This window comes from Aulostomus chinensis, chromosome 19 (assembly GCF_037954235.1).
Source record: "Aulostomus chinensis isolate RoL2024-O1b breed Wild chromosome 19, RoL_Achi_v1.0, whole genome shotgun sequence".
NCBI classification, from domain to species: domain Eukaryota; kingdom Metazoa; phylum Chordata; class Actinopteri; order Syngnathiformes; family Aulostomidae; genus Aulostomus; species Aulostomus chinensis.
This window is the reverse complement of record NC_141338.1, coordinates 2134271-2416080: the sequence shown is the minus strand read 5'-3', so window position 1 is coordinate 2416080 and position 281810 is coordinate 2134271. Positions and strand designations below refer to the sequence as shown.

General features: G+C 47.4%; 14 protein-coding genes and 4 long non-coding RNA genes across 34 annotated transcripts; 10 read left to right on the top strand and 8 right to left on the bottom strand.

Annotated features, from left to right (window-relative positions):
* Positions 1-33928: 33928 nt before the first annotated feature.
* Positions 33929-40881, bottom strand: mzt2b (mitotic spindle organizing protein 2B). 6 transcript variants are annotated; one of them, XM_086187805.1, is made up of 5 exons: positions 40737-40881; positions 37619-37807; positions 37380-37540; positions 35971-36108; positions 33929-34851 (listed from the first exon to the last, which is right to left on the bottom strand). In XM_086187805.1, the coding sequence occupies exons 2-5, from the start codon at positions 37792-37794 to the stop codon at positions 34703-34705; spliced, it is 624 nt and encodes a 207-aa protein (XP_086043931.1). In that variant the 5' UTR covers positions 37795-37807; positions 40737-40881; the 3' UTR covers positions 33929-34702. The 6 variants fall into 6 exon arrangements, with proteins under 6 accessions (XP_086043931.1, XP_086043929.1, XP_086043932.1 ...); XM_086187803.1 differs by lacking the exon at positions 40737-40881 and adding an exon at positions 39407-39690 and having other exon boundaries at positions 34162-34851; XM_086187806.1 differs by lacking the exon at positions 40737-40881 and adding an exon at positions 39407-39689 and having other exon boundaries at positions 34162-34848.
* trim23 (tripartite motif containing 23) lies at positions 40280-46576 on the top strand. The gene is made up of 11 exons (XM_086187800.1): positions 40280-40576; positions 41432-41594; positions 41923-42044; positions 42439-42717; positions 42796-42978; positions 43060-43275; positions 43636-43770; positions 43850-43979; positions 44256-44366; positions 44593-44717; positions 44793-46576. The coding sequence occupies exons 1-11, from the start codon at positions 40478-40480 to the stop codon at positions 44970-44972; spliced, it is 1743 nt and encodes a 580-aa protein (XP_086043926.1). The 5' UTR covers positions 40280-40477; the 3' UTR covers positions 44973-46576.
* On the bottom strand, positions 46543-51740 carry ppwd1 (peptidylprolyl isomerase domain and WD repeat containing 1). 2 transcript variants are annotated; one of them, XM_086187799.1, is made up of 12 exons: positions 51382-51740; positions 50985-51087; positions 50311-50414; positions 50052-50172; positions 49507-49954; positions 49248-49438; positions 48618-48807; positions 48295-48476; positions 48131-48212; positions 47158-47340; positions 46903-47048; positions 46543-46730 (listed from the first exon to the last, which is right to left on the bottom strand). In XM_086187799.1, the coding sequence occupies exons 1-11, from the start codon at positions 51506-51508 to the stop codon at positions 46905-46907; spliced, it is 1875 nt and encodes a 624-aa protein (XP_086043925.1). In that variant the 5' UTR covers positions 51509-51740; the 3' UTR covers positions 46543-46730; positions 46903-46904. The 2 variants fall into 2 exon arrangements, with proteins under 2 accessions (XP_086043925.1, XP_086043924.1); XM_086187798.1 differs by lacking the exon at positions 46543-46730 and having other exon boundaries at positions 46844-47048.
* A 37-nt stretch (positions 51741-51777) lies between these two features.
* cwc27 (CWC27 spliceosome associated cyclophilin) lies at positions 51778-76815 on the top strand. Of its 2 annotated transcripts, XM_086187802.1 has the most exons (15): positions 51778-51866; positions 52139-52181; positions 52515-52611; positions 52729-52841; positions 53397-53540; positions 53625-53723; positions 53818-53921; positions 54534-54603; positions 54822-54901; positions 54993-55026; positions 55101-55276; positions 67224-67321; positions 74183-74292; positions 74405-74514; positions 76327-76815. In XM_086187802.1, exons 2-15 carry the CDS (start codon positions 52140-52142, stop codon positions 76487-76489), a joined length of 1440 nt encoding a protein of 479 aa, XP_086043928.1. In that variant the 5' UTR covers positions 51778-51866; position 52139; the 3' UTR covers positions 76490-76815. The 2 variants fall into 2 exon arrangements, with proteins under 2 accessions (XP_086043928.1, XP_086043927.1); XM_086187801.1 differs by lacking the exon at positions 51778-51866 and having other exon boundaries at positions 74186-74292.
* Positions 76816-87166: 10351 nt separating this feature from the next.
* adamts6 (ADAM metallopeptidase with thrombospondin type 1 motif, 6) lies at positions 87167-154331 on the bottom strand. Of its 3 annotated transcripts, XR_015110494.1 has the most exons (26): positions 154199-154331; positions 152012-152434; positions 151546-151928; positions 147062-147236; positions 146214-146437; positions 145653-145736; positions 142719-142864; positions 139744-139787; positions 136215-136320; positions 134369-134515; positions 127512-127653; positions 122683-122790; positions 118504-118649; positions 116148-116211; positions 111861-111963; positions 110489-110622; positions 105721-105844; positions 105045-105125; positions 102318-102481; positions 99333-99471; positions 97188-97317; positions 94219-94423; positions 93962-94138; positions 91712-91868; positions 87934-90318; positions 87167-87779 (listed from the first exon to the last, which is right to left on the bottom strand). XR_015110494.1 is itself a non-coding variant. In XM_086188444.1 (25 exons), exons 2-25 carry the CDS (start codon positions 152109-152111, stop codon positions 90209-90211), a joined length of 3393 nt encoding a protein of 1130 aa, XP_086044570.1. In that variant the 5' UTR covers positions 152112-152434; positions 154199-154331; the 3' UTR covers positions 87167-90208. The 3 variants fall into 3 exon arrangements, 2 of the variants coding, with proteins under 2 accessions (XP_086044570.1, XP_086044571.1); XM_086188444.1 differs by having other exon boundaries at positions 87167-90318; XM_086188445.1 differs by lacking the exon at positions 154199-154331 and having other exon boundaries at positions 87167-90318; positions 152012-152497.
* plac8.2 (placenta associated 8, tandem duplicate 2) lies at positions 151756-159110 on the top strand. 2 transcript variants are annotated; one of them, XM_086188449.1, is made up of 5 exons: positions 151756-151911; positions 157173-157279; positions 157357-157481; positions 158434-158542; positions 158980-159110. In XM_086188449.1, exons 2-4 carry the CDS (start codon positions 157195-157197, stop codon positions 158536-158538), a joined length of 315 nt encoding a protein of 104 aa, XP_086044575.1. In that variant the 5' UTR covers positions 151756-151911; positions 157173-157194; the 3' UTR covers positions 158539-158542; positions 158980-159110. The 2 variants fall into 2 exon arrangements, with proteins under 2 accessions (XP_086044575.1, XP_086044574.1); XM_086188448.1 differs by lacking the exon at positions 151756-151911 and adding an exon at positions 157025-157092.
* Positions 159111-159920: 810 nt separating this feature from the next.
* On the bottom strand, positions 159921-164960 carry cops4 (COP9 constitutive photomorphogenic homolog subunit 4 (Arabidopsis)). The gene is made up of 10 exons (XM_086188447.1): positions 164524-164960; positions 163802-163881; positions 163450-163601; positions 163260-163363; positions 163020-163173; positions 162618-162768; positions 162358-162528; positions 161637-161752; positions 161413-161497; positions 159921-160425 (listed from the first exon to the last, which is right to left on the bottom strand). Exons 1-10 carry the CDS (start codon positions 164595-164597, stop codon positions 160292-160294), a joined length of 1221 nt encoding a protein of 406 aa, XP_086044573.1. The 5' UTR covers positions 164598-164960; the 3' UTR covers positions 159921-160291.
* Positions 164961-165867: 907 nt separating this feature from the next.
* Positions 165868-176112, top strand: lin54 (lin-54 DREAM MuvB core complex component). Of its 2 annotated transcripts, XR_015110495.1 has the most exons (15): positions 165868-166002; positions 168754-169492; positions 170031-170142; positions 170274-170404; positions 170902-171057; positions 171170-171371; positions 171897-171970; positions 172054-172251; positions 172338-172429; positions 172546-172617; positions 172951-173053; positions 173130-173267; positions 173361-173563; positions 174435-175517; positions 175620-176112. XR_015110495.1 is itself a non-coding variant. In XM_086188446.1 (14 exons), the coding sequence occupies exons 2-14, from the start codon at positions 168782-168784 to the stop codon at positions 174634-174636; spliced, it is 2394 nt and encodes a 797-aa protein (XP_086044572.1). In that variant the 5' UTR covers positions 165868-166002; positions 168754-168781; the 3' UTR covers positions 174637-176112. The 2 variants fall into 2 exon arrangements, 1 of the variants encoding a protein (XP_086044572.1); XM_086188446.1 differs by having other exon boundaries at positions 174435-176112.
* A 764-nt stretch (positions 176113-176876) lies between these two features.
* LOC147243639 (uncharacterized) lies at positions 176877-177829 on the top strand. Its single transcript, XR_015110418.1, has 3 exons — positions 176877-177013; positions 177409-177453; positions 177641-177829. It is a non-coding gene; the product is annotated as an uncharacterized LOC147243639 (long non-coding RNA).
* An 814-nt stretch (positions 177830-178643) lies between these two features.
* sec31a (SEC31 homolog A, COPII coat complex component) lies at positions 178644-195955 on the top strand. Of its 4 annotated transcripts, XM_086187333.1 has the most exons (27): positions 178645-178900; positions 179933-180012; positions 180698-180821; positions 180900-181098; positions 181182-181277; positions 181759-181899; positions 181984-182126; positions 182756-182855; positions 182946-183107; positions 183273-183425; positions 183522-183752; positions 184225-184299; positions 184410-184451; positions 184942-185718; positions 185852-185966; positions 186071-186249; positions 186364-186490; positions 186589-186734; positions 187207-187380; positions 187499-187744; positions 188159-188266; positions 189880-189982; positions 191776-192138; positions 193087-193364; positions 193449-193568; positions 193654-193725; positions 193889-195954. In XM_086187333.1, exons 2-27 carry the CDS (start codon positions 179934-179936, stop codon positions 194066-194068), a joined length of 4533 nt encoding a protein of 1510 aa, XP_086043459.1. In that variant the 5' UTR covers positions 178645-178900; position 179933; the 3' UTR covers positions 194069-195954. The 4 variants fall into 4 exon arrangements, with proteins under 4 accessions (XP_086043460.1, XP_086043462.1, XP_086043459.1 ...); XM_086187334.1 differs by lacking the exon at positions 188159-188266 and having other exon boundaries at positions 178644-178900; XM_086187335.1 differs by lacking the exon at positions 191776-192138.
* A 616-nt stretch (positions 195956-196571) lies between these two features.
* enoph1 (enolase-phosphatase 1) lies at positions 196572-201553 on the bottom strand. Its single transcript, XM_086187268.1, has 6 exons — positions 200619-201553; positions 199890-199991; positions 199197-199399; positions 198578-198710; positions 198353-198476; positions 196572-197923 (listed from the first exon to the last, which is right to left on the bottom strand). Exons 1-6 carry the CDS (start codon positions 200700-200702, stop codon positions 197784-197786), a joined length of 786 nt encoding a protein of 261 aa, XP_086043394.1. The 5' UTR covers positions 200703-201553; the 3' UTR covers positions 196572-197783.
* On the top strand, positions 201046-205586 carry LOC147243636 (heterogeneous nuclear ribonucleoprotein D0-like). The gene is made up of 8 exons (XM_086187267.1): positions 201046-201630; positions 202129-202297; positions 202445-202606; positions 202711-202842; positions 202915-203014; positions 203470-203616; positions 203763-203856; positions 205111-205586. The coding sequence occupies exons 1-7, from the start codon at positions 201467-201469 to the stop codon at positions 203828-203830; spliced, it is 942 nt and encodes a 313-aa protein (XP_086043393.1). The 5' UTR covers positions 201046-201466; the 3' UTR covers positions 203831-203856; positions 205111-205586.
* LOC147243635 (vesicle-associated membrane protein 3) lies at positions 205354-208358 on the bottom strand. The gene is made up of 3 exons (XM_086187270.1): positions 208102-208358; positions 206419-206589; positions 205354-205824 (listed from the first exon to the last, which is right to left on the bottom strand). The coding sequence occupies exons 1-3, from the start codon at positions 208102-208104 to the stop codon at positions 205687-205689; spliced, it is 312 nt and encodes a 103-aa protein (XP_086043396.1). The 5' UTR covers positions 208105-208358; the 3' UTR covers positions 205354-205686.
* An 814-nt stretch (positions 208359-209172) lies between these two features.
* LOC147243634 (uncharacterized) lies at positions 209173-214331 on the bottom strand. The gene is made up of 3 exons (XR_015110374.1): positions 214122-214331; positions 212796-213283; positions 209173-209281 (listed from the first exon to the last, which is right to left on the bottom strand). It is a non-coding gene; the product is annotated as an uncharacterized LOC147243634 (long non-coding RNA).
* LOC147243632 (aryl hydrocarbon receptor-like) lies at positions 210687-225251 on the top strand. Of its 3 annotated transcripts, none has more exons than XM_086187265.1 (11): positions 210687-211132; positions 212841-213022; positions 219024-219133; positions 219241-219330; positions 219433-219547; positions 220228-220367; positions 221512-221705; positions 221783-221892; positions 221975-222116; positions 222661-223909; positions 224479-225251. In XM_086187265.1, exons 1-11 carry the CDS (start codon positions 211074-211076, stop codon positions 224566-224568), a joined length of 2481 nt encoding a protein of 826 aa, XP_086043391.1. In that variant the 5' UTR covers positions 210687-211073; the 3' UTR covers positions 224569-225251. The 3 variants fall into 3 exon arrangements, with proteins under 3 accessions (XP_086043391.1, XP_086043390.1, XP_086043392.1); XM_086187264.1 differs by having other exon boundaries at positions 210689-211132; positions 219021-219133; XM_086187266.1 differs by lacking the exons at positions 210687-211132; positions 212841-213022 and adding an exon at positions 215516-215526.
* LOC147243633 (uncharacterized) lies at positions 221163-224223 on the bottom strand. Its single transcript, XR_015110373.1, has 3 exons — positions 221825-224223; positions 221482-221716; positions 221163-221304 (listed from the first exon to the last, which is right to left on the bottom strand). It is a non-coding gene; the product is annotated as an uncharacterized LOC147243633 (long non-coding RNA).
* Positions 225252-239024: 13773 nt separating the features above from the next.
* LOC147243630 (zinc finger SWIM domain-containing protein 6-like) lies at positions 239025-273685 on the top strand. The gene is made up of 14 exons (XM_086187367.1): positions 239025-239715; positions 259165-259521; positions 260457-260605; positions 260684-260834; positions 263290-263469; positions 263878-264054; positions 264166-264312; positions 264508-264654; positions 265557-265802; positions 266711-266846; positions 268084-268241; positions 269663-269826; positions 270092-270173; positions 271177-273685. The coding sequence occupies exons 1-14, from the start codon at positions 239289-239291 to the stop codon at positions 272037-272039; spliced, it is 3384 nt and encodes a 1127-aa protein (XP_086043493.1). The 5' UTR covers positions 239025-239288; the 3' UTR covers positions 272040-273685.
* LOC147243631 (uncharacterized) lies at positions 247214-251501 on the top strand. Its single transcript, XR_015110393.1, has 3 exons — positions 247214-247396; positions 248278-248464; positions 248566-251501. It is a non-coding gene; the product is annotated as an uncharacterized LOC147243631 (long non-coding RNA).
* Positions 273686-281810: the final 8125 nt, after the last annotated feature.

Sequence of the window (281810 nt, the reverse complement as noted above, 5' to 3'; positions counted from 1 at the left end):
ATACATCAAATGTTTACCGCCGAGTTTCCTCAATATGGGCACGCTGAACTGATTCTGAAAAACAAGGTAGCATTGTTCATCCGCGCTAGAATAACATAAAACATGAATTCGTCTCACGAAGGAGCGCCGTCCTTTAGCGCTGCTGTTGCTGTGTGTACAACCTGCCAGGACGGCATCAATCATGTGGTATTTTTTTCATTAACAGCACAAAAGTGTGAGTCTTAGTGACAGCAAAGGTTAATGACACTAATTTAATCGCAACTTTACTGCTTTCAGTGGAAAATTCAGGTGAAGCGGATGTTTGCTCCACCCTAACGGAGAGGGGAATGTGGAGGTGGTGGTGGTCTCAGGTACCAACAGCCTTCTGTCATCCTTTGTGTGTGTGTGTGTGTGTGTGTGTGTGTGTGTGTGTGTGTGTGTGTGTGTGTGTGTGTGTGTGTGTGTGTGTGTGTGTGAGTGAGTGTGTGTGAATGACTGTGCGAGCGGTATCTCTGGCCCCATACTCCACTGACAGCAGGAGATAAACACAGGCCTGTACTGACCATATGATTTATCAACAGGAATTTCACCTCCATCCCCTCTCCCTCCTTCACCATCTCCCTCCTTCTCTTGTGTCAAACACGCACGCACGCACACACACCCACACACACACACACACACACAGCCATTCACTGTCAAAATGCACCACTGAAGAAGGCCGAGACAGCTGGATGGAGGTGAGAGATGGAGGTGTACCACCAGACAGGCACGCAAGACGGGAACGAAACAAAGATGAAGACTGGAAGGGAACGACATCGTCAACTCTCATAAATGAATAATGATGTTTTACACACTCCGGCGCAATAGGTGGCGCCACAGTGGGACATCTTGCTCAGGAAGGAGCAGAGGAGAGCAGTGGGTGGCATGTGACGTTGGCGCAGAAACCACGCATCAGTTTGGATGTTAGTGAATGGGTTTGCAGAGCGTCCTGACTGGGGGGGGGGGGGGGTGTTGTCAGAGCTCCACGCCATGTAAGAGCGAGAGCTGATGGAGATTGCTGGAGTTTATCAGCTAACGTTAGCGCTGCATGCACGCTTGCCAGCTAATACGCTAACTGACGCACACGAAAGGCGGCACGGCAAACAGAACAGCACAAAATACTCCAGATAAAAGTTCGACGACACAACAAACAGTTTCCAGCTGAAACTCAGCCACCTCTGGGTGACAAAGACACGGCTCCATGGCGTCTGCTGTATAATTTAATGGGTTCCATCCTGGTCTGTGCGACAACCCTCAAACAGGTTTGGTGAAAATTGGCCTCACATTTTTTGTGTGATCTTGCGAGCAGACTAATGAAGCTCTGGAGGTTTTTTTTATTTTTTAATTTGTTGCTCTTTTGGTCTAAACATTCCCAGTACCGCAGCCTTTGCCAGACAAGCGCAGTTTGCCAGGCTTCACCTCAACTGTTGTCTTTTTTTCGGTTATTGCTTTCGTATGTTCCGATTACTGCTATTAGAAGGCTTTTCGAATCAGATTTTAAGTGTTGTGAGTGGATTTGTGTATCCTTGAAACTGCAGCCTAGCAAGAGGAGCCCAGGAGGACGGACGCAGAGCATAAACAGACAGTAAACAATGAACCAACAGCAGGGACAACATGACCTCCTGAATGCAGGTAAATATTAGCTGTATTAATGGTTCTGCAGTGAAAAGAGTGATTTATCAGGGTGGTTTTTGGGTGTTTGCGTGTCACTGCCTATTAGAGGCTGAGTCTCCAGGTCTGATCCTAGAATAACCCCAGCTGGCGGCAGACAAAGAGGAAAACTTGTTTTAGTGAGAAAGCAGAGAAAATAATCCAGAACAAAACACAAATGGTGGAAGTTTACAGGAGAGAAATGCAGCGAAGGATGTAAAATTTAAGGAGTCGAAACAACCAGCTAGAAGCAATATCGTAAACGCCAGCTAAGAAAGCCTCGCATTAAAATTGCTTCGCTCTGCAGTGAAAGAATAATTCACAGCCAGAGAGAGAGAGGCGTCTGTGTATACACTCACACACTTGCGCGCGCACGCACGCACGCACACACACACACACACACACACACACACACACGCACACCCACACACACACACCCCTCACAAGAAGGTTCCCTCTGCTTGGTTTGTACATGGGGGTTCTGGTGTTGAAAAGGGTGTTCACACCTTGTCTCCCTGCCTCCTTGCTCCTTCCTTCCTTTCTTTCTTTCATTGGCATCGCCCCCTACCTCCCACCCCCATATCACCCCCCCCCCCAAGTTGGAGGCAGATCTGGGCGAAGGGTGCCAGACGCTCAAAACTAGACCGTTGACTCACTCTGCTGGAGATGAAGGTGGAGAGGAAGAAAGAAATAATGATGTAAGGAGGGCTGGAAGTGTGTGTGTGTGTGTGTGTGTGTGTGTGTGTGTGTGTGTGTGTGTGCGTGCGTGTGCGGTGTTCTTGCATGTGTCTGGCTCATACCAGCGTTAGCTTGTTTACTTACTGTTTGGACCATGTTGGTTGTCCCCCTCTAACCTTGTGCCGCTTGATGAGTTTGACTTTGCAGAGGTGCTCACTAGAACCCAGATGCTGCGGTAGCTATAGATAGCATTTCCCTCCTCTCCCGCCGCCGCCACCACCGCCGTCATGATGCACCAATCACAGGAAGCCTGAACAATAGTGTCAAAACATGAGAATGATGATGAGAATAAATCTGTCCTTCCACGGTTCTCCTTCGTATTATCACTCCAAATATCTAGAATTTGTTGTCCTATCTTTATGAACTTTAGCCTTTCCTGCTACACTTCACAAATAAAGCAACACAACAATGTAGCATTACACTTTCACAAGGAAAAATCCTGCATTAAAAGCAAAATGCGTGAAAGTATTTGTATAAAAGCACTGTTTCTTCATCAAATGGATGCACATCAGCGGCCCCCCGGTGCCACGGTCGACACCAACGGTTAAGAAATTCACATAGGAAGCAGACGTGAACATTTGACGTGGGAGTTCAGATGCCTTGATACATCATTATATTGAAAAGTGACATGGCGTGTCCAAGGGTTTCTAGCAGTTTTGCTGACAGACAGCGAGCAGCGCGCCTGTCACCTGAGGGCTGAAGCGCTCCAAGACGATACTGAGTGACAGAAAACTGTTTGTTCTTGGGGTCGGAGCTACGAGACGACCCGAGACACGAATGCCTCCAGGCGTGTGCCTGTCGCTGTGACCTTTGACCACCAAAACATTTTCAGTTTTCAATCCAGGAGGAGTTTTGGAAGCAATTCCAAGGAAATTCCCTCACAGAGTTCCGGAGTTCGGAACATTGTTGACTTCGGGATGTTACAGTGTCTCAAGCTAGCGGCTTTAAAATTCAATATTTGTCATTCAAAAGCTTGTCATATCATAGATGACAGACATCCGCCATCCATCGTCCATCGTCGTCTTCCGCTTATTCCTTACTAGTAAGGGTCACGGGGGGTGGAGCCTATCCCAGCATCTACGGGTGAAAGGCGGGGTTCACCCTGGACAGGTCGCCAGTCCATCACAGGGCCAACATACAGAGACGAACAACCATTCACACTCACATTCACACCTACGGTCAATTTAGAGTCTGGATTAACCTGGTCCCCTCTTGATGTCTTTGGACTGTGGGAGGCTGCCAGAGTACTGGAGAGAACCCACGCAGGAACAGGGAGAACATGGAGACTCACCCAGAAAGATTCTGCGCCCGAGCCAGGACTCGAACCTGGAACCTTCTTGCTGTGAGGCCACAGTGCTGACCACTGCTCCACCGTGCAGCCGACATCCGCCGTATTTAAAGTCATTTAAGTTAAGTAATTGTACTCCAGCAGAAGTCCAATATTTCCCTCTGATGAAACCAAGATAATCAAGTCAAGTTCGGTTCCTGCGTCGTCACACACATCCACGAAAACAACGTGAACCAAACGTGAAATTTGCTCCGACAAGAAGATCATCGCTGTCCTGATGTTTCAGGCCCTCAACTTTTGCATGTGTGCTTGTTTATAGGTGGCCGTCTCTCAAACGGGCCGTCTTATCCGTGTCTGCACACTCCGAGTATTGATCAGGAGTGTTTTTAACAGACTGCTGCGAGGTCCATTAACCTGCGCTGATGACAAAGCATTAAGAGACAAATGTGTCCCCGGGGGCCCGCGGGGCCGAAGAGGGATGAGTCGGACACTTCAGCTCGCCTTCTTTTATTCAGAGAGTAATGAGTTTAAAATGGTGGCGTCTGAAAATGATCTAGGAGTGAGAATCTGCTTAACAATATATGACTAAATAATTACCCAGGTACTAAAATTACAGCTCAGACAATACTGCTAATACCATTTACTTAGGTGAGACATCAATGTAGACTCAGATTAGTCAGATTAGCCCTTAATCGCGAGGTCAGAAGAAAATTTTGACGTTATTTGTCCTGTTGATGGATGCAAAAACAATCCATTTCAAGACAAGAGAAGTAGAAGAAGGTTCCTGGAGGGCCTCGTGCAGTGACGAGAGTTTTCTCCATGTACAATTAAAGCAGTACGACACAGAACAACACAGCTGTTGTATCTGGATGGGGGAGTTTGGCTTCGACTGATATTTCACTGTCAATAGAACAAACGTCAGCAACCTGTGAAAGATTTTCCTTCAGTTGCGGCGCACGTGTTGCTGGTAGGACATAGTTTACAGGAGGACAACCCCTACGCGTCCAAGGGCAGCCCTGAAGACTCTGGATCAGTTCTGTAGGCGGGCTGTTTTTCCAAACCTCCAGGGGTTCACCAGAAAAATGTAGTATCCACTCAAAATCCTCCATCAATAATAAACCCTAACTGCGTTCTGCAAAAAAAAAGAAAAGAAAAACAAACCCTGCTGCAACTCCTCATCTGACTGGCTCTGACCCAGAGAGGCAGAGCCGGGCTGCAGGCGGGTCCTTCTGGGGACAGGTAACCAGTGGTGGAACTGGCCCAGTTCCTCTCAGGTCAGAAACAACAAGACCTTTAACTACCTGAGATGTTGCGTTACTCATTTAAATGAGGATAAATGGCGTTAGCGCCTCAAGCCTATGAAGAGCGAATCCCGGTGGTTAAAACCGCCTCCTCCGAGGTCCCAAGTCTGACAGCGCTAGCATTAATGTTAGCGGTGCTAGCCTACCCACTGGTGGTGCCTCCGTTCAATTCGGTACCATCTCAAGTCTCTTCAACACTGCCCCCATGCTGATTACAGCTGGACAAAGCTGTGGAAGTCAGTTGTAGTGAAGTGTAATTTCCAGGAGGGCGGCGGCTCGTCGTCGGCCGGTGCAGAGACGCAGGTTTGTGAGGGGAGCAGAAGTCTCCATTGAGCTGACGGCGCAAGATAACAGGGTGGCAATCATTTATTGTTGATTTCTTTGTTGTTCTGGCAGAAATTCAATTTGTGCCTGTGGAGGCCATCAGACGAACACAACAATGCACCTGTACCCCCCCCCCCCCCACCACACACACACACACACGCCTCCCTTCATCCATTCACCTTTTCTTATTCCACTCTGAGCTGGGAAGCTGTGTTTTCTGATATATCTTTCAATCAAAACTATTGAAACTCGCCTTCTACGCCTCTTCCCTGTTGTTTGGTGCGTTTAAAACAGCTGAACGGCGGCGCGTCGACTCCTCCGAGAGGCTTCGCTGGCCTCCTTTTTCAGCCTCCCCTATTTGCCCATCAGATTTCCTCCCTCCATAATTACTACTTATTAATTTTAAATGAGAGCCCTAACACGTTGCATGGCTTTAATACAGCCTGTTAATATGAGAGGTAATTTATGGGGTGTGGGTGGGATGGCGGGATGATGGAATGAGTGTCGTCCATCATGGAGATCATTAGAGGGACTGGAAGCTCTCGTTTACGCTGTCGGGAAAAAAAAGGCTCGGGAGCACAGGTAACGAAAATGAAGCCGTGACCGTCGGAGAATACAAACGTAAGAACAGGAAGCAAACATATTCCTGCATCCTTGTTCCCTCCTTCTCTTCCTCTGCATCCTTTCTTCTCCTCGCCACTCCTGTCTTTGTGTTGTGTGCCCCATTTCAGAGGCCTTTCAGGGGCTGAAGTGGCGCTTGGCTATGCTGAAGTATCTTCACCACTGCGCCTGAGCCTTCAATTCAACCACCGTGTGTGTGTGTGTGTGTGTGTGTGAGGGGGGTATGTGTGGGTGTGTGTATGTGCCAGAGCCTGCAATTCACCAATTTCACCGCTAATTAGCCCACAAAGGCTACCGGCAGGGAGGAGCAGAGGAGGAGGGAGACGAGGGTGGAAAGGGGTGGCATATGCGGGAGGTCCAGGCCTGAGGGGTGGAGTTGAGGGTGGGGGGGGGGGGGGGGGGGCACAGCTGAGACACATGGCACGGGACTGGATAGATGTGTGTGTGTGTGTGTGTGTGTGTGTGTGTGTGTGTGTGTGTGTGTGCGTGCGTGTAGTCGTGCGGTGTCAGAGGGTCCCTCTATGTATCCGTAGCGGTGTGGCGGAGCTCGTGTCCCAGCCTTCTCTGGCGACGGCTGGATTGGTTGCAGCTGTAGTTCAGCGAGTCTTAACTCCTGAGGCTGGTCCCAGCATGCCCAGTAGTCCCACTACGCCTGCTGGCACAGACTGCTGGTCCTCTGCCATCATTGCCTCACCATGTGTGTGTGTGTGTGTGTGTGTGTGTGAGAGAGACAGAGACAGAGAGATTCCCATCCCTCTTGCCAATACTTTTACTATTAGACGAGGCCTTCCAGGGAGGCTGGCGGTCTGGCGTCTGGCCCACTGAGGATGTGGAGTCGGTCCAATGTTGTGGTTTGTTTGTGTTTTATTCATATGGTCTGCTTTATTGTTTGTTTGCTTCTGTACACACATACATGTGTGATGGTGTACTCAGTAAATGTGTGCGTATTAAAACATGCATGATAAACGGGCATATCAGCATATTCTCATGGAACATCTCTGCGTGGTTTCTCATGAAGACGTGAGAACCGTTTTTGTTTTGTTGTCCTACACAAACTCCTGCAGTGAAAGTTTGGGGTTTTGTTTTACTTCCTCAGTGGAATATGACAAGATAGTCGTGACCGGATTCGGAATTCCATAGCCGCATTTGAGTGTTGCAGGGAGGAAGTGTTTTTGTAGTCCAACAGGAAGTGGTCACCTCCTGTCCTCCACCAGCAGCCAATGGGATCGCCCCATGTGACTGTGGGTGGTTGAATCAGTGCCGGTGAACAAAAGCTGACGATCTTCCAGGTTCATCAGAATCATCTTCACTCCTCAGCAGTCCGAACAGACTTTATTTCACAATAATAAGAGAATTAATCGTGGTTAGTTAATTCTTAACTGATGTGCCTAGCAATCATTTACTAATGTGATCAAGTCACCTTTACAGGTTACAGGACATTTGGATGGAAAATCTGGGGGAGGTCAGGGAGATGCATGACTTCCTGGTTACACGTTCCCCACTTTGCAGTAGAGGGTCACAAAGAACAGTAATAAATGTTTAATTATGCCTCAGAAATGCCTTTTTTTTTCCGACTAAGCATCAACTGAGTGCTATTTTGTGGCTACGTGTTAGCCGTTTAAGCGCAAACAAATCCAGAAGCCCACAGACTTCGTGAGTCTCACGCGCGCCGCATCAGGTTAAATGGAACTGGTCACACACAAATGACCCCGAACAGAATCGAGTAAGAAAGTGAGAATTGAGTGGTTGGCGCTGTTGGAGGGTCTGTGTGTGTGTGTGTGTGTGTGTGTGTGTGTGTGTGTGTGTGTGTGTGTGTGTGTGTGTGTGTGTGTGTGAGCCACGCTGCCGCTTCTCCCGGCTCGCCACTGATGGATTAAAGTCCTGGACAGGTTTCAGCCTTATCGATCTCACCTGCCATTGCTGCTCACATCAGCTGGTGGGGGGTGGAGGGTGGTGGGTTAGCGGGGAGATGGGGCGCAGTGGGGGAGGGGTTGGGGGTCACACTTGGATTGTTTCAACTTCATAAATGATCTCATGGTGATTAAACATGTTTTGCTGTTATTAATTGTCCTACTCAGAACCCTCAAAATGATGAAAATCCTAAATTAAAATGAAGAAAGGAACGTGATGCTAATTAGTAATAATAGAAGTGGGTGGAAGCTAATTGAAGTCAACCTCTTTCTAAATGAAAAACATTTTGTTTGCCAGTATTTTCAATGAGCTTGGGAGTATTCAATTTAAATATAAAGAGACTGTTTATTAGCACCATTATCCACTGTGTTCTCACTCTGAATGGAACCAGTTTTCTACATTAAAAAAGTTGCTTATCGTTCATAAAGACCAGCCAGGATAGAGACTCCAGAAGCAAAACTGTTACAGGTGAAGTTGCAGCTCGACCGGAGGTGCCAGGGACGGATTGTTTTAGAACATGAGACGCGTAACAGCCAATCAGCTTGCAGTAACATCAGCGGGTCCAAATCATGCCAATGTTAGCATTAGCTGCTACTGGGGCGCACCGGTTACATGCACATCTCATACGGGAGAGTTCTGAGCCGGCCTCGCGCTGTTTTGTACGGCAGCGAGCATGGCGGCTAATCAACTAGCTGGCTGGGCCTTGCCGCTCGCTTGAAAGCGGCTGCCCTCAAACAGAACAGGTGAGCTCATGACACCTGTCAGACAAGTCAGGTCCAAACCGGGAACTCGGAGCTTTCAGAAACTATCCACTTTGCGAGGTCTTGGATATCACAACAAGGCGGCGCTCAAACACGTCTCCAATGTGAAGGATGGCTCACTAGTCCATCGCAGGTGTGATGTTCAGACATCCAGGGGAAAGTTTAGAGTCTGCGATGAACCGAGCACGTATATTCTTGCTCTGTGGAGGACGCCGGAGCACCGGGGGAGAACCCACACACGTGCAGGCCAGAGAGCAGAACATACAATAGACACAAGTGGCTGGTGAACCCTGAACCCTCCTGCTCTGGGGTAGGAGTGACATCACCATGCCGCCACTTTGAGAGATATTTCAGTAGAAAAACAAAAATCAAACGTATGAGAGGTGGCACGGAGTCGCAGTAGTCAGCATGGTGAAGGTTGTGGGTGGAGCCCCCGCTGCAGCACGGGGTCTTTCTGTGTGAGTCTCCATGTTCTCCCTGTTCCTGCTGGGTTCTCTCTGGTACTCCAGCTTCCTCCACAGTCCAAAGACATCAAGAGGGACCAGGTTAATCCAGACTCTAAATTGACCGTAGGCGTGGCTGGGAGAGCCAATGGTTGTCTGTCTCTATGTGTTGGCCCTGCCATGGACTGGTGACCTGTCCAGGGGGAAGGCTGCTGGGATAGGCTCCACCCCCACCACCCTCAACAGGAGAAGATGGAGGGATGGATGAGAGAAGCCATCATGATAACAAACATCTTATCGCTGAAACAGCCGAGGCAACGCCCCGTTCACTGCTGACGCGCCGTACAGTGTCACGTGACGCTGTCGCCCAATCACAGCTGTTAACAGGAAGTACCCTTGTATAAGGGTTAGTGGAGTATTGGTTACTAATCTGTATGTTCTAACAAGCAGAAATACTTAACTTATCCATGAAATATTACTAAAACATTTATATATACATACAAATACAACCTATGTCAGTGTGTACGCTCACACACACACACACACACACACACACAGAGGAAAAGAGGAAGTAGAATCAAATATCACACTGATTGCCTGTTTAAGATGAGGCAGGTGGTGTGTATCAGGTAATAATTGAGTACTAAGACAACAATGGAACTAACTGTGGCTGATATTGTGATTTTTGTCATGCGGAAAATTGCAGACGAGCCTTTTATCATCCAGGAATTCGTGTTATAGACTCGCCGACCAACACGGCGCAGGCGCATTCTAGATGCAGATCTATTTTCCTCTTCTTCATATTGCCCAGCAAATCCGGCCCCTGAGTTCTTTATATTTTCCTGCAACTCTAAATTGGATTAACGTCCCGATCTTTAACTTTCATGATTCCCTCTATTAGATTAAAGATGTGGAGCTAACATCAGCTGCTGCTGCAGGACCGACAGCCGTTGCTATGGAAATGATACATTATCTCATCGAGTGTAAACTGGCAGGTTTTGGAGAGTTGTGCATTGCAAGCAGCTTCGTCTCATCTCACTGCGAATCTTTGGTCAAAACTGACCTGAGAGCAGCTTTACCTTGAAAGAACATGAAGGAATAATAGGGTCGTCATGTTTCATATTCTCAGCGTCGCTCCAAGGCAACTCATTTTCTCTTGCTTCACTTTTTTTTTTTTTTTTTTTGGCACACTTAAAGATAACTGCACATGTGCAAACAGCCCCGAGGGAAGTGTGTGTGTGTGTGTGTGTGTGTGGGGGGGGGGGGGGGGGGGGGGCTTTGTTTGTCACTGGAGATCTCGTATCTGGACTCATTTTAAATGTGACTATCACCATCCTCCACACCAGTTAGATAACTAACTGATAAATAACGCCGTCTGTCACAATGATAACAAGGTCAATTCGGCGCGCTGACCAGCAGCCATGTTTTCCCTAAAGCGTCGAGCAGTCACATCTGATGCTTTCACTGACCTCCACGCTAATGAACAAAACACAGAGAGAGAGAAAGCAAATGAATATGAATGAAAGGCAAATCTATCAGGAACACGCCTCCTTTAAATAACCCCCTCCTCCACTCCCTCTCCTCACGCACCCCCCCCCCCATCCGTTATATTTTATTCTCCAACGCGTGGTGAATTTAATAAATATATGCAAATGTGTGCTGTGGAACATGACGAGTGTAAATCAGGCGAGGATGTTCTTTGAGCGCTGCTGAGATTGAGGCTGAGAGCTGACCCCGGGTTAATCATTTTTCACTTCCCTATCGCATTCAATTCTGCTGCTGCTGCCTGCGTGTGTGTGTGTGTGTGTGTGTGTGTGTGTGTGTGTGTACATATGTGTACCACAAGCATGTGTGTGCATCTCTGCTGTGCAGGCTGAGGCAACACACAATTCATTATAAACTTTGTACACGTGATTATTATTTATTTTCAAATTTATGCAAAGTGTGATGTCAGTATTTTTTTTTTTAAAGTGGATTTTGGCGTTTCACAAGTTTACTTTTTTTTTTTTTTCCTTCTGTAGCGGTTTATTTGCACATTTTAATTAAAATGACAGCAGGTCTCCTTTAACTTCACTTGGCTTGTGATTTTAAAGAGTTGCAGCGCTGCCGTCAAAGGTTGGGACATCTGACGGCGTTGTTTGCTGTTGGTCCTCCCCTCCGAAGAGGAGGAGCGCCCTCCTGGTCCAGGTAGACCCTCCTTGTCACGCAGCTGAGGAAGCTTATTCACACACTCTGTTCGTCCCTTCAATCTCGCGCTGCCCTGCGGTTAGATTGCTGATTGTGAAGTAAACAACGGAATGCTAAAATGCTAGCAGTGCCGTCGATAGAGCAGGTGTGTAATGATGTCGGCCTCCCGCCACGCCTCATAATTACTTGTCTTACAGTGCAAAATGTTCACACGTTTCTTGCCAGTTTGACGATGCTTGCCTCATGTTGAGATGCATTTCTCCCGACTCCAAGTTCTGATTTAGATTTTTTTTTTGTTTTTTTGGTTGTTTTTGTACTCCGAGGCCCCAGGAAATGACAAATACATTTCCAGTTTATCCTGCAGGCCTGATTAGTTTCCTGAACTACTCTCTCTCTTGATAGACGCCAAATACATGTTGAGAAAACCTGTATTTTTACTGTTTTCTCATCCTGTAAAACTATGAGAATGATCGACCCTTCTCTGACTGATCCCGCTCTCGCTCTGCATACAGTGAAAATACGATCTTGGACACTAAAACACATTTTCTCATTGCCTGGCTGTAAAAAAGCAGCTCCAAAGTGCTTCCGCAGTGGTGGCACATTCACTGCTATTGGCGAATGTAAACGCTCGTCAACGTCTGAGACAAGTCCCTCCCTCACTTCCTGTTTCTACAACAGGTAAACAGACACACACGAGTGCTTCACAAGGCCTTCAGGTTGTTCACAAGTTTGGGCAGATTTGACCTGGAAAGGGTGCAGTTATTTTGTTATCATCTCGTATCAAAGTGTTTGTGGATTAGTGATCATACGACTGGATCAAGACGACGTGGATTATACCGGTCGATGACCTGGAGAGTTTGTCAACGGGCATTTCTGGACAGTTTGCGTTAGCTTCAAGCTAAATAAATAAAAGTGTCTGGCTCTTTCTGCATCCTGGAGTCACCAAAATATGAAGCAGGGGGGAAAAAAATAATTCTTTTTGAGCTCATGGGAACTTTGTTGGAGTACGTGAAAGGAAAAGTACCCTCTTTGGGTGAAGCGTCACTTTGGGAGCAGAAAGTTTAGAGGTTGCTGCTCTTTTCAAGTCGCATGAACGCGTCATCCAGCATTGATTCTGACCCTGGACTCTTAAACATGCTTGTAATTCAACAACATTCTTGAAAGGCTTTTGATTCGCCAGCGTCTCCTGTGTCTCAGTTCAGACTCCACTCGTCCCTTCAAACGTGGAAACAGAAGGTCCAAAGCAAGACTCGCGTGCTCGAGCTGTGAAAGCGAACTGGATTAAATAAAGAAAGCAGATTTGCTGCAGCTCCTCCCCTGAACCACACGAGTCCACCCAACCTTGCTGTCATAAACTCCGGCGAGGCCAGAAGTAGCCCTGCATACATGAAACATCCAGCACAGACGCCATGATTCTCATTTTGTGACACGTAAAGCTGAAAAACTACGAGAGGGGCATCATCAGCAAGTAGCACATGTAGAATCTAGATTAAAACTGTCAAACACTCGGATGGAGAGAAGCGTTTTTAGGGTTGTGTAACCGCCGCTGACGTGCAGGAGCGAGCGTGTGGCTGCAGCGGGAGGATTCCTCTGTGCTCCCTCGGTATCAACGTTTCATCACACGACCACCGCTGGTTAGAGAAGTCGAGGCCGCGGAAGTGAGCTGCCGCCCCTTCTTTCCCTTAACAGGAGTGCATGTACATCTAATAAAGAGCATTAGCGCGCCATCACTGTTAGCAGATGTAAGCGTTTATTAATTGTATGACAACACAATAAGTCCTCCTGTAATTGGAAGCAGCTGGTACATAAACAGATCATGAATCACAACATCGCTGCTAAAGTCTCCACTTAGGACGGATAAATAATGAATTCAAGTGGTAAATAACATTAAAATGAATCAATTGAATCACTCCTTATTACATTTAGATTTTAGATATAAATATATATAATTTTTTTTCCCTCCAAAATTGCATTCGGTTCTTTTGTTCAGTGTATATGCCTCTGAAGAGTGACGCGCAAATAAACTCCTGAGTTTCTGGAGGAAGTGAATGCGGTCAGCTGAATGGAGCTGGATGTCTGGGAGAGGTCACACCCCTCGTCCAGGCGGCTCCATCGATTCACGCAGTTGCCGTCGACCGGCCGCCTCGCGCGCCCCCCAGCACGCCCACCGTTTGTACTTCTACAAACACTTTAGTATTCACAGCGATGAATGTGGATTCTACAGTAACAAGCTGCACAATAACACACCACTGTGTGTTGTCTGGACTCTTCAGGTAAACATCAGCAGGGAAAACACTTGAGAAAACCCTTGAGAGCATCTGTCCATTTGGAGCTGCTGCACACAGAGCATTCCTGCCGCCGCTGCCGCCACATTCCTGTCCTTCCCCTGATTGCTGCATGCGTCACCGCAGGCGAAGGCTTTTCTCCGCTCTTTTCAAATGATTGCGCTTCTAATCAAACATAATTTACTCACTATCTCAGCCCTCTCTGCAGCCTCTCTCGCCCGCCCTCGCTCACCCTCACCCCCTTCCCGCTAGCCCCTAGCCCAGGGCCTGTTGCCAAGGCAACCGGCATCTCATTTCTAAAGTGTCAGTTTGCATTATTGTCTTCACGCTTTCCAGCAATAACCTCTCTCTCCCTCTATCTTTCCTGCTCTCTCCCCGTGTCTGTCTCGCCTCTGTTTGTCTCTTCCTTCCTCAGAAATCCACAAATACGTCTCTCCCTCTCTCTCTTCCCTCCCGCTCCGCTTTCATTGTCTCCCGCCTGCTGCACTTTGTCCTGCACAATTTCCCCTCTCTCACACAACGCAAACAAAAGCAAAACATCAAGCAAAGATTTACATACTCTGCAAAATACTGCATAAAATACATTAGGGCTCCTGCTGGAGGAAAACAAACTGAACATCTACTCTCCAGCGTTATTAAAAAAGTCTTTTTGTGCCATAATTTATATTTAACCTGGTGCAGAAAAGCACTGGCGGATAACTGAAGCGTTTAGTTAGAAAAAAACTAACTCGAGAAAAAAATGAAGGTCTTCTGTAGCTACATTTTCGGCGTATTAGCGGTGACACTTCAAAGTACACGCTCCCCCTCAGTCAAACAGGGAAGACCCCATCATAAACGGTCGGCGTACCCTGGGTCAACCTTCACACGACATGAACTCGGCCAGATTCTGGCTCCTTGTACACCTGCCATGTGGTTTTTGTGATCAGATTGTGATCGGACAGCACTTGATCTCGTGAAAGTGTAACGTGCCCCAGCGTCGCACCTGTAAATGCCCTCCCCTCCCCCACGCACCGAGGATGGACCGTGACCTGATGTGCCAAATGACCTTTAGAGGAGGTCAGAGACGCACACTGAACAAAAGTAGAAACGCAAATGCATCTCCAGTCCACATGCAACAACTCAAGGAGCCTCGATGTGGCTGAAACTAGCCAAGGTGGCGTCGGCAGTGAAACGGTAACGGCGCATCTGAAGGTCTGACACACAGTCGTCGTCCACCTGGGTCCCCACGACGATCCTCTCCCCAGTTTTGACTTCATCCCTGCATCCAGATTTTCCCTCGGCCCAGCTTTCACTGACTCTTCTTCTACTTCCAAAAGCAAGCAGAGGAAGAACGGCTTCTTTTTCTTTTCCCGTTGTTGTTTTGCCAGCGCATGAGTGAGGTGACGGTCCAGCCTGCCGCCAGAACTGCTTTAGTAGACGTTCACCGGTAGAAGAGGAAAAGAGCGTGATCGGATTGCATTAAAAAATGTCAACATGGACCGGGAAGACCTAAATGAGTCCCACCTACATGTCCCAGATCTAAAGAGGCTCTTTGACATGATTTGGTTGAAGACCATCCTGCTCCAGCGAGGAACCTCAGGATGACCATGACGTGCTCCAAAAGGATAAATGTTGGTGAGACATTTCAGCAACCTGGCGAGTAGCTGGTTAGCTGACGTGTAACGCTAGCACTGAGCTGCAGCAGCATTGCGTCATACGGCTCCTTTCTCTCTCTCTTTACAGAACACAAGAGCGCCAGCATCCCACGGTGCACCTCTGTGGCCGTGATTGACAACATCTTGACCCTCCTCCCCCGGTGACTGCAGCTGTCACAAGGGTCGTACAAGATAGAATATGAAGATGGCTCTTGTAGTTTAGCCGGTCTCCAGAGCCAGACGGCGAGAATTTATGACGCCCTGACTGGCTGATCTGACAAGGTGAAAGACAAAAATATCATCTGATCCCAGCAGGAGTTATTAGCTCATTGCTTAGAACAACGGAAGACACATTTGTATTTCAGGAAAGAGGAGGAACCTGGACCAACCAGCTTCTACCTTCTCCATAAATCATCGCTGACTGATGCATGTGAGGAATACGGAGTTTGGCTTTTTCAGATTTAAAACGGCATCACAGACTAAACAGATTTGATGAGATGCCTTTGTAGAACTGTGTTTTTAAACCCTATCATGGGTTTCTGACAAAGATCAGTCGGTTCTCCCAAATTAAATCTGGTAAATTGTGATTTTATCTCCGGCGTGATGGAGGTCGTCACTGTAATGCAGCGTAATTCATGTGGGACACTATTTGCTGCGGGCTTAGTCAGATTGTTTTTGAATTTTTCTCATAAATCCTCACCACTCAGACGATGACGACACACACACACACACACACACACACACACACACACACACACACACAGAATATCACAATGACACACAAGTGGAAATCCAGTTAATTCAGTTCATTTGAAGAAAACTGATATTTGTGGTCAGCCTGATTTCTTCTTGTGTGTCCGATCCATGCGGAGGCTGCGCTGGAGGCGAAGCTGGGCTAGCTAAGGGGTGAGCTGGTGGCTTGTTGACGACTAGAAGTGCAACTGCTGCGACTAAACATGGCCGACTTTGTAAGAGAGGATGAGGAGGAAGATTACTGCTGGGCCAACATTCTGATCTAATTGATGCTAACACTTCCCAACCACTTCCAGTAATTGGTGCTAAGCTAAGTAGCGGTTAGAGGGAGGTCTGTGGGTCCCAGCTCTCTATTCCAGTGTGGAGGAGAGAAGGCTGTCTGTCTTCCTGTCAAGCTCATCGGAAGATGAGTCATGAGCATATCTCCCAAAAAGTGTCGCTTCAAAGCCACTTTTTATTTTCCTAGAACTGTGGGTTACTCACCTGCAACTCTGAGGGAAATGTATGTCTCTTTATCTGTTAAATGTTTAGTGGTTTCATCCCGCAGAAGTCGTGCTCGCTGGGTTTTTAGACGATTTTTACGTTAAATTGTTGTCAGGTGGCAAAAAAAAAAAACAACAACAACAGTTGTGCCTCCTTCCTTCATTTGTCGCAAGTGTTAATCATCTGACGGGAAATTGATGAAACTGAGTTCAAGGCAGAAAAGTGCCAAACATGAAGGAATGAGCCAAAGCAATGCAGGCACTGTGTGTAATTATCACCAAGCCAAATACACAAGTGCTCTACGGGTGCTCGATTACTGCGAGGTGCCTCCACGAAATGAGCACCGGTTCATGTAACAGCTATAAAAAGCGGAGCGTTTCTGAAGGTCTTAAGTGAAGACAACCTGCGATCTCATTCTCATTAGGAATCGAGAACACCGGGAAGTGTTGATAGTCCCCACAGTCTGAAGACGTGTGCGAGTATGTGTGAATGATGCCGGAGAGGAGAAATCCATTCCTCCGCATCGATGTCAGCGCAAAAGCTCGGCTGACGCCGGGCAGAGGAGGAGATGAAGGATGATGCAGGAGCAGAGGAGCGCTGATTTACATCGGATGTGTGAAGCGTGCAGCCACAAGTGAGAAAACACGGGAGATGTTTGTTGAATAGCAGCGTGACATGTCTGGTGTTCCCAGAAGCTCGAGGGAATTAAGTATATTTACAAGGGCCTGACTGATCTTTACGTTGGTAGAGGCAGAGTGGCAGGTAAGTGTCTACACAGTCAACGGAGATGTGCGGCGTGTCACAATGCTGCGCGGTTGAAGGTGTGGAATGAAAATAAAACGTGACATTAATGACATAACTTTGCACTTGATATTGTTATGTCAAGAGACGACAGGAAGGAGACTCACTTCTCCATGCAACCGCACAAACTTGTAGGTGGATTTCAACCCATCTGGGAGGAGAAATGTGTCGAACGCATCATGTCTGTGTAACCTGATCGTTTTAATCGGTTCAACGGTAACCCTCAGAACGGGCCGCCAAGCTACACAAAGCCGGGGCAGCACAGACACCGCGGTTGTTGTTGTTTTTTTTTTTTTGAGAACAGAGGAAGTGAATCCGCTCCACGTGACCGACTGTTCAAACGTGCCTGTATGTTGCACCGCATTTAAAATTAACACAGATTTGCACTTGATATGTGACGTCAGAGACTCGAGGAAGTCAATCCATACGACTGAGATCCATAACGGTCCACACTTTTATCTTACACACACACACACATATATATATATATATATATACATATATATATATATATACATATATATATACATATATATATATATATATATATACATATATATATACATATATATATATATATATATATATATATATATATATATATATATATACATATATATATATATATATATATATATATATATATATATATATACATATATATATACATATATATATATATATATATATATATATATATATATATACATATATATATATATATATATATATATATATATATACATACATATATATATACATATATATATATACATACACATATATATACATATATATATACATACACATATATATACATATATATATACATACACATATATACATACATATATATACATACACATATATATACATATATATATACATACATACATATATATACATACATATATATACATACATATATATACATATACATATATATACATACATATATATACATATACATATATACATATACATATATACATATACATATACACATATACATATACACATATACATATATACATATACATATATATATATATATATACATATATATATATATATATATATTCCACCATGTTTACAGGAGGAAACGTGTCATACGTGTATTTCTAGTTGAAAATATAAGGTAAATCGGTCAATCGACTTGATACACTTGATAGCTTTTTTTTCCAGAGACGAGGGGGTGGATGACATGAGAGCGAATCACCAACTGCACAAGCCCTTATTTTAAATTTATGAGAGAAAACAACGGCGCCCACTCAATTTATCGTTCAAAATTAATTAAATGAATGGGAAAATGACCCAAAATGTAACGTAAAGAAATTAAAGACCTGACTTTATGCTTGATTTTTAATTAATTAGTAAAATAATTCTGTTATTTTTATGAGAGGAATAAAGGAAGTAAATTCAAGACACACAAATGGGTCTAAATACTCACTTTACCCATAATGCACACGTAAGAGGGTAGGAGACTCTGCTGCATGGAACTTGAAGCTAAAATTATCGTGTCATGTATTATTCTAATTATTATAACAACACAATTACCAGAAATTGTGTTGCCCAGTGACACAAACACACACACACACACACACATACAAAAGGCACAGCAGTGCAGTATTTTTTTTATACCAGAGCAGTGGTGGAGAGTCAGTCAGGTCCTTGAAAGTAACGATCCATAAATTTGACATCTTCTCCTCCACATTTAGAAGTGAAAATGTGACACCTACTAAGGATTTGTATTAAAAATGGAGCAGCTTTTAATGGGTGACATGTCAAGGTTTTTACCCTTTGTTTTATCATAATTTTAGATATCATAAACTTTAGAAAACGCCGCAGTCAAAGCCAGAACCACAAATTCCAGCCTCCCAAGTGAGTTATCATAATGGTTTGTTATTAGTTTTCAACACATCTCTGAAACGTCCCATGAAAACTCCTCACGAAGGGGGGTTCAGCACAGAGCTGCTGTCTGAGGCTCACACCTGTCAGTGGCTTTAATGGCGGGGCTGATTGGTGCGTGCAACGCGGTGGATGAAAACATTAAAACCTCCATCAATAACACAGCCACCTCGCCGGGGTCGCTGTGTTTGGGGAGAACTTTTGATCCTTCAATTAAGAGCAGCTGGTGAACTGTTGAGGTATCCTGAGGTGAACCAGGCATTGTTAAATGACTGAAACTGGATCGTTTTATTCAGCTTTCTTGCAGAGCGGCAACAGTTAATTGCTAATTGTTTTAATAATCAATTAACCAATCCTTTTTTTTTTCTTTTTTTTTTTGTCCAGACTAAAATGTTGAATATTGACTGGTCCCAGACTAAAATAAAAGCTTTACAGCTACTTATTTGAATATGGGGTGAAACACTCACGACACTCTTCCATGTAACGCAGTAATTTTACATTGAGTCCACGCTCCCCTCGGCTGGTGGAGCGTCTCAGTCCTGCCTCACTCATCTAACCGTCTCTGGATACACAGTATTTTTCTGGCAGGTTTGGAGGCTCTCCTCATCCGATACGTGTCCTGATGTGAGCGCGGACTCTATTTCCTCTCCCAGCCCGGCAGGCCGGCCTCGGTGAAGTCGTCCGCAGCCTCCCAGGACCTGGAAGGTTAATATTTGAAGGAAGGATGGCCCATAAATATGAGCAAAGGGACTTTTAATTAAATAAGCACTTCTTAAATATTCTCCTGGGCCTGCTGCTTTTGTTTAAAGATGATTGATTGACTACCATTTCTCCAGGCAGGACCATTAGTTGCGCCACTCCCCCTCATACTCCATCCCTCCCCACCTCCTCTATTTTTCCAGCGCTGCCAACATCTCTCCTCCCGTTTCTCTCTCAATTACCCTCCTTCTCTTACCTTCCTCCCTCCCAGTTTGTCCATGCATCTGTTGTCAGCTCCCCGTCCTTTCTCTTTTCATCAGTCCACGTCCCTGAGACCCTCTCAGGAGGCCCATATTTCTCCAAACTCATGACAAGGTAATGAGGCCATGCTAAATCCTACCACACCCTGGAGCTACATCAGGAGGTGGAGGGGCAGGTCAGCCTGCTGCCTGGCCCGGCCCGGCCGCCTCCACGTCTGCTCTGACACTTTGCGAGGCATCTGTCATGCTCTTACCCTAAATACTTTTTTCATCTGCAAAACAAAACAACCAAATTTTTAAAAAAAAAATTTTTTACAATCCTGCTCCTCTTTCTTCTCCTCATCGCTCTCGCTCTCTCTCTCTCTCTCGCTCCCTTCCCTCCCTCCGTCCTTCCTCTAGCGGCAGTCGGCCATGCTCGGCTGATTCCTAGCTGGAAGATGGGGATCGGCAGGGGAGCTCAGTCTGGCTGTGGGCAGCTGAGCCGCGGACACACAAGCACAAAGAACCCGCTGGAGGAGCCATGAAGGAGGAACCGTGGGTGTTAATGTGTCTGTGGACATTTGCACCTTGTCATGCTGCAGTTTGTGTGTGTGTGTGTGTGTGTGTGTGTGTGTGTGTGTGTGTGTGTGTGTGTGAGAGAGAGACACAATATGCACGTGGGTGGAAATATAGTATATCACAGCACAGTATAATTATTTACTGTGTCGTGCGTAATTTTTCATCCGTCACCTTGAGGTAAAAGAACAACTTTCTTCAGTTTTCTCTGCTTTTTCATTTTTGTTGTTACATTTGATGACATCAAATGAAAGCATTTTAATTGCAGATGTCAAACCAGATCAGTAGCTGTGTGTAGAGGATGAGGTGTGTTTGTAGTCCAACAGGAAGTGGTCATCTCCTGGTTCCTCCCTCAGCAGCCAATAGGATCGCTCCATGTGATTGAGGGTGATTGGACCAGTAAATCAGCTCTGGTGAACAGAAGTTGATGATCTTCCAGGTTTAGTTCATCAGGATCATCTTCACTAATGAACCCTCTGATGATGCTGGAAGCCTGGATGCTACGGTAGCAGTGCTAAGCTAACATTAGCCTATGAAGGAGCTACACCAGGGTCACATGACTTCACGGTTACCACCACTAAGCTTCAGGCCTCTTTTGTTCCCCCTGATGACCTTTAATGACCTCCACGACCTCTGTAGGCTCCTCTAGACTCTTGTTAGCAACCCAGGTTATTAAGATGCATAAAAAGACAGATTTTGCGCCGACCAACAAAACGCTGAAATATTTTAATTTTGTGTGAACCACAGATGTTCGTACAGATATTTTCTGACTTTAAGACGAGTGAGCCAGATGTTCAACAATGCTAACTCAATGCCAGGTTTTCAGACTCATTCCTGTGCTGCTCTATTTAGACTAACAATAGTGTTTTTCTATCTATCGACCCCATTAAAGCCCTGAACACCAAAATCCACACAGAAAAACTTCAGTTCCTCCACATATCACCTCAAACCTCAGGGTTTTCTGTAGAACCTTGATAGAATTATCCATTAAAACTTATTTCTCTACCTCTGTAGCAGATAAGAACATGAAATAAAAACAAAAAACTTACACCTCTGGCCTTTGTATAGAATGACTTGCTCTCTTTCCGCTGTTCAATAAATATATATTTAAAAATCAATAAAAGATGTGGGCCCTACAGCCTCAGGTCTCCAGGAGAGAACAGCCCACACCAGGTTGAACCGAATAAAGAAAGCGCAGAAGAGGAAATGATTTGCATTACAAATAACGAATCCTGTTTTCAATATAATGAATACAAGTGACTCACTGCGATGAAAAATATGATAATATAATAATTTCAATTTGAAAACATGTCAGACAGGAAAAGAGAACCTGTAGCAGCTCAGGAAGCTGCGGCATTCATTAGCGCTTATTGATCATGTGAACCAAACGATATGTTTACCAAACATTTTAATGATTCAAGTGAAGCGCAAACAGAGACGCTGACATGGATCGGGCCGTGTGTGGGATGGAGTGACACTCCAGCGAGAGGAGGAGAGCGGCGAGAGGAGGCAGGAGAGGTGATGGTGCGATAATGGAGGCGGTGGTGAGAAAACACTCGGAGGGTGCACGGGAGGATATAGAGACGATGGGAGCACTCCAAGTGTTGGACAGAGATGCAGGTAAAGTAGGCTGCAGGTGAATGGAAGAGGGGGGATTGTGTGTGCATTGGTGTGTGTGTGAGGGAGGGAGAGGGGAGGGGGGAGGCAGGCATATTAAAAATGCAGCAGTGGGGAGCAGGCCGGGGATTCACAGTAATTAGATGACAAAACGGCGGCGGGCTGGAGATGAGAGAGAGGGGTCACACACAATGCCACTGCCGCCGGGTAATTTGTAAGTGTCAATCACTAGCCTGCCAGGGGAAAAGCAAGAGGGAGAGAGGGAGTGGGAGGGTGAGGAAGGAGGGGTGTAGAGGGAGGGGTGTAGAGGGAGGGGTGGTGGCGGCAGAGATAGAGGAAGTGTGGCAGAATATGAGGGTGCAAGAGACGAGGGGGAGAAGATTTTAACAAAATGGAAAGTCTGAGGGAGGAGAAAGTGAAAATTTAGAGACAGAAACCAGCGTGAGAGTCGAGGAGAGTCAGTTCACCCATGTTCAATTATCAGTGTCAGTATGAAATTAACAATTTTGCAACTTGAGCTTGACAGACACAAACACACACACACACACGTAAGCGAGTCAAACCTTCACGGTGATGTGCAGAATGATGCACTTCTGTAGTTGGTTTGCTTTGGTCTGGATCCGCTGATGAGTTTCAACCTGTTGTTTCCACGTGTGGACATTTGATTGTGCGGCGTTTTCTGCTGAACAGCTTCCCAGCACAGTGACAGAAGCGTCTGCTGATTAGCTCCGATAATTTTGTAAGATTTTGGCTCTTCCTCCTTTGGAATATCTGATCAGGATTCCTCAGAGATAGCAATTTAGCCTGCTTGTAGCATGTTAGCATGTTTTTGCGACCGCGCCGTCCACAGTTCATCCGTGGCAGGAATACACATCCGAGCAGATTTGGTAACCAAACCAATAAATCATAAATCGGCCCTGGCGAGCCTTGTGAGGGCGAGCAGCTCTAGAGGACAAGAGGTTAGACGATGACTCGCATCGAAGGGCCAAGGCTCAGTTCAAACCATAACGCTGCCGCTATATTTCATCCCACTGAGACCCCCAAACGCCCAACCTTAATTAATAAACTGTCAAGACTCAGATTAATGGAAAACTTTTAAATTGAGGCACAATAACAACTCTGAAGCAGAAGGAGCTGAATGAAAACGGCACAAACCTTAACAGGATCAGCCGTGTATGTAAATATTCATGGTGTTATTGGGTAATTGTGCAGCTTTGACTGTGCGGTTTGACAGACAGGTGAATGTGGCTGAGAGCGAGCCCTTTCAGTCTTTTCAGACTGGCTACAATGGGGGTAGTTGTTGGCATATTTCCAGCGTGAGGAGCCAACACAATGGTGAGCAGGACAGCCGTCTGATAGGGTGCATGCACCACACACTCCACCACAGAACGCTAAGACACACGCATGAAGGAGCCGGGGTAAAAGTGTGCGGCAAAAAATGTAGATAATCTGTCTTTACACACGCAAAATACCAACGCCAGTATTGTGTCAGTAAGTCAGGGCGCTGACACGACATAACAGCAGTGACATATGACAGATTCCTCCAGGGACAACTGGCCTTCAGCGCCGCCACTTCCTTCCTCTGCACCGGCACATACGCACACCTACACCGGCACATACGCACACCTGAACCGGCACACGCGCACACCTGCACCGGAACACACGCACAACTGCACTGGAACACACGAACACCTGCCCCGAACATGCACACACCTGCACCGGCAAATACACACACCTGCACCCGCACATACATACACCTACACCCGAACATACACACACCTGCACTAGCACATACGCACACCTGCACCGGCACATACGCACACCTGCACCGGCACATACGCACACCTGCACCGGCACATACGCACACCTGCACTGGAACACACGCACACCTGCACTGGTAAATACACACACTTGCACTGGTAAATACACACACTTGCACTGGTAAATACGCACACCTGCACCGGCACATACGCACACCTGCACTGGTAAATACGCACACCTGCACTGGTAAATACACACACTTGCACTGGCACATACACACACCTGCACCGGCACATACACACCTGCACCGGCATATACACACCTGCACCCGAACATGCACACACCTGCACCCGAACATGCACACACCTGCACCGGCAAATACACACACCTGCACCCGCACATACATACACCTCCACCCGAACATACACACACCTGCACTAGCACATACACACACCTGCACCGACACATACGCATGCCAGAACCTGAGCATGCACACACCAGTACCGGCACATACACACACCTGCACTAGCACATACACACACCTGCACCTGAACATACACACCTGCACCGACACATACGCATGCCAGAACCTGAGCATGCACACACCAGTACCGGCACATACACACACCTGCACTAGCACATACACACACCTGCACCTGAACATACACACACCTGCACCGACACATACGCATGCCAGAACCTGAGCATGCACACACCAGTACCGGCACATACACACACCTCCACCAGCACATACACACACCTGCACCCGAACATACACACACCTGCACCCGAACATACACACACCTGCACTAGCACATACACACACCTGCACTAGCACATACACACACCTGCACCTGAACATACACACACCTGCACCTGAACATACACACACCTGCACCGGCACATGCACACACCTGCACTAGCACATACACACACCTGCACCTGAACATGCACACACCTGCACCGACACATACGCATGCCAGAACCTGAGCATGCACACACCAGCACCGGCACATACACACACCTGCACCCGAACATACACACACCTGCACCGCCACATACGCACACCAGAACCTGAGCATGCACACACACACACACACACACACACACACACACACACACACACACACACCTGCTCCTGCACATGAATGCATCTGCAGCAGCATGGACTGTACACACAGCTGCATGAAAACATACTCACACCTGGATTAGAGCCTGCACAAGCACACCCCTGCCTCAGCGCGCGCGCACACATACACACGCGCGCACACACACACACACACACACACACACACACCCTATAGAGCACCACTGCTTCAAATGGGCATCTGTGACTTGTTGAGAGTCAACTTGAAGCAGCGGAACTTGAAGTTTGAAAACTTGTTGTTCAGAGGACCTCATGAGGCGGAGGATGAGATTCCCTGAGTATGCGAGTTAAAACACCACTACAAGCGCATGTACATGACAGGATAAAGTTTTTCAAAAAAAACAAAGCAAAACAGAGCGAACGTACCACACATCCACAACTCTAAATCAACAATTAAAACGCAGCAAACGAGAAATATCTACCGATGAAGACTTTCTGAAACCGCTGTAATTGCTCTGCTATTGATTAGAATCCCACAAGCAAAAAAATGTGTTACGCGCAAATGAACATGAAAACCCTGAAAATGATTCAAATGCAGCAGGTTTAAAAGTATCTGAACTGTAAACTGAAGGTGTGTAAATTAAATACACGCAATTACAGGCAATTAAAATATTCGCCGCTAAAATACAGAGCTCAGAAAACTCAGGAAATGCAGCTCAGGCAAAGAGACTAGTAACCTCAGCGTCTGGCTTAATTAAAAGGAATTTAGAGCAGAGTAACACATACATGCACACAGAACACCTCTGGAAGCGTCTTAATTAGGAAATGATTAAAATCTTCTTTTCTGCCTTGTTTATTCTTCAGATGACAATTAGCAGCTCATAAACTACGGTGCCGATTGTTCTCCTGCTTCCTCTTACGGCTCTCGCACTTTTCAACAAATGAACTTCCTCGCACACGTTAAACACCTCTAAACATCTCCGGGTAGTTTTCTCACTGATGATGAGCCAACACACAACACAAATCCACAAAAAACAATTTTCTTTCCCCAACAGAGGTTTTTTTTTTTTTTTTTAATTTAAGTGTCTATAAGTAAAGACTTGAAGCTGTGCCAGTCTCTTAGTGTACCAGGGAAACAGACCACACACCAGCATGAAGGGAAGTACTCACAGATATCCCAAGTACATGCAGGTGTCTGCATACGCAGGCGTCTGCACTCCAGCAGCCCAGCCTGGGAGGCTCAACGTTTGCTGGTCAAACATTCACTCAGGCTGGGAGCGCATGGGGAGGTTTTTCAATGTCTTTTAATGGATTTTGTCTGAGAGTGGACAGAAAGGCACATTTGTGAGTCCCCAGAAGTAAAAGAAAAAAAAAAGAAAAACCTTGCACGTTTCAAAATCTCATTTTTTTTCATTTGAGGATCACAAAATGCATATTTAATGCCACCATGTGTATTTCCTCCACATACACGACTACTCATATTAATAATGAAGTGCTGACATATTTGATGTGATCAATTAATATTATTGATGACCATGACAAGTATTTTTTGATTGGTAATTCAGTCCAGATCCCAAAGTTCTGGCCTTTAGCCTTAACAATTATTAATAACACTAAAAAAAAAGTTTTAAGTGGCAAGTTTTGTTAAATTTGATTCATATTTTAATTTACAATTAAATCCAGACAGCCTTAACAATTCATTACACGCACTGAATATCTGGCGTTTGTTGCTTTGGAAACGCTTACGTGGACGGAGTCTGACCTTTATTCAACAAAAACACTACAAAAACTTCATTGGGCACAACTTTGCTGCTGCATACGCCTGCAGGAAGAGAGAGAGAGAGAGAGAGCGAGAGAACGCTTTCACTTTGTCAAGCTTTTCTGTTTGTTTCTGGTTTAACAGCATGAGTGTACTGGGAAGTGCTGTGTGTGTGTGTGTGTGTGTGTGTGTGTGTTCACAGTAACGCTGATCAGTGACAGAGCCATTAATTACCCGTCTGCTTTAATTGGGACGCCAATTAAACCTGTGGAAGAGTGGCTTTAGTTGGTCTCCGCTTTGAATGGGCTGAGGAAAATTTTTTAAATATCAAAGTGGCCCATGGAATCATCAGAGGGGCGTCCCACGCGTTTCAGGGTTGGATTTATGATCAAAATGAACCCAGTTTCAGCTCTCCGGACCGTGACTCCACCCTATTTTATCTCTCAGCCCATCGAGTAGTCCTCTCTGTTGTGATTGGCCAGCTGTGTGGAAGGCTCCACCCCTCACCATATTTTCTCTCAGGGTAACATTTCCAAGCATGTGATGCGTGAAGGGGCATCAGATCTTAACGTCTTCTTGAATAACAAAGACGGGGAGTTTTGTAAAACATGGCGCCTCTGGAGGTTTGGGAGCAGCTCCTGTTAGCGCCCGAGACAGGAGCCCCTCAAGCTCGGCCTTAAGCCCCGCCCACTGACACACCTGCTGCACCCCCCTCTCACCCGTCATCCATTAATCTTCACATTTACCTCCTTCATGTGATGTCGAGCCCTTCGCTTGAATACCCGATAGAGTGTAAAGTTCAAGCTGCCATGTCTCACCACGGGCTGGGACGATGACGGCGTGGAGGTGGAGACGCACCTTCCAGCCGCACAATCAAACGCAAGCATTACAACCGACAGGAGAGCGGAGTCGCAGACAGCTGTGTGGAGTCTCTCAGCTTTTGTGTATGTTTGAATGCGTGTAACCTGACAGCCTGGCACACAATAGGGGTCCAAGTGAGTGTGAACTCTCCTTGTTCCCACAGCTGCCATTAACAGACGGAATGAACAGCCTCTCGCTAATAAAGTGAATAAATAAATAACGCTCAAGAGGCCATGTTTACCTCCTCAGTCTCTGTCGATTAGTGCTACTTAAAAACCAGAGAGCTTTTGGTTTCTGCTTCTCTATGTGTGTATTAAGTCCCAGCAGTGCGCTGTTAATATATTTACTTCTGTAATTATTGTCACTCTGACAGTCGGTGGGTTGCTTGTCAGATTGCGGATGAAGCGAAAACCAATAATGACACTTGATTAGCAAACTGCAGGATCACGGATCAAAAGAGCAGAGGAGAAGCTATGAGATGTCCTGATTAACGTGTCAGTCCACTCAAATCATTCCGAAGAATCAACTCTCCTGCCACTCACCGAATTTCACCCGTTCAGTTTCAAAATGATGCGGATTGAATCGTCAGCGTTCTGTCGGTCAAGCGGTTTTTGCGGCGGTCGGAAGTCCGTTTGTTCGCGCGGCTCTGGCGTCTGCAGCATCCATCAGAGTTGCTTTGAAGCTTCAACCACTGACTTGACTTTGAACTCTGGAGGGTAACGTTCACGTCAGCGTCAGCCTCTGACCTGCACATCTGACGCTTTTACTTGTGAGCACCAACCAAAACAAAGAGTGAACTTGACTCATGCAGCGCTTTTCAAAATGCATCGCAAAAGAGAATAAAGATTTTCAGGGTAAAAACGACGTAGAATTAATTAAAACGCTGTTGCGATGGAGGAGAGTAGTAAGAAGAACCTGCTGAAGTGGGTTTGTGCTGAACAGGAAATCAAAGGAAGGCTGGGGTCTGACCCGTCTGATCCCCTCAGGGAAACCCTTCCAGGGGACGGGGGTGAGGACAGAGACGGCCCGGTGCCACCCCTCGGTCCTCAACCTGGGCCGTGGGATGGCAAGTAGAACCTTCGCTGAGAACCTCAGGATGGGACCAGGAACGTAAGGGGTTAAAATGTGACTCCAGAGAGGGACTTAAAGGTGATGAATTAGATCATAAAACCAATTCCAAGCCTCACCAGTAGGTGGTGAAACGGGCAGCCGAGGCGCGCTCTTCTTCTTGAGGCGTTCGGCCGCGTTATTCTCACCGAGTGGCCGTGATGTCAACTCTGACCATTCAGATTAGGAGTTGCAGTTTTCCAATTAAGTACCGCGAGTAACAATGTTGTGTTTAGAGGTTGTTTTTTTTTAAAGCTGTGGTTGTGTTGCGTGCTCTGTGTGTGTGAGAGAGTGTGTGTGTGTGTGTGTGTGTGTGTGTGTGTGTGTGTGTGTGTGTGTGTGCGCGCGCTCGCGCATTTTAATACTGGCTTTCAAACAATCTTTAACAGTTTAAAAAAAGAGTTCAATACCAACATTTTCCAGAATCTGTTATTTTCTTCATGCTGCTTTTCTCCTGACCGTCGGTCTCTTGTCACATCATCGACTGACTGGTGGTCGTCCTTCATCATTAATACTTTTGATTTATTGTTTCTTTTTATTCTTTGGGGCTTTTGACTGTTGTGAAAACTTTTTTGTTTTGTTTTCTGACATCCTATAGAATTACCCCCCCCCCCCAACCAAAAAAAAAAAGCTTTCCTGGGACCAAGAATGCAATCCGGCACAAACTTACAGAAGAAGGAGAGAGCGGGGACCGGTTCCGGGTTGCTGAGGTTGGTCCAGCTGTTGGTGCGTGGAGGGATTTCCTCTCCGCTCTTCTTTTTAAATCAGAGCCACGCTTAAAGCTCAAAAACACTGAAGCTTCAGCATCAAAAATCGTCAACCTCAAACTGAAAACACCTCATCCCGTCTGTGCGCCTGCTTGATGCGGGCCTCCCTGCGGCTGTGACCACCAGCGTCTCCACAGTTCATCCCAGTGGAGGTCTGTGACCCCGAACCCCACTTATAAGAAGCTTGGCGAACGGAGGGAAGCCTGAGTGAGTGATGACGTAGCTTTGGGAACCTGAACGCACCATCAGCTTTTTTCTTTCTTTCTTTTTTTTGGTTATTTTTTCCAGATGAAACCAGGAAACTCGCGAATATCTCAATACGATCCGAGGGAAAAGTTGTGGGTTGAGTTTTTTCGAAGTCTCACGTCAAGGTTTTGACCAACAGAAAATCCATTAACCTCCGATACGTCGAGGACAGGTTTCAAAACAGCCGTAAATGAAAACATTTGCATGGCTTGGTGAGAGCGTGTCTGAAGATCTGACTTTTTGAATGAAGGTGCACTGACCCTTCCAGGATGTTAGCTCCATTACTGCTTTGGGGGGGGAGAAAAAATAACAAACAAGAAATAAAGTGACATTTATGGCGTTGAAGATGCTGACGCAGCTACGCGAGGAAGAATGATGGAGGAGGAGGATCAGCGGGAAAATGTTTAGCTGGCGGTTGAGAGACGACGGTGTGAAGCGGAGGGTATAGAGAGTGAACGGCGATAGAGACAGAGGATGGAGGGCGGCGGCGGCGGTGGGCGGGGCGGAGGGGGCAACAAGATGGAGAGCGACTGCCTGCACATACTGTCAAGGCAGTTAATATAAGGTGTGGAGATAAGGCCCACAGACAAACATTGACCAAATCAGGCATTTCAGCAGCACAGCCGCAACTGTCAGTCAGCCTGAGAGACAGACCAACAATCAGCACTCTACCTCTGATAAGGGCTCTGCTGGGCTCGTGCAGGAAATAGCCAATCTACAGCCAGCCTGGCGAGGAGCGTGATGTGTGGAGGAGGGCGGTGTGATGATGGAGAGTGGAGGGGTTAGAGTGAATGTAGAGACAAGTGAGCGAAAGTGGTCCATAAAATTAGGGAGAAATGTGGACGAGGGAAGACGGAGAGGGAAGAGAAAGAAAACGGCGTGATATTCTTGTGTGCCACACCCAAGAGCTGGCGCTGAGAGTCTGGAGGGAATAAAAGTGAAGGGGTTCAAAAAGAGAGAGAGAGAGAGAGAAAGAAAGGTGTGATATCACCTCTTAAAATAGTGTCCTTCCCCCATTTTTTTGTCACCTGGGAACGGCACGGAGCGAGTGTGAGAACTTGGTTCAGACCTTACATTAATGATTTGCCAACAGCTTTGACTAGCTCATTCTTCAACGTGCCGTTTCCCCTGCCTCGCACACAATAGCATCATTTCATCGTCTCTATTGATTAATGGTGCATATAGTGTGTGAGTGCACGCGCAGGAATTCACACGCTGCACGCCTGAGTGAAGGATAACACTCTCTATTTAATGGAAGAGTCTGCACTGGCAATGAAATTCCCTCATAACAAAATAAACACATCCAAAAAATTCTGGAGTGGATGCCTATGGAAATCCAAGGTTGGATCCACACTGGCCCCTAGGGGTCACATCCGGATCTACAGTCTGGCAGCAAGTTTGCAGGAATAAATTCCCAGCAGTTTGTCAAACATTTAGAGCAAAACAATGGAGAACACCAACAGCTGGCATGTATTTATTTTTGGAAGTGGAGTCAGAGGGAGCTTCCTTGATCATGAACCACACCGCCATTACCATGACCACTGATAACAGTAGGAATCGTAAACAAGCTAATCACCACGGGCCTGTTTGTGTTTTGCATGTGCAAAAAGGGGGGGGGGGGGGAGGGCGCCGAGATGTGTGTGCGAAAGGGTTAACTTCCCTCCCTGGTTGCATGCTGCTTTCTCTTGCTCTGTCAAGCCCCATTAAACCTGCTACACCACAGCAATATGGTGCCATCAATTACAGGCACGCCGCTATCAATGCAGAGCGCCGAGGAGAGGCAGGAACACATAAACAGGACAAACGGCCACATAAAGGGCCTGCAGCTATAAAGCCCCGCGGCCTCGTAGGTGCACGCGCTCCCTTTGCATCCCATCTTTCAGGAAACAACAACAACAACAAAAAAACACAGGCGTTTCACTTTCATTCATGGTACCAATCATCAATGATTTCTAAATAAGGCTGATGAAAATTTGGCCACATGAGGTGGGGACCCTACCTGAGCCAGTGTGATTCTACTGCCCCCATGTGGTGAAACAACATAGGACAATCAAGGCATGAGCATTCACTAACTTTCCCTTATACTTGACCACATTCCTCGGCACAATCATAGGACAAGAAGAAAAGTACAAATCAAAATCAATAGAACCAAGGCAGCCAGAGGAAGATGAAGAGCACTTCCCTTTTTTTTTTTTAAAGTGACACTTACGAATCATTTCATCAGAGTACCCTGCAATCCTCAAGGCTCCGACTGTATAATCAGCCATTCAAGGTGGATTCATTCAGCGCCAGACAATGAGGGAAGCCAGGCCGCGCCTGTAGCCTGGTCTGAGCACGCAGTTTTTGTTGAATACTGAGGAAAAGCCAATATCGACCTCTCGATGTTCTTTATCTTAAAAGATGATTGTGTCTACTACTGAATGATTGTGTACATTCCTGCAAAAGTCATAAAATAACAGAAAATCCTGGTCGATATCGGGCCTGATCAGGGCTTTACAGAGTAGGTAAAAATATCTGCCAATGTTGCTTCTTATCAGTATAAATTCACGCAGCTGACATAAAAGGATGCTATACATACACAGTGGCAGTTCTATTGATTTGGGGGCCCAGTCAAACACAAATGGGGGGCCCCTTCTTGTTTGTCTCAAGCAACAGCGAGTGAACACACCTCAGCTGAAGCAGCTCCTTTGCTGCTGCTAATGGTAGCGAGCTCAGCCTCTCCAGCTGACGTTACACGAGGCGAAGCTACGACTTCTGGATTTCACGACAAGTTCTCAGGTTCAGTAAAAGTAGTAAAAATTCAATTTGTTGTTGACCCTCTGGATCGGTTGCGTAAAAGAGCGATTCTGTTGCCAGCTTGTTGTAGGTAGCTAAGCTAACAAGGCTGGTTTGTGCCCTGCTCACCTCTGAGCACATCAACGTATTATTGGACCGGTTAGTGATTCGCTGTTACTGATATTCAGAGTTTACATAAAACAAATATACTGGCTGTACAACTTGTCAGTAAATGCTTCAGACATGTCTACTGGCAAAATCCTGTGTCGCTACCTGCTGGCTGCAGAGAGGATCTCTGGCTGCTCGGAGAAAGAATTTCTTCAGTTCAGTCAAAAAAGTTTTCCTAAACTGGGAATGTTCCTTCTGCTTTTTCCTCTCAAGTCCACATGGAAAACACCTGATAGTAACAACAGCCATTTTTACAGAAAAACTCAGCAGTACTGCAGTGAAAATGACCTCGCGGTTATGAGCTTACGGTCTGGATGAAGCCTGAAATATGTTGTGTTTGATGGCCAGAATACATGAGTGAAACTTAAACTGTTTTTTTTAATATGGGAAATTTTACATATATATATATATATATATACATATATATATATATATATACACATATATATATATACACACATATATATATATATATATATATATACACACACACAATATTATATATATAAAATTATATATTTATCTCATATTTCCTTCGATGTTTTTGCAGCTTGGCTTGTTTACACAGAACAGTACGGTGGAATGACCCTGCAGTGCCTGAACTCACATTCTGAACCGTACATGCCAGCATCGTTCCAGCTGTTCCTTTAACAGACGCCGCGCCAGCACTGTGATCGCCTCCGCTGGCTGATCGGAGTCGGAATGTTCCGTCCCCCAGACCTGTCTCCACGCACTTTCATACAGACGGAGCAAAGGAGAGCCCCAGTATTTACGACACGAACAGGCGGTTTGTAAGAGGAGCTGCATTTGTCTCTGACGGTCACTCCAATTGCTACGTTTGATTTCCCAACGATGCAGCGAGCAGGGGGCTGTTTAATGTGAAATGGGGGTTGTAATAAAGAATAAAGACGAACTGGTGAGGGCCCCATTTGTAGAGAACTGTGTGTCAGAAATGAGCACTCATTTGGACTGACAAAAACTAAACAACTGTTATGAATAAGAGGACATATATCAAGTTTTTAACCATAAGAGCTCAGAGGAATCGGCTTTGTTTTTTGTTTTTTCTTTAATTTGCAGAAGGAATCTCAGGTAAGTTAATAAAGCAAAGCCTGAGAACAGCAAAAATAATTGGCTTGAAATGAGAGCTGCAGGTTTGGAGTGTGGTTGTACCGACTCCTCCAGGACTTTAGCTCCATTACTGCCTTTGGGAAAGGAAAAAAATAAACATGAATGAGGTGACATTAATGATTGAAGATGCAGATGCAACGACAGGATTTGGAAAGATTCAGCAGACCCATAATTCCTAGCCTGCTGATGCCACGCTTCTACGCAGTGAGGTTTTCAGTCACTCCATTGCTTACAAAACTTGCCAAATTTACACCAAAACAAAAACAACAAAAAAAGGGAGACAACATTTCCAACCGTAACAGTTTATTAAAGAGCAATAACTATATACAAAGTTGCATAATGAATACAGATATTCTAATTTCTCTGTTAAACTTGTTCTTTGTTATTGCATCAATGTTACATGGCAACAAGACAGAGGGTCACTCACAGTGAGAGCTGCCAGGGCGAGAACGCAGAGACACTTTCATGCTGCAACTCTGAAATGAGCGATGCAACCATAATATAAAACCAACGTATTTGCCCCTGACCAGGTTAATAATGCTTAGTTAATGGTTAGTTAACAGTTACTCAGTCTAACTTGACAGGTTGCAGCCAAGTAGGAGAGGTTGGGGCGGGTTTAGGGTGGTTCTTTCCACTCAAGGTCTCGTGTAATTAAGCATTAATAAACAGTTTTAAGTGTTACTGAGCAATCTTTTCCCGCTTTAGGTGAACCACTCATTTCAACAAGTTACACAGTAAAATACAAAGATAAATTAAATGTAACAAAAACCAACATATGTACAGGTAGTCTGTCTCTGAGCTGAGGCTCATGCAGAGTTAATCTGGGAGGAGGAACTGCTGCTGCCAGAGCTCTTGGTCTTCTGCCCTCTGGTGGCGCTGGGCTGCCGCTGCACCCGCTGGCTGGAAGCCTCTCGACTCTTCTCGCTGTGGCTCACGCCGGCTTTGCTGCGCACTGCTGACAAAAGGCAGCAAAGCACACCGATTTACAGACAGAGGCAAACGTAAAAGGGCTGCAGCTGCCGGGGAACAACAAGGCACTCTTCCAAAACAGATGGGACAAAGTGGAAGTACATGAATGAGAAAGAAAGCTGAGATACTTTACCTTCATTTAAAACTGCAAATAGCACAGCACACTTGACCTGCATTGCTTTCAGGAGCTTCAATCTCTCAAGAGACTTAACGCCGGACTAAGTCACTCCGGAAAGAAGAAATTAATCCTTCTCCACAAGAAATGGCTGCAGTTTCCGTCCGTCCAGAGCCCATCGAAAAAAGGGTATTAAATACTGCAAACGGCGCTTCTGCTCCTGACATACGGCACCGAGCAGCAGCCCCAGCAGTGTTTTTGCAGAATATTACGACGTACGAGTGAAGTTAACTCTCCGAGGGTTTGGACATCAGATGTCATCACAACAGTCTGCTCCTAATCTGCAGACTGATCCGGCATGCCGGTGTTTTGTGACACCAGTATTGCTTTTCCATTCGTGGATGTTTCTTTCACCAGAGTACAACGTAGAATTGAAAACAACACTGAAGTAGGGACATTCCTGACTGCATTCATGGCAACACGACAGCAGGACGCCTCTATGAACTCAATACTGCAGTGTGCTCACATGCCCCCATAACAACAGGCAAGTATTACAGTACTGGCAGTAGTAGTTAAATATCAAGCCAAAGATCAGAGTGAGAGACTGAAGTCAGAAACCAGAGATCAAAGTCTGAGATTAGAGGTTTTGTGATGCTTCTCAACCCATGGCCCCTTTCTGATTCCTTCCTTGTTGTAACTGAGTTCTCTGAAAACACTACTGACCAAAACTACTGCTCCCTGTCCAGGCATCACCCGACACAAATGTGCAAGGAGTAACTACAGACAGCACAGCATCTCTCTGCAGGTGACGCATGCATACACAAACATGCCTTCACACAAAGCAGGATACACGGACACACACAAACACAGCGCAGTTATGAGATGAGGGACGCAGCAGCGGCACGATCTGACGGAAAGGAAATAATTTGTGTTAGAAAGAAAAGCAAGCGAGCGAGCAGGCAGACGGAGAGAACGTGCACAAGAAGGGACCTTGAGAGTGAGGAGCGCTAGTGTCTTGGGGGCCATAGACCACGATCTTAGTGTTGACCCTTGTGGCTCTGGCGCCCGACGCTGAGGGGGGAACGCTGACGAGCTTAGGGCTCTTTCCAGGGACCAAAGAATCCTCTTCTTTGGAGAACGAGATTCCAAAGTGGGGGAAGAAAAGAAGTGAGAAAACATCAAGAAGACATGCAGAGAGCCAGCTGGAGAATCCATCTTCAGTTCACCTTCGTTTGAGTGGAAAACCACAACCGGGTGGAGTGAAGATGGACTGTAGTTAGTGATGAAGGTAAAGAAGAACCTCTATCACGCGTGAGGCTTTAGTGGCGGAATGTGAATGTTCAACACGGCTGAGGAGGAAGTGGGAAGAGCGCAGAAAGAGCAGCAGCAGCAAACTGAAAGTCTGCTACAAAAAACACAAAAATTTGGACATTTTTGTTCTCTTCTCTGCTTCGTTATGCAGGCTTCACAAACACTTTTACCAGTAAATTTTCATTTTTTCCATAATATCTTTTTCAGGGGTTAAACTCCTTTAAATGTCTGTTTACACGGGAAAAAGAGACGGAGAAATCGATGTCCTTCTTCCCAACAGCAGATTTAGCACAGCTGCTGTAAACTGAAGCACGTGTGCTCCAGTGTGAAGGCACCTTGAAGCTCATTTCCATGACTTTTCCAAATTTTGTTTTTATTTTTCCTACACTTTTCCACACCTGGGAATTGCTGTTTTTAACTTTCGTGGCTTTTTCCAGGTTTCTAATGGCTGTACGCACTCCGACTTACGCTTCCGTACAAACGCAGACACAACAACACAAACTCCAGCAGAGTGCTGGTGGTTGGTAACCAATCACTTTGATGACTCATCACATCTCAGTACGCTTGGTTTCCATTTATCGTAATGGTTTTGATTTCTACTGAGGCAACCAGTAACACACAGCCAGTAGGCCAGAGAAGGCGTTACGAGCCATCAGGTCCCCCTGACAGGGACTGGGCCCTCTTGGGAGAAATCAAAACAATCCCAGTCGTGGTCATCCATCACGCCGTGACATTGCTTCAGTCAGTTTACGCTTCAGAAATGGAGTTCAAATGACGCTGTTACCATCTTCACTGTGCGCAACTCCACTTTAAAGCCTCACCAGCCTAAAGGCAGCTTCTACGCGTGCATCTATGGCACAGAGGCGCTGTAGTCATGTGACACAGGCAGATGTTTGGAGGTGATGCAGCATCCCGCCGCCTATGTCTGTTAAATGTCAGCTTTTTGTTGTTGATTTTTTTTAAACAGAAGCGAGAACTCATTTGGCAAAGGCTTGAATTTGATACACAGGCCATGATCACCTCACCCAGCTACGGTAAGTGGAGGGCAGTTTGGCTCTAACACCGTCGTTAAGTCTTCAGACACTGACCTCTGGGCTCGGCTGGAGCGGTGGCGGCGCTGGTGCTGTAAGAGGCCGTTGACGTCTCCCCGGCGCCGGTTTCAGCAACCCTCTGACCAGCACACATGGCCTTCAGAGTCTGGAAGACGGCTTGAGGGGCCACGTTCATCTTAAGTAAGTCCACAATGATCCTGAGAGGGGACAAGAGGAGGGTTCTGGAACTCCGTGAGCTGGAGCCGCGTGTGTCTGCAGGGGAGTATGACACTTACTTGAAGACCTCCTGGTCCACTGTGACACCGGCGGCCTGAGTCAGCTCGTACAGCTCGCTCTCTTCAGCAGTGAGGATCTTCTTCTTCTTCATGGCGTATTTCTGCACGTTGGAGGTGACCACCAGCGCGGGGGAGTCCGGGGCAGAGGGCGCCGTTTGCTGCGCTTGTTGGGACATTGTTGATGGACACCTAAATGGGGGGACCATCACAAATATGAGCAAAAAACAGGTCCTCACTGGCTCACGGGTGTAGGCTCACCGTGGTTTACGAAATCAGGCAGAAGTGTCCATATAAGTGTCGAAGTGTGTATGAAATAAAAAAAAACAACTTCAAATAACAGATCATCTATAGCGATAAATAATGGTTGGCACACATCAAATGAAAAGCACGCAATTTAGAAAGAAGTGATACTAAAAACAGCAGAATGAGCAGCAACAACGACGTCGTCACATTGCACATGAGACACTGCGTTGTTGCACATGGAGACATTGCGTTGTTGCACATGGAGACATTGCGTTGTTGCACATGGAGACATTGCGTTGTTGCACATGGAGACATTGCGTTGTTGCACATGGAGACATTGCGTTGTTGCACATGGAGACACTGCGTTGTTGCACATGGAGACATTGCGTTGTTGCACATGAGACACTGCGTTGTTGCACATGGAGACACTGCGTTGTTGCACATGGAGACATTGCGTTGTTGCACATGGAGACATTGCGTTGTTGCACATGGAGACACTGCGTTGTTGCACATGGAGACATTGCGTTGTTGCACATGAGACACTGCGTTGTTGCACATGAGACACTGCGTTGTTGCACATGGAGACATTGCGTTGTTGCACATGGAGACATTGCGTTGTTGCACATGAGACACTGCGTTGTTGCACATGAGACACTGCGTTGTTGCACATGGAGACATTGCGTTGTTGCACATGGAGACATTGCGTTGTTGCACATGGAGACATTGCGCTGTTGCACATGAGACATTGCGTTGTTGCACATGGAGACACTGCGTTGTTGCACATGGAGACACTGCGTTGTTGCACATGAGACACTGCGTTGTTGCACATGGAGACATTGCGTTGTTGCACATGAGACATTGCGTTGTTGCACATGGAGACACTGCGTTGTTGCACATGGAGACACTGCGTTGTTGCACATGGAGACATTGCGTTGTTGCACATGAGACACTGCGTTGTTGCACATGGAGACATTGCGTTGTTGCACATGAGACATTGCGTTGTTGCACATGGAGACATTGCGTTGTTGCACATGAGACATTGCGTTGTTGCACATGAGACATTGCGTTGTTGCACGTGGAGACATTGCGTTGTTGCACATGAGACATTGCGTTGTTGCACAAAGCTGAAATCTTAAAATTCGTTTAACCCCTTGGCGTGCAGCAGGAGAACAGCATCGGGAACAAAGGTCGCTCTCCTACTCTGGGTCTTACAGGCCGGACAGCGGAACCTGCGACCAGGTGGCAGCTCCACGATGAGCTGGGCTGCTTGCTGCCAGGCAGCCTCTGTCAGTGGCACTGACATCGGAATATCGACTTTGTTCTCAGGCAGAATTCACACGGTCTGGCATTAAAATCCAATTAATTCGACGTACAGATGTTCAACCAGCACCGAAGCTGAACTGCAGAAAACAAACACCAGAACAGAACCGGAAAACTCCGCCTCCAGTGTTCGCTCGAGCAACCATTAACAACCATGAACAACCGACGTCAGACTGGCAGAAACTCCAGCACGACGTTTATAGTGAAAGAGAGAGACACACATACCCTTAAATTGGCCGCGAGACGCCTCTGGGTTACCGCTTCCCTCCAGCGTTCAGTTGTTGGGACCAAACGCAGCGCGAACAACTACGTCATCTTAAGGAGACAAACCGCGCTGCACCATGGGGCTCGTAGTCAACGCGGTTTTGCTCGCTTTCTACTGTTTACCGTTAAAATCTGATGTCTGTGTATTTGAATAGATGCGCTAAAAGGGAAAAGATGGTACTAATGTAGTACAATACAACAGTACTGCAGTAAATCCTCCCTCCTATGGGTTCCATTGTTCCGTGAGAGGCGTTCCAGGTATTTTGGTCATAACGTTTGGATCTGGCCGGATTCACTACCTTCCTCACGGTCAAGGCTGCTCTACTGCTGTCTGTTTCTGTTTACTATGAATCTGAATGATTATCAATATCTGTCTTCATCCGGAATTACCTTTTTTTTGCCTACACATTCCAAACGATACATGAAACTATAAGATAGTTTCAAAATTTCCACCTGATAAATATTATTTATTGTCACAAATGTAAACCTCCTTTCAAAAATACTTTAAAAATGTACTTGCTGTCATTATAAAATGATGTAAAAAATAATAATAATCAAGTACATTCCTCTTCGTGACTTGCTGTTGAAATATTATTAGAGCACTATTAACACGTTAACAAAATGTGTATTCATTTCATTGTTAAATTGTATTTCTATGTCTTGCAATATATGTTGCTTAACCATGATGATGATGTCCAATAATAATAATAATAATAATAATAATAATAATAATAATACACAGGTGCGTCACCAAGTCTGTCAAAGCGCGCATGCGCTACAAAGGAGGACGTTTGTAGTTCTGATTGCTAGATTTTGTACCTGCGGCGAAAGGCGACGCTTTAAAACCTGCGGGCAATTTGTGATGGAAACAAAACACGAACGTGTAGCGGTTGGCAGGAGAGTGGCGTCCGGTCTGAAACCGCGTGAAAACGGTTTGGAAAAAAAACGGCTAAGCGAGCCGAAACCGGAAGTACGCGCGGGGACACGCTCTCGCACCTGCTCAGTGTTCTCCGCCCTGCTTGTCGTCCGAGAATGGCCGCTGCTGCAGCAGGAATAAACAAGCAGGGCGCCGTAGCGACGATGGAGCCTTGTGTGCGACACGGGAGGGGGGCGAATGGAAGCACCGTTAAGGTCAGAAAACAGACGCTCGGGATCCGCGGGTGGATCGCGACCCCTGCGGTCACTGGGTTTTTAGATCGTTCGCGCGATGGATCGACAGCAGGTTTGCCGTCGTGGCTGCTGATCTTAGGGCGCTGCGTCGGCGTCAGTGGCCGTGGATGCCAGCAGTCACCTCGATTCCGTAGCGGCACTGTAGTTGCCAAATGCGGTGGCGGTTGAATGATGTCGGTAGGGTTAGCTTCGTGAGGCTGGGAGGTGCTACATGCTAGCAGAGCCGGATGGTCCATGGCTCGATGCCCCTGCTGCTCCTGTGTGTGTTAGCATAGCTTAGTACACTGATCCGTGTCAGGAGTTCGGGACAGCGTGAACCCGTTCCCCCTGTAGCGGGGCTGTGCATTGGAACCGACCCAGCAATATTGCACGGTATTTTTCCCCTCCCCACGGTGCTGTGCAGATATTCCATGCTGTAGTATCGATATCGTATGGTGACAGAATCCTAATCTGTGCCCATCCGTGTCATGGCAGATTCATTTGATGATGTCATCTCAGATTGTGTTAAACGACGTTACTGATGATTTTACGGCAGTTATCTGCCAGATGAGGCTACAACAGAGTGTTTCACATGCTACAGTTGTTACTTTTGAGGTTATGTCACTACAGCTGTGTTTCTGATTGTGTTGACAGCTACAGTCAGACTGCTGTGTGGATGTGTGATATATTGAAATATATCCAACACACACACACACACACAGTTGCTGTGAAATTGCCCCCTCCCTCTGACTCCAGCAGCCTCTGCAGCAGTGACCTCCACACACACACACACACACACACACACACACACACACGCTGTTGTCTGTTCATTTACAGGTGCTGGAGTGTGGGGTGTGTGAGGACGTCTTCTCCCTCCAGGGGGACAAGGTTCCCCGGCTCCTGCTCTGCGGTCACACAGTGTGCCATGATTGTCTCACCCGACTGCCCCTCCACGGCCGAGCGGTCCGCTGCCCCTTCGACAGGCAGGTCACGGAGCTGGGTGAGAGTCTCCGTCCTGCTCTGCCCCGACATGTCACCACTGTCCCGACTGACGCATGTGCATGATGTAGAGGGAGGTGGACTGTGACTGGGGAATGTTTAGACCGCTTGGCATGGATCCTCCTTTGACCTCTCTGGTCCGACTATGGAGGAATTAGAAAAGTCCCACAAGGAAACTTGAATTTGATGAAGGAGGTCAAATGTTCCCACAGAAGAAACTGAAACCACTTCATTGTAGAAATGGCAACATTGAGCTTTCGGTGTCTCGTTGGCATTGGTGGGCCTTTTTGTCTGAAATGTTTTTCTGTCTTTCTGTCGAACCTGTCCAGGAGACTCTGGAGTTTGGGGTTTAAAGAAGAACTTTGCTCTGCTTGAACTTTTGGAGCGACTCCAGAACGGAGCCACCAACCAGTCGGGAATGGCAGAGGATGCTTTGAAAGGCATGGGAGAAGTAAGAGCACCGTGATGACGTGTGGACTGATTTCACAGGCTTGTTTGGAGGAACAAACGTAGCCTGATCAAACCTGAACTCCATTCAAAAACAAGCAATTTAAAAGTGGTTTGCTTGTCACGTCGTGGAAATATGTGACAAAGCTTGAATTCATAATTTATACAAATCAGCATTGTGATGTTGTTAATTTGGCCTGGTTTTGATCAAAGTCATCACAGTAAAATCTGAATTGGAAGCAGCAGTGACTCATATTTTCATGGTTCTAATGGCCTCCTGCCCAACGGGACTCCCCGCGCTACAGGACTGGCCCTGATGGCTACGCAGGTTGATGACATGAAGAAACGATGCATCAGACCTGATGCTCTTTGTCTCACTGACTCTCCTGGTTTTCTAGTGTATCATCCGCTGCGATGAAGACGAGAGCCACACGGCCTCCATGTACTGCACCGTGTGCGCCACCCACCTGTGCGCCGAGTGCTCCCAGCTCACCCACTCCACTCGCACGCTGGCCAAACACCGCAGGGTGCCGCTGGCAGACAAACCTCACGAGAAGACCCTGTGCCCGCAGCACCAGGTCCACGCCATCGAGTTTGTCTGCCTGGAGGAGGCCTGCCAGTCCGGACCCCTCATGTGTTGTGTGTGTAAGGAGTACGGCAAGCACCAGGGACATAAGGTAGTCGGCAAGGACAATCTGATGCGTTACACCCTCGTTAAAGAAAGATGTTTATGCGTCCTTACGTTTCTGTTGTAGCACGCTGTTCTTGAGACCGAAGCCAACCAGATCCGCGCGTCCATCTTGGACATGGCCCACTGCATCCGTACCTTCACAGATGAAGTGTCCGAGTACTCGAGGAAGCTGGTGGGCATCGTGCAGCAGATAGAAGGTGGAGAGCAGATAGTGGAGGACGGAGTTGGGATGGCACACACCGAACATGTAAGACTCGGATGCCGTAAGACATGAATGCTCACGCGATGATTCCGTCTGGCGTTAACATGTTCATCGCGTCCTCATCAGGTCCCCGGCACAGCCGAGAGCGCACGCTCCTGCGTGCGAGCGTATTTCGCAGACCTCCACGAGACTCTGTGCCGGCAGGAGGAGATGGCGCTGAGCGTGGTGGACGCTCACGTGCGGGAGAGGCTGATCTGGCTGAGGCAGCAGCAGGAGGACATGACCATCCTGCTGTCCCAGGTCTCCACCGCCTGCCTGCACTGCGAGAAAACCCTCCAACAGGTAGGACACGTGTCCCGCAGTGCAGTAAACACTCACACCCAGCAGGATAGAAAACAAAAATACCTGTCCCCATAAGTATCGAGTATTGAAGTATTTGTGGATCGTTGACAGCTAGAGTACTTGACAGAGCTAAGTACATGTTTTGTTTGCAGTAACTCTTCAAGGGCCTCTGACTTGGAGCAAGATTCGCTCTTTCAAAGTGTAACTGACAGCCTTGATATCGAGAAACACGCTTGAAATGTGAAATGTTGATGTCTCAGGATTTTACTCATCATTTTCGCGAGCGTTTTCTGTGATTTCATTCGTGCGTATCTCGTATATAAAAAGTCATTTGAGTCTTTAACTCCTCGCTGGCTGCAGGACGACTGCAGAGTCGTTCTGGCCAAGCAGGAGATCAACTGTCTGCTGGAGACGCTTCAGAAGCAGCAGCATCAGTTCACCGAGCTGGCCGACCACATCCAGCTGGACGCCGGCATCCCCGTCACCTTCACCAAGGTACGAGCTCAAGTCTGAGTCAGCTATGCCGCATAAAGGCCGGTCCAGCGAGGCAGTGAGAGTTATGTTCTGTTTTCAGGACAACCGGGTCCACATCGGTCCCAAGATGGAGATCCGTGTAGTCACACTGGGCCTTGATGGCGCTGGAAAAACCACCATCCTCTTCAAGCTGAAGCAGGATGAGTTCATGCAACCCATCCCGACCATCGGTACGTGGAAGTGGGAGTGGCGACGCTCCACCCGCGGGGCCTCACGTGCGCCAGCTTGCTCTCCTCTGAAGACACCTAGCAGGGAGCGACCACGGAGAGAATAGTTTTGGCCATGAGATATCACGTGATCAAGTAGATCATTAAACTGAGGGAACAAGTTAGATCTTGTGGCCTCAAAATAAGCACAGAGCTGAAAATGACAAAACCAAACGAACTTTGGCTTCAGGAAAAGATTCTGGTCCGAAATAAAACTTGTTTTCAATTTTTGTTTTCAAGGTTTCAACGTGGAGACTGTCGAATATAAGAACTTGAAATTTACCATCTGGGACGTTGGTGGAAAACATAAGCTGAGACCTCTCTGGAAGCACTACTACCTGAACACTCAAGGTACGGTGAGCCTGAATCTAACCAAACACATCTGCAGGGCAGTCTGAGGTTTCATGTTCCGGATTCCAAGCACAGCAACAATTCTGCCGCCAATAATTGCTTCACTCAGTGCCAGATATTAAACTTTAAAGGTGTGCTGACATTCCAAGCTAACTTTTAACGGTAGTTTAACACAAATCTGCAAGACTCCTTTTGAAGTTAAACATCTGGGTTCCTCCTCCTGCAGCGGTGGTGTTTGTGATTGACAGCTGCCACAGGGACCGACTGATGGAGGCCCACAGTGAGCTCGCCAAACTACTGACAGAGAAGGAGCTGAGAGACGCCTTGCTGCTCATCTTCGCGAACAAACAGGTACTGGAGCAGTGTCCCAGCCTGCCTCCACAGTTCCCCCGGGGTAGCGTGTAACTCTGGGTGCTCGTTTTTCAGGACGTTCCTGGTGCCGTGTCGGTGGAGGAGATGACGGAGCTGCTGAGCCTACACAAGCTGTGTTGTGGGAGGAGCTGGCACATTCAGGGCTGTGACGCCCGCAGTGGGATGGGCCTTCACGAGGGTCTGGATTGGCTCTCCAGACAGCTGGTGGCTGCTGGAGTCCTGGACGTGGCCTAAGGGTCACGCGCTACATCGCTGTTCTGGTCCACATTGACCCTCCCCTGGAGCCCTGACCCCAAACCCCAGTCCCTGAGCCCCATTTACCAGTCCTGAATGAGGCTGTGGCTGTAAGCCCCTCCCCCCTTCGTCCTCGTCCCTCCATCTTTGTGCATTGTTGGGCAAAGCAAAGATGTAAATGCTGTCTCAAGCGTCATCGAATGGAAGCATGGAAACTAAAAAAACCACAAGCAGAGTCCTACCAGTCACACCCGCTCTCCCAGTACACTCACGGACCGACACCCCAGTTACAGGACGAGTCTGGTATTTTTCAACCTGGGCCCTGCTTCTTCTGTCAGTGGGACTTTTGAATGGGATTTTGGTTCATTTCCTGAAATCAGGTGTGTAGTTAACAAGCTTGAGTTATGACAACGTCACATACATCAGTGAATTCAGCACTCTAGAACTTCAAAGCAAAACAGGCGTGCAAAGAAAGAAGTTGGACGTTCAAAAAAAAAAAAAAATTTGCTAATTTATTTCCGTGTTTCAGATTCTTGATAACCCAGGTTGAAAAATCCAGGGTTTTCTCTTGAGGACTGTCCTACTGCTTGGTTCCTAAGGCAGCTCACAGCCTGACACCTCGCTGACTCGGTTTTTCCGGCGTCTGAACCCTCCAGGAAACTGTCTGGTTCTGAGGAATCCAGAACTGGTGGATTCAGATTCAGTGGGGATGTTGAAAATGGCCGACAAGAGTGGACGTATCCCTTATTTATCTCACATTACTCGGTAATCTCTCAGTAGACAACACTTAGCCATGATGACACCACCTCTTTGTACATACATTTGCAGGTAAATGTTCACCGTGGATACAATGAACCCAGAGGGCTTCCAGGGACTCACTTCAGCGGTTTCAGACTGGCTATTCTCACTCTGCCTTGTAATGTTAGCAATAGCCGCTGATGATTCATCGGGTCTTAAAATTTATGTTTGCAAGAGTTTGTGTGTGCGCGCGCGTGTGTGTATTTAAAGACGGTCTTGAAGTGGAGCGCTAAGAGTTTTGGTTTGAATGTCTGTTGCAAAATGTTTACGGAACTTTATTTATGAGGGAAGGAGGACGTAGCCCTGAGTTGAGGCTGTTTAGTGGAGTGTCTTGTACGCGGGATTCGTCAAACGCACTTGTCTGCTGCCTCACCGCCAGTTTTCATTTGGATGCAAATGAAGTATCTGCTGTTTATTTGTAGAGTCCAAGTATTAATCTCACTGCTACAAATGTCTCGTTGATATATTGAAGCATCTCACTTGTCCTGTTACCTGTCAGGAGAGCCTTCAGTAATGTGAAACGTTGAACCTACCACTGACACCTATCTTGTTAACAAGGAACCAACATTTTGAGTTTGATTTATTCATTGCTATGTAATGTTTACTACTCGTTATCTATGTATAAAAATAAAAAAAACCTGTGACAAGCCTTTCCACATAGTTTGTGTAAACATCCATATGTTTCTGAAATGTAGAAGCACAATGCTCCGACACCTTTGTTACCAGTGAACTTGATAATGGCTTTTGTATATTATTCATAATGTGATGCTGTAAAATAAACTAGTTGACCTCAGTTGACCGACTCCTCGGCTTTTCCTTGTGGCGAAAGAAGAGAGGCTTCGTCCAGATGAGTAGTTTGCCTCCCCGGTGCTGGTAAAGATGTTTTTCCCCTCCTTTGTGACCCCAGAGTGCAGAGAGAGTCAAGAGTGGAACTCCGCGCCTCGTTGGTCACTGATTCAGCTGAAAAAAAAAAACGGTTGAACTGCATCGCACAACCGCCGTGACACAACTCACCGAGTCAGTGACTCGTGATCCGTTTGGCATGGAACAAGAAAAATGCCACACAATACTCAAAGCGTTCTTTAATAATTTGTTAAAAACAGGACTGTACAGGACACGATAAGAGACATACAATCACTTGATGGTGATGTTGATGATGCTGATGTCTTCGTACGGTTTGTCCGTCTTCGGGTTGACCTTGACGTTGGAGATCCTCTGGACCGTCTCCATCCCTTTAATACACCTCCCGAACACTGTGTGCTTGTTGTCCAGCCACGGCTGCGCAGGACAAATGAACATTCTACTTAATGAGGTTTCAAGCAGGATGAGACAGGACCACAGGCTGTGGTCTCGACAGATTTAAATAAGAGGAACGTGGTCAACTTACGGTCGGCACAACAGTGATGAAAAACTGTGAGCCGTTGGTGCCGGCGCCTGCATTCGCCATACTGAGCGTGTACGGACGATCGTGTCTCAGCGTGGCGTGGAACTCGTCCTCAAACTCTCCTCCCCAGATGCTCTCTCCCCCCATGCCAGTGCCTGTGGGGTCTCCCGTCTGAATCATGAAACCCTGCACACAACAGAGACGGTCTTTAAACGCGACCTGTGGAAGCTGAGGACGAGCTGCTGCGTCTGTCCACGACGGGGACAATCAGGAGAGGAAAAGCCCAGACGGCGCGTGGTTCTTGTCGTAAGGCAGGAAGAGGACGCTCAGTCTCAGCGTGATATCACTCATAGCAACACGACAACGTTTAGGGGAAAACTAATTGTCAGTCATGCCCAGAGCCAGACTAGGACACAGAGACCCTCCTCTCCGCTGCACTCAGGAACTGAGATCAACGCTGACTAGCTTAGTGAGTGTTAGCATCGACTTGTCCAGCAGGAATCCTCCTCCTCCTCATCATCATCAGTAGCAGCAGTCCCTCTTCTAGTCCTCAACAAACGTTTGGTTCTGTTCACCCAAGTTCCAGTGGAGCTTTGGATGTGCTGCGTCAAATCACTGCGCCCAGTCAGGAAAGTAGTTCCGGCTACGTGTCTGATTCTAAAATCCTAATATTTCTTAGCTATTTCAGGGGAAGCGTGGCTCAAAGGTAGAGTGGTCGTCGAGCAACCAAAGGGTCGCTGGTTCGATCCTCACTTCCCCCGGTGACCACGTCCAAGTATCCTTGAGCAAGATACTGAACCCCTAATTGCTCCTGATGGCCCTGCGATGGACTGGGCAGAGTGAACGCCGCCTCTTGCCCGACATCAGCTGGGATGGGATGGGATGAGATAAGCCCCCCCCCACAACCTAGCTAGGGGAGGGCGGCTACTAATCTCAGCTGTGTAAGGAGCCCCGATTCCTCTCTAGGAAAGCTCACCTTGATGACTCGGTGGAATATGTGGTTGTTGTAGTAGCCGTTCCTGCTGTGAACACAAAAGTTCTCCACCGTTTTTGGGCATCTGAAAACAAAACAGCAAAGAACTGTTAGTGAAGCGTTACAGCTGACAGACCGGAGTCCTGACGCTCACGCTGGAAACCTACTCCACAGGGAAGAGCTTAATGTGGATGTCTCCCATGGTGGTGTGGATGGTGGCGCTGTCCGACACTCTCTTGGGGCCCTCCGCCTGCGTGGCGGCCATCACCTCCTCCTTGGAAGGCTTCTCGTTGAAGATATCTCTGTCTGAGTCGGCACTCTTTGTATCCTCTGGTTCCCTCTTTGAGAACTTAAAAAAATAAAATAAAATCGAGACATCTAAAGATCAAAATGTCACTTTAAACATTCATTCATTCCTAAATCGGCAACTTCTATTGATGGACGCCGCGGTCAACACCAGCACTGTGACATCAGCGCCTGCTTCTCTCACCATGTAGAAGCGATTCTTCTTGAATGCGGTGCAGAAGATGGTGGGGTCCGGCTCCAGGTTCTGTAAGGCAGGGTTATCAGACGCCTTCATCTCGACGGTAGGCGCCACCTGCATGGCCTTGGCGATCCCCTGGAAGAGGCTCAGCTGCACCACACGGATGTTCTCCAGCTTCCCCAGAATACGTACACATCTGGCAAGAGAAGACAGACACGGTCCACCAGCAGTTCCTGGGACTTCCATCTCAGGAACAGTTTGTCTCTGAACTAAAGAGGTTCCTTCTGCCTGTTGCCTGGATTTCAGCTGCGCTCTACAACCAGCCCAGGTGAAGCCACCTCGACCGATGACGCTCTCCTCTCTCGTCGCTGTTTCTAATTCCAACTGAAATTCGATTTCAGCATAAACAACTAGGGAGGTCAGTACCTTCTTGTTTTCTGCTCTATGACGTGTCTGCAGTACATTAAAAATCAAACTCCGTCTGTTTTGGCTTTGTGTTTGCCAGGTCTCCCACTAACAGCTTACATTTGGCTCGAATCTTTTTTCGTAAAGCTCATCTGGTTTGTCGTCTCATAGGAAGGAACCCCACCAACTCGTCTCCATTTCTTTCATTCCATGCACTTTGTGCGGACGCACCTGTTGGTTTCCACGTTGATGACCTTGATTCCCAACATGGTCCCGTACAAGACAAAATGTCCCGTCTCGTCAAAGATGATGTTGGTCAGTCGGATCCCGTCCACCTTCTCCAGTTCTCTCTCCACAGCCATCCGCCTGCCAAACTCCATGTCGGGCAGCTGCTGCCTCATCTGCTGCAGCTCTGTGAACATCTGACGGAAACAGCCGGTGTGAGAAGCTCCTGAAGGACCCGCAGCAGAGAAGATGGAGGAGAACTTACTGTCAACGACTCGTCGAACACTCTCATCAGTTTTCCTGTCAGAAAGCGGAAGATCCGGACTTTCCTGTCAGAGGCGATGGTGGCCATTTTCTTCCCGTCGGAGGAAAAGGCGAGGCTGGTGGGGTACGTTTTGTGTTTAGCAAATTCGTACAAGTCTGTGTCTGTTTTGTACTCCCACTGCACTTGTTTGGGGAACTTGAATTCGTTCGGGAGGCCAGTCCAGTATTCCAACATTCCAGCTTTGTCAGCAGACACAATGACTCTAAATTTGGCATTCAGGCGGATTTGGGACAGCGGCGATGAGTGCATCTTGTCAAAGACGTGGAGGGGCTCATTGCTTCCCCGTCCATCGTAGACAAAGATCTTCCCTGTGGATTTTTCGGAGCAGGCCACAGTACAAATGGCATCTCCAGGATTATAGATCCACTCACTCTGACCAGGATGAAAGCTGCAGACAAAAGGGAGAAACATCCAAGGCTGGGAACGTTTGCGAATGGATAAAAAACTCAGCTTCCTTCTCACGTTTATACACAACTACAACTCACCCCAACTTCAGCATATTGATCATATCAAAGTTGACAACATCAAACACTTTCATGGCCTGATCATCTCCGACGGAGCACAGAAGAGCCCCCTCAGCGCTGATGGCGATGCTCTCGATGACGCCTGCAGAACACACAAGGCCGTCAGCGCGCCACACAGCCACAAGTAAACCAGGAAAACCTGCCATTCACTCCTTCTGGATCTTTCCTCTGTCAGAAGATAAAGAATCCACGAGCAACAAGTGATAAATTCTTTCCATACCGAGATGACTTCGGAAGTGTTTGACAAACTCGATTCCCTCGTCTTCTTTCTTCTTCCAAAACTTGACATGGCCGTCCTGGCTGGCCGTGAGAATGAAATCTGTCCTGGAAAGAAAAGAAAAGAGAGAAAAAGAGAGGGAGAGAAAATAATTAATGAGAAACACACAAAAGGAAAAACAAGGTCATCCACCAGTGTAGCTGCGTTACTGTGAACACATTCGAAAACCGCTGAAAGGCAAATAAACCCAATCATGAGCAGGAACAAGGCTCCTGCGTCTTCACGGGTCACATTCTGGCACAGGGCGGCGCAGTGGAGCAGTGGTCAGCGCTGTGACCTCACAGCAAGAAGGTTGTGGGTGGAGCCCCGGCTGCAGCACGGGGTCTTTCTGGGTGAGTCTGCATGTTCTCCCTGTTCCTGCTGGGTTCTCTCTGGTACTCCAGCTTCCTCCACAGTCCAAAGACATCAAGAGGGACCAGGTTAATCCAGACTCTAAATTGACCGTAGGCGTGGCTGGGAGAGCCAATGGTTGTCTGTCTCTATGTGTTGGCCCTGCCATGGACTGGTGACCTGTCCAGGGGGAAGGAAGCTGGGATAGGCTCCACCCCCTGCGACCCTTAACAGGATAAGATGTAGAAAATGGATGGATGGATGGACACTGTGGCACAGTCACTTACTTGGAGCAAGCTATGTGTGTGATGACGTCTCTGTGCATGTAGCTCCGCTCATACATGGCGGCTGAAGGAAGGTTGTCCAGATAGACACGCTCGTACTCCAACACTGAGTAGAAGAGAGGACAAGAACCGGTTCAACAGAGAGACACTGGCTGGCTGTGAATGCCTCTCCCGTCCAGACGGCAGGGCGGCTTCATATTAATTTGAACTTCTTTTTTTTTTCAAGGTTTAGAGCGTTTAAATACATTTCCCCAGAATGCAATATAATGTTATAGTGTATGGAGATAAGAACAACAAGAAGACATCATCCAGTTAGCAGGAGCTTTGGTTTGCGTCATAGTCTTGAATGAGTCGCAGACTCCAGAAAACGGGGAGAAGTAGGAAACTTCCAGAATCAGACCTTTCCTCTTCTTAGCCGCCGTAGCCTCGCTGGGCAAGGGTCCGACCCAGTCATCATCTTCGCCGTCACCGTCTGCACTTTCGTCTGCTTTTCGCTTTAGCTCCACATTGTTATCAACCTCCGCCATTTCTCCGCCGATTTTCCGTTTTATAGCTTCTCCGTTGCTGTGCTTCCGGTTGGCGCCCAGACTGTTCGCTAGTTATGAATCCAGCCGCAAAAATCGTCCCTACAATATCATTCTTTCTCCCAATAAATGTCAGTACTTCGTGTTCGAAAGACGACCGTGTGTACGGTGGAATGATTTTAAACGACCCTGAATCTATCTCAATTGAATCCCTTGTAGTGGAACCAATGTAAGTCGCCGTTTCTGAGGGTTAATTATCACAGAACACTTGGGTTGAACCAAAGGACAACTATAGGGGAGTTTGCCAAATGAAGTGATACTGATATGTTATTTTCTCTTAACCGACTTGACACTCATACAGGTAATTATTCACTTGGTGTGTTTAAAAAAAAAACCAAATACGGATTGTGCTGTACTTGATCGGATTTTATAAAATAAGCTTTTATTTCGTTTATCCTCCCTCACGTACTCAGAAGTAAACAATACATGGTCAGGGGAGTATGAAGTATGCCACTTGTGTGCTGCATGCTAACGAAAACATAATATTCTGCTCTATATGTTTAATCTGTGCGTTTCGGGGAGATTCGTGTCAGAGGCAGTAACAGACTCTTGCTTTCCCGAGAAACGCTGAAGAATGAGCAACATTTACATCCAAGAGCCGCCAACGAATGGGAAGGTGAGACTCAACATTGCATTCTGCTTTTTTAATTCACTTATTACGCGTTTTTACAACAAAAAGCTCTGATTTGCCTAAAGTGTTTGCTTTTGACAACGTTCGATATCTATGAGCTCACTCGCTTTGTGGCGCTGAAGTCGAATCAGATTGTAGCATCCTGATATGTCGCAGATTCACACAATTTTCACTTCGCGAAGCTTCAGGCGAACCGCAGTTGCTGATGTTCTCAGCCTTGTGTTGTATCTCCTGTTAGATAGATGGGTTGAATTATTAATAGTACTTTTAAATGTGTAATTGCCTGTTTCAAAGTTCCACCTCATGATTCTGTCTTAGGTCCTGTTGAAGACGTCAGCAGGAGAGATCGACATTGAGTTGTGGTCCAAGGAGACTCCTAAAGCATGCAGGAACTTTGTGCAACTGTGCATGGAAGGTATAAAGTCATTGTTCCATAGTTCCTACATGGAAAACAGTTGAAAATTAGAGAGAAATCATGAAATAATGCAAAATAAAACAATATCTCCCCATCTTTCATTTTTCTGTCTTCAAGGTTACTACGATGGCACAATATTCCACCGGGTGGTGCGTGACTTCATCATTCAGGGTGGAGATCCTACTGGTACAGGAACAGGAGGAGAGTCCATCTATGGACGGCCCTTCAAGGTTCCGCTTCCTCTGGAATACTTTATAAATTATGCAAGATAGAGGTCAACAATCAATTTGGGCTCCTAATATTTGGCTTTTTTCATAACCAAGAGCTCATGAGGCGGATTAACAAGCAGGCGCCCCAGCAGGCAGCTCAGCTTCACACCAGTCTACACACAGACTCTCTGGGGTCAGAGGTCACTCACTCGAATAATTTGAGCGGTCATTACATGCTCATGGGGACTAAAATAGAGGGATGCTGCTGGTTGCTACTGTGTGCAGAGGTGACATTGCTCATTTATTCATGTGTGTGAGTTCACACACTTCTGTTACCTCAGGAACAAGGAGATGTGCTGACCTGATTAAATGAAAGTGTTCTGCTTTACTGTTTATGCACAGCACAGAGAAAGTTGTCTGTAAGTCATGGACGCCCCTGAATCAGTCCCCTTCTATCTGAGTCGGAGCAGGAGGAGAAAGTCTCCGATGTCACCTGAAGCCGAGAGCAGCTGACAGTGGAATTCTCCTTCTTAAAACATCCACAGGAACAAAACTGTCTTTCACTCCCACTTCTAGGATGAATTTCACTCCAGACTGCGCTTCAACCGGAGAGGTTTGGTTGCCATGGCGAACGCTGGGCCACATGATAACGGAAGTCAGTTTTTCTTCACCTTGGGTCGTGCGGACGAACTCAACAATAAACACACCATATTTGGCAAGGTGAGGCAGATTAAGATGTGTTCCAGGCTCCTGAAGCTCCTCCTACCTCATCAGTGTACTTGACCTCTTGTGATTTCAACGCAGGTGACGGGGGACACGGTTTATAACATGCTGCGACTCGCAGAGGTTGAGTGTGACCATGACGAGAGACCTCTGAATCCCCACAAGATCAGAACGGCTGAGGTGTTTTGCCAGTCTTCTATTTCGCTCCTTGCTTTTCAACTTTTGTTTGAAGATGCTGATGTAAAAAAAAAACCAAAACGATTGACTCCTCCAGGTGTTACATTCTCCTTTTGATGACATCGTACCGCGAGAAACAAGGAAAGCCAAAAAGGAAAAGGATAAAGAAGAAGGAAAGAAGTTTCAGTCGAAAGCCACAAAGTGAGTCTTCAGCCGTCTTTGTGGTTAGAATGAGAAGCTCGTTTAGAGCGTGCTGGGTCAGCGCTGCGTGTTTATCTTCGGTCTTCCCTGCCCTTCTTCCTGTTTTTCCTTGTTTGATATGAATTCATGCGGATCTGTCAGAAATGTTGAAATCATCATCGGCCATTCTCAGGAGGCTCAGTAGGCATCATTGATGCCGGGATTGCTTGTTTATCTTCCTCCGGAATTTTCTCGTAATTCCAGTCACATCATGTTTTGCTAATTTTGGGAGTGCTTTTTGAAAATAGATTATAATTAATCCAATCCCAACTACTTTAAAATGCAGTGATTGGCGAAGTAGATCTCCAAGATTTTTTTTTTAGATTTTTCCAGGCCTTGAAGTGGCTGTTTGCGAATCCATGACTTTTCCAGGTTGTTCATCTCCGTATGAACTTGGCAGCAGGAATCCAACAGTTGTGTTTCATCAGAGTATTTGATCAGGGTCAACTTAGCAAAATGACAAAACATTCCAGCTCCAAACTGCTATTTTGATCTTTCTCTTGTCTGCTGTGTCAGTTTGCTTTGCTCCTGATTTCTGTTGTTCTAAGTTCTTGTGCTCGTTGATCTCGGTAGGAACTTCAGTCTTCTGTCATTTGGAGAGGAAGCTGAGGAGGAAGAGGAGATGGCGAATCAAGTCAGCCAGGTACCGATGAACAAAACCGCTGGAAGGCAGAGAAAAACTTTGGAACTGACCTCATAATTATGTTTCTAATGAATTCACACTTCTGGCCAAATGTTTTCCTGCATTGCTGATGCCAGTTTTGTTTTCTAAGGTCAGCGGTAAACTGCTGGAGGTAAAATTCAAATCTTTACTTCAGTGTGTGAAAGTGCACCAGTCGCTCATCATTGTTGTCTCTTCAGACACTAAAAGGGAAAAGCAAAAGCAGTCACGATCTCCTCAAAGATGATCCCAGACTGAGCTCCGTCCCTGCCGTCGAGAAGTAGGAGTCATGGCTGAATAAATGGTCTAAGAATTCATCATTTTTGTCCTGTTGAAATAATTAACCATGTGTTTTTCATCGTCCAATGGAGAACGAAGAAAGGGGCGTCCAGGGATGCAGGAGCAGTAAGTCAGGCACAATGTGAAGATGAGGAAGTGTGCCTGTGTTCCTGATCCTAAACACCCACATATTCCTCCAGACAGACGACGAGGCTGACGGTGATGTTGAAGATGACGCGGATTCGGGCGAAGAGTACGACTCTGACGAGAAAGAGAAGATCAAAGAGCTCATCAGTAAAAAGCTCAAGAAAGAAAAAGGAGTCGAAAAAGCCGCCGAGCCTGATGAGGAGGAGCGAGGGAGGAAGCCCAGCCGCAGGTACCAGGCTCGTCTCCCGATCACATGACTAGATCCAACAGACGGCAGCTTTGCTCAACACTTGTGATGCGGCGTAACCTCCTGATGGGGGTGCTGTTGATTTTCATATTCCTGAGGCGACGTGCCACAGTTCTGTGGTGTAGAAATACTCAGACGTTTCACCATCCGAGCTCCGAACTTGACTTTCTGGAAAGCAGAGAGACTTAAAAAAAGAGAACCAGGACTTTACATCATTTATTCACAATTTAAGTCAGGAATATTTACAGCTGATTAATTTAGTTATGTAGACGACAGTGTAAGCAAAGAGAATAAGGTGAAGTCTTCAAAGTTGGCCTGAGTAACTCTCCAAACACCCAGAACATTCATTTACTTTGGCACTGACAAGACAAAACATCTTCACAGCTAAGAGGCTGGAAGAATCACCTCAGGAAATAATTAATTACCAAAAGAGTCGCCTGTTAACTCGACCGACTCCTTCGCTTCTAAAAGAAGTTGAATAATTACAACAAGAAGAGTTGGAGGAGATGAGAGAAAAGGCTGTAGACGCCCCTGGGGCTGAGACACAGTCACAACAATAATTAGCATGTATTAATGACTGACTCTGCAGCAGTAAACCCCCAACGCAGCTCTGCGCTTCTGCGGGTTTCTTTGATGAAGCTGGGACTGCCAGAGCAGTTTTACATCGGATTTTCCTTTTATCAAATGCGCGATTCAACACTTGTGCCTCTAAAATGCAGCATATTTCCCAGTTATGAGTGAATTTATAAAAGTCTTCCCAGAAAAGGGCAGAGACAGCGTTTCAGAGCAGTGATACGTCACCCATGAAGTGTATTTTGTTTATGTGCTCACAAATTTGTGCCTCGATCTCCAGAAGATGTTTTCCCCTCCTACATTTCTTCTTTGTGACAACAGAATGCAGAAGGAGCCAGCTATGTATATTCAGCTTGAAGCTAATGAGGACTGATGCTAACAAGAGCTTAACTGTCCAAAAATGTCAGTGTTCAAACTCCCAAGAGCACCGTCCGTTTTCCCAGTACGCCACAAATACTTGGAGCTCAATTTGAGTTGAAAACAAACGAACTGGAACCCTTGCGCTCAGGCGTTTCCTCACGGTAGCGCCCAGTGTGACCAGCTGGAGCGTTCAGCTGAAGCACCTCACTCACGCGCCATCACAGTCACCCGGGCCACCTGTTTGACAACAGAAAAAACAAGTCTACCATGCATATTTATGAAGTTCCTGCAGTGAACCGCTGCAGTGGGAATGAAATGTGTTTTTGAACCACACACACACACACACACACACGTTCCTCTTATTTGGTTAGTCTGAGACCACAGAGCTATAACTTGTTTCCCAAAATGATTTGAAATGTACATGTATAAACTAAAAACTGTATTTCTAAACGTGACAGGATAGAGGAAACGCAATGAAACTTTTAGCTTCTGAAATATTTTTCGGTGGTTTCCTCAGCGTAAAACTGTCTCCAGCAGTCCAAATCTGTCATCGAATAGCAACGTGCTAAGGTGCAAGGGGATGGGAGAGGACACTGATTGGTTGGATTTACATCCCGCCCCTAACACACCTAAGATTAATTGAGAGACTAATTACAACCCTTGGCACCCCGATCGTGCTTCCCTTAACTCATGAATGGACTTGAGCCATAGATCTTTGAAATAGGGCCTGCTCTGATGGTTTTTCCATAATTTGTCACTCATCTGTATATTCAAGCATGTTTTTACACTCATCCACTCTTGCACGCACACACACACACACACACACACGACAAGCTGACTGGACCAACATCAGTGGACCTTCTGTGTGAAACAGGAATGTTGGCACTCAACGCAAATTACTTACTGTGCTGCTGAAGCTAACAGCACATGCGTCGGAGCCAGCAGGGAGAGTGAGGCGAGGACGAGAGCAGAGGGTGAGAGTGTGTGAGACAACATTAGTTGAAAAGTGACCCGAGGAGAGAGCAGAGAGTGATTTATCTGTCATCTCCTGCTGATGCTGCCGGCCGGCCGGTTATCTCCTCCATTAACAGGTAGCCCTCGACACACACCGTCAACACGGCCCTCTCTCATTAGTGCTAATGGGATAAGGAGCGGGCCTCCAGTCAGTAATGTGTGTGCCCTGACTGACAGCCAGGCCCATGCAGACAGAGTGCAGTATATTAAACACAAGCACAGATTGTTTTGCTACAAGAACTGTAACCCAACACAGTGGTTTGTCTTGGCAGGGCTTCAAAGCGCGAGCCGGTAGGTACAGTGTTAGTCCGGGACAAAGGGGGCATTGTTGCAGGGTGAGCTCTGCTCTCCCACTGTTGCTTTGCTTCGGGCTTTCAGCTGCTCTGAATGCGGGAGGAGGAACCCCAACTGCTATCTAGTCACCTGGGAAAAACCAGAGGACGTTAAAGCAGAAACTCCTCTCAGTTCTGGCTGATTGACTTTACTGTCGCAGGACATCCGACAGTTGATCTTTCACTGAGAGCTGCACTTGTGACTCCCGTAACTGATAAGAAAACACAGACAGACACCATTTTCACCATCACTTTGCTAGTTGAGCTGTTTTTTTTTCTCTAAGGAAAAACGCCAGACTTTTTGTGGTTGTAGCCTCTTTACAGTATGGAGGGTAGAAGCTGCCACAATCAAAGATGAATAAATGATACAGAAACAGACGGGAATAAGCAGAGTAGATGAAAGCATCACTCTGAGGAAACACGGATTTCTGTTGTTTTATTTTTGCATTGCTGTTTTAATAAAATCCTCACTTATCGAGTACGTCTGCAGGTTAACTTGCCCGTGAATGTGCGAAGATCAGAAGGGAAATGATATTCTCTATTTTTATGGGTTTACAAAAAATAATTCATTTGCTTGATTCTTGTTTTTTATCAGCAATTTATTTTCGTATTCACTCATTTCCAAATTTCCCATTTACCGCTGGTCTCTATTTATTTTTTAATATTTTTTTTATTTATTCCTGTATGCCTTCACTCACGTGCTAATGAGGGGGTGGCCTCTGGCGGGAGGAGGGGCAGCCGCTCCAGATCTGATCCTGGATCTGGTGGGAGAGGCGTAATCACCGCAGTGCTGTGGTTTGGGTTTTCATTGCTAAAGACCGAATTAACATTTGAGAAAAGGAAACCAGACGTAAATAGATGGGGGAATTAATAAATCGGGAAGTAAATAAAAACAAATAAATGTAAACAGAAAAAGAGTAATTGGAGAATAGTTCAACATGGAAATACATAAAAACAAAAATACGAGTTGTTTGTTTAAAAAACAGTTTATTGGGAATGAGGTCGGTGGCTCAGTGGTGGAGGCAGCAGCCCTCACTTGCAGCTGGCTTGCTGCTGGGTGCAGGACTGCTCTTGGTCCACTCTCGTTCAGTTGGCTCAACATTTGTAATGTGTCTCTCTCTCTCTCTCTCTCTCTCTCTCTCCACGTCTGAGACAACCTTGAAATCAGGAGTCTCCCTGAAACCAAAATATTTTTTACATCAGGTCAAAACTATCTCATGTTGCTCTGCAGCAGCCAGATGATGTTCCACTGCAGTATTCCATGATTGCAAAATGCTTGGACGTGTTCATATTCTGGCGTTAAGTTGCCAAATCCTGGTGTACTGTACCTCAAAGCTTGGATTCAGAGATGAGTCACCACTGATCGGGAGAATCTGTCCAAACACATCCTCTTTTTAATAAGAGCCTCAGCTCACTTGGATGCTTGATGTCGTTCTTCAGCCTCTGACACTTCTATTCTGTTGCTATTGATCAAGTCTGGTGTGCTGTGTTTGAAGTTGGCCTCTTTGGGGGGGGGGGGGGGGGGGGGGGTTGCTTCATAAAAGACGGTGCTGAATGAAGTCCCAAAAGCAGTGTATGTGGTAGTCGCCACTTTTGTTAAACCCGACGGGGCATGACTGGGGAAGCAAAACGCTTCCATATGGCTGTGGGACGCAGTGGGAGCTGCTCCTGCCAGCAGAGCCTGGCTCCCTCTGCTGTCTCTGCTAATGGCTTTCCAGTGACTGCAGGCTGGAGACAATGACACAACTGCACTTCCTCTTGATGAAATCACCCCGTAAAGATTCTGTGTTCAGTATCTGACATCCGCCGGCTTCACCCAGGTGTTTGACAGCACCCTTGACTGTCACAGCATCAGCTGGAGGGGTTCCTCGCTTCCCCGCCATGGAAATAAAAGACATTTTCGGGCTAAGACTTGGTTTAAGGTTAAAGTTAGGCGAGTCTCCAGGAAATGCATGTATGACAGCGTCCTCTGAAATGACAGAATCAAGACCCTGAGCGTGATGAACTGGAGCGCTGCAGAGATGAGGCGCACCAGCCTGGAAGTGAGCATGGCCTTCAGTTGCCTGGGCCTCACTGCGGTGGGATTGTTAGGCTGGATTATTGTGGATTATTGCAGGACATTGGTTATGTTGAGACTTCTGCATTTTGTTAAGCATCACAGTTTCCAAGCCTGCGTTTCCATGAACACAACTTTTGAAGCGAAAATGTCAATAGTTTGAAGTACAAAGCTTCAGCAGACGACAACACGGGCACATACCACTTCCTGTGTTTTAAACATTATAACTTTTAATGTCCGCAGCCCACTTGAGTCTCTTTTAGCCACTTGAAAGCAACCACCATTTTTAAGACGCGTAAAAAGCTTAGTTCATGGGTGCGGTATTTCCTGGTGTAGCTTATGCTGTTAATCAAAAGCCCACTGACTTTTAGATGAGGGATCCAATCTTCAACAGTACGAATTTATTTGTGGCCCCCACAACTGAATGGAAATCATTTCATCTCCGAGGCAGTCAAACGCAATCATTGAGCTGCAGATCGAAGGAACCAACAGATTCCCAATCAGGAAATAATCTTGTGTTGCTCTTAAATGTTACCGTCAAACAGAGAGGCAGTATATTTTGATAATTCTGGACCCAACCAGAACCAGAACCTACACTTGAGCTGTTTTACGTTGCAGGATAGACCCGACCGGCTGTAGGCTGACGGAGGGAAGTGAAGAAAGAGATGGCGAGTGGTTAAAAAAGACGAATGGAAGTAAAGTTTGCTTCGATGATGTCAAGAAGGAGCGGACCTGGTGCTCAGGATACTGCTTTGGTTGTGGGAGTTTCCCACGTTCATGTATCCGTTCCACAAGGTTACCTCACGTTCGTCACACGTAGAACGGAATCCATATCTTTGTGCATCTCCTCCTGTGTTGTTGCTGTTTTTATAAAACTCCCGACTTTCCTTTCAATCCATAATGAATGAGAGGAGAGAACGCAACTTTCCATTCTGCGTTCCTGCAACAGCCAGCATGCCGCTTCAATCGTGCCGTGTCTTTAGCTGCACGTTGCGGCAAAATTCTGTGTAAAACAAAGATAAAAAAGTTTTTGCAAACTCGGTCAATTAACAGATTATTAATGTTCTCGTCTCGTTGTTGTTGCAACCTTGGTCTCGTGTGTCTTTCCCCGTCCAGACCTCCTCTCAGTTTCCTCTCAGAAAGCATTCTTCCAGCCTTGTGGAGAGTGTAACTCCTACGTAAACGGGACATGAGACATTAATTATCCTGACCGAGTGGCTGTAGGCCGGACGCCGTGTCGCTGTGCATTAATTGGCTGCACCTGTCTCTTGTCATCGGTCATAACCCAACGCTTCTCAGAAAAAAAAAAGGTTGAAAAGATCAAGAAAGCATTCTGTACAGTTTTTGTGTTTAAAAAAAAAAAAAAAAAAAGCTACTTGAGATAATCCAGTTCTTGGCTGCAGGGTTGTGTATGTTTTGGAACCTCCAGGTTTACACAACTTTGGCCCACTGTAGCATGTCTGCCCCATATGGGGCACTTGCTCTCTGGAAACAGTTACAGACAGCAACGCATATCCAGGAGAGGAGACGGATTCTTTGAAAATGAGTCAAAGACCAGCAGAACACATCTTGGACGACAATCAGTTTCATCATTGCACATTTACTTTGTCTGTTACACAAGAAAAATATTTAGAGAAACGCATGAAGAGATGTGCTTGATATTCTAAAAGACGCATTGCCTTCTTGCATCATGACTAAGTAACAGTCGGCCAAAGGATCTAGTAAATAACTGCGAGCCAGACACCCTTGTAAAAGAGGAACCTTGGTCTGCTGAGGGGGTAATGCGGTGGTCTAGATCACTGTGCAAAGTCATGCAAATTCCTGTGTTGAGGTTGGATTCCTCCACTCCGGCTCACAGTTCTCCTTGGCTTGGGCCCAAGCCGTGGAGTGCCCCCTGAGGGGAGTTCACCCAGCCATCTTGTTATTCTAGCACATTCATCCGCATCACTTGCTCAGTCATTAGAGGGGTTGGAGTCCACCATGGCGGAGAGAGGCTGCCGCTGCCATCCTTGTGGTGTACTTAGCCCAAATAAGACAAAATTGTCCTATTTATGATAGATTTGACTCATTTCAGTCACATTGTGGCTTCATTTGAACTTAAAATAGTTCGATTTCATTTTTAAAGTCACTTGAAGGCTGTAAAATGATAGCGCAAAGAAGTCCAAAAGAGGCAAATACTTGAACCTTTTGGAGACCAGTGGAGTTTTGATGAACCATAGAGTCATCGCTCTACTATTTTAAGGTTGTCAAATTCCTGTGTCAGCCTCAGACTCCTGCCAGACACTGGAGTATTAAATGCAAGGTTCTGAATCGTGAGAGAGTTCTTGGCCAACTGCCAATCATTTCATATGCTTTCTTTATGAAAAGTTAATCATCCACAGCTCTTTGGGTTTCTTTTTTAAATTTTAATTTTGTGAAAGAGTGACAGTAGCTGGCAGCCACAGGGACTAGAGGGGAGTCACAAAAAAGGGGTTCATCGTTTATCCACCTTTGCCCGGTTCGGTTTATTTTTCCGTCTGCCGGGTGGCTCTCAGTTGCTGGTTGGCCTTCTCCTTTTGGCCAGCGCAGCCTCCTCTCCTGCTGACGGAGAGTCCAGTGGATGGATGGTCTCTGTTCCACGGTTGTTGCACTACAGGCAGATAGCAAATTAAGGGCAGGAGGCACACCCCGCCAACTCCTCCAACCCCTATTTCTCATCCCGTTGGTGTTGTTTTTCCACCTGTGCTGATTCATCATTGAACCTTATGAATGCTTCCAGCACCTGGACTGGGTCGCACCAGCTCGTTCTAAATCCAGCACCACCCTCAAGTCCTTGCTAAGTTCTCTGTGACGTCTGTCTCGGATGATAGCGAGTCCCAAACTCAGTTTGGTCAATTAAAACTAAAAGGAAGGAAAATAAAGGTACCTGTCCAATGGCAAACAGGAAGTGTTAGCGTAGCATCACAAGCTAATGTGACCTGAGATTAGGGACCTATGAAGATTGGAATTATTTCATCATTAGAAGGAGCTTTATTGTCCTATTTTAGTTGATCACAGTTGAACATAACATCAGTAAATACAGGAGACGGCCGAGTGCACAGCACACAACCGAGGCATGTAGAGAAGCTTAGCTGCTAACAACGCGCTAGCGACAAAATCTCTTGGCTCTCAAAGCAACTCTGAGAAAACCATAGTAATGATAAAGCATTGCTGCTTTTATTTTGAAGGCCGAATCCCTCTTCTGTAAGGGATTTAGCGGGCAAAGGTACTCAGCAGTTACTTTACCCATCAGAATAAGTGATGGAAGGAACAAACAAATATGCAGTGCGCCTGCAGTAACAGACACAAAAAAAAAAGCTACAGAATAACTGACAATGTAAAGTTAGATTGGTCAGACCAAAGTTAATGAAGCACACTAACTTGGTCTTTGAAGCCCACTTTGAATTTATTGCAGATATTCGTACTGTCGCTTGTGCTACCCTGACATGTAAGAAGACTTTCCTGTGCAGAGATGCCAAAGACGTGTGTGAGGAGCTCTGAACAGTTTCGACGACGGAGTCGTTTTCTCCCCCCTGACGAGCGTGTTTCTGGAGTGAAGCGTCCTGCTGAGACGCTAACTGAGTTGACCCAATTCATTCACACACAAATTCCGTATTCTTATCAACGATGTGACGGTCAAAGACCAGAATTATTGGGCCGTGTCACATTACTGCTGTATTTTTACTGGCCTGAAACGGTTACAATAATTTTCAGGTACTACTGTGAGTAATTGTAAATCCTGGAGAAAGGAAAAGCGCAAATATAGTCTCTGGATTTCGATCCGCAGAGTATGATTCATCGGGCCTGCTGAAAAGACGGATTTTCCATGATTCTTAAGCGTGTGGAAACAAAATAATTTATAGTATTGTGATGTGAGGGTCGCGAGAGGAATTTGCTGAGCCTCAAGGTGAGTCTTAGCAGGTGTTGTTGGGGCTTTTCCGGTCCTCTCTGGCCTCTCTCCCTTTATTAGCGCCGGGCTGTGGAGTCGATTGTTTGGCTGTTGCCTTGGAGACGTCTCTTGTTTTCCGAACTGCAGCATGTCAAGGCAGGCAGGAAAGGATCACCCAGTCCAAAGTGTAGCTCACTGTAGAACATATGTACAAAGCCTCAGCTGTCAGTCCTGGAGAAAAGGCTGGACTGATCTCATACTTTACTAAAATAAACTGAAGGCCTATCAAGAATGTCTCCCCCGGCTCAGCAGAGGAGGAATGGTGGGTGCACGCTGTGAAATACAGCGTCGTGTAATTAGGGTTGCCCAGTTACCCGGCACATGTGACACGTTAGGACTGCAGAATGAGCAACTGGCTCCATCGCAGTGGTAGAAAGTAGCAAAGCCAAGGCCGAGACACGACGCTGTTCTTGACTGCTGAACGCGCTTCAAAAAACTGTAGTCTTTTGAATCGTTGTAAACTGATGGTGTAAACCTGTTGCATTTACTTTAGGTTGTGATTCCAACCAAATATGAGGACTTTTGCATGATGAGCTTATGTGTATTTGTGTGTATTTGTACCACAGAATCCTGCCAACATGACACTGACGGCTCCAGTGAGACTCCATGAGCTGAGTCCTCCTCCGTCAGCTCCCGACCGGCTCAGTACTCCGTGCTTAATCCTGGTTTGCTATCAGAAAAGAACCACGAGCCACACGTGAAGTTTGTAGCCTTTGAATTCTGGGGCCGCTTCGCCTCGTGTGTCATCAGGAGCAGCAGGGAGGCGAATGTGGCGTCCAGTCACAGCTGCTGATGTATGCCATGATGCCACATCCGGTTAAAATAATCGCTCAGTCTGAGGCCCCGGTGTTTAGCCACAGCTCAACAAAGGCAACATGAGCGTCGGGGCTACAAACACAAGATAAAAGGCAAGAAAGGGATCTAAATGAACGTCAGCCCAGAGAAGCAGATGTAAGAAACAAAGGCAGCCATTGTTTGGTCTGGAGATGCCTCACGTGTTTCTAGGCCGAAGCCCAGACCGTGCAGCTTACCTGTGCTTTGTGGCTCTGCAGGAGAATGGGACCAAAACAGAGCTGTCAGGCAGCGCAAAAATATTATCATTTCCTAGCATAATATATCTGCTCTGCAACTGGCAGAAGTTCTCAGATGTGTGAAAGGGAGCAATAATCAGCGTTGCTGGCCCGGTTCAGACTTACAGAATTCAGCCTTGCATGAGTCGGGCTTTGGGCCGCCTGCCAAATGGGACGCTGCCTCGAGTCAAGGAAGCAAGAATGTGCCTCGGCCTGCCTCTGTCATTTGGTTAAATGTTTTTTTAAGTGTGGCTGGACAAGAGCAGCGCCTGTGATACTTAATGTACTGCCACTCGAGGAAAGGAAGTATAAAGGGTTTAATTAGCTCTGCCACTGACGGCGTTTGTCAGTGGTGTGTTTCATGTGTCGGAGGACGTTGATGTAGTTTACTGGTGCAGTCGCATCATCTGGCTTCCAGCCAAAGCGCTGTGCTCTGTTTTACACGACAAGCACCGTGTTTCCTTTTACAGATCTAAATTTCTGTGTACAGACGATAAATCCACCTGAGGCATATTTTCAATGAGGATAAATACGAAAATGCTTCAAACGTCAATCCTCTGATTTTACACCTGTGAATGAAAAAGCCCAAACAAAAGATGCTGTTGAGTTGAGTATTTCAGAGGGTGTTTTGCTTGAATCGGCTTCACAACGCATGAAAGCGGAGACGCAAAGTTCGCATCGTGACGTAAAACTAGAGGGTGCGCGGTGACCTCGGCCAGGAAGATGCGGGTTTTCACGACGGGAAGTCGATCTGAGCCATAATTGTAGGAGTTGCTCCCCGGCTCAGGTCTTAGCGCTGCCACGTTTGCTGAAAAACTGGCCCTTATTTTGACTTATCTCGCTAACAGACAACCAAATAAACGCCACTAAACCCGTGAGCTCCTCGCCAGAGGCGGTTAGATCCAGCACGTAAATGACGAGGCCTGTGTTGTGTTGTGAAACGCACAAATCACATCACTTAGTTTATGTTTGCTTAGCTGGAGTGACGGTAGGAAGGGCGAGAGGACAGAAGCACACTGTAAACTCACAATTAGCATCTCTGCTTTTATTGCCAGGGACATGAAGTGCCAATAAAGAGCTTCATTAAGTCTGAGCCCAGCTTACACTCAGGGTGCTGGCTGGCCGCCTCCCCTCAACAAATTCAGCTAAAACACAGAATATGAAAGTTTATGACACACTCAGGTGTCGCTCTTTGGACGGACCTTCACAACACTCGGGAACCTGCTCTGCTCGGAGGGCTGCATCATTTCTTTTTATGACAAAACGTGTCTCTTAATCTGAATGTAAAACAGCGACATTTACTGGTTTTTTTCTGCTCCCTCATTTTGCCCTTGTAAAGGAAAGACTGACACATCGAAAAGTTATAATTTGTCCCCCTTTGTGAATTGTTTTTTTCTGGCCACGATGATGCAGTGAATGACTTCCTGCAGTGAAATATGGTCCTGCTAATTGGGACTGTGGTGACGCGTCTTTACTGCTGCATGATGGATCCACTTTTCTCGCTGCTCGTTGTTGCTATGATTCATGGTGAAGAGGCACTGATCAGCAGGCTCATGCACATTCACGAGGCGCTCTGTGTCTGACGAGTGTGGAGGGCGGGACGCACCAGGCCAGTCCACTCAGACGTGGTTCCAGTGTTTCACTTTGGACATGAAAGAAGGTGCAACACAAAAATTGTCACAGCCCAAGTTTTTGTGTGTGCCGTTGTCGAGTTTTATGCCCCGAGATGTGGCTCGGGCCAAGGGAGAAGCCATTCAGTTCTGGTGTCGATCCTTCCAACAACGCAAAAAAGAGCATTTGGGTTTAGCGGAGTTCATTTGGCAGAGGTTTGAGCTCCAAGTGCCGTCTAGTTTTTAGAGTGATTGTACTCATTACACTGCAGGAATTATAGCTGCAGACTCGTTTCCCTCGCTCAAATGCTTTAATGAGTACTTGTACAAGACAATCACTCATCTCAACACAAGCAACACTTTCGCCCCTCACATCTCAACCTTGACATCCCTCCTAGAATGATGATGTGGGGAACGCTGCTCCAAAGTCACTGCAGTACCACCAGCTTTCCATCTCTGTTCCTCACTCGTTCACCAGCACGCAGCGTGTGATGTTTGAATCGCGGCACATTTTGTGAAGCAAAAGGCTTTGGAATGATTCGCGTTCAGTGAGAACGATTCGCGTTCAGTGAGAACGATTCGCGTTCAGTGAGAACGATTCGCTGTTCAGTGAGAACGATTCGCTGTTCAGTGAGAACGATTCGCGTTCAGTGAGAACGATTCGCGTTCAGTCAGAACGATTCGCGTTCAGTGAGAACGATTCGCGTTCAGTGAGAACGATTCGCTGTTCAGTGAGAACGATTCGCTGTTCAGTGAGAACGATTCGCGTTCAGTGAGAACGATTCGTGTTCAGTGAGAACTGTTCACATTCAAGGTGCTGATGCAGAGCTGGAGTTTTATAAGGTCATAATGATGCTAAAACGTATCTGTGCTCGTTCGCCGTCGCTCATCCACAGTCGTAAACAGCTGGAGATGTTGAGTGAGAGTTCTTAATTCTCTCTTCACAGTGATGAACTGCGGAAAGAAGCTCGACAGTTGAAGAAGGAGCTGCAGGCCATTAAACAAAGGAAAGAAGAAAAGCCTGTCGTGGAGGAAGAAAAGGAGGGTACGTGGGCAGCTTTAATCCCCGCGCTGCTACTGACTTATGAGTGTTATTGTTCAGCGTTATTTAGAATATACTGTGCATGTATCTTAAGCTGACAGGGTGCCTTTTTAATCATGTTTGCAAATGTCTCCGTCAGTTCAGAGTGTCTCTCAGACGGTGGTCTGTGCTACAGTCTCCGCTAATGGACTCTAAGATAGGCAAGAGTCAGCTAGCTGCAGACGCCCACCAAGGTTCTGCATTTTTGTGTTAAAGCTTGCAGAAAATTGCATGTGTTAAAACTCTTTGTGTGTGTGTGTGTGTGTGTGTGTGTGTGTGTGTGTGTGTGTGTGTGTGTGTGTGTGTGTGCGAGTGTGAGCTTGTAGTCGTGGCCATTGTGATTCTTTAAGAAATCTGCCCTCAAATCTCCGCTGGTCTTCACCACACATGCAGTGTGTCATCATGTGCCGTCAATCTTTGAATTGCTGCTGATGCTGAAACACATTTTTGAAAAGTCCAGCAACCGCCGTGGCGCGGGGGCTAGCCTGAGGTTGACTGTCATTATTGTGCAACAAACAAAACAGTTCATGGGGGGTTCTGCTGGGACCGGCCTAATTGAGCGATTACCACTAGCCAAAATTGACTGATGGGCTTGTGTTGCTCAAACACTGTGTCTTTGTCCTCTGATGGGTTTTTGCTGACGCTGAGCCCTGCCCGGACGGTAAAATGGTAGGTTTAAGATTTAGGTGAAAGGGCAGGACCTCATGGTTGTGCTGGTGTCTGGAGCAGACGAAGGCTCATCGCTGACGTACAAGGTGCTCGTGTCAGTCTGAGGCTTGACCCCAGTGTTTCCCATCACCAGTGTGGTCAAGGGATCATGGCTGCTTCCCAGAATAACGATACGTGTGATGCACGCCAGCAGCTTCGGGTCAAACAGCTTCACTCTGACCAACTGGGAGGCTGAACAGTGGAGCTTGGCGTGGGGCGACCTTAGTCTCTGCTGCACTCGCCCTTGGATCCTGTTTGACTCAAAAACCCATCACAGTAGAGCAGAAATGCTGCTCTGTCAAAGTGCCGCTGTAGAGGGACGTTCAAGAGCAAGATGCTTTTATGTCACCAGAGACTGTTGAGCTTCTGTTTCTCTCCGTTTCCCTGAGAAAGAAAGAGGGACACGTTGGACAGTGTGGTCATGGGGAAGGTCTGATGTCTGACTCAAAGACACTTCAGTAATGAGCCTGGGGATCAAAACCTTCGATCGGCAGACGGCCACCATCTACCTGCTGAGTGTCAGTGATACCTGCGCGCGTGGAAGCTGCGTCTCCACCCGTCCAGAGCAGACAGAGTTCTTCTACTCACTCGAGCGTTGAAGCCTTGTATTGTTACTCCGAGCGGCGGCCAGGCTAAGCTCTTCTATTATCTGACGAGGTATTTAAACTCCGCCAGGGACCTTTTGTTTTGTGCTTCTCTGGCAGCTCAGCCGGAGGCAGGAGCTCCTCATTACATTTCTGTGTTGGAAGCAAAAGTTAATTCCATTATATGGAATTCTTAGATGTCACGGGCCAGTGGCCACTGCAGGGGAGGCTGCTGTCTGCGCCGCTGCTGTAAATCTTGAAGCTCTGCTCAGCCACAGAGGGACACTGGCGAGGGCTCGTTGTAGCCCGTCCTGCTGGAGACGCTTTGGAGCCACAGGATGATAGACCCGCACACGGATGATAGACCTGCACACGGATGATAGACGCACATGGATGATAGACCTGCACACGGATGATAGACCCGCACACGGATGTTAGACGCACATGGATGATAGACCCGCACACGGATGATAGACCCGCACACGGATGATAGACCCGCACACGGATGTTAGACCCGCACACGGATGTTAGACCCGCACACGGATGTTAGACGCACATGGATGATAGACCTGCACACGGATGTTAGACCCGCACACGGATGTTAGACCCGCACACGGATGTTGGACCCGCACACGGATGTTAGACCCGCACACGGATGTTAGACCCGCACACGGATGATAGACCCGCACACGGATGTTAGACCCGCACACGGATGATAGACCCGCACACGGATGTTAGAACCGCACACGGATGTTAGACCCGCACACGGATGATAGACCCGCACACGGATGTTAGAACCGCACACGGATGTTAGACCCGCACACGGATGATAGACCCGCACACGGATGTTAGAACCGCACACGGATGTTAGACCCGCACAGAGAGCAGATAGAGCAGCACACGGATGTTGGAGCATCGATGGGAGCTCGCAAGTGAACGTGGTCATGTGCGGCATCTCTTCCCATCCTAGAAGAGTGGTTGGAGTTCTGCTCTCAGCCGGGAACACGGAAGCATCAATGAAAACAACTTCCCAGAAATGAAGTCAGCTGCTGCCGCTGCCGCCGCCGCCGCCGTGGGAGTTTGTATACGAGCTCCAGATGCTCCACGCTGACACTGTTCACGTCCTCCCAACATGGCGGCTGCGTCCGTGAGGCTGCTACACTACCAATAGGCTTTTATTCGTGGGTTTGAAAACCCTGCGTGTATGCGGGTGTGTGCAGTAAGGAAGGGCTATAATTGTCTCTTCAGAATTCACCATCAACTCAAGAAGAGCATGGGGTTTTTTTTGGGGGGGGGGGGGTTGTGGGGGGTTTTATGTGTCTTTTTTTTCATCTTTTCATATTATTTTTCAACAGTCATCACTTCAGTTTTCATCAAATAAATTATAGCATGTTCCTGTAGTCTGGTTTCTCTTTCTTGGCATGGCTGCTGGGCACCAGAGCCAAAAATAAGAGAGCCATTCTGAAACCACTGTCCATTCAATACCCACCCTCAACCCTGTGGCAACAGCCTCTGCTCCACTTAAACATTCTACAGGTTGCGCCTCTGAGTTTCATTCCACTGGTGCCTTGTCAGTCAGACTGAAGACATGTTGTAACCGAGTGACACACAAAACACCAGTTACATGTGATTAACATTGGCGTGTTATTTTGTCTTGTCAGTGCAGCGTTTGACCCTTTTTAACCAGGTTACTTCAGTCTGACAGATTTCCACTGTTGCGTAATCGTCGATAGATAATCGCCGTTGAACTCTCGAGTACCGGCGGACAAAATTACTTTTGATGGGTTTGTGATTGATGATGGGCAATAATCTTGCCTCACAGCTCGGCGCCACGTCGCTTTTGACTTTTCTTTAGAAAGCGCTGATTGTTTAAGAGAGGAAGGAACCTTTTATCATGTAGGGGAGGCGTTTGTGGTCCGCAGCCCTGGGTTGCTGCAGCATCAGCAGCTTGATTTGTTGCCCTCCTGAGCCCAGGTGACAGGAGAGGGGAGGAATGTAGTTAGAAAGGCCATCAAACTTAAAGATAGTCGTTAGTGACAACAGCTGGAGAGGGTGATGTGTGTTCCTCACGTAGGACCTGAGGGCGTCATCAGTCAGCATCCAGCATGTCGCGGGCTGTGGGGGGGGGGGGCAATGATGGAGGGAGATCACTTGTTGGTCGTATAAATCAAGAGACAAAGGTCTGGCCCCTCCAGCGGCAGAGCAGACTTCCATGTGGACTCCAGGGGAAGTGGAAATTACAGTGATTGTTCAGTATTTGGTGTATCCACAGCCTAAAACGTAGAAAATTAGCATAATTTTCTGGTTTTCTGGACCTCATTAAATGATAACCCAAACGCACTGAGGCCTTTTGTTGCTCAGTTACGTTCTTCCTGTGGTGAACGTCTCAGATTCCATCCTCTCCTCAACGTGAAACATGGCCTCTGTCAAAAAGCCTTTTATACATTATTAAAAACACATTAAAATGCATGATTTAAGGTTCCATAAACCTGAACTGAATATTTCTTTTTCTTTTTTGAAAGATTTACTGATAGTCCGGTAAACAGGCACGGCAGCAGGGCTGAAGTTTTGGGTGGGCCGAGGCCATTTTGGCTTGGCCTTTTAATGAGAGGAGTTAATACTGTTTGCTTTTCTCTAACGGTTTTGCTTCATACAGCAAAAATGATTGACGCGCTGTGGCCACTTCTGCGTCTGGTTGACGGTGAAGCATTGAGAACATTGAGCTTTTCACTCCAGTTCCACCATTACACACCGCTTTGCTTAAATCATGTGAAATGGAAACTCAGCGACCATGTTTCACGTTTGTTTGGTCGCTGTGGAGACGGCACATCATCTGGCTGGATTGTTCTTTCAGTCCATCGACTGCTGGGTGACCTGGATCGAGGTGGATTTTGCCTTTTTTATAAAATTGTGTAAAAGTGCGAAACAGGAGGTGGAAACTCCTTTGGTGAACTCACAAGACCGGCCGACTCGTCCCCTCGCCGCGGCGTCCCAGAGATTCCCAGAGTCTTCGCACCTGGACAACATGGCCGAGGTAATTCCTCAAGATGTCTCACGGATGACGACTTCTTCTTCTTCTGCTCTGTTAGCGCCCTGCACAATGCTGCCTCCACCGCCATCTTTTGACAAAAACAAGCATTGCGCATAAAACTGAACAATCTTGAAGAGATGTGGAATCAAAGGCGTGGCTTCTCTCACCGGCACTGGAGTTGTGATGATTTGCTTTCATCTGTAGAACTCCATTTGCATGCTGGGATATTTCCCCAGCACCACAAAACTGCATCCACCATGATATTTTAGCAGATGTTCTGATAAATTGTGCCGCAGTAAGAGTCTGGCCTGGTTTATCCCCTCCTGGCTTTTATCACATTTCCTTTTGTTGCAACATTTCTGCTTGACATGGCCTTGATAGTTCGATGGAAGCGTGACTAACGTCGCTGTATCGTTTCCAGGCAGCCCCCGAGCGTTCCGATGGAGATCCCCACCAACAAACGCATCCAAACATCGCAGCTCTCACTGAGCCTCATGCAGTGTTGTTTCTGTTGCGTCATTTATTTTGCGCAGCTGAATGTATCAGAGCGTCCAGTCAGAGGCGGCGTGGCGTGGCCGGTGAGGTGATGTGTCCCGGGGCTCGCCGTGTGTGTGTGACATCACATTTTGTTGTGGAAAGAAAGCGCGGCAGCGGCCAGCAGACTGTGCTCACCGTCTGCCACTCCGTGACTTGCTGTCTGAACTGGAGGCTTTACAGAAGCACATTAAGCGCATGAGACGCTGGTGTCAGCTTCATAATTCAGAACGAGAAACTTCAGTATTTCACACACAGCGAAGAGGAGAAGACGAGGATTCCCAGCACTGGCGTGAACCCTCTCTCTCCCTCTCTCTCTCCCTCTCTCTCTCTTTCTCTCTTCCCTCACTCCTCCCCCCTACCCCCCCCCCCCCGCCCGTGTTCAGTAACACACATCCTCCACTCTACTTCCCTGTTAGATCTGCAGCTAAACATAAGTTTTATCACCAAATCTATAAAATATCAGCAAATAATGAGAAAAAAAGAGTTCTCCACAGTTTCCCAGAGCTCAGGATGACGTCCTGTACTGGCCCCCGTTTGTCCGTCCACCAGTTTAAAACCAGTTCAGTTTCCACGGTCTGTCATATCACCTGGGAAATGTTACAAATCCTCCCCAGAGTCAGAGTTTTTGTGTTCTCGCCATCTTGCTTCCATCACAAAAACGACTACATTGACTTATCATGCAGAAATCACCGACCCGCCCGTTGTGTGTACGTGCGTGTTCATTCACCCAACACCGCCATTGCAGTCAGATCTTCTGCTTGTCTGCGTCCCGGTGAGTGAACATGTGCTGGTGTCCTCTGGTCTCTGCTCAGGAGTAAAGGGGTCTCTCATGTCTGGGAGCGATCAATTACGTAAGGCTCGGCTAGAAGGTCGCCGCTGCAATGTAGGTCATCTGTGAGGAAGACGGAGCGAGGGGTTACTAGGTTGACGCCGTCATCCACTACATCTTCACAAAGTTTGGCAGAAGTTTGGATTCACGCAGGGCCTGTCAGTCAGAGATGAGAGAACTTCCCCCATGCTGCCTGGTCTCCTCACCTCCGTGATTATCGTGTTCTCAGATCAGGTACGGCAGCAACCGTCACAGCTGGACGAGACCTCCTGCCTTTTATCTTTTCTCTCTGATCATCTCGGAGACGTTTCTCGCTCCTCATCCGTCAAACGGCGGGGGAGATGTGAAGCGGAGGAATTCCCTCCCTCCGTGTTGTCATCTTAGCGCGTCAGGGAGCTTCAGTTGGTGCGCTTCCTCGTGGCAGGAGAGGAACCCGTCAAGGAGCCTTGTTTTTATGGCAATAATTTGGATAAATGGGTTTTCATAAATGGACCTGCGGTCCTGGAACCAGAGATATGAGCGGGGGGTTGACGATGATAAAACTTGTATTATTTCTCTTTCTGGTTCTCACTTTGGGTAGCGATCAGCAACATGACCCAGAGAGGCAGTGATTTCTGTTGCAGGGCTTTTTTTTTCCTGAGGTTCTATTCAACCTGATGGCACCTGTGGAAAAAGAACTGGGTCTGGCACACTGACAGTTGTGTTACATAATTAGTAGTCCGTCTGTGACCAGGACTGAGTGAGCAGGACTGAGAGACCAGGACTGAGTGAGGAGGACTGAGAGAGCAGGACTGAGTGAGCAGGACTGAGAGACCAGGACTGAGAGACCAGGACTAAGAGAGCAGGACTGAGTGAGGAGGACTGAGAGAGCAGGACTGAGTGAGCAGGACTGAGAGACCAGGACTGAGTGAGCAGGACTGAGTGAGCAGGACTGAGAGACCAGGACTGAGTGAGCCACTGGTTCATAATGAATCACAGTAACCAGATCCTCCAGAGGACTCTAGCATGAACAGGTCAGGTCCATTTCATGCGGGCACAACCGAATGCTCTCCTGGTTCTGCAGAGAACTCGTGATGTAGCGGTTGATAATTAGCTTCATGATGTTAGAACTCATGAGGTCCTTCCTGTTCGTCCAGCAGATAAGAAGCCGGCCAACAAGGCGGTGGCCGAGTACCTGGAGGGTCGAAAGAAGTACGAGGAACAGCGCAAACAGAAACTGAAGAGAGGCTCCAGCCGAGAAGAACAGGTGAGTGAGAGGAAGCCGCCTGGGTTCAGCGGCGTGGTTGCATACATCTTCCTCATCGTCATCCTCATGCACGGATGTCCTGCTGATGTCTCTGATTTGTTCGGCTGTGTAGACGATGGCCCTCCTCAACAGCTTCAAGTCCAAGCTGACGTCAGCCATCACGGAGGTTCCGCAGGAGGTGGCGGAGGAGCTGGACGAGGACGAGGACGACGACAGAGGATGGTCAGTGAGCAGCTCGTTCTCCGGCATCAGACACGCACCGCTGCTGTGCAGTCAGCCGTCATACGGCGACCTAAACATCTTTAGGTTTGGCGTCTACAACATTAGGAGCACATGCAAGCTGGCTGAGCAAAGCTGGTGGTGTGGGGACGGTTGTAGAAGGAGGAGCCCAGGATCGTTAGACACTAACACTGAAAACATCGTGGAAGACGAGCTTCCTGAATGAGAAAACAACATTTCTTCTGTTATTGGACATGATAACCTTCGACCTTTGTCGGGTCTGGAAATCCCAATAAATGTGTGTGAAAGTTCAAGTCAAACGTGTGTGTAGGTGGAGGTGCAGCCACCAGATCGGCCATCAGGAAATCAGCCCTGACGCTGTGTTTTCCTCTCATATTCTGTTTTTCACCGACGATCTCGCAGTCCAACTACACGCCGTTGGAAATGAATTCCATGTGTTTGAATCGCAGTGAAGTGTCTGTGCGAGAAGGATTTAGAATAACAAAATCTGTAGTTGCTATTAGTCTCCAGAAGCCCCCTTGAAGTGTCGTCTGTCAGTGTGTGTGTGTGTGGGGGGGGGCCCTAATGAATTTGAGAGAAGCCTTGGCTGGCGCGGGGAGCTCCTCCCAGCCATAGACACCTCACTGGGCCACCCCCGCCAGGTAGGGAGGGAGCAGGAGGGGGGGGCAGCATAGCAGTCCTAGAAAAACACCAGTGGGAAGTCTGTGCCACTCTAGGAGCACTGTGAACAGAATGTGGGTTACAACAGGTCAGACATTGGAAGTCAAGTCTGGGCCAGAGGAGGTAAACTATTCCATGTGTCTCTGTCTACAAATTCTGACTCTCCCACTTAAGCCCCCCCCACCGCTCTCAGCCTCTGCTAACACACACAAGTCCACATTCTCAATGCAATCAGCCCGCCGCTGCTCTCGCTGTCCCTCCACTGGCAGTCCCAACCCCTCCTCCAGTCAGAAAAATAAATGGAGGTAAGGCTTCTGTAGTCTTGCATCATGGCAGCGCAGCAGAGTGGTTTTGATAAGCCCAGTTTCCACCTCAGCTCTGGGAGTGGAGGCCGGTCGGCCGGCCGGCTGTCATCACCGAGACTGCTAGACAAATTATCAGAGGCGGCTGGCTCACCCAGCAGGAGTCCTCGGGGTCCGCCAGAGTCTAGCCATGACATTCTAGATGAGCTGTCACAACTCCTGCCGATTTCAAACGGACGCAGGAGAGCCTGCGCCACGCACGCGCACGCACGCACACGCACGCAGAGACCGACACACTAACACGCCCAGCATGTAGCCAGAGACGCAAGCTACACAAAACAGCCCGGACGTCAGACTTGGAGGGGTTCAGGTCCGCAGCGCAGCTCTGATGGTTCCTTTAACAGTTTAATACCCACCTGACCCACACCCACGGGGAGGCACGGAGGCCTGACAGCAGGCTTCAGTGTGAAAACTGCAGTTCCAAACACTCAGGTGACACGGACACACACAACACCACAGAAATGGTCTGCAAACACACACTGCAGAAACACACGCAACACATAAATTACAGAAACACTTACAACTTCTAACAAAAGTCAGGCTGTTATTTACTGAGTGTCTGTCGGTGGAAAATGTGACAGCTTCCTTTTGAAGGCTTCTCGAAATAAGATTCCTCTGCATGTCATTAAAGTGTGGCTTTCTCGATATGAGACAGTCGGGTTGGTCAGATTTTAGCGCTCGGGGCGAGTTGAGACTGTCCTGCAGCGAAGTTCCTCAGAGCGGTGATTTAGTGGCGCTCTTCTCTGCTCTTTGAACTCTCCCCCTGATTTAGGATGGGCCACGTTCTGCAGTTTGATGAGCAAACCAGAAAAGTCAAGGATGCCAACATGCAGGACGAGGACACTTTCGAGATCTATGACCCCCGAAACCCCGTCAACAAACGGCGGAGAGAGGAAAGCAAGAAGATCATGAAGGAGAAAAAGGCCAAGAGGTGAGGCCGCGGGGTCGGAGGTCAGGTTCTGCTCAAATCCTGTGACTGGAGAACCGGTCATACAGCATCCTGCCTGTCACTTTAGCACCTCTTCAAACCTGCTTTGTGGGAGAAACATCTGGACTGAGGGTGATGAGCTGCGTGCTTATCACCTCTGAGATCTGGGTGGTGGAGCAGCTTCACTCGCAACAGCTGTGACGCCACGGCGCTCAGTGACTGGTCAGGGTTCAGGGAGCGAATATCTGAGGATCTGTGACGCTACGTTTGTTCCTGTTCTGGTTGTTTAGAGCCTAAATGTCAAATAAACGCCAATAAAATAATGACATTTGTAAACGGCCGGTGGTCGCGGCTTGATTGGTCCGTCATGGATGAATGTCTCAGTACAGTTTCTCCAATAATCAGCCAGATTAGTGTTATTACCACATAGTCATGTCTGGGTGATTGATGGAATTATCACGAAGACGCAGTATTTGTAACTGTTTGTCAAAGTACAGCTCTAAGAGAAATATTGTGGAGGGACGGCCCGACTTCACGTCGCCCTTTACTGATGGAAGAAACCCCACCGTCACCTTTTCAACGTGTTTTCAATGAAGATAGGAATGATTGCTACGAAAAAAAAAGTCGAAAACTCCTCTAACATCATCAAAATGATACGAACACATGCTGAGTTCTTGTCAGAAAAAGAAAACGTGTGGTGGTAAACGAGGCTCAGAGCAGAAACGTGTCCCCTTCCTCTCCCAGGTTTTGATCGACAGAGGCGAGTTCATCAGATGAAACATGGAAGGACACGCAGGGTGAAGCGAGGGCGGCCGGATCAGGAGGAGCGCGGCCGCCCTCGCTTCACCCTGCCTGGATCCACACCAGAATGTGACGTTCGGTTCAGTGATCCAGCTTGAAAAGAGCCACTGTGGCTTCGTTGTGATTCCCGGGAAGAAGATGCTGAGTGGGAATAATTCACTCCTTCAAACAGAGCCCTTCCATCGTCAGCAGAAACTCCTCCCAGTACAACAAACACCATTTGTGACTGGGTTTGATGGGAGCAGGGCGCCGCTCGTGTTACTAGAATGATTAGAAAGATTCAACACAGCAACATAGAAATAAAATAGGACCGTAAATGAAAAACTGACAGGAACCTTTAAGAAAAGAAAAACTGAATATGTCACTGACCACCGTCCTACCGTCCACTGTCCTGGTGACCACTGGCCTACCGTCCACTGTCCTGGTGACCACTGTCCTGGTGACCACTGGCCTACCGTCCACTGTCCTGGTGACCACTGGCCTACCGTCCACTGTCCTGGTGACCACTGTCCTGGTGACCACTGGCCTACCGTCCACTGTCCTGGTGACCACTGTCCTGGTGACCACTGTCCTACCGTCCACTGTCCCAGGGTACCTGCTCAGGTCGCCACTGGAGCAGCTGAGCTTGTAAAAAGCAACTGTTTAAACCAAAGACTTTTCCTCACTTTTGTGGTTCTGGAGTAAATAATCTGCCACTGTGTGCGTGTGTGTGTGTGTGTGTGTGTGTGTGTGTGTGTGTGTGTGTGTGTGCGCGCGCGCGCATGTGTGTGTGAGACCAGGAGCTGTGTTTGGCCAGCAGCACACTACTTTTTACTGCACTTCTGGGATTATGCTTAAATTTTCATATGGAACAGGAAGGAGAGTTAATGTTACATTATGAGGCCCGAGCTGCCGCAAATCTAAACCAGGTGACGCAGCGATCGAATGGAATCTGTGTCCTTCTGGGTTCAGCACAGGTTAGAAACCACCACAGATCACCACCAAGAGAAATTCTGAAACTGATCTCAATAAATATTTAAGATAAATTTGCTTTCTGCCACCTGAATTTGCACTCTAACCCATTTAGCCCTCAAAGAAAAAGAAAAAACACCTGATGGCATTTGTTAAAGTAACTTAAAACCTGAGGGCTTTCTGAGAAACTCCATAGAATCGTTCACTATAAGCTTTATTTCTCAGCCTCTGTAGCACAGAGAAAACAAACTGAAGTCATTAAAACACTTAGATTTTTCACTTTAGAATGATGTGTGTGTATGTATGTATGTATATATTATGTATATATATATACAAATATATATATATATACAAATATATATATATATATATATATATATTTTTTTTTTTTTTTTAAGACCCCTACAAGGGTGCCATTGCTGCTTGAAATGGGGGACCAGAGAAGGTCAAGGCGGTGTCATTCCTCTCTACAGCCACTAGGTGAATTCTTGGCTCTCCTTGTCCAGGGATGCGTCATCAGGCCAGCATCTCCTGCTGCTCACCCTTCCATCACCGGGAAGTTCAACGAGCCGAGGTTCACGCTTGTATTCACCCTCTCATGCCCAAACCTTGTAACTCAGATGAAGAGTCGATGAGTGACGTGTCGTGCGGTGGAGTCGTCCTCCTGCCTGACCTCTGACCCGGGAACCCCCTGCGGATAATTCCCCGGGGTGTGACGGACATAGCGTGAGGAAGTTAGCGTGCGTTCATGGGACATCAAAGAGAAGCTGGTTCCATGGCGGATGGCGGGTCATCCACACGTCCAAGGACGGAGTGTTTAATTTGTTTCCGCTGCAGGTGTCCTCAACACCCAGCAGCTGTCAGGCTCCACCAGCGGGCCGACAGAGACGGGGGCTGGCCAGGAGCCCCAACCAGAGCCCTGCTTCGAATGACTTGTCAAGTCATTGGGGCTGAATGACTCAGCAAAAACAGCGGAAGCGTTTAGAGTCCAGTAATTAACACCAGTATAGTGAGTAACTGCGATACTGCGGGTGTGTACTGCGATGCTTCGATCTGATACCTCATTTGAAACTACTGACCCACGTTTGAGGTTCAGCTCCTCCACATTTCTTATTTTTAAAATACGAGATTGTTGAGGACTGAGCCGGCGGGAGCTCCCGTTGTCTGACATAAAGCAGCTCAATCCAATGCTACTTTTTAAGTTTGATGGGATGATAAATTAACGAAAAACTAGACACTTCAAAAGATTTGACTTTTGGAAGTTATATATTACATTCTTGTCGTGGTACTCTTTTTTTTTTTTTAAACTTTGGTGTAAAGTGAAAACGCCTCCCACCACTGAAGTAACCCTCCAGTGCAGCGCTGCGTGTTAAAAGGCAGCAGAAGAAGAAAAGCGGCAGTTCTATATGATGGAGACAACCACCCGCGTGTTGCGACACTAACAATAACATATTCTTTACTGTACTTCTTGCCAAACATGAGGTCCAAGCGAAGCCTGCCCATGAAATTTTCAATACCACAGAAATTGGACACGTCGGATCAGGAATGAACGCTATTTCTAAGAAACTGGGACACTAATGTAAACAATAGATTAAGCCCAGGACTACAACTTAGACCAAGGCTGAACTTGAAGAAAAAGATGCAAACAACCTCAGGAATACTTCACCTCAAACTGCAAGAATTAGCCTTGAGCTCCATGAAAGGTGGTTGTTATCTAACCTCCGAGTTGGACTTTATGCAATATTTCCATTTAAAGCGATTGTATTCCATATTGCGAGGCGTTACGAGAGGAAGAGTTAATTGAATTTTGGGGAAAGCCCACAAACGTATGGCGAGTTGGGGCCATAATGGGATTTGACGAGTTTATCGGTCCACTCTCTGGTCACACGGCCTTTCAGACGACCACGACACAAGAAGCATCTCAGCAGGACGAAGCGAAATCCTACCAACTAGGAAGTTCGATTGGCTGAAATTGTACTTATTAACAAGCAAAAAAAGCATCAGTAGGAAAAGCCAGATTTCCTGAGGGGTTCATTAAGCACCAGGTGTTGTGTCAGAGCGGACGAGGGGAGCAACCACTGGACAAACCAAGATCCTGAAGTTGATTTATTTGATGACTTCTACCAGCTAACACTTCCCATTCACTACCATTCACTGTGCTAAGCTAACTAGCATGGCCCTCGGCTCCCCCAATGCAGCAGAGAGGAGAGACACGTCTCTATCTCCTTGTCAGGCTCTGATGGACAATAAGAGGATTTATTGATTAATTTTTAAATTTATTTATTGTATTAATTGATTAAAGAGATTGACAGAGAAGTTCAGACCTGCTCAAATTCTCATGTCCGACTCAGTCGTTGAGCGAGGGGAGTCCAAACATGTGGCTGGTGGTTTCAGACAGTTGCAGAAATTGAGGGATGCAGCCCAGACAGCAGACCTGGGAGGGCTCCTATCTCACAAGCAAGAGTAATAGCAGCGGTATACATCATCGCAGAAGATTGTGAGACAGTTGGGACCCCCCCTTCCTCCCCTCTCCTCTCAGTTCCAGCTCACTCTTTTCTCGACAAGTGCCTGCAGATTCTGCTTTCTAGAAATTGCTCAACTCCTGACAGAAGCGATGACCTGACCGTCGCTCTGGCGAAGTCAGAAACTCCTCCTGACTTTGGCCCTCCGGGGTCCGTCAAGGAGACATGATGGATGAAAACAGAAAAAACCTGGATTACCAGGTCATGCCGCTCTCATGTACTCTGAGATATCCTGCTGTGTCGATTTCAGTGTTTTGCAGCATTCCTCCGTCTTTCTCGTAAACGGATGTCAAGTATTGAACAACCAGAACAAATTAGCTCCCTTTTCATGTAAGAGCTGCTTGTTCTAATACCGCCAGGCTGCCCAGACAGACAAATCCAGATCTTTAAATTATTCCTTTTCTGATTCAAAGAACATTTTCCGAGTTGGAACAGCACATTCCAGCAGCTGAGAACCTTCCCAAGGCAACGTTTGACCCGCTGTCGCAATACAGAGAAGCATCACGTGTCCTCAGCATCATTTATATAAACATACACAGAGGAGAAGCTCCGAACGGTGAGTAGCTACCCAGATGGCTAACGTTACGTTAGCTCCAGGAAAACTAGCGACGTGACAATTTCAGACATTTAATGTAGTGAGGTATTATTTGAAATCACAATTACCTGAGCTTATTAAGTAAATATGAAAGCGCTAAAGTACAATTCTTACCTTCCACTTGCCACCGTCACAACAACAACAATAATAATAATAATAATGATGGTAACATTTAAGTAGCGCCTTTCCAACACCCAAGGCGCTTTACATAAGCGTGGGAAACAGGTAGACCGTGACAAGTACCTTCAAACCTGCTGTTGTTCTCTGAGCTCTCGCTGTCGCAGCACTCATTGGGACATTTCAGATCAACAAGCGTTTAAAACTAGCCGACCTACCCTCTTGGCTCACTGATGTATTTTTTCATGGAGGATTTTAAGGGAGCACTGCACTTTGTAGTTTTGGAATCAGTCACGATACAGCAGACGGACACTCCGGACGAGAAGGCACAGGGATGGCAGACACGGTGCACAGATTCAATTTACCATTAAACTGGTGAAATCTTTACAGCGTCCACTTTCTTATTCATTGTCCTTACAAACCTTTCCCCAGCCTGCTAACGGAAGACCTTCAACATGGGGGCGGCTTAATTCATCGACCTACACTTTAAATCAGACATGGACCGGAGTTCTGAACAACTGATTGATGAATCCCCTATCAATTAGTAAAATTGCATGCAGGCAGATAATTTTGTTTTTACAACACCTTTCTTTTCTTTTTCTTTTTTTAATTGAAACGGGACATTGCGCAGAGTGATAAGGACAACCAACACACACACACACACACACACACACACACACACACACGACAAACCAGATGAGTTATTCCTCCATAAAACATCGTTGCTTCAGAACATAATTACAAGCTACAAGAAAAGATCTTACACCGCCTTCACTTTACAGCGGCCCATCAAGGTTGCTGTCAAACCCCAAATGTGCCTCTCCTGGATGTCCTCAGTGTGTCTGTGTATTATGCAAATATTCACCCCTTCCACGTGGACAGGGAAGGACGTTGGGACCATGACTCCGAGACAGAAACGGCATCACAGCGTAACTGGATGGAGTAATGACCGCCAGCCTCCTAGAGCTGCTCTGTGGCTACGGCTCCATTATCATTTGTCCTCATTAGCTTGCTGCCATTCATTAGTTGTGGGCGGTTAGAGCGGAAGAGGCTAAATCACAACATAATTCATTCTTGATGGATTTAGTAATGTTCCTGAGAGAAGATGTCCTTAAGCGTGCTGTGCATTGAGCACCCTCTACCCAAATGATGATACACAATATTATTGGGCCTCATCCGACCAAGCAAAAGCTCTTGGCTTTACTCCATTGGCCTAAGTGATTGACTATTGATTCTTTATAAATTTAATCCACTTACCTGCTGTCTTTGCTGCTGACAGAGGAAAGCATCGGAACCCAGAAGTAGCCCTTAAAGGTGACCCAACCACCTGCTTAACCACAACGTGTACGGAAAATGAAGCGTTAACATCTCAGCGTATTTCCAGCAATGTTCTTGTGGAATGAGTGCTAGGAACTTCCTCCGTGGAACCTTCTGATGACGGAACTGGGGAGACTGTGTGACGCCCCTCTGTTGTCCTACAGGAGAACAGTCAAAAGAGGGAAATTGGGACTGACTACCCAGAGCCCCAGTGGTAGAAAAAAAAATCCTTGAATGAAAATTTGTTTCACAGTTTATAAGAAGGCTTGAGTGTAGCGCTCGGGATTTTGTCTCTGTGCCCATCGTGACCGTCACAGGGGGAAGTCCAGAACGCCGTGACAACGCCCTTGGCAAATCATGCCTTTCTTAGGTTACCGGACTTTTTCCTCAACCGGAGTGCAAACACGCAAGAACGTCCCTGTTCCACTAGAACTCTGAATTTATTTGTTGTGTATTTTAAGTACAATTTACTGAAGGAACTGAGCAGGTCTGCTTGGTTGCGCGATTCAGATCCTCGTATCACGCTCTGGGATTTTTGTTGGTCATGTACCCAGGGGGACTGTGGTAACAGCTGTGTGCAGAACAACGACTAGCATAGCTGCCCCATTGCGAGCTTCTCTCCGTGCCGGATTATTCCAGCAGTCTAAAAGAGGACTACAACTTTGCTACCTTTCTCAAAACAACCGGCCGTTCCAACTTCTACAACCTTCAGCAACACCAGCTTTCTTCGAAATCTCCAAGAATGTCACCTTCTGGTGTTATCAACCACTTGGGCTTACGAGAAAACACTGACTCGCCTCAACACACATTTCAGTGAGTGTGTGTGTGTGTGTGTGTGTGTGCGCGCCCATATTCACAGTTGAGCATTTGGTTCACAGCCAGTAAGGGAAATGCAGCTGAAGTATTTCTCTCCACATCTTTGAGGGCGTGAAGGAAGAAACATTCAAACATCCCCTTGGTATACGGGATGGCGTGGCTGTTGCCCTCTCCTCTGCGGCCAGTGGCCTTCGGGGCTTTGATCTCGTCCACGGCAGTCCAGTCTGGGCCTCAGCTGTGGGAAAGAGCAGCGGGGCTTACCAGGACAGCGTCCAAACCGAGCCCAGCAGATAGCAGGTGCTGAAGCCGTGACCTTCCCATCCCAGGCCAGCATTCCAGGCTGTCAGACCCCCTGGGACCCTGCATGCACTGTCTCCAGCCGCACCATCTGGAGCTGTCCGCCCCGCTGCACTGGGCTCAAGCGGTAGAAATGCTTCCAACACTCATCAGCAACACTGTAGTACCACAGCAGCTTCGAGGAGAGGAGATAAACCCTTCCAGAGCCATGTCGTGTGTCACTGTGCTAATCCTCGCACCTCACCGAGGGAGAGGACGGACACAGTGACTGTCCTGAAGCGCCAGCTACTGTTTAGCTTGGAGCTGCTCGGCCAAGCGTGACGTACAGAAGCCTGAGAGAGGCGGCGAGATTTGTGAGATCGTCCGAGAGGCTTCCGCAATGGCAGCTCCTGACTCAGTTGGCAGAGGTGCCGCTGTGACATCGTCCGGATTAGAACTGGGGGATTTCTTCTTCAAAAATGGTGGTTGTGTTCAGGCAGTGGGAACGTCCTCGGTCTTTCTCTTCCTGCCTGCCTCTCTGCAACCATCTGGGCCTCTCACCCGTGGTCTTGTAGCCCGGCCTGGCCTGGCCTGTTGCCATTTGGGAGACAGAACAGAGAACCTCAGGAGTTCACTCCTCTCCTTCAATGGCGTCTGACCCATGTGACAGCGCTCCATTTCTCTGCATGTTTTGGATGCAATGCAAATATAATAAACACTTTGGTGCAACATGCATTTTTCACACACAACAAAATTCTTGTTCTTCAGTAGCTTTTTATTGTCACGTGACCTAGCCGTTCCAAATCAGTGTCAGATATCATGACCAGACCAGAAGTGGAAACTCACTGCCTCCTCTTGTGTGTGACGGACGGTTGAGGACAATTGTGGATTTAACATTTAGATGATTTTGTGTCCAGGTTTCTAGGTCGGCGCCACTTCTGTACTCATTTTGATCTTCTTCCAGATAGCATCAGGAATTAGTCAGGCCCGTTTTTTTTGTATTGATTTCACAACCACCCGGTCCCACCCTCCTTGAGAACCTTTGTTCTGTTTGCGAGTTGTGAGCTGTAAATAATTTTTCACTCCTACTCTTGACTCCCTGAAATTCTTTGGTTGTCATGTTATCCTCTTCTTTCACCAAAGGGACCTTACAATGGCACTGAAGGCTTTTCTCAGAACCAATGTTTGTTTTGTTTTTTATGCCTGCCTCTTTCCAAAATGTTTCCAAGGAAAGTTACCAGATGGTTCAGTGCAGCAAATCCTGTGCTGTGTCAGGTTAGGCATTCACCACCTGATGCACGAAGACGTGGCTGATTTCATACGCGCTCGCCTGCCTTTGTGACGTTTTAATGAGAATGTTTGTACCTCCAAAGGGTTGCAAGTAATTTACTGGTGCTTTCTTGCGAATGTTTATTTTATCTTGTAGTTTATGAGGGATATTAAATTGCTGATAAGCATCAGTGTGTCTGTAGGCCGTGTTTTGAGGTGCAGAGTCCTGGTCCAGAGGGAGAGACCTGGTCCCGTCCTCCTCACATCTCTCCATCGTAAGCAGGTCGTGTGCGCAAATGTACGAAGTCACTAATTGGGTCTGGTAGATGTGCTGCATGTTGGTTACGCTGATGACTCCCACCCCCAAACTAATTTTGTAATCAGATTCCTCAACATTTTGGTCTTTCAGGACGGTCGTGACCGATTCACTGTCAGGTCCGTCTGTCTCAGTGTCATAATTCTTGCCGTGTGTTGCTCGGGAGATTTGTGAAACTAAAAGATAGACGGTCGTATTCTCGTCATTTTGGACCCGACTGCATCAAATAGTCCGCTGCATGTGATCGTACTCCTGTAGCCCAGTGCTAACGCTACTGATAGCCTGGTGTAGCTACCGTTATACTACAGGACCTTTCTTCAGCGTAGTTTCTCTACCTGACAGTAGCAACATCCATCCTTGTCTTCACCATGATGAGAGAGAGCGTTCTGTCCTCCTAACGGTCGACCTTCATGGTCTAACTATGACTGCTCCACCCTGGAGGCTCTGGTGAGAGGCGATGAAGATGCCGAGCTTAAAAGACCGGCAGCTCGACTTCACATTGCAGCGTTGTGGGACGTCCCGGACGACTCCCCGCTAGTCCTGGATTCGGTCCCTACACGGGATGAGGCAGCCCGCTCCTCAGGCAGGACGGTGGAAATGTGTTGGGTCACAACAGTTCTTGCAGCCTGACCCTGTATCATCCCGGATCAGGAGAGTCCCGCACGTCTCTGCAGTCTAAAGCTTGTAACCAAGGAAATGCTTGGCAATAGATGAGTATCAGGGAAGCGGCGTTCCAACACCTTATCTTGCTGCCTCATCTGGAGGATTCTTGGCTTTGTGTGCTCTCAGTGTTCAGTCCAGCCTCTCCAAAAATACCTGAGCTTGCATGTTTAATCTAAAGTGAGTTATCGTCGGCTCACGCGTGCGCATGCATGTGTTCCGCGTAGAGCGTGTTTACAGCCGGCTCCGAGCTGTCACGCCGTATGCAGATATCAATCCCTTGGCCTTGTCTCTTGTCGCCTTCAGCTCTGCAGGGTTGGACTAATGTAATCACAGGCCCGTGCAGATGGGCCAGCGCGGCAGACAGAAGCTGGGCCAGACATACAGGTATTCTAAACTGGTTACATTAGACCAAACAGGCCATCTGTCTCCTTCTGTAATTGGACACTTCGGGTTAGAAGGAGACGGAGACGTTTCCCAGCCAAGTGGGCTAGTTACTGTTTATTTGGAATTAATTACCAAGGAGAGTGGAAACCTCACGGCTCCCTCAGAGCGAATCCACACACACCAGGCCAGAATGAGAGGAGGAAAAGTGACGCAGCGGCGCTATGGCAACACAGTGTTTGACGCTCCTCACTGTGAGCTGCTGACGTTTGTTATGTTACAGTTCCAGATGATGATGATGATGATGATGATGATGGAGCTGGAGTGTCACAGTGAGGTAAGTAAGAACAAAAGCTTTTGCAAACCTCGTCCTCCCCCAACTCAGTCACCCTGAACGGAGGCAGCGAATGAATGGATGTCTTCAGAGGTGGTAACGGGAGTCCTGGTGTGGTGCCATTAGCTGCTCTCATGCTGTGGGAGCTTTCCAAGAGTCGAGTGAAAGGACAGTATCTCTGAGAGGCTGTGAGAGCGGAGCATCCACCCTGGCACGACACTCGATACCCGGACCACAGCGAGCCCCTCTTCCTCCTCAAGTGTTTGTTTTGAACAAATGAACGGACTGAGTATCTTTAAAAGCTGCTCTTTTTATTGTAGCTACTGTTTAAAAAAAAAAAAAAAAAAAAAAAAACCACGTTGGTGAAGGGCTGTATCACTGCTGTTTTTTTTTCTTTCACTATGCTAAATTTCAGTTTGCATGCAGTGAAATAAATGTACGAGTGAGACAACGCAATAAATTAGCATATAATTTACGTTTGAAAAAAAAATTAGTAACAGTGTACCAACATTAATACTGAATATAAAATATATGCAACTAATCACATGATGCTTTTCATTTCTTTTGCACTTTAGGTACAGGTTTAAGCAATGTGACATTCAAACATCCAAGTTCACAGCAATGAGTACCAGTTGGATTGATTTCACTTCCTTTTCTCTCTCTCTCTGGAGGCTCCGTCGCCAGTGGATGAGTTAGTCCGAGCTGCTTCCCAGCATCCACTGTCCTCTTCCCGACGTTCAAGGTTTTGGAACGTATAAAAATAATGTCCAACATCATACTGAAGGTGGCTACAAACAAGTAGCAGCAGCAAAATAGTAATTAGTTGTTAACAGCTCCGACGAGCTCCTTGCACACTTGTTCAGATTTCAAGGACGACCTCCATGGCGGGCGAGAGGCGTTTTCCTCGGTGTTCCCCTTTCACACCAGCACGGATGTCACCTGGTCGAAGGGATCAAACTGGGTGAGAGTCCTTTTGATGGTAGCACATACATTAATAAACGGTCTTTTTTTTTTTTTTAAATTCCCAGTGTGAGGTATAAACAGATACAAACAAACAATAACATGACCAGCATTTACCAGCAGAGATACTGACAAGGATATTATTCCATATTGTTTGGATCCAGCCTCAATTATTTTTAAGCACAATGGAGAAAAGGAAGCACCCACTTGATAGCACCAGAAGCCTGGGAAGGCAGTAACCCTTGGAGCAGAGCGGGAGGAACAGAAGAGGTAAACATAGTACTCCACGGAAATTCAAAAACTACAAGAGGGGGGAAGCACCATTGAGTTGGCTGTTTTTGTCTTCCACCCTTCTTCTCCGTCAGAGAGGGAGGCGAACGAGGGGAAACCTTGTCTGTGGAGTTTTAATCCCGGATTAACGTGACCTGGCAACACCTTGAATGTTGAGATTTAAAAGCGACGTGGACGTTCTGCACATTTTCTTTGCTGCAGATGATTGATGCCACTCTCACATCGGCGCTGAGAAGCTACCGCCGGCTAGGGGACGGTCGTTCTCAGCCATAAATAATTGACCACATTCGATCTTCTTTGGTGGACCCGTACAAAACAGAAGTACAGACAGGTTGCAGAGGTTACGTGCCATCTTGTTTCTGCACTGATCAAACAAATGAAGCGTTACGTCTGCAGTTTCTGCCAAGCTAAGCTAACCAACTCTTGAATGTAGCATCACTTCCTACTCGGGCTGAGGATTATTGGCTGTCTGAAAGGGTGCAAATTCAGTTCCAGGTGGAACTCCCCGTCTCAGAACCTTACGGGGCCAATAAGAGCAACCTCACACCGACAAGCCGGCATTTGATTTTCCACATGGAGGCAAATATCATGAGCACTTGCATTTACTAAAAAAGCGACACAACTAAGATGGTGGCGGGATAAGGAAGGCAAAGAGTAGTTGACTGTAGTACTCCAGGTTTTAGTGGTGGTGGGGGGGGGGGGGCGTAACCTTGGTAATACCAGGAGTCCAGCGAGTACGTAGCACAAACACACCGCACAGATGATGTTAGCGATAAGCTAGCGACAGAATCGCTTGGGACTAATGGTCATAATTTTTTCACAATAAGACTCTCAAAGCAACTCTGACAAAACAATAATAATGAAGTATTCCTGCTTTTATTTTGAAGGGAAGGGCACTAAACTGAAAGGGAGTATATCGTCCCCAGTATGACTCCATACCAGAAGAGCCTATCAAATCATGTCATGCGGCCCTCTTTTCATCCACCAACCACGGGAGTGGGATCAATCATCGCATCGAACCGCTGGCATTGAAGCAAACATTTGTGTTTCCCCAATTTCAAAAAAACCACTTAAAGCAGTGAATGTGACGTCCTGGCCTGAATATGCAAGCTAACTGAAGTTTGATTAAATAATCGGGCTTGAAAAAGCAGCGGCTGCATTTTGACTCCAGTGAACAAAAAGCCTGGTAGACAAATGCTCCTTCAACGCGAATCCTTCACTCGTGGACCCCGAGCCCCCGCCTAGCAAAGGCCAGTCTGGCCGCAGAACTCCACGAGGCCCAGGCACCGTCTGACGAACGCCGGGCCGAGTGGGACAACCAAGGCACTCAGACGGGAATGAAAAACTGTAAAGTGATTTAACCTCCTCCTCTATTAACCATCTCCTGGTCCTGGATTAACATCATATAGAATATACAAATCCTTACAGTATATAAGGGTTTAACGTATGTTACAGTATGTAATATTTTCATTCCAGCAAAGACATTATGAACTCAATCACATTACATTCCCTTCCAAGACAGTAGGCTACTATCTGAACACGGGCAGAGGACAACGTCTCCACTCTGTTTGGAATTGTACAATAAATATACAGTACATTGATGGGTTTCTCTGTCGTATTTGAGCGGTAATTGGCAAAGTATTTACACAAAAGTGCACCGAAGCCAAACGTCTGCCTGCCGATAGCACCGTCACAGTCGTCCAAAAGACGGGAGCGTCTCCTCCCCTCCTCCGTCGGTCCGTCTCCGGGGTACATCCTCAGTGAGCGATGTGTCCAGCACTTTGGATTCATAAAACAACAAACTCGGAGGAAGACTAACAATGATATCAATAATTATTATTATAATAAAAATAACATCAGCAACAAATCATCTTCCAAGTTCCACTTCACAGAAGTGAGAATAAACAAAACAGAGGTTGTGTCAGCGCGGTGGGCTGAGCAGTGGTTTGGGTCCCACTGTGATGGAGGGCAGCGGTGACACACAGGAAGTCCTCAACTCCTCCAGTCCCAGCGGTCATCCCTTCTTCTTCTTCGTCTTCCTCCTCTTCCTCCATCCTCCACTGGTCTGTGTTCTCCTTCTGTCCCCGTCAGATCCTCCCTCCACCGCCCCGCTCGGGTCAGTGGCCCTGGCACGTCTTGCAGCACATCTGTCTGAAGTACGCGCGACTGCAGAACTTGAACTTCAGTACCAGCGGACAGTACGCCACTTTGTTTACATCTTTGCACTCTGGAACGAGACGAGAACCATGTTAAAGGCCTCAAATAAACAATAAAAATGGTTGTAATTCTGTCCACGTCAGTGGGCCCATGAATCCCTGATGAAGATCAACATTACTGGGATTGCGCAGAGAGCGAGAACGAGGACCACAGCCACTCACTCACTCACCCACCCCATTTTCTCAAATTTGGCTTAAATGTTCACTGCAACTCGAGCATGAAGGGAACCGATCTGAGAGGTCAAAGGTCGATGTGACGGGTTTATGTCTTGGACTAATAGACCTCCATGTTTAAAGAACTGTGGTGCAAATAAAAGTCCTTCTCCATCGAAGCCAAAGCCCTGAGCTCCTTCTTGTCGTGTTTTGGTTTGTTTTCATACTTCTATCTCCTGCAGAGGAAAGATTTTAAGTGCTAGTTGGCAATTCTGTCAGGTTTTTAAGAAAATTCCATTTAGTATTTCAGGGAAATCTCCAAGGTTTAAGGAAGTTGTTTACAAAACTACCAGAGGTTTTTCAAGGGATTTTTAGGTTCACAATCAAGCTCTTGATTTCCCCGATTCCTCTCGTCTCGCTGCCTTCACCCCATCAAGCGTACCAAGACCATCGAGGAAAGCCTCTCAAGTCACGCGAGATAAACACTATTGATCCAGCTGATCTGAGGAGGAGCCTCGGTGAGGCGGCGTAGCATGGCGGTGAACGCTGTGACACTGGTAACTCAGATGAGGCTGAGGCAGGACGATCCTGCCACTTGAGGACAGTTGCTGCTCTCTCAGAATCAACAGAATCAAGCTGCAGCTAAACCTGGACTCGCAGGCTAAGACTGAGAAAGACCCTGGCCTGGTTCACGAACCGGGCAGTCTGCCATCCCTGCGACACACACACACACACACACACACACACACACACACACACTGCTGCTGGATGCGGGACAGGCAGAGCTCTAAATGCCTTATCACGATCAGAGTGTCTTCCCTTATTAGGCTTGGGCCCCGGCCTCATCAGAGCCAAATGAAACGAGACGTTGCCTCACTGCTGTCCGTGAAGGAACAATTAGCCTACAGCTAATCCCATTAGCCAGCCTGTAAACGCTGCTCACGTTTTCCATGCAGGCTAATCGAAAGAGCCTTCTCTGTGCATCTGAACGGCCATCCATCATGTGTAAGTGTATATGGAGGGTTGAGCTGTTCCACTTTGACCAGGATCCAACCTCAGTGGGAAGATTAATGTGGCTGGCAGAGTGCAGAGGAGGCTGTCATCCAAGTGGGTTTGGGTCATAGAAGAACGGTGAGGATGAAGACGGAGACATTTTATAAGCTTCGCAGTCGTGTGATAACAGCATGAAAGGTGTTCGCAGGTTAACTCCACCTGTCCAACCAGCGCCGTTAACACGTGGCGGCATCTTACCGTCACCGTTGGAGATGGGGGTGGCATCGCACTTGCTCTCACACTGCTGCATGGTGGTGGGTCGGAGGGACTCGGCGCACTCGTTGGAGGGCTGGCCGGTGTAGGACAGGCACTGCACCGTCCTCATCTGCTGGCCCAGGCCGCACTGCGCCGAACACTGCAGCAGAGAGAGCAGCAGCACGTTAGAGGCTTCAGCAGCTCCAGCCTTAGCAGGTCAACCAGGACCGGCTTTCCTCTGTGACCCTGAGTACTGGACAGAAAGCGTGCGCGCGCGCTCTAATGTGCAGACACACACATTCTGAGTAATCCCTGCAGCATACACACACACGCACATGCACACACAAATCCAATCAAGCAGTCAAGGCATGTAGGCGACCGTCACACTGCAAAAACAAAGCCTCCACAACGTCTTTGTCTGACTTTGAGTCGTCACACTGAATAACCACCTCACAAGTTGCATCTCATGACATCATCGTCGTGATTCATTGACAGGCTACAGATTGCACTCAGTACGAGCTTATTTTCGTTCACAGTTCTTTTGGTTAAAGACACATTCCCTCCCATTCAGTGACTCCTGAACGCAGAAAGAGTCAGCCACATATATTTAGCTTGAAGCTAATGACTGACAGCTAACAGCGGCAAAACTGTCAAAAACACCCATTTACAAACTCTCCAGGTCATCATCCAGTATAATCCAGGCCTTCTCCATCCAGCCGTGCGCTCCGTAATCCACAAACGCTTCCTTCTACACTACGGTTTACAAGCCAGGATGAGCGCAACCGGTTGGTGCATTCAGCTGGAACAACTCATCATGACCTTGAGAGGTTGTAAACATCAGTTTTAGCTGTCACTCTCCACTCGCGCCAAGTTAAAACTACGTGGCCGGCCCTTTCTGCACGCTGGAGTCACTATGAAGTTCTGAAGGAGGGGGGAAAAAAAAACAACTTTAATTTTCTGAGGAAAGATGGATTCGCTTTATCAGCAGAGGAAAAGGAGAAAAGGTTTGTTGACGTGCGGCTCGTTCTGAATCGAGCATCTGCACCTCTGACTGACTTCTACCAATGCCAGCTGTCATAAAACTTGAATATGGCCGCTCATTAAACTCTGTTGCTGAGGAAAGAAACAAAGAAACATGACAAAATAAGTGAGGTGCCAAAACACCTTACTCACCAATCTGTATCTCTATAATGTCTCTAATTAACGTACTCTGGAGGCACTGAGAGACCACACACCTGTAAGCCGTCATGTGACCCTGGCCCTCAACAAGAGTGAAGTACCAGGCTTTCTGTCACCTTCAATGATCCTCTCTGGCTGCTTCACATCCCACATGTCATCCCTTCCCAATTAGAGAGTCTTTATTAGGCCGCCCATGACAGATGGCGTACGTCAATGGCGCGACTTAAGTGGGATTTGAACCAGAAGCCTTTTGGCCTGGGAGACCATCCGTGCGCTGGGTGGCTGGCAACAATCTCTTTCTTTCTGTCGCTTGTGGAGCGGTGAAGCTTGTAATTACGGCCAGAGAAAGAGGAGCGAGAGGGAGAAGGTTTTCGCTGCACATGAGAAAGTGCTGTGTAAGAGCAGACGCCAGCTGTTGCGCGAGGAGTATTAACCTCGGTGTGGCCAGCAGCCCGCTCTTTGATGGACCACCCCGAGGTTATCAGTCAGCTTTGTTTATGACTCCAACTGATTAAACTGTAAAGGTGTACCGATGTTTGTGAGCACATGTGACCTGGACTGCCTGACTCATGACCTCTGACCAGCAAAACAGAAACATGACATCACCATCCTCTAAACATCAGAGCTCACTTGTTTAAAATTCCGCTTTTACGCTAAATTATTAACAAACCTTTCAACATAACAAACCGTACTTTTGGTAGATACAACTTTCTCTGACGCACGTTTTCTGGCGTCCGCTCCTCAACATGAGTCAGCTGTGCTGTAACGGCTCTGCTGAGCACACTAAGTCATGTCAGGCTGAACCCAAGAATGCTACTCCTCAGCCTTCCTCTAAACTGCGTTCCTGGGAGCGATGGAGAGGCCTGGTGTGAGGACCAGATAAACTTCATGCGGCCGCGGGGATCAGATCCCGCTGATCTCACGCTCCAGACCTGCTGGAGCACTCACACAAGTCATCCAGGAGTAAACTATATTAACCCTGTCACCAGCGCACGGCGCTGCCGGTTGAACATTCACACTCGTCTTTTCAAGGATTAGCTGTTCTCTGAAGCAGCGTTGAGGAAGCGCTCTTACCTGTCCCCATTCACCAGGGATCCAGCGTGGAGGCGGGCAGCGTCCTAAACTGCAGCGGATTCGGACCGGAGGTTTGTTGTGGCTCGGGCAGTGGGCGGGCGGGAAGGTTTTAGTCAGGTCGCTGCTCTTACACAAGGCAATGCGGTGCTTAAAGCCAGGGCCACACTTGGGTGTACACTAATGAGGGAGGAGAAGGTATAAGATCTTCACGGCACAACCAGCTAAAGAGAACAGTCGGCCACGGAACATCGTCTTACCTCCGACCAATCCAGAGTGACCCACTTTGGCGGGCAGGACTGGTTGTTGCATGACTCTTGTTCGATGGGCCTGTGAGTCAGGCAGTGGGTGTCCTCCAACGTCTCCTCCTCAGCAGGACCGATCTTCCTGATACACAAGACTGTCCTGGTCCTCATCCCGCCATCGCACGTCTTGCCACACTCCGACCAGTCGCCGATGAACCACCTGGACAAGCAAATACTGAGTTACTGCTCTTTAAGAACCAAGCCGACTGCTAAAACTATGAATTTAATGCGGTGTTACTCTGTGTATTTTTAAAAACACACTCAAAAAGTACTTTATGTAAATACTGGCTAACTGTAGAATTAGGAAGCATCTCGCATTTTTTGTTGTTGTTGTTGTTCAATCCACAAACCGGCCATGACCTTCTAATTCACAATCCCACCAGTCATTTAACAAAGGCAACTTTTTACTGACGACAGGACAAAATATGTGAATTCTGGCAAACTCCTGCAACTCAGATAAATGACCACGATAATGCTGCAAACTTAAAGCGGCGTCGTGCCGTCGTTGCAGCTAGCTTAGCTCAGACTACAGCTAGGTGGTTAGCATGCTATCTTCACTAGATATCGCTGCAAAATGTTATATAGATTTTTTTTTTTTAAATAACAGCAAAACATGTATTTTATTTTGACTTTTGCTGGGAGTTTTGGATTGCTTAACTAAGTACTTCGTACAAATATCTTAGCGTCACGATTAACTCAAAAGCAGGGGAAAGCAGATAGCCTAGCTTGCTCCAGAGCTCAAAAACCCTGCAAAGCAACTTCTCTAAAACTGACTGAGTAGCAATGGAGTTAAAATATTCAGACTGCACCTGAGCAGAACACTCATTTTTAGGGAGTTAAAGTGAAACATAAATGATAAAGATAATCTCTTCAGACATAGCAAACAAGTTATTAGCCTGTTTTGGTTTTTGACCTCCTAAAGTTAGACCCAAACCTATAAAAACTGCCCACACAACAGCCCCCATCCAGCCTGTGAAGGATTACATCATCTGAAGGGATATTAACGACGTGTTCAAACATCTGCCTTAGCTTTCATTACTGGAGCCTATAAAACTCAGGCTATTCTAAAACAATCGTGTTTACATGCTCTGGTTTAGTGGGCCAGTCTTTCCCGAGGCTACACAAGGTGTGTTCGCCCTCCTAGCTGACACAAAAACCCACACAGGCACTAGCGTAGCCTTCACGTGCTAATCAAAACACACGAGACACCGCAAGTCTGCGGCCTCTAAATACAGATGTAAAAACAATCAACCTGAGACTCAAGTCTGCATGTATGACAACAAAATTGCCACTTATATAATAAATTTATGATATTATCAGTTGTTTTTGGGCTGAAACCAACCTGAAAGACACCGACACGCTCGCTCTCATATACAAACAGTTGTCACATAGTCTGAATTCACCTCATACATTGAATTTGTCTTTTTGCAGACACGATTGAAGAGAGTCTGGGGGTGCTTTCAGCTACAGTGTGGAGTTTACGGACATTTGGCCGCCAAACACAAGTTCGTATTCCACCTGTATACGTGTACGTTACCCCTGGAGGATCGCTCCCAGAAGCCAAAACAATCAAACACAGGTGGTCATTTTCAGGGCTCTTATTTTTGGCAACCGCTGAAAATAGTTCACATATGAAGTTATAAATCACTGCCATTTTTGTTTTATTATTTTTCTCCAAACACATTTTACAACTCGGGCTCACTGATATCACAAGTGGGTTTTATTTTTGTAGAAGGTTTATTTTGAAAGCAAAGGCTGCTATGGTGGAGATATTTACCTGAAGACCGGGTCAGACGTCTGGGCGTTTATGCTGGTCGTGACCAGAATTATCACCTGAGTCTGCGGCTCCCTACGGAGCGTCTCTCAGCTAATTAGCTTGGTTCTGTGGCTCGTTCTGGTTTGGCCCCACAGCTCTCATCAGCTGTGTTTCCAGACACCAACAGCTAGCTGTTTTCAGTTAACCTCTCGCAGTAAAGCGACAGATACTTCCTTTATGTCCTGCTGGAGACCAAAACAGAGCTAAAAGGTAACTGACTTTTAGATTTGCACTGATCAGGGAGATCCAAACAACACATTTATCCTGACTACAGTAAGGTAAAACAATTCAGAGAGCCATGATGGACGAGTTTGATAATCGGTTAATCATTTCAGTCATTAATGAAGATTAATGTTTTGCATTGCTCTTAAGAAACATATCCACTGATCTTCTCTGTTTTTCATTATCAAATCGAATAAAGAGTGAATATATGCCAGTCTTGGACTGTTACACCAACAAAACAAGCCATTTGTCAAAGTTAAACCAAGTCTACTCTACACAAAACCTCTAGACGAGCCCCCAACAGAACATCCTGTCATGAGAAGTGAGGGGTGGGACCGCAACAACTCTGTCCCGGACAGGATCTTTGATCCAAATATGGATGTCCAAGTTGAGCACAAAAATCAAGAATGTTTGCAGAGGTTGGCTGTTATGGCTGGTCCCAGCTAGCAGGAAACGTTCCCACAACAGCTGCCGACGTTCCCTTGTCCTATTTCAGATGTAATCGAAGCTCAGCTATCACTTGAGGAAATTTAAAATCAGCCAAATAATGTTCCAGTGAGGTTGAATGTGAACTAAGACGAAACGTTTCAACTGCAACCTTGTGAGGATGCAGCAAAAATATGAGATAAAAACATGGATGAAGTTTGTCACCAACTGATCTTAATGTTACCGCCCCGTACGCGTCTGGAATTGCAGCGCGAGCGCCAATCGGCTTTTGATCTGAGGAGTTACAAGCTGCAAAACCTGTCATAGACGGGGAAATCGAGGCTAAAATGGAATAGCGTGCACCGAGCGTGAGGCTCTTGTCAGCGGTGCTTTCCACAAAACGTTTTTCACATTCGATACAAGCAACGGCTGCACTGATAATAGGACGGGCGCTGCGTACTCTGGAGGACACGGCTCAGTGTTGCAGTCTCTCTGGTTCTCTGGAGGTTTGCCGTCCGGATCACAGTAGCTATTCTGGACCACCGAGTTGTCATCCAGCCTCTTACACACCACCTCTTGCTTCTGGGAACCTGTCGAGGAAAAAGAGCGATCGATAAGTCATCGCGAGCTCAGCTGATCTCACACACCAATCCCCCCCAGACACATGGAAGCACGTGTTGAGTGCTGGGCTGGTATCACTTTCAGGCTGTAGTAAATCCAGACATGTAAAATTCCTGATTCTTTGCAGGATATCTTGGCAAATCACTTTTACAGAGTAGGGAGCTCTTTACTTTGGCTTCTGGTGGAGGGAGTGAGGGCTACCGTCTCGGTGTCACACCTCCTACTGTGTGTGCGGGCATGTGTGGATACCAACTCAGAAAGGGTCTGTTTGGACCCTCGCGGGACGTATCCCACAGCAGACTTGTCTGGCAGACGTAATGAGATATGTATGGATGTGTGTGTGTGTGTGTGTGTGTGTGTGTGTGTGTGTGTGTGTGTGTGTGTGTGTGTGTGTGTGTGTGTGTGTAGCATAGAAAATCTACCCATCTGCGCTCACAGTGAAATACAGTTCGGAGGAATTGTGCAAATAAAAGAGTTTCAGTTGTAAGGCTGTCAAAAGGTGTTTTTCATGTATTTTATTACAGTGGTGATATATGAAACAACAGTTCATGATTAGCTGAGCTGGCCACATGGAGGTGGCGTATGATTAATCAACATTGTCTGATTTAAAGCCGAGTGTGGCCAGAGACACGCCGTGGACACAAATTTGGAGCAACAATGCGAAGGCATGTTTACGACACCGGGAGGCCGAGTGTGCTTCCCCAGCGAAGGCTGCAAACTTCTGCTCCAGACTTGGAAATCCTTCCTAAGAAAAACCCACATGCTTATTCAGTCATGCTTTTACAAAATATTACAAACCCGTCCAGGCCACGCTTGACAACTGGGAAGAAACACTATTTATTGTTACATGAAACCCATTGCTTTTGGGCTAAAAGGTTTGGTTTAGTCATTCTTGAGGCCATGGTCAACATTTCACTGTGGTTTCAGATCTTGAATGTTTGACTTTGTAGGACAAGCTCCCAGGAAGAGCGGCTGCGTCTCTGTGCAGCCCTGGTAAACCAGCAGCTATGTGGAGCAGCTCATTCACAGAAATTACACCATATTCATTTCTCTGGCTGAAATACGGAAAATATACATGTTGCATTTATTAGAGGCTGAATCTCCAGCTCTAAAGTAATGATTTTGGAAACCCATCGCAAATTATGATACTGGGTTTCCGCACACTGCTCCTCAGCATTTGTGGAACGATTGGTCAGGGAAGATTTACTGAATGACACACACACACACATGATATGAGGCATTAAATATTTGAGAGGGTTAGAAATATTTAAAAGGAATTTAAACACCCACAGTGTGTTATGGCATTCGATATAAAATGCTTGGGGTGCTCTTTTCTAAAAGGCAGCTGGCCTCCGTCGCTCAACGCAGATAAGACAGACTTCTTCTCTCAGAGGTCAGAAACTTTAAAAATCTAACAGAAATGATCTGATGAGAACAAATATGGCGCTGACAGGAAGGAGGCTCACCAACGGATCCAGCTGAAGATGCACACGCATGGGCCTACGGCGTCAGCAAGAGCAAATGTGTGTTAGGCCACACCCACCCCCACCCCACCCCACCCCCGACTCTGGTGGAATTCAATCCCTCAAGTTTTCAGGTAAATGTCTGTGATTTGTTTACGGTGCTGAGACAGTTACAATGCCAAAAGTTCCATTCGAGGACTACTTCACCTAGAAGTGTATTTCGTCGTCAAGTACACGAGTATTTAGTACACGTACATCTAGCTTGACGCTAACGGAGACTGGTGACAACAGCAAAACTGTCCAAAATTGTCTGTCTGTCTGTTGGCAGTCTCTCAAGGTCGTCGTGCGGTAGAAGCCACACCTCCTTAATCCAGAAACACTTCAATTTAATCTCAAAACCAACAGGAACACTTTCAGTTGGGTGCTGCAGTTGAAGCAACACGCTCGTCCACACTCATTCACACCAGCAACAAACCAGAACAGCAGCGCTCCGGTCACTGCAGGCTGGAGGTGAGACTCACCGCCGGCACAGGTGGCGGAGCATTCGGACCAGGGCAGGTGATGCCAGGAGAAGCCCACCTCGTTGTCACCGCTTCCCGTTCGCTGGATGGGCACGTTGAACTTGTAGCGTATTCCCATGTTCTGTTCCTGGAGGAGGATCTGCAGCAAGACAAAGGCAGATGAGGAAAATCCAGTTATCCGTTTGTCCACGCGGCGGCGGTTTCCTGCTCTTAAAGCCACGTTACAGCATGTCTACAACAACCTCCACCAAAGCTGTTACACGTGACTCAGCATCCATCACGTTTGTGTACGTCTGACAGCTGACAGCACAGCATTCCTGCTCCTGGCTGCTGCACTGCCATTTCTCGCGGTTGGTTTGGAGACAGAATGAGGGGACAGACCTTCCATCCCTGATCCGGTGGAGCCGCTCGTTCAGGAAAACCAGAACACTGGTTCTGTGCAAATAAGAAAAGCGTCATCCCAGCTGGTTCATTTTTACGGTGCTGTTTCCGAATGCCAAATTTGTGTTGGATCGCGAAGGTACGGGAGAATTTTACGCCTCATTTGTATCACACAGTTGTTGTTGTGTTGTTTTTTTGGTTTGTTTTTTTTTCCCCACCAGCTTGTTCATTGGCTGGAATTCGCCGCTGGACGTTTACATGTGCAGTGAAACTTCCTGGAAGTGGAGTCCTGGCCAACAACTGAGCTGAGAGGCGGGATTAAACGTGAGCTGAGTTCAAACACACGCACTCTGTCACGTCACGCTGGAGATTGGAAACCCAGACTCGTGTGAGTTAGCTGGTTTTATTCTTGGTGGGTGTGGAGCACCGAGCATTCGAGAATCAGGCAAACGGTGAAATGAATGTCGTTTAAATGAACGAGAACAGAATACCAGCAAGGGTAGATGCACTGCTGTCCACAGTTAAAATACTTTTACTTTTCCGTGCCCTCCAACATGACGTTCCGTCGCTCCCTCACACAGGAGGAGACATGTTGGGCCAGACGACCAGAGGCAAATGATTCTGACACAACATCACCCAGAATGATAGGAGCAGAGCTTGAGATGGGATCACAAGAAAGGCTGAAACACGGCAGGTTAGCGGGTTATGCTAACGCGTCGTATGTTATACGAGCTTAGCGAGCTAATGAAACGTGCTTCGTTTTGCTACTGAGCCGTTTTATCAGACTGTGTTCCATCTGCCTGATGCCACGTCAACACAACTTAAAGAACACTTGGGTCAGCCTGGTGGTGGCCCGGTGGAGCAGTGGTCCTCACTGTGGCCCCCCATCAAGAAGGTTGTGGGTGGAGCCCCGGCTGGAGCACAGGATCTTTCTGTGTGAGTCTCCATGTTCTCCCTGTTCCTGCTGGGTTCTCTCTGGTACTCCAGCTTCCTCCACAGTCCAAAGACATCAAGAGGGACCAGGTTAATCCAGACTCTAAATTGACCGTAGGCGTGGCTGGGAGAGCCAATTGTTGTCTGTCTCTATGCGTTGGCCCTGCTGTGGACTGGTGACCCGTCCGGGGTGAACCCCGCCTTTCACCTGAAGGCTGCTGGAATAGGCTCCACCCCCCACCACCCTTAACAGGAGAAGAAGTAAAAAATGGATGGACGATGTGTCTGAGACTCTGTGAAATGTTGTTCATCTTCAGCCTCCAGCGGCTTCAGCAACATTTAGTGTTTTCTAAAATGCTGGATTCAACAAGATGTCACGCAGGGGGAAAAATCTTCATGAATTCAAGACATCTAAGCGTGAATAACCGATGAAGAAGTGATGAAGTATGACTAGAACATCAGCGTGAAGCCTCTGGATCAGCGAGGATGTGGTAGGTTTGCCCTGAACGCAGAGACGAGGGGAGTCAGGCAGCTCTGTAAGCCACAGAGAAATGGCTGGAGCTGGAGTGGACAGTTTCTTGTCTATTCCAGTGGAGTTGTGTGGTCTGGTGTTTTCAGCCTTCATGTCAAGGCAGAAACCACCGACTATTACTACAAGAAAATGCTCAGTTGCCTCACATGAGCACCAAACCATGCGCAGCCACACACAGACACACAGAGAGAGACTTGTCATTTAAGAATCTCCACGCATTCGCACAAACCTATAGGATGAGCAAAAACAGACGCTCAGATAATAACCTATATGATGGTCAAATCACTGACAGCTTGTTTGCACGCAGCCAAGGCTTTTTTTTCTTTTTCTCTAACGTCCACATTAAACTCGGTTGAGGTTTGCAGCCAGATGTTGAGGTTAAGACAACTGCATTAAATGTACACAACGAGCAAAAAGGTAGAATGAAACTGACCGGGTCGTGATTGAAGTCTGAAGAAAATAAACTGATCACGCGAAACAAACAAACATCCATAGCACGAGATAAATGTGAAAAAAAGTGACGATTCAGCAACTTCAGAGAGGCATTTGAACCAGACGTTAGCAAGGATTTCACCTGGTAGATACGAGTCACTTCACCTCTCTGCAACTGTAACCAGGCATTTGTTCATGGAGGGAAGCAGCAGTGCCGCAGGAAGGAATGTGTTCCGACTGCTGCTTAGTAAAGGAGGACGATGCTAACACTTCCCATCCACTCCCGTTCATTGCGCTGAGCTAACTAGCGATGAGACAGTCTTCTCGTCTGGCTCTGAGAACGGTGGCAAAGAAACGCATTTTCCAAAAGGTTCCTGTGTTCTTGTAAGCTTCAACCATGATGAGACGATTAATTGAACAACCTGTCATTTGAATGTTTGGATTCTGCTGGTTCAAGCACATCAGCGTGCACGTATTCTAGTTTTCTCCAAATACGTAAACTGAATCCATCTTGGACGGTTCCAACCCAGACATTTTATGGTTCAGATACAGGCTCTGGTTAAGACCAAATCAATTATCTGAAATGAAATTGGTATAAGTTTCAGTAATTAAAGTAATTGTTTGCTGCAGCTCTTAATGACCTACAATCAGGGAATCATCTTCATCATCATCCAGGGTGGATTACAGCTGAGCAAGCGTTGTGTTACCATGACGATGAGACTTTCAGTGGTAGCTCCGAGGGCCTCTAAGGACTCCGGCTCATCAGTGGGTCTCTTGTAATGGAAGGCCGTGCCTGCGATGTCGAACTTCCTGGGCCAGTCGATGGTCCACGCGCCGTTGATGTAATAATCGTCCCCCTCGGATTTCAAAGCTGAGTAACCACAGAAAACAAGACAGACGTTGAGAGAGAGAAATCAGAAGCAGACAGAAACGGTAGCTGAGGCAACAGGTGGAGACAATCACTGGGTGTGATGTCATCGCCATCGTTCATCTTCATCATCGCTGACAACGCTCTGTCTCGACTTGGAACTCTGCGTGTGCACGCGCGCGCACACACACACACAGCAGTGAGAATGAAGACGTTCACGTGCACTGACACGTATGAGCGTCTCATTTAGGAAGAGGAGAAAGAAAACACACTTCAGGTGAAAGCCTGGACGACGCTCATGAATACTGTTCTGTCTGGTTGTCAAAACAAACGCTGGTCTCCAAGCACAACAGATCTGAAAATATCCACTTTTTCTGCGCTGAAACCAGGCCAAATGGAGGCGAAACCATCCAACCGCTCGCTGCTCTGTCTCGCTGGCTCGTGCTTGCAGATTCCCTCCTGCGTTTATGCAGATTAGACGAACAAAAGTTTGCCCTGTCGAACAATCCGCTCCCTCTCATCTGGCACTGATTGTGAACATTGTTATGTTGAATCGTGGTGTTTATTCACAAGTGTTCAACTCTCTATTTTTACATTGTCTCACTTTAATGGAAACTTTGCTGACCTAAATAGCGAGACGTGAGACAATGCTACAGAGGACAAACATTGTTTTATCACTGGAGGCACAGACGACGATACAAGTGGCTTGGAAGAATCAGCTCCACTTTACAGAGCCCAACAGCAAATCAGGAAATCATACACACACACACACACACACATATATGTTTCACCAAACATTAAAGTTATCTAATTATCTTGCAGCTTCAAAATATTAAAAAAGAGGGAACATGTTATATCTCGTGGCCAGTGATTAATGAAACTGTGGGATCAAGTTATGTCATGTGGCCTCAAACTGACTGAGCTGTGGGAACAGGTTCTATCTCATGGCCTCCGAGCGGGGAACCAAATTACATCTTTAGACCTCAGAATAATTATGTTGTGGAAACAAGTTAAAGCTTCAAAATAATTAAATTAAAGGAGCCAGTTACATCCGTGGCTATAAATTAATTAAACTCAAGGAACACGATATATCTCATGGTTTTTATCTTCTGGCCATAATTTTTTTTATTCTTTCTATGGTCACAAAATATATCTTTTCCTCGCTAAGGCCACTCCAGGGCTCCGTACCACATAACCCAAATTGCACTCTTTTACACTTTGATATATAGACATCATATCCTGGATAATCCTGGTGGAGCAGGCAGCTGTCACCACCGCCCTATAAATCTGACGCAGCTCTCTGGTTCAAAGTGCAACTTAAGCCCTCCATCAACACCGTCCGCTATGAATTCAACACGCCGTCACATGTCGCTCTCATGTTAATGAAAAGACGCAGCTTAATTGAATCCTGTTGTTTGATTGTTTGGGCTCGGATGCTGCCAGTGTTGCTGCAAGTTTTTGTTTAGTCTGAGGAGTTTGGTGCCAAAACCACCATCACATGCGCAAATATTCATAGTTGTACGGTTACACAGGAGGCCAGAGGAGGTAAAGCTGCAGCATCCTCCAATCTGTTCTCTACAAAGACGCACAGGGAATCTCTGGAAATGTGGTTGACACAGCAGATAATGTGGAACAGCTTTTCTCCACTCCAGAGAATGATAGAGCCTCCTGTTATTGATGGACGGATGATGAAACACGACACCGGCTGCTCTCCGAGGCTGCACGTTGATACGCTGGCGCTTTGAGTTAAATGCTAGCGGAATGCTAACAAGCATCAAAATGCCAATCAATCCCTCTGGAAAACACATTTTTCAACCAAACCATGGAATCACAACAATGACATCTGTCACCTGATGCCCACTGTCCCAGAAAGGCTCTCCCCCCCACAGACGTACATTGTGGAAGCCGTGGATGTGAAGCACACGACTCCTTTTTCAGGCATCACACATCCAGTGAAACGATTCTTCTGCTGATCACTTCTTTCAAATACTGCGCCAACAAAAAGTGGAGGGAGGAGCCTCGCGAACACAGCAGAGGTCCCTGAGGTTCCCTTAGAAATGATGTACTTCTAGCTGACGAGCGTACTTCAACCACACATCGACTACCTCGGTGGCCCATCAATGTCACGCCAGCCCGTCCCGGGACGTTAGCGTCTCCGCGGCTTCCATCAACTGAAAGCTAACAGGATTTTTGTGTTGGATTTTGGATTCTCTGAGAACCTAAACTCCGTAAGTTTGTGAGACTTACATGCTCTGTTCATAGTGACAGTCCTCACAAATGCAAAATACTTTTAAGAGTTTTTTTATGCCATTATTACAAACCCAAAGCGATTGTGAAACCCTGCACTAGCTGTGGTGTGACTTCAGCCTCAGAATACTACTGCTAGTAAAGTTAGTAGACATCCCCGGGGAACATGACTGGCTGTAGAACACAATCCATTCTGACGTTCCTGGACAGGAGGATACAGCAATCCATGAAAAGCCTCGCTGCTCAGACAGATGAGGAAAATGAACATCATAAAAGCGGGAATCATGAGTGCCTTCGTCAGGTCAAGGCTGCGACTCACCGATGTAGTTCTTCGACATTGTGATTTCCTTGATCTCGATGTGAACGGAGCCTTTCGGGATCTGAACCACCTCCATGTAGCCTGCGAGAGAGGGAACGCGCACAACACAATGTGGCGTTTTAACACAGAAATCACATTAGCGAGGCCTGTCGGGTCCATCACAAATCACCCAAAAAGGACAAAGCAACCCTGCAGGACAAAACAACCCCCCCCCCCCTTTTTTTTAGCAGCGACACACACATGCACACACAGTATTTTTAGATGGTTTACTAGCCATACCATAGAAGGAGAAATATGTTTTCTCTCTCTCTCCAGCTCTCTATAGACGACCTCAGAGCAGCAGCCCTATCTCTACTTGGTCACTCCACCGTGTAATTAGCGGGTAATGTTTTCTATCTATATTATGACAAAATAATGATAAAAACATATGCTCTGTCAGTGGGTGACAAAGGCGAAGAAGCCCCATTTCTCAGAAAGATTATTTTCCTGGCGTCAGGAACGTGCTGGCCGATGGACAAGTGCTGTTTTGCGAAGAGGAATTTTCTTCACGGGGACATGAAATGTGCTGCATGTGGTCGTGGAAGCAGAATTTGGGCTGCTGTTTTTCACACTGAAGGATCCCAAGCAGATGAATGGAGATGTAAAGTCTGCACAGCTGAGGTCACATAAGGTTTACCTCCTCTGGGTAGAGAGTCGTTGAAGAGCCCCTCGGTCGCCTCGCAGGTGCTGCCGTCGCCTCCACACACTCGGCATCGATCCTCTTTAGCGTCCGACCCCAGGATGTTGTCACAGCCCACATGCTGAAAGGCCGACAAGTTCAGAGGATTCAACATTTGGGTTACCGTTACACGAGTTTATGATTAAGGTCAGCCGTCGGGCGCTGCCTTCACTATCTTTGGAGAAAACAAAACTGAAACAAGAGCGAGTGGCACTCCGGAGGGTTTTTGGGAAGGATTTGTCTTGTTTATTTTTAGAAACACACAAGAATACAATGCTCGGTGCTCCGCTGCTTGTTGGCCTCAGGCAGCTTCACTTGAGCTGCTTCTGTATTCACAGACCAGTTTCATTCCTCAGTTCAAACCAGCACTTTTTCCTCCCCGACTTCATTTGCAGACATACCAGTTTCAAAATCTACCACAGAAGTTCCTTGTAGACAATAGATTGAGTATTTTGGTACAACTTTACCGTAGGGGGACATCAATATCAGTTATTTAATGCTTCGTTTACCCTTTATAATGCTTTTTTTTTTTTTACCGTTAGCTAACTGCTAGCTAATGTGCCTTATAATTTCTCACTTTCCAGTAGAAGTCACAATAATGAAAACCCAGTTGGACCAAATAGAAATGAAACCAAACCTAACAGATTCAGTGGGATTCACCTGAGAGATTTTCCTTCTCAACCTGAGGTCCAGTACTCCAATATGGTTCTTCATAGAACCCTCAGAAGAGAAGAGGGTCATTGATGAAACTCTTATAAAAACGGCTTCAAATTCTCTGGGTGGGTTCTTGAGGAAACCCGTGGAAAAATGAAAGGAGTCCCTGTGCAACCCCCAGGATGGGTTCTAGAAAGCATCATACCAGTTCTGGAAAGACCCTTTAAAGTGGGTTCTGGGTGAAACCATTAGGGCCTTGACAGTGCTATGTAGAACCACAAAGGGTTCTTAACTGGGGCAAGATGGAGAACCCGATATGGTTCTTACTTCTCCGGCTGCTGGTGCTTTCTAGCTCAGCTTCCTCACCTGGCCACACCTGGTGCAACAGCAGCTATGTGCCGATCTTCCGTCTTTGGCTGCTTTGTTCCTTTAGGAAAATGATCTTTTTCTTCCTTTTCACATTCACTCCACCAGAACGCTTCATGGCAGCGTAGACGGTGACCGTCAAGGTTCCACGTCTTCTGATGAGGTGCAGCCTGAGCCCAGTGATTGACAGGTGACGTGTCCAGGGACGCTTGAACGTTTGAGAGAATGTTGATGTGCATTAGGTGAACAGAACCGGGTTAAACGGAGAGGTGTTCCAAATGTTTGGTCCCATTTCCAAGCCTCTGCCAGGCAGGTCCCCCCCCCCCACACACACACACACACCACCAATATGGAGTGATTTCAGACCCAGATGCAGTCTCTGAGCCGCCGGATGAAGGCAGCCTGTGTTAACGCTGTGTGACAACGCAGCTGGGAGGATTATTGATGTCACTGCCACCCCTCCTTCAGATCTCCCAGGTTCTTTCTTCTCTCTATCATCGCTCTACTCCCTCTTATTACTCCCTCTTTCACTCCAACACATTTGCACAGCGTAGCAGTTTTGAGAGGTCCTGAAAGCCTTCCAAGCTTCCAGAGATTTATCACAGTGTGGCCCGGCGAGCCAGCCTCACGCTGAATTCAGACTGGCACGCTGAATTCAGACTGGAAATAAACCTGTAGCGCTCCTTTGGTGGGGAATATTCCATCCACCACCGAGAACTCTCTTCCCATTAAAACACACATCATGTTGTTTTTTTATAATGTAATGTTGCGGGCACAGGCGCTGCCTTTTCATGCCAAACGGGAATCAAATTCAGGTGGAAGTCAAAGCAAATACTCACACTGAGGAACCCAAGAGGTTGTTTCAGCTGCACCTCAGAAAACGTACACTACACACACATGCACGCACACACACACACACACACACAATGATTTACGCTCGTGAAAACAAAGACGGCACCAACTCCTTTCAATAAAATATTATTCTTTCTTGTTATTAAATCAGCCTTTTCAAATATATATATATAAAATCATTCTTCAATCAAAACAATGATTTTTGTGTTTTATTTATCACCAAACAATCCTGGTGGGGGCTGCACCGGCCTGATAAGCCAGTCATTCGATCACAATCAGCTACTCAAAAGGCCTGATTGTTCTCCACTGGAGAATGTTGCGGTTTGCTGCTTTGGCAGATGTGTTGACGCCGTCAGCGTCGAGAAAACTATGCTGTCAAACTATGTTTCAGAACTGGCACGGGGGCCGGGGGAACTCTCGCTAGGTCCGCTCGTGGAAGGTAGCTGTAGCGTGAGTTCTGGGAGCAAACGTGAGGGGTTAACAGTCACACAGCATCGCCAGGAGTGACGTTGCATCGACGTGCCTTTCACTCTGTCTGACGTCGGTTTCCACAGCAAACCCATCATAATACCAGACTCGGTTAACGGTGCCGACTTCTTCTGATATGTCATTTCAAATCCTGAAAATGAGCCTGGGGTGACTTCATTCAACAGGACTGACATTTCGACATCGAGGGTTTCCAATGTCTCGTTAATTTAACTTGATTTCTGCTACGTCTGTGGATGTAGCAGCATCACACATCTTTGGTTCTTGTGGTGCAAAAGGGCATACTAACTAAAAAAAACACAGATACTGCGTTTTGGTTGCATGCGACCACAAACGCCCTCAATGCATTACTGAGATACTGCATTGATCAGAGGTCACGGTGGACTTTGACCACTAAAATCTCTTTTTTTTTGGTTGCCAAATTTGGAGAAATTCCCTTGCGGTGATCCTGAGAAACTCTCTTACAGAGACTGTCTCTGGGAATCTCTTCATATTTGGCACCATAAACATGCACAAACATCCAAGGACGACGTGAAATGGTTGGAGCTGTCAAAGGTCAAGGTCACTGCCACCTCACGTGAACTCAGGAACATCTCAAGGAGACTTTTTCAGATCGGGCTCAAATGTCCACCAAGGGCTCGCGGATGAAGAGAAAAGGTTGTAGCGATCAAGGTCGAAATCCCGGTGACAGACACACTCAGCAGAGGCGTCTAACCCCAATGTGGTGTTTCTATTTATTATTTTTCAAGTCATATTTTATCATCCTTTGGTTTCCTTGCTCAGTTTCGCTCCTGGATGCATATTGGATCATAATTATGTTACTTGATACCAGAGACACTCAACAACTCAGCCAAGGGAGCCAAGCACTGCTGTTTGACACAACTTTACGCTGCATCAAATCCATAGAAAAGGTCTGTCTGAAGGCAATTATTAGCTTCTGACTGTGTAAACAAAAAACTACTGTATCTGAACCACCTCTCCAACCGAATCACATACTTCTGTGCAATTTTACAAGATGTACTTTTGATAACTAATGTAATATTCCATTCCCCGAGCCTCCTCTGAAACTGTTTGGAGCCCCTCTGAAGAAGACCGCCTCCTACTTTAAAAACCTCTGGCATATATTTTACTTATCAAAGTCATTCCTGAGGTCCAATGGGAGGGAAAGAAACACAAGCTGTCAAACAATCCGACAGGTTGTAAACGAGTCAGTATCTTTTTAAGATTATTTTTTCCGTCATCTGATCATTTGAGAGTGCAGCGAGACAGGAAGCAGGGCGAGAGAGATGGATATAACATGCAACGATGGTCCGCAGCCAGAATCAAACTGTGGACGTTGCGGTTATGTGATATGAGTCTTCAGCGGGAGGCTGCTGGGGCGCATCAGGAGTCAATAGCTTCAGCAGACTGCCTCAAACATTCGGAGGTGAACCGGAACATGAGCACAACAACCTCTCTTCATCGCACAGCAAATCTATTGATCTAGTTCTATTTAACTTTGGTGAGCGCAGCAGGTCAGACCTGACCGAGCAACTTCACTGATGAGTACGACGTCATCACCAAGTACTCACTTATACCTGAACTAGAAATACTGCGTTGTGGTGCCTGTCTGAACGACCTTGACCCTTGACACTGAAATCCTCTTCAGTTTAATCCAGCAGATATTCGTGCAAAGTATCATGGAATTCCCTCAAAGTTCTCCTGAGCAAGCCAGCATTAAAAAAGATGAACAGATGTATCATACGTGTGAGGTGACCGTGACCTTGACCCCGACCCCGACCCCCAAAATCTGTCCACTTCATCTTCAAGTCCCAGTGGACAATTGTGTCCAATTTTAAGAAATTCCTGCGATATCGTGTTAATAATAAGGGGACCTTTGACCTTTGACCGCCCTTCAGCTGTTCATCTCGTCACTTCTCAGATCCACCCAATTTTTACTTTAAATGAATTTCACAACTCAAGTCAGTGGAGAAGAGTACGAGAACACGTGACATCACTCCCCCTCTGGAAGACACTCCCGACAATTGAGAACAAAGAAGTCTCTAACAGTTGGCCAATCTTTGGGCTCGGGTCGGGTCATAAAAACAGAATTCTGTCTGTTACAGGTCCGTCGGTCTCTAATCTGCCGGATTTGGCTTGGATACGGTTGGGAAATGTTCCAGGCTCTAATCCGGAAGTTTTTTGGCAGTTTGTCTGAAAATTTCTGAAAGGATTTTGGTGATATTTGATATCCACATAGCCTCCCTGGTGCGGTCCGCACCCTCTGAGGGCATCCGAGTCTTGCATGGGAAGGCAGGAGGAAGGAGAGGAGGGATACTCATGGAAACAGGAACTAATGAGGACAATGAATGGCGGCGGCGCTCCGTACCTTACACTCTCCATTGATGCAGATATCCAGAGAGTCCGCCTGACATCGGGTGCCATCTATGACAGCGGGGGATCGTTCTGTGTAGAAGTTGTAGCCCTCCGCCAAGCAGTTCAGAGCACAGGGTTTGACGCCGCCTTGTTAAACAGAACACACACAGGCAGACAAAGTATGTAGTCATTTATTGTTCAGACAAACGACCCAAGCAGAACAACTCAGATAATGATGAATATTAAGTAGCGGTGTTGTTCCCGGACTTCCAGCCAGCTCTGGAATCTCCTTTTGAGTGTTTGACAATATGTGGAGGAAAGCCAGCGGCACTCTGATCGCCTGACGTCACCGTAACACCGACACCAGCAGAGACAGCGCCGGCTGCCAACAACAATTACTCTGACATCCACTCGCAGGTTACCCGCTGCTTTTACATGACGGCCTCCAGCCCGCGGAGCGCTATAAGTCAGGAGGTGATGGATTTGACCAAACAGAGCCGTGCGATAAAAAGAGATCAGACTTAAGCTCTACCATCTCCAAAAGAAAATAAAAGCTGTGTTTACATGCTTGGAACTTTTATCACTTTTTCTTTAGGCCGTTTGTGTTTTTCGTTAAGTGGATTTTTTTTCCATGATCTCCAGACATCAAGGAGAGAACTGGGGAGGAAAATGACAGAAGGCCAAAACTCCCAAACTCTTGCCAGTAACAGATAGTACAACCACACTTCTACCACTCCTGGTTCAGATATCAGTGGTCCAGAACAGGCCAAAGAATGAGCTCCGGTCCAACTTCACGAAGAATCTTGTGTCAGGGTGTCTATCAAAAATGTAAAACCACAGAGCAGCGAGTAACATATTGGTAATAAAACTGTGTCATTGGTGTGAACAAATCAGTTCTCCTTTAGACTTCATGTCATCCCTCTAGTCCAGACTCCCGTTAGAGAACCACAAACTTTACTGCAGCAGCGCCTGATAGGCTCAGACCCGACTCGCATGGCCCCGCAGTGCAGCCGCAAGGAAGCAGCAGTGAGCTCCAAGTTCCAAGTCCAGGTAAGAGAGGAGATGTGCAGCCAGGACCGGCACAGCAGCACGACGATTCCAGAAATAACTGAACTCTTTCGCAGCAAATATCCATGGAACCAGCAGATGAGCATTCAGCAAACAGGAACACACATTAGAGAGACCCTGACTATGCCTGTGACACGCAGGGGACAAAATGAAACCCTAACCCACAAGGACCCGAGACATACCAAGTCAAGCCTTAACAACAGCTCAATTGGGTATTTTTCAGTTTTCAGCACCAAACTAGCAAGCAGCTTCCCGAGACCCTGTGAAAGACCAATGAAAAACTCAACCAAGAGCTGGCGCAGTCAGGCGCAACTCACCCCCGGTGTACGGCTTCCAGTTGTAGTACTTCCCTCGGAAAGGCATGTTGTCGAAATCGGCGCATTGTTTCTCCCGGAAATCACGAGATCCTGCGGGGCAGGCCTGCGACACAGCAAGACAAGGTACTTTAGGGACCAGGTGAGCTTGCTCGAAGAGAACAGTCAGATAAATAAAATGGAGAAAAGTTTTTTTAAAAAGTCACTTGAAGAACAGATTTATGATGTTACTTTGTCTGGTTGAGCAGATGCCCAAGAAAAAATGCTGGTAAATGGCTAGAACCCCCTGTATACACACGTGAAATGTGTATCAAACGTTACCCCCCCCCCCCTCCATTTCTGCGCTGACCATTTTTAAACTACTTCACAAAGCCAATACATTAATTTGGCTTTTGCTTTCTCATCTGAAACCAATTAATCTTGCTTTATTGTTGTTACTGACTTTTTGGGGAAACCCCCCCCCCCCCCAAAAAAACACCGCATTTTCGTATAAAAAAAGAAAAATTTAAGCATGAAAAAGAGAGTGCATAAGAGTGAATATTGAACCAGCATTGCTGTTTGCCAATTTTCAAGTAATTTGCACTACTCAGCAAGAATGATGCAACTCCGAACAAGACGCCAACTTCATTAGATTAAAAAGGTTGATTTTCACATCACACGGCATTGGACTGAAACCAGTGGATCCCCCGAAAGACAGCCTTTTTGAAAAATCCGTTGATAGTCTTAAAAAAACCTCATAACTGCACAAGAGTTGTCACCGCTAAAATATGGTGAGACCCAGAGATGAGGACTCACTATGAAATGGAAAGACTTGACGCAGGCTTGAGGACTTGTGAAGAACACGATTCCCTCAGGTCACGGCAGGCGGCAGCAGCACGTCTGCACGGTTTGTCGTAACTTTGAGCAATAAAAACCTCACGCATACAAAAAAAAACAAAACAACCCAAACTGCTGCAGTAGAAGCAATGTTTGTTACGCCAACATGAAGGACGCTGGATCAATCACATAAAAACACCCGAGAGTGCATCTGCGTCTCTCGCTAACGAGAAAGCTAACATGTAACGTTAGCTCAGCGGCATCAGCTACACGTTAGCCTGCTGCTAGCTTTGCTGTATGTTAACTTGATTAAATTTGCCACGACGACTACAGTTAATCCAACTTCTGGTGCCATTGCCTGGTAGTTAAGGCCAGACTGAAGTTATAACTGGGGGAATCACCATAATTTGGAGACTTGACTTGGAGCTGCAAAAAAATGACTCGTGAGCATCTCTGCAATGGCCCTTTAACATCTTGAAACGATAAAGATGTAGACTAGCATGGCAGCATAAGTGAATTCTCCTCGAAGTCCTTAATAGGTTCTTTTTTTTTTTGCAAAAAAACATTGTTATTAAAAACTCTGAGTGAGAAGTCACATTTTATTTCAAGACAATAAACACACACATGTTCCTTGTCGTTGCTGATAGAGAAGAGTGTTTTTGAGGTCATGTTTTCAGTGCCATTTGTCTGTCGGTCGGTTTATTAGGCAAAAATCATGAGGTTGATTTTTTTTTTTTTTTTGCCAAACTTGACGGAGGGCTGTAGTGAGGGCCAAAGAGGAACACATTAGATATTGGGGGAGATGTGTTTAACACAGAAAAACAAATGGCATTTCTGCTTTGGCCGAGGCCTGCTTGGCGGAGGTATGAGCTCTCTGAGTGCCCTCTCGTTCGCTTCATGTGTGGAATTATGATGGATAACGAAGCGCTCCTTTGGCTCAGTAATTAGAAACAGAAACAGAACCAGAGGAGGTAGAAAGCGCCGCACAGCCTAGACCTGGTTCTGATTCTGGACAGATTAATCGATGGCAATGCTCTGCGTGAATGTTGCTCCAGTAAGAGTGTGTGTGTGTGTGTGTGTTTTGAGGGGGGGGGGGGTTTAAAAGGTGGAAACAAAACATTTTATTGGTGTGAAAAGGTCCTTGGAAACCCCAAAACAGTCTCCCTCAAGACAAATAAAACCTCTTGGGTCAAAGCTGTATTTCACGTGTTGAAAGTGTTCCAGTGTCAGAGCTGGCCGCCCGCGGGGAGGCTGAGCCACTTACATTACCACTCAAGGGTTGTGCCAATATGGCAGCTTTACACTCGCACATCAAACATACAGACGCAGTCCAAAGAGACAGAATAATATTATTACAAGTGTGTGTTGAAATGACAGCACCAAATGACATTTACATGTGCTAACACGTGTTTAAAAATCTGTCACGTGACGAGCGCTGCAATTCAGAACTATTTCCATTCCGTGATTGATTTAGAGTTTATTTCTTAGCAAAGAATTAAATGGATCTTGAAATGTATAATTTTTTTAAACAACAGTCTAAAACCAGAGGATATATTCAATTTTGGGGTAAATAAGTTCATACCAAAGAAGCAGCAATTCTCCTTCTCTACAGAGACGATTTGTTCAAAGCTAAGAAACTTTGCGGTGAGGGTGCGAGGCAAGATTTCCCTTTGTGTTAAAGGAACGTTTTCAAAACACAGGTTTTGTCCAATCTTGGTTTGGAGAGAAGAGAACATCACAAACTGATCACAGCGATGGCGAGACACTGTATGTACCATGCAGAGTGGCTGAGTTGCATGATGGGAAGTGTAGGATCCACACAACCCTTCTGGTCCTGCACCTCCATGAAGGAGCACTGAACCAGAGGTGCTGTCATTTTAAGCTCAGATGTGTTTGTGGATCGCTGAGTATCCACTGGTTATTCTGGACGATGCACTCAAGTGTTTGTAAATGGACGTTTTAGGGCAGTGTTGCATTTGTTTGTAGTTGCTGGCTACTGGGCGCCATTAAATGGCTTTTCCTGCATTCTGGAGTCACTAAGATGTGTGTGTGTGTGTGGGGGGGGGGTTCTTTTGTTCAAGACACCTATTTGTGGGTGCCAGAAAGCATATAATACTTTTTAGGGGGAACTATCCTTTCAAAGAACCCTAGCTCCACTCTGCACCTGTACTTGTGGACTCTACAAAGCAACGTCCCTCCTTCAGTCATTAACCAAGCTTGCGACCACTAACTTAACGTGGCTTTGTCGAGCTTCTCATCACATCGCCAAGATCAAACCAGCCTGTCGCCCAAAAGCAGAGGACAGAAACCGACCTTATAGGTGGAGTGCAAAAGTTTTTCTCTAACAAAGCAAAGTTAGAAGTGGCCCGGGCGTGTTCCTGACAGGCAGCGAGCCCAGTACATTCTGTAAGTTCACTACCTTTTCAGCTAAAGGGAATACCACGGCTCTTTTTATCTGTTTTCTCTGGTCATTGCGCCAATTTCCAAAATATTTGCACCACTCTACTGCGCAGTCCGGCCAGCTTTATCAAAACACACCATGTTTCAAGAAGCGAAAGTCCCCAAACTTTGTGTAGATACAGTACCTGAAGTCTTATATCCAATCAGCAGATTCAACAGCTGTGACTGAAACTTCAAATATGAAGAAACATCCCACAGGACAAACATAGTAGCAACGAGAAGGAGCGGAGGCACCGTTAATAAATATCTGACCACTCATCATTGTTAAAAAAAACTAAATAAATAAATAAAAATAAAAATATGTGGGACATAAACATCAGCTCGTGTATGTAAGTGTGTCAGTATTTGACATCTGGTCTTCTCATACTCACATATTCTCCCTGAACAAGGTGTGGTCAGCGTGATGAAATAGTGGTTAGGGACGTTGTTTGTTTTCCAACAAAAACACTCAGTGCTTGCTCTCAGCTGTTATTTTTAAGACTTGTGGTTGAATGTCCACCAGGGCCCTAACTATTTCAATTTTCACCTTGTGAAAAAAAGGCCACCTAGAAATAGTTGAACAGAGATCTCAGCTTGCAGCCATGTTAAATATTTACTTAAGTATTGCTCCAGACCCCCCCAAAACAGCTCTGTGAATTGCTTTTCATGCAGCGCTGTGAAACTGTCATCAGCGCCGCCTGAAAAGAAATGTCACAAACAATCTATGAGCTGTAAAATGACAAAAAGACGAATAAACCCCGAGTTACCGAGGGGAATATTGAATCGCTGCCTGTACGTTTTTATCATCGTCTAGCCTGCGTTCCAGGAAGAAAACGTGTCAGAAAGCTTAAAGGTAACACCGTGCTGCTGTTCGCTGACGGGCTGCTTGTGAAGTCCTTCCCAAACACAACAAGTCACCATCCCCGCGTCAGACAGTCTCAACCGTCCTTACAGAGCAGAGCACGCTATCCCTCAAGTCGTCCGGTCACGTTTGCGCCAATTACTGCGGACAAGCGGCGAGATGAAGAAACTCACGTCAGTGTTACAGGATCTGTAGCGTTTCCTCTCTCCGAGACAGTACTTGCCTCCTCCAGACGGGCTGAGAGACACAGGAGAGTTGAATGAGACAGGACATCACATCAGACAATCACGTCCATCACAACAGCAGAGTCCTCACATTAACGACTGTTGATGTAGCGAGTGTGTGTGAAGAAGGGTTTGGTGACATCCAATACAAAAGTCAGGAGACAAAGTGTTTTCATGTGTCAATGAGTGTGTGTGTGTGTGGTAGCCTAGTGAGACAGTCCAGCACTCACAAGCTCAAAAGTCGATCCCCTCCTGCCCTGAACCACTACGAGAGGACGGGGCACTTGCAGTGAAAACCTATTTGCTGCTTTAACTGCTGTTTGTCTACCTTGGCCTTTATTCTTCGCCATGTTTCACTTCGCCCTACCAAGTTGTGCTGGTCTCTGCTGGTCCAGTCTTCCTCCATCACATGCAGAGTCAACATCTTTTCGCCTGATGGCGAGGAGTTTCACCAGGGGTACGTAGCATGTGGGAGGAAAATAGCTGCCCCAACCAACCAGAGCAGGACACATGCCCTCACCTAGAGACTGAACCAGTACCCCCTTCTTGGTTGACCAAACGTAGACCACTGCACTGGACCAGGAACCAGAACCACAAAGGGCAGACTGTGACAAAACCACAAAACAAGTCATGAAAGTTTTAGTGGTTTGAATGGGGCCCATCCATGGACATCATCACCGTCATCATGTCACACCCCAGAGGAATATGCAGAATGGAAACTCCTCAGCATCTACATGACAAAACCCCTTCAGGTGTTTCCCTGGGCTCACATCTGGGCACCAAATATGGGCCAGATCTTGAAGCCACCAATCCTGAGAAAGATTCTTAACCGTTTCTTGTCTTCACTGCACATCTATAGAGGCTGAGTTATTCTTCTCTTATCACCTCTTCTTCATTAGCCTCCTGTTCCTCCTCGGCTCTTTCCACTTCATCACTCGGCTCGGTAATAAATGTAAGCGAGGCTGTGTTTTCTCTGCCTCCCTCCTCTTTGCGCACCGATGCCTGAGACTGAGAGGCGGCGATCACCTTACACAGGTGTTCCACATTATGCCGTAGCCCCCAACCCCCCCATCTTTCTTTTTATTCCTTCCCTCCGGTTCACCCTGGCTCTTTCTCGTGTTTTCCCATGACGTGTTTGACGTAATATCTCGCTTCCAAAACAAAGGAATGCAAAGATGGCAGACATATAAAGATCCCAGATGGTAAATTGCCAGCCAAAGATGCGCTGGACACCGACTCGTCCAATGAGAACACATGGGAAGGCTTAAACGAAGGCTAAGCAACGCTAGTGTCTACAACAGAGTGAGATGAAACAGCTGGGAGTGGACCCCACGAGACTCAGCGCTGCCCGGAACGTTCCTCGCAACAATACCAGCACTGACCAAACTCCTCTCAACATGTGTTTTGCACCAGAAGTTGGAGTCTAAACAACCAATAAGGCGTAACATCTGTCTGTGTCACAACTGGAGGTTATTTGCTCTATTAGGATTTCAAAAGAATGATGTGTTGGAGTGCCTTTGCCTTCTTTTGCTGTTGCAACAGCTAATAACACGCTGCCCCAATCTAAAGGTCCTCGAGCCGCCGTTAGCAGTCAGCCGTTACACAGCAAAGAGGTGGAAACACAAGAGCTGTCGCCTCACAGCTGCATTACTCAGTTGCTATTATCTACCTTTGAGTCCAAAACATTTGTAGTGAAGATTATGAAGGAATTTATTTCGATACTGAATGTTGTCAACTCCTGACCTTTGACAGTGCATTTTTAATCTGGATTCTCAATGGATGACCGAGCCAGACACGACAAAATTCCCTTCAGATATTCTCGGCTATCTTTAATAACGCTGAGAGGAATCAATTCACTCCAGCAGGTGAATACTTGTCCTGGTGTTTGACCAGGTGAGGTATGGTGGAGATGCTGCGGCTGGTGACCACTGGGCCAGTTGGTAACACTTTTTATCTAGAATGCTTCAGCCCAACAGAGGGCAGCAGAGACGACGTTCGTTTGTTTGTAAGCCAACCAGGAAGTTAGCATCTCCATGGCTTCCCCAGACAAAAGCCAGTGGGTTTGTTACACAGGGTTTTGGATTGTTGCTGAAAATAACCTTCAGGAAAAACAACATTTTTTTTAGTTACACATTTGGTTTTGCGAAATAATCTGCGCTCTCTATTCAGGCCAACTTCCACCCAGATAGGACACACACTCACACGCACGGACACACACACACACACACACACGCACAAGCACACCCTTGTAGGCAGGACCTGGATGTGTGTGTTCAGCTTGCTGTGGCTTACTTTGCCTACTTACGCTGGGCTGTCACAGTGCCTCATGGAAGAGGATACACCACCCCCACAGGTCCTGCTGCACTCCCCCCACGTGGACCAGGGCCCCCAGCCTCCGTCCACACTCTGAGGCCAGGTACCGAACGCTACGCACTCCCCCTGGTAGCACCACTGGCCCGGGAGGAGAGGAAACAGGCAGAGAGAGAAGCTTTGGTTATTAACCAACAGAGCTGAGTAATGTCTGAGAACAAAAACACAGAGTTGTTTCAAGGATTGTTTTAGAGGCGAGGCACACAATAACCTGCTACTTATTATAGCACGGGACAACACAAGTGGCAGTTTTACTGTTTCCCAACAATGACATCCAAACTGTAAATTCCTCTGCATTTGTACATGATGAAATGTAGACTACACAGCACCTGACTGATGAGCCTCTCTTTCAATAACATGTCCTCTTTCCTTCTTTCCCCCTTTAAACACACTAACTTGTGATTACACTATTACTCACCCTATAATTTCATTTACACTTTGGTCCTGTTATTTCTCCTCCTCATTTTCCATTTTGTTAGCACTGTGGCCTTTTTCTCCATGTAGAGGTTTACAGTCGGAGGGTTTATGTGACTCATTTTAGACGCATCATTAAATGTGTAGTTCATCATTTTGGAAAACATAACTGCTTTGTCTGAGTGAGGTGAGGAGGATAATATTAACGTCATGTTCCTGCAACACACAAAGATAATATGCAACATTTGTAAGAAGAAAGAACACATTCTTCCTCTAACAAATAAAATATTGCGTACACGTTTACTTTTCACTCTGGCGCAGTCCGGTGTTCTCCTTCTATGGTCTTTGATAGCTAGTATTGTTAGCTTATGCCAGAAAACTTTAGGTAAGCTGAGGTGACCGCACGTTCCGTTTTGCACCGCAAATCCCAACAAAAACTGCAACTTTGCTACTGCAACAAAAAAAATATGTCCCGTTTTTTTCTTTGTGGTGGTTTTAACTGACTGAAACACCAAAGCAATACACCATGCTTGCAGCACTGACTTGTCTACGCAAACGTTAATGGACGTCATTGCCAAAGCTGTCGCTGTAGCATCAAAGCTTCCCAGAATCCTGACTAGAACCTAGACCTTCATCTCAGTCACTTTCTTATCTCACTCTTATCTCCATACACGGAACGTTAGCTTACATACTCAGTAGCCGCGTTTGTTGTTGTTTTGATTTTGAGACCACTGGTGGCAGAACTCCAGCGACTCATAGGCTGTGTCCTTCGGGCATCATCTTATCAAACTATTCCTCAGCCAGGCGCTCTGGTGTCTGTGGTGGCTCTGGTGTCTGTAGTGGCTCTGGTGTCTGTGGTGGCTCTGGTGTCTGTAGTGGCTCTGGTGTCTGTGGTGGCTCTGGTATCAGTGGTGGCTCTGGTGTCTGTGGTGGCTCTGGTGTCTGTGGTGGCTCTGGTGTCTGTGGTGGCTCTGGTATCAGTGGTGGCTCTGGTGTCTGTGGTGGCTCTGGTATCTCTGGTGGCTCTGGTATCTGTGGTGGCTCTGGTATCTGTGGTGGCTCTGGTATCTGTGGTGGCTCTGGTATCTGTGGTGGCTCTGGTATCTGTGGTGGCTCTGGTGTCTGTGGTGGCTCTGGTGTCTGTGGTGGCTCTGGTATCTGTGGTGGCTCTGGTGTCTGTGGTGGCTCTGGTGTCTGTGGTGGCTCTGGTATCTCTGGTGGCTCTGGTATCAGTGGTGGCTCTGGTGTCTGTGGTGGCTCTGGTGTCTGTGGTGGCTCTGGTATCTGTGGTGGTTCTGGTGTCTGTGGTGGCTCTGGTATCTGTGGTGGCTCTGGTGTCTGTGGTGGCTCTGGTGTCTGTGGTGGCTCTGGTGTCTGTGGTGGCTCTGGTATCTGTGGTGGCTCTGGTGTCTGTGGTGCCTCTGGTGTCTGTGGTAGCTCTGGTGTCTGTGGTGGCTCTGGTATCTGTGGTGGCTCTGGTGTCTGTGGTGGCTCTGGTGTCTGTGGTGGCTCTGGTATCTGTGGTGGCTCTGGTGTCTGTGGTGGCTCTGGTATCTGTGGTGTCTGTGGTGGCTCTGGTATCTGTGGTGGCTCTGGTGTCTGTGGTGGCTCTGGTGCACAGTGAATCGTGGACTCAAGAGGCGAGTGAGGGATGGCGGGGCTGCGTGGTGCTTCAGGACCGTGTTAAGCTCCTCAGAGATCTGAGTGAAAATGAGATCAGAGCCCTTTGTCTCTCCAACTGTGTCAGTAGGTTAAGAATCCAGAGAGTCAAGGTGAGGACAGTGTCATTCTCTCTCTCCTCCATTCACGTCCTGAGACGTTCTCTAAACAAGATTAGCTGAGGTATAGAGGGGAAGGTGGACACGGAAGGAGGTTGACACGCAGACGCTCAGAGGGGCGGAAGCTGATTTCCACATTAACCTGCAAGTCTGAATCCACCTGAACGACATCGAAACACCAAAATCTCCTTTCTTTGGATCACTTTTCGACCCCTCCTGCTCCTGCTGGAAGGGCCTAACTCCATTACACGCAGGGTGAGAAATGGCTGACATTCATATTCCTTTGAAGCGGACCCCGGCAGCGGCAGACGGGGCATGCTCTCCTAAAGCTGCTCCAAAAGCTGTTCCAAAGCCCCCCAGGCTCAACCTGGGGCCCCCTGTGTTGTCCGGGACCCTTTCCATGGGCCCAGGCCCTCAAAGGCTCCACTGAGCTAATGGTAATCACGGGTGACAGCTCGTGACACTCATCCATTCTTCCCTTTTAGACCTCGGACCATCCGGTGACAATGGCTGCCGTAATCCGTGTTAAAACTGTCTCCCCTAACCTGGCTGGAATCAACAGCGGGCCGATGACCTAAAGCCGCCCTTGTTTGTATGTGTATGTGTGTGTGTGTGTGTGTGTGTGTGACCGCATGAGTACAGGGACGAGCACCTTTTCCCAGAGTGGCGGCAGGAGGGTACCACCAGCTCGCAGACACGTTTAGCCCCCCAACTACGTCACCCACATCACAAAAGCAGAAGCAAGGTTCACATCCAGGTGCCTTCACCAGCTCGCTGCCGCCACCGGGCTCTGGTGAGAGCTGGAGAAGATTCTACACTAAACCGCCTCTCCATGTAATTGCCCTGAGTTAACTGCTGTTACGATTACAAAAATAAAAATCACTTCACTTGACAAAACAATCCATTTCTCACTTCGCTCTGTTGAGGTATCCAGCCTCACGGAGAGTTAAGAGATTTTTTTTCCAGATATCCATCTCTGGGATTTTCACCTTTGCCAAAATACACTGTAGGTGAACAGAAGTCAATTTGACGCTCTTTGAAAAAAACAAAAACAAAACACGTTTCTCCAGTATAAAGTAGTTTTAGTGCAAAGTGGAAGTGACAGGTCTGACGACTCGGGGAACAGCAAAACCAGTGAGAAACTGCACGAAGCTGTGAGGAACCGGAGGATAAACTTCTCTATATGACCTTATAGCCAGATTCGATAGCCTGGAGCGAGCCGGCTAGCTAGCCAGCGAGCTAGTAAGCTAACTTGGCAACAACTTCGTTCCTTGAGAGAAAAGCCACAAGGACTTCCTCAAGGAGTTCACCAGCGGAACAGCTGAGTAGCTACCACAAGCATTTCAATAATATTTCATTTCCATCACCAGTAAGTGCAGTAAAATGATCCAATCAAAGCATTAAGGTAAAGTAAGATGCAGAGGCTGTGAGTGTTACAAAGAACTTTTTTTTGGTCATGTGTATTTTGTTTCTGTTGTTATTTATTCCTCCGACGATGCACAGACACAACCAAAAAAATCCTAAAAATCGATTACAAAACTGACAGTCCAGGAGGTGAGTTCCAGCCGATACCACTACATTTCTGATGTAACACCATCTTTTATATCATATTCCACGTCAGAAACATCAATCCTGAACAACACCAAGTAAACAACACAAATTAAAAACTTGGGAGCGTGAGTCTGAATTCCAGTGACGATTCAAACAGAGGTACTCAAAGTTTTATAATAAATCATCAGAACAAACAAAAGGAAATGAAACATTCTTCTGTAAATAAATAAATGCTGCATTAATAGAACTGCACTGACGACATTAAAAGTTCCTGTCGTTGTAACTCTACATGACGGAGGACCCCACGTGGTGCAATCTTTATCTTTCGATGCGGGGACAGGAAACCTTAAAGGTCAGACGAGAGGACTTACCCCCTTCTCGATGCTGCCTGTCTGGCACAGCGTCCCCTCGGCGGCAGGAATACTGTTAGTAACACAGCGGTTGCTTTTGCTAAGGCACCAGAGCTCTCTACACACTTCCTAGGAAAGAAGGCAAAAGCAAGTTGGTCAGAATAAATCAATCCTGAGAGATGTGTGTGTGTGTGTGTGTGTGTGTGTGTGTGTGTGTGTGTTTCCACTCTTCTTCTTCTTCTGTGGTGAGAGAAAACACCATGATGGGACGTGTCTATAAATCTGTGCGATTCTACGTTAAATCAGAGGATGATTCGTTGATGGGACCACGGCACGCCGCCCCAGAGGCGTCTCCGAGCGCCCATATGCTTCGGATCACTGCATCTTGAGCAATACGCCGAGGGTCATCTGGTACTCTTAATGTTCTCTTATGAGAAATGAAGAGTCAGCTGGATCAACAGAATGACTAACGTTTGCTCACGTTCACCTCGGGACCACATGGGACTGTGACATCAGTTCGAAGAATCCCATTCCTACGTCTTAGGGGAAATGGAGGGTGAGCAATAAACCTCCCAAGGCTGAGATAAAGACGACTTGTAGGTCTAACAAATATCTGAAGAGTTACTGAGTGGCCTGAGTAAACATCATATCTCCATCCTCTCCTCCTCCTGCTGGAGAATCGGTCCAACAGGAGAGGAGAGAGACGACAAGTTGCCCCCCAAACAAATAAAACTATAAAGTCAGCACGTTACAAGGACAGCTCTGCATAACGGTGCATTAGATTTCCCATTAAACCCAACTGGGTCGCCTCCAGTCTCAACTTCAAAGGCTTTTACAGGACAATTGTGTACGGCAGAAGAGCCGGCCCATGAAGAAGAGTTATGATGTGGCACATAGAGCCTGACCCCCGGGGTCAGTAAATATGTCACGGCCCTGCAGCTCCCTGAGTCTATCCAGATTAAATAAAGCGGCAAACTGCCACTCTAGTTGCGGCCATCCTCGCTCTGCCAGCTGGTTTCAATAAGCCGCCCCGCTGCTCCATTCACTATCTCCGCTGTGCTAAAAGGTCAACGTCCGGGGCCCTAACGAACATGGATGCAGGCCTGATGGATTTACGCAAAGAGAGAACAAGCTGGTGATAAAAAGGGTGGGGGGTGGGGGGCGGCGTCAGGGCTGCACAAATGTAGTCACCAGAGGCTGTTTGTTGTTGGTACCTCCAGTTCGTATCACAGATGCCACCTTATCAGTTTAAACCCCACCTCTGTGATTTAAAGGCTGCGATCTTCAGTTCAAAGATCTTTTAAATTGGTTAAACCCTCCTGGAGGCTCAGGGGTCCACTCTGAGTGAAACATCACTGTTGCGTAAGACTAAAACGCTGTTTGGAGCGGACCAGTAGGTGCCCGGCCCCCAGCTCGATACCTGCAGTAAAAACGTGACAGAGCAGCTCGTACTCCAGCCGCTGGGGATGCGTACCTCCTCCAGTACGACCACTGATAAACACGCTCGGGTATCAGAGTCAGAATCAGGAAGAATTGGAACATTATAGGAGACAAACACTCGGTGTCATTTGCAGAAGAAATTTATAAGCGAATGTGACAAATGATCATCAAAAAGTTAAAAAAAAAATAACAGTCTACTTTGATCCATTTCTGCAGCCACCAAGGGCATCTCTCTCTCTCTCTCTCTCTCTCTCTCTCTCTCTCCCTCTCCCTTAAGTCAGGGTCCAATCTAGTCGTGTTGAATCAGTTCTGGAATCCAAGCCGCTCATAAATGGGCGTCTTTCATGCTGCTCTAAAACCACAATTATGAGCTTAAGACCCAAAATAACAGGGTTTGACTGGAGGACTGCTCTAATCTGCTGTCAGATATTTCTTTCAATGAAATGCAATAACTATGATCTCAGCTATTATCTGTCCCCTTTTTTTCATCCTCTGCCCAAATATTGATGTCAGACAAAACAACACCACATGATGGCTGATTAAGACTAAGTTGAGGGTTCTCTCAGCTGCTCGTTTTACCGCCTGGCTGCTGCTCGTCTTTCACTGGCCGAGTAACTTGGTGTGGCGAGGATTTCTCATTAATGGTCACGGAAGGAGCGCCGTGTTTGACTTCTACCCGTCATCTGACTGTCTGGGAAGTTTAGAGGTGAGAGAGAAGAATCAGGCGACTCGTGGTGAGGGAGAAGCGTCTGAAGCAGCTCGAGTTGCCCCGGCGATAATTACGCAATTATCTTCCTCCTTTAGTCTCAACCGGGAAATATAAACGTGAAGAAAACTGTTATTACGTCCTCATCGCCCTCAGGGGAGGGAACGACTCCACCATGACTTCATTTAGAGGCTCATTACAGGTCATTACGTCAGGTACGGAGGTGACAGAACAAGTCCGTAATGACTGATTAATCAATCAACGGAAGAATGGATGCGAGGACGTTTTATACACTCGCACTCCGGCACACACGCAGTGAGCTCTGATCCGATTCAGACACTCGACGGGCCGATACTGATCCCTACACCAGAGCTCTTTTTCCTTGATTATCATCACTGTTATTCTCGTTGCGGTTACCATCACGTTGAAGGTTACTTCATCTGTAGCGAACCACACATCACCTCTTCTGACGAGCCAAAAAAAGATACAAAACGGCGGTAAATTTGAAAGTTTTCCAAAACAGTTGATCTGATCTGTATGCATGGATCAGCGACCCGGTGGGTTCATGGACGTAGAATCATAGGCTCTGGATCATTGCTCCAGTATCTGATCAGTGAATAAAATCAGTATCTGGACCCAATTCCAATATTCCCAATCCGATACTCTAGTTTTTTGGAGGGATTATGTTGTAGCTTGTCTCTCCATACAGCCGTCCCATCTCAGGAAAATGTCCTCAACTGGGGCACAAATATCACTGAGACTGAGGGTTGATGTGGAAAAATTATGGAGGTCAAGGGTCAAGGTCGCTGCCACCTCACACGGACATATCTCAGGAACGCCTTGAGGAAATTTCTACTGGGATGAGACTTTGGTGGTCAAACAAGAACCTTGGTACAATTCTGAAACCCGACAGCTGAAACAAAAACTGGAGAAGATATGGCGCTCCTCCTTCCTCTTAGTACTGGAACCAGACTGACAGAGAGCCACAGCTCTACTGAACCAAGTAGTCCTGTTTCCCTGAGTAGCAAAGACTTCATGGACCTTCTTAATGACAAAATTCTACTAATGAGAGAGAAACTTCTTCTCCTCCTGCCATCAGCTGACAACACGGCACCTATCACCTCAGAAACCTTAGAGGCAGCTGGAGGACCAGACACACAGTTCTACTCCGTTTAGCCTTCATGAGCTTAGGACAATAATTTGATCCTCTAAACCATCCACCTGTCTCCTAGACCCCATCCCAACTAAGACTGAACCACTCTAGTCAGCTATGGTGTTCCACAAGGGTCTGTGCTTGGACCAGTCCTCTTCACCCTATACATGCTTCCTCTAGGTCACATAACAAGGAAACACCAAGTGGACCCAGAGCCTTCAGCTATCAGGCTCCCCTCCTGTGGAACCGTCTCCCAGTTTCGGTCCAGGACCCAGACCCCCTCTCTAGGTTTAAGACCTAAGTTTAAGACCTAAAGCTGATAGTCAGGACTGCTTAGGCCGGCCCTTAGATCTGCTGCTATAGGCTCAAGCTGCTGGGGATCTCCCATGATGCACTGGGCTTCTCTCTCCTCCTCCTGTCCTCATATGTGTTACTAACTCCTCTTCTTCTCCCCTCATCCCAGATCCCGGTGCTGCTGGAGGAGGCTCCAGACCTGAAGAGGCTCCAGCTGCCACCCGTAGCTCCACCTGCTCACGTCCCCGCCTGTCCATCAGTCTCCTCCAATCTCTCCCTCTTCATCTCTGTCCCTCTCTTTCCCTCTATCTCTCTGTCTTCCTCCATTATCTGTCTTCGTCTCTGCCCTCTGCTCTCCTGCTCTCTTTCCCCCCAGCAGGTCACGGTGTTGCAGGATGTGCTGCTGATGGAGAATTGTTGGGTGGAGGTTCATTGAAGGAGTGAGGTGTTGGACCTGCTCTACTTGGAAGGAGTCAGGAGAGAACTTTTGAGGTGATTTGGCGCGAGACAAATAAAACTGACTTGACTTGGTCAAAGGTCAAGGTCACTGTGATAGGTTCACATTAGGGAGGCATACAAACAGGATGCTCTACTTCTAGTTTATTTTAAACAGAAATTCACCAAAAAAAAGCCAATTAATCTTGTTCCCATGGAAACTAGATTAGAAGTTGCACAGTTTTTGTTTTCTTTGGGGGGGGCTACGTCAAGTTCAATACTATATACAGTATTAGAGTACATCCACTGTGAACCTCTAGAAACCGTCAATGACCCAGGAGTACAAATATTTTACTGTTACTTGAGGTACACAATAACTGTCAGGAGCAAGGAGTTACTGACAGCCATCAGCCTTGACTTCCTGTCTAAAGACGAAATTGAGGGTTAAAAAAAACACTCTAAACTTCAAGGAAAATGGTTGCAATCCGCGATGCCGAAGCCAGCAGCCCAGCCTCAAGAAAGCAGGAGCTACACAAAACTCTGCACGTCATTGGACAATATTTTATGCTTTCCTCTCTCACCAACATCCAGTTAAGTGCAGTTAAATTCACAACTGAAAACAACAAAAAGGTCTGGAACATGTCAACCCAGATGACCATTTCTGAGATACAATTTAAAATATTTAGAAATATAACCAAATGTATAGGAAAATAAGTTCCAGACAATTCTCTGTGACCCAGATCAGGCCTGAAATCTAGAAGGGTGCCCAATAGAACTGTTTGATCCCCTGATGTCAGAGAGAGAAAGATGCTGGTTTCTTACCCCATACTTGCACTGGCGTGAAGAGGCTCCGTACTGGAAGCGACACTGCTCGTCTGCGTCGTACACCTGCCCCGGGGCCACTGTTGGGTACAGGAAGTCTCGTTTCAGAGGTTCATTGTCCAGACACGTCCCCCGACCTGAGCTGTCAAAAACACAAACCTACAATAGAATTGTTTCTTACACAAAGGAACCTTTCTACACTTGGCCGATGGCAGAGTGGGAAAAGCCAAGACTAGATGATGAAAGCCTCCCAGCCCCCCCCCCCCCACACACACACACACACACACACTTTAAGACCTTGGCTGGCGTTGCTCTGCTCGTTTAATTTTACCACAAAACTACCATTCGAGGACGCTTGTCAGGGATCTCAAATGACAAGTAATTAATGTTGATATTACACATCAACACCTCCTCATCAAAGGGAGTGCTGAAGCACGGAGGCGGCGAGCGAGCGAGGACGAGCCGGCCCGCTGGTCTATGATGGCTCGGCTATCCTGCGTGTCACTGCTTATACTGGATACACGGACGAGCCAATAAAATGACAGGGCAGGAAAGACGAAGAGGAAAATCTGGAGTGAGCTCTGGGTCATATGTCCAGGCCTCGGATTATGTTTAGTCTGTTTTGTCAGATAGAAATATGTGCGCTCACTAACAACTCGTATGGGCGAAGCAAAAAAAAAAAAAAAAAAACACAGCAGGGTTGTATTCTAGTAGTTAAAAAATAAAAATACTTCAACCAGGAAGCGCAGACACTTGCTTAGTCTGTGTTTATATTCTGAGCTTGAGCTGGAGTGTGGACGCTTCATCAAGAAACAGAATTATTTAATCCTGATCCACATCCCAGACTTCTTCTCTTCACACCAAATACTGGTGACTATTTACTATACAATATTAATATATACAGTACTACAGTGTACTTTCCAGCTGTGGCCAGCAGCAGTGGATGCTTCTCATCCCTGGAAAGTGGAAGTGGGCCTGTTGACAGCGATTAGCTAGAGTTGATTCTTTTGCCAAAGGAGACGGCAAACTGCTTTCAAAATGGAAGACCAGTTCACCGGGTCTACAAAACAACGACCATCCCAGTTCACCTCTGCTTGTATGCTGCCAGTACTGGGCAGTAACGCGTTTTGTTACATTACTTTACGCCACCATCTGCTATACTTTGAAATCAAACACCTCCATCGCATCGCTGGTTTCAATCCTGATTTCGTCCAGAGGCAAATATATAAATATTTTTTCGGCAGAATTCTGAATATCCTCACCTGCCTTGACACAGCCACTTCTGTCTGTGGGGATTCCATACCAATAAGGCCATACTTGCTCTTCAAACGACAAATACTGCAGAGAATGTTGTCTGCAGGAAGTTTTGAAAAGCGCAAACACACAACTGTCGCCCCGACACGTCCCAACAGCCTTTTAATCATCCGGAAAGTGTCGTAATGACTACGTCCCTTTCAACCGGTTCCTAAAATTCAAGGTCAGCAAACAGGACTGAACTTGCAACTGGGAATGGGCCCAAGTCTAGTCAGTACTCTAAGGTAGTGCTGAGTTAGGTACCCAGCCCAAAATGCACCTGCCTCATGTAGAATTGAACCTCAAAGTGATAAACTACAGGTGTCGTAGAGAATAAATGCCATCATCTCCCTGTGAAATGCAGAAGAAAGTAGGCAGCGAGCAGCATACAATGGAAAAGTCCAGGAGAGTCTAAGTAAACTGTACTCAAGGGAAGGTGATTCAGGCGCTGACGAGGACTCTACGTGCACAGTTGCCTTGAGAGAGCTGCATCAGCTCAACTAACTTTATGATATATATACAAATCTAGACACAGAAGAGTGGAGAGAGCGAGTAGAATAATCCGTTCCATGTTTCTCATCAGACAGACACACCGGCCTCAGAGGCCTCCAGACTCCCTGTGAACTGAGGACAAGCCTCACTATTTATTAGTTTGGAGAGAGACAAAATAAAGTCAAACTTTGAATTTAAGGGCTATTATTTCACATTTTTCGTAGAGGCTTTCAGTCCTGTGGATTCAGCCCAATGCATTACGCTGATGGGAAATATCCTCTAATAAGCGGGAACATCAACAATCCCTGAACTCTGACACCGGTCATTCATGTGGATGTTAACCATGCTGATTGGCTGAGACAGCAGCGTGATGAAAGACCCGATCCTGGCGTTGATTTAACCCCTCCAAATTCATCCCCCTTCATCAAAATTACATTTTATGAAGGCCCCCCGCCCCCAAGAAATAAATGAATTAATGCCTTGAAATGGCTTAGATGTAACTCTAAACCTTCTGTTAATAATCAAGTAGTCCAAACCGCCATTCACCCCCCACTGCTGCTCCGCTAGCGTTCCGTTTTACTAGCTACAGTGCACTACAATGGCAAGAGGTAGTCACGGAGTATCTGATGCACGTATGTGGACTGATCCAGGGGGGGAGGAGGAGTAAAAATGCACAAGGTCGCCCAATAGTAGACCAATCAGGATGTATAGCTCTTCACAGTGGGGTTTACTTGACTGTAACATTCTGGTATCGACCCAGAAGGACGTACAGCAAAGCTCCCCCTTCAGTGTATTTTCAAAATGGAGCTTTTGCCGCGGAATCGGATGTGAGACATGGACAATGAACAGCGTGCTAGCAAAAACAAGTGAACAGGCTAGGACTGAGCTAGCAGGCTAATGCTATTTCTCCATTGTTCTGTGTAGATATGCCAAGCATCAATTATCGAAAAAAAAAAAAACCACACACAAAACCAATCAACCGACGTTGCTATTGAAGGAAAATTCTGGTATTATACAAAAATAATCCCAAGCTTTCTGAGACCATCCTTGGTCCACTGCAGCTGTTCATCTGTGGCGCTGACAGCTTATTTCCCTCCTGATGTGAAGCAAATGAAACAATGTTAGACATGTAAAAACATGTGAACGATGTTCAGAGCTTGATTTTCATTGAAGAGGATCTTTTATCGTAAGGCAAAAGCCATATTGGTCTAACATGAAATCCAGTGGAGAATGTGGTCTCCGAGAGTTTAATAAACCCAAACTGCACGCCTTTTAACATTTATCACAAGCTAGCATGCAGACTTGGGAGAATAAACTATGACTGAACTCTGCTCAGCGCATTCATAAACCATTCCTTAAAAACCCAAACAAAGCGCCACATATTGCTCGAGCAAGACAGTGAATCTAGGCCAACACCGCAGCCAAAGTTGTTTACTTGGCAGGGAGAAGCATGTGTGATATCCAAAACTCTGATTGAGGGAGAGAAAGAGAGGATAATTGGAGTTTACAGACAGAACCCTTTTGTTAGAAAGGCTAAAGGCATTAAAACCAAAATGAAAAAAGGGAAGAAAAAAAAACGCACTAATACAAAACGAGGTATAATATAAGCTGATTCGACTTGGAGGAGACGGGAGAGATCTTTGGTCATCCTCGGATACTTGAGCCAGAAACGGACAGAGTAGAAGAGAAGTGTCTCTTTGTGTCCCAGTCTGAAGCTGCCTGGCATAAAGTACGCTCATCTCTGTCACAAGCGCTGGTCTCTAACCTCCTCTCACAGCTTTCAGCCGGAAACTTCATCTGACAACCACGGCCGCTATTATCTGCTTTCTTGGAGAGCCTCTGGAACTAAACATGAACACACACACACACACACACACACACATACACACACACACACACACACACACACACGCGCGCACACACACACAATGCAGACTTGTATCACATCCCACCAACACCGCCGCTGCGGGGTATTCAGGCAGCACAGGTTTTACAGAGAAGCCTTCCAGCTGAACCCCGCTGAGAAATATCGTACACACAAAAACCCCAGACAACCACCTGAGAGCCGTTTTCACACCTATGGTTTGTTTGCTCTGGTCTGAATCCTTTCAGCCTTTGTAGGCTTTGTTTCCAGACCGCGGACTATAAAGAACTTAGCGGGCACGAACCTCCACCAAGGTGAACTTTCAGCCCCGGGAACTTTCTTGTTTGGGTCCTCACTAAAGCTGCAAGCAGTGATGAGCGGACCCTCCCACCCCTAATACGGCAGGGTGTGTGTGTGTGTGTGTGAGAGAGAGTGTGTGAGAGAGTGTGTGAGTCTGACTGTGTGTTCCATGGAGTGGGAGGGAGTTGAAAACTGATCGTATTTGGATTTGCATGAAGGATCAGGCTAATGCTGCACTGGGGTGCAAATGTCCCTGCCTGCATGCACTAGGTGGCGCAATGACTTAATAAACTATGTGTAATGTTGTACAACCCATTGTTACATCTGGCTCTGACTCACATTCAGCAAACAGGTCACTCGAAACAAAAGGCAAAGTTCAGCAGAGATCTGATTATGTATCGTAAATTTACTCCAGTTACTCTTCAGCTCAATACTTTTTTTTTTTACATGTAAGTACATTTAGGGGCTGTGCTTCCTTATTTTAGTTGAGTAAATAGATTGAATAGGTACTTGTACTTTTACTGTACCACTATCTGTACTTCTACTTGAGCAGTAAATGTGTGTATTTTTACCACTGCCACAAATCTGCTCTAAAACTTAGAACACCCCTCCCACAAGTGTGGTCAAAACCAGTCTCCTAGTGTTTATGTAACAAAGCATCGGTGCTTTTATTTTTAAGTTGGGGTCACGGCGCTGGCTGGGATTTTGTAGGCAACTGATTCAGGACCAGGCCTGACACACGCTCGCATGCGTGTGCACGCACAACACACACACACACACACACACAGAAACACACGAAAAAAGAAAAGGGTTCCAGTTTCCGCTTTTACTGTTGACATGAGAACATGTCAAAAGTCGCTGCTCAGTCGACATCTCAAGTTAGAAAGTGGACAAATAGACTCTGTTTCTGCGGTGAGTTTGAGCAGAAGAGGAGCTCCTTCGGCTCACTGAGCAGGACGTGCAGGGATCAGGGAAGTAGCTTTTAATTCATTCAGTCCTTTCATGATCGCAGGTATCTGTTTTCTGCCAGACACTGAAGGCCAACTCCAGATGTTTTGTCTGGCTTTGTCAGACTCAGGACGAGAGACCTGCGCACGTTTTTTACCAAGCGTGCCAAGTTGGCGGCACTCGGCCAGCAGTCCTTCAGCTTTATTTGCACACTCTTTGTCTTCTCCGACCTATCCACTAAAGAGCGGTTGAGAACAGCTGGCCTACACATCACCGCCGAGCGAGCACCACATGAGCTAACACCGCCCGCTTTGTGGTGCGAGGATGCGAGGCTTGAAGGCACTCAGTTATCATACACAGCCACAAGGAGGTCTGGCACGAGTCGCGGTGATGAAATGGATGTAAAGAAGTGGGGAATGACTTGCGTACAAGACAGCTAGCGGATCACCACAAGGACCAGCCAGTGGCAGCGGCTTGTAAAGCGAGACGGCTGCAAGCGAGCAGGAAAGCGGGCGTGCACCTTTCTCTGTTACTTACTCCTGCACCTCAGCAGCCAGCTGGGAGGCCGCTGAGGTCTGGACCTCGCTCGCTCTCCTCTCTCAACCTGACGCTTCCCATCGTACGTGTGTGTGTGAATGAAGATGATTGTACTTTGTGACGTAGTCTGACATTGTCAACAATCCCCCCATCTGGTAGGCCTCTGTTATCGACATCCTATGTTAGCACACAGGAGAACAGTCAACAAATCCGTGTGAATGCTCTGAAGACCTAAAAGAAGTGCTAAAATGCAACTCTTTTCCCCAGAGGGGCTAATTCTTACCAAAATCATAGCTCTCTGTTTTTTTCTTAATCTTTTTATTTGGCCATTCCCTCATCTTCCTCTCCATTTATCCAACCCTGATTCACCTGTCCAAGCCATCCTGGCTGTTGCTCCGCCCCCTCTGCAGGTGATACACTGCAGCGGTGGCCTTCAGTGGGTTTAATTTGACTGACGTCCTCATCAAAGCACACAAGAACCGGGGGTAGTCAATTTATAGAGACGTATGTACACCTCCAGAGCAGTAGGGGGTGTTATGACCCCTTCCAGCTGGTTGCAATCAGACTTCCTTCCAGTTCACCTTTTGCGTCACATAGAAAACAAGGTAGTGAGCAACGTCTCTCTGGAGCAGCGGACTTAAATCACATGACTAAATTCAGCGTGACGACAGCGTTACATTTGTCTCAAGAATATGGCAACAGGTCCCTGAGAAAACATGAAGAACAGCGGCTCAATTTGGCGCCGGCCGAGGCACCAACATGCCGCAGTCCATTGATCCTCAACTGCGCTAAAAATGCTAGTCTGACAGAAATGTAAGATTTCAGTCTGACGAATGTAGTTTAGTTTTATTTTTCAAGTCCAATTTTATTCAACTTCGTCTAACATCATGTAAGTGTATGGACTGACAGGCAGAGGGAGGGATGGGAAATTCCAGCGGGTCAAATCAACCACTGTGTCACCGGCAGACGATGTGGCCGGTGACGGATGTCACATGATCAAGCCGACGCAGGTGACGTCGCTCCATTTAATCCAGGATTTTGACTCAGCGTTGATTTGCTGTGGTGACGTCACACTGTGGTTTACAGAGGAGGATTCGGGGCACATCAGGTGTTTCAGGAGGGAAAAAACAACAAAAACTACAAATTCACGCTTTCCTCTGAGAGTTGTAATTTTGAGAAAAGTCTGAATTATGAGTTAAAAGTCAGTTTGAAGACAGAATTTTTGTTTTTCCCTGATCAACTTCTGAAAGTAATTCCCATGAAAACATAAATATCAAAAAACACAAAGTTTCTAAATCCAAAACAAAACAAAGTACAAATATCCCAACTCTACATTGCCCTGGCTACAGCCCTGCACACATGCACACACACGCACACACACACACTCAGAGAGCCCCTCAGGGAACAACCATCATCGACTTACTCGAGAAAGCTGGTGATGTAGTCTTTGCTGCAGGCGGACCAGGAGAAGGGGTTGGTGTTGGCTGTAATATGTGCGGCCATCAGTTTGGCAGTTTCGTGGCCTTTGGTGCCACAGGAATTCCCGATCCCGTCATGATTCATCCCGAAACTAAAAATGAGAGAGAGAGAGAGACAGAGAGAGAATTAATGCAGTTTTAGATGTCCTGGCAGTGGACGGTCCAGGTTGCTGAATTCTCGGGCCGTGGCTGTAAAGATCCAGCTCTGAAACAGCTGTGTGGAGGAGAGCCAGGGGTCAAGGGTCAAACCCTGTCTGGAGCTCAGCAGGAATGAAAAAGTTCTAATCACCACTCTGATGCCTGCCTGTCAATCACTGCCGGCAGGTCTGAGCAGGTCGTGGGGGAGAGTCAACGTTGGCTGGAAGCAGGACGGAGTTTCTGTCCCAGCCTTGTGGAAACCTGCTCGCACTGAGGGTTAACGCAATCATAAAAGACGGACATCATTTAGGAGAAAACTTCACATCACAGCTGGATGTCAAAAGCTTCGTTCTCGTCTCAGTCCAGAAGCACAAATCAGGTCTAATGTATATAACAAACGTGACCACATGGCTCCGCCTGAACCTGTTTTTCTAAGACTGGCGTTTATGACATTTTACCCCACTCTGGAAATAAATCAGCCTGCTCCAAACCTTACTGGAGCGTGTGTGTGTGTGTGTGTGTGTGTGCGCGTTTTTTTTTTTTATACATCCTCTCCAAGCACAGACTATTTTTACAACTGCCCCACAACAGAAGCAGACACGAGACATAATAAAGGAAATCGCCATCTTGCTGAACTCTCTCGAGAGGGATACGTAGACTAATACATCATCATTATTTTGCTTTATATTCAGGAAGAAAGAGCCAGAGGTATGTGGACATTGACATTTGCATGAGGAAATATGTGGCGATGCAGTTCAAGACGTCTGCCAGGGAGGGAGGGAGGGAGAGAGAGAGAGAGAGAGAAAAAAAAAGGCTACACGCAGGTCTGCTGAACCTGAAGAGTAAGTCGTGTTTGTTCAAGAGGAATTATTAAAGCACACAGTCGTGCAGGCGATAAAAGGTTTAGAGGATCTGAAGCAAAACACAGAAGAAGCGTGGCCTTGACCACGGTGACTTGACTCTGATTGCACACCAATTAACCGCGACTTCACTCTCATCTTTGCAGCTCCATTTTCCAGATATGTTATGAACCCAAAGGCTTGTAGTTTTTTTAATCTCCAGTCCGAGATGACCATGACGTAACTCAGAAACTGGACATCAGGTGAGCAAGTGAAGCTTCACTCAGAAGGAAAAGTGTCCATTAATGTTTCCACAGGCCAGGCGGATCGGAGGGTTTTCTTTCGAGAAATGTCTCGAATCGTTCATCACCCTAACCTAACCTCAGGCGACCAACGCCAGCGCCTGCTTCAGGGTGAAACCACCCTGAATCTGGACACTCAAGAGTTTATGTTCTCATACTGCTGCCATTTTCATGTCATGTCTGGATGCCCGGGGAGGTGCGGTGTTGCACCCTGGGTTCAGATCCGACGGCTGGCATGGGGCCTCTCTGAGCTTGTGCTGATTGTGCACTAGCGCCTCCTCTGGTCAGTCCTCCTGGTGAGGCTCCTCGCTGGTAGGCGAAAAGAACTGGACAAAGATTCCACAGAGGAAACATGTTGTAGTCGCAGGTGTTCCCCAGAGGGGGGGGCCGAGCCACGACCAGGACAGCTTAGGGTGAATTAGCGATGTGCAGTTGGGAAGAGGTTGAGTCAAACCTGATACCTGACAACAGAATTTCTAGAAAAAAACCAAAACTCTAATAACCAAACTCACTTGTGTCCGATCTCATGCGCGATGGTGAACGCAGAACCAAGGCCAATGTCTTCATTGATGCTGCAACTCCTCTCCGGCTCACACATTCCAGCCACAGAGGCCAAACCTAGACATGAAAACACACACATACACACACACACACACACACACACACACACACACACACACATACACACACACACACACACACAGTCAGGACACAGCATTCTTCAGAGTCATGCTCATAAAACTGGGATTCCACACATACGATCGTCTTTCTTACAGCGAGGCTGAAAGACAATCTCAGCGAGACGACGCTGCAGGTTCACCAGAGGGAGTTTAGCATCGCAGGCTAGACACCGATATTTTTTTTTATTCCTTGCAAACTAAACCCACCGCTGGAAAAACATCTAGACAAGCTTTACATGTCTACATTCCAATTGATGTAACAAGGGATCGCCTCAAAAGCGAGCCGAGGAAGGGAATATAAGCCCCGCCGCACCTTTCGCCACCAGAAACCTGTCAGAGAATATAGATGTTTCTGTTGATTCAGAGCTACAGAGTGGAGGGGAGAGAGAAAGGGAGAAGGGAGGGTGTTTGAAGGTAAAACCTCCCCACAATCCAGGTGTCGCAGGTCCTTTTTTTCCAGAAAGCCTGAGAGGTCAAATCGGGAGACAGGAGGCAATTCTTCACAGATTACATCTACAGGTGACTGCAGAGTGGATCATATGACAGCACAAAGCAGGTGTGTGTGTGTGTGAGTGTGTGTGTGTGTGTGTGTGTGTCGGGGGAAGTGCATTAATGTGCGTGAAGGAAAGAGTGTTTCAATTTTTCTGTTCTCAGCTTGAAGAGTAATTACTGAAGAGGAAGAAGTAGAAGAAAAAAACCCTGAAGTGATCACACAAAAAAAGTATGTCTGGCAATGGAGTTTTTCTAAGATTTCTTCTATACACTTTTTTTTTAATCACCAAGAATATTTGTCTAATTTCTAGTAAAAAAAAGAAAAGAAAAGAAAAGAAAAAAGACACCAACTACCTCATTACACTTATTATGAGACAATAAAGCGGCTCGCTTACAGCTGGAATATCTATTTGCACATGACCTTTCCCTGTATATAAAATTATTACAAGAGAGAAAAAGCACCCTGTGAAAGTTACTTTGTGCCTATAATAATCCAAGTAATCTGCCAGGGCATAAATTAAAATGCATTTATTCAGATTTATTGAAGTAAGTAAAGGAGTACTTTCACATCAACCAAATCTCATCAATGCATCAGGACTGTTTTAGTTGTCATGTTTTCTGCAGTGTTGGTTGGCTAGTTAATTAGTTAGTTATTTAGTTTGGTTTCTAAGGAAAGTTAATACTAAGTTGTGGAGATGCTCACAAGCCTACTCTTGCGAGGCAAAGTCTTACCATTTTCCTTGTGTTTCTTTAGACTGAAAGGCTGCACTAATTCCCCTGATTATGTCTTTCTCTTGGCTACATTTTAGCTGGCTGGAAGTGATGGCAAAGGAATGAGGGTAAATAATCGTTTTCAAGGCAAAGCCAGCACTGAAAAACACGAAACATTCAGTAACGCTCGCTTATTTAATCACATTCACATTCACATTCCCACAAAGGTTGCAGTAAGTCAACATGTAGCTAACGCAGCTGAGCTAACGTGAAACCTGTTGGCTAATGTCACCATTAGCTTTCACATTAGCAACTGACAGACACATTCACTGCTGCTCGCCGTGGTTTTGTAGCTGCAGTATCTCGGATGACGGGAGGGGATGGCGTTCAACACGATGGTTCCTTGATACAAAGGTCGCTCCCTGGTTCCAAAGCCCAAGTCAGAGTGTCAAGTCTGTGTACGACGAGCCCAAACACTGTGTCAAGTCTTGGTAACTTAGGCAGGTTATCAGTCTTGGAACAAGACAAGTGTTTGGAAACCATTTGATACTTTAGCACTGTTGTGCACTGATTATTCATTTTATCACATTTTAAAATTTATATTTCACCAGTTCTTTTACACTGTACGCTAAGTGATTTACTGTACTGTTTTTAACAGTGTTTTCCAGTACAAAATTGTGTATTTTTAGCTTCTGGTTATGTTCATATGTGTTTTTGTTGTATTGTTTTTGATTGTGGATTTAGCCGGCATAACTTTGCTGTGTGCAATCAGTAAAGTACCGTAGTACACAGAAGGCATAGAAATAATATGATCATCTTACTGTTAACAGCTGGAATTACTTCAACTACTTCCTACAGTGGAAGAGGCACAATGACAGCAGACAAATAAATGAAAACCTGGGCAAATTAAACCAAAACAACAAGTTATGACAGTTTTACACCGATCTTAAGAAAGCTGTGTTCCAGACAAACAGGAGACCCGACGCAAATCTCAATTCGGTGGCAAGTCGTGCCTCCCTTGTTGCCCTTGCATGCTGCCTCGCAGCTAAAAGTGGCACAGCTTTTGTATCCTCTTTGCTAAGAGGCTAAACAAGAATAGACTCGCAAATCAGGAGGCCACTGAAGCCATTACTGGAGGGAAGGAGGGAGCCTGAAGGTGAAGAAAGAAGGAGGAGAGGGAGGGAAAGGAAAGAGGGTGGCTACTCTACGATTAGTTTAAGAATGTGTGTGTGTGTGTAAAGGGAGTGTGTATGTGCATGGTCGTGGGCAGGCACGCACACGCACGCACACACACACACACACACAAAGAGTGCAGTGCAGTGCAAGTTGTTTTCTTAACGCCAGGCTGGACTGTGTATTATCTCCAGCCCCGTGATTACTCGCCGACCCCAAAGGCCAGGGATCTGACCCGGGAGCATGATCCCCAAGAGGAGAAGGTGGAGGTGTGTGTGTGTGTGTGTGTGTGCGGGTTGAGGGGCGGTGGGGGGGGCGGGGGGGGGGGGGCGGTCAGCGGTGGGAGACAACGAGGAAGCCAAGCAGATGCCAGGGCAATTAAAGCCACCGGGGAATGTGACGAATGCGGTCAATCTGTCAAACCACCCCTGAAGTCACAATATTACCTCCAAGATATACTGTGGTGCCTGCGGGGCCTTCACAAAGATAAGATGGGGAGAGAAGGGCTGGGTGGGGTGGGGCGTGGGGGTGAAGAAGAGAGAGAGGAAAAGGAGGGGAAAGGTGGGGGGTCTCGGCCATTGCTGCCTGTCCTTTTAACACCCCCAAGAGCAACAGAATATCTCCTCCATCTCTCCTGCAACACTCCCTCTAATTGTCCTTTTCCCCTTCCATTTTCAACTCCTCCTCTCCATCTCCTCCCTCCCTCACCCCCCCCCTCTCCTAACACCTTTTCCTTTCTCCCAAACCCTCCTGGGAGTGTAAACACCTTAGATAAACTGAGGTCAGAGGCAGCGGTTTCTAAACTGGACGGAGGTGACCACCGGGCTCTGACAGAGGAGCTAATAAAACACAGAGGAGCTGTCTGGTGTTCCTCCGAAAGGAGACGGAGAAACCTGCCAAATAAGGTTTGTCTGAGGACACGAGATTGCCGCCAATTTAGCGAGAGAACACATGTTCGCATACATAACTGCTTCAGCCCACTCACCTAAAGTACCACAGGGTTTGTTCTTGTAGGTGCAGATGTCATACCTGGGGAGAGGCAAGAAAAAGAAAGAATATTAAGAATTAAATCACTTTTTTGCAGCATGTTGTTCTCTGGAACTGACATCCATTACCATAACAACGGTGTCTAATGAAGTCATGATTATTGGTAGGATACACGTCTCCTGTAACAAGCAGCTAACAAACATGGGGGAGAGGTCACGCCGTGTCCCCTCCGTTAACCCCTGTAACTCCCATCCAGGTAATCCAATAGAGCCCCGGGGGAAGGAAAGGCCAGGACACTCGGAGCCGCAGAACGCCATCGTACATTTCAAATGAATGATCCAATCATTCCTAAAGCTTTTAATCTATTAAAACCAAGGGCAGAGCAAATTTAATTTGATCCTCCCTCCCATTCTCTACCCATAAACCCACCCCCCTCTATCCCACCTCCTGCCTCCCAGCACAGAAGCTCCAAACCAGTGAGGTTCCGCCATGACCTCTCTCAGGACGTCTGTTCCTTCCTTGATTTATTTCCCTAATTTCCCTCCGTGTCTCCTTCATGTAACGGGTCAAATTCCCAACAAGGAAACAAAATACAGCTTCCTGGAGTTTCTGGGGTCGACGCTGTAAATTCAGGTATATCATCGATTGTTATTCTGATTATTTAAAATAACAAGACGCTGGCAACGAGATTCATGCTAGGGTTTGGATCTGAACCGTGAAAGAAACAGAAATCACCCCAGCTGGTGAAACACCATGTCCCTCCATCATGTTTGTTATTTCATTATTCATGAAGACATTTGGGGGGGGGGGGGGCGCGACCTTGTTTGGATGATCTGGTTGGATTATTATGACATCACATGAGCCAAATCATCTGCGCGCAACAGACACGATGCTCAGAACTTTCAAGGCTACAATGCAGAGTTCATAGTACGCTTTAGATGGTTGCAGTGGAAAACCGGATCTGAACGTTACCAACCGTTACCGTTGGGTTCCGAGGGCGAAACAAACTGTAACAATCCATCTGTCGGAATGTCGTGACACTTTCTCTCTAAATTAAACCCAGCACCTACTTCCTCTGGATCACCGCTCAGTAAAGACAAGCGCTCACATCGTGGAAGTGGAAGACACTGGATGTATTGGTGACTTTGATGATGACGGGGAGGGAAAAGCTCTGGAGCGCTGCTGGTACGCCACTGCAGGAGAGCCGCGTCGGTCGGCGCTGGCGGAGGAGCATCTCAACAGCAGAGATTTCATTAGCGTGTGTTCCTGCTGCCGGGAGTTGGCTCCCTCGAACACACCACGAATGCCTCAGTCCCCATGACGCTACTATTATATCTGTCTTTTATTTGGCATGAAGGATGATGTTGGAAACAGCTTGACATGCATAAGGAGGAGCGAGTCGCCGTGGAGGTATCGTATGGACCGGCTTCTGATCATTCCAGGCCGTATGTGTGTATCAGTTTACATGTGAATTTGTGGCCAATTAATCATCTTTTTCCTGCTTTATTATACTGGCTTTTTAAAAAAAACTAAAAACAAAACAGTAAGTTAGTAAAAACCGATAAAACAGACAATGTTCAGATGTGTTATTAATCAAGATGCTTCTCGAGTGATCCGATCATGAGCGGAAAGTTCGGAGCGAGCGAGCGAGCCCATCTCACTTCTCCAGTCGTTATAAAAAAAAACACCTTCAATCTGTACGTTTTTAATTTGGGTATTAATCCATGAGAGTGTTGTTGCTGATACACGTGAAACATGTCCCTCAAATCATGCAGAGAAAAAAGATCATATCACATCGACTGCAGAAAGAGCCAGCCACGTATAGTTAGCTTCAAGCTAACGGAGGCCGACAGCTGAGGAGAGCAAAACTGTCTCAGTTTTAAAACTGAGGTAGAATCCTCGTCTTCCCTCATCCGGCCGTACGCTCAGTGATCCACAGACACACCGGCTGGCTCTTTCTGCATTCTGGAGTCGTGAAGCCGAGAACGAAGGAAGGAAAACACAAGTTCAGGAGCAAAAGATTTACAATTAACAGTCATTTAAAGAGAAAACCAGTAAATCCTCCAAGTGGATGACCGGTAACTCCTTAATATTCTCGTATATTTGAGTGGAAAATTCCCTGAACACCATTACAGCTCCTCCTCAGGCAACGGCAGTGTGTCAACATCTGTTGGTCTAAAATGTTTTTGGCATCTTAAAAATGTTTCTTTAAAAAAAAAAAAAAAAGTGTGGGCCATCACACTTCCACCATTGTCCTGAAACACTGAAACTACAGAGATGAACCCTGCTGACTTCAGCGAGCGGCCTTTGGTGCCGCCGCCGCTCACTGAGCAAAGCAGCTCCAACCAAAAATAAAATCAGGAGTCAAATGAGCTGCAGACAGACAACAAGCACCAGCTCGCTAATGAGAGAAAGGCCGTGTTATAAAGAGTCAAAACTCTTGGCTTTGGTCCGTCACGGAGCGCCATACGATGGAAATATATACTTAAGTTGCTCAATTTCACGTGGCCCAACAGTCCTGGCAACAATGAGGCCTGTTCCAGCTAATGACAGAGTTTTGCTGCTTCATGGTAACACCCTTTACATAAACTCCAGCGTGACATGTACAGACTGACTTTATTTTTAGCAGCTGAGCATCCATTTCCCCGTCAACAATGACCGGTAAAGTCTGAGCACATTAGCAAACCCTGGCTGGAGTCTGAGCCCAGCAATCTTTGTGAACTGAAGAGCAGCGGGATATTAAGATTTCTTCCAATTTCTTGATTAGAAAAGAGGAGAGCTGGACCGTCACGTAGTCGGTGGATACAAGCCAGAGGACCAAAAAAAGCTTAGACAGGATAATTAGATGCCTCGTTGGTCCAGTTTGGTTTTTGAACGCAGCTCTATAAACCCTGTTTGATCGGCCGAAGGTCTTTGAAGGACACAAGTCCACGCTGGCTGCTGGCGGAAGAACCGAGTGAGGTCCCAGCTTACCGGGTGATGAGCACGGCGTTGTCGTGGTGGGCCATCCCGTTCTCTGGGATGCTGTTGCCGTCGCTGTGATGAGACAAGATGGACTTCTGCCATTTACAGAAACTGTCCAGGGACTTGTCGGCATGGTGGTTGATCTCCAGGTTTGGCTGCAGAGGCACAAACAAGATTTCAGCACCTCCAGTATCATACGGTGTTCTAAGAGCCTCAGTAAGGCTGAGAATCAGCCAGCACCTCATGGTACTCGTGGTTGGTCGGTGGTCACAGCAGTGCCACGCTACAGTGACTCTGCAATAATCAATCCATTGTGGAGATGCATTCATCTGTCATAAATCACAATATCTTGGTAAATGAAGAAGAAAACTACTCTTGAAATTAAGTTGACGTGAAAAAACAGGAGAAACTGTATCTTCCTTTAGAGACAGATGTAAAACACACAGATTAGTGTGTGTGTGTGTGTGTGTTTTATGAGTATGGGGGGGTGACTGAAAGGATGACATTTATGTGGATTATTAAGTCTGTTTTGTTTCATGTTTTTAACCCTAAAGCACAGTAACTCTGTGCCTCCACGCCAAGGCCACCTCGGCCGAAGCCAATGTGAAAAAAAATTTAAAAAGTGATTTGTAGCCTTTGTAGGACCTAAATTTTAAAGGGCTCTTCCTGGCGTCGTGGTGCAACCCTGAAAATCAGCTTGAACCGACTGAGCCAATGCACGCCTGTGGTGTTGAGTTGTTCATGGAGAAACTGATTCCAAGCAAACGTCGTCATAAAACCTGACATGAAATCATCCCCAGTTTGATCCCTGTCGTATACGACAAACCTCCTCTGGGTCTCTTCCATCAATAAAGAACGGAAATGAAAAAAAAAAAGATTAAAAAAACAAAAACAACAACAAAAGAGGAGCAGCACCGTCTTCAGTGTCATGCTAACCACTAAGCCACATGCCGCCGGAGTGGAAGCGTCCGGGGATCGGAGGGAGGTTAGAGGACCAGCTGTTGGAACAGTAAAATGTTTTTGTGTCTGATTCCAAAGCAGATGTGGGAAAGGTAGAGCCATTTATAACCTGAGCAGTTAGATGAGTCAAATAAGGAGCTGCGGCGTTATAAAAAGCTGCCGAGGTGGAAAGAGGAGTAGCAGGAGCAGGAGGACAGTCGGGGAAGCTGTTGTGGCATCTGCAAAATACATCGACTTCCTCTAATCTAGCAGCAGCCTCAATTATACCCCAGTAAACCATTACATAGCCAGCTGATGATGCAGAGCTTATTTCAGCTCCGCTCTGGTTAATTATACTACTGAGCAACTCAACAGCCCATCGGTGATTCCGTTAATCCAACACGAGGACGGATCCCTGCCACCGGATCAAAGTGCGGCTTCGCTTCACATTCTTGTTTTTTGGAGCCGAGTCCACGTACACGACCCCTCTAGAAAAACAGATGCTGAGGACACTCTGTTTCTCCCATCACACATACGTACACATGTAGAGCGCATGTAAAAATCCTCAATCAAGGCTCCCCGAGGGGGGGGATGTCTGAGCACATCTTTCATCTGAAGTGGTGGCCATATGGTGAGTAGCCCCCCCCCCCCCAGCCACAGCAACTACATAAAATACTGCGGCTCCCTCACGCCAGACAGGTTACACACTAACTAGCCTCTGAGCTCTGGTCAATGTACAGTTTCCTTGTCACAGACTGACACATGGGGACTTGTTTGGTTCTCGGCACAAAATTGAACGACCTCTGACGCTGAAAATGTCATGGAGACGATGGTTGACATGGAGGTTACGGTTCAGAGTATAAAGCCCCTTTCACCCTGCACCAAAAAAACACAAGTCAACACGGGTTTTTTGGGCATGCTGAAAGGGTCGACTCAGCATTTCGACCCGTGTCGACCGACTTGCCAAGCGACCCCGGTGTTTAGCGGTTCGGCTCGGCTCACCTGCAGTGTGAAAAAGGCAGCCCGCATCATCTCAGGTTTCACGCGACCTTCCTGACCCATCCTGATTTTGTCACTGCGCCGCCTGTCAGGCTTTGCCTGTAGCTTCTTCAGCTCCCATCCACACTCGCCAAAAACGCCATCTTCCTCCGTGGCATTAGCGCTCGAAAGTTTTCCAATCTGCGCCGAGTTTGTAAGCTTTGCAAAAGAGACCACATTGCAATGCACGCAACGACAACGCTAACGTTCGACTCGCCGACGTCCACGTTGGTGTTTGTTTACCTCTCAATGTTCCGGGCGCACGTTTATGTGAAATGATGACGTTGTCAGCGCGATGACGTACGAGAGAGAAAAACACAGGCCTCACAGCGGGAGCTCAGACCCGGGTCTTCTGGAGGCTTGAATGAGCCCGAATGACGAGCAAACGCAGGTCCAAAAACCCGCACTGACACGCGTTTTGCAGTGTGAAGAAGAATCATTTATTTTTCCTTCAACTTTGATTGACAGTTCTCGTCACTCCAGTCTGCTGCTGTTCATGATTGTTTCAAATGAATGTTTATTCCACTGAATGCTTTTAAGCGTCTAATTACAGATATTTGAAAAATATTTGTAGATGTTTTACTTGTATCTTATTCATTATGTATTCATATACTTAAATATTTCATACGTATATCGTTATGAATATTTTGGTTTGGTCTTTTCATCCTTCCAAGTGTCCTTTTGCAGGCCGGCCATCATTGTAAAAAGGTCAAATGTAAAATTTACAGGTAAAATTAAAAAAGTTTGAATTCAAAAAGGAAAAAATAAAAACTTCATATGCACTAAGTTGAACAGACAAGGCGAGGGAGTACAGCTTAAAAATGCAGTTATGATCCATCTGTGGTGAAGCATAAAGTACAGCTATTGAAAAGAATAATTAAAGTATTTGTACTCTTCACACTACGACTTGCAGACGCTGCAAGGGGCTCATAAACGGTCATACCAGGAAGGGTTAATGGCTCTTACCTGATCTTCCGTCAGGACAATCAGCCGAGTCACGATAATGTTCACAACATTTCCTAGACTGGCATCACGGTAAAGTTTGGCAACCTGACCTCCAGAAAAGAAGAAAAGACACAAAGTCAGACAAATTGTGTCCATCTGTCACAACGCCAAACTCACCGTTAGGCTCTTTGGAGGGCTGTGCGGTACTGGTACCTGGACTTTGGTACCCCAGATTACTTTTCTGGTACTTTATCTTCTTTATGATACCAATTATGTCATTTTGTAAGTTTCTCAATCTCCAGGCTTTCAGGCTCGAGAATATGGTGGAACTTTGGTATATTTGGTGTTTGACTCAACTACCAGTCGTGTTTTTTCTGAACCGTGGTTCAGTTGACCAAACTGGCCTCACTAGTGATGAGCTGCACCGGGGTGCCCTCGATGGAGGAGGTTGCACCGTGACTCCAGAGGTCACATGCCCGCAGAGCTGTCTCTGCACCGCCGCATCCTCTCAGAGACGCGGGGGAAGTGAAATGCTCAGCGGTGACCAACAACAACGGAGGACAAAAGCAGGCTCAAACTTACAATATTCATCACAGACAGGATGTAGTGCTCGATGTCTTTGCGTCCGTGGTAGCCGACCATCATCTTATCAGCCACCACGAGCGTCTCCACGAAGCGCTCTGTGCTGACGGAGCGCCTCTGTCGGTGCGTGCTGTTGGACTGCTCGCTGTCGTTCCTGGGGTCCGGTGACACGTGGACAGGGGAGGGTGTGCTAAAGTGGCAGGGTGGACTGCTTTTAACGAGGTCTGGAGACAGCGGGGGGGGGGGGGGGGGAGAGGCGACACACGGAGGTTAGTGAAACAGAATCAGAGCGATGAGACACGAGGTGTTGGAGGCAGCTCGTGTTTGGGAGATGCAGAGAGGGAATCTGCCCCTTTGAACCTTGCAGCTAAAGCCTTCGCTTTATGACCCAGATGCTTTGGGAAAAAGCTATAAGATGGTACATGTCAGGGCACGCTAGTTTCCTGGCGATGACAGCCTTTGCTGTTTCTTATAAGACCTTGGCCCAAATACCTAAATATCCACCTGGTTCTTTTTCCAATTTGTCATATCTGAGCAAAAACAGGATTTGGTGGAATTTTAAAATCAGAACATGATTGCTGGTTCTGTAAATAGGACGTGTGCTTCTATAAAAGTCTAGAACTCTTTGTACACTGAAGGGCCTTTTATGAAAGCTGTAATGAGACTTAGTCTTACAGGTTGAAAGGTGTCCAGGCCAGAAACAACTATAGCACACAAGAAGCCTGGTCATGTCCACCAGGACCTGGGTCTGAAACCAAACCAGCACTTCCTCCAACCTGCTATGTATAGTTATTCCTTTACGTCAGTTCAACCCACACAGAGTCCAGCCCAGATGGAGGTTCACCAACCTGAAATGCCACAGCTGAACTCCTGGCTATGCTCTTGCGGTGAGGGAATAGCAGACGTTTTATAAATAACATGTTGCTGTGCTTCTTCCAGGTTCCATTGACTGGAGGTGGTGGAGGATATGTTCTTTAATGGCTCTATTAAATACTGTTCTTCCTCTGTTGTTATAACGCCATGCTTGAAGAGAATCAATGAGAGGAAAAAGGTTAAAAACATAGACCCGATGCAACATGCAGACATGTTAACAGAAATGCCTTGTAGTTTTTCTCGTCAAACAGGAAAAAACCCCGCACGTTTGCTAATTAAAGGAGCACTCTACTGATTTCACACTGAAGGAAATTCTCTGACTTTGTTTGTTTTAAGCTGAAATCAAGGTGTTTGTGGATTTCTGAGCCCACGGCTGGATGAAGAGGATGTGGATGATGCCCGAAGATGTAACCGAGGGTTTGCAAAGGGGTGTTGGGCTGGTGTTAGCCGTCTGTCGCCATCAGCTTCAGCCTCTTGCTGCATTCTGGAGTCACAAATGCAGGAAAACGTCCTTGTGAGCTCAAGGCTCCTATTTTTGAGTACATGAAAGGCAAAATATACTTTTTTTTTTAATGAAGTAACATGACAAAAGCACATTAATTCATACTTTAGCTAGAAGACGTTAAGGTGGCTGTGATTTACATTGTTTGTTGGAGTGATGATTGAAATGACGGTGTAACTTACAGAGATTTATTAGCATCTTTTCATCTTTTCTTGCCGCTGAGGAAGATTTTTAGCACGTTTGTGAGTAAGATCCTTGTTTAGCTTTCTTGTCTTGGTTGACTCTTAATGACTTCGCTGTGAATTTCATCTGCAGCAGGCAGCAATTTTTTTTTTTTAATCAAAGAAGCTAAAAAAAACAACCCTGCGCTGCGTTCCGCATGAACGGCTAACAGTTAGCTGCTAGCTAGTGAATATAGCGCAACATTTAGCAGCTAGAGACCGATATCTACCTCTGGGGTTGGTCGAGAACAAAAAGAGAGCTGGTGAATCGTGAATACCGAGTTTACAAACTCAAGCAGACATGGTTTAAGTTTTTATCCATCATACATGAAGCGTTAACTATATTTTAATCTGTCATTCTGCGTGAAAGAAACCTGCTGTGCTCACACTGACCTTCACTTCAGACACATCCGGGCGCTTTAGACTCTGTGACCGTGCTCCAATATGGCGATTAACACGTCTGGCTGTAATTCAGCCCGAATCCAGTGCTAAATTCAGCTTTTCAGCATATTTAGAGATTTCAGGAGGAGGCAGGGAGTGAGGAGGAAAACGCCGGGAGCAGCCGCGCCACTTGGGATATCCCACCAGCTGTGAGCGCTCAGAGAGGGAAGGCTAACGTCCGTCAGCCTGGTGCTGTTTGTGCTGGAAGATGACAAATTACCCGCTCCGAGTATCAATACGTCTATTTAGTGTTAATTTAGGTCGTAAACATTTGCGCGAGACAATACTGCGCTGTTTTACTCTCATGAACTTGTCTCAAATCATAAAGCAAATATTTGTGTTGCTAACAATGTTAGCATCCTGGCAAGCTAAAAAAAAAAAAGTCTCTGTGCTGTAAATAACGTCAAATAACACGACCGCCCTCACTGAAACCGCTAGAACTCAGGTTTTAAATTTTGAGCTTTTATTTCAGTTAGTTTGTAGAGACGAGGAGGGTTCTGTTTTCTGACAGCAGAACTGGATCCCACTTTCTCGTGGCGGCCCATGGTTGCGCCGTTCCAAAAAAAAAAAATATATATATATATATATATACCAGGTACTGATGTCAAAGTGTGCTGTTGGGTACCATTATGGGTTCACTTCTGTTAACGCCATCTCTTTCACATTGCATTATGGGAAATGTAGAATTCAACAATTCTGCAGTTTGACCCATGTTGGGATAAAACAGTAGGAATGTTCTGCTACAAGCCTCTCAGGTTCTAAACGGCTGGAATGCCCCTTTAAATAACAAACACGTGTCCTCCTGTGGCGCTGACAGGGTCGGGCTTGAGCGCCGAACTACAGTCAAACAGGAGAACCCCCGAATAATCAATTACATCAAGATCGACATTAAAACCAGAACCATTTAACACCCTTCAGGCGCATAAACACAGCAAAGTGTCTTGGCTCTGGAAAAGCCCATACAAAACTAGTATACAAAAACATATTTTAATAGTGTGTGATGTCAAGATCTCAGCCGGTCCAGACAGCTGATTACATTAAACCACAGACACAGTTTTGTCCATTTTTGGTGCTGTTATAGAAAAAAGGGCAAACACTAATTCAATTTATGATAGACCATGGAGGTCCTGCCAACACATTTGGCTACAACAAGGGTAATACATGTTTTCTCCACATGATAATATTTGCCAATACGAAGCAAGGCCTTGGTTTTTTTTTCCTTCTTTAGAGTTCGTCTGAAGGAAGGAGGGAGGGATATTAAGATTTCTTCCAATTTCTTGATTAGCAACGAGAAGCTGGACAGTCACACAGTCTGTGGATGGAAGCCAGAGGACTAAGAGCTTAGACAGGATAATTAGCTGCCTTGTTAGTGCAGTTTTGTTTTTGAAAGGAGCACTTTGAAACTACAAACAGAGCAATATGTATGATTTAGACTTGTTGCCAAAAAGGATAAGTCAGAGAAATGTGATCTCAGCTACTGAGGCTTTGAAAAGCACAGTAGGCTATAAACTGCGACGTTTAATGCACAAACGGAGGGGAAAGCGGCGATGCTGCGGTGACATTCCCCTGCTAGCATCATCTCTGTGTCTGAATCAGCGCAACTGCACAGAAACTACAGGAAGTGACCATGACCTCTCAAAGCTGCACTGCACGGCACTGGCACATGCAGCGATGTGTTCAAATCGGACGGCAACACAACATCAACCCAGGTGATGAAATCATTTAGCACGCTTTTTCATGATGGGGTCACGGGTTGGGTGGCGGTCACGGCTGTTAAATACAAGGATGTCACCTGTAGGGACCGGAAGCCCCAACAAACGCCAGAGGATGCAGCAGGAGGCGCGTTTCCAGTCGCTTCCAAGACTCAACGCTTCATCCACTCGTGATTTCTCACCCCTCACCAAGTGGGTTTTTAGCAGCTAAACCGAACCAGACCTGACCGTCAGTTCCAGCTATTAACATCATTTCAAGAAGCTGTTGTCAGTCCAATAAAATATCGTTTTCTCCAGTACAAACCACATCAACGCCTGCCCAGAGTCAATCTTCTCTAAGTCGAAACTTACAAACCCACTTGGGGGCAAAAACAACAACTTTTTGGGCCCAAAGGGGAAACAAGGTTTACAAAGCCCAAGCTTGAGGAGTCGGCCATTTTTCTTTGATGATCTTAGAATTCAGGTCCACCTCTCGTGAGGGACCCTGCACTTCTTCAGAGGCACTCGACTATCAGCAGGATTACGCAAAAACCGTGAGCCCAATTTTCACCCAACGTTTGTTGGAAAAGCGTAGAATGGACCAAAGAGGAATCTGTTACATTTAGCAGTGATGAGTCATAGCGCGTTTGCATGTTCTCCCCGTGCCTGCGTGGGTTCTCTCTGGTACTCCAGCTTCTTCCCACCATCCAAAGACATGCAATTGGGGACGAGGCTGATTGATACTCTAAATTGACCGTAGGTGTGAATGAGAGTGTGAATGGTTGTCTGTCTCTGTATGTTGGCCCTGCGATGGACTGGTGACCTGTCCAGGGGGAACTCTGCCTCTTGCCCGTTGACGCTGGGATAGGCTCCACCCCCCGCGACCCTTCATAGGAATAAGCGGAAGAAAATGGATGGATGGATGGAGTCATAGCGCTACACCGTAGCACCACCTACTGGTGGCAGGAGGTAAGTCTGATGTAACAGCATGATGGACAGCAACACTATATAGGGTAAGTGTGTGCTCTCTTCCGCCACCCAGTGGAAGCAGGAAGTGATACTTGCACCACAGTGCAGCATAAGACTGCTGCTCCATGCTATATCTAAATCTTACCAGGTTTCACCACCATCTTGTGGAGCTGCCACGCTGTGTGAGGGACATGGGGGCCAGGGGCCACTAGTTTGGTACGTGATGAAAAAAAGGGGACCGGAAGAAAAGTCTGACTGAAACTGAGGTCATACCGTCGCTTGAACGCAAACACACCTCGTTCCGTATGGTAGATCAATACTTCCCTGGGTTTCTTGTACACTGGGACAACGACCAACTGGAGCTGTAACTATAGCAACAGTGCATGTAAAGTCACTGTTTTCTCTCTGTAGTGCCGCCATGTAATTTCAACAGATGTCACGCCACCGCCACATTGTGTGGTTTTGAGAGGTTGTGGTCATTTCCATAGTCATTTCACACAGTAGCAGCCGGAGTAGGTACAGGAGCTATCAGACTGCGGAGTCAGGGTTTATTTGAGGTGAAATATTTGGTGCCATACAAATAAAACTGACTAGACTTGAAGGAAACTGTCACGCGGTTCTCACTTTATACTCACCAGGCCTTTGCAATTGCTGAGTGCCACTCTGGACGTGCTGTGCTGATTTTGCAAGAATCCCACATAGTGACAGTTCTCTACCGTGTTATGACGCCACTCCAGCCCGTCTCTGCCCCAGTACTCCACTGTAAAATGCTTGGACACCAGGTGAGGGTTGAGCGTCAGGTTCAAGTGGAAGTGCTTCCCATAGGCGGACAGTCTGTAGAACAGCCGGGACTCTGGCCGCTCCAGCAGAGGCAGCTGTCCCATGGAGGGGTCCACCGCCCCGCGTCTCCGTCGGCCCGGCCGGTGGTGCTTCACAGTGTAGCTCAGGAACTCTCCGTTCTCATCCACTCGCACCGGGACAGTCAGCTGGTAGTGCTGCAGGTAGGACAGGAACTCCTCTTTGAAGGTAAGAAGAAATAAGAGGAGATGTGATGATGAAGTGTTTACAAAACGAAGAGGCACACAAGACCATCGCTCATACCTTGAGAGTTGTGGGAAAGTCGGTTGATGCTTTGAAACTCTGAAGCTGCCATCACCACCAGGCTCAATGTCCAAGTCAGCGTCTTCCACAAAATTTCCATAATTCTGGGAAAGCTGTGACATGGGGTGGGGGTGGTGGGGTCGCGGGTGCTACAAGCAGGTTAAAAGCACACGATCAGTCCGCTGCCAAACCATAACAAGTCCATGGTTTGTGTCCTTCGCTGAAATGTTCTGCTTGGTAGCTCATCCAGGTTCTCAGATTTCTCCTGACGGCGAGCGCTTCTTCCACATCTCACTGGCCTCTGAATTCATGTCAGCAGCTCGTACAAAACACTGTAATCCATCAGACGCGGACCCTCTCAGGTGCAGTTCCAAAGAGGAAGCTCTATATTGGAAACTTGTCTTGACCGATCCATCTGCATTCCTGTGAAGGAATCAATCAGAGCTTAAATGACTTCTCATCTCCTGCTGGAGCTGCCACCCCCCCACCACCATTCATTAACGAACCAGCATCTTCTGTGGTAATCGCTTGTTTGTTGGGAGTCATTTGTCAAGCAAAAAAAGAAAAAAAAGAAAAAAGGGCAAATATTCTTCTCCAGCCCAGTGAGGATTTGCTGCTTTTCTCTCTTTTACGTTCAGGTTTTGGATTTGTGAGCGGAACGTTGATGAAGCTTTGATGGGCATTTTCACTATTTTCACCAATTTTATGGACAAACTTGAATCCAGGTGCTTTTTAATAACCACTAATTAATAGCAAGATGCTTGTCAAGGGTTAATAAGACTATGTAGGCGTTAATAGCATCGTTAACATTTACCGATAAGATGTAAGACGCCTAACTTACATAGTTATCCTCAAACATGTACGAAGCTTTTTTTTGTTGTTCCTTCAGTAACTTTACTACACACTCTATTATGCATTTATTAGCGGTTAACTAAGATATGCAAGTAAGAACAATGCTTTATTAAGGTTAATAAACCCCTAATCATGCTTTGGAGGGGCCTAATTACCTCTTAATTATGGTCATTACATGCACCTTCATGTGAAGTTTTATCAATGAATGAGATGTAAAAATAAAAACGGTTTGTTCATTTTTAGCGCAGTCTGCAGTTGCTGAACTGCCAAACGAAGTATAAAACAGCAAAGATAGACGTGAGTCGTTAAGTAGAACCTCATTTTAATCCTTTGAATTGTTTTTTTCAATCTGATCAACAGTCTAAAAGTCAAAGATTCCTGCTGACAGAGATTTAAAGCTGAAACAAAGAGCCAATCCTCACATTAGAGGAGGAAATATTGTGGGGTTTTTTAATGTTTTGGGGGGGGGGGGTTTGTTGGAGAAGTGACTGAAACAACTGATGAGCCAACGTGAAAAGTTGATGAACTCATTTGATGGAAATAAACTTCATGGATTCGGGATAATTTGACACTGTGTAGATTCAACAGTTGGCAGCCTTGGGGCCGATTAACGACCACCTGTGCGTCGCACGCAGTGTCACAAACGTGCGTTTTTTGTGACGCAGTTGGAGCGTAATAACCACATCAAAAGCCATGCGTGGATCTGAGCAGTGCCCTGACCGGTCGGCGTGATCTGGTCCCCTGCAGCCTGCACGCGAGGCGCTGCGCGGCTGCAGCAGACGTGCATGTGCAGACCTCCGCGCGGACCGCCAGGTGATAGCAGGGAGAGAATCCAGCGCGTGTGAACGCGCTCCAGACACGCATGACAACCTTTGGAAGTTTGCGCCCCCCCCCAACTCCCCTCCTCCCTCTGCTCCAGCCCCAGACAGCAGCGCTACCTACTTGGCCACACTGACCCAGACAGCTGGCAGGCGGCCCGGGTGCTCCACACCGGTGCTGCGGATCCAACCGCGACTCCTCCAGCCAGGAGGGTCCGCGCGTCAAAATAAACCACCTGACGGAGCTCGAACGCGTTTGATTCGGTGTCAGGACGTGGAAAATGTCAGTGTTTTTTGAGCCGGCAGTGCAGATGTGGAGCAGTGACGGTGCAAGCCTCCCTCAGATACAAGTTAAGTGTCCAAAAAAACTCTCAGATCTGGCGGCGTAAAGGCTCCTCTGACTCGAATCTGCCGCGACCGAACTGAACTGTGTGTGTGTGTGTGTGTGTGAGAGAGAGAGAGAGAGAGAGAGAGAGAGAGAGAGAGAGAGAGAGAGAGAGAGAGAAGAATTATTTACCGGGTTCATCTTCATTGTCAGCTCCGGTCCATCTGTGCAGGAGACCTCAGGACAAAAGACTCAAACCTCCTCCTCTTCCTCTCCTCATCTCCTTCTGGGCTCTGCCATCCTCTCTTCCCCCCCACCCCCACCCCCCCCCCCCCTTCAGACCCGAGCAGCAAAGCAGACACTGTCACCCCCCCACCCCCCACCCCACCCCCCCACCTCAACCCCCCCACCCCCCTCCAAAAAATGATTCAGCTTTTCAAGGTATTTCCTCAGAGGAAGGGTCGTGAGGTGAGCTTGCAGCAGCAGCAGCAGCAGCAGCGAGCCGCCTCAGCTCAGACAGCAGACCGCCTCTGGAGGGAGAGAAGTTGGCTGGAGGGAGGCTGCTCCTCCTCACTACTCAGACCGGCTCTGTCCCACTCAGACCCGGACAGCTTCAAATTGGCAGCTTCTTTTCTTTCTTTTTTTTCTTTTTTGAGAGAGAGAGAGAGAGAGAGAGAGAAGGGGGGGTGACGTCAGTGCAGATGTGCCTTTCCAACATCAGCTGTGCGCATGTGTATCAGTGCTGGCCTGGAATAACACTCACTTAAACTCCTTTAAGAAAAGAGTAGCAGGAGTGCACTGTCTAAGAAAAAAATGCTTCTGGTGTTATGACTTCACAAATGATGGAAGCTGGACTGTTGTGATGAGAAATAACAGCAAAACAAGAAGTTGTTCTGGACTCTGATTCTCTACAAAATAAATTAAAGCCGCGGCGCAGCATCTTTGTCTCCATCTACTGGCGGTGACCGTTATTACAAACAACCGGTGACCTGCTGTCTCCACAGCCTCACCTGAGCGTCGCACAGACGCCTCACAGCAGCTCAGTTCACCATCGGAATCTGATCGGTTTGGTCTGATAACAACTGGAACATCCAGAAGACGACGAAAGAGGACTAGCCGGGAGTGGCTCGCTCAGTCACCATGCATCCTCTTGTTCGCATCACCCCCCCCCCCCCCCCCCACACACACACACACACAAATATACAAACTCCCCCCGGTGCAGCGACCAGCTTGATGCACATTGCGCTCGGTTGGTGAAGGCCTGAATACGAGGGACGTCCATAATAACATTTTCACCATAGGTTCACTTTGAGAGCCATTCTAGATGATTTGGTAAATTCCTGTGCCATCAAAATGAATACCGAATCAATCAAAACCAACAGTGAAGCAGCCGGTTGTGACCTCCTGTCACGAGCAGCGTAAAAGGCAACTTCCCCTTCGTTTGCAGCAGAAACAAACAGCAACTCTGCACATCTGTGGGCAGGAAACTTGTCGTTTTTCTCTCTGTGTTTTTAGGGAAAATACTTTCCAGGAGTTAAGGACAACAGCGGTACGCAATAAAAGCTCATACAAGGTGCATGAAGGCACGGTTGTACGTCGTTATCACACGTTAAAGTCTTCTTGAGTGCAAGCGTTGGTTGAGAAAATGCTAGTTTTGACTCTTTTGTAGACTTTTATCTCTACCAATGCATCGTATCGCTGAACATAAATCCTGATTGTGGATGTGGAACTTCAGCGTTCGTCAGCGTGTTTGATGGAAGCAGCGGGAGCAGGTTAGACCTGGTAGAACAGGGAGGCCCCCCCCCCGAGCTGGGCTCCATCACAGCTCTGTTACTGCCTCTGCACAATGATAACAAGGGGCTATGAGAGGGTTAAGATGCATGACAAGAGACTTATTCCAGGGAACTTTTACTTCCTTCCAGACGCAAATAAAAGGGGTATACCTGAATCGCTGACTGCCGGCTGAGGGAATCAGGTCTGAGCGCTGGGACAAGGACTGAGGTCCTCCAGCTGCTGGTTCGGGGTAATTTAGCCCACATCTATCTTTAGTCTGGAGGAAATTGAGAATCCTGCCGGAGTTTCAGTCCCAGCTGCTCATTATCTACAAGCCTCCATCATTACAGAGCTTTCCTTCTACCGACGCTGACGCTCCTGCTCCAGGTCGCAGGGAGCAGCGCCACCGTGTGTCAGAGGTCAGTAGAGCAACGAAGTCAAAGAGCGAGACTGTGAGAGAGCAGAGAACCAAATGAGACATCCAGATGTCTGCCAGTGGTTCCTGCTCATATTCAGGTGTGTCATATGGGTCACCTTTATAACCCCAACATTGTTCACTAGTCCACCTCCCTGCACACGCAATAAAACTCTGGTACTTTCCACCTGCACTGCTGTCTCGGGTTCGTTGAACTTTATTGTAGTAATAAATAATTCCTGCCCTGGCTCAGGAAATTAAAATCAATCACAGAATCACACATCAGTGCTCCAGATAGAGGATAAATGTTTGCACAGGACGATGACGATTTGAAAAAAGGAGGATGAATTGATATTAAATGTTACTGTCACCTGAACTAGCAGTTCATGGTAGTTTTGTTCATTCTGTTTACCCACAACTTTGAAATGAATTTGATGTGCAAAAGCGACTTGCAAGTTAGCCAGAATGTAAGGAACTGTTTAAAAAGCGAGATTAGGATCACACACTGGGGTCAGCTACTAAGCAGGCAAATATCATTCAAGATAAAACTTTTACAACAGACATTTAGCAAAATCTTAAAATATTCAGAGTGAAAAAAATCTCTGCTATATTTGTGATCATGATTTAATCTTTAATTGCAAAATAGGACCTTAAAAAGGACTATAAAAAAGGAGCGCATACCATATAAAAAATGTGGTATGTTCCCAGAAATGATAAAGTTTATGGGTGTATATGGGTTGGGTGTGTGTGTTTGTGCGCATGTGTCTGAGCAATGAACTGCTCCACACTGATAAAGCACCACCGACATCTGCTTTCTGCAGTTAATAAAGTCGTCTCCTCGTCGGTTCCACCGTTGTTCCCCCGCTGTTCCACGGTTCTTCCACCCTCCAACCCTCTCGTAGGTTGGACCTCCTCACCTCTGCTCCGATGAGAACCTGGGAGGATGCAGCAGTAACCGTCTTCTTCTTCACCCCACAGAGAGACATCAGGTCGTCGAGTCATGGCTGTGACCACCCAACCAGGCGCATACCAAGCCTCCGACTTCCAGACCGGCCTGTGCGACTTCTGCGACGACTGTGGAACCTGTAAGACCTCAGACCAGCATCACAATCGCGCCCCTGAGGATCCTGTGCTTTAATACTCTCCTGTCCCTCTGCGCCAGGCTGCTACGGCCTGTGGTGCTTCCCCTGCCTGGGCTGCTCCATTGCCAGCGACATGGACGAGTGCTGCCTGTGCGGTCTGAGCATGGCCATCCGCAGCGTCTACAGGACCAAGTACAACATCAACGTAAGTTCCCGGTTCCACCCCTGGTCCTCGGGAGACCACCGCCTCAAGAACCTCTAACCGAAAGCTTCAGGGTGTGAAGGCTGAATGTGGGAGCTGGGCCACGAGGGAGGAAATGAGTATCACCATATTCTGGGGATCTTCATTCCAATATTGAATATAAAAAAAATATCTGTTCAGCTACAGAAGAGTCAGATCAACTATCCAAGGTCATGGGGGGGGGGGGGTGGCCATGAAAGCTCACACTCAGATGAAGCTTTAAATCCCACCTCACAAACCGTTTAGTGAGCTTTATTGTTTTCAGCTTTCAGTTGATTTAAACAAAAGTTTTCTGTATCAAATCACCTGTTGATGATATTCAGGATGAAGTCTGTTTTGGGATCAATTTGTGGGTTAAGATTGTCTTAAGGCTCTGAAGGCAACACCAGTTTTATTTTTTACCGTCACTTCTATTGTTCCTGCAAAAAAGAAAAGAACCATGACGATGGTGGTAGAGGTTGAAGTTTTCACCAACTGGGAGTCAAATTCATCTTTAAAGTGTGTTTTGTTCCTTTCCTGGTGAATTAATCACATTTGCACAAGGAATACAGCGAGTATGAAGGAGTATAGTGAGTATTGAGGAGTACAGCAATTATGGAGTACAGGGAGTACAGAGGAGTACGGACCCGGACAGTCAGGTTGTTTATATTCAAAGGTTCCATTAACAGAACCCCGTTCTTTCAGCCCCATTCCATTTAGTGTGTTACCGCGTGCCCTCCAGAATGGAACGGGGCCATTAACTAACGTCACCCGTGTTCACACCGCCTGCTGGGAAACCGCCTGGAGAGGTGAAATCATCCAGGGAGGGGCTGTTGAGCTGATGACGCAGCTTCCCCCCTGGACGCGTCTCCGTCTTCCACCCCCCCCTCCCCTGGCGTGAAACGCTTGTGTGAGAGTGGTGCCGTCTGTCTTCCAGGGGTCGCTCTGTAGTGACTTCATGGCGGTCATGTGCTGCCCGGTCTGTGCCACCTGCCAGCTGAAGCGAGACATCGACCGCCGGAAGGAACAAGGCATCTTCTGAACACGTGAGTACCGTAGAACGGCAACAACAACAACAAAAACACTCGCAAGACGAACAATAGGGAGCAGACGAGCGTACTTGTACATTGATCCTGTGAGACTTTCTGTTTTCTGAGCTGGGTGATCTGTTAAACATTCACCAGTCCAGGGTGGAGAACCACGCCAGCGATCACTGCTACGACCCTGAGACGACTGCTGTGGACTCCAAGTGTTTCAAGCCGTCCTCGAGTGTTTCACTCATTTACGTCTTGGAAATTAAGAGAGAAAAAGTTATTTGTGTCTCGTGGCCTCATAAACGCAAATCTCTCTCACGCTGGTAGTTTTCCCTCTCCCGCCACTCCGGGGCTCCCTCGCCCTGCGGCTGTAGAAGCCAGCACAGCAGGGATTTCACTCGCCTTCTCAGTAAATTCATACAAATGCATTCATGTTCTCTATATTACAGGTGTCACAACTCAGCTCTTACAAGAAGAAGAAGACAACCTGTCAGCGGAGCCACTTGGTTAAATGACCTGATGATTTCCGGAGAGTTTAAGAGCTTCTCAAATGAGCACTTTTAATAAAAGAGCTTAAGAGTGGCTTTTTTTCCCTGTCTTCTCTCTCATCCGGAGTTGTGAAGTTTTTTGTTGTTTGCATTTTTCCTGTACCCAGCAGCTCCTTCACACAAGATGTTTGTTACCGCGGGTCAAGGGTGCCTTCATTCTTCCCCTCATTTAGTGTGAATACACACGTGGCTGCCGTCGTGTCTCGCCGTTACATTGGCAAGAGTCCGTGAAAATGAAGAAAGTGAAGGTTAAAGTGAGTCACTGAAGCCACGGGAAAAGATTCTGACTGATGCTTCTTCACACTTAGATTTTTCTGCTGTTTCATGGTAATAAGCAGACAAAAATACTGCTGAAGGAGCTACATCAGGAAGCTGATTTGTGAAAAGGATGAATTCATTCTTTGCCTTCTTCCATAAGACGACGAGCAAACCACTTTTAAAACGCTCGTTTTCTGAAAGGAGTTTGGCTCCGATGGCCTGAAGGCAAATGTGACCTTCATCATTTCCTAAAAAGGTTTTTTAAACATTTGATATTGCAAACCCTTGAGTTTGTATCAAATGAATTAAGAATTTAAGGAAGACCTGCAATGTCTTTCCTTCCAACTTTTTCAACAGTTTGAGATTCTGGAAGGCCTCATCAAGGTTACTGGCTTCAGTGTGGATGAAACTAAAATCTATCAAAGTTCTGAACTGAGCTTGATCAGTTAGACTGAACCTTCCTTTGGCGGGATCCTCCAGGCTGGCGCCACCACACGCGCCTGCACCAGGACAAAACAAAACCCAGATCGACCAGCCGGCTCTCACTGTGTTTCACTAAAATGACACGCTCATGAAGCTCGACCGTTTCTCCCAGCGCTGATTTTAATTCTTTGATACGGACTGAAGCAATGAAGCTGTGTCACTGTGTTTAGAGCAAGACAACGTGCTGGAATGCAGGAGTTTAAATATACCGGTTGTGTGCAGATTTAATCATGTTACATGTTTGTGAAGTGGCCACATGCCAGATGACACAGGGAGTAAATCAAATGAAGTCAATCCTCGGAGGAAACAGCGCTCCCTGGAAACTTAGCAAACAGAGGAACGAGTCAAACGAGTGATGGTGGTGATGGCGGAGGGTTCTCTGGAGGCGCCTCCGTTACCGGGACTGAAGTGGTGACACTTGTGAGCAGGAAGACAAAACTTCAGGACGGGCGGAGGGAGCAGAGGCGGGCATTTACTGGGTCATCTGGGCTTCCATAGCCTGTGCGGCCCACTCCGGAGCAGCCTGGCGGATCTTCTCTAGCAGGTTGTTGACTTGGAAACACAGAGACTGGATCTGTTTGTCCCAGGTAGGGAGGGGCTCACGGGCTGGCAAGGATGAAACAAAGATGGCATCATACAACCTGGTGCGCTCTGAAAATGACCTCGATGACACCGGTTAAACCCAGTTTCTTATCTTCCCAGTGTGGGGAGGGCACCCCCTACTGGCCACAGATACGCCACAGTTTGGTGGAGGTGAAATAAACAGTCAGCATGTTTACCTGCTCATAAGGAAGCGGGTAAACGAGACCACCTGAGTAACCTGGAGCCCGCATCACTAACAGGATTTACAGGTTAATGAGGTAAGTTCAGGTTCAACCCCGGATTTTCACAATCATCAAGGTGGTTCAGTCCAGGGTTCAGGCCTGACCTTCTCTTCTGCGTGGAGGGAAAGTGCTCATCTTTGTTGACTCAATTTCATGCTCAGGTCTTGCTTCCACGTATGAATGTGTGTCCTTCCTGATCGTCTGACACAGACTGGGAGGACGCCCCCGGACTCGTCCACATCCAGAGCAGTAGCTCATCATTTCGCCCACCCGTTGTCGTTTCAGCTTGCACGACGTCTACCAACTATCCAAAATCTGTTGCAAAATTCAATTTTCCTCCATGTTCAAGGTAAATACTGGACAACAATAAACAGAGGGAGGAGCTTCACAAACACATCTGAGACAGGAGCGTTCCACAAGGAATGAGCAGACCTCCGTATAAATCAGCGTGGAGATGAAGCGACTCGTCTCCAGTCTCGCACGTATTCATGTGTACTGGTTTACGACATGTTTTTATAACGATATCAATGTGGAACTGGGAATTTAAGTTTGTCTTCTATTTACTCTCTCTCATTTCAGGAACTTCAGTTAAACCATCCCTGTAGGGGCAGCAGCTGAAAGAATGACACTGATATGTACTTGTACACCACGACACTACATGTTACGACTGCAGTCAGATGTATGAAGGCATCTATTATCTGACACGCGATCACCAATCTCTCCAGCTTCCTGGATACAACACCATCGTATCAGAGGGAAGAAGACTCACTCTCAAAGTGAACGATGCCGTCTATCTGGTCGATGAAGCCGTTCATTCGTCCTTCAGTGATCATCTGGGATGCAATCTTCTCAGCCTGAGGACACAAATACAAACTAAAAAGTGTACAATATCCAATATATGCTACCAAGGAAGCAGATCACCAGCTCTGAATCATAAAGAACCAGAGCCAGACATGCACCTGCAGCTGAACTCCGTCATGCTGACTGTCTGACCTTGGCAGGAGGGATTTCCAGCAGAGCTCCTAGTTCTTCAAAGGTGATGTTGTTGTAGAGTTTACTAGCAGACAGCAGGTTGTGTTCTATCACGGCTCTGTCCAGGATGCTGGAGCCTGACAAGGACAAGCAGGAAGTACGAGAACTTCACACCCTCATCTTCATCCAGTCACAGACGGACAGATGCATTTAAACCTCGTGACACACATTCTGCACATCTCAACACAGACAGAGCAGCTGGTTAGTGACACACGCTCACGCAAACATCAACTCTCAGTGTGTGGTCAGTTACATTCTCAATGCAACCCATGCAATCACCCACTGTCTCAGTCCTTCAGTCTCCTCCCTTCTTTGGCTGTGGCCCGCCACTTTAATGACCGGCCCCTCGGCTACGAGGAGGCGCGGTTGGGAGGTGCTTCAAGACCCTGACACATCATCACGAGTCTGATCTGTAACCACAACTCCAGGCCTGCGATTGTTCTGAATCTCCATCACTGTTTGTAAACAAATGGTCTGTAGTACACGTAAGTAAGAGGGAAATACCTTTATACATGATCACGTGATATCGATGAATGAGATGCACCCAGAATTTTTGTTGAATTTTGTGAGTGTGGATTTTGAACAAAAGGCAGCCAGAGACTCCACCCAGCAGACATCAGGTGTGACCACATGGGGCAGTGATGGAGTCCCATCACCAATACAAGCTCATTCTCTCACTCACCGTCTGCTGTGGTGGCCTTCTGGTGAGGCATCAACATGGCGGCGAACTCCTGCAGCTGGTTTCCTCGGATGATGCGGTCCAGGTACATCTTCTCTAGAATACCATAGGCAGCCAGCTGCTGACAGCGCTCGTCCTTGAAGAGAGTGGCCAACATACGGGAACGCTGCTGGCCTACGAGTATGAAAACATCAAGAACCTTTAGAGGAAGATCGCATCGGAGAACAAGCATTTCAGGTTCCTCACACAAGAGTTGCTCGTACCTGCAGAAGCCAGTATGGTGCAGTTCAGGGCATGCTTCAGCGCCTCCAGACGCTCCGTCTCATGGACGATGGACTTATAGGAGAGCTCATTGTATCTCTGTGCAGCTTCTATAAACTTCCTCCTGAAATCTAGGACTCTGGCATAGCAAACCTACGGGAGGGAAAACTGTATGAAACGCAGACGACAGATGCTATGCAGTAATACTGTGTGTCCTTGGGATTTGGATAGTTCATTTACTGAGTATAAATCTTTGAAGGAACATGCCAACTTTGGTTCCAACAAAGAGGATAGCTTAGCCCTCTCAGAGGGCCTTCTTCTCTGTTTTTGGGGAACTATCAAACCAGGTAGTTCATAGGAGAACTTTGACAGCAGCTGGGCGCACGGGAGCCCCGGTTCTCTACCTTGTAGTGTATCTGCAGCTGCTCATTCGAGGACTCATTCTGAAGCAGCGAGGCTCTGTTGATGTAGGCCTCTGCCTGCACCGGGTCATCATCCTCTAAGTAGAGACGGGCAATCTTCAGGTACGTATCCAGCTTGTAATCAACATTGTATTGCCTGTGGGGGAAACAAAACCCTAGATAAGAGATCTGAAAGTGCAAAAAAACATGAAAAGTCCAGAAACAAATCTGCCAGCTGCTTACTTTTGTCCCGTTTCTAGGGGAATACCAACTAAAACCTGGGCTGCATTCCTCCAGTCTCCCTCCTTTTCATAAATGGTTGCTAAGTGCTGTCTGATAGAGGCTACCTGAAGAGGATCAGAGGTAGAGGATTGGTTCCTCCGATGAAAAAAATACAGGAATTCCATTCATGTTAACATTTAGGAGTATTCACTTGTTCCTCGAAGGAGATGACCCTCGGCTGAATCTTTTCCAGGGTGAAGTGGTACACAGCTTTAGCCGTAGCGTCCGGCAGGTTGGGCAGATGCGTGCAGAAGTCAGTGAGCAGCTGTCTCGAGATGACAAGACTGACATTTTCATTGACCACTGTGAGAAACACAGAAAGAGACAGAATACATGCAATTTTACCCAAAGAAATACCGATGACAACAGACCTCATTCTGAAACGTTCTCAGGCAAAAATGTGTTCTGTCACATTGAAGTTCGACGATGTGACAGAACACATTTTTGCATAAGAACATTGGATGAATGAGGCCCAATGTTTGTCAGATAATGGTACAGCATACTTGCTTCAACAAAGGCCTTCAAGGATTCCAGCTGATCTGCATCTGTGAACTGAACAGCCTTCTCCAAAATTTGCCGATATCTGAAAAAACATTGAGGAAGAAGCCTGTTAGAGAACGCTTTACAGGTCAAACTGATGGCAACTGACAAATTACATGTTAAAAAGTTTTAAACATGGCAATAAAACACCAACTCCTTTAGAATAAATACCCCGGGTGACAGTAATGCTACATTGAAACCGCAAAGAGAAGAGGGACAACGTGAATATCATGGGGGGGGGGGGGGGGTGGATCCGTGTTAAGATCAATGTCTCATCAAAACCAATTTAAAGCCCTGCAGACATTTTACAGGTGAAATGGTAACAAGCCCTTACTCACATTCTTGCAAAGCTACGTTGCCCCCAGCAACGACCGTGCAGCTAAATGACGCTAGCTAGCTGTTAGCCACTTAAATAAAACAACAGCGGTGTCAGACACAGGCCTTTACGTAGCCTGTGCCTGTTTTTGCAGTTCATATAAAGATATATTAACTGAATTGCTTGGGCAGTTTCAAGCTTTGTAGCTAACTGGTGCCCGACTGAACGTGTGGCTAACGTGGCTAGAAGGCTAATGTTAGCCTAGCTTGTTCTACCACAGCTATCAGGGTGCTGGCTCCACATGAACCCTAAGCGTGGAAACGGGCTGTTATAAGAGGCTAATACCATTTTGTAGTTACTGACACATACTTAGCCGCAAGATCTTTATGGGAGCCACTTGAATTCATCAGCTGTGCCAGTTCCTGCCTCACTTCGGTCGCCATTGTCGCTTGTCGAAGTGTCAACAACGCCGGTTCCTCCGTCAAGAGGGGAGACTTCCGGTCTGCAGCGGCGGGTAGTGACGCTCCTCCAGGCCGACACCAACACCGGCGACAGGACCTCAGCAGATTGAGAACATTTTATGGCGTGATTATCGGAAATGTGGTGTTTGGCGTCCCCACAAAGAAGCTGCGTGTTTGAGATTCAGAATCCAAAGAAAGTAACGACCAAAAACTAGAACAAAAACATCCGAAAACACCAAAAACACAATCGTCGGAGACTGTGCAGGAGAGGACTTAGAATAAAACCCTCCCTCTGGTGTGATACAGTACTTAAACCCTTAATGTAATTAAGACTATAATCAAATTTAAAAAAATGAAATCAAATGAAGAAATTCATTGTGAAAGCGATAAGAATAAAAGAGTAAACAGACACAGGTGTTCCCTCATGTCAGATTTCAATACTGCCTCACAAAACTCGCACTGTGTCACTACATCGTCATAATTGTCGGCTGCATGAGCCATGCTGACCGTTGCGTGACGCGACCTTCAAATTTCATCAGGCTTCTGTACTTGGAAACCATGTCCTGGATAACTGATCGGCATCACGACTCCTTGTTGATTGAGAGGTCCCAAGTCCAACGAAGACGATGTCTTACCTGTTAAATTTATGAAACTACAAGCCAGGAACAAGCCTGGGTAACTTCGAGGGTCGCTAGTGAGACGCTGGGCCAAGCTCAGGCCCCCCAGTTGTGATCATTTATCGTGCATATATTTGATATAATGACAACGATTTTTGCAAAAATTCAGATTTTAAAAATGTATTTCAGGTACATTAGTTTTTGCATTTTTTTGTTGCATGTTCATATTTTCCCATGTCTCCATTTTGTTATTTACTTGTTTTTCTATACTTGAACAGGAGCACCTCCAACCTGAACTATCGATCAATAAAGTAGTCATCAAAAAAGATATATTTCTTGCCTCATCTCAACAACAACAAAAATCCTGATTGAATAATTAGGAAAATATATGCCTATTTTCTAGATTATGTTTCGATTACTTAGAATTTTAACATCAGCAAAGGCACGCAAGCCGCGTCCTGTTTGACTTGACTTGACTTTATTGACTTAAGTGAAGAAAAAAACTTTAGATTTTTATGTTAAATTATATATAAATACGCCAAACTAGATATTATTTATTTAACCGCCGCCCCCCCCCCCCCCCAAAAAAAATCAAATACTGTTGAATCGCACTGCACCTTTAAATTCTACGTAACCGTGACGTACGGCGTAGAGGGCGTGGCCGACCTGTGAAATGTCAGGGAGGAATGGCGCTCGGCGCGGTATTTTGAACAATCGCCTTTTGCTTTTCTCGTTTTGTGTGGAAACGTCGGCCAGCGTGAGCAACCGGGGTAAGCATCGCTCCCTGCCGGTCCGCCCTACGGTTCGCCGCGCCGCATCCGGTAGAAAGCAGCACGTGAAGGACTGCGTTGCATGTTTAGATATAAGGTAGCGCTAGCTAGCTCGGGTTAGCAAGCTCAGCAAGTTTGCTAGTACAGTTGTTCCTGCCTTGATGAGGCTGCTGATGCTGGTAGTCATGTCCCGGTGGGGAGCACAGGGCCGGGGTTGCCCCTGGAGCCGATCGGTTTAGAGTATTTTGAACAGTACTGCAAAGTTTGATGCGTTCCGATCAGCAGTCTGATGACACCGTTCGCGATTAAAACCGTCTGCACCAACGAATGTAAAGTAAAAGCTAACAGCTGAGCAGTGACAGAGTTGTTTAGGGAGGGCGGGGGGGGGGGGGGATGTCCACCACAACTGCACCCATTAGGTTGTAATGCTAAAAAACACAAGTTAGCAGTTAAAACACTCTGTCTTAAAGGTGACTGAAAATGAAAGCTGATGTTCCAGAAACAGTTTCTAACGTTACCTGTAACGTCACTAACTGCTCGAGTGTACCTGACGTTCACCTGGGCGCTGGTGTTATCGGTTACTGGTTGGCCAACCACCACCAGGCTTTACTCTCCACGCTGTCGCGGAATCTGAAGCTGCACTTCAACCAAACGGCGCTGTCAGGCTAAGCGGGAGGTGTCGGACGGAAGCCTTGTTTACACCTGCTAAGAGTTGGTTTCTTCCAACCACCACACCTCCACACTCCTCCCCTCTCACACAGGCGTTGTATTTTCTAGTCGAATTGAACTGCATTTGGTGATAAAATGGGTGAATTTTTCCACCTTCCCCCCACAACAACAACAAAAAATAAATAAAATAAAAAGAAATCACCCCCCTCCTCGTCCTCTTTCTCCAGTGTTAGCCGCATAGCTAACTGGGTTGATGACGAGGTAAAAATGGCGGATCTTTCGAAATCCAACCCCAGCCTGAAATAGTAACGCAGACAACAAACAGCTCCGGGCTCCTTCCCTCTCCATTCCCCCTCGGCTGGGATTCATTCCGGGGACGTTTTAGACGTAACAGCGCAGCTCCTCACGGTTCTCGTGTGTGTGTGTGTGTGTGTGTGTTTGTGTTTGTGTGAGAGAGAGTGTGTGTGTGTGAGTGAGAGAGAGAGACAGTGTGTGAGTGAGTGAGAGATTTCAGTACATCTTGCTGACTTTTTGTCCGGGGAGGTGAGAGCCGCCTCTGTGCGGGTGTGGGAAAGGTTCACAAGGGTGGGTTCACGTTGCTGGAGCCCAGTCGGACTTTGATCCGCCCCTGCTGATGATCGCCGCGGCCTAGCAAGCCCCGCATCAGCTGTCAGACCCGGTCAGAATGAGTGAACGCACCCCTCCACTGATTCGATCCCAGGTGTTAACTGTTAACTAGAATGCGGGCCACCTGGAAGCCCCCAGACCAGGCGTGTTCGCAGGCTAACTCGCTAGCCTGGACTCTCCTCATAGAATTGAAAAGAATAGAGTAGACTTTATTGTGATTGTACGTCTAAAAACAGAGAGAGCATCTCCCCTCCAGTGCAAGAGCAAGAACAATTCTAGAATGGACAAATAGAATGAAAATATCAAAAGTATACACAAATATATCAGAACTGTTGTGTTTTGGTGAATTGGACAGGAATATTGCGCTTGGGTAAATTGACCAGTAGAGTGGGACAGTAAAAGCTGCTGGACTGAGGATTGCCCCCCCCCCCCCCATCAAAGCCCTTTGCAGGACTACTGCACGTCAAACGTGCAGGTGTATTTTTTTTCTGCTTTCATTTTTACGCTGTCCTTGGTCGAACTGGTTGGAGGAATGAAAGCATTTTTTATTTTTCTGGCTGATGATTTTATACCTCATTTGGAATGGAGTGCTGGATGCTGCGCGGAGCCATGCTGTGATTTTGATCCATGACATCGTTCAGATGTCGTCTAGAACCCCGGAGCAGCGGCTCACTGGAGAAACGGCAGCGATGAGTGACACCAGAGGCTCTTCAAGCTCTGCTTCGTCTGTCTGTCATTACTTGGTGGGCAACTTGTAGTTCAGCGCTCGCGGGGATTTTAAAAACAAAGTTTAGCTGCTCCATGTCTGCAAACTGTAAGAGGCGTTTTGGGAGTTTTACAAACAAGTGTGCGTTACGTTGTGCACTTCTAGTTTATCTAGAGGTGATACGATATAACTTCACATTCCACGATCTTCACCGCCTCCTTGAGGAAACACATACGTGTAAGCTGACAGCAGCAACGCTTGCACATGCTGCTGTCTGTTACCCCGACACGCCGCTGCCCCATGTTTACTTCAGCGTCGACAGGGAATGTGGCTTAGTGGATCAAGTTATTCATTTCTGAAGACATACATTCATTCCATCGACATGTCAGATATGTGATGCAGTGATTGTGGCCTGTGTTGAGTATCAGATCAGCATCTTCTTAATTTTGAAGCAAAGAAAGTTTCTGGTTGAATTAACAGAGGCGCTGGAAGTTCATAAACGTGAAGGTCAATGTGGCAGAGCCTGCCAGAAGGCCCTCACACGCTGCTCCCCCTGAACGGGTGTGTAGAATTCATCCTAGAAGGCTGAAACAAGAGCCCGTCATTCTATGGAAGGTGTGAACAAGTTACATGGTCATGTGACACAAAAGCGCCACTCTGTCTGAAATCTCCTAATCTTGTTGTTTTGGTTCATGGATCGGCGCCAGGCGGCAGCACGTGTGATGGTGGCATTGTTTGTTTGTTTGCAGGATTCACGGCGAGCTGAGACGTTGCAACATGGACGTGGTGTCACCGGAGCTCAACAGCCTGCTTCCTGACGAGATCATGGACACCGAGGCCATCGAGGAGGTCACGCAGCCTAACGACGCTGCAGGCAAGCCCAGTGAAGACACGTCTGTCCCCATGGAAACGGACACACCGATGGCTCCAGAGCGTTTGTCCACTTCCACAGAACACACCCAGGCTCTGACCACCTCCACAGACTCCACCCTCACCACCACATGCCCGCTTCCCATCTCAATCTCGAGCTCGTCATCACCGCACCTCACCCTTAAACCAGCGCTGGCCACATCCACCGCCACGACCAAAATAACTGATAGCGTGACCGCCACCAGTGTCTCTACTAGCGGGTTGCAGAAGCTCACAGCGCCCTTCACCATCTCCGCCGCAAACCATCAGATTATTCTCAATAAGGTGGCTCAGGCCAGCGAGGCGGCGAAGTCCGCCGGGACTCAGCAGCCAGTCATCAAGCCGGAGGGACAAAAGCTTCTGCTCACAGCAATCGGGAAGTCGGGACAACCCATAGTGCTGCAGCTCCCCCACACCGCCAGCAAGCCCGGTGCAGCGCAGACTCCCGGAGACGCCAAGTCACAATCTCCTCAGTTCAAGGTGGTAACCATCGGAGGACGGTCAGAGCTAAAGCCTGTGGTTGGGAGCGCCGGCAATCAGGTGACCACGTTACAAGCCCAGCAGTTGAAGACTGTGCAGGCAAGTCAAGCCAGTTTCATTCATATATCAGCAGATCAAGCGATAGACATTGATCAGCCAGTGATCAAAAATGGTCTGGCTCCGCCCTCCGCAGCAGTTGTTGTTGTTAGTAGTGTCATCGTGATGGTTGTCGTCGTTGTTGTCAGCAGTGTTGGTGTTGTTGTTGTCGGTAGTGTCGTTCAAAGATGAACATATCCATAGATTGATGCACATACATAGGGATGTATAGATGGCAAGCAAGCAAGAAACTGGTTATGTCTCAGGCGTCATGAATTATTGTGTGTGTGTGTGTGCTGTGTTTGTGTTACTTCGGCATTGAGATGATGTCCACTTAGATTCAGTCAGGCAGCTTCATCTGCGAGCTGGCACCACGTGCAGGATTGTTGTCCCTGTCAATCGTTGGTGCAAGTGTGCAGGAGAAATCTCCTTTAGGGTCGTAGTGTATATGTAGTACACAGTACTGCGTACGTACTGCCAATCAGAAGCAGGGTATCACAATGGTGACAGAATGGTTGGTTGTGACTTTGTGTCTCCACAGATCGCTAAGAAGACTCCAGCATCCTCAGCTGCTCCCATAAAGTTCATCATCACGAAAACAGTGAACAGCAAAGGCCTGAGCCCACAGACGTCTGGAGCTCCAGTTATTGCAGGTGAGCCCCCCCCACCCACCCACCCACCCACACACACACACACACACACACACACACACACACACACACACACACAAAGACACACTCAAATTCTCTGTCTGCTGTTGTGAAACCATGTTGTCTGCTCACAGGACGAGTTCTGACCCAGAATTCCCCGGTGATGCCTCCGAGGACCATCACACTCACGGAGCCCCACAACACCAGCATACAGAGCATCCCTGGCAAAAAGATCGCCATCTCTCCCCTGAAGAGTCCCAGCAAGGTATCCGTGTGTTTCCTCCTGGGAGAGGAGTGCTGTCAGGCTTCTGCCGGGAAAAACCGCTGCACGTCCATGTCTTGTTTCTGCAGTGTCATACGTCCTGGAATGACACTTTTTGTCAAGCAGCCCAAATTCAAAGAAATTCTGCATCAAGTCGTCCTGTTTGTGCCTACAGAGGGTGATTTGACCGTCAGAGCTGATGCAGAGTAATTTTGAGTTGACCAATTGTTCATCTCTGCGCTGGTCAGGTTCATGATGGTTCTGATTGTTACAGCAGAGACATATGAGAGACTTGATGTTTGATAATGTTTGTCAGGCTGTCTGAGTCCCTGGAGGTGACTCCGCCGACCGTGTTAAGAGTTGTTACCTGTTAAACATCGAGGTTCGGTGTTGCAGACGCGTGCTGGCGCTTACCTCCAACGTTCTGTATCCAAATGAGCACCGACACGCTGCACCGAGCAGGTTTGATTGATGTGTGGCCCAACAACTCTCCTCACCAGGTAACCGTGGTCTCTGTGGCTTCGCCGACCTCCAACGCCCCTCAGAAGTCTGTAGCGTTGCCGGTCAATGTAGCACTGGGCCAGCAGATCCTGTCAGTCCAGCAGTCCACCTCTGTGTCTCCAGTCAAGGTGGCCACCAGCCAGTCCACCGCACAGGTGAGAGAACCTGAAGAACGTCCTCGGCTCAGCTTTGTGCATAAAATATCCTTCGCACTCGTGTACATGAGTCTTCTACTGCGTTCATGATGGTCTCTCTGATCGCTGTCAGGGTATCAAACCAGTGCAGTCTGTGACTGGGGGGGGTGTGGGCGGCTCCCAGTTCAAGGCCATCATCCCGCTGGCCACCCAGCCCAACGTGCAGCAGATCCAGGTGCCGGGAAGCCGGTTCCATTACGTTCGGCTGGTCACCGCCACCACAGCTGGCAGCACGGTGCAACAGAGCGGACCGAGCACCAGCTCCATACAGACAGGTGGGACGATAGCGAGGGCTGGGGGCTGAGGACTGTCCTGCTAGAGTGACCTTTGACCCCTCAATGCATCAGCTCAGGGGAAGTTCCCGCTCCACAAAAACTACTGTTGTGTGGTGAGATTTGTAGCTCCAGCTCTCAGACAACCTCTGCAGTTACGAAACAGGAAGGAAAAGGAAGGAAGGATGAAAATGAATGGTGATTAAAAACCAGGAATGGAAGTAAAAAGAGCCAGCGATTAAACGGGAAATGAAATGATTGTAAAGCGAGATTAGAGAAGTGAGTTCTTGAAGTTTAAACATATCAATATGTCTCTGACAACAATGCTGTTAAGAAGAACGTTCTCCAGATGGAAGTCGCTCCACAGTGATTGTGTGACCGGTAAGAGTTTTTATTTCATAAGACTCCAACCAATCAGAAGGCTGCAGAGGTTTTCTTAGTTCACCTGGTAACAGAACCAGTAGGGTCAATATGTGATTGTAGACAGAAATGAAGAACTTGTGTGGTGATGTACTTCCTGTCCCGCAGCCAAACCAATGGGGGTGAGCACGGGCGTCGTGAGGATGTCAGTCCCAATCGTCCCCGCTCAGACCGTCAAACAGGTGACCTTCATATTACCTGTACATGCTGTTTACGTCCCGTCTGAGCTAAACGTCCTCAGTCTCATCAACGGTGTTTTCTGTAGGTGGCGCCTAAGCCTCTGACGTCTGCAGCGCAAGTCGTAACCGCCACTCAGACACAGCAGCGCCTCATCATGCCGGCAACGCCTCTCCCCCAGATCCAGCCCAACTTCACCAACCTGCCTCCAGGGACCGTCCTGGCGCCCGCCCCAGGGGGTGGGAACGTGGGATACGCAGTCGTGCCAGCCCAATACGTCACACAGGTGGGTGGCGGTCCTGGGGACGCCCATTGTCATATTCCTATATTTATATACATTTTCATGTTTGGAGTCTTTCTGGCCTCTCGCAGCTCCAGCAGACGCCGTTTGTGACGCTCGCCAGCAGCTCTAGTTTCCCCACCTCCACCAGCGTCCAGACGCAGGCCAAACTGCCTCTCAATGGGTACGAAGGGACTCGCAGGCTTTTCAGCTCTTTAGTGAATAATTTCCTTCTTTTTGTCTTTTCTATTGATTAAATTAATTTAATTTTAACCAAAGATTTTGTCGGTCGTCGTACAGTTTGTCAACGGCAGAATCGACCTCGAGGCAGAGGAAGGCCTGCAACTGCACCAAGTCACAGTGTCTCAAACTGTAAGTACGACGGCGAGGGCTGTCAAAAAATTATGACAATATCTTCTCTGAAAGTTGAATTAAAAAACAAAAGTATTTAGAATGTGTCATATATTAAGAATTTAAAGTGTTGTGTAATTTAAACGCTGCAAGCCTTCATTTGTCTCCTGCTCCACCATGGACCACTTCTTGTTTACTGGTTTGTGGAAGTGTGCCAGTGTGGCGTGGCAGGATGAATATGAATCTGGTGCTGGCGACTGAGGAAGCGTGTGTGGGTTCGTGGGAGCTGTAGCCGTGCCACCGACTGCTGCTCCTGCTGTTGAGTGAATCAGAAGTCGTGTGTTTCCCTCCTAGATACTGCGACTGCTTCGCTAACGGAGAGTTCTGCAACAACTGTAACTGCAATAACTGCTTCAATAACCTGGAGCACGAAGCCGAACGTTCCAAAGCTATAAAGGTGAGGAGGAGGTTTGTCGATCACCGCAGTGGTTTGGTGTCACACGGATGATTCAAGGTGGGTTGTGTTTCCATAGACGTGTCTGGACCGGAATCCAGAGGCCTTCAAACCGAAAATCGGTAAGGGCAAAGAGGGCGAGTCGGACCGGCGCCACAGTAAAGGCTGCAACTGCAAACGCTCGGGCTGCCTGAAGAACTACTGTGAGTGCTACGAGGTGGGTTGACCTTTACTGCTGCGTTTGGCTGTGAAACCGCTTCTGTCTGTTTTCCGTCTCCATGACCACGTCGCCACGTCTGTCCTCCCCCAGGCAAAGATCATGTGCTCGTCCATTTGTAAGTGCATCGGCTGTAAGAACTTCGAGGAAAGCCCCGAGAGGAAGACGCTGATGCACCTGGCCGACGCGGCAGAAGTCAGAGTTCAGCAGCAGACGGCAGCCAAGACCAAGCTCTCGTCACAGATCTCAGACCTGCTCATGAGGACGGCGCCCGTCATCTCAAGTGGAGGTGGAAGGTAAAGCCACTGCAGCTGTTACCCCAGTAACCAACCTCCCGGAACAGAACTGTACACCGAAGCTCCAGGGCCCCCTGCTGTGGGATCATTACAGTTGATTCTACCTGAAGGACTGGGGGGGGGGGGGTCAGCCCGACTGGAGTAGTAGTCACACCAGCAAACCAATACTGGGGGGGGTATTGAGCCTCAGTGAACACCATTTGCATAAATAAATGCAGGCGTTAACGTGTCAATGTTCTCACACAACAGGTGACGTCACAGTACCCTGACACACCATCATCACACCAGGTGTACCGATCCGTCCGTCAGACTTACGCATGTGCATGGATTTTTAGTCTTGTCAGCAAACTAGCATCCATAGAATCTAACAAACGTGGAAAATAGTTGGCGGTGAAAACATTGATTCACGTGATAAACGTCTATTTGTGCCTGTCAAATATGGTGGAGAGAGCAACAGGGAGGTCTGGGAACTGAGGTCTGGAGTTTTGACACGGAAAATATGTGGAGGTGAGCTGACAAACGTGGGTGTGTTTTCTACGCACGGGTGTTTCTTCGTGGGCGCATCAGCAGCAGCAGATGTTGGTCTTTGTTTTAAAATGTCGGCGTGGCCGGTGCTCCCGACTCTTCCCCTCTGCTCGTCTGAAAACGACACACAAAGCCGTCGATGTCTCATTTATGGGCTTTTCCAAATGTTCTGGAAAACATTCACAATGTTTACATGTGTTCTTCAGTACTTGAATATAATATGAAACCCAGTGTGGTGCATGCAGGACTTGCACACCAAGCCTGGGGGAGAAAGAACAGCCAGAAGCTGAAGCTGGGGGCCGCTGACACGCAGGATGATCCTTTGTGTGGTTTCTTGTCGCTGCAGGCTTCCGTACACGTTTGTAACTAAGGAGGTGTTGGAGGCGACGTGCGAGTGTCTGCTGGAGCAGGCCAAGAGGGCGGAACAGACTCACCAGCCTCAGGCTGAGGCAGAGAGGATGATCCTGGAGGAGTTTGGACACTGCCTCATGAGCATCATCAACTCGGCGGGGAAAGCCAAAGCAGACTGTGCCTCCATCCACTGCTAGGCCGAGCAGCTCTCTGGGGTTCTCCACCCTCTCACTCTGTCCCGGACCCCTGGGGTTTTTCTCCTGCAGGGAATCAGGTAGCTCCCCCCCCCGCCCTCAGCAAAAGGCAGAACAATTGTAGAGGATGATCCTGCTGCTGGCCAGATGGAGGTCAGCTGGAGTCCTGAAGGTGGAGCAGCTGTTTGGCTACGTAGGAAGCAGCCAGCCAACGGACGGATGAAGTGACTGCCGCACTCGTTCTCCTGGCTGCGGTGGACAGAATTGACTGCGAGTGAGGAGTGAAACAAACATGGCCCAACCTGCAAATGTCCTTTCTTCCTTTTTATTCTGTTTTTTTTCTTCCTTCTCTCCCATTTTGAGGTTTTTAAAAAAAAAAAAATCAAATGTAATTTTTATGTAATCAGTATATTTGTGCTTTGAGTAGATGAACAGAACATGTATTGTTTGATATTTATTTTGACATCATTGTTAGCACTAATATTGTGTTGCTTCTAGTGCTGCCAAGTATTAACCAAGGCTAGGCTAAAACGATTCAGTTACCACGACAAGAGGCGATCTGACGTTTCCTTAAAAAGACAGACTCTCTCTCTCTCTCTCTCTCTCTCTCAACCCATGGCACGTGCAGGAACGTATCTTCTGGTGCTGCTCGGTAGCTCTCACTCACTGTACATTTGAGCACGGAGGATCCTAAGATCACCAGGTCTAGCCAGGCTCCAGCTCAGAAAGTCTGATGATAATGATGGCTTTTTTGTTGTTGTTGATTCTTACGGAGCGGTGCAGGAACGAGTGCTTAAAACCCTGAGGTACGTTTGCGTCGTTGAAGGTCCGGCTCCCTCCTCACTGGATTGACCTTTTAAACCCCTGAAATGAGCTCAATCGACGTAAGGCCTAAAATATTTTAACACTTTCCTCTCCAGAATAAATCTCACCAGTTAATGTCAGGCTGGTGAAAATTTGAAGCATTTATTGTGTCTTGAAAACAGGGGTTGCTAATAAGTGTCTTCCTGTTGGACTACAAAAACACCATCCCTGACATGCTAGCTAGCTGCTGGCCTACAAGCACACCTCATCCCTGCACCGCGACTGTTCCACCTCTGGAAGCAGTGACGAAAGCAATGGAATCACCGTCTGTGTGAAAGGAAGCACCAACGCTAAAGGATGCTGGGTTTTCGTGTCTTGGTGTCGAGCGCTGGCATTCTGCATAAAATCACAAGCTGGTTTGGTGGCGTGCCGGCGTTTTGTCAAATTATGTTTCCTGTTTCCTCTTACCTCAACCTCCACCCGGCCGCGGTGGTCCAACAGAGGGCAGCAGCATCAGACGCACAGCTTTGTTGAGTTTTTTTTGTTGTTTTTTTTTGTTTTTTTCAGGAGCAAGTTAAACTGAAAAATGGCTGACTCTTTATGGCGCTATTGCAGAATTTCTAATTGGCAAATCCTTGTCACACACCTACAAAGTAAAAGCATTACATACATCAACCGGTGTCAGAATAAATTTTTCAGAAATACACAAGTTGGGATTAAAATGTATTTCTCTGTAATTATATGCATAAAATTCTTTTCTAGGAGAGATTTCAAAATATTGATGTAAACAGATTTGTTTATGAGAAAATACCTTCCTTTTTTTTTGCTAAATTCTTTTTTTACTCATAAGGAGCGTAACTGGACCCTGTTTTTTATGATAGGTGTTGGTTAGTGGTGTGAATCACATATTACAATACCTTCATCATATTCTAACATTATCAAAAGTACCACCACTGATTCTGCAGTAGTAACATTGCAAGATAATTCATTTATGATGCCTCATCATGTGTGTGAAGAAAAAAAACGCCTCCCTGAAAAAAGCAGGAATTGTGTGTGTGTGTGTGTGTGTGTAAGGAAGTGCAGTGTTGGTGCGGAGCTGCTGGAATATGAGCAGAAACAGTTCTTGACACTGGTCAGACAAAATGTTTACAGGGTGAATCGGATCGTAGCACCGGCTGCTGGAAAATATCAAGCTTTGGTGGTGCTGGTGCACTGATACCATTTTGAAGGGAAAGGTTTCAGTCTGTTTTGACAACATCGCCGCGTCGTCCACTCCCGCGTTCAACCTGGAGTTGAGATTCACATCCTAGTGCTAAACAGAGAGGCTCAAGTGAAACGTGGAGCGGTCAAACGCCCGGAAAAAAAGGGGGTAGAAGAGAACGCTGAGCTCCTGAGGGTGGCAGTAGTGCGCCAGGACGTAGCGCAGCTGTCTTAAAATCGACCACCGAAGAAGAAGAAGAAGCCGCTGAGCCGCAGTCTGTGTGAGGAGGGGTGACCCAAGTCCACGCTGGAGCGGTAGCTGTTCAGCCCGACTGTTGCCTCACCGTCACGGGAGGAGACGTGGTTAAGTGTTCAGGTACGTACAATACCATTTTTAAATCTGCTATAATTTATTTTTGAGTTCGCTGATGTCGTTGGCAGAGTTTGTAGCCCGCTAACGCCGCCAGCACACGTGGTCAGGTGGCGTGGCGTGTTCCTCCGTAACCAAACTCCCATTTGAAAATCATGTTATTTTAGGAAAACCCGTTCAGTGGACAACAGCCACAACCAACAGCCCGTCATGGAAGAGATTCTTTTGAAAGTGGATGTTCATTTTTGGAATTCGGCTCAAGTCCCGAAAGTCCAACAGTCAACTTTCTTCTGTCAGTGCATGTTAGATATTTAGCACTCAACAAATACACGCGTTAATGATTTGCTAGTGGAAGACAAATGATTCCTCGGTTTTTAACTTGCAACATTTCATCTTTACAGGTCTACAGAAGAAGGCAGCGACTGCTGTGTGGACCAGACGTGCAGGTTTGTTGTATTTTAGACGGAGTGACTGTCGGCGCCGTCCCAATGATTAGACCAATCACTACCCATCTGACCCGGTCACAAGTCTGGGGAAGATTACCTACGAGTTATTAATGAGGGTTTGGCATTTCTGTCAATTAAAAGCTGGTAGCAGATGTGAAAAAATGACTTCTGTAATTTGTTCTTCCAGGGTGCGGGAGTGGAGGAGGAGCAGGGCCGTAACCTGACGCACCTCCCATACTTTGTTTGCTTTTTATTGGTTATAAATGTGGTGAGTAAAGAATCAGGCTGATTCTTGCAGATGGACGGATTATAAATCACCAGATGTGACATTAATACAGTCTTTTTTTGAATACTTGGTCTGAGAATTAAAAGCTGTGAAACCAATTTTGATGTTGTTGTTTTTTTATGCGAATGGTTGGGAATGTTTGAGAATATTTATGGAATTCTACAATTTTAATTACTCTTGATAATGTTGGTTCATGTTTCAGTAGTTGTGCTTGCACCAAAAAACATTCTTTTAAAGCCATTTAGCGGCGTATCTGACGTCACCTTTCTAAACTTGATGCACCAGTCAGCAAACGGAGTGAAATAAAAAGTACCGAGGGGGAAGAAAGGAAAATGCACCCTCTGCAAGATAAAAGTTAGAGTAACAAATGAGGAGCACAAAAGTAAATGTCTTATTGCTCCCATGGTCACTTTTTCATACCAACTTACAAGAACTGCGTAAAGACCTCGTTCGTCTTTTATTTAGGACATAGAGTAGTTTTTAAAACCGGAGCATTAAAGGAATGAATGCTTTGTTCCAAACTCACATGGTCAATATCAATAAAGAAAATACAACTATGCAAACATACAAGACAAAAGAATTACAATATAGTGTACTACGCGTGTGTGTCGCACTGGCTCACAGAAGACCCCTGAGAATATTAATGCTTTTTCCACATTAAGGAAAAATCGAACACTATTAGTAATTAATGTATGAATGTGTTGCGTTCCGGACCGATAATTAGACGCTGTAAAACGTTAATTATTCAGTTGTGTGGTGGGAATCCGTTTCAAACTGTCGCTTTTCAGGACTTCAGTCCGATGTAGAACAGCAAGACAAACGAACGAGGAGAAGCAGCGCGTCTGCAGTGCAGCATGCTACATGCTCGGCTAGCAGCATGCTACATGCTAGGCTAGCGGGGCGACCCTCCCGGAAGCTGCCGTTCTTCTTCGTGGCTGGAGGTTACAGTTGCTTAGTGCCACGTTGATGGAGACCAGTGGGGACGTGGAAACCCGTCTTGAGTCGGCACCGGTAGCCTCCTCTTGTCTCCACAGCCTTTTAAACCTCAGAGCAGAACCGAGAGAGGAACCCGTAACGGCGGAGGGGCGGTTTTTTTTTGTTCCCGTTGCTCGTCGCCTGTTTGATGTTTGCGTTCAAGTGCTAAGGAACGACGGCAGGAAGGTAAGCGGCTTTAGAGAAGTAAGGACATCCGAGCGCGGCTCTCCAGAGTGTCTGACAGTCCTCCCGCTGTTAGGGCTAGCTAGGAGGCTACAGAGCCCCACGGCTCGGTGGCGAGCGTGTCGAAGACGCTCAGCGAGCTCCTGACATTAAACCTGGGGGGTCCGTCTCACCTGCTGTCGGTCTTTCTCCTTATCTGCTGCTGGGCTCCAAACTGTCGGCCAATCAGCTGTTAGCTTGCTGCTAGCACCTACTGTACTTTCTGTACTTCTGACTGCACCTCCACGGGCTGCTTTGCCCGTGCAAGGTGATTTCTTCCACCGGTCCCTCAAAATAAACCAAATTGCGATCAGCCGTAGTGAACCTTCGTCAGCAGGCAGGCCAACGTGTCCGCTGCACTACGTTGTGTGGTACAAAACAGGGCTAACGCAGTATTTACGTGTAACTAAGGGGTCGTACCGTACAGCGAGGGTAGAACTACTTGTTAATAACTCCTGCCGGCGCGTCACAGTCTGCTCCTGATCAACGCTTGGCCTTCCTCAAACATGCAAACTCAAACTGGCACGTTGTACTACAACAAAGTGCAGCGCTGCTCCGAAAAATGTTTTAATCAAATACTGGGCAAAATGCACTTCTTTATGTCAGTCGAACGCTTTCTGCGGCGCGGCTCCGTTCTGGCTCGTAACCCCAGTTGGTTCTCGGTGGTTGTGTAATTGCAGAGGCTGACGTTGGTCATGCAGCGTTGCCTCTTCACTTGTGTTTGCATCACTCCCTGTGCCACTGGCCTCAGGACACACCTTTTTTCCTTTTCTTCTTCTTTTTTTTTACCCACTCCAACTCATTTATTAGTGAATGGTGGAGTCTGGACTTGAGACGGAACAAAACATCAAAGTATGTGACCATCAGATTATTCGTCAGACACAACCTTCTGTGTCCCCCCGAAATGGAGAATAAAATACATATTCGCTGTAATTTCTATGATGAATTAACTTCAAACTCCTCCAAAAGTTGCTTTTTTTCTTGTCTTTTTTTTAGGATGAAACTTAAAGAGATCAACCGCACAGCCATCCAGAGCTGGAGTCCGGCTCAGCATCACCCCATCTACCTGGCTACAGGTATGAGCGTGCTCCTCACTCCCGGCCCGGCCTGCCGCCGCCTGGACACGATGCTCGGTCATATTTGTGATCCGTCTTACTGAAAGTTTTAGGCGACACAGAGGAGGCGTCTGTTTCCAGCTGCTCTGTGGTGCCGCCGTCAAACCGAGCAGGTCTGGGGAGGCTGAACACAGAAACTGAATCTGCAAAGAACAGATGTGACATCAGCGCGTCAGTCGGTACAGGGCTGCCCCAGAGGTCCAGTCACCGCAGCGCTGGACCGACAGAGAAAAACCGAAAACCAAAACAACCCGTTCAATTCCGGGTCAGATCGGTCACAGCGCCAACTGGTGGCAACAAGAAATTACATGTTGCGAATGAGCGGAAGAGCAGCAGAGCTCTGGTGCCTCGCTGGGGTCTGAGGGTGGTTCTGACCCAGTTTGAGATGATCTGGTCGGCTCACATCTAGGTTTTAAAAAAAAAAAAAGTCATTTATTGTTGCCACCAGGTGGCGCCGTGACTGATCAGACCCCTAACAGAGCGGGTTCTCCATTGGCCCGTCCTACATCCCTCCATCATGTTTGGTTTAAATCGGCTTCATAGTTTTTTGTGTAAAAGCAGACAAACGACGGCCACCCTAGCGGGGGAGGTAAGGATGGACTAAATGGCAGCTCCCTGTCAGAGGCTCTTGCTGTTGTGTCTGCAGGAACATCAGCCCAGCAGCTGGATGCCTCCTTCAGCACCAGCGCTTCCCTGGAGTTCTTCGAGCTGGACTTGGCTGAACCGTCACTGCATATGAAGTCATGCGGCACCTTCTCGTCGTCTCACAGGTAGCAACAGCTGCCGGCTGCGCCCCTGAGTCACCACGATGTCTTTAGGCTTGTGACGCTCAGGCTTTCCCTCCACAGGTACCACAAACTGGTTTGGGGTCCCTATGGAATGGACACAGCAGCTCACCCGTCGGGCATCCTGATCGCAGGAGGTGAGAACGGGAACGTCATCCTGTACGACCCTGCCAAGATCATGGCCGGAGAGAGTGATGTGGTCATCGCCGAGAGCGACAGGCACACGGGGCCCGTCAGAGCTCTGGACGTCAACCCCTTCCAGGTACCACCTGACGCGTTGATGACTGGAAGCTTGTTCTCTGTGCACTACGACTGGAGTGACTCTTCTTGTCGTCTTTGCTGCAGACGAACCTGGTGGCATCGGGAGGGAACGAGTCTGAGATCTACATCTGGGATATGAATAACTTTGCCTCTCCAATGACACCAGGACCCAAAACTCAGGTGCATTTCTCATCTATCCATGTTCTCCTCATCATTTGCAGTCATTTTTGACTGTAAAGCTCGTGCAGGTGTTCTGACTGTAGCCCCTAAAAATCAGGCCAGTCGATAGAGAATCAAGATCAGTCGAGCTGCGCAGGAATGAGTTGTGAAACCAGTAACTAACAACCCGCCGTTGAACCTTCGGTTCACTCAGAGTCATCAGGTTTTTGATGGATTGCCTAAATCGCGTCTGTGGTTAAAACAAGGTTCCGACACTCAAACATTTTGTTCTACAACACAAAACACGTCGGTAAACACAAACTTTTTTGTTTAAAAAAAAAAAACACGGCAGCCCGCAATGAGTTCGATGACGCCACAGATGTCTCCATGATTAGGTGACAACATGCGAACACAGAAACCACTGAGCGATGTCATCACGCCCTCTAGACGTCCATCATGTTGGTGTGGCAGTCATAACAGGATGGCATATTTTGTCTTGCAGCCTGTGGAGGACATCAGCTGTGTGTCCTGGAACCGACAGGTCCAACACATCCTGGCCTCCGCCAGCCCGAGCGGCCGCGCCTCAGTGTGGGACCTCCGCAAGAACGACCTCATCATCAAAGTCAGCGACCACAGCAACAGAGTACGTCGTTATTCAGGCTCTCAGATGTTTAGGTTTAGGTTTTTGGAGTTCTGCTCAACATCACTAACGGGCCTCTGGTTTTAGATGCATTGCTCGGGCCTGGCCTGGAACCCAGAAGTGGCCACTCAGCTGGTCTTGGCCTCGGAGGATGACCGCATGCCGGTCATCCAGATGTGGGATTTACGTTTCGCTACCTCTCCTCTCAAGATTTTAGAGAATCACACAAGGTAGATCTGTGACCTCTGTTGCCCCCGCGTGAGTTGTGGTGTGGAAGGGTGTGGCAGGTGCTGTTGTCACCTTCTGAGTCCGTGCCACCAGGGTTCAGTGTGAGCCGACGGGTGCCGGAATCCCTTTAACACTTGAACTCTCTTGTTGAACTTTCAAGGTTCGACTCGTGTTTGAAATTATAATTACATCATTTTCAGAGTAAATCTCTGGCTCAGTGGGACGTCGTTACCCTCCGAGGCTCAATATGGATCCGCGCATGTCTCTCGGTGTTTAGAAGGAGGTGGCACAAGTTCAACAAACTTCAGACCTTTAGGGTTTTATTTATAGACCGCAGCTGTAGGGTGCTGGAAAAGCAAGAAAATGTACCTTGAAAATGCTTAAAGTGCTTGAATTTGATTGAAGAGAAGGTGCAGGAACCCTGCATTGACACATTTTGCACAGAGATTCCAGAGGGGTTTACTTGACGTGACACTGTCTCCCCGTATGGTTACACAGATGCCATTGTTACAGGTTCTAGTAGCAGGTTACCCTCACGGAACAACGGAACACAAGCTCTTCTTTGATGGAATGTGTCATCATTTGTAATATCGCCGGTGTGTCCAATGTAACCGTATTATTACCGCTGCAGGGGCATCCTGGCCATCGCCTGGAGTTTGGCTGATCCTGAGCTGCTTCTGAGCTGCGGGAAGGACAGCAGGATTCTGTGCTGGAACCCAAACACCGGAGAGGTAAACTGTAAATCCCCTGGATTCACATGTTGTACTGGGAAAGGAAAAGGTTCTACTGAGGGAACTCGCATGTCCTGCTTCCTCCCCCAGGTGCTGTACGAGTTACCCACCAGCAGCCAGTGGTGCTTCGACATCCAGTGGTGCCCCAGGAACCCGGCGGTGCTGTCAGCTGCCTGCTTTGACGGACACATTGACATTTATTCCATCATGGGAGGCAGCAGCCAGGCACAGAGCCAGAGACGGACGGACCAGGTGAGACCCTGTGGAGAAGCAGTGCATTGTGGGGCAGTTGAAAGTTCTTGCTGTTGTATGTCTGGGAAGGTCTACATACCTCTGGTGTTTCAGCAGGTCCAGTAACACACCATGGATTCATCTCAGTCCGTATGGACTCAACTTGTTTCTTGGCGTTTGTTTCAGATCAGTAACTCATTTGGTAACCTGGATCCGTTTGGGACGGGACAAACGCTGCCCCCCCTGCAGCTGCCTCAGACTGCGGCCCCTCCAACCACAGTCAACCCCCTGAAGAAGCCCCCCAAGTGGATCCGCAGGCCTGTGGGAGCATCGTTTGCTGTGAGCCTGCTTGTTGTGGTTCTCCAGAGAACGTTTTGCGTGTGCTCCTTCACCTTTCCAAGCTCTGACACTCTTGCGGCTCTTGTTCACTTGTAGTTCGGAGGGAAGTTGGTGTCTCTGGAGAATGCAAAGCCAAACCCCCAGCAGCCTCAGCAGCCCGTGTCACATGTGGTACATGTCAGCCAGGTCGTCACGGAAACAGCCTTTTTGAAGCGCTCCGATCAGCTGCAGGCCACTCTGAGTTCAGGCAGCTTTGTGGACTTCTGCCAGGAGAAGATCGGTGGAGCTGAAAATGAGTTTGACAAGACTGTTTGGTCTTTCCTCAAGGTATGAAATTCCAAGTAATTCAAAGGGTTTTAAACGCATCAGGCCATGAATGATCAGGTGTGACCTATGACGCTCTCGGCCAGCTCCAGAACCTCAGCCTCAGCAACATTAGTGCAGGCAGAAATCCTTTCTGTCATATCCCCCTGGCCCTCTCTGCAGCTCCCATGTCTTCATGACCCCCCCCCCCCCCAAAAGCCCTCTTCCCTCTGACTGGCCGGCTTCCTGAAGCCTGCTGAGGGGCAGCGTACCTTAACTGGATAGATGTGCTGTACCTGGAGCAGACGACTAAGCGAAGAGCTGAAACAAACTAATCATCAAGAAAGCTGACACGTGGCGAGCCTGAGCTCGTAGCACGTCATCTCACACTTTGGCCTCGTGTGTTCTGAATGTCTGACGTCGGTTGTAATATCATATCTTTGTCACAAACAAGGAAAAGCATCACAGGTTTCGCTTTGTGACTTTGTGTTTTCAGGCTAACTTTGAAAGTGACATCCGCAGCAAGTTCCTGGAACTTCTGGGGTACGACAAGGAGGAGCTCGCCTTAAAGGTGACACATCTATTCCATACGGGACACGATACACCTGGTTGTAGTCTGCTCCGCACTGTCCTCACGTCTCCTGGTACATCCTGGGATAAATGTGACGTTTTTCTTGACAGATTTCAGCAGCACTTGAGGGCAAACCAGCCAGTCCTCCGAAGGTACGTGTGCTTGTTCTTCTGTCATCGTGCCCCAAGAACACAATGTTAGCAATGGCCTACTCGATGATTTCTCCAGTTTAGCTCCGGGTAGTTTAAGTGGTGTGACTGAGGCCAGAAATTATATAATTTTCGGCTTGTTGTGGTGCCTCAGCCACCACTGATGGATATGTTTGAAAGTGATAATTCAGGCGATTCCAGTTCTAGCTGGATGTTACCAATGTACAGGTAAGAAAACCGTCCAGTACTGTTACAACGCAAACCTACGTTTATCTTGTCAAACGTCTTCTGACGACAAGCACCAGTGATGTCGTAATGTGGAAGCGGTGCGGCAACTGAAGAAGACGAAGGTTGGTTGCCTCGTAATGACCGTAACAAACTGGAAAACACCTGCGGCGACTTTAGAAGTTACAGTCAGTGAAAAACCATGTCTCAGCTTCGGCTTGATCCTGAGTTTTACTCGCTTTTATACCATCATTCTCATTTTATTTAGGAGGACGTGTCAGCTCCAGCTAGCGTAGTGCCAGAGGCACTCCCTGGTTTCACGCCGCCTGTAGTCGACCTTGGGCTCGCACCACCTCAAGTTGTCCCTGGTCTCACACCACCCGAAGCAGTCCCTGGCATCATGCCGCCAGAACCAGACCTTAGTCTTGTGCCACCTGTGGTAGATGTAGATGTTGCACCACCTGGTGCAGTTCCTGGTCTCGTTCCACCTGAAGCAGTACCCGATCTTGTGCCACCTGTGGTAGACCTTGGTCTTGTCCCGCCAGAACCAGACCTTGGTCTCACGCCACCTGTGGTAGACCTAGGGATTGCACCACCTGAGGTCATCCCTGGCCTTGTGCCGCTTGCTGACACTCCAGAGGCAGCGTTCGACATGATTGCGGCGGCGAACCTTCAGCCAGCTGCCACATTGGACCTGGACCCAACTCCTGACCCAGAGGCTGAGGACCTGGTAGCTCAGGATGTAACGGCGGATCTGGCAGATGAGCCTGAGGAGGAGGACGTTCTCCTGGAGGAGGAGATTCCCCTGGAGGAGGAGATTCCCCTGGAGGAAGAGATTCCCCTGGTGGAGACCCCCTCAGTGGCAGAGATCCCTCCAGTGGCAGAGATCCCTCCAGTGGCAGAGATCCCCCTGGCAGCAGAGATCCCCCTGGCAGCAGAGATCCCTCCAGTGGCAGAGATCCCCCTGGCAGCAGAGATCCCTCCAGTGGCAGAGATCCCCCTGGCAGCAGAGATCCCCCCAGTGGCAGAGACCCTCCTGGAGGAGGTACGCTTTCATCAGTACACGTTTACACTTTCATTTTATTTAACTTTTATTCGTTCTTGGTGGTCGGGGGCAGTTTTACTGTAGTTTAACGCTGTTGTGTTAACTAGCGTCCAACATTTCTCTGCTGTTTCAGGAGATGGTGGCACCAGTGGAGGAGGTGCCAGGGCCTGCTGGGACATCCCTTCTCCTTCAGAAGCCCATGGAGGCTCCAGCTCCAGCAGGAGGAGTCACGCTCAGCATCAGTCAAGGTGACAACTCTCACACCTGACATTCACCTGGACGAGGCTGAAGCACGTAAGGAGAGTAAATCTGTAGTGTGTGACTCAAAATACATATTCAATGTGTGTGCAAGATGTGGACGGACTGATCACTCAGGCTCTGCTGACCGGAGACTTTGAGGGAGCCGTGGAACTCTGTCTCCATGACAACCGAATGGCAGACAGCATCATCCTGGCCATCGCTGGAGGGGCTGAACTCCTGGAGAAAACCCAGAGGAAGTATTTCACAAAGATGCACAGCAACATCACCAAGGTATCAACCAGCGGGGGGACTGGGACTGGGACTGGGACTGGGACTGGGACTGGGACTGGGACTGACAGCGTGTTCACGGAGAGTTAACCACCTGCGACCTGTTTTCTCCCGCAGCTGATCAGTGCAGTGGTGATGAAAGACTGGCATGACATCCTGAAGACGTGCGACCTACAGAACTGGAAGGAGGCTCTTGCCGCCGTCATGACCTACGCTCAGCCGGATGAGTTCTCCGCCCTCTGTGGTTGGTTGAGAGCTTGATTTGATGGACCTCGTTGTACTCGGGGGGCTTCTTCCTGTTGTGTCTCTGCTGTGACTCCAGGCTAAACTTCTGTTTGTCAGATCTGCTCGGGGGCCGCCTGGAGGAAGCAGCGGAGGCCCAGCTACAAGCTCAGGCCTGTCTTTGTTACATCTGTGCCGGCAACGTGGAGAAGCTGGTGTCCTGCTGGACCAAAGCCCAAGACGGACAATGTCCACTGTCCCTCCAGGTGTGTGTGTGGAGTCCTCCTTTCTCCATAGATATTTACATGGACACACACCCGCAGGGATTTCTCCCCACAGAGGGAGACGTTACAGTGTTACTATGGCGATCTGTTGAGCGTTACCAAGGCAACATGTTGAATCGAACACATTTAACATTTGCTTGTCCATGTGCCGGCCTCCTGAGAGCCATGGGATGTGCTGAGTGTTACAAAGGTGACCTGTCAGCGGTTGCGGTCGACGTGTTGAGTCTTTCACCATGGCGCCGTGCACCGCGTCACCATGGCAAACTGTTGAGTTCTACGAGACACGTTACCATGATGACCCGGTGAATGTTCTCCCATGTGTTGAATCTAAATTATGATTTGGCTGAATCCATGGTGATGTATTAACTGCTTCCATGACGATGTTGCACCTTTGACTGCCCTCCTAGTCCTCTCATGTTCAATGATGCTAACGCCCCGTGTCCCTGTCCCTCAGGACCTGGTGGAGAAGGTGGTGGTGTTGCGGCGAGCTGTCGAGCAGACCCAGCGCTCGGGGCCGGCTGCCGTCGGCCTCCTACTGGCCGAGGTGATGGGCCAGTATGCCAGTTTACTGGCCTCCCAGGGCAGTCTGTCCACCGCCATCAAATACCTGCCTGACAACACCAACCAGGTGCGTCACACACCTGCTGGGTTGATTACACATATACAGAATGACGATGAAGCAGAGTGTAAAAACATGGCCGCCGGTTCTGGACTTTCCTGAAAGCATCTCGTCTCGCCTGGTCCAGGTTGTTGTACAGCAGCTTCGTGAGCGTCTCAGTCGGGCTCTGGGCCAGCAGGCGCCGGTTCCTGCCACTCCAGTTCAGACCCAGAGTGTCCAGCCGCCCGCCCCGGTGGCCCAGCGCGGCTCAGCTCTGCCCCGGCATCCATTCACTCCGGTCCAGCCCGCCATGGTGCCGCAGCCCGGCACCGCAGCTCCAGCACCGGTGCCTCCACCTGCCTCTGCCCCAGCGCAGCCGCAGTATTACCAGCCAGTACGTTCCACTCACCTCCTACACCCCCCCCCCCCACACACACACGTTGACATGTGTACTGTTGTTGACCCATTAACGTTGTCAGAAATTATTTGAGGGCAGACAAGTCTTTTTCCCGTGTTTCCTCTCAAACTGGCCCCGCCTCCAGGTCACGTCCTGACTTACCTCCCCAGGGCTCATTGCAGTGGTGTTGTTGTCATCTCATCCTCGCCAGCGTTTAGGTCACACGCCGATGGATCAGAGGACACAGATTCATGCCATTTGAGCTCTGGCTCTTGTATTGATTCTGGTCGTGTCCCGCTGGTCCGGTGCTTCTGCACTGTGACGAAGTGGTGTTGTTTGGTACCTCCTCCCCTCTGCCCCTCCATGGTGCGGCCATCATTGCTATGTGCCATGTGTCTCTGTGTGCTTCAGGTGAGGGCTGCCTCCACTGTCACCTCCTGGAGTAACCAAACTCCCACAGCCCTCCCCAATGTCCCTCCTCCTCCTCCTCCGCAAGTAGGCACCGCATCAGACCAGCAGGTATATGGACCACCCACCCAACCCCACACACTCACACCTCCTCCACGCTGTCTACACATCTTCACTTAGAGACGATTTCCGTCCACAATCCACCTTAAAAGAGCAGGTCACATAAACATTCACGTACAGCTGACATCCACAAGCCCGGAGAAACAGGAAGTCGATGGTTGTTTGCTGAGTCACCAAAAATACAACCGCAGCTTTGAGGAGCGAGAGTATTAATAGTCCCTTGTTGTTGTGATGGCGGCTCCTCTGTTAATGCGACACCTCGTCCTGCACGGCCAAGGTGCCTTTCAGGAAATGTAATCAAACAAGTTTAAACTCATAAAGATTAAAAAAAAGAAGAAAAAAAACCTCAACAAGAAATGGACAGAATATAGAACGTAAAGTTTAGAGTGAAGTGATACTCTCCCCTCTGCACATGCAGGCAGTTGTCGTCCATCAAAACACAGAAATTCCCAGATCACACGAAGGCATCGCCCAACATTGGCGTTTTGTAAAAAGGCCTGGAACCTTTTTCTATTTAACGAGGTCTCCTCGTAACGGAACCATTTATCCACACACAAATGTCTTTTTATTTTTATTCATTGATTGCAGAGGATCTTGGTATTTTTATTATGTTTATTTTAATTATTTATACATTACCGTTAACATTGCTTTTATAGTTTGTTTTTTCCCACTGGGAGAGCGTTTAACGTTTGTCCAGGCACCTAAAGTCTCCGTTTCTGTCCGTCCACACCAGCAGGAGGTTTCAAACTGCAACACTGTGATTTCAAATGTTCGAGTCGTATCAAAGCAAAAGCTGTGGATTTCAAGGTGATCGACCTCCTTGATAAGTGAAAGGTAGAACTGTGTTTTAAACATGTCGGCGTGTGTTCTCGGCGCTCGCGGTCCTGGTGAGTTCTGTGTCGTCGGCCTCCGTCTCGGACGAGAGGTCTAACGTCCTCTGGAAAACTGAATCAAATCCTACGAGGCAGCAGCAACGTTTGTTGAATGAAAATCCCTGACAGCCCAGAATTCTCCCTGAAAACCCCCACCACCACCACCATCACCCTCCATCGCCCGCCTCCTCCTCCAGCGCTCTGGTTGTGCTTTCCTTTGGGTTCATGTTGCTCCTCGCTCCCTTCCCCCGTGTCCCTGATAGCAACGACTCAGACACTATTAAGACATCTAGTAACCACTAAAAGAGCCTGGTCGTTCTGCTTCCTGTTCTTGTATTCCGGTACAAACCTTTGAGGCACGGCGGCGGCGCCTCACTCTGACCCCCGAGAGGGAGAGTGAGGAATGGAAGACGCGTGTTGAGCAGGACGGGAAGCAGCCCGACTGTCTCCTCTCATTCCATTAGTAACGTAATTTACTGCATGACTGTAACCACGTCACTCCTCTCACTAACATCTGTCTGCCACCGCTCACGTGCAGCCTGTCTACAACTACTACTACTACCACTACTACTACTACTACTACCACTACTACTGAAAGTCTGCTTTGTCTTCATGAATTGTCCCACAGAGGCTCAGAGTCATTCTGTAGTGTGTTGCAGCGTCAGGCCGACTGCAGAGCTCAGGTTCTCTCCACCGCCGCTGGTTTTCAGGCTCGTGTCTGTGTTCCTACAGGTGGAGACCTCCAACCCCGTGTACGGGATTCCGGCCTCGGGTTCAGCTGCGGCCCCTCCAGCCTCCTCCACCCATGCCTTCATGTACTCTCATCAGTACCAGCGTGAGTGTTCTAGAGAAACTTGATGAGAAAGGGAAGAGTCGGGAGGTTCTTAACTTCAGGAACAAATCCAACGATAAAGAGAGAAAAGAAATGTTTCGTTAACAAGCAGGAAATCAGTTCTTCTTCTCTGCTCTAAAACGGTAGAATACGCAGGAAGTTGTGATGGGCTTCCACTGGCTGATTTTTAGAAGCATAGAAGAATTGATTGATCTGTAACATTTGTGGGCGGAGCAAGAAAAAATGTTGCATTATAGAATCCCACCAATCAAATGTGGGCGTGTCCAGTGGGGAGGCTTGTGTCAAAGGGGCTTCCCTCCCTGGAAGTTCAGGTTTGATGACGGTCCACACAGACTTAGCAGGAGCTACTACATACTACGTAAAAACTGTATACTAGATGCATATTGTCAACTACATATGTACTATAAACTATGTGCACTGTAAATTAGATATGTACTGTAATCTAGATGTACTGTGAGCTAGTTGTCCTGCAAAGTAGTTGTACTGTAAACTAGATGTACGGTGAAGTTGTTGGACTGCAAACTAGATGTACTTTAAAGTAGTTGTACTGCAAACTAGATGTACTGTAAAGTAGTTATACTGTGAAGTAGTTGTACTGCAAACTAGATGGACTGTAGAATAGTTGTGCTGTAAACTAGATGGACTGTAGAGTAGTTGTACTGTAAACTAGATGTACTGTAAAGTAGTTGAACTATAAACTAGATGTACAGTAGAGTAGTTGAACTGTAAACTAGATGTACTGTTGAGTAGTTGTACTGTAAACTAGATGTACTGTAGAGTAGTTGAACTGTAAAGTAGATGGACTGTAGAGTAGTTGTAATGTAAACTAGATGTACTATTTTGTAGTTGTACTGTAAACTAGATGTACTATATAGTAGTTGTACTGTAAACTAGATTACTGTGGAGTAGTTGTACTGCAAACTAGATGTACTGTAAACTAGATGTACGGTGAAGTTGTTGGACTGCAAACTAGATGTACTGCAAACTAGATGTACTTAAAGTAATTGTACTGCAAACTAGATGTACTGTAAAGTAGTTGTACTGTGAAGTAGTTGTACTGCAAACTAGATGGACTGTAGAGTAGTTGTGCTGTAAACTAGATGTACTGCAAACTAGATGTACTGTAATGTAGATGTATTGTAAAGTAGTTGTACTGCAAAATAGATGGACTGTAGAGTAGTTGTATTGTAAACTAGATGTACTGTTAACTAGATGTACTGTAAAGTAGTTCAACTGTAAACTAGATGTACAGTAGAGTAGTTGAACCGTAAACTAGATGGACTGTAGAGTAGTTGAACTGTAAACTAGATGTACTATTTTGTAGTTGTACTGTAAACTAGATGTACTATATAGTAGTTGTACTGTAAACTAGATGTACTGTAGAGTAGTTGTACTGTAAAGTAGATGGACTGTAGAGTAGTTGTACTGTAAACTAGATGTACTATTTTGTAGTTGTACTGTAAACTAGATGTACTATATAGTAGTTGTACTGTAAACTACATGTACTGTGGAGTAGTTGCGCTGTAAACTACATGTACTGTGGAGTAGTTGTACTTTAAACTAGATGTACTGTGGGAACCCACATGGTGCTGGGACCGTCCGACTCGTTCCTCCTTCTCTCCAGACGACAGGGAGTTTTCTTGCCTGTCTCAAACTGACCAGCTGGACTCAAGCATGTCAGCATGTACTGTGTCTGAGCTCTGACTGTCCTGGTGCATGATGGGACTTGTAGTTTTTTCACTAACAGCATCTTCTGTGTCCCATGTGAATCGCAGCCTACCCTGTGGTCAACCAGTACCCACCTGGACCTGGGGGGGCGCTGATCTATCAGCCTCTTCAGTACTCTTCCTCCGCTCCTCCTCTTACTCCAGAGCCCTCCTCCCCTCCTCACCCCCCTGGCTTCTTCTCTCAGTACACTCAGCCCCTCCCCTCTCAGCCGGTACCTCTGGTCTATCCAGGCCAGCCTCCCATCAGCCAGTGCCTGTCCTCCTCTCCTCCCTCTCTTCCTCCTTACTTTCCCACCTCCTCCTCCTCCTCCTACTCTGCTCCTCCGTCCTCCGGAGGGTCTTTCCAGCATGGCGGGCCAGGATCTCCTGCGTCGTACATGCCACCACTGCCTCCACCCATTGGACTCTCAGGTACACAGCTAGACCCTGAGCTGACCCGGGTCTGCATGGCTCTGGTCCGACTGGCCAACTCACTCACGCCTCCACCCCCACTAACTGATAACACACAACGTTTGTTCAGGCCCCACACCCACACCTGTCCCACCAGCACACAGACACCAGCCTTTTAAAGATCTGATCAGTACCAGGACCCGGTTCTGGTTCCTGTATGCCTGGACCGAGTAGACAGGCACCAGCAGAGAGATCTGGAAACACTCATGATCCCCAGCACACAGAGAAGCTTAAAGCAGCTGCTGTCACCGTGTCATTTAATCCTTCAAAACCGAGTTTTGGAAATTTGTCAGAAATTGATGAGCCTCTTAAATCCTGAGTTTCCTGAAGAATGGGACACATTTTTTTTTAGCCTTTATTTCTCTGCCTCCTCCGTCCGACTGGTGATAAACTCCATAAAAATCAACAAGCCGACAGCTGAAGCGATGCGGATGTTTCATCGCGTCAGACGCTTCGGGACAGACGCAGGACGATGTTCTCAGATCACCGTCGCTAAAGTTTACCGGAGAAGAAACGTTCTGAGAATCTCATCCCTTCTTAATTCAAGCGAAGTGTTGCAGTAAGAAAATACAGTTTTCATTCTGGGGAATGTCTTCATTTTCCTCTTCAGTTTCAAGCTGCCGTAAAGTTAAAGAATGGAGAAGAATTTTGTTCTTAAAACAGTTTTGGGAGTCCGGCCTAATCTTGGTCAGATTATAACTCCGACTAAATTTTGCCGCGATAATTCACCTGAAAAAAAACAAACGGATGTCTCGGATTAAAAGCAGTGCCAGCTGCGCTGCTGTGGTGGCGTCCGCTCGTGTCCTGGTTTGTTGTCGCACCTGGAACACAGCCAGGCGACAGGTGAGTTTGTCAGGATCTGATGCTGATTGGCTGTCCTGAGTCGGACTCTGGTCTGATGTCCCGCAGGACCTCAGAACGGCTGGAACGACCCTCCGGCCCTCAGCAGGTCCTCGAAGAAGAAGGTCTCAGGCTACACCCCCCCTGCCCCCATCACCTCCCCCATCATGGCTCCGCTGGGTGCCGATCCTCAGGCCCAGCCCGTATCTTCGGGAGCCCCTCAGGGCGTGGTCCAGGCCCCCTATTCTGGCATGCAACAACAGCTGTCCCCTCCACCAATCAACCCAGGCATGCCCAAGACCAGTATGGAGGGTGCACCTGGAGCCCCCACGGGAGAGGTCATACAGGTAGACAGCAGCTCTGACATCAGCGCCATTGTTCTGATAAACAGCTGGGAGGTTTCATGACTGGTTTCCTGTTGACTGGTGCAGCCGCTGCAGTCCATCCCAGCTGAGAAGATCACGAAGAAGCCCATCCCCGACGAGCACCTGGTCCTGAAGACCACCTTCGAGGCCCTGATCCAGAAGTGTTTGACTGTAGCTACAGACCCTGTGAGTCCGGACCCCTCAGATGGACCCGTGAGCATCTCCACCTACCGCCGTCATCAGGTGTAACATCTGTTTTCCTCTGTTCCAGCAAACCAAGAGGAAGCTGGATGACGCCAACAAACGTCTGGAGGCGCTTTACGACAAACTCCGAGAGCAGGCGGTGAGTACCGGCTCAGTTTACCTCAGCCAGGAACCGGTGTGAGAACACGCCGGTTCTCCAGCAACAGCAGCAGAACACGTCGCTTTTCAGACTAGAACGTTTTTCTACTGTTGGTGTTTTTCGTGGTGATAAAGTGGCGAGCTCCCGCTGCTCTTCTCTCCAGCTCTCTCCCGCCATCGTGGGAGGACTTCACAATATGGCCCGCAGCATCGAGTCGCGGTCCTACGTGGAGGCCCTCAACATCCACACACACATCGTCAGCAACAGCAACTTCAGCGAGACGTCGGCCTTCATGCCCGTCCTCAAGGTGGTGCTGACGCAGGCCAACAAGCTGGGAGTGTGAGGAGGAGGGAGACCACCCCCCCCCCCCCCCCCGCCCCCGCCCGCTCTGAGCCGGGACCAGAGGACGACGGCTCAGGACTCAGAAACGATCGCTCGGTACTTTGACAGGAAGTTCCATTTGACACTAGCAATGCAAACAACGGGGAATCCTGAGGCGTTTGAAAATACTGTTCAGTTCTTCTTTGTGCCATTAATGTTTTCTGACGTGAGCCCAGCTGTCGGTGGCCCTCAGTGGTGATGGTAAACTCCCAGCCCCCCCACCCCCCCGCGCAGGTGAGGGGTCCGTGTCTACGCTCCTCCTCCCAACTACAACCCCTCTCAGATCCGAGTGAGTCTGGATCAGATCAGTAAATCACAACGCTGCATTCAAGTCATGTTGTGAAGTTGGGAACTTTGACTCCGTTGCGTTCAGGGGCTTCGAAGTGGCCGCAAGATGGACGCCACAAAGAAGACGAGCCTCATCCTAAAGGAGACGTCAACAGCAGCTTCCGGTTGGCCGCGACAAGGAAATGCAAAGGAAACATTAATGCTCACAACTTTAATAGCTGTACAGCAGTTTTGTTATCAAATCCCATTCCACACAGTAACTGAACCAGTAACTGAACCAGTAACTGAACCAGTAACTGAACCTTTACCCCTCCATGGTTCTGCAGACAGGACGCCAGCTCCTGCTTACAAAATTCCCTCCACCTTCCAAAGTTGTTTTGCTGACAAAACGAAATTCCCATGAATTTTCCCGGTCGGGAAATTCGTTATTCCGATTAGTCACGCGAGCGCCGTGCGAGGAAGGAGCAGTCGCGGGTGAAGTCCGAGGGAACGAACACGGGAGCGACGAAGGGCCGTCCTTGAGTTTTAGGGCGTTTCTGTCCACCCGAGATTTCCCACTTAAACGCCATGAATGAGCGCACCTGAGTGACTGAAGGTGGCTGACAGGTCAGTGGCCCGCAGCGCGCGCGTGCCTTCCGTGGCCTCATTTAAGAAATTTTTGCTTTTATCTTTAGAATTTCTCTGTTTCCCACAGCACGGCTCCAAGCCTTCGTGATGGAGGACAAACCGCTGCTGTGTCTGGACGTGTAAGCCGATGGCCGCCCGTTTGGGTGGTGACAGTTCCGTTTGAGCCTTTTTAGCTCCAAACCCGCGTTCAAAATCACTCGTTTTTGTTTTGGTGTAAACGTGCATTTCTCAACTCAAAGCCGTTTCCGCAACAGCCGTTCAGGAGCGGCGATCACGTTCCGGTGTGGCGAGGAGTCACGGACCGACGGCGCAGCTCCTCGGGGCGCCGCCTCCTCCCGCAGCTGATGGGACTTTAGCCTCACCACTGAGCCGCCCGGGAGCCGCAGCGACCCGTCAGTCGGCGCCGCCCACGCGGAGCAGTGCCATCCTGTCTGTTTGTTTTTCGTCATTTTATCCGTTTTTTTAATGAATCATTTCAAGTGTAATCTCAAGTCTCAGCTGAGCTCAACAGGCTTCTGGAGAAAAGTTTGCATGCTTCCACACTAGCGGCCTCCTTTAATGGCATTAGAGATGATGACGACGATGATGACGATGATGATGATGATGATGATGACGATGAATCCGACCTCAGACATTGGAAGTACTTGATTTTCATTCCATCATGATGAGGGCTGTAATCCGAGCTGTCTCTCTTCGTGTTGTTAATAAAAGAAAGCAGGTCAGTGTGTAGGTTGACTACATGCAATATTTTCAATAAATAGTATTTATTTACAGCCTGATTGTTTTGTGATGGTGTGACGGTGCGGCACAGCGAGTCGCCGCAGCATCAACGGGGAGAGGAAGTGTCATCCTACTGATCTGAGGTTCCAGGACGCGACACCCAGCCAGAGCTGTGGGGTCCCAACCAACCCGGGGAAGTCCTGGAATTTAAAAATAACCACGAAATGAGATAGAAAGCCGGGAAGGTCTGGGAAGGTGTCGGGTTGCCGTCTTGGGTCGGAATGGCTCCGCCTGAGGAGGAAGTGTATCAGCGCCAGCACCCGTTGAACTACCCAACCCAGCTGAAGTTGTTTTACTGTAGAAATTTAGGACCGGAAGTCCTCGTTTACGTGATGGGAGGCTGGCCTGATGTCACCAGATGGGTTGAGTTACCGTGTGTGTGTGTGTGTGTGTGTGTGTGTTCTTTAATAAGCTTGAAACAACAAAGTCCCTGGGATGCTGCGCTGTTCAGTACAATGCAGTTTCTGAGTTCAGGTACAAATATTTGTACTGCAAACCGATGTGCGATGGATTCAGAGACAGGGAGTCTTTGGACAGTTGGACGGGTCTGCAGGAGCGTCTCCGTCTTCCAGCCTCCATCCTGACACTCGTCACCAACACTTTGACTCCAGGATGAACTGGGGATTTTCTGGTGGTCAAAGGTCAAGGTCACCAACCAGCGATGAGGTCGCTGCAGCCGCACGTCCCGGAGTGAACCTGAGAGTAGGCCTCAGGTCGGGGGGTGGACTGATGTAGGGATGCTGCTGAGGACGGATGGAGACACGCTCGGGTGTGAGACAAGGCATTTATTGTTAGGTGGTCATCTCCGTGGTTACGCATCACACATAAATCATCACTCTTAGGCAACTTTTCATGACCCACGTGAACAACGGCACATTAAACAGACGTCTGGAGACATTTAGACAAAGTCTGACATGAGGAGCGAGTGACGTCACGGTGACTGCTGCTCTACAGAGAACCCACGAGAACACGCGGAACCCCTCGGCCACAGAAAAAAAACACAGACATGAGAAGAGCTGTGTGTGTGTGTGTGTGTTTACAGAGGTGACGAGGAATCAAAACCGTCTATGGAGGACAGAAGCAGCCACAACCTGAACCAAACACACGGACCCCAGAGCTCATGGCCACGCCTCTAAATCAACCCAAGGAGACGGAAGTCGCTTCTGGTTTCACCTTCATTTAACTTCCCTTATTTCCATATCATGGATTAATTTAAATCCTTATTTACTTTCACTTTTTTTTTTTTTTTAAGTGTTTCTCCACATTTATTGATGCGCTTTCATTTCCACTTTGTGAACGTTCCACCTCGCTGGTCATCTGAGACTGAGGAAGCAGAAACGACAACAAAATCACTGGAACTCACCAGTTTTAGGACTTAAGGAAGAAAAAGCACTGGGAAGACATAAATACATCGAAAAATGTTGTGAAAATGAGACAGAAAAACGGGAATATGAACAAAAGGTGAACTCACAGAAGCAAATTGAGAAGTGACATCAGTTCACGCCATTTTCTCTCAACCAACATCTGATTTTGATTCATGTTTACATTCGTTTACTGACGTTCTATTTCTTGAGTCACCTCCCTGTTTGTCTGATTTTGAACTGTGGCGGTTTTGGTCCTCCATAGAACACGACTAGCGTGTCGTTGAACTCGATCGGGAGGTTCAGATCGTCACACGTGGTTCATCTAAAAAGGTAAAAAAAAAAAAAAAGGTCCAGAACCCTCCGTCGGTGGGCAGTTCCGCTGACGCTGGGGAACCTCTTCTCTGCAGATGTTCTGGCCTGACGACAGCGGCGTTCCGTTTGTTCCACTCGAGCGTTGCCAGACGTTAGAGCGTCATTGTGAAGGCTAGTTAGCCGCGGCGTAGTCCAGGCAGCGCGTCGTCCTCCTACACTTGGATCAAACTACAGAAACGGAGGGGAAGGAAGGGGGGGGGTCATCAGGACGTGGGGGAGGAGTTCTCCCTCTCCACCCCCACACTGTTAAACGCGTCCCGTCAGATCCAGTTGGCTAAAGGACGTGATGAGGTGATAGTGGGAGCGCTCCTCATCCGTCAGCTCCGTGTTTCCGGGCCGGACCACCATCACCACGTTCACGCCGGCGTCCTCAGCTGCCTTCGCCTCTGCAACCACAGACCCAAGGTTACACACAGGACCCTCGAACGCAGAGACCAAGAAGACCTCTCACTCTCACACACACACACACACACACACACACACACTCCAGAACTGAACCGCTCACCCAGAACTTCATCATCTCCTGTAGTGCACGACTCTCCCTCACAAATATCTCGCCAGCGCCATCTTGAAAATGCCACTCAACTCCCAACAGGAAACCAAGGGCAGCCGGTCGACGCTCATGTCGGGTCACAATGATCGAGGTCCGAGTTGCTGACACTAGTGTGTACTTGTTGGCTCGCGTCTAAGATCGCGTCCGTACGACTGAGGAAGACTCATGTGACTGAATCGTGGCTCCGTGACGATAAAGAGGAGTTCTGGGTGAGCGGTTCGGTTTTGGACGGACGACCCGGCGGTGACGGACAAGTACGAACCTCGAGTGACATCTGTCAGGAACGTGATCTCCTCGGGCTGACAGCCAATCCTCTCGGCAATCCTTTCGTAGCTTTTACTGTCGACCTTCGCCCCGATGGTGGTGTCAAAGTGTCCATCGAACAACTGCGGGAGGAGGAAGAGGAGGATTAGGGGGGCGGGGTCATCAGACGCAACACAACAGCACCGGTTTGTCATGTGAAGACAAAAGCAGCGGCCCGACTCACGTCTAAGACGTCTCCCTCCACCGAGAACCCGAACAGCAGCTTCTGAGCCTCCACGCTCCCAGACGAGTAGATGAAAACCTTCAGGCCGAGAGCTCGCCACCGCCGGATGGATGGGGTCACGTCCTCATACACCCTGTTAGCAACCACACACCTTCAGGTTGATAGATGCGCTCCGTTCACGACGGCCACAACGCCACGATAATCAGTTCAAACTGCCAGAAAATTCATCTAGAAACATCAAGACCTCGGCGTTGTTCCCCTGAAGACGCAGGAAGGAGCCGTTCACGTTTGTCATCGTTTGGTCAGCTTCAAGAATCTGACACGAATCTAAAATAATGATCGATACCTGCTGGTAATACACCAATATAATCGTCTCTCACACACACACAAAGCATTTTGCATATCGATGTTTTGTCATTTCGATATGTAGATAAACAGGCGTGAGAGCTTCAGGTGAACTGGAAGGAACTTGTTATTTAGATACCATATATGGAACCCAGCTGTCCTCCATCTTTGTAGTTTCTAGCTAAACTAAAGCTCAGAACTGCGGAGGCGTGTGCGTTCATGGTGAGTGCATTTCTCGGAATTGAACCCATGTCGAGACGATGCGTCCACTTACTCGCCTTTGATTCTCCCCGACGCGTACGCCGCCCTCCACATGTGACCCTGCAGCTGTTTGAGAGCCGTGGACTTCCTGTCTGCCTCCATCTGCCACAACACGCTGTCCACCACCTCTCTGATGGCCTTCTCCTCGTCCGTGTGGACCGTCTGGTCCACGGCGTGCACGGGACACGCCCGGTTCTGTCTCATGTCCTCTTCAATCTGTCACAGAGGCATCAGAGCAGCTGTCAGAAGGATCTGGGGCTGTTGCACGTGATCAACATCTACAGAAACCTTAGAGAACACGCGGAACCGAGCGGCCACGGAAGGAAACGTGTCACACGGACACCAGCAGAGCAATCCAGCTGTGAGTGTGAGTGTGTGTGTGTGTGTGTATGTTTACAAAGGGGACAGTAATGAGGACTGAATGTAAATCATCTTTGAGAAAACGGTGATACATTTTACGTTTTTTACGAAGAAACTCCCATCATGTGTTCATGTATTTATGAAGCATCCGCCCCGCTGACACGTTCAGGTTCTGATTGTCAGCAAAGGAAATACAGATCGATAATGTTTAATCTATCAGCTTTTGGATCATCCGGAGGAGCGGCGCCGCCTCCCCCCGCCAGTGGGGTTCCATCGGGAGCGGCCTCCAGCAGCATGTCAGGTGAGCGCCTGTGGGTTCCTTTAGTCCCGTTTGTAAAGTCACTACCTGTTTCTTCAGCAGATGGACGTCTTGTTTGCACTCGTCTTCCTCCCAGTGAGTGGACAGGTAATCCTCCAGATGCTCCCTGATGTAGGGAAACAAGATGTCCTGGAAACCACATGAGCGGCGTTACCAGAGGGAGGGGCACAAGCTCATAGTTCCTCTCTTTAATTGGTTAGAACAAGTTATATCTTGTGATCACGACATAGTATGTGTGTCTCTCTCTCTCTCTCTGAGACATCAGACAAAACAAGCTGGTTATTTATTTTACTATTATTATTGGTTGTTTCTATTGTCAGAACAATAACCACGAGCACAGCTGTCGTGTATCGACAAAGTATCGCGATATCAAATGAATGTGGCGTTAAATACAAAGGACAGACGTCGGTGAAGACGTCTGGTATGTCAGAGCTTTTGGAAAGTTTTCCGTCAGACTGACGTCTGAGATGCAAATTGCAAGTGAAAATCTGGTAATTCCCACGGACTTGAACGCGGCACCACTTCCAATCATACCTTGACTGTAAATGTTGTGATAATTAGGCTTTATGGCCTCTGGTTGCCTTATCATAACTACAAAGTGATAAATATGAGCAGGAGCGAGGAGGACATGAAGGTGTGACAGCTAGCTCCATGCTACCCGCTGACTGGCATTAATTAGCGTAGCATAATTAGCCCCCCCCCCCCCCCAAACGGCATGCGATTCTCACAGCAGCAGATCCGTTGTCTAAAACCTACCTTTACAAACGTGATTGGCGTCGTTGTGCCTTCAATATCCAGCAGGAGAACACTGGTGCAGGCGGGGATCGAAACAGTGGCCATTTTTAAGGCGAGTCTGCAGCTGCTTGGCTGACGTTAGCTTAATTAGCAACGCCGGAAGGCTCGCTAACGCTGGTCACTCGCCGGGCAGGGGAAGCCGTTAACGGTGTTTGAAAGCTAAGAAACGTGTCTACCTCAGTAGGAGCTGCCCACTAGCTTATCTATCACAACCATCTCCAAGCAGCTAACGTTGGCTTCACACAGACAGCAGCGAGCACACATGTTCGGGCTGTCACTACGGCCTCCAGCTCGGTAGGTGGCGGCAGAGAGCCTGTTTGGACGTGGACGGTCCGTGTGAGTCCTTCTTTAAATATTTAACACATTGACCTCTAGATTAATTTGCCGTTTGATTCTTCTGCTCGACATAAATGACGCCGCAAAATGAATAAAAATGTCGCACTACTAAGGGGCGTGTCGGTGGTTTTTTCATCGCCGTGGGTGGCGCATTTGAAACTTGTTGGCCGAACGTCAATCATCGAAGAAGAGAAGTGCGCGACGAAGAAGGGAGACGAAGAAGAACTGCGATGAAAACAAAAATGATGCACATCACCTATCTTTAGATATTGCAACATAAACGCATTTGCTTCAGTGTAACCTGTTTTTTTCTGCATTGAGACAAACTCAGATCTACTGAGGGGGACAAGCTAGCTTGCTGTAATTAGCGCCGCGACTTTTAGCCCACTAGCTTAGCTTCTACGGGGAACTCTGACGTAGACGACTAGCCTTTTAGCTGCTAGCTTTAGTGGCGGAAAAAAAACACAAACAACATGTCGGACGACTGCGAATTCAGCGAGGACGCGAGCATCATGAGAATGGAGGAGGACGGAGAGGCGAACAGCGACGACCCGATGTCGGCGGCGGACTGCGGCCTGATGGGGGGCGAGGCCGAGGGGTCGAGGATTGACGCCAGCAAGAATGAAGAGGATGAAGGGTACGTTCACGCCTGCTGCGTTCAGTTCTTCGTGCATTGAGGCATCTTTTCCTCCTTTTAAATAGTGAGGAACACGGAAACTCCTGCAGCCACAAACGTTCACTCGCATGACAGCAGGGGGTCTCCCCTACACGGCTTGACTCTCAGAACGCCCCCACCCCCCCCCCGAGAGCTTTGATAGACGATTTCAGAAAAAAATCCTGGTAGAAGCAGCATCACTAAACCTGACTTTCAATGTTAGATCCCATCAGTGTCAGAAATAAAAATAATAATAATGATAATGAGGTCATTTTGCTTGGTACCCTCAAGGATGCTGAGAGTCCTCAGAGACCAGCACCATTAGAAGCCTGATCACGAGTCTCCAGCAGAGCTGCTCAACCATCTTCACGCTGTCTTTACTGAAACCTGCGTGGAAGAATGTTAGCTTGTTTCCTGTTGAATGTCCCGTCTGTCCTGTGCTGGCTGATCGAGTGTCTCGTGACTTGTTGGTGTGAACAGGAAGATGTTTGTGGGCGGCCTCAGCTGGGACACCACCAAGAAGGACCTGAAGGACTACTTCGCCAAGTTTGGAGAGGTTGTAGATTGCACTCTGAAACTGGACCCCATGACCGGCCGTTCCAGGGGCTTCGGCTTTGTGCTCTTTAAAGAACCTGAAAGTGTTGACAAGGTATCGTCCCGTCGCGTGTCCACACTTGTCAGTTTATTAGGGAGCTCATGCAGGAGGACAGAACCGGCCTGTAATAATTAGAAAAGCGTCACCTGACACTTGTCCATATTCTATATGTTGTAAATAATGGCTGCCTCTGTTCTGAAGGTTACAGCTCAGAAGGAACATAAACTCAATGGGAAAGTCATCGATCCTAAAAAAGCCAAGGCCATGAAGAGCAAGGAGCCGGTCAAGAAGATCTTTGTGGGCGGTCTCTCTCCAGACACTCCCGAGGAGAAAGTTAGAGAGTACTTCGCCACCTTCGGCGAGGTACGCGTCTCTGTGACCTCCCCCGTGTAGCTCAGTCAGATGTTAATCACATGTCCTGAATGCGAGGGGAACGTGTTTGATTGGTGCTTTTGTGGTCTGAACAGTTGGAGTCGATCGAACTGCCCATGGAGAACAAAACGAACAAACGGAGAGGCTTCTGCTTCATCACCTTCAAAGAGGAGGAGCCCGTGAAAATGATCATGGAGAAGAAGTACCACAACATTGGACTCAGCAAGGTACACACACACACACACACACAGTTTCACGATCTGGATGGAAACACACCAACGTAGTTTGCTTCCCTGCAGTGTGAAATAAAGGTGGCGATGTCCAAGGAGCAGTACCAGCAGCAGCAGTACTGGGGCGGCAGGGGCGGGTACTCCTCCAGGTCTCGAGGAAGAGGAGGCGGTGAGTGGACCGGATCCCATTCGCTTCAGTTCCTCCTGATGCAGGCGTCCTCCATCGTGGTGGCTCACTGTCGCCCCGGGGGTTAATGGGTCGATCATCTCTGGTACGGCAGAGGCGGTGAGGTTCGGCTGCTCACCGCTTCAGCCGGTTCACACAAGGCTCACTTAAAAAAGAGGCGTCTGATGTAGTCCTTGCATGTGGCGCTGTGACAGCGGTGATGTAACAGTAACATTGTTAGCGGGACTACAACAGGAAACTGCAGGTGAGTGACATGGTAGGATGGGTGTAACTGTTCGGTTACGCTGGCGGTGACAGCATTGGTAGCCACACACTGGACTCCCTCGGACCTGCGCGTTTCAGATGTCTGAAGCTGTGTGGGTGAGCGAAGTTCTTCATTCCTCCCGGTTGTGAGTGGAGTGCTAAAAGTGTGTCGTTTTGATGGTGTTTGATTTCAGGTCCCAATCAAAATTGGAACCAGGGTTATGGTAACTACTGGAACCAGGGCTACGGGAACTACGGCTACAGTAACCAAGGCTACGGAGGCTACGGCGGCTACGATTACTCCGGTTACAACAACTATTACGGATACGGCGGCGACAGCAGTAAGTTGACTTATGCCCGAGAGGCAGCCAGGTCCCACTGAGAATCAACACTCCCCGTGATTGGCTGTCGTGTGCGTGTGTGTGCGTGTGCGTGTGTGTGTGTGTGTGTGTGTGTGTGTGTGTGTGCGCGTGTTGACCTCTCCTAGATCAGTCTGCTGGCTACGGCAAGTCGCCACGGCGTGGCGGTCACACCAACAGTTACAAGCCGTATTGAGCGGAGGAGTCCTCGTATTCTCGTAGGTACGTGAAGACAGAAATCCTGCTGTTCCTTTAAACTTAGTTATACTTACTTTGCTGTTTGGTAACATTATGAATAATTTCCTCTTATAAATTTCTTTTTCTCAGCACCCTCAAGTGCTTTTCAGTAGTGGTAACATAGAGGCTACTCAGTCTTGTGGACATTATTGTAACAGCCGGCCTTCTGCTGCCTCTTTTGCACCTTCTTTTTTTTTTTTTTTTTTTTTAAAGTGTAGAGTTAACAGGTAAAGTACTACTACTACTACTACTACTACTACTACTACTACTACTACAGAGTAAATGGATGCCAAAGTTAAGGATGTGCAAGGAAAGAGAAAACGAAGTATGTTGTCTCCTAACTCTGACATACCTTGTTTGTACCTGCCAGCGGAGCTTCCTTGCAGGCCATCAGCTGACTCCCAGATACTCTCAGGGCCCGCTCAATGCGGACCGGGTACGAGAAGCATACGCTCTCGAATGCTGCCATTTGGTATGGTCTTACAACATCCTGTATCAGCATTTCAAAACTAAACAATATGGGACACGTCCAGCTTTGTCATCTTTCTTTCCATTTTAATTTGTTTGCAACTGTATGTAATGTAAAACGTAAAATCTACACATGTAATTGTCATTTTTTACAGGCCCTTACTCCCCCACAAGTAATGATTATAAATATGAAACTAAAATTAACTATTTGTTTTCCAAAGGATACTACAGCATTCTCTGGACTTTCCAGTTCCTATTGTTAATATACATGTACTAATAATCACAATTGAAATGCTTGTTTCTTTATTTAGCCCTCGTAGCCAGTAGTCCATGAGCTAAAAGCTGGTTCGTATTTGGAGGCTACAGTGTTGGGGGATAAAGTGCTTTTACTTTGTCGACTTGTATTCTGTTCTGTGTTACTGACAGCGATGGAAAAGACTCCTCCTTTTTGTTAATTTTCCTGTAACAAATTTTCCTCTTAACCTTTTTTGGTAAAACAAGAAGAATCTTAAAGTGTCGCCACATTTTCCAGAAATTTGCATGGAATGTTTTCTTTAATGTGTATTTTTTGACCATTCGAAGGTTTCTCCTATTTGATATTTGAACATTTCCTCAGGCTTTCTAGGACTTTAACTGTAAAACAATAATTGCTCCCCGCTTGGTTTTTTTTCATATTATTTTTGGCATTATAGACATGGGGGATTCCTCTGTTTCTGTGCTAAAGCAGATTTGTGTTCATCTCTAGCTGATTTGTTTGTTTGTTTTTCGTAGGTGTCACGGTGATGATGATGTCAGTGGGCGGAGCAACGGCGACAGTGATGATGTAGTGACATAACTGAAGAGCACTATGACCTACATTTCCTCGACATTTACCGGAGTATTTGTTGGATCTTTTTTTTGGGGGGGGGGATTTTGATGTTTCGCGTTTCTTTAGAGAGTTTTAGCAGTTTCTGGGTTCCTCGTCCTTCCAGTTGTTTTTTTTGTATTTAATGTTCTCAGACGTTCTGTGACTTGCTTCAGTTGCTTTATTACTTTGCTGAAACGGTAGATTGGTTGGAACAGATCACACATATATACAGTACTGTGGTAGCAAACTGCGTTGTTACATTTATCTTCTTCATCATCGTCATCATTCTTATAATACAGTCACACACACACACACACACACACACACACACACATATATATATATATAAATATATATATACACAGTGTATTAAACATCAATGGTGACAAAATAAACTCTTATTTGGATTGGTGATCTTTTTTCAAACATTCATCGTGGTGTTGAGTCACGTTCGGAGTGTTCAGGGACCTCAGAGTCCGGTTCCTTCATGTACCCGGGTTCTATATGACGTTTGTGGCGAAGAGGATGATGAGGATGAGGATGATGGTCACAACCACGCCGATGATAGCCATCATCTTAATGTTCTTCCACCAGTACTTCCTCGCCACGCGGGTGGAGGTTCTCTGGAACGAGTCGGCCTGGGGGGGGGGGTGCAGCAGCAGAGATGGGAGAAACGGTGAAAACTCAGGAAACGTTCCGACGCAACCGTCGCAGAACACGCAGACGATCAGAGTTCCAAACATCTCGCACCGGACTCTGGACATGAACTCTGCTGCAGCATCAACGACCTCTGACCTCAACTTTCACAAGGACATGCATTTATGTTTTCCTTTCAATTCAAGGTAGAGGCTTTTTATCACTCTTCTGTTCATATAGATTTATTTATTTACATGAATACATACATGTGTGTAAACGTTACATTAAAGGGGGTGGGGTTACAAGTGTAGGATCCCCGTTTTACTGGATAACTCGGTTCTGCGGCGCCACCAATGACCTCATGTCGTGAGAGCAGCAAGTTCACACTTCATCTCAGGATTTAAAGAAAACATTCAAAAAAAATCAATGATTTCAGGTGTTGGAGATCTTGGTGTGAAAACTCCAACCATCAGATGAGGGCAGCGGGGGAAACGGTGCTCCAGTTCCCTCTGGAACCAAGTCGGCCTGAAGTATCAAGTCACCCAAACTGAGAACAAACACTGGCGAGTCGCCAACCAGTGAGCAGAAACACTCACCGACGCCTGCAGGTCGTCAGTCTTGCCGATGAGGTCGTCAAGCCGGTCTCCTCGCTCCAGAACTTTGTTGATGTTGTCCTTCAGAATGACCTTCACCTCGTTGACCTGACCTTGGACTTGGTCAAGCTTGGCGGGCGAGGTAGCGGCGGGGGGCTGCGCGCCGGTGTCAGCCTGTGAGAAACACGTGTGAATGTACTGAATTCTGAGGTGAAGGAGCCGAGAGTTCCCAGTGACCAGAGAGTAGAAGTTTTAACACCTGGATCAGGCGAGTCCTGATCCACAGGAGCGTCAGACCTGGGAGTGCACGTCAGACCTGGGAGTGCACGTCAAACCTGGGAGTGCACGTCAGACCTGGGAGTGCACGTCAGACCTGGGAGTGCACGTCAGACCTGGGAGTGCACGTCAGACCTGGGAGTGCACGTCAGACCTGGGAGTGCACAGACTCAAGCTGAAGTTCTCACAAATGCAACTCAACGGGACTTCCATCAACTTTTACGAGACAATAAGGAGGTCACAAGGATTCTGTCTTTGAGTAAAACCAGAACGGAACTTGAGGAGTTCGCATCCACGTAACACAAAAAATCCATCAAAAGGCCTGGAGGTTCAGTGGTTCTGGTGGAACCGGGGGAGCCTGGGGCAGGAACAGGTCTAGGTGACCAACTGAGGCCTTCGCCGCAGCAGTCGACTGCTGGTCGTTTCTAACTGGCAGCAAAAACTGACCAAAAAAAAATCCAGATGTGCGGAGTAATGCAGGTGGATGTGTTGCTGCTGCGGGTTGTTGTGTTTTCTACAGCGGCGACGACAAAGCGGGCAGGACGAAGACAGCAAGGCCCGATCTGAGTGAATCTGGCGCCACGGCGGGTTGAAGCACATCGCACAACGGCCGCTACCAAAGAAGACGCAACTTCGCAAAGATTTTAAAGCGATAATTCACCCACGAGTGGAAGCCCAGTCAGCGTTTGTCAGGAGTCACACTGACACTGACAGACAGGCGGGGGGAGGTTTTAGTCCACGAGAGAAACTGCTAGAGTTTCACAGGAAAATGTGTTGCAGTTTGCTCCCAAAGAACTGACGTGAACGGAGGCCAAGACCCAAACAAGAGGAAAAAAGGAAAAAGCTGCTTGTCTGACGTCACCCGAGCGTCCTGAGGCCTCGGCAGGCCGAGCTGTTCTGAGGAGCCTCACCAAAAACACGGCGTCACGGCGGTTGGCTGCAGGCTACACCGGGGCTAAGAGCACCAGGCTGGGGATGTTCGTCTGTTAGCAGGAAGAAGTCGAATCAAGCTGGTTTTCACCAGGCTTGATGGAGGGTGGTGGAGAAATGAACCGTTTCTTTGTCCAGCACTTTAACGTCACATGTTAGCAAGAGGTTTGGTGGAAGAGTAAACTGGTTCACCAGCAGGAGTGCTTGGAAACAATCATGGTCAAAGAAGGGAATGAAGCCAGTAAACCGTGTCCCAACCTCACTTCCTGTAACGGTGTCAACAGGAAGGAGCTGTCAGTTGCAGCGGTGGCCGGTCCCTCACCAGGGCGCACCAACCACTGCGCCTGCCACCGTAAACCTGCGTGAACCAAACACACCAACAGATCTGCTCCTGCGAAGGAGAATCACTGCAGAGGATGAAGAGTCATTCTGAGGAGAAGAAGAAGAGGAGGAGTGCAGTAAGGAAGCGAGAGCGCTCACCATAGCAGCTCCGTCTTCAGTCTCAGCCCAAAGGAAAACGCAGAGTCGCCTCCTGCCCGTAGAGTCAACAAGCGCCGAGATGCGTCGCTCCTGTGACTGAGTGAGTCACCCAGAGCAAACGTCCAGTGAAGGCTGGAGCTCCCCCGTTACTCATTAACCACCTGCGACCTCAGTCAAAGTCCCTCTGGCTCCAGCGCTTCCACACACAGCCAAACGCTACCATGTCCTCCTCGCAAGAGGAACTGCAACCGCAACGGTTCAGATGAACTGACAGATGTCTGTGATTTACATACCGTCAGCTGACGCGGGCCAGAGCTGCTCTGCTCCGCCTGGTCAAGGCCTGCGAGGTCCAGGTCACTTGTTGCTTCACGCGGCTTCCTGGTCCCGTGTTGTCAGCTGCCTCTCAAACCTCTCAACCAGAAGGGGGTCCATGAAGACCCCCCCCCCCCCCCACAGGGTTCTAGTGTAGGAGGAAGAGCCAGAGCATTTGCTTTGCCTCCACAAGTCTTTGACAAGCATCAAACCCTGGAAGCAGAAAAGGAGCTTCCCTCATTGGGAAGTGTTTTCAGGGAGGGATTTGCTATTTTTATGGAACTTCCTGCTGAGATTCCGGCCATTTTGTGCTTGTTTCTTGATTATTTGTGCAGTTATTTGCGGTAAATGTACACAACCCTTGGCCGCCATAAAGCACTGCAAGGAATAAAGGGGCGGGGCACAGCGTGGTGATGCCATCACATGACGATTGAATGGCTTCGATGTCGTATGACACGAAACAACGCTGTGCTTGTAGTTATCATGATTACCTCGTTACCCTGACAGTTTAATGTCAATCATAATCTCAAACGGCCTTTTTGGGCCTTCCTCTCTCTGCAACACGGAAGCTTCTCTCATTCACTGAGCGCCGCCCGCCCTGGCGATCAGGTGAAGCAGCTCCTGAGAAACTTCCAACTCGAGGGAGACAAAAGCAGTACTTGTACTCAGCTTCTGTCCACTGTTGCTAGTATTTGTCTGGTTTAGTCGTTAAAAGATCATAGCAGCTCTTCTTTGGCCACTGACACAAATCAGTTTGTCTTCAGTCCCAAACTCAACTTTGAAGAAGTCGAACTGATGGCCACTTTCTGTTCTGCTTTTTCTTGCAGCACAACAGCGAAGTGTGTGGAAAGACTTGGAATCATCAGTCCTGCACAGGAAAGTAGACAGAGAGAGAGTGTGTGTGTGTGTGTGTGTGTAATCACAATAACCTTTGTACTGCAATTACCCAGAGTGTAATACTTCAATTGTGAGTATTCAGACTTTAAACGGCTGCAGTAAACAGTTGCAACTCCAGTCATGCAGTTTTTCACTCGGAGGACCAAACACGTCGCACTGATCAATCAATTAAAATAAAAAGATTCAATCGTTAGGAAAGCAAACTCGTTAAAAGCCTCAATTGTCAAGGGGACGTCTGCGTTTCCTCGATCACAGGTTTTAAGTGTGCAAACTGAATCAGCACAGAAGGTGGAGGCACTCATAAAGAGTCTGAGGAATTCTCTCCTCTCAATTTTCTGCAATATTTGCAAAGAATACTTGAATGTTTTGGCTGTGCGGTGGAGCAGTGGTCCTCACTGAGGCCCCCCAGCAAGAAGGTTGTGGGTGGAGCCCCGGCTGCAGCACGGGGTCTTTCTGGGTGAGTCTCCATGTTCTCCCTGTTCCTGCTGGGTTCTCTCTGGTACTCCAGCTTCCTCCACAGTCCAAAGACATCAAGAGGGGACCAGGTTAATCCAGACTCTAAATTGACCGTAGGCGTGGCTGGGAGAGCCAATGGTTGTCTGTCTCTATGTGTTGGCCCGGCCATGGACTGGTGACCTGTCCAGGGTGAACCCCGCCTCTCGCCCGTAGATGCTGGGATAGGCTCCACCCCCCGTGACCCCTACTAGTAAGGAATAAGCGGAAGATGACGATGGATGACTTGAATGTTTTACTGATTTTTAGTAATATATTGAAGTAGTATTCAGGCGGCTCAGTTCGTCCTTCACATCTGGCTCCAGTACTGATGCTTTTATTACGTTTTTTTATGCTGGTAACAAATAATCACAATATTTGTGCTCAGAATAAACAATTAACAAACCCAGAAAATATATAAAATCCTTTAAAAATACAAGCAACTGATCTGGATGTAGGTTTCTGAAGTAGTAGAAGTACTGCCCCGTCTGGAGTGAGGGGTGTGTGATGGATTTTACAAATAACTAATGCCGGTGTCCTTTTTTAATGAATATTATGATATTTGGATTTTATACTAACTGGAAAACACCAGGAATCTTAAAAAGGAACATTCTTTTCCATTTTCCAAGACATTTAAAAAAAAAAAGCTCATGAATCTGATATTTATTTTTGTTTCTTCAAAGAGGACACAGATGGATTTCATGCAGAAATGTACTTTTTTTTTTTTACTGATGGAGTATTTTATATCGCAGTGCTGGTGCTGTATTTGAGAGTACTAGTACTACTCCTTGTTGCAGCGGTACTCGTCCAGCGGCTGCGGTGACAGCGAGCGCCGCTGGATGGAGGTGCAGGTTCGGTTTTAGTCAACGGGAGGCGGCGGCAGCCGAGCAGGAAGGAAACTTTATGTTCGACTCTTCCGGGAGAAGCGAGCGAGCCGAGGAGCAGCGCAGCCCCGCATTCGCAGCATGAGGACGCGGGGAAGTAAACAAAGAGTTCGCACCAACTATGGAGCGCCAGTCGGAGGTGCGCTGAACTTGTGACGCGCACGGAGGTCCGGCTGCGCTCAGACGCGCACCCCCGCGGAGTTTCCCCGTTTTGGGGAAAAAAAGAACACCAGCGGGGTTCAGAATCTGGGTTGTTAGCGCGGAGGGGACAACCTGTGACGGCTCATGTCCCCGGCGTTCGGACAGCGGCGTTCAGGGCGTGTCTGGAGGTTCGGAAATCTGACTTCGACCTGAACGCTGAGAGTCGTGAGAAACTCGAGAGCCACGATGCTGGGCAACGCAGGAGTTTACGCGGTGAAGAGGAGGAAGAAGCCCGTTCAGAAAAGGTGCGTTTAATGTTCAACAAGTGTTGCGTTCAGGGTTCCCGGGAGCCCACCGAGGGGACAAACACCCCGCAGCTCATATGCCGTTCAGCGGCGGCCCTCGGGGTGATTTTTCCGGACGGGGGACAGGTAGGTCGCCCTCAGCAACGCGCTGGAAGGCAAAGGGTGATAACGTCACGTTTCCGGAGGCGAGCCAGCAGGTGAAGATGGCGGTGACCCTGAATATGGCTGCAAACGTAAAGAGTGAAGTGTGGATGCAGAACATTGGTGACAAAACACACACACACACACAAACACGTGTGTGTGTGTGTTTTATATTTAACAACAGAATTTCCCAAGTAAGGGAATAAAGTCTATCTATAGATATGTAGAAACGTGTGTCTTATTGGTTTCATTGTTATTTTGTAAATCCGTCCAGTAGTTGTCGTCTCGCCTCTCAACATGTAGTACCTTGACAATACTGGGAAATACTGCAATATTCAGGGGTACTAAGTACTCATGAGTCCTACAACTTCTGCCGCTCATCAGGGTCGATACTGATTATTGGTGAGTGGAGGAGGCCAGGAACCGTCACTGGGCTGAGTGCCGACAGTAAAGCCTTCCATCCACGTCTGGTTTTCACTCCCGATTCTTTACTGAGTTCAAGAGCAGATATCAATAATGATGATTGCTTGATCAGCCACAGCTGCTACTAGGTCTCTCTCTCTCTCTCTCTCACACACACACACACACACACAGTGATAGAAAGTAAAATCATACACAGCATAATGACGGTTATTATGGTGGTTGTGATCACATGGTGGCTCCCTGAACGTCCTCCCTGTGTGATTTGATCCCGCTGACTGACAGTCAGCGAGCCTGATGTTGATGTTTAACGACCTCACGGCGTCTGAACTCACAAGCCGTCTGTCTGGACTTTTTAGTCGTAGCGAGTTGACGATAATTGTCCTCCGCTGCTTCAGCCTTCAGCCACGGTCACTGATATTAACTTCTGCTCTGTCAGCGGCGTCCACCCACCCTCCCCTCAACCACCCACTCTGCTGTAAATCACTCGTCTCCCACTGTTGAATGTCCCTCTGGTTGTGTTCCGTCTCTTTCCCGCCGCGCGTCCGTCTGCCTGTCTCTCACGTCCGGGTGTTTAGTCAGGGAGGGTTGACACCCGCCGCCGCCACGTGTTCAGACTTGTTGGAGAGGAATTGTGCTGCAGTCGTGACACAGGCCGAGTGGAAGACACACGTGAGGAGGGGGAGATATCTCTGCTGCCAGGGGAGATGGGGCACATTTGTGTGTGTGTGTGTGTGTGTGTGTGTGGGGGGGGGGGGGTGACTCCTTGAGAGGAGCCCCCGGCCCAGAGCTTCCCTGGGGGGCTCCATGACTGGAGGTCTAACCATATTGGGTTCGTTATCAGTGCTGCCATCAGTGAGCGTCTGTGACCGAGTCCCAGCAGAGTTTCCCCTGCTGAACAGCCGGGCAGAAAAGAAAGTACTACAATATTTTTAGCAAATACCTCGATGTTGATAGGTTGTAGTGGAATAGACGCATGACTGGAGGCCACCGGCTGTAACGAGGATGTAATTAAAGGCTTATCACCGTATAAATATCTGGTCTCCTATCACGATGCAGCAACATCCAGTACTGATGAGAATATCTGAGTGGTCTGAAATACCTAGCAGTCACATGACCACAGGTGTCGTCTGTTCTTCTGCTCCAGCGCTCAGCCTCCACCTGTGAAGACCAACCCGTCCAAACGCCACCGGGACCGTCTGAATGTAGAGCTGGACTACCTGACCAGCCTGCTGCCCTTCTCAGAGGAGGTCAGAGGTCGTCTGGACAAGCTGTCGGTGCTCCGGCTCAGTGTGGGATACCTCAAGGTCAAGAGTTACTTCCACCGCGGTCAGTGGCCTCCTCCTGCTCCTCCTCTGTGTGTATGGATATGCGATGTGTGTCAGTGTGTAACGAAAGTCCACCCTGAGCCAACGCAGGTACCCGTGTTCTGAAGTATTTATACTTCTGTCTGAGTCTGACTCAAAACTGTCAGGTTCTCTGATTTTGTCTGCACGCCGTTGATTTTCCCTGTCTGTTTTTTGACGGCTGCAGTCGACCCCTGATGATGTCCTCCACCTGAGGCGTGGCTTCAGGCTCCATAATTTCCTCCTGAAATGTAGCAAATAGCTCAGTTTGATGCATTCGAGTGTAGTCGGGTAAATGACAAGGCTCAGCAGTGAACAGGCCGAAGTAGGACTGTCACTTCGATTTGTCTTGATATTTTTGGGCCCGTCTGTCCCGTTTTCATGGTTTGTGATATTTCAGGAGCACCTTTGTGTGAATTTCTCCAAAGCTTGCATGGACTTTGGTGGTCAAAGGCCACTGCAGTTGTTCGTATTTATAGTTTATAATTTATTTTTACCCTAAAACCCTCAGAGCACCGTGCCAAGAGGGTTCGCTGAGCCCCAGCCCCTACATCAACATGATTCAGATTCTCCTCTAGAATCCGCCGTCTGGCGATGACGATGTGAGCAGGCGCATATTTGCGGTAACTTAGACGTGAGATTTAGCTGCACGGAAGAATCTGTAATTTTTGTGTGTATTTAGGGGCAGAGAAGTAACTCGACACCCTGGGTGATGAGTCGTCGGCGTGCTGGCAGGGAAACGGCGGAGTCCCTGCATGTTGCGGCTGATGCAACATGAGCCGGTAGCAGCCGCCTGGAACAGAAGGTCCTTTTACTAACCCCATCAGATAAAACTAAATAACCTTCGCACCTGCCAACCACCGCTGTGGGTCACGTATGTGATATGTTACGGTTTTGATTAAAGTTCAAAATTGCCCAGCCCACTGTACACTTCCATCATGTTACATTTGGGGTGTGAAATTACTTGCAGGGTTAAGAACTGTTACTGTGAGCGTAACGCAACGCAGTCAGGCTGATGGCAAAATTCCTCCCCTGGTTGTCTGAAATCAGCCACAGATGCCCGCTTGATTACTTCAAAGTACCTGCTGCTGTTCTGGTCGCAGGTTTGACACCAGGCGGCGGCGGCAGAGTCGCCCTGTCCTTTCTTTTTGTTTTGCACCTCTCCGGCTCTGCTATCAGCCGGCCGATCGCTGCTGCTGACGACAGAGGAGGGAAGGCGGAGGAACGGAGGCTCCGAGCCACGGCGGCACGACATGAGGGCTCTCAACCAGGCTGCTGTTTGATTGACCCCATCACCTGAGGAAAAAATAAATAAACGGCCATAAGATTGTTTGGTGATGGAGATGTTTGTAACAGACCGCGGATCTTTGCAAAATGTGAATCCAGCTCAACAAAATGGCCTCACCAATGTGGTCTCTGTGGCGAGAGGAGCGGTAAAAATGAGATGTAAAGCTTGTTGAAGTTGTTGAGGCCCAACAGATGAAGACAGTAGCTTGGCTGTGAACGTTTTAGCCCTGAACTATGAAGTTAATTCGCTCTGACAAACGCGCCGTTGTCTGGGTGATTAATGTTTAACATGCAACACCCCTGAAAACAAGGAAGAAACTGACATGTGTGTTGGAGTTTACAGGCAACTGGTATAAGAATTTATGAATCAATAATGCATCTGCTGTTTTTAAGTATAAAAGGGCTCATTATCTGAAGCTCAATTCAGAATCTGTTCTGTAGTTTAATTGTCTGGCAACCTTTATTCTGAGTCCTCCATCTGTAAATCGGGTCTGAAACCCAAAGTACCTGGGGGCCACTGATCATATGTCTGGTCTCATGTGGGCCACTTCAAGTATTCAAATGTACATAGCTAAGGAGGAACACGGAAAGAAAACAATAGCTTTGAAATAAGAACAAGAGATTTTGATTAAAACTAAAAACAACAAAAGTGTACGAAAGATTTCTAAAAGGTAAAGGAAACGTTAGCTTTGAGCTAAGAACAAACACGGAACGATAATTAGCATTGAGAACAAACACCAAAGACAGTTAGCTAAAAAATAAACCAAATACTAAAAGAGAACAAAAACATTTGCTTAATGCTAATGCCAAACACAAAAAGACGACGTTAGCTTGGCACCAAGATGAAACACTAAAAGTCAACGTTAGCTTAGCACTAAGACCAAACACCAAAAGACAACGTTAGCTTGGCACCAAGGTGAAACAGTAAAAGTCAACGTTAGCTTAGCACTAAGACCAAACACCAAAAGACAACGTTAGCTTGGCCCCAAGATGAAACAGTAAAAGACAACGTTAGCTTGCAACTAAGATTGGACACTAAAAGATATGTTAACTTTACAACTTTTTTTAATCTCATAATTTTAACAAATGCTGTCCAAATTATTTAGATGTTTACCTTTAATCCCTTTGTTTCAGGCCCCAATGGCATTGATCCACCATCAACTGGATCTACGTGGTTCACTCTACTTGGCCTCATGTCAGGTTGCTACATTTGCTCATAAGCTAGTTTTGCATAGCTGACCTGAATGTTGTCGCTCGAGGGAAACCAGGTTTGTTACATGCTAACAGAAATCCTGATTTTAGACAGAAACGTCTGAATTTCTCGGGAGATTGCTACGGTGATGATCGCTGTGACAACTATGCAGAACTATGACCAGAAAAGATTTGTAGAATAAAACACAGAAAACAGGGTTGTGAATGTTAGGATTATTCTACTTGGGGCGAACTCGAATGTGCTCCTCGGTCCTTCGTTGTCATTTGAGCTCCCATTATTTCTTACCTCTTAAAAGAAATTACTGACCTTTTCCTTCCTTGACACAAAGAGGTGACGGTTAAGTCTTTTTATAGTAGATTTGTTGGGGGTTTTGTGTGTGTGTGTGTGTGTGTGTGTGTGTGTGTGTGTGTCTTTTCTGCCCCACCTCATCTAACAGCGCGAAATAGCAGAGCCGTGACCTCTGACCCTCCAGGCTGGTTAATTTCCTGGTTGTGCAGCACACAGAGTTCTAGTTTTAACATTTAGTCCAAATGCTGCGCAGGAACACAGCGGGCGGAGAGCAGGAATGTTATAAATCAAATAAACACTGCATCTGTTAAGCTATTTCGGCATCCTCTCATTTTAGGATTGGTGTGTGGGTCAGTGGCGTGATCTCAGGTTGCGTTGCGGTTGTGTCGAACTCTTCGACTTCATCGCTGATCCGGGACGAAAGAGTGGCAGTTGTCATTGTTTCTGGAGAGCAGGCGTCCTTACTGGCCTCCCGTTTGTCTTCTAGTTCTGCGTCTAATCTTCCTCGGCAGTTTCCTCTGATTGTGGAGGATGTTTGTTCAGGCAGAGTAACGGCGCTAAGGCTCAGGCCTCGTGTCTGATGCTGCTGCTGCACACCACAAAACTTCAAAAATAGCCTCCGCACGGTCGTCATGCCATCTTTCATGTATGTAGAATAGAATGCCTTTATTGTCATTATACCAGGTACAATGAGATGCAACGCTGCTCCTTGGGGTGTGCACATAGAAATAGAAAAAAATATATGGACACATGTGGGAGTGGAGAGCAGCTTTAGGTGGCGCTGTGGTGCGTGGAGGTGCACAGGCACGTTCTAGGACCAGATTCAGAGGTTGTCATCAACAGATTGAGGTGACATCGCATTTGCAGTGCAAACACAGCGGAACAGTCCAGGTGAGAGTGCACAACATAGGGAGGGACTTATGTAGCTGCGTTTCCAATGTTCAAGAGGGAACGAGGATGAGGAAGTGCTATTGTTGGTCATCTTTTGTTGAGTCTAGCTTTCTACCAACGACATTTGCAAGGGGGTAGATTCACCTTCTGAAGTGTTACGGGGGAAAGCAAACCCCCTAAAATAGTCCCGCCAATTTAACGCTGCCCCCCCCCCCCAAAAAAAACAGAGAGAAAATGTGCAGAAAAATATTTTTTGGATTTTTATCAAGCAAGTCTCAAAACAAATCCAGCACATTATTCCCATTCATTCCCCAAACTTTTGTCTCCTGCCCCAGACAGCAGCAACAGGTTCAATTCAAGCCGGCACCAAAGAGCACTTAGACGGCCGCCTGAAGGCGACGCGCCCCAAACCGGCTCATGCAAACGCACGCTTCCCCTTTTTGCAACATTTCCTCAGTTTGCTTAAAATTCGCTTCACTAATAACTGGAAATGCAGGGATTCAGGAGTTTCCGGCTGCTTGACGTGTTTCCTCCAGTCGGCTCTGACTGAGTCCCGGGTGATGCTGCTGGGTTGGAGGTTACCATGGCGATTCCCTCTCACTGTAGCAACAGGCTCAGAGCCTGACTGGCTCAGTCAGGCCAGGGCTGATGGTTCATGTCGGGTGTGAGCGAGGCCTTTAGGAGTGTTTTCCAAATTAGTTGAAGGCACAAGACGACTTCAGGGGCACGAAGCAGCGGCGGTGCAGCACCGTCCCCTCACCTGCTCAACTGAGATGGTCTGTTTGAGTTATTTTATTCCAGCAATTCAAAACACTCCAAGCGTGAGCGTTTGTTGGACTTGAAGCCTGACTCTCCTTGTTTCCACTGAGTCAGAGGCGTTTAACCTGGCCCCTCCCCTCATGTGTTGCCGAGGTGATTTGCGTGTGAACCCTCTTCCTCGGAAAGTCAGCCGAGCAGAAGAGGGCGGCAGGAAAGGATGGAAGTGAAAGGGAGGCGAGGGGGCACAGGGGAGGCCAGCTCAGGTTCATGTCCAACTCCACATGAGAGACAGGTCGAGCTTTCACTAAAACTGTTGGTCCCTCACGTCGGTGTTGTCGTGGTGCGTCGCTCCGGGCGACACGGTGAGCTCCCCCGAACTGGCCACAGTTCAGGCTGTAACAACAAACCCTGGATTCTTTCAGTTACCGGACGCGTAGAAAGCTGCTCTTGACCGAGATGTCAAGGGAAATTCCTGGGTTTGTGGGGGGGAGACGAGAGGCAGATCCAGTGGGTTTGTTTTAAAAAGGGGGGGGGGGGGTTGCGAGAAGAGGAGGGAGAGGAAGCTGGTTAGCGTGCCATAGAGCCATTACTGTAAGGAAAGGAAAGGAGGTATTGCAGAGCTGATCGCAGATTAGATTAAACTGCTCCAATTTTCCTTTTTTCAACAAAGTGGAAAACGCTGCTCTGCCCCGATTGATCAGAACGAAACCATAGAAACAGACCTGGGACCTGCCGAGGAAAAGGATTTCTGCACTTTTCACGTCAGTGCGCCAGTCTTAGGTTGACTGTTTGATAGCATCAGCATCAGCCTGTAGGACACTCTTTCTGCACCACAGAGGAGTCTTTGAAGTTATCAAGCCTATCAGGTTCCTCCCCCAAAAATGCAGCATCAGCAGAGACTCTGATTCTGATGGTGTTTCACACATTTGAAGTTTTTGCATTAGAAAAGATTGATGGAATCGGAAAGGTGACGTTTCCATGGCAACTGCCTAGCAAATTTGAAGTGAAATATGGAAATGTTGATTAAAAAAAAAAAAAAGCTTCCATCAGCTGGTGATATGCCGCAGTCAGAAGACGGCGGTACAGGAAACGTTTCGCGCGCTGCTGGCGGTAAGCCAGTAGAAGAAGAAGTGGAACCTATCAGCTAAACCAAAAACCTGGTCCATCAGACCTGCAGTCAGACCTGATGATGATGTCATGATGTTTTTGTAGCCGTTCGTCTGCAGGATTTTGCTAAAACTATGAGCTAGACCTTTATCAAGCTAGACCAAGGAGGAAGCCATTCAATTTGGGGGCTTCAGTCATAGCGCCACCCAGTGGCAAAAGGAAAGGACATGCTTCTTTAACACTTGGACATCTGTGTCCTGGTGGGTCATCTAAGATGTGGTCAGAAGCACCTTTAGAACTCAGCCTTACCATTTACCAGGACTAACAGTCAATCCTGTGCGTGTGCGTGTGTGTGTATTTCTATCTTTATCTCTTGTGTCATCCCTCAGACAGCAGCCCGTAAATGTCAGGGTGTTGTTGTTTTTGTGTGCTGCAGCAGCGCCCCAGAATAACTCCGCCTCAGCTCCTCCTGTGTCGTCAAACGGCAGGAACGGGCGCTATATGTCCCTGGATGGAGTCAGCTTCTCAGAGGGAGAGTTCCTCCTCCAGGTACTGAGACGGGGGTGCGTGTGTGCGCACCTGTGCCATCTTGTTCTCTACCCTCATGTGATGCGCTGTTAACACGTGTGTGTATGTGTGTGTGTGTGTGTGTGTAGTCACTGAATGGATTTGTGCTGGTTGTGGCGACAGATGGCACAGTCTTCTACACATCCCCGACCATCCAGGACTTCCTGGGCTTCCATCAGGTAGGTACAGTAGCACCCCCACACCCACGTAACACATCTGTCTGTGCAGCGCTGGGAAAAGTTACTGAGTGTAACCCCCCCACCCCCACCCCCCATTGTCAGTCCGATGTTGTCCACCAGAGTGTGTACGATCTCATTCACGTGGACGACAGAGAAATGTTTCATTGTCAACTTCAGATTGGTCTCCAGTCCTGTGAGACGGACATGAGGACGGAAGGTAAGACAGACTTACACTCGCCTGTCCCTGCTGCAGCGAACATAACGCTCACATTCATATCTCCAATCAACCACCCTGGTGTTTGTTCTGGCGGCTGTCCCATTTAAAATGATGAAACTGATAAGAAGTGATCTGAGGTGAGTGACCACGGCCGTCCACTCCAGTCCAGCTGCTGCTTCACTCTCAGGTTTTTGTTATGTGATTAAAATAATCGAATGAAAAACAAAGCAGAAGTAGCGGCAGCAACACAGCTTGTTCACATTTTGAATTCCAGCTGTGTCACGTCTCTCCACAAGATGACAAGCAAACAACTCTTAAAATGCTTGTTTTCTGAATGGAGTTCTGGTGCGATCGGCGACAGCAAGTCTGAATAAATACGTGATAAGTCTAAGTTGTCCCAGCGTAGATGAAATTGTGACTTCTATGTGGAAAAATGTAAATGAATGAAGTCAATTGATGTAAAATGTTATCTTCGATGAACGTAAACAAGCCTTTCCCTGCTGACGTCATTTACGGCCTTCAGAGCATCGCATCCACACTCCAAAGCAGTAAGGGCCAGCAGATGTACCTCCAGATCGGTGAGGCCTTCAGCCCTGTTGGAAGAAACGGCCGGGGCAGCAGGGGTTTTGGTTTGCAGGACCGAGAACTGCAAGTTTACAAGAAATGTTGTTTTCCTGCAGATGTGCAGTCCAGCAGGGCGGCGGCAGGCAGCTCCCCTCAGCTGCTGCCAGGGTTCCTCCCTCCAGAGAACTCCTTCTTCCTGGAGAGGAGTTTCTGCTGTCGCCTCCGCTGCCTCCTGGACAACACGTCTGGATTCATGGTACCAGAGTCACGCTTGTGTAGCTGCACATTGGCCCTGCAACGGGCCGGCCGTCACGCTGTCCTCACACCAATGCTCTGGCAACCTCTGCTCACCGGGGACACAGTCGGATGCCATAAGACACAGAAGTTAGCTGAAAGTTTAAAAAAAACAAACGGTGATCCAATATGGCTGCCGCAGGAAATGAAAAGTTTCAGATCATTTATTTCTCACAGGAAGCGCAGAGTGTTGATGAACAGCGGACTGACACCTGAAGCAGAGCCATTCACGGTTGTGTTGGAATAAAAACCGTCATTTTTATGTATTTACTTTTTTTTTTTAATGTGGGAGTGACAGGCAGTTACAGAGGCGTCATGTCAGAAACCCAGGGGGCACAAGGGATGATTCTATTTCCCCAAACAATTTCATTTTCACTTACTCACTTATCTACTTATTATTTTTGTATCTAGCTATGATCAGTGGTCATATTTAGTGAAATGTAGAAATAATATAATCCATCAAAATGTTACCACTGTATTTTTCCATAAGATCACAATCCCCCCTCCCCCCCAATGGATGTGGTCTCTTCCGTCCTCAAACTCGATGGACTTAACGTTAGCTAACCGGTGCTAACGTTAGCTGTTGACGTTTAGAACAAGCCAGGGCTAACGTTAGCCCTACAAAGTGAGGTAACGTTAGCAACTGTTCGAAGTAAGAAAATGAGTGAGAACAATCACTGGGGAGTTGTCGCTGTTGCTGGGGGGGGGGGGGGGGGGGCATTTCAAGGTGTGGTCACCCAAGGGCATCCTAGCAGGTTCATCCGGGCTTGATTGTGTGGGCGTCTTGATGGGGGGGGGGGGGGTAGTTTTGACTTTGGGCCATTTTTTTGCGCGCATCGATGCCCCACAGATTCTCTGTGCCCCCTCAGATGTTTGGGTTCATGACGCCCCTGACCATCCTGATCATCAGAATGAAATACATATTAGAAAAGTGTTCTGTTCATAAATATAAATAACGAATAATATTATATACAGTAATGACTTTAATCAGTTAAACATTTTAGAACATTTTCACATGGATTCTTGTTCTTAAATGTCACTTTAAAGTCATTTTTCCAGAAGTCATTGCAACGTACGCCTGGTGAAAGTGTGCCGTCCACCTCCAGGCTCTAAACTTCTCAGGGCGTCTGAAGTACCTGCGCGGTCAGAGAGCTGCAGGGGCTGATGGGAAACCTCCGCTGGCTCTCTTCACCGTGGCTTCACCTCTTCAGCCTCCTGCCGTCATGGAGATCCGAATCAAGACCCTCATATTCCAGACCAAACACCGGATGGACTTCGCTCCCATGAGCATCGACACCAGGTACGTCTCCTCTAGGCGGTCAGCCAGTCGAGTTAAATCACACACACACACCCTGAGTTTGTGTGTTCTCTCCTCAGGGGGAAGCTGCTGTTGGGTTATTCAGACAAGGAGCTCCTCACCATAGGATCTGGATATCAGTTCATCCACGCCGCTGACATGATGTACTGCGCCGACAACCACATCAGGAGTACGTCTCTCCGCCATTCCGACTGTTCGCGCCCCGTAATTCCCCTCTCATCAATGTCGTTGTTGATGTCTTCTGTCTTCAGTGATGAAGACCGGAGACACCGGCTTCACATTCTTCAGGCTTCTCACCAAAACTGGACGCTGGCTGTGGGTTCAGGCGTCGGCCAGGATAGTGTTCAAGGGAGGAAGACCAGACTTCATCATCGCTCGCCAGAAAGTGCTCACGTAAGCATCAGGCCGTCGTGTTCAAGAGGAACTTCACCTGCTGTTAGTTTAGAAAAATCCTTTTAACGTTTTACAGGAGCTGTTAGGGGATCAAACAACTGTCCCTCTTCAGAGTCCAGCGAGGTGCTGCTTCCTCTCCGGTGTCACAATCCTACAACTCCACGTAGTTCGGTCGTCTGTTCGATATCAGAGGCCAGAACTGTGAGCCTCTGGCCGGCTGGTCCACCGCTGACAGGAGCCTTGGTGGGCAAATCAGGTTGAGGTCTTGTTTTTTTTTTTTTGAGTGGTTAAACCACGAGAAATCTGAGCTCCTGCCAGCGAGGACAGCTAAGCTAACTAGCGAGCCTCGGCAGGCGCCAGCAGCGCTAAGTCGTAGGCGTGAGACCTCGTGATTGTACGCGGCTGTAGGTGGGGAATATCGGTGGATTCTGGTTCTGGAGGGGTGGGGGACGAAGGAGAGGAAAGGTGGCGAGTCTGCGCTTCTGGGTTTGAATGATGTCCTCTCTAAATTCTGCTCTTGGTTGTCTTCACCTCTCCCCTGCAGAGACGATGAGGGCGAGGAACACCTACGCCAGAGACGACAGCAGCTCCCCTTCAACCTCGCCACCGGCGAAGGAGTCCTCTACGATGTTTCTCTGGACGTCTTCTCCACACCGGGTGAGGAACCCACAGTAGAGGAACCCGTACCTTCCACCTCTCTGCTTGGATCCCTCCGCCGGCAGGACCACTCCGTTTACACCCAAACACAGAGTCCCCCGCTCCCCGTCCTCACCACCTTAGAGGACCCAGAACAAGCCTTCCTGGACAGTCACGTGCTGCTCAGCGTGCCGGGTCAGCTTCCAGTGAAGAGCGGAGCGGACCTCACGTCACAAGCCATGATTGACTCGCTGGAGCAGATCTTAGGAGACATAGGGGATGGGGGTGTGGAGGGTCTTGATGTTGACGAGGCCGAGCTGAGGAACTGGGAGAATACCATCACTAGGGTGACCAAAGGGAAGGAGGAGCGGAACCACATCCTGGCAAATGACGTGTTCTCCTACGTGGAGGAGGCTCTGATGAGAGAGACCGCTGGCGGCTGTATGGAGGCTTCCAACCAGATCCGGCCTCATGAGGTTCCTGGTCCTGGATCTGTTTTTCCAAACCTGCAGGAGCTGACAGACACAAAACCTAATGGGAGTGTTTTTACTGAGATGGAAGGCGTGTTTCCCGAGGCGCCACCCGCTTTTCTGGGACACGCCCCTTCCCTGTGGCCTCCGGACGGCAGCACTCATCACTATGACAACCGCATGTTCCCTCTCCAATCCTGCCGTTCAGTTACTGAAGCGACGGATCAGACGTCCTTCGCGCATGTCGCCAACGCCGAGCCAGGACAAGCACTCCACCACGCTGGCTCACACACCTTCAGGGCTCCACAGCTCCAGAGCCCCCCTCAGCGGTGCGAACAACACTCGCACAATGACACACATTCCTCACACACTCACGGCAGTCCAGCGCTGCACTCCTTCCAGCTCAGCTCTCAGCCTCTGTCGGGCAGCTGCATGTATGAGAGAACCGGCTCTGGTTCTACCAGACTGAATGGTTCTCCACTGACACTTTCATGTACCTCAAACTCTCCCTTCGGCATCTGGCCTGCTGCCGCCGGCTCGGGCCGCAGCACTCGCATCGCTGCCGGTCCACAGGACGCCAGCCTGGGCCACCTGGGCGGAGACTGCTTGCTCCCGGCAACAGCGCCGTCGGAGTTCCCCTCTGGAAACGGGTCACTGCCGTTCTTCTGCTGGAGCAACGACGCTCAGGTACCACGAGACTGCTGTCAGAACTAATTAATTGAGATGTTCTCTCAAAAAGGGGGTCCGCCCCCCCCTCCCCAGTTATCAGTTATTTGCATGCAGGTCATGTTCGCTGCCCCAGCGGAGGACTGGACTCACCCTCCACCCCCACCTCATGCTAAGGAAGTTAGCATTTCCTTGTTTCTGGACTTCCTGTCAACGTGCTGGTTTGAAGCATCAACTAGAGACGCTTAAATGTTGATTTTAATCGTTAAAAATGCAACTCGTTTGTCATTTTATATTCAACCGTGTTTGTTTTTTTTCCACTGTTTCGCTCTTAATTTTCCGACAGTAAATGACTTACATTCGTGCAGGAAAAAAAAGATAAAAATGACTTCAGAAAAAAAAAGTATAGCAGCACGTTGCTAACTTCTTGTGGCGGCCATTTTTGAACACTCTTTATTTGTCTGGATGAACTCGGCTCTTTTTTTATCGGAGTGTTCCGTGAAAGGAATTTGTTCTTCCCGCGAACAGGAAAATGTCCTAAACAAACGTCTCTGTAAGCCTGACTGACGCCTCAGTCTTGTGCTCCGCAGATCTCAAGCGTCCCGCTGAACGGCGACCTGTTCCCCTTCCCTCCCTGTTCTGCCGGGAGCGTCAACCTCTCCCAGAACACCGGGCCGTAGCTGCGCCGCCAGGACTGGACTGGACTGGAAACCTCAACTTCCTCCCCTCAAACTCATAGAACAGCCTTTCTCTGACAGAACTTTCAACAAGACGTACAGCAACGAACCAAGAATGGTGAAGTGTGGGGTCGGCCTCCCCGTGGCCTCGGGTAGAACGTGGAGACGAGCTGGCAGGTGGAACGTGTCGGCTCTGCGTCTGCTCTCCAAACATTGACACGCGCGTCAGAGCCTTCGTGCTGCGTTTAAACACGGTCGATCTCACCGTAGGTGCTGGAGAGCCGCTTGTAGAGCTCACCCCTGCCATCGCGTCCCTCATTCTTCGTAGATTTGGCGTTGAAATCGGCGGTGAAACCAAAGAGCGTTGGTTGTTGTCCAACTGCGCGCAGGCCGGCGGCGGCGCGGGAAGTCTCTCGGCGCTAAAAGAGCTTTGTGGGACGCGATTGTGACGATTTCACGGTTACACGGAGTTTTGCCAATTATCTGGCAATATTTAAAGAACTACAATTATGTTTTGTATTTTGTGGCGATAGATTTGAAGTGCTCATGATATAGTATTAAAATACTGTAAGCTCATTTTAACCCTTTCACCTCTTCATTACTGTACCCACAGCGATGCTCAGAGGTGTACAAGTACTACATCCTCATGTTTGAATATACTTACTGCTATAAACTTCTATATTCAATGTACTGCATAAAGCGCCTTTTGTATCATTGTCAGTGCATCAACACTACAAAAAACAAACCACAAGGTGGAGTCACATGACCTGAAGTGGGAGCTACGCGTGATTTGGTAAAGCAGCAGTCGTAGCAGTTACAGCTGTGGAATGTTTGCATGTGTCGGAAAAAGGACTGCTAAATAGTATCTAGAAATATTATCTTCTATTTCGGAGGAGTGTTACTACCAAAAAAAATACTTCTGAGACATTTAATGGGAAACTCTTAATTTATCACAATAAAGAAAAAACCCTTACATCACAGTTCTGTTTACGAGTGACTGTTACTGCGGAAGGAAATGGGATCAGCAAATCAACACACACACACACACACACACACACACACAAATAAAAATAACCAAAGAACAGACCAAGACAAAAGAGGACCTCAGATCAGAGACCCTAAAAGTGGCTGTGAAGATCAAAGAGGGTGTGACTCCTTTCTCCTCTGATGCTTTGATGTGAGGAGGATCGCAGCGAGGGCCTGTGTCCTTCCTCTACAAAATGCGGGTCAGAAATATTTGAACCGCGCGTCCACTTCAGCTGTATTTGTTTGCACATTCATGCACTTGTTGTTCTTACTTTTGCTGCTGTTGTTGTTTTCCTCTACAGATGTCACATGACCCTGGATATTAAAGACCTGTATCCGCCCAGTAAGCCTGAAGCCTGATTCCCACTATGATCTCTGGAGTTCATGCAGGGACAGCGTCTGTTCAAACTGGGCCGTCAGCTGACATAATAAGAGCGGGATCAGGTTAAAGCCGCTGGGATCGAGTGCTCCTCCGCCTCAGCTCGTATTGTTATCGGAGGAGGAGTGCGTTCCTCTTACACACAACGGGAGCGCCAGCGGACTCGACCCTCCCCTCTGGTTCCTCCTCCAGCCAGCGCTGCATCTGCTTCCGTGGCTTCAGTCGGATACTGAATCAAACATCATGTTTTGCACTAATACGTCCCCGCTACTTTGATGAATGCGCAATACTGTTTCTCTTTTATTGCAGTGTCCAGCAGAAACAGCTGACTTCTTCTTGAACGCTGTTTATTAATCGTACGTGTTTTTCTTTTCCGAGGAAAGTTGGGAGACGACGTCCTCAAGACCATGAACGCACCTCCCCACTGGAACACAGTTTCATAAATTCTATCTTGGGGTTTAAATTCTCAAATATCTCTTTGTGCTTCGAGACCCCCCCCCCCCCCCCCAGGAAGTGAGCAACCAGCCAGCCCAACGCTAAACTGTTATTTTGCCTTTTGGAAAGTATAAATCAAGACCTGCAGTTGAGCTGTTCTTTAAAGTCCAACTCTGAAACCGGAGCCGTCCCCCGGTGAAAAGGCTGGCTGGTTTGTCTGAATGAGAGCTGAAAGACCTGGAAAAATAACGCAGCTCAATATCACAATCAGGATCGTTCTCACGCGAGGAATCCGATGCTCTGTTCGGGCAGCGGGGGGGGGGGGGGCAGTAGTCTGCTCTGGGAGGTTCATCCACACCATGAACCCACAACACCTCCAAGCACTCATCAACAGGAGTCTTGAGCTCATCTGCGTCGCTTCTCTGGGACTCCAGAATGCGGGAAGAGCCGGCCACGCATTTTAGCTGGAAGCTAACGGGGACTGAATTCCAGCAACAGCAAAACTGTCCAATCAAAAACAGCTCCAGGTCCTCTGGTATAATCCAAGTCCTCTTAATCCAGCTGGATGATCAGTAATCTGATTGGTAGTTTTCCGTTCTTGTGACGATCCGCTGTTACAAAATAAACCCAACATAAACATTCGTTAGAAAACAACGAGTGAACACAAGTTTGCATGGCAGAATTTTTAAAATTGGAATCGTTGAGCGTCTTCTCTCTGGTCTGGTACTGTGGCTTTGGCGCCATCACGTGGCGGATTATCGTCCTACAGGTGTGGCGACCGCACAGGTTCGACCTGAACCTCAAAGATCCTTCAACCTGCCGCTGGCCCTGCATTCATATCTTCAAATTTATGTTGCTCTGCTCTTTCAAAACGAAAAAAAACCCCTGAGGTGTTGAAGCACAAGAAGCAGCATCAATAAAACCAAATGCAAGTTCAATTTCTTTGGATTTTGGAATCGATAAAGTAAACGAACACTCCTTCACCGTCACGCGTTCCCCTGGAGAGGCGGCGGAGGAGCCGCAGGTGCTGCTCTCCTCCGTCTGCGCTCCGAGCTCACCGTGCAGCCGCAGGTGTTCCTGATACAAGCGCAGGACAACGTGGGCGACACGGAGTTCTCCGTTAACATCACCCGTTAATACGGTAACACCTCCATGAACGGGTTTCCTGTTAGATTTTAGGTTTTGTGTTTTCATTCCTGCCGCGTGGACTCGTTGAATCACGCTGTTGTCGTCCGTCATCTCGGACCTGAGCTCCGCCTGCGTCTCCGTGCACCGCTGCTCTCCTGCCTGAGGGTGGCGCTGCTGTACCACGTGTTAGGTGGAGAAGACCGTCTTCTCCGTGACACCAGCGTGGCATCAGCCGAGTGTGTGTGGGGGTGCCTAAACTGTCGCTTCACCTGGTTGAAACTCAAACCAACTTCCTTCCTGAGGGCGATGCTGGCGTAAGAGACTCGGCTAAACTGGGAGCTGCTCAGCTGTTGGTTTTCTTTGTTTGCTTTGCACTGTCGGTGTTTTTGTCTTTCAGTTTATTACAAACAATGAAATAAACAGGTCTGGTGATGAATTTTGAAAAATTATTGGTTCAGAGCTTCACAACTGGACTTGTTTACATTCTTTTCTTCTTCTTTTTTTAGTTCTCAGCAGCCAAACCTGCTCAGCGGTGGTCGACTCTGAAGACCACCAGCAAAAGTATGATGGTGGGTAGCAGTGATGGTCAGTCACGCTGGAGCAGGCGGCGCCGTCCATCCCGTCACTGAGGTTACCGCAGTTCAAGAACGTCACACGTCGGTTTTCACCATCAAGTTCTGTTGTTCTTTCTATTTTTAATGTCTTTGTTTCTTCATTCATTGGTTTGCAGTCTTGAACCCGCGTTAGGATGTGTTGCAGGTCGTAAAACTAAAACAGTCGGGGCAGAGATGAAATTCAGCTTTTAAGGAATTTGAAATCATTCTGTCACTTCTCCTGTGTCCCCTGACTGACTCCTCCCCTTCCTCCTCCCCTTCCTCCTCCCCTTCCTCCTCCACTTCCTCCTCCTCATCATGCTCTTCTCTTCTGCTTTCTAACAACAACATCAGCACATTCCGCTGTAAAACTCATCCCTTAATCAGACATTGTGTCCTGCGAACAATGTCAGGAAAACACGCACACACACACACACACACACACACAAGATGGGAGTGATTGCAAAGTAAAATAGGAAACAAAAACAGGTGTCACCATTTTGAACGACACAGCCGACAAATGGATTCACTTCCTGCCTTGAAAGTGCGGTCCAGTCTCCACCCCACGGGAGACCAGCGGTCAGATGTACAAAAATACTTGATAAAACCTGACAGCCTCCGTACTGCTCGAATGAAGTACTCCAAGTGTCGGTGGCGTTGTTTCAAAAACGTTGCATATTGGAGGTTTCATTTTTGGGTGAATTATCCCTTTAAAGAAGGTGAAAGGTCTTCAGTCTCTCGCCAACACATGGCAGGTAAAACTGCAGGTGTGACTGAAATATCAGGCTGAAGTCAACATGCTTTTATTGTGAAATCCTCCTTTTGTTCTCACGTCTTTACCTTCTTTTAACAGAGGTACATTTTTTTTTCTGAGACCCTGTCAAAGAAATTATTCATCGTTTTCAACCTGCAATTTGTCAGTGTTTAACAGTAATTGAATTTGGATATGGGGCAATTATTCATCATTTAAGGTTATTTGCATTCATTTGAAATATTAATGGGTTCTTTTGGGTGATAGAGAGGGGATGAGTCCGTGGTCACAGAGGAGCTTCGCCGCTCCAGGCTAATCCTCGGATATTACCCAGCATCCTCGGCACCTTGGCACACGCAGCAGGAATATGAGCTTTGAATACGCAGAGGAGAGATTCAACTAAATCCTTTGCTGCTTTTTTTTTTTTAAGGTGATTCTTAAAAAATGATCACTGGGAATGTCCGCCGTCGCCCCCCCCCCCCCCCCCCCCAGTGAGAGACTCTCCCGCCCGTCCCCGCCACATCGGTGAGGGTTCTGGAACTGGTCCCAGTTCTTGCTGCAGCGCTGAACGATTCTATTCTGTTCTACAACGTCTTTAAATCACAGGTTCCAAGTGAACTGATTTCACGAGAACTCTCACAAGGGTTCCACATTCGGTCTGCAAGTGGGAGCCAAACCCTGTTTTCCGTGGGTGGGAAAGTTTCGGCACCTAATTTGTTGGATTTGACATGAGACGCTTCAGCAAAAACTAAATTTGGGAATGTCTTCTCATAGTTTCCACTGCAGCGGCTTAAACCTGTCCCATTACAGTTTAATAGAACCTTTTATGTTTCATCATCTACTTCACTTTCCTTTAGAACCTTTAGAACAATTCTCTTCCACAGCTTTCATGTCAAGAAACAGAGAAAGTCCACATCCAGTTAGATTTATTACAGAATTAATTACTTTTTTCCTTTTGCTTGAAGATGTCGCTAAGGATTGGAGTACCCCAAAGACAAATGGTAATTTTTTATTATTCCATACATATTTTGCTTGTTTGTAGTACCTGCTGCTACCAGAAGAGGGAGACAAAAGTCCCACACAGTAGCTTTGAATCCTTTGAAAGCTGTTGATGCACTGCAAGAGTTCCTGCACTGAGCAGAAGCAGCAGACGCGCTGTCTTTCCTGGTGTCAGGTATAAACACTCACTGGTACATGCCCCCCCCCCCCCCCCGCACTCCTCAGTCCCAATGAGGTTTTGGGCCCCCAGCAGATCCAGAAGCTGCAGCAGCAGCAGAACTGGAGCTTCTGGTTGACACCCAGACTCAGACGGCAGCGCCCTGATGGTTCTGACGCGCTGCTCAGATATTCAGAGGGACTCATGAAATTTGCAGATCCTGATTGAACGTTGGATATTTTCATAAGGGCTGTCTCAGCTGTGTGTGTGTGTGTGTGTGTGTGTGTGTGTGTGTGTGTGTGTGTGTGTGTGTGTGTGTGTGGATGTCGGTCTCGGCTCTCTGATAGGATCTGACCCCTCCACCCTCCACTTCACCGCCTCTCTCCTCTTCTTCCTCTCCGCTGATGATCCCCACATCTCATTCTCCACACTGAGTGAACAAATCCGTTTGCCGAGCAGCAGAACGTCACATGACAGCCTTTTTCACGACCTCGAACTTCGATACTGAACAGTTTCCAATAACGATTGAGGGAAAATGAATTTTCCTTTCAAATCAGTTTTCAGCTCCTTGGCATTTTCACTCTCTGGTCATCGTAATCGTTGACATCTTCACGGCTCAGTCCATCCATCAGGAGTTTGTAACATCCTGATCCCTTTTTATGTCTCAGTTCTGGTCTCTGCAGCGTCTGAGGGGAACATCTGGCTCCCTGGCATGAATCTACTTCCCATTGATCACCATGTAAATGCAAAGCTGCACACTGAGCGGCACCGTTATCCCCCGCTGAGTTAGGCGATAATTCTCTAAACCACAGGACCGAATTCCCCCATAAAGTTCAACTTAAATATGGATTTGGTTTGATACGTTCTTATTAGTGTGGGAACGTGAACTCCCTCTGATGCGCCGCTGGCCCTTCGCTGTGGTACCTGCTTCCTCGAAGATCTGTGGGGACGATTCATTTCCGTGTCCTAAATCTGCCATCGGCTCAACAAATCAACCTGCAGACGTCCTGCTGTTCTCCTGGACTCAGAAATGATGGCTAACATGCAGATGAGCTGCCGCGGCGGACCCTTCCCCTCCTTTAACTTCTCCATTTTAATGTATCACCTTGAAATCCACTGGGCATCCTCCCAGGAGTCCCTTTGTCTATGAATGCTAATGGGATCTCTCTATGTTAATAATAAATAGCTGCTGATAAAATAATAAATTTCTAATGTCCCTCTCAGACCCTTTTCTCTCCTCCACCTCAGATTAGTTTATCAGGGTTTGCCGCCCCAAACACTTTGGGCTAAATTATTTAAAATGCCTGAAAAATTCATATCCTTCTTTTTTTGGGTGCAAAAGCCATCGTTCAGCCCGTGAAATTCTAGAAAAAGAAAAAAAAAAAGGCGGGGGGAGATGAAATATTCAGCAGAGTGCAGACCCTTCAATTATTTTTCACATGCATGAATGTTAAAAAACACATGCACACTGAAATGAGCATTTGAAGGCGGAATAATTCTCACAGCACTAATACAGCACGGTTAATTATTCAGGGAGAAATCTCGCCACAGACGCATGTATGTTTAATCACACGCGGGGAGTTTAGACACCAGCAGCTTCACAACCGGGGCAATTAATAAACTTGAAGACGTTTTTCAACTGAAAGTGGTTTATTGTTGCAGCTTCCAGTTCCTCAACTGCGCCGTCTTCTAGGAAGTCCTCAGCTAACGAGTCGCGGCTCCCTTTCTTTTTGAATGTTCGTCTTAAATGGTTTCACAGACAGGACGAGTCCAGTCGCCCAAACTGATTGTTCTTGAGGACAACGGCGACCTGGATGACCGAGGACATGCACAGATGCGTTCCACAAGAACTCAAATGTGCAACCCTCTTGTGTTTCCGGGTCAATCCGGTTGAATACTTACGGAACTGAACGAAACGCTGAGGTCAGCAGTCATGATTCAGCTGGAATGAGCAGACGGTCCCAGAGAGCGTTCCCACAACGTCGGCTAACATTAGCCACAAGCGCTAATGATGTCAAAGAAAATGTTTCAACCTAAGATTTAAAGAACGTTTAAAGGAAGTAGAAACGTTCCAGGAGGTTCCTGTATGATTCAACGTTGACTGAGACAGAATATTTCTGAAGACGCTTTGGGGAAGTTTGCTAGGTGAGCCTTTTGTGACCTGCTGCGTGTCCTGCCTTTAGGAGCAGGGGTTCTAGGAACTATCTAAATGCAAAACAACGCAGAACAGTCTGAGTGGTCCCAGAACACGCTCCAACTAATGTTCCCCGACCCTTTAAGGAACTGTGTCCACACCAGCTGAGACGTTCTCTGAGCGCCCTGGAAGCTTGGGACATGTTTCCCCCTAGAACGTCCCAAAGTCACATGTTCTTTACGTTCCGCATGTCCCCTCTGCAGTGGTCCGTGTTACCATGAAATAACCAAGATAGAACGTTCTCCTAAAACATGCAGAGAACTTTGAACTGCAGGTTGTTTCTTGTTTTTATGACCAGCAAAGAATCCTTTAAGGATGTCTCCAGTTTTGTTTTGTTTTTGTAGGGGTTCAGGATATTTGACACCATCGGAGAACCTTTAGTTCGTGATACATCCACGAAAGGTCAGATGACACACACACACACACACACACACACACACATATATATATATCATATTCTGTATGTCCTTGCTGTTATATCTTCTTCAAACTTCCCGAGGAAGTTTTGGGAGGCGAGACTGAGGCTTCACGCCAGTTTAGAAGCTCTTCATGTAATTGAGGGGAAGATAAACGATGATGAAAGTTAAACGATGGGCTTGGAGACGCATTTGAGTCTCAAATTAATTTAAATTGCTGCGTGACGTGCCCAGAGGTTCTGGGTCAGTTTGTTCCTTCCCTCTCCCAAATGAATTTATTCTATTAATATTGAAATGAAACAGAGCTGATTTTTTTTGTTTTTTTTATAATTGATTAATTGATCATCAGATTAATATGCAAATATTGTTCTGATAACCATTCAAGCACAATTGTATTCCCTTGTGAACTTAATATCTAAATATTTCAAGTCCAAATATATCCGTTTTTTTCTTACCAGGACCAAATAATGAATTGAATTCCCACCAAATGTGGATGGTGTTGTACTCAAGAAGGTGACCATCAAAGCGGCTCCTCTTTGATCTGGCGTCAGAATCTCTGTTGTTATGCTAAGAGAGAGTGAAAGCCGACAGATTATTAAAACATTTATTAAGCAGCTTCATGCGGTGAATTATTCATCCAGACAGCTCATTTTAAACATCATGTCTGGTATGTAGCTTACATTATTATTATTATGTCATATTAGCATTATAGCATGAATTATTGATGATTATATTTAATGACTTCTTGCTGCAGCCGCGAGTAAAATAAACGTCCGAGAGGCAAATCACAAATTCATCGGTGGAACATGTTGGTGCTTATTATTTTTAGTGAGTCATTTGGTAAGCATCAAACCCATGAACGTGGACCAGGTTTATTGATCCATCAGTGGGTGTTCAGCACGAACTATGAGAACCTGCACCGGTGTGCGTACAAAGTATCGTGTCATGATCCGTGTTTTTGTTTGATTTAGTTTTAGTTTCACGCCGTGTTCCCCAGCCGACAAAGGTTTAGTGAGCAGGCACAGACAGACTGGCAGAAGGAAGAACATGAGAAAATGGGTTAAGAATGTTAAGTGTTGGGACAACGAATTTGAACTGACTCATCTTATCCAACACCCCTAAACAAAGACCCCTTAAACTGGACCTGGACCTGGACCCAGGTCCAACTCCAACCTGAGAACCTCAACACGAATGTCTCAAAAAAGTCTGCACTAGAAGGGTTTAAATGTCATACTGGTGCTCACAGAGGAAGCTACACACACACACACACACACACACACACACACACACACACACACACACACACACACATCATCTGAATTCTTCATATTCCCAACAGGCTGACGGGCCTTTAGCTCTCAGGACCCCAAGCAGCAAACCAGCTTCTCTGATTTATGGAAATGTAGATGGAGTTTATACTATGAACACACACACACATACACACACACACACACACACACACACACGCACATGCACTAGGTTCCGTAAGGACAAAGGAGGTCAAATGCTCTAAGAAATGTGTCAACTCTGCAACAATAATGGTGATTAGATCTGTGTGTGTGTGTGTGTGTGTGTGTGTGTGTGTGTGTGTGTGTGTGTGTGTGTGTGTGTGTGTGTGTGTGTGTCAGGCTGAGACATCTTGATATCTAATTGCTGTAATCAACATGTTGTAGGACACAATAAATTAGATATTTTAGGCAGAGAATAACTCAGTGTGTCATCTGTATATTTGCATGTGTGTTTTCTGCTGCGGTGGAAGAATTCAGGTCCTTAAAGCAAAGGAAAGAACAATCAACAAAATGCATTTACAGTGTCTAAAGTAAAAATATATGTTCAGGCAAAATTGATCCACATCAGATTTTTAATAATGCAACAATGTCCAGGCTCCATTTTTATGATTCTAGCTGCTGGGGGTGAAGCTACTCCTTAACATTTACAGAAACACCTTTTCAGTAAAACTGCTTGTTGCCCATCGACCCCTCTCTCCTCTGTGCTGCATTAGGGGGCTCAGGTCCAGGCTAGTTAGCTTAGCACAATGTCTGGTAGTGGGTGGGAAGTGTTGGCATCAGCTAGCTCAGGTCCAGGCTAGTTAGCTTAGCACAATGTCTGGTAGTGGGTGGGAAGTGTTAGCATCAGCTAGCTCAGGTCCAGGCTTGTTAGCTTCACCCAATGGCTGGTAGTGGGTGAAAGTGTTAGCATCAGCTAGCTCAGGTCCAAGCTATTTAGTTTAGCTCAATGGCTGGTAGTGGGTGAAAGTGTTAGCATCAGCTAGCTCAGGTCCAAGCTATTTAGTTTAGCTCAATGGCTGGTAGTGGGTGAGAAGTGTTAGCATCAGCTAGCTCAGGTCCAGGCTAGTTAGCTTAGCCCAATGACTGGTAGTGGGTGGAAGTGTTAGCATCAGCTAGCTCAGGTCCAGGATGCTGGTGTGTCCAGCAGGAATCCTCCTCATCATCATCAGTAGCAGCAGTCGCTCTTCTAGTCCTCAACAAACGTTTGGTTCTGTTGACCCAAGTTCCAGTGGAGCTTTGGAGGTGCTGCGTCAAATCACTGCTCCCAGTCAGGAAAGTAGTTCCGGCTACGTGTCTGATTCTACCACTACAACGCCTCCTCATGTTAAACTGGTATTCAGCACCAAGGTTACACTCAACCCTCCTGATATCAATGCAGGCAAAAACTATTTTGGAGAAAAGTCAATTTTAAGAATTTGTGCTAACACTTCCCATTCACCACTAATAACTGTGCTAAGCTAACTAGCAGTCAGCTGGCACAGAAGACAGAGGGGCATCTATCTTCTTACCAAGTTGGACTGTTAAATCTTAACCTGACCTGATGTGTATTTTTTCTCTCTATATACACTCAGGCATCTGCATGACTACAGTCTAATTTAATACTTCTATTTGTTGCTAAAACCTAGATATGACACATGGGAAAAGTAAATTAACTCAAGATGGGATAGGAAAATCAAATGAGATCATTTGTTTCTGAATATTCATAAATCATTTGCGTCAAGGAAAGGAGGGAGCAGAGTGGGGGGAAGGTAGAGGTGGAAACATCGCTTGGAACGTAATCCTCTTTGTGAATGACACGTGTACTCCTTTAAAGAAGAGGAAGAACAAAGGGAGGGAGAGATAAATAAACCAGAATTAAACCACGAGGAAGAGCAGCCTCGGACTTCTGAAAGGAAAACCCATCGTTCATTGGTTGTGCCTGTGGCGCCGCCCCGGCCAGCTCCTCCTCATCCTCCAGCACTCAGAGCTCTCGCCACCATCCTCTTCCTCTTATTGTCCTGTCCCTCTCATTTATGCTCTTTACTGGCTCCATCCTTCATTCTTCTCTTCTTCACCCCCCCCCTTCTCTCTGGAGTGCTCTCCCTCCCTCTCATCTCATCCTCACATCCCCACCCCTCAGCGTTTAGTGATTAATGCGAGTTTTAATTGTCATGCTCACTTTTATGCTCATTAAAGTGTATTATGCAGCAGTTAGGGTATTAAAGTTCAGCTAGAAATTTCATGCATACTGATGAGAATGCAAATGAGGCCGGCGTGAAAGGATACTATGGTGTGTGTGTGTGTGTGTGTGTGTGTGTGTGTGTGTGTGTGTGTGTGTGTGTGTGTGTGTGTGTGTATTCGAGTGTCTGATTATCCCCAGGAGTGAGCAGGAGTGTCATCATTACTTTTACTGGCCATCTTAGAAGAGCAGAGAGTCCATCCACAGAAATCATGTTAACGAGAGTCTTAAATAATTCTTTATGCCCCGGTACCGGACTCGTGTGTAATATATGAGGCGCTGCGTTGCAAAAGCTTCCATCCATCGAAGCACAGCAGAAATATTTACAGTCATGCTCATATAAGATGAAGCAAGAGCACACGCCGGCTGCTGATCTGCAGGGTTGAGTGACGCGTCTGACGTGTGTATAAAAGACACAAGGAGGAGGCGGAAGCGGACAATGACCCTCAGACAGTTCTGTTGTTGTTAGCCGTCAGTAGTTGTTATTAGCTGTTAGCTTCAAGCTAAATATATGTGGCTGGCTCTTTCTGCATTCTGGAGCTTTTCTCTCTTCAACTCTGAGATGGAGGGGCAGCACATCCAGCCGTGCTAACTCGTGTTTCTTGTTGTAAGAGTCGTTGCCTCTCCACTCTATTGTTCCAGTAAGCTGCTGAAACACAGACACACAATTTAAGGGAACGTTGCATTCATAAGATCACCTGTCACCTAAAATAAGAACTGTTGGGTTTCTGTCAGCTTAGTGTTGTGAGAGGGTTGCTTAAACCAGCATGGACCCACCGGCACCTTCCTGTTTGCTCCTTTTTTATTTTTTATTTTTGTCATACTTGTTGAAACTCACACTAATAGTAACCTCAAACCTCCAACTAGAAGAGAGTCTCCTGCTCTGTTTTCTCTGTGGTGTTAGTTTGTTTGTTTTGTTCGTTTTTGTGCAACTAAATTTGATGCCGAATGGGATGAGGAAAAAAAGGCAACGTGGGAAGAAAAGGGACCTGAGTCATGACAACTGATGGAGAGTAGCAGTGTCAGAGTACCCAGCTTCATTCAGAAAAACCCACATTTTAAAGGTTGTTTGCTTGGAAGAATAAATTAAGGGGAATTTCACTCTTCAGTTGCAATGACATCCAAGCCAGAGGTAGCTGCCAGTGAGCATGTGTGCTGGGATTTATGACCTATCCTGCACCCGGCCATGGGGGACCATCAAGAGCTGCTGGCGTTATTCGGGGGGAGCTGTCACGTCATCCATCTTAATATTTTGCTTTATATATATATATATATATATATATATATATATATATATATATATATATATATATATATATATATATATTCTCTAAATCATCAGCGGTGTGGTGAAATGAAGCATCTTGATTAAATGTGTGTGCCCGCAATGAAAAACAAGATGAGGACCATTTTAATATGATGACATTTAAGGCAGAGAGCGAGAAATGCAAGTGCACGCCTAAAAAATGAGCATGAAGAGAGATGTTGGAGGGTGGTTCTACCTTAATCAAGACAGCGTGTCAGTGTTTCTGGCTTCCCTCTGCCCTCCTACTGTTACCACCATGCTGAGTGAAACGGCTCCGTCATTACTGGGCTTCTCCTCCGCTGTCTGCAGGGGAAATTGAGACAATAGTACAGATATTCAACCAGGGGGCCCAAATCATTTACACAGCATGGGGCAAGTGTGCTGAAATAAGGCTGCTGATAACTCCGTCCTGCTGCAGCAGCAGGTGGTACAGTTTCTGGAAATGGGAAGAAGAAAAAGACAGACCCACCCATCACAGTGACAAACAGTGCGCTTTTGCATGAATGTAACAGTTTGAAAGCGTCTTCCAAACGATTCTGTTGCCGATAAAATGAGAGGGAGATATCAGATGTGTTCGGCTGTGACTTCATGTTGTTGCTCTGAAATTACCTACTTTAATGGATTGCGTGACGGTTAAATTAAAGCAAAATTACACAATAGAAGGAATATTTATTTATTTAAATATTTATGATTCAATCTGGTGGTTTTATGTCTTGAAATTTGATACATATCTTCATCGATTGACATATTTGTTTGAGTTATACTGTAAGTTTTATCGCTGAGTGTAATTTTGTGGGAGGGTGTGAGCAGCAGGGGGTCACGCCCGCTGCTCCTCAGGGCCAGCAGGCCACGAGCGCAGGCGCCTGAACGTTTTTCCTCTAGGGGCTCAAAACAAAGTATTGTGTTGCTAAAAAAAAGAATCTGTGACCAAACGTCTCTGCTTCCTCATTTTCTTTATTACTACACTTGTGCCAAACTGGCGCCCTGCTTGAAGTTGCCCTCTGCTGTCAGGTCAAATGAAGAACAATTATTTATTAGACATCAAAACGCCGCTGGATCAAATCAGACGCCATGTTGGCCTTGTTGGTATTTCAAGTAACTGAATTATTTCTCTGTAAATGTTGTGTCCTAACATGTTCCTGTTGTGTCGGTGGTGAGGAGGAAGGATGATGCCTTCAGTTGTACACAGTAGAATGGAAACATTTTGGGTCCAGCGACGCTTAAACAGGGGTTTAGAAGCCCTGCTGACCTGATGGAGTCAGAAGTAAACGACAAAACAGGTCCGGGGCAGAGGGACCGTTGCTGGACAGCCGGTCGGTTCTGTTTCAACCATTTCTACTTAAACGGACCAACATTCCAGTGGACATTTAAACGTCACACGGGGCGGTGTTGTGTTCACGGCCCTCCCCCCAAACCACGAGGCTCCTGTGTTGACAGGCCGCCCACAGCATCAGGCGCTCCTCTGGGCTTAGCTAGCGCGCCCCTCCGCGTCATTCCGGTCGACGTTAAGCGGGGGGAAACGCTGTGGAAGCAGAGCCGGGCTTCACAACACCCTCCCCCCGTGTCCGAGCCTTTTACTCCGGTGACTCACAAGAGCTTAACGGCCGTGCGGGATTTCTGCCTACCAGCCGTGTTTAGCACGGAGCTAACTGGCTAGCCACGCCCCCTCTTCATTTGTCAACAAAGGGGCTTGTCAAGCCCGTGGAAGCCCCGCCCTCCGCTTCCTTAAAAGGAAGATTTGGGCAACAATCGAGCAGTTCGTAACCTTTTCCCTTCCGATCCCGTTCATATGGTGCGTTGACTTCCTCCGTCGCTGTTAAAGCGGAGCTATCATGGCGGAGTGCGTACAGCAGCCCCCGGCCAAGCGGCTCTGCTGTAGACCGGGCTACGGCGCGACGTGTAGGCAAGGCCAGCGGGCCGCGGGGGCGCCGTGTGGCGGCTCGGCTGCCACCCAGAGCGGATCGAGCAAAGCCCAGAGCCCGGAGTGTCTCCTGGATATCGCGGCGAGGAAAGTCGCGGAGAAGTGGCCGTTCCAGAGGGTGGAGGAACGTTTCGAACGGATCCCGGAACCTGTTCAGAGGCGGATCGTGTACTGGTCTTTCCCCAGGAGCGAGCGGGAGATCTGCATGTACTCGTCGTTCAACAGCGGCGCGGAGGAGGCGGGGAGCAGCGGGGAGAGCGGCGACGAGACGCGGCTGCCGTTCCGGCGGGGCATCGCTCTGCTGGAGAGCGGCTGCGTGGACAACGTCCTGCAAGTCGGTGAGTGACGGATGTACTAATACACAGACTGTACACAGTACACTCAGAAAACTACAACCTGGCCTACATTTATGGCTTCATACATGAGTGGCTGGAATAATAGGTGAAGTGACAGGGGTTGACAACAAAGGGTGAAGCGGTCAGGCGACACTGAGAGGCTACAATGGGGCTTTAAATCTGCTGGTGCGTGAATGGGAATGCGTGACTGGGGCATTTAAATCTGGTTTGGCTTCAGGCACTTTGAATTTTAAATGCGGGGTTGTGGAGCGTCCAAAAAACAAAAACAGAAAACGGAAGAAAGAAAAAAGAGAGGAAATAGTGTCAAACCTCAAAGATTTGTACTTTTTTCCCCACGCAAAAACACCGTCAGGAGCGATGAGAAACTTTGCCGCAACGGAGAGAAACGGCGAAACCCGCGGTCTGCTGCTGTCTTTGGTGTCGGGAAATGCAGCTGATGTGGAATTTGTGGTGTTGGGGACAGAAAAACTGACGATTGATTGATCGGTCAGTTTTTATGTTCGCTGGTTTCGGGCTCTTCGGGTGATTTCTGTCCTCTGTGTCGGGCTGCTGGGTGGATCTCAGGAGCCTTTTGAACACAATTGCTTGCAATGAACTTTTTTTTCCCCCAATTTTTCTTGGCATTATCCAGACTGGTCAATTCTAGAAATCACGATGATAATCAGCAGATGCACCGGTGATGGAAAGAGCTGCAACCCTGGTCCTCGGCTCAGTCCGGGTCGGGTCATGGGGCTGCTGTGACACCTCAGATGCCTCCTCAGCCTCAAATACTTCAAACTAACCTGCAGGTCTGGGATGCGGACTCGTGTTTACCAGAGCTCAGTGGTGCTTCTCTCCTCTCTCTTCTCTGAGCTGTGATCAGGTCCACATCCTGCCCTTGTCAGCTGATACAGTGGAAATTGAAATGAGCTTCTTTTTTTCCCCATCACAGTAAAACACAAATGTGAGGTGTAAGACAGGTCGGACATCCCGCCTCACGCTCCTGAGGTTTCCCTCCAGTGAGCTGAACTCACGGCTCCTCGCGCCTGACAACTTTTCACCACCAACGACTTGCATTCCAGGTCATTTTTCCACGTGTGGTTCTGTGCTGGGAGCTTTGAGATTTTAATTACCCGGCACACATATCAAATACCCAGCGTTCCCATTGTGAGTTTGGCACTTTGTTCCCATTTTCATGTTCATTTGTGTCTCTCAAGCTTCCTGTCGCCTCCAAAAGGAAGGCAAACAAAAGCATCTTTTCACTCCCTTGTTAAGTAGAAGAGATTTGGAAGGAGGAAGCGTATTGAGCACAAAGATTCCTTTAAACGGGGCCATGATTCACACCAGTCTGCAGCCAATTGGTTCAGGTTTGTGTCTTTGTAGCTGTAATCGAAAAAGGCAGGAGAAGAGCGGCTGGCTGCGAGGGAGCAGGCGTGGTGCTGAATTGAAGAGATAGCTCACTTTAATGAAGACGGTCTTCACTTTATGTCGTTACGCGCTCAGAGGCTTTGATTGTGCTGCTGCAGTCTGTCACCTGTGAGTTCACCAGACTCAGGACGCCTTCACAGCCCTCTGTAATCCCATTACTCCGCGTGATTAATTTGAATTGTAATGCAATCTGAACACTTCTGCATGACCTGTCCCACTTCCCCCCACGTTTTAAATGCAGTAGGTTCTCGCAGGCTTTGTGTGCTCAGTCAAGGGCCACAGGGAATACACACTCAACACACACTCAACACACACTCAACACACACTCACACTCACACTCACACCAGGCTCTGTCCTGCCAAAATTAGAGGCCTAAATAATCCCAGATATTGGGAATGTTTCTACTGGGAAGAGGGGGTTGGTATTCAGAGCCAAGCTTGCAACATACAATGATTGTGTCCTGATGTAAGAGGAGTAAAAATACAACACAAGTGGAAAGCACCCAGGGAGTTCGGCCCCCGGTTCTGTGGCGCTGGGGTTCTGCTGCCAGCGGGGATGAGCAGAGAACAGAGGCGGTGAGAAGTCATGTTAAGGTTTGGATCACCAATCAGGGGAAAGTATTGTGCCGTGGAGAAAGTAATAAACTGCATGAAATATTAGTGAAAGCAGCAAATGTGAAATGTGACGTGTTGCTTGTCAAGACTCCTCAAGGAGCATTTCTTGCCTGATTGCATCCCAACCTGGAATTAGCTGGAAAACTAGAGCCCAGAACTGATAAATAAAAGATGTAATCTTGCCACGTGCGGGGGCTGCACCGGAGGAAGGTGGTGGTTTCTTGCAACAGACCTTGAGGAAATGAGCTGGCACACATTTGCTGCGGAGCCTCTTTCCCCCCCAACAAACCCTCACTGTTGATCAGCGCGAAGATTAATGGATCCATTTTTCCTTACGAGAGCAAATACGGCGGCGGCGGCGGCGGCTGCTGGAGCTTTGACTTACTTCACCCTCAGTTTGAAGAAAACAACAGTAGGATGTGGTATTGTGCTGCTAGCTGGAGGAAGAACTCCCAAGTAAATATGATGTGAACGAGGGAGGACGAGAAATAAGAAAATAGTGGACTGGTGGAAGATACGGTGACTCAGACCAACAGTAACATGCTAAATTAACCATTAAAAAGGCACAAAAACGTGTTGGTGTGGCTTTAACCTGCATATTGAGTTTCTGTGAGCAAATAGGAAAGTAACGTCTGTCCGGAACTTTAAGAGATGAACACCTGAAATCCAGTGGAAGTGTGGTGTTTTGACAATGAACTGACAGAAATTCTAATATGTTGTGCAATGCGGCTGTTCGGCATATGAAATCAGAGGTTTGGAGTAAACTTTAGCAGACTTAAGGTACAAAATGAAAGAACATCATGTGACCACAACAAAGGAAGTATGTTACCAGCTTTGAACCAAACAAGTGTGTATGTGAACAAAGCACAGGCAGTTAGTTGACATCTCTGATTATCTTTCAAGGCTCTTAGAGGAGGACCGGATCCTTATCCAGCCAGTACATGAAAGCCTTTTGTCCGGTTCAGTTTGTACTCGAGGGTCAGAAAGTATTGGAAATACTTCCTGTGTGCAGAAACAGCAACTTCTGCTCAGATTTCTAGAGATGTTGTGAAAGATATGATGCAAAAAAACAAAAAAACAAAAATGGAAGAGATCCTCAGGCCACAAAAATGTCAATTAAAAAAGCTCAGAGAACATAACTTAAACTGTAAAACCTGAAAATATGTCCTGAAGCAGCTGTGAATGGAAGAGTTTATGACTTACTTGTAATAGCTTTTGTTTTATAACTGGTTTCAGTTGCAGTAAGGAACCAATTTAAAAGACGTTTTTGGTATTAACAACACTAGAACATCTACGGGTCTGCAGTCGTGCTAGCTGGTTTGTAGTCGTGCTAGCTGGTTTGTAGTCGTGCTAGCTGGTTTGTAGTCGTGCTAGCAGGTTTGCAGTCATGCTAGCTGGTTTGTAGTCGTGCTAGCTGGTTTGTAGTCGTGCTAGCTGGTTTGTAGTCGTGCTAGCTGGTTTGTAGTCGTGCTAGCTGGTTTGTAGTCATGCTAGCTGGTTTGCAGTCATGCTAGCTGGTTTGCAGTCATGCTAGCTGGTTTGTAGTCATGCTAGCTGGTTTGTAGTCATGCTAGCTGGTTTGCAGTCATGCTAGCAAGTCTGCAGTTCACTTTATTTGCCTTGACGACCGCTTAAAGTTGTTGCTTATACAAACATTTGCTAATTAGCATGTAGCACAGATATTCTACTTTTGAAGTAGTTTGATCATCAACTGCTGCAAACTGTTGCTGCTTGGTTCTACCGGGCTCATTTTTGAGCAGCTGCTTTGCTGCTGCATTTGTTGCTACATTAGCAGGCTAACAGGCAGCAGTGTGTCTGGTCTAATTTCTCATAAATCTGCCAGGATCTGACGAATAAAGATGGAAACTGAAACTCCCAGAAAGACAGAAGACATCAGAGTTGTTTGTGGTCTTTGTTCACATGTGTGACAGGCAGCAAACATTGTGTTGGCCACTTAATGGTTGCAGCTGTGGAAACATGGTTGTTGGAGACTTTCTGAGATGGTTGTAACTGAGTGTACGTCAACGCCACTGTTGTTTTGTACACTGTCGTGCAGAATTTAAGATTCGGCCCTCAAGTCTGTCACCGGTCTGCCGCTTCGTAGGCCGGCGGCTGATATGGAGGGATGGTGTACTGGGTCCTGGTCGAGTGTACCTGCAGATTTCCTCACACTGTTGCATCATGTGATTCTGAAGGAGCCGAGATGTTAGGTGGCAGCGTCACCACACAGTGAAATCCAGCAGCTTCGGTTCACTTCTGTCGCGGCTGGAACAGAGGGCGGTGGCAGCCCAAACGACCCGATCCATCTGGAAACAGACGCCGATCACCTGACACAAGTGTCAGTTTGTCTGCTGCCGTCATCCCCACCTCCTGATTTGTGAATAGCGAAGGCCGACGGCTGCTGCTGGGCCCAGAGAGGAGGGACGGGGCTTCGGCGAGGCCTGGGACCGTCTCATCCGTGGTGCTGCTCTTCACTTGAGTATTGGGATGATCTAACAAGCACACCGGTTTCCTGGAATGTTGAGCAAGTGTTGTAAAGACCTTCTTCTAAACTTCTCAATAATTTACTTGGTTATAGATCCAGGTTCAGGCAGGATGGTGTCTGAACCCTGGCTGGGACCGGGGGTTCCCCCCGGGGGCTTTCAGGGAAGCTCGTGTCCTACAACCCCGAGAGCGACGGGGACGCGACTCGTGGTCGACCAGTGATGTCATGTTTTATATTTCTTTTTTTTGCACTAAGATGGAGAGATTTGATAGTAATAACAAATGAGGAAAAGAAACTGCTGAACTTAAGTGAACTTTTATTAAATAAATGTTGAAACCAGTGTTGAATAAAACATAAAGAAGAAGTAAAGAATGTTGGTGTGCGCAGAAGCAGCCGGGCAGCAGCGTCTCTGTACATCATGAACATCATTTGAATACACCAACAGGTTATTGACTCAACTCGTTCAAGTATTTGAAAATTTGATTTTAAGATGTGAAAATTATCAGCCCGGTGAAGTGGCAATCGAATTCCTCGGTCCAACACTGGGAGGAGAAGGAGTGGTTAAAACTCGAGCTCGCGCCTCATGTCTAACAGTTTATTTTTGAAAAGATTAACCAGTTCATTGCTGGTTAACAAGTATTGGAGTCCCTACCGTCCCTGAACTCAACTCAATCTCTGGTATTGTGATGCCGTGAACATTTAACTGCTAAACTCAGCAAACTGTGTAATTAAATTTGAGCCGAGCGCTAATTTATGTTATCTTTCACACGCGGGTGCAGCCTCAGGCCTTTTGTACACTCCGAGCCCTGCTGGGTTGCTCATCTGCAATTTTATGAAGAATCAATGAATCGGTCCTCACCTCCTGAATGATGCAGAACTGTACCAGCGAGTCGGAGCACACGCAGACACGCCGCTCGGGCTTTTAGCTGGTTGATCAGCATTAATCGTGTATGCACAGCGCCTCCGTACGCATCTGCTCTGCTGGATCAATGTTTATTGGAGCTACATGGAGCGCACGCTTTCAAACGAGGGCTGGATTTCACAGCCTCTGCGAGATCAGCCGTTTGGCAAAACCTTCCAATTAGAAAAATGCTTTTGCACCGGAGTGGCCGTCCTGGTAGAGGGCTGAGATAACGGCTAAATCAGTGTAATGGTGTGAGCATGAATGTTAGGTTTAGCGCCGTTGCCGGTTGAGGCCCTCGAGGACTGTTTTTCAGGGCGCACTTCAGTGGGTGAAGTTTGTTTGACTTGTTGTCAGCCCGAAGCTCTTTAGGTCTTGTTAGCTGTGTTTCCATCAACTCATTCTGATGCACAGTTAGCATTTGCTTGCTGCTCTAGCACTCTTTCCACATCCATCCATCCCTGATCTGTATTCTTCTGCCGTATCCCTTCATCATTAACCTTCAACTCGAGGGAGAGGAGAGGCGGCGGAGCAGTACGGCGGGCGGAGGAGGAGGAGTTTACATCCGTCTGCCTTCTATTGAATCAATGAGCCTTGTTTTTCATCGCTGCAACTGCTGGCTAATAAGAACAACTTTTCGTAGATGTATCTTCACCTCATGAAGCTGGAGAACCGAGTGGAGTGTGTGTGTGTGTGTGGGGGGGGGGCATCTGGGGAGTCTCAACAAGTCAAAGCTGTCCTCCCCTCACGGGGCTCTCGAGGTGGTCTCAGCAGACCTCCGCTGCTCTGCAAACAGAGCACTTTCGTTAATAACAGGCAAACTGCTTTGAGCATTGTAACGACTCACAGTTGGTGTGAAGTGTTCCCGCAACTTGAAGCAGAGAAGAAATGGAAGCTGCAGGCTGACCGGGGTGGGGGGCTTTGTGAGCTGTAGAGGAGGCGGCGTTCATCCTCCAGCCTGACTGTTAATCAGAAGCTGATTATGAGCGCGATGTAGCTTTTAATGGGAACTTAAAGGTGTCATCCATCAGAGGCGGTTACCTTTGCTCACTGCCAAGGTGTTCCTAATGAAGACTGATGGTCCTCCTCACCTCCGCTGCAAACAACCCAGCAGTTAAATGCCTCCCCCCTGCAGTCTTTGTGTTTGTTTAGTCAAATTTGTGCCCAGACTGTGTTGTCACCTCTTCCTCTTCCTGGTGTCTCCTGTCTGCCTTCACTTTACTATTCTGCCTCCTGCTCGGCACTTTCGCTGCTACGTCTGGACCTGGAACAGCTGATCTGGTTCTCCTGGCCCAACTGTAGCTGCAGGCCTTCCTCCCAACCTCCGGCGTTGCTGGCTGACTCAGAGGATGTGGCGCCGCTTTCGGGGGGGGGGGGGGGTGTTGAAATTTCAACAAGTCAAACCAGATTTAAAGGTCATCAAGAGAAGCTGTTCATCCTTATGGGATGTTAACGGTTAACGGCAGGGAACCCATGTTGGGGTGTGTGTGTGTGTGTGTGTGTGTGTGTGTATTAATTTGCGTGCACACACAGTTCTACCTGTCAGCTTAAGAAACAAAAGAGAGAGATTTAACTCTGTTTGTACGATGGGTTGTTCCCACCAAGCTGATTGGGTTAGGGTCACTTTAATCAGCGCAACAGCACAGCTGGTTCTGCTTGAACGTAAAATACCTCATCGCTATAAATATTAGTCCGCCTTTGATTGGAACTCTCAGCAGTGTTACTGTGCGTTTATCAGGATTTTACTTTTTCCGTGGCCTTTACTCTTATGTTTGTGAAACTGAGCTAAACTGACTTGTTGGACTCTGAACCGAGTGGGTTCAAGTCTTGAGATATGGAGGGATTAAAAACCCCGAACTCTTCTCCACTCGACTGTCACATGTTGCCAACAAACGCAACAACGCAACCATGTCTCTTCACTTTGCATACTGTATGTCTGCAGTTGCCATTAAAGTGTTGCCATGACACAGATCTGCTAGCTTAGGTTGACAAGTGCAGTTTGAGGATGAGTTGCTGAATCTGTCAACAGAAACATCAGGGTTTTTTTTTATACATACATGTTGATATGTTGGTTACGACACACCTGAGCCAGCAAAGCGGTTCAGTGTTTGTGTGTGGTTCAGTTTGTGAAGCGATCTCTCGAAAACCTTAGCCTAAGCTCTAAGGTTAGCTAGCTAGCTAGCTAGCTGGCTGACCAGGGACTAGCTCACCGCCTTGTGGCTACGTGGTTACTAAGGGTCGGTCTACTTGCTGGAGGTAACCTTAATTAAATATTAATCTATCAATGTGCGGTTGTGTTGTTCAGGTTTCACTCAGTGAGGGGAAATTGCGCGAGTGAAGCGATATGAGATCATAAACACCCGTTAACACGTTACACATGTACATGCAACCAACTCAGTAATGGCTAATATTTTTATGGATTACTGTAGTATTTATTTAAAATCGTGTCCTTTGCTGTTTCTCTGCACTGTTGCGTCCAACTTTTCTGGGTCTTGACTGTGTGTTTCGTTTTGCTCCGACTGTGTTCACATCTCTTTGTTCTTGCTGACACCTCTAGGCTAGGCATCATCGGGGTTTGAGAGTTAGTTGTCGATTGATTTTTACCTAAAAGTTGTCCATAAATTGACCATAAATTGTTCTGTGGCCTTTGCGGTCCGGAACGGGGAGTTTCTGTCGCCTTCCGCCTATTGAAACCATTCTGGTCTGTCTAATGTCTTCAGTGACAACAGGTTTCTCGACATAATGACATCAGTAACACAATGAACCACTATGAAGATAAGCATAAGTCACAACCCTCATAGTCATACGTGATTCAGGGGTTCCTTTCAGAAACCAGTCACTCCACACAAGCTCTCACAAGCCCTGCAGACTCATCCGGGATGTTTCCGTCCAGAGTATGCCTGGCATGTGCCTGCAAGTTGAGTCATTGTTTTCATCCGCTAACGATGAGTAATGTCAGGAAGTGCGATGGCAGCATTTGAAACGCCTATCGACTTGGCCAGAGTGTAGTCTGAAGCTTGTGGAGGGAGGATGATTGGATGAAGGTCCACTGGGGTGAAGTGTGAGGAAGGTCAGTCAATATCTGCAAGTTTGAGCCGCCAGTGAGCCACAGCCACATTTGTGTTTGTGTGTCATAGCCGAGGCGTGGAGGTGACTGATCCTTACAGCTGAACAGGAAGCTGGTTAATGCAATGCAGAGAGGAAGAGGAGCGCAACAGGAACAGACCGTTGGAACCTGATGAACTGCGCGTGCCAAGAAAGGAAGCGCTGGTAGATCGACGATGGTTGGAGCGCGGCGCCGTCCTGTCACACCTGCCTTGAAATGTTGAGCAAGCTCTTTTGTCTGTTTAGCCCAAATAGAAAGGAGGTGATTCTGGTTTGATGCTCTTGGTTGATAAGGTGTGACCTGCACTTTGTTTTGACAGTGCTGGACGCCTCCTCATCTGTGACGCGGTAGGAAAGTATTTTCCTCCTCGAGGCACGCCGCTACGTCGCTACCCTGGCGGTTCAACGGCTGCCATGAAACAAAGACAAGCCCAGTGTGTGTTGTTGAATTAGTTCAACGCGCTCACCGACTCCAGGCAGCACCTGACTACATGGTTTACTTTGTTGATGATGAGACAAAGCGTGTTTTTCAAGGCCGGCTAAAAAACTGGGCTCGACTTTTACACGTATAAATGACTTCCCTTGACTGGATGACGAAATGTCTAGAAGCCTTTTCTCATCGCCGTGATGTAAAACTGCGAGCAAGTTTGTCGCAATACAGCCGTGTACTCCAGCTCCAGGGTGACGGATCTGCTCCGTTGGGTCAAAAACCTTTCCAGGCAGAGCGCTTCTGCTAGGCTAACGTTAATGAAGCTAAGCTAAACTCGCAGCTACACCTCCTGTGTCAAACGGACATCTTCACCATGCCCCGAGTTGCTGGATGATGTCCAGCTTGACTCAGCACGTTTTCACAATGTTGTTTCATGGTGTTGTTCCAGCTAAAACTCTTGAAAAACAAGTGTAACATGTTAGTCCGACTAAAATTATACCAAAGCTTCATTGGGCCCCTAACTGGCCTGGGCGCTGTGTGACTGCACCTCGGGTCTAGGTGGGGTGTTTAACCTGGATGTCAAACAGCGCAGAGGCGGAGGCATCATCACGTCCCTATATTCATTTATTATATTATGTAAAGGTGTCTATTTTCTGTCACGGTATTGAAACCAAGTCCACCTTTTTAGGGGCGCCAACCGCTAACAGGTTTGTGCTGCAGTCGGTGAACTGGAAGCGAGCCTGACTGCAGGGGGGGCGTAAGTGGTAGACGTGCTTCCGTCAGTAAATCCATTTATTTTCTGTTCTCTTATTCTTGCACAACAACAGTCATCCCATTAAATGACCTAATAGAGCAGTAACTATAGCAACGCTGCATGTAAACCCACGGCGCGTCACACACAATGGGTTGTTCTCTGACCAGACAGCAAAGACGTTCTCCCAACCCCCCCCAGCTATCTGCCGGCTACGACCTGGAGCTGTGATTATTGTTGTAAACAAAGGATTTCATGGGTCAAACAGAACTTTCCGCAGGCAGAAATTCACTGGAACGAAGGTCCTGCAGAACATTTTCCCCTCCGCGTGAACACCCAGCTGCAAAGCTGCGCACGCATTCGTTACAAACGTCAGTTTTTCACCCTTTTTTTTGTTCTTGGACAAAATTGGTTCATGGTGTGAAGCTGCTTTCAAGTCGGAACAACAACTCTCGGCCCTTGTTTGTAGGTTTTACTCAGCTTGGTAAAGTTTGAGGAAGTGCAGCCTTGTGGTAAACGCTCAACTCTCTGTCTCACTTTTTTTAAATAGAGGAATGCAAATGGTTGAGACGTGGACGTATGAAATACTCAGAGGAGCATCACCTGGCTGCAACTGCTGTTTCCCTCACTGGCAGCTAAACCGTTCACAGTGGTGCTGTCAGGCCTCAAGGAAGCAACTGTCGGTAGTTCAGAGGTCAAAGGTCACGCCGAGGTGCCTCACAAGGAGAAAACACTTGTTGGCTCTCCGTGCAGCCCGCAGCAGGTGTGTTAGTGTGTGTTTGGACAGATGGACAGGACAGGACAGTGTCACGTATCCTGCTGTGTTTTATTCTCAGCCGGCCTTCAAGATACAGTTTACATTTTGTCGCTCTGCTCCGCCTACACACTTTATGGCCTCGCGCGACAGCAGGAGACCACAGTCCAAAGTCACCGTGCCCATGTTTGGCTTTCTGACGATTCTTTTCCAGGCAAACATAATTTCATTATTGTTTCTTTGAATTGGCACAAACTGAATCATCGCACGCGGTCTCGGAAAAACCTGGAAGAGTCCTGGAGAGTAACATTTCCCAGGCTTGGGAAAGTTCTTGAAAATAAATGAAGCCCGATGATGTAGGAGAAGCCGTGGAAATACACTTCACAATACCTGAATATCAGCGTGTAAGCAGCGAGCCACACGGCGGAGACCGAGTTAGTATGATAGGATGAATTAATGCCATGTGAAATAATAAACCTATGTTGCATCAAACCAAGTAGCTTGTCAGTAGCTTCAGTGGGACCTACTGTTGTGAATTGTCACCCACATGTCTTGGTTTATTTTTCACGAATAAACCGACATTTTTTCTGATAATGCAAAGAAAAGTGCGTGAACTCCTAGTGCTCGTTCACGCCGACCCCCACCCCGCCTGCTACCTCGCCATCGTGTGAGGCTGGTAACGGCCAAATAATCCCAGCAATCACGACGCACGAGTGCTAAGCCCATACAAACAGATGCTGCCGGCTCTTGGAGATGTGGCTGCGACCTCAGGATCCGCTAGCGACTGAGGCCGGGGCAGAAGCAGCTGGAGTCCCGCTGGAGAAGCACTCAGGTCGGGCGGAGTGAACTTTAACCACCTGTCTTCCCTTCACTTCCTGGTTATTTCGGTCGGAGTTTTTCTCTGCTACTGTGATCAAACATGTAAATAATTCAGATGACTCACCGTCCGAATCACTGCCATCTTTGTGTTCGTTCACTTATTGCTCAAGGCAATAACTGCATCATGATCTTTAATTCATCACCAGCTTGTTGCTATTAAAAGGAAAAGTTGTTTGGGAAACGTATTTGCTTTCCTCTTAGATTGGAAGATCGTCCCCTGGTCTCATGACTGTGTGCTCCAGAGTTCCTGCAGGTCCTGAAAAAGTCTTAAACTACATTTTTAGAATGTGAGGTCATAAAATGTCGAAAGAAGCTTTACACTTTAGACACCAGTGACAGGAGGTAACCGAGTGTTTACGTTCTGTGTCGGCTAGTCGTGGCTGGCAGGCTGAAACGGCCAGGAGACTCGTGCAGGGCTGGCTGATACAGATAAAAGTATTAGAACTGCAAATGAGGGAAAATGAACAGTAAAGTACAAATCCAACCCATTACCCTGATGTCTGTATCCATAAAAAACCCTGAGGACGTGCATCCTAATCCTGAACCCCTTATATTTATTTACCTCTGGAGATCATTTTCTCAGTGTCATTAAAAAATATCTTAAAAACATTCAGTTTGGGTGTAAAAAAAGAAGAAGTTTCCAGCAATTCTGGATGTGGCCTTGAGACAGCTAGCTTAGCCTAGCCTAGCGTGGAAGGGGTGCACAGCCTGAGGAAAATGAAGTAACTGAAGGAAGCGAAAACCTCTCGTTTCTACACCTCTTAGTTTCTGTTCATTTTAAACGGAGAAGATATAAAGTGTAACTCTGGTGAGCCAGGCTAGCTGTCTGGATGCTAAGCGAAGCTAAACGTCCTCTAGCCTCTTCTTTAACTGACACACAGTGTTTTCTACACACATGGATAGAAAACACCTCCCATGTCTCGGGAAAACCAGATTAAAACTACAATCAGATCAACGTGTAAGCAAAGCCTAAAAGGATTTATTTGATTTTTATTTACGTCTGTATGGAATTCCTGAGCTCATTAGCTGCAGCGGCGCCGGCAGTGAGGAGCTCTGCAGGGACCGCGCTGTATCTCAGGAGTGGGAACAAATGCATTTGGAGAGGAGAGGCGCTGGCTGGCCTGCTGATGGTCCTCAGAGGATAAACAAATCCGTCTAACCGAGCACGTCGGGAACAGACAGCACTCAAACAAATGCTTTTAAATGGGGAAGGACAGGGAGGGGAAGTCCTCCTCCGTCCTCGCCTGGTGGCAGAACTCTGCTTGAGTGTGTCTGATTCTCCTCTCAGGAACCCTGATGGTGGATTTCTTGAGTTTTTAAATCCTGCTGTTAACATCTCGCGCTGGATCCAAGCGTTGCATGTGGCTGATACATGGGCTGGTACATAGCCCGTCACCATCAGGACCCGAGAACGCAGATAAGCTGCGGCTGCGAAATGTTACCATGTCTCTCAATCATGAAACAAGATAGGGCCCGTGTGAACGCCGCTGCGTGTTCCGTCTGTTAATCCATGTTTGTGCAGCACGGTGTGCCACGTGTACAGTATGTTCTCTATCTGTTTGTTTCAGCAATCATTAAAGCTGAATTACCAAGCAGGGAAAGCGGGCATCTGCCCCAGGGAGGGTGCCTCTCATCCAGCCAGTGTCAGCTGACGCGATCAGGGAGGGTCACACTGGAGTTCTACCCTTGGATGTTGTGTATCCCGCTATTATTCATACACAGGATGCCCGGTAGTATTCCAGCATACAAAAACTACCACTTCCTTTGGTACGGCTGCGTGATGCAGCTCAGCAGCAAACCTAGCACGCCCAGTCGTGTGTGTGTGTGTGTGTGTGTGTGTGTGAGCGCTGTAACTGTCACGTTCTACCAAACTCTTTCTTATCATTCCACTTTTGGAACATGATTCCGCTGATAGAACCTGCTGCTGACAGGGTTTTTGATTCTGGGACGAAAACTGTCAACAACTGGTCTCTTCTTCTGAGCTGGGAGCAGCAAATACGGACCTTTGGTTTATCAGGTTTGGTTTCCTTTGCCTAGGAGAAAGTGGTTTTTGGAGCCATTTGCTGGATTGCAGATCAACGCAGAACATATGAGGCCAATATTTACCCATCTTTGAGGGGAGGAACATGGGCCAAAGAAGAACCCATTAGATTGTGGAGGAGAGCCGTTGAACACAATGGAAAATTACATTTTCTTACATTGGGTTCTACTGAGGTTCCCTTGGCTGAGGTATTCACACGGCACAGTGGAATATTTCATCACAGTATATTGCCGTTATTCTCAAGAAATATGCCTGAATTTCTTCGTAAATCACCATGGAAACATTTTCAAAATTAATTAAAATCTCAGAAAATGGCCCCTGTTGCAGTATAAATAAAAAACCAGACCCGCCCCTGAAGTTACTGGGTTCGATTACTACGAATCCAAACTCCAAATATCAGCGGTGTAAAAGCAGCGCTGGCAGGTTGCCTGGGCTGCCTCATCCAACACCTTCCCTCATCGTCCTCAAATTAGATTACGTGCACACACGCGAGGGAGGCGCAGCTGAGTGCTCCGATAGTTGCAACAGTGATCGATCGGCGCGCTTCCACCACTACCCGCTCCGTTAAAACCCACTGAAGTGTTCCGACTGCTCACATCCTCTGGCTGGCAGATCGTCTCTATTCACCGAGCAGCCAGTTTCCTCCCAGTGCTCTCTGCAGGCCTCGTTGGAGCCTGAATGGCAGCAATTAGCCCCAAATTTCAGCAGAGGTCCCTTTATACCAGACGGTGAAATGGACGCCGTAAAACAGCGGCTGCAGTTGTGTTCGCCGGTGGAGTCGTTTTCTTGTCTAGGTGATGAGACACTTTGTAATTTCTCGTGTGTTGTGAAGGTGGCGTCTTGTTTTTCTGGAAGGGCTGAGGAATTCCTTCCTCCCCGTAGTATTTGAGTGCAGCCTGTTACTTTTTTAGTTCAAAAGCAGGGGGTCTGGTGAGAGGGGAACCAGAACAGGCCGAATTATTTCTAAAAATAACTGTAGCTGCAGTTTTTAAGATGTCTCTTGATTGATGTCAGAGGAGGATTTTAGATGGACAACAAGCTAAACAAGGACTGAACGAGTTGAAGCAGGAAGCAGGGTTCACCCTGGACAGGTCACCAGTCCATGGCAGGGCCAACACATAGAGACAGACAACCATTGGCTCTCCCAGCCACGCCTACGGTCAATTTAGAGTCTGGATTAACCTGGTCCCTCTTGATGTCTTTGGACTGTGGAGGAAGCTGGAGTACCAGAGAGAACCCAGCAGGAACAGGGAGAAGGAGAAGGACATACCTGCAATGTTTTGCTTTATTTTATGAACTTTAAACAAAATGCATACGTGTAATTTTAAATGCACAGGGAAAAAAAATAACAAATGTAATTAGAAAGGTTTCTTTTTTACCACCAACTTTACTATCGGGGAAGTTGGTAGGGTTGTTATGTTACCTAATTAAAATAATTCATCGCTAAGTATCCCACATATTTAAAGAGTGTTTTTAACCTCACATCCATACGTTATTTTATATTTTAATTATTAAGCCTGTTATTACTTGTATTATTTTTTATATCTGGTGTCCTATAGTGGCCCAGATTTGGCCCCGGGTCTGTCTTTGGGCAGCCCTGCCATCGTTGTAGTCTCGTCCACACACGGGATTGATTAGCACACTCCCACCGCAAGAGGCTAGTGGCAATTACTTAAGAAGGACACAGATTGACCCAGTTACCTCAAATCCTCATTGACCTGGTTTTGAGAGCTCCTGGAGGTGCATCCCCGTCACGTCTCAGCCCCCCCCCAGGCCAACCCCCGCTCAGGTGCCCTTATATGTTGTGAAATGTCGATTAAACACTCAAGCAATGTTGTCACTGAGAAAATAGTTTTGCTTTGACTCCACCGCTTCTTTAAGATCCTCTTTCTGCCCGGAACGGTCAGATTTGGCTGCTCAGTCGCTGAGGGCGGATCAGCAAACGCTCTTGACTGGCTAAGCACAGATCAACTCACCAGCCGGCCTGGGGGGCGGGGCGGGGGGGGGCGGGGGGGCGGGCATCTCTGCAATTAGCTAAACGTACACAGAAAGTTTAGCAACTCCTTCACGGAGTCTTGTGTTTTTTTCTGCAACACTTTTATTGCGTTTTTTTTCCCCTTCCTGATACTGATTCTGATACCTGAAGTGACTGAGTACTGATCCCGTACTAGTGTGTTAGATATACATATTTTTTATTATATTTATTTCATTATATTTATATTTGAGTAAATATCTACTTGGCAGCTTCTCTCCACACTGCAGCCTTGATCCTGGACACGCTTGCGTCAGACTGGTGGGATTTTACTCTGATAAATACTGAGATGTTGCTGACATTTTGCTGCTCGGTCTGAATTTTATTAGCTGATTTTACACCGGGGAAATCAGTTTGTCTTTGCCGCTCCAAAACAGCAGCTGTCTGTGGAAGCGCAACACAAATTCCTACTCTTTTAGAGCAGTGAAGAAGAACTTATTTCCTGTATGTGATATTGGACAGAGCGAACTGGGAAGTAGCAGGGTCCCGTTTCAGGGCCTTAACCTTTGTGGTATCACGTCGGCCACAAGCCAACGCCACATTTTTAAACCGTATTTGTCAGCAGCTGTTTATTAAAATCATGACTTGCCTGTAGCCGATTCTAGCTGATGTAGAAGGAACATCCGCACGCTACGCTAAAGGGCACGGAATAAAAAGCTAATTTGCAAAGTTCGTATTCACATAATACAATAACCTCCTTGTGCTACTTCACTGCAGTTTACAATGTCTTACAAAGCTACAATGCTAACGTAGCTCGTAGTTTATATAATCTAGAGATTACATTTAAACTTTTGTTGTATGTTTGACTGGATCGTTGGAGGAGGAGAGTCCTGCTGGACGGGCCTGTGGAGCCCATCTCCAGTGGTTGGGGGGGACGCGGTTGAGCAGGTGGCTACCTGTGGATTCTGTTGAAGGAGTTTTGCATGATTGGTGTCAGTTCCCTCGGTGATAGTTGATCTAAATAAAGGCCAGAAAGGAGTTTGGGCCCGTTTCCTTATCGATTCAGGTGCTGCCAGCATCTCCTGAATCAGCTAGCATTAGCGGCGACTCCATAAACATCTTTTAAGTGTAATGTGAAGCTGATCTGGAAGCAGCCACCGAGGACAGATGGTAATCAGTGTAGCGTGACTATTGATTAGTTGTTTACTTCTCCCTCCTACAACCCCAGAGGTGCCTCCGCATCTCCACGGGCGAGAGATTAGGTCCCCCATTGTCATCACAAGAAGACACACAATTCACACTCGTGTACACAAAGCACACCTTGGATGAGAAGCTCTTTTCTTACGCTTGACTGGGCAGCTTTGCAGGCTGAGCGCCGTGCATGCTTGTGTGTTGTGAATTGAGCCGGCTATTGTGTGCTGAGTCCCGGTTAAATGGAGGCTTCGGCCACAGAGCTGAGAAATGACCCCCTGAAGCCACAGTTTCAGTGGCCGACGTTGCACATGGCCTCTGGCATGAAGGTCTCCTTAGACCCAACCCTGTAGGGAGCTGAGCTACTGCTCTTTCACAGGCTAACGGCCTGGAACCCTCCCCCTGTTTTTCTCTTCTTTCCCTGCAATAGAGGCTGCTGACCTCAGGCTTATTCCCCCCTTCAACCTTAAAGTGATACTTCATCCAAAAAGTGGAATTTGATTCTTAAGTCCTCACAAATGGGTGTCTTGTACTCGTAGAGATAGTCTTTTTTTTTTCCTCTTTTCTTCTTTCCTCTCGGATGGTGATGATGTGCTCGCTACTCCGTGCAGGACAAATTTAATTTTGTCATAAATGTCTTCTTCCTCATGGTCACGGCAAACTAGAAGAGTCTGAGTTTGTTTTCCAAGGCTGTAAAAGTCTCAGGTTCGGCCGCCACCTCGCGGTGCAGGTCCAGTGAATGTGGTGGAAAACGGCTTTTTTTTCTGTTTACATCGGGGTTGGAGGTTTCACCAGGAGTCGGGATGTTCTGAGCCATGAAGGCTTGATGAAACTATAAAAACACAAGAACTTCAGTGAACGTGTGTGTAGACACGTGTCGACTGACTCGGGTTGGGAGAAGAGCGGCTGAGCTTTTTTATCCCCTCCGTGTCTGAAAGTAGTGCTTCAGTCCGTGGGGCAGCATCAGGTGTGAAAGAGTTAAGTTTGGTTGCTATGCGGTGCAGGGAGCGATATTATGCAAGCCGTGAAACAGACACAGAGAGAGGAAGTGCATTACAGAATGCTGAGCTCAGGGCTTTGGCTCGCCGCCAAGCACACACTCCTGCATGTGCGTGCATACACACACACACACACGCGCGCGCGCGCGCGCTCTCACTCAGCTGAGGGCATACTGATTTTTCCAGCAGCACAGCGGCCTCCGCCTACCGAGTCACTCTCTCTCTCTCTCTCTCTCTCTCTCTCTCTCTCGCTCTGTTACGTCAGTGGTTCAGCTGCGGGCCAGGCATGACTGGGCCGGGCTGCGTAACGGAGGGCGCCACGCTTTTCTGTGTGTACAGCAGACAGGATGTGGACTGGAGGTTGTGGGACCCAGCGTTTGTGTGTCATGTGTCTGCTCAGCAGGAAAGACGGCAAGAACTGAGCTAGTTTCACTTGCCGTGTCGTCTCGTCAGCCCTCAGCTGGGCCTTTTTTTACTCACCTCTCTATCACACAAGCCCACCGCCGCACATGTAAACAAACAGTGTTCTGTCGTGGGGGGGGGGGGGGGGGGGGTGATATGTGTGTCACAGTTATTAGAGTTTTTGAGGTTACAGCCCAGCTAATGTTCCGCAAATAATGTCTGAACACGTGTGTGTTTTCATATACTGAGCTGTTTGTTGCACTTACAAATGAGCTAACTTCAGCGTTGACAGGAAGTGTGTGTGTGTGTGTGTGTGTGTGTGTGTGTGTGTGTCAGTGCCAGAAGGTTTTTGTCGTTGTTCGTATCTGTTGAGCCTCAGTTTGTACATCATCAGTCGGCTCGGCTGCCTCAGACCTGCTGTCACAGCTGAGTCTTCACGCCTTGATGTCACGGGTTACAGGAAACATTCAAATGTTAGCTGCTGGAGGGTTTTTTTTTTTAGTTTTTGGTTGTTGTTGTTTTTTTTAATGTATTTGATCATCTGGTGTGAAAGATATTAATGATCGTCAAAGATATTTTAATGTGCAAACCCCAAGTTGCGTCCTCCCAAGTGAAGAGGGACCCTAACAACCACAAAACCCTCCTTAAAACTCAACAAGCAGCAGCGACGATCCGACCACAAAATGTTGTGTTGTGGTCGGTGTCAGAACTGAAATTCTGAACTGTTTAAAGGTGAGCTTTTCCTCTCTCCCCCCGCCCCCCGAATTCTGATGTCATTTCCTGATGTTTTAGGTCAGTCAGAGTGATTGTCGTGGTTATCAGCGTACACGCTTCTCGGGTTGCTTGAGGACGTGACATCACTATCACATCTGATTCAGAGTGCGTTAGTCAGAGGTGTGTTTTTCTTTCTAACCTGCTGCATGGGTTCCTTTTGTGTAGTGAAACGGCACAAAGACGCGGCGCCGCACATGCAGTGCAGGTTGCCATTTATTTCTACTCTGAACCCCAGGTTTCACTTGCTGTTACTCACTTCTGTATCTGTCAGGGTTTTCTGATCATGGTTGGTATCTTCCCCCTCCTCCCCCTCCTCCCCCTCCTCCCCCTCCTCCCCCTCCTCACATTCAACAGCATTTGCATCCAGGTTTATTTTCCTATCAGAGTCCCACATACCTCTGCTTCAAGCAATGTGAGTGTGAGACTTCTCACCCTCCCCGTAACACTCGGAGGCCTGTAGGTTTTCACGTGGGAGCGCCGCGGGTTCACTATTCAATAATAACGCCTCTCTGAACACGGATTGCGAGGAGGCGTTCAGGTGAAGGTAAGCACCGCGCTTGTTGTGGAAGGGAAATGAGAAGGATTGAGAATATTTGCCTGCTCCTGGTCCCCTCCTGCCCCTCCTCTCACCAGCTCTTTCCTTCCCCACCTGGTAAAAATCTGCTCGTTGTGTTGGTGCTCATCAGGGTCATGTGACTGACGGGTATTCTTCTTGTTTCTCGTGCAGGTTTTCACCTCAGCGGAACGGTAAGGGAACCTGCCACGTCCTCAGAACCGGAGCTGGTCTGCAATGTGAGCGTCAGCTTCGACCGCTGCAAAATCACAGCTGTGACATGCAGCTGCGGCAACAAGGACATCTTCTACTGCGCCCACGTCGTGGCGCTCTCGCTTTACCGGGTACGGAAGCCAGAGCAGGTCAAACTACGGCTGCCCATCTCAGAGACTCTATTCCAGATGAACAGAGACCAACTGCAGAAGTTTGTTCAGTACCTGATCACGGTGCACCACACGGAGGTGCTGCCAACGGCACAGAAACTGGCCGACGAAATTCTGTCGCAGAACTCTGAGATCAACCAGGTTCACGGTGAGTACAGGAAGTGGATGGATGATTTCACCTGGAGAACTGGCAGAACCTGCTGCTTCCACACGCGGCACAGGCTCAGCTAAACAGAAACAAGGGAAGGCTGGTACTTGTGCTAGATTTGCTTGGGTGGCCGCCCAGCTGGAGGCGATCGTCTTCCAGACAGGAAAAACAAGCTGCAGGAGCAGGGACAGGAGCAGGGACACGTGTTGGTACGGCGTCCTTTGAGGGGACGTTCACCGGCGCAGTGTCGTCCCACAGCCCCGACCCCCAACTGAGCCAAAAACAAATCTAACCCCGAATCTTAAAAACAATCGGAGCCTTCAAACTGGCCTCTGAGGGTGAACGCCAAGTCCTGGTGCTCTCTGAGCGTCCTCACCAAACTCAGCCGTAAACCGTCACACTCCTGTTTAAGGAGGAGGAGGTCACCCCTCTGCACAGGTGGCAGCGGCAGCCATTTTATTGTGGTTCAGAGAAATCTTCTAGTATTCTTAAAAGCAAGTCATGCTTTCTGTGTCCGCTGGGGTCCAACACCTGCGGCCCCACAGATACACAAATACAGTTTCTCAGGTACATGCAGTAAATGTTCTACTTTAATGATGTACTATAGTCTAATTACTGCATACACGGAAGGATAATACTCGTGTGAATACGGTTCTCTTTTCATAGTTTTGGGAGCGTGGCCCCATGGATCGAATCCTCTCAGTGACACGTCTCATGCATTGTTGCAGCTTTAGCAGATTTTGATGCTATTGATCAGTGTTTGTTTAACCAGCGCAGCAGTCGCGCATTCATGCTAATGCAGCAGGAGCTGAACTGTGTGCTGATGCAGCATATTTGTGTCCAGTCTTCCCTGAGTTGAGTTGTCTGATACTTAATTGAGAACTAGTAAGCCGGCACCCACAAACACGTCTGCCGATGTCCTCTACTGGGTGCAGGAGCGCCAGATCCAACAGCCGGGGCCAGCGTAGACGATGAGAACTGCTGGCACCTGGATGAGGAGCAAGTTCAGGAGCAGGTCAAACTCTTTCTCTCCCAGGGAGGGTACCACGGCTCGGGGAAGCAGCTTAACCTTCTGTTCAGCAAGGTAACCATCCACCTCTATCATCCATGGTCTCAATTCTCTGCTCTGCAGAATTTAACCACAATGCTCCTGTGTCTGCAGGTGAGAGAGATGCTGAAGATGAGGGACTCCAACGGGGCTCGCATGTTAACGCTGATCACAGACCAGTTCATGGGCGACCCCAGACTGGCACTGTGGAGGCAGCAGGGGACCACCATGACTGACAAGTACAGGCAGCTGTGGGATGAACTAGGTACTGTCTCTTGAAGCCGCATGGTAAAAGACTTTCAAACAAACTACAGTTGAGGGCGAAAATTGTCACAAATAGCTTCAAACAGCCCGCTGGAGGTCAGCTTCAAAAAGAGTGTCTAACAGAGGAGGCTAATATGCATCCGGCTGTGCTAAGGGGTGGCTAACACAAGCTAAAATACTCTTAGCATTAAAGGCTAAAGCACTTGGCTAACAGCCAGCCAACACAGGGTAAAATGCTTCAAGGCCTGATGGCTAACAGACATTAAAAATCACCTAGTAGCGCTAACAGACAGATAAAAGATGCTAAACACTGCTAACGGTGGCTAACGGATGGCTACTATATTGTCAACACGCTGGTTTCACAGCTAACTGGGACTGGTGGTAGTTGGTTATTTCGAGGAAATGACGGTGAATATTTTACCTGCTTGCTGACAGGAATATTTCGCCGCATATTTCGGCTTTATCCACCTTCGTGATGGGATCTCAGCCTTCAGACCCGGGACCTGTAACTGTTCAGGGCCGCGCCTGCTGCCGGCTCAGCACCGGGACGTGCCGAGGTGGACATTTTGTCTCTGCGTATTTATTCTATATACAAAATTTTTAAAAAAGAGGCAACTTTAGGAAAAAAAATAACAAAAGCTGAAACAACCAAATGATCAAAAGAAAATATTGCAACTACTGTTCTAGCTTCATAATTGCAATTTTCTTCTTGTTGAATTTTTATTTTTTTTTCAGGTGATACAAATCATTCAAAGATGGTTTTCAGCCAGACTAGACAGACAATTCATGTTTCAAAGGAAAGGGCAGACACGTGAATGAAAATAAAAGCTCTCTAAAGAGAGCAGGAGAAGCACGATTCCCGTCGGCCGGCCGACGCCTGCGAGCTGGCGTTGGGTTTCTCTGTTTTTGTGTGAGGTCACTGTTACAAATGACTTGTGTTTAATTGCTCGTGATGATCGGTTAAAATTAAATGAGCCGTGACTTGTGTCGTGTGTCATGTGGCACGTGAATTTTTAGTGTTTCTTTTCATGTACGGTAAAAACTGCTCATCGACTGTTTCCTTTCCTGGATTCCCTGCCTTCTTTTTTTTCCCATTTTCTCCGTGTAAACGTTTCTGACTGAGCGATTCTTACGCTACGTTTCGTCACCGGCGTCTGACACCATTCCATCGCTCCGTGTTTTTTTTTCTTCTTCTGCCTCCTCCTCCTCTTCTTCTTCTTCTCCCTCCCCTCCTCTCCTCCTTGTTGTCCTTGGCTCAGCCCTAACAAAGAGACGGAGGATAAAGCCTCCCTCCTCCTCCTCCTGTCCCCTCCCCCCACCTCCAGCCTTCCTCACCTCTCCCTCCGTCTTCCCTTTATTCCTCACTTCACCTCCTCTCTTTTCTTCTCCTGTTTCATTTTGTCATCTGTCATCCTTTATTTATCCCCCTTTCATTGTCCATTGCCCCCCCCCCCGGCTTGGTTGCTTTTCCTCCTCCAATCTGCTCCTCTTGTGTTGGGCAACAAAGCTGCTAATTTCAGACCACAACTACATGACAAGGTTCCTCACGTGGTAGCAAAGCGCTGGGACATGTCAGGTGTTACACCCCCCCCATGATGAGCGTCTCACAAACCCTCACGATGAGCAGATTTGCTCTCTAAAAACTGTTTGCATGCATTTTTTTGTGTTGAAAATTAATATTCACATTTTTTTTTAGCTGTTTTTCATGAGCGTCATTATTTGATGAAGGTTTTTCTTTGGATAAATGTTTCTGTTCACTCACCCGTCGAGGCTTTGCGGATGGGACCGGGGACCGGGACCGGGGACTCGGGACGTACGATTCCAGTCGTTTTTAGAACCGGCTGGCGCTCGTCTGACACTTGTGTCCAGCCAGTTTTGCTCAAGTCTCTCCTTTGCTTTCAGTGGAGAGACTATCAACTTGTCACTCAAAAATTTTGTGTGTGACGGTCCTACATTCTTATCCTCATTTACATTATTACTGCAAAAAAAAAAATACCGTGTCGTGTTATGATGTAGTATTACATTTTTACCACCCTCCTCTTGAAACAAACTTGTCTTTTTCTTCCTGTTTCCAAGCTAAAAATCTCATTATTTCAAGGTTGGCTTGAAACTCCCTCTTGCCAAAGCCGCTGCGTTTTCCCCACCGTTGCTGGCGTCGCATGTTAAAGATAAAACGGTCGTCTTACGAGTGACTCGCCTTCACATCGATGTTTTCTTTCAAATTCAGAAACTGCAATTAAGTATTTTAAGTCCTCTTTTTTGATTTGCTTCCGAAGGTCTTTTCTTCCCCTCGAATGATGAGGAAATCAGCACTGATGCTGCAGATACAGGCTCATTATGGCACTGATTCCTCCTCACCTCTCCTGGCTGTTTTGTTTTTTCTGTGGTAAATGGCTTCCGCCCCACCGCTGCAGGGCAGGAGAGTAATTTGTCTGTAACTGTAAATGTGTGTTCAGGGGCCCTGTGGATGTGCATCGTGCTGAACCCCCACTGCAAACCTGAGCAGAAGGGCTTCTGGCTGGGACAGCTTCGCAGGTGGAACAGCGTGGACGTGTGCCCCTTGGAGGACGGTAACCATGGCAGCGAGCTGACCAATCTGACCAACGCTCTGCCCCAGGGTCCTCCTGGCAACCCAGGTGAGATGATACCCAGTCAGAGCAGATTTCCTCTCCTGCATCGCATCTTCACGGTCCTGCTGCTGCCGTACCGCTGTCGAGGCTTCCTCCTCCACCCTCCCCCTCTCTTTTAATCAAGCCTCCTTCCTTCAATCTCTCTGCCTTCCAGCCTTATTACCGTTTTAGTGTGGCTAATAGAATGAGCCTAATAATACCGTTCTGCCCTTTATTCCTGCGTGTGCGCCCACTAAATCAGAGAAATGCATTCCTGTTAGGTGGTAATAAAGATGTTTGGAAGGAGGAGACGGGCGGTGTTATTGCTGCTGCTGTCTGGTCTTTAACGTCCCCACTTTGTGTTGATGACATTTCCACTTTTCGCTCTGACGTGGGTTCATAGCCACCTGACGTGTGCGTTCACCCCCCTCGCAGATTCACTGACTCGGCCTCATCGGACGGTGTTCACACGAGCCATCGAGGCCTGCGACTTACACTGGCAGGACCCCCACCTGCAGCACATCATCACCGAGGACCACTACACCAACTACTGTTACCATGACAACCTCGACAGCTCCCTTTTTGACGCCCGAGGGTGGCCCCTGTGGCACGGTGAGTGAGCAGTGACGCGGCGTTGGAGGGGAGGGGGAGGGAAAAAAATGAAATTAATAAGAGAAGCGAAGGGAGAAATTGAAATGTCTCTTCCTCTTGTGTCTCTGGTAGAGCACGTCCCCACCGCCTGTGCCCGGGTAGATGCCCTCAGGTCTCATGGTTACCCCAAGGAGGCGCTCCGACTGGCCATCGCCATCGTCAACACGCTGCGAAGGCAACAGCAGAAACAGCTGGACTTCTTCCGCACCCACAAAAAAGGTCATTATTTTCGCCCTCTACCTTTTTGCTCTTTGCCGTCCAGTCACTGTTGAGGGATTTTTAAGGGCATCGTCAAACGGCTTCTGGTTGATTTCACCTTTATGACTTTTAGAAACCTGCACGTAAAGTTTCCTTGGAACCGCCTGTCCTCTCTCCTCCCATTGGATTGTTAACATCCTGCGTTTGTTCCTGCAGAGCTGCTGCACAAGGGCATGACATCAGTCACCAACCTGGAGGGCTGGGTGGGACACCCTCTGGACCCCATCGGCACGCTCTTCAGCACCCTGATGGAGACGGGGCGGGGCGGCGAGGACGGGGCCACGGTCCTGCTCGACTTCTCAGGTACAAACCTGGTGTTGACAGACCGAGAACCAGCGCCACAAGATTCAAGTGAGCCTCAGCTCACGTTACGTGATGACCCGCTCCGGACACGCCCACTTTACTGCTGCGTCCTGCCAGTGTCATCACCTTTCTGTCCTATTTCACACCTCCCGATGCAGCTTTTAGGCGCTCTCACAGTACCACTTCACCTGGACTTAAAACACTATACTTTTGTTGCAGTATTTCCGTGCAATGCTACCTCGACCCCAGTGAATTTCAAGGGGAAATAGTGTGTATTACTACATCTAAAATCTTTATGAGAAAAATAATCAGCGGCTGTAAAATCGACACTTCTCCAGAGTGCGTGTTCAACATCGGCTGTGCAGTGATTGCGTGTTCCTGTCAGAGCTTCAGGCCGGTGATTACACAGACGAGCTGATTGGCCTCCAGTCATCCTCCAATAACAGCTCATGAATAAGAAATGCAGCAGGAAAAACACTCCAATTAAAATGCATTAATTATGCAGGGAGCCCAGCTAGACAAATTTCACATACAGTAGCCAGAGGACGGTCCCAGCTCTCCCAGTTCCTCCTCTCCAGTAGGTGAATTGATAGTCGATGTGTTGAAGCTGCTGCGTGGAAGAAGTTGTGAAAGTTTTCAATTAGAGCCTCCAGCTCTCTGCTACTTCTGTGTTTGTGTGCTCACTGGGGACGGTCAACCCTCTGGGATGAACTGTGAGGTCTGCCAAGACATCATTAAGCCATTAAAAGACATGATTACCATCCTCACTCTGAAAAAGAATGGCGAGATGAGCAAATAGATCAATAAGTTTATCAATACCCGGCTCGATCTGCAGCCCAAAGGGACCGTTTTCCTCCCGAGTCGTCTCTCACCCTGCCGTCTCCCTCCGCTTCCCCCTGCAGGTAGGAGGACGGAGCATCCTGCCTTCCCAGCACAGCACTTCCTGGAAGACGGGGAATCGTTCATGTCGCTGGCCGTAGAGACGGCGCTGATCGGTTTGGGGCAGCAGAGAGTGATGCCAGACGGCCTGTACGCCCAGGAGAAGGTGTGTCGCAACGAAGAGCAGCTATTGGCCAAGCTCCAGGAAGTGGAGTTAGATGACACGCTGGTGAAAATCTTCTGCAAGCAAGCGGTTATCCTGCTCGAGGGTTAGTGAGACCGTCCGACAAGTCTGATGTTGTCTTTGTGGTTCACGCTGATCACCTGACTACATGAGCATTATGGCTCTCCAGTCACGCACTCAGGCGCGAGAGAACTGAGTGATGACCAAAGCCAGACTTTTGTGATCCGCTCACTTCACATCTTCCGCCATCCTGGGGTTGACGTTTATTATTTTTGACTGAAATTTCTCTTGGATGGATCATAAAATGGACTGAAATTTGGTGAAAATGGAAACCGTGTCCTTTTCTGGATGGATGATTCATTTTTAAATTTGTAAATCCTGTTTTGTTTTTTTGTTTTTTTCAGATGATTTACAAGCGTTCGCTGTTTTGTGCTAATCAGCATGCTAACATACTGAACAGCACAAAAAGATGCTAAACATTAACGTTCAACCCAAGTGATTGCTATGCACAGCTAATCGACATGCGGAACCACGATGCGTAAAATGATGAGTCTTAGCATGTACCTGCTAAACGTTGATACGCTAGCCGTGTTGTGAGCATGTGGCCATGTTCAGATTAGCATTTGACTCAGAGCCTAGCGGTGTGTCGCTGCAGCTTATCAACATGCTAGCAAACTAAACTAGGGCGGTGGGCAGAGCGTCGGCAGTAGAGCCTGAGAGAGCTGCTGGTTGAATGTAATCTGTGATAGATGTCTTTGGTCTTGCCTCTGCATGTGAATCTGTGTGGGACTGACTTTTCCCACATGAACTACGATGCCAAAGTCTCAGATCTGAGGTGAAGACAGCAAAACCTCTGCAGGCCTCTGTCGGTTGATTTATTGCTGAGTCACTGTTCAAATTCAGACACGCTGCTCTGGACGCTGTGGCTGAGTTGTTAACGTTCTCTTTGTTCCGTGAGCATCTTCTGACTGTGTTTGTCCGTGTTCCCTTCAGCTGGTCCTTACAGTGGTCTCGGGGAGCTCCTCTACAGAGAAAGCGTCCCCATGCACACATTTGCCAAGTATCTCTTCACCTCCCTGCTACCTCATGACGCTGAACTGGCGTATAAAATTGCACTGAGGGCCATGAGGTGAGTCGCTCCGTCCTCATTTTGAAGGTTTTTTTTTTGTTTGTTTTTTTGCCTTTCTGTGGGTCTGCGAGGAACTTGATGAGGAGGAGGAAGAGAACTCAAACGAGGGCTGGGAGACAGAACGAGACAGGAAGTTACGGCTCTGCCTGGAAATAAGCGGTCGCCTGTGTGTGGCGCAGACAGAGAGAGACACCAGGAAGGCAGATTTAGGAGCTATCTGGGGCACTGTTTAATGACAAAACCTCCTTTTGCTGGAATATTCACTAAATAATTCAACACGACTGAAAACGAGTTTGATAAAATGTGTGAATAATAAATACATGCTGTTAGTTTTCTCCCGGACCGCCACTGAAGCTTTAATTCCTATCGCCCAAATTAAACCCCTTTGATTTTTATGATATGTAAATCTTCATATTTTTTTTATGTGAACCTTGAATTTTAAAGGAGGAATATTGAACTGCTAGCGTGGCGGCGTACGTGTTGTGGTAGAAGAGGAGCGTTTGGGGTTAAATGGAACTGAGTTGTTATTTTTAAACTCATCCAAGCTGGAGGCGAAGATCCACCTGAGGTCAAGGGTGCCGACATGCCAGCGGAACGATCGATCGATTCTATAAGCGGAACGTTGCTCTCAGATTGTTCGCCTTCATGAGACGACGCTCAAAGTCAGGATTCTCAAAGTGGGGTCTGGGGTCCACCAGTATGACCGTGATGTTGATGCATTTAATGATTGAGAGCTGTGGTTCTCTCTTCATCTGAGAAACAAATGTTTTGTTTGTTTGTGCCGTCGTCGCTGATTTTTGGTCATCTACTGGCAGTCAACAGTCTCAGCAAACATCCCTTAGCTTCTCGCTAAGTTTATGGTAATTTTCCTGCTAATTCTCATGTAGCTTCTTGCTTAATATTAATTAGGTTTTTGAAGACTTTTCAGAGGATTTCCTGATAAATTTCATTGGCTTCTTTATCATTCTCCTTCAGCTCGTTTATCAGTCATTTTCAGATGCCTACTTGCTAATTTGCTCATGGAATTTTTCCCTCAAGTTTGAAAGAAATCGATTGCGATGAGCCGTCAGAATAATCAGCCAGAAACATTTGAATTTCGCAAGCAGTTACATTTTTATCATTTTTAAATCACTCAGCCCAAATACATCCAGATGTGTTTCCCTTCAGACGAGGGAGAGATGAGAGATCGGATCTTGTTCTTGTAAAGAACTAATAAAGGTTTGTTCTGTGGGCTCAGGCTGCCGGTCCTGGAGTCCACGGTGGGTTCTGGAGACTTGTCTCGGCCTCATCACATTGTGTCAGTGGTGCCCAACCGCTACCCTCGCTGGTTCACTCTCAGCCACATCGAGTCCCAACAGTGTGAACTGGCCTCCACCATGCTCACTGCTGCTAAAGGTACACACACACACACACACACACACAATTCTGAAAAGAGCTTTACCATGGAAAGTTGCATTTGTACAGCGCTGCCTGTTTTTAATGAAAATGTTTTAATTTTAACGAGATCCTTCTCTTCCAATTCATCCCGACGTGGCCATTAAGTACAACCTCCCCGTTTCAACCTCAGGCTTCCCGAGTGTTCCGATGTTACCGGCGTAGCTTTCTCCTCATTGTTCAGTCTCCACTCTCTTCAGCGGCGTCCCGTCGAACGCGTCACTGCATTTACCGTGATACCTCGGGAATGCCTCGGAGGAATCTCCTCCAAATTAGCACAAACGTCCACTCGGGCTCAAGGGTGGACAGAAATACCCGGGGCGGTCAAAGGTTGAGGTCACTGTGACAGGTACGCACATGTAGATGTGTTTGGCAGCTGATGCTGAAGGAGGGGCCACAGGGAGTTTCAATACTCAATATGGGATGTGGTCAGGGCAGGTGTGAGAACGCCGTTCACGTCAGATATGGCGTAGGTGGAAGGAAGCGCACGTTATTGATTCCTTTCATGAAACTTCAACATGACGTTAAAACAGCGAGGCGTCGTCCACGTCCTGTGTTGTGATGCAGAAGCTTCTTCGGACGACTTTAACCTGCGTCGCTGTTGAGTCTGTGTCGGTGTGTGAGACATCCAGCCGTCAGAGGCTCCTCCTCCCAGCCCTGCCATCACCAGTGACGACCTCCCGCTGCAGCTTCTCAGGCCGCACAGGCTCCTAAATTTACAGGCTAAAATCAATACACCGCCTAATGCCGAGAATCATGCGAGCCCCTCCCCCCGCGTAGACCAGACCCTGAACACCGGTCCCACCAGATTTACTTGCAGTTTTAAATTGAATAAGAACATATCTCTGAGAACTCAACTTCATCTCAATGTCCCACATTAGAAGTCCTGCAGTGCAGTGTTTAGTGGAACAAAAATACAGCAAGCAGGGACCGACTGGGATTAATTATGGAAACATCTTTGTTAATAAAGAGACACTGAGCCGCGTTGAAATGAAGGAGGAATAAATCAGGTAATTTCTCTCATTAAAAGTTCTCTTCATCCACCCTTGAATTGTTTTTCCGCTCTGATTTTCTCTCTCTAGAAGGCTCTTGTTAAAAAGAAAGAGGTTTTTCATTTTGAGAGGATGTGAAGCGGCAGTGATACTCACACGTTTACATTTTAGGCAGGAGACGTTAATGGTTTCCATATTGGATTTTCAAATGACTAAATTACATTACAAGCAAGCAATAAAGAGTCAACAATTATGTCAAAATGATGCAGAGAGAAAATAAGTACCAGACAAACACTGAGAGAAAAAATACCTGGATGTTTCCTGAAGGTTGAAATGACTTTGCCGCTCAGTTTGTTTGTTTTTTTGTTTGTTTGTTTGTTGTGTTGCCAGGTGACGCTCGTAAGCTCGAAACAGTATTAGAGTCCATCCAGAAGAACATCCACTCCTCATCCCATATCTTCAAACTGGCCCAGGATGCCTTCAAAATCGCCACTCTGATGGACAGCCTGCCGGACATCACGCTGCTCAAGGTGTCGCTGGAGCTGGGCCTCCAGGTGAGACAGCACGCCACACCTGAATGCCCGACCCAGAATACATCTAAACCCCCGAAAAAACAAGTCCCAGCCATCAACAGCCTTGAAAAAACATGGCATCTTTGCAAAAGGAAATGATGGACATGTTTATAAAGCAGGGAGGAAGGTTCTGATCCCACGTGGTGACAGATTCTCAGAGCTGCCAATCACCCGCGCGAATGCTGGTGTGAACGCAGCCAGAGACACATTTCCCATCATGCATCAGCTAATCACGTGTTTCTCACAGGTGATGAGAATGACCCTGTCGACATTAAACTGGCGGAGAAGAGAGATGGTGCGATGGCTGGTCACATGCGCAACTGAAGTTGGTGAGTTCAGTTATTGAGACCTTAGTTACTGTTGCTAGGTGCCTGTCCGCACACCTCATGGATTAAGTGGATGGATTACCTCAGATTTAAACTGGGAATTCTGGAATCTGCCAGCTTCAACAGCAGGTAGACGTGAAAGGAGTTTCCTACGCTGGTTATTTGCTTTCTGGTTGGCTAGTTAATGATTGATAAGCTCGCTGATCGATTCAACCGCCATTACAGATTCCTTCAACACTGGCTAGTCACACTAGTCGAGTTTGGACAGGAAGCTGGATTGAGAGGGGTGGGGCTCAGTGGGGGAAACCCTCCACCCAGAAGACCTCTGGTGAATGTGATGAAATGACAAGGAGTCCCTGTTTCTGAGCGCTTGAATGGCTTCATTGAGAACATGGCAGCTGTTGATGTAGAGTGAGGTGGAGTCACAAAATGTCAGAGAATTTTAAATAAAATGTCCAAGAAGAAAGTGTAAAAGCTTGGACTGGTGATGGGTTGGAAATCTTTCGGTGAAGCTGTAACTCTGAGTAATAAGATGTTGCAACTGGAGTCCTGGTGGCATTCTGTTTATAAATGCTGTTTTGGATATTGTATAAGTTGGTCAAACAGAGGTTTATGTTGACAATAAAAGTTCTAAAGAGTGCCAGTTAATTGTAACAAGGACAGCAGGGCAACCTAATGTGTAAAATATTGAGATAAAGTCGTAAATATCTGAAAAGAAAGGGAATAGCATCACAAGACCGTCTTTTTGTTTGTTTTAAATTGGGCCGCACATACATTTTTTGTTTAGCTTCTTGTTCTAAAACAGCTGAACCTCGTTGTTTCCCTGCATGCAACCATCCAAAGGAGCAAATGTGAGGCAGGCGAGATGTGCTGCTGTTGTTATCGTTTTGCGTGGATATTTCTGGACAAAAGTAAATGGAAGCATGTAAAATGAAAAACAGGAGGACCCAGGATGGAGCCTTGTGGAACACCTAAATCTTTACTCCTCTCTCTCTCTGTCTCTCAGGTGTGTTTGCGCTGGATAGCATCATGCAGAGCTGGTTCACCCTCTTCACCCCCACTGAAGCCACCAGCGTGGTGGCGAGCACAGTCATGTCCAACAGCACCATCGTCCGCCTGAATCTGGACTGCCATCAACAGGAGAACCTGGCCAACTCCGCCCGCACCCTGGCCCTGCAGTGTGCCATGAAGGACCCTCAAAACTGTGCCCTGTCAGCTCTGACCCTCTGTGAGAAGGACCACATTGCCTTCGAGACAGCCTATCAGATTGTACTGGATGCAGCCGCCACAGGAATGAACTACACACAGCTGTTTACGATAGCGCGCTACATGGAGCACCGCGGCTATCCGATGAGGGCGTATAAACTGGCAACGTTAGCCATGACTCACCTGAACCTCAGCTACAACCAGGACACACACCCGGCCATCAACGACGTCCTCTGGGCGTGTGCTCTCGCCCACTCGCTGGGCAAAAATGAACTCGCGGCTGTCATCCCCCTGGTGGTGAAGAGCGTTAAGTGTGCCACCGTTTTGTCAGACATTTTGCGGCGGTGCACCTTAACGACACCTGGGATAGTGGCGCTCCACAGTCGCAGGAACTCTGGGAAGCTGATGTCTCTGGACAAAGCTCCACTCAGGCAGCTACTGGACGCTACGATCGGGGCCTACATCAACACAACGCACTCTCGGCTGACTCACATCAGCCCACGCCACTACAGCGAGTTCATCGAGTTCCTCAGTAAAGCCAGGGAGACGTTCCTCATGGCGCACGATGGACACATCCAGTTCACCCAGTTCATAGACAACCTGAAACAGATCTACAAGGGCAAAAAGAAACTCATGATGCTCGTTCGAGAGAGATTTGGATGATCTGAAGACCAAATCGCCATTTTTACTTGAGTCTCCTTTTTTATCCTTTCTAACTTGAAGTGAAAATCATCCTAAAACAGCATTCATGCAAGTCTTATTCCTGCGATTTGGGACTGCTGGGTGTTCCTTCAGACTGTGACATGGAAAGATCCCAACCAGGGTCTGGGAATCGACCTTTTCATTGTGTTGCACCAAGCACAGAAACTTGGTTGAGTGGATAATTTAGTGTTGAACAAACTTTTCTGATTCACAGCCCAAGCTGATGGAATGGGGTGTGAACATTTAGATTAACGCTTCACCTGGCGAACACGACGAGTCTGAAGACTGTAAGACAGAAGCAGAACCTGCTTTTGGTGTGTTTGAAACCACAAAGTTTGCAGAACGGTGAATTCATGTGTTTCCCTTTATATGTCTGAAAGAGAGGGAGTTTTACACTGAGTAGAATAAACTGTATTGTCCCGTGGCAAAATGTCCACCTTGCACTCCCCACCACCCCCCAACCCCAGCCCACCCCCCCCACACCCTCAGCTAACGTTCACAGCCTCAAAGAGAAGACAAACGGCTTTAAACCAAATGGAGCAACTCCATCTGAAGTGAGAAGTACCTCTACCTAAGGATCCAGCTTTACTCGTCGCCCCAGTCCACGCCCAGCTACGGAACCCACATCTGTTTGTTTTGGCGTTTCTTCTTTTACCGACACATTCGTCACAAACTACTCGTGGAAACTTGTCAATAAACATTCTCAGGGATTTCTCTTTAAAAAAAACAAACAAACAAACAAAAAACAGACAAAACTGAAAAAAGAGAAAAGCATTTTATTGTCCATGTATATATGAAAGTATATGTCTGAATATTGAAAAAAAAATCTGTATATGTTAACTAATTTATGACAGAATATTCTATGTAAGGCACAATACTTGAAACTGCAGTACTTGGTTTTTGAAACAAGAAAAAAAAAAACATATCAGAAGGATTTCAAATATTCGCCTTGCATGGCACCGGGGCCCTGTGGCCGGGGGCCGGGGGCCAGGGGCCTGGTTTGACTCCACAGACATCACGGCCAGCTGAAAGACAGGAAATGGGCATGCAAATGCTGTTGTGTCCTGAACACAGAAGTGTATTGAGGATTGTAGAAGAGCAGCGACATCATACTGTGCGTCACCACCCTCCTGCTCTGACATTTCCAGGACAGAACGTCGCTCTATACTCTCTAGGTCTTGACTGTTCCACTGTTTTCGTTGGTATTCTTTTGGTTTTTCTCTCTAAAAATCCTCACACAAGAACAGCCTTCTTTCTTGCCTTGTCTTAATGCTTTAAAATAACCAAATGGGAGTTCTAACTACCAAACTCGTTTTCATAAGCCTACCAACATTGGTTACGACCTGTAGTGTCTTTCATTTCTAGCTCTGTGTTCTGTGCTTGAAAAGCTCGTTCCATCGGTTCTTCAGTGTCGTCTCTTGTCGTTAGCGCCTCGGTTTTCAAACTCTTATTTATTAGGTAAATGATTGTACGACCATGTCAACATGCTCATGAAGTCAAAACTAAGATTTGATACACTGATCGATTTATTTATGTAACTAAATCACTGTTTTATAAACTTGTTTATGAATCAACATTTTGTTTTGATTAAATTAGTTTTTTGAAAGGAAAAATTCTGTCTTTCTTATGAGCCCTGCTGTCTTAGCGAGCTAACAGCCATTTTGCGGGAGCGCTAATGCCATACACGTGACTCCTGTTCCTTCAGGTTGAGCTAACGGTTTAGCAAATACGTTGTTTTTTTTACTGTCTATTGGTCTTGCAGTTGCTGGTCAACGAGGAAGTGATGAAATGACTGGATAGTTTCAGCCTGGCGGAGCATTCCAGCCCTGAGGAACATGGCCGGCGTATAAATATGAGCTGAGTGTTGACGAAGTCTGACCCCCAGCAGCAGAGCACTGGTGAGGTTGGAGCACCTGGGTGGAGATAACTAGACTGCAGCCGTCATCCATCAAGCTCAGGCTGTCCTTGGAATATATAATGGAATGATAATCAGATCCAGTATGCAGATGAAGGCTGGGGAGGGGGGGGCACTGCTGCAGCAACCCCCCAAATACTCATCAGATGGCTCCCCCTAGAACACTGGCGAGGGATCAGATGCATCAGGTTCTGATGTGATCACCAGCGTGGGTTGGCGTCCATGTTTACCAACACTGCCGTACACCTGAGCAGTGGAAGGCGATTCAGCAGCTCTGTTTCTAATCCGTGTTGCAGCTGGTGCAGCACAATCCCATCGGCTCCAACACGCCGTGGCTGTCACGCTAACTTAGGTAATTAAGATGAGGTGTCTGGCGCTGGTGGACCTGCTTCAACACACACACACACGCACGCACGTGAATCCAGAGACCCGCTGATGCAGATCTGGGAAATCCTCGCGTGTCGGGACACCATCTTGACCGGTTCTCTTTGCAGCTTAGTATTAACCATTAATATGCTTCAAGATGTGGCGCCGGGCCAAACACGATGCTGTCCGAGGGGCATTTTTGAAGAGTGTCAAAACTAAATATTCACAAAACACTAGCTTAGCTCCGCCCACACAGTTCATACGTTACCACAGACAAACTGTTTGTGATGTTGTTATCCCGCCTCCGCCCAAACAAGGACTGTGCCGTGGTAGAGGTTCACGGGTCGTCTGTCAGTCCCTTTGTCATCAGAAACACCTTGACCTTTTTCTTCTCATCATACTAAAGTTCACTTGGAATCAAGCGTTAACCGCCCAGATTTCGGTGGTCAAAGGTCACCGAGTCCTCCAGCTGCACTACTGGTGCGGCGCCCGAGTGTTGGAGGCTCCCATCAGTGGCGGCTCTTCCATAATCCGTCCAGGCCACAAAATAAAGGAATTCCATCTTCTGCTCCTGGAACATGCTGGATATGCTCGTCAGAGAGAAACCGTCGCCGTGCTGCGTGATCGCCGTGCTGTTTTGTCGTCCATCCAAACGAGCAGCATCTCGTTTAGACACCTCTGTTAGGGACGAACTCGCTGGTCACTCTTTCACCCCCGTGTACGGGACTCGGTGAGGGAGGTGTTTTCATTTTGAGAGTCGTGTGACCCATAAAATGGAAAACCTTCATGTTTACAACTTTAAAGGGAATCCAAAATGTCACAGGCTGGAGCGGAGGCTCTCCATAAAGTTTTTATAAATGTCAGCATGTCCGGAACAGCCAATAGCAATTAGCGGTTTCCTGAAAGGCCAAAACCAACATACAAGGCGAGACAGTGGTGGAACATCAGTCCACTCTGATTATCTGATTATTCAGTTCGCCTCCATTTAACTCAGCAGGTTAGCGCATTATTAATGTCTGTTGTTTTAATTTCTCTGTGTTTGTTGGTGGAGATGAGGAGCAGGCTGAGTCTCAGTCTGGTGACTTTCCAGAAGAACCTGGAGTAATGACACCTGTGCTCAGGTGATGGTGTGTCAGCATCTGCAGGGCCCAGTGAAGGTATCCTGGCTGGTCTCCTAGCAACAGAGCAAACCGATGGCCTTGTTGGTTGACATTTACAAGTGCCGCTGATGGTTGCTCGTCAGCTCCATCATCTCTTCTAGCCTTAAAAAACCATCGCGTGGTCGTGGAGACGTCTGGTTCAGTCTGGTCATTACTCTTGGCATCCTGATGCAGCTTCGTCGCCCATTTATTTTTGTGACCAGTTCGACTTTGCGGCCATGAATTAATTAATTTGAGGGAACAAGATATATCGCCTCAAAATAACTAAATTAAGGGAACAAATTCTACCGTGTGACCTCAAAATATGTTTTGGGTCTTGAATCAGTCGTTTGTGAAGTAGTAAATGAGGAGTCTGCTGTGTTTGGTCAGAGTTTTTATGGTCAGTGCGGCGTTCCTGAGATCGAGGACGCTGTTCTACATGTTTCCAGTATGTCCTTCGTGGTTCTACATGTTTCCAGTATGTCCTTCGTGGTCTACATGTTTCCAGTATGTCCTTCGTGGTTCTACATGTTTCCAGTATGTCCTTCGTGGTTCTACATGTTTCCAGTATGTCCTTCGTGGTTCTACATGTTTCCAGTATGTCCTTAGTGGTTCTACAAGTTTCTGGTATGTCCTTCATGGTTCTAGATGTTTCCAGTATGTCCTTCATGGTTCTACATGTTTCCAGTATGTCCTTCATGGTTCTACATGTTTCCAGTATGTCCTTCATGGTTCTAGATGTTTCCAGTATGTCCCTCATGGTTCTACAGGTTTCCAGTATGTCCTTCATGGTTCTAGATGTTTCCAGTATGTCCTTCATGGTTCTACATGTTTCCAGTATGTCCCTCATGGTTCTACAGGTTTCCAGTATGTCCTTCATGGTTCTACATGTTTCCAGGATGTCCTTCGTGGTTCTACATGTTTCCAGGATGTCCTTCGTGGTTCTACATGTTTCCACTATGTCCCTCTTGGTTCTACAAGTTTCCGGTATGTCCTTCATGGTTCTAGATGTTGCCGCATGTCCTTCGTGGTTCTAGATGCATGTCCTTTGCTGGAATGCTGTGAAGGCTCCCGTGCAGGTCAGACTATTTCTCTGTTCTAATGGAAAAACTGAAGATTTTATTGATATTTTTAGCCAGAGTCTGTAATTCAACATTAATTGATACCCTCAGCTGTGAGATCCACGTTGTTGCTGTCAGATAATTAAGAAGTGTCCATATATTCACTTAGCCTGCTTTCAATAGAGACCATTAACTGTTGAAAAGAATCTAATCATCCCTCTTGATTACATCCGACCATAATCAGATCATTTCTTCCCGCCTGATGTAGCCGTGTGTTACCATCCCCCGCCAGACTCATGATTAAGAAAATAAAAGGGAATTAATACATTTATATGGCGTTTTTAAAGCAGAGGAGCACCACTGGAGGGGGAGGGGTGGTTTATTAGCGAGCTCGCACAAATTGTGTCTCAGCCTCAGCCGGCTGCTAAAACGCTCCTCGCTAATGTTTGACCAGGTTATTCCCTGTAAAGGTGAGTTTCCTCAGGTGAGTCAGGTGCTGCCGGGTCAGCGGGAGTCGGATCCTTCACAGATCCGCCGACTGGCTGGGTGTGAAATACACACAGATACACACTTCAGGGAGACGTTCAAGTCCTGGAGGTGCCAACACAGAACATCCTGCAACATGTCAGTGGAGGTCATGAACAACGTGAACGGGTGTCATGACATCATCATTCAGGGTTTCCTGGATTTTTTTTTCACTAAATCAGGTGGGGTTGGACATTTAAGGCCCGCTCTCAAAGGCTCCCCAGCGTCCCTGCACCCCACTTTGGCCACCCCTGGCTTAACTTCCTACCCTGCCCTCCAGAGCCGGCCGGTCCAGAGGTCTGGCGTGTTAATGAGAGCTCGCTGGGGTGGGAAAGGTTGAGCCAGTCAGTTGTGGCACAAACCGTCTGGCCTCTGATCTCCTGCACTTCTTCTGCTCATTGGTATGCAGTCTGCATGCTGCTAGCTTTTATTTATGTAAACCATATATATCACTACGTGTGTGTGTGTGTGTGTGTGTGTGTGTGTGTGTGTGTGTGTGTGTGTGTGTGTGTGTGTGTGTGTGTGTGTGTGTGGCGATTCGGTCAGACACCGTCCATACAAAGCCCGGCTAAATGACTGTAATTATTTCTCGAGCTGCGAGCAACTCATGCATGTTTTATTCCCCATCTGGACCCATGACTGTACTCGATGATGATGATTTTCTCGTCTGCTGCCTGCCGTCCCTCTATTCCCTCTTTCCTATCCGTCTTGCAAACACTTCTGCAAACAAATCCAAATGCTCGGCCCCTCTCACTCCCCCAGTTCCCCCACCTCTCGTCGTCCTCCCCGCGCTGCGTCTCGCTGCACCAGATTTGCCCGTTGTGGCCCTCCGTGTCTTTTAGGCGAGCTACTGATCTGTAAAGTGACAAATGAACTCTGAAGCCGCCTCCCTCCGAGGGGCCGGATTCCTTTGTGAAGTCCGGCTCTCTCAGCTCTCTCCTCTCCGCTCTGTTGACATTTCTGAAGCAGGTGATTGTTTGGGTGGCGGCTGACAGTAATGAGCGGGAGGCATCATGTGTATTCACCGCGCCGCGAATTAAAGGCGTGCAACTGAAAGGCATTAGCCAGCTGCCACTGCCTGCCGTACCCACGCATGAGAAAGAGCAAGACGTCAAGGAAATGGAGGCGATAAAGAGAACGATGTGACATTGCTGCAATGATGTGGGGGTGGAATTTTTGTGCCTATAAAGGAATTTATAGAGCTGAGCAGCGGCTGCTTGTGTATGCATATTGCCTGGTGCTGCAGGTTTATAAATGACTTCTACTGTTTCTTATGCCAAATACTTTGCACCAAAGGGTCACGACAGAAAATTACCCAGAGACTTAAAGGGACAGTTCACCAAAACACGAGAGTTCAGTCATTACCCACCTACGCTCCAGCTGATGGGTGTCAAGCTAAGTGCTTTAATCAGCAACACTCTGCTGGAGTTTCAGAGGAAAAGGTGCTGCAGTAATCTCCCAAACAACTAAAGCAAATGGAGACCAAGGACAGATGTAATAAAAACCATAATTAAACCATTAAAATGCCTCCATGCTCATCTGAGGCATCCCGAGTGTCCTGAAGCCTCGAGGAGGTGACGCCATGTTTGTAGCCTCACTGTTGGCTGTAGCCTGGAGCTCCCAGTCATGACGCCATGATTTTAACGCTAACTGATTTCTGTCTGAACAACTGGGTGTAAATACCACGTTGTGAACCCTCTGGGTGGCGCTGGAGAGCACACACTCCCTATATGTAACGTTGCTGTGCATCACAGCCTCTGTGGCCGCCATGGTAACGGCTGCTCCAATTCAATAAAACACCAAGCAACAGAGCTTCAAGCTTCCTTTATTATGTCCTTTAGAAAAGATGCTGGACCGTCTTTGCTGAGAGGAAAGGAGATAATGCTGCCACAATTCCTTCCAGCAGCAACATTAAACCTGACGCACAACTCCGCTTTTCACAACAAATAATCAACATAACCGCCGGCGAGGAACCCAGAACCTCAACCGTCCAAAGCTTTACTCAGGCAGCCTGACAATATAGTTTTGTCACAGGAGGTTGAAAGAGACGTGTGTCATGGTGGGTGTTAGGAAATATTTTTGAAACATCTTATTATCTGTCCAGGAAGACAAAGATATAACGAGGCAAAGAGAATTGGGCCGAGAAGTGAACCTTGGGGCGCGCCACTAATTTTGCACTGTCATCATCTTACCTGCGCCTCAGAGGTCGAGTCTGACAAACTGCTTCTCTCCTTGGAGCCGTGAAGCGAGCGCCGCTTTCACAGTGCTCAAATGGGTTCATGTCCCCACACCTGAGGGGCGGAAAGTCGTTCTCCTGCAGATCTGCAATATCAGGGATTTGTCAGAAGACCAAGCAGCTAAATGCAAGTTAATTACAACCTTCGTCAGGGCGTGTTGTCTGTCTGCGCTGCTTCAGTACTGCTGTTGTCCGGTATTAATATTAGTATTGCTCAGATTCCCCCTCAGGGATGATAAAGTATGTCCACCCTTAGTAGCACTTTCTACCTGCGTGTGCTGTTAACAGGCACACGCGTGTTTCTCTATCCAAGGATGTGTGATCACTGAGCGTGTGCGAGCGTCCAACTGCAGTCGTGGTAATTGATGAATGGGATGTTTAAAGAGTGGAATATGAATGAAGATGAGCGCCGCCTCGGGGAATTCTCCTCATCATCGTCATCAGAGCCTTGATAGCGTCCCTGCATTTGACTAATGGTCCCTCAAAGAACCCCCCAGAGCCGGCCTGCTTAATTCCCTTAACTCCACCTGACACAGACCTCCAGTTAGAGGTCAGCTGGGTGGGCGGGGCTTACCACTGATCTGCATCAATCCAAGGCGCCTGTCACTTAAGATACAGGTGAGAGACCTGATTGTGGGCTTTATGTCGAAAGATCTCAACGTTTAGGAAGAGACAGCGTGTGGCTGCCAGTATTGAGGGAACATATCCGGCTAGCCTCTATCTAGCCGCTATGCTATCAAGCTCCTGGTTGAACAACTATAAATTATCCTTGACGCTCGTCATAGTAGGAGAACACACATTCAAAGCAGTGAATACATCAGGGAGGCTGCAAAATGTACGTTACACAGGTGGGAAAAGTACATTTAAGTGTAATGATGTCCTCACAAGAAATGAGATAGATTTCCTCAGAAATGGAACGTGAACCTACGAATGAAACAAAGTTTCTGAACAAAAGCTTGCGTATGTTGTGAAACAGTTGAAACTGCAATCTCAAACGACGCTCTTTCACTGCCAACTCGTCCCGTCTCAACCTCCCTCCTAGCGGAGACGTTGAGGAAATGTTGCTATGAAACACACTGTGTTTGGCACAGTGTGTTTGGCGTTGAAATTGCGCGCACCTGTGATTTGCAGGGACGCCAGCGTTTTGTTCTGCTCCCAGGGTTGTAGGTAAACCCTCGTGTCCCTGCTGATTTATGTGGCTGTTATGAAGCCATCCTTCATGGCTGGTGGAGGTGGAGGACAAGGCAACGATAAGGGTGGAGGGCAAGAAAAGTGCTAACATGAAGAAATCAATTCATAAAATACAGGTGCACGTTCATTAATAACGAATAAATCACATGCATACGTTATTAGAGCAGCGATGACAACGACATTCACACTGACCTCCAGGTAGAACGACGCCATGCTAAGCGGGCCGGTTGTAAAAGATGTTATCTGCTCCTGGAGAAGGAAATCAAGCAGATAGGTTTTGATTAGCAATCTCACAGAGAACCACTACACTTCCCACAATCCTACAGTGCATCGGTAACATCTGTGGCGAGTGGAACACACTGTTGCCATGGAAGTGGTTACGACATTCAGCTGTTGTCCACCTTTTTAGCTCATTGAGTTTCCCCTCATCGTGTAGGAGGAGCCAGGCTTCGTCTTTCTGACGCAAAGGTCGAATATTAGTATAATACAGGTTTACTGATGTACTAATATTAGTATAATACAGGTTTACTGATGTACTAATATTAGTATAATACAGGTTTACTGATGTACTAATATTAGTATAATACAGGTTTACTGATGTACTAATATTAGTATAATACAGGTTTACTGATGTACTAATATTAGTATAATACAGGTTTACTGATGTACTAATATTAGTATAATACAGGTTTACTGATGTACTAATATTAGTATAATACAGGTTTACTGATGCACTAATATTAGTATAATACAGGTTTACTGATGCACTAATATTAGTATAATACAGGTTTACTGATGTACTAATATTAGTATAATACAGGTTTACTGATGTACTAATATTAGTATAATACAGGTTTACTGATGCACTAATATTAGTATAATACAGGTTTACTGATGCACTAATATTAGTATATTACACTTTACTGATTTACTAATATATTAATAAACATGTAATACACTAATATTAGTATGTTACACATTCTAAACGTGGACCATCACAATACACATCTCCCATGATGCCTCGCTGCTCCGTCAGTCTTTGTTTTGGTTGAACGACAATGCGTCAGATATCGGTGCCTTTTTCTGGTCTCGTGCCGTGAACGTTGATCCGGTGATCACCATTTTATGATCGTAGATTACATTTTCTCACATTTCATCAAGCAGTTCCTGTTGTTGTTGTCTGAACACAAAGCAGCTCGCTCACCTTTTTCCTCTTAAATGTCACTGCAGTGGAGAAACACACACACACACACACACACACAGACGCTGACTGCATTACAAACGTATATGACATTACTC

Bases quoted from the DNA above. Each gene is read 5' to 3' on its own strand.
- mzt2b (XM_086187805.1), bottom strand. From the start codon at position 37,794: ATGTCCCAACAAGCGCAGCAAACGGCGCCCTCTGCCCCGGACTCCCCC. The intron at 37,541-37,618 runs GTAAGTGTCATA...GTCCCCTCTCAG, and splicing joins GTGGACCAGGAGGTCTTCAA to GATCATTGTGGACTTACTTA. The intron at 36,109-37,379 runs GTCAGTGTCTGA...CGTTCTCCAAAG, and splicing joins CGCTCCAGCCGAGCCCAGAG to AAGAGGATTCTTTGGTCCCT.
- trim23 (XM_086187800.1), top strand. From the start codon at position 40,478: ATGGCCGCTGCTGCAGCAGGAATAAACAAGCAGGGCGCCGTAGCGACG. The intron at 41,595-41,922 runs GTGAGAGTCTCC...GAACCTGTCCAG, and splicing joins CAGGCAGGTCACGGAGCTGG to GAGACTCTGGAGTTTGGGGT. The intron at 42,718-42,795 runs GTAGTCGGCAAG...TTTCTGTTGTAG, and splicing joins GCAAGCACCAGGGACATAAG to CACGCTGTTCTTGAGACCGA.
- ppwd1 (XM_086187799.1), bottom strand. From the start codon at position 51,508: ATGGCGGAGGTTGATAACAATGTGGAGCTAAAGCGAAAAGCAGACGAA. The intron at 47,341-48,130 runs GTGAGCTTTCCT...TGTTGTGTGCAG, and splicing joins TATTCCACCGAGTCATCAAG to GGTTTCATGATTCAGACGGG. The intron at 47,049-47,157 runs GTAAGTTGACCA...TGTCCTGCGCAG, and splicing joins TCATCACTGTTGTGCCGACC to CCGTGGCTGGACAACAAGCA.
- cwc27 (XM_086187802.1), top strand. From the start codon at position 52,140: ATGAGCAACATTTACATCCAAGAGCCGCCAACGAATGGGAAG. The intron at 74,293-74,404 runs GTGAGTGAGAGG...TCGGCTGTGTAG, and splicing joins GCTCCAGCCGAGAAGAACAG to ACGATGGCCCTCCTCAACAG. The intron at 74,515-76,326 runs GTCAGTGAGCAG...CCCCTGATTTAG, and splicing joins GAGGACGACGACAGAGGATG to GATGGGCCACGTTCTGCAGT.
- adamts6 (XM_086188444.1), bottom strand. From the start codon at position 152,111: ATGGAAATTTTGTGGAAGACGCTGACTTGGACATTGAGCCTGGTGGTG. The intron at 139,788-142,718 runs GTAAGCTGGGAC...GCCTCTCCCCAG, and splicing joins AACGCCGTGCTCATCACCCG to GTATGACATCTGCACCTACA. The intron at 118,650-122,682 runs GTAAGTCCTCTC...CTCCCGGGCCAG, and splicing joins CAGGCAGCATCGAGAAGGGG to TGGTGCTACCAGGGGGAGTG.
- plac8.2 (XM_086188449.1), top strand. From the start codon at position 157,195: ATGGCTGTGACCACCCAACCAGGCGCATACCAAGCCTCCGACTTCCAG. The intron at 157,280-157,356 runs GTAAGACCTCAG...CCTCTGCGCCAG, and splicing joins CTGCGACGACTGTGGAACCT to GCTGCTACGGCCTGTGGTGC. The intron at 157,482-158,433 runs GTAAGTTCCCGG...TCTGTCTTCCAG, and splicing joins GGACCAAGTACAACATCAAC to GGGTCGCTCTGTAGTGACTT.
- cops4 (XM_086188447.1), bottom strand. From the start codon at position 164,597: ATGGCGACCGAAGTGAGGCAGGAACTGGCACAGCTGATGAATTCAAGT. The intron at 162,769-163,019 runs GTAGAGAACCGG...TCCCTCCCGTAG, and splicing joins AGCTGCAGATACACTACAAG to GTTTGCTATGCCAGAGTCCT. The intron at 162,529-162,617 runs GTACGAGCAACT...TCATACTCGTAG, and splicing joins CACCATACTGGCTTCTGCAG to GCCAGCAGCGTTCCCGTATG.
- lin54 (XM_086188446.1), top strand. From the start codon at position 168,782: ATGGACGTGGTGTCACCGGAGCTCAACAGCCTGCTTCCTGACGAGATC. The intron at 169,493-170,030 runs GCAAGTCAAGCC...GTGTCTCCACAG, and splicing joins AGCAGTTGAAGACTGTGCAG to ATCGCTAAGAAGACTCCAGC. The intron at 171,058-171,169 runs GTGAGAGAACCT...GATCGCTGTCAG, and splicing joins CCAGCCAGTCCACCGCACAG to GGTATCAAACCAGTGCAGTC.
- sec31a (XM_086187333.1), top strand. From the start codon at position 179,934: ATGAAACTTAAAGAGATCAACCGCACAGCCATCCAGAGCTGGAGTCCG. The intron at 183,108-183,272 runs GTGAGACCCTGT...CGTTTGTTTCAG, and splicing joins GCCAGAGACGGACGGACCAG to ATCAGTAACTCATTTGGTAA. The intron at 193,365-193,448 runs GTAGACAGCAGC...TGACTGGTGCAG, and splicing joins CCACGGGAGAGGTCATACAG to CCGCTGCAGTCCATCCCAGC.
- enoph1 (XM_086187268.1), bottom strand. From the start codon at position 200,702: ATGGCCACTGTTTCGATCCCCGCCTGCACCAGTGTTCTCCTGCTGGAT. The intron at 199,400-199,889 runs GTAGTGACTTTA...CCTCTGTGACAG, and splicing joins TCCATCTGCTGAAGAAACAG to ATTGAAGAGGACATGAGACA. The intron at 198,711-199,196 runs GTAAGTGGACGC...GGTTGCTAACAG, and splicing joins TCGGGGAGAATCAAAGGCGA to GGTGTATGAGGACGTGACCC.
- LOC147243636 (XM_086187267.1), top strand. From the start codon at position 201,467: ATGTCGGACGACTGCGAATTCAGCGAGGACGCGAGCATCATGAGAATG. The intron at 201,631-202,128 runs GTACGTTCACGC...TGGTGTGAACAG, and splicing joins AAGAATGAAGAGGATGAAGG to GAAGATGTTTGTGGGCGGCC. The intron at 202,843-202,914 runs GTACACACACAC...GCTTCCCTGCAG, and splicing joins ACAACATTGGACTCAGCAAG to TGTGAAATAAAGGTGGCGAT.
- LOC147243635 (XM_086187270.1), bottom strand. The intron at 205,825-206,418 runs GTGAGTGTTTCT...CCCCCCCCCCAG, and splicing joins CTGACGACCTGCAGGCGTCG to GCCGACTCGTTCCAGAGAAC.
- LOC147243632 (XM_086187264.1), top strand. From the start codon at position 211,074: ATGCTGGGCAACGCAGGAGTTTACGCGGTGAAGAGGAGGAAGAAGCCC. The intron at 219,548-220,227 runs GTAAGACAGACT...GTTTTCCTGCAG, and splicing joins GACGGACATGAGGACGGAAG to ATGTGCAGTCCAGCAGGGCG. The intron at 221,893-221,974 runs GTACGTCTCTCC...TTCTGTCTTCAG, and splicing joins CGCCGACAACCACATCAGGA to TGATGAAGACCGGAGACACC.
- LOC147243630 (XM_086187367.1), top strand. From the start codon at position 239,289: ATGGCGGAGTGCGTACAGCAGCCCCCGGCCAAGCGGCTCTGCTGTAGA. The intron at 260,606-260,683 runs GTAACCATCCAC...CTGTGTCTGCAG, and splicing joins TTAACCTTCTGTTCAGCAAG to GTGAGAGAGATGCTGAAGAT. The intron at 265,803-266,710 runs GTTAGTGAGACC...TGTTCCCTTCAG, and splicing joins AGCGGTTATCCTGCTCGAGG to CTGGTCCTTACAGTGGTCTC.